This window comes from Excalfactoria chinensis, chromosome 4, assembly GCF_039878825.1.
Source record: "Excalfactoria chinensis isolate bCotChi1 chromosome 4, bCotChi1.hap2, whole genome shotgun sequence".
NCBI classification, from domain to species: Eukaryota; Metazoa; Chordata; class Aves; order Galliformes; family Phasianidae; genus Excalfactoria; species Excalfactoria chinensis.
In genome coordinates this window covers 73,735,134-73,943,704 of record NC_092828.1, presented here as the reverse complement: position 1 = coordinate 73,943,704, position 208,571 = coordinate 73,735,134, and the positions used below count along the sequence as shown (strand labels likewise).

The 208,571-nt window shown below is 44.4% G+C and overlaps 3 protein-coding genes across 5 annotated transcripts; all 3 read right to left on the bottom strand.

The window, feature by feature from the left end:
• Nucleotides 1–652: 652 nt before the first annotated feature.
• On the bottom strand, nt 653–18,949 carry RLIM (ring finger protein, LIM domain interacting). Its single transcript, XM_072334875.1, has 4 exons — nt 18,758–18,949; nt 9,236–9,424; nt 8,297–8,380; nt 653–7,481 (listed from the first exon to the last, which is right to left on the bottom strand). Exons 2-4 carry the CDS (start codon nt 9,402–9,404, stop codon nt 5,953–5,955), a joined length of 1,782 nt encoding a protein of 593 aa, XP_072190976.1. The 5' UTR covers nt 9,405–9,424; nt 18,758–18,949; the 3' UTR covers nt 653–5,952.
• Nucleotides 18,950–34,523: 15,574 nt separating this feature from the next.
• NEXMIF (neurite extension and migration factor) lies at nt 34,524–158,003 on the bottom strand. Of its 3 annotated transcripts, XM_072334391.1 has the most exons (5): nt 157,909–157,955; nt 153,117–153,208; nt 76,335–76,469; nt 47,004–47,128; nt 34,524–43,559 (listed from the first exon to the last, which is right to left on the bottom strand). In XM_072334391.1, the coding sequence occupies exons 4-5, from the start codon at nt 47,077–47,079 to the stop codon at nt 39,271–39,273; spliced, it is 4,365 nt and encodes a 1,454-aa protein (XP_072190492.1). In that variant the 5' UTR covers nt 47,080–47,128; nt 76,335–76,469; nt 153,117–153,208; nt 157,909–157,955; the 3' UTR covers nt 34,524–39,270. The 3 variants fall into 3 exon arrangements, with proteins under 3 accessions (XP_072190492.1, XP_072190490.1, XP_072190491.1); XM_072334389.1 differs by lacking the exon at nt 153,117–153,208 and having other exon boundaries at nt 157,909–158,003; XM_072334390.1 differs by lacking the exons at nt 153,117–153,208; nt 157,909–157,955 and adding an exon at nt 157,403–157,526.
• Nucleotides 158,004–170,197: 12,194 nt separating this feature from the next.
• ABCB7 (ATP binding cassette subfamily B member 7) lies at nt 170,198–206,038 on the bottom strand. The gene is made up of 16 exons (XM_072336163.1): nt 205,872–206,038; nt 200,077–200,151; nt 198,414–198,500; nt 192,675–192,794; nt 186,217–186,349; nt 185,506–185,774; nt 184,604–184,692; nt 184,433–184,520; nt 183,572–183,746; nt 182,683–182,840; nt 181,968–182,131; nt 181,659–181,788; nt 180,892–181,063; nt 177,999–178,102; nt 176,336–176,443; nt 170,198–173,736 (listed from the first exon to the last, which is right to left on the bottom strand). Exons 1-16 carry the CDS (start codon nt 206,007–206,009, stop codon nt 173,518–173,520), a joined length of 2,229 nt encoding a protein of 742 aa, XP_072192264.1. The 5' UTR covers nt 206,010–206,038; the 3' UTR covers nt 170,198–173,517.
• Between the last annotated feature and the right edge of the window lie 2,533 nt (nt 206,039–208,571).

Sequence of the window (208,571 nt, the reverse complement as noted above, 5' to 3'; positions counted from 1 at the left end):
TGTGAGATTGTTGCCAGCTTGGATGGCACCCAACAGACAGGGCACCGCGTGTCTGCATCCAAACGCTGCCATCCTTCCCCGTCTTCTGCTGCGATGCCATCAGGCCACGGCCCAGGAACGGCCTTGGCTTCCTCCTCAAGGACCAGAATGAGGTGAGGGAAGCGCCGGCAATAAAGCAAGCTTCCAAGCTTCCCACACCCTACAAAATTTCCTTCCCACTCAAGTAAGCATTTGCACGTACATCAGCTACTAAATTTAGGGTGAAGCTTTTAGCCATATGTGAGAGCTTCTCATGAAAGCCACAAACACCGTGAGGTGTTCAGTGTATTTCCAGTGGGAATCAGCACTAAGCCCTGGTCCCTGATGGGCACCCATAAAAGTCACAGCTACCACTTGAAAGATAACTTACGGCTTTGGTGCTCCATGCTATCTACTGACAGATTTACACAAGTCTGGCACATAGATTTATTGCTTCTGGTTTATGTACTAAGGAGCAATAAACTCTTCTGAGAACTTAACTCTGTACCATTCCAGGTCTTTTCAGCTTCAAGGGAAAAGCACATACGTTTCTACCACATCCTTCAGTATTTACTCCGGCACATTCCCAGTGTAAGAAGAATAAACCCAAGGAGTGATGATCAAGCACAGAATTATCACTTCATGCATTTTATTGAGTCTATTTAAATTTGCATTATGACATCTTACATAGGGAACAAACTCCTCCTAAATATTAGCTATCGAATCTGATCGAACTGTTGTCTGATGACCTCAGAGTACCATTCGGTACTAAACAAGTTGAGTATAAACAGATGTAAAGCACTGTACAAAACAGCAACCAAAATCAAATCAAATAAAAAAAAGAAAAAGAAAAAAAGAAAACTCTTACATTCTCAGTTGAATTCAGGGCTTCCCAACCAACAGCTTTACAGCAGAGCGAGATTCAGGAAGGGAGCTCGGGTATTTCAGCTGAAGGATCAAAACCACATAAAATAACCAAAACAAATCCAAAAGAATGCTTCCCTGTAAGAGGAAAAAAAATAAGGATGCCTCAAGAAGAGGTTGGGAAGCCCTGCTTTAACAGACGCAAATTTCTTTGTTTTTTTAACACAACACAACTTTAATGTACTTTGGGTAAGCTATCATCAATCTTCACCCTCTTTCATCCCTCCTTAGTCAAGAACAAACAAACAGTCTGGTGCGTGCAGTGATTGGAAATGCTTCTGAATTTGTTATAAATTCCCTTATCGTGGCTCTGAGCCAACTCTCATCCAAAGCGAGCAGGCAGATGCCCATAACGACTGTGCACCTCATCAGCTCCAAACATCATTACATTCCTCATCATGCAACCCAAGTCCCCGCAGGAGGACGGTGAGAAAAATGAGACATCGGGGCAGCACAAACGTACGCAGTTTCCGGTAACGGAAAGGATCTCAAGTCAAAGGTAAGGCTGCAGCTCAAGCCGACTGGATGGACCTCTGTGTTGGGGTGTGACAGTGAAGGCAATGCTGGGAGACTCAGAAAAAATCACACTGCTAATAGTCACAGACATGGTCAGCCCTGCCAGCCCTCCTCTCATCCTCCAGCTAGATTCTCTGATTAGACACCATGCGGAACCTCCCCATTGTGCAGGCAACCATCACAAGATAAACATCCACTGCAATTAGACAGGGAAACAGTCCTCTGGCCCGACATATTTGAATAATCCAGCTAACTGACAGGAAACTGGAATGACAGTCATTACGGTCCATTGTGTCAACATTAGTGGGAAATACATTAGTTTGCAAGTAGACACAATGGACAATTATGGCTCCTTCAAAACTGGTAGAGTATCACGTTAGTGCAGCTGCTGTGCACGCACATTAATACTTCCTACTAAAAGTCTTTAAACATTTAACGAGTAATTTCTATGCATGCGGTTGCTACAGTAATGAAGCTGTGTTTAAAACAAGTCCATTGACTGCCTACAAAATCTTTTCAAAAAAGCCGGAACGTCTTGCAGGTAATTAAAAGGTGCACATGTAAAAGGGAAATCTAACAAACACCAGGAACGAGTCTTTACAGCCTTTGAATAGATAAAGACCTGATTTAAAGGAAAAAGGAAAGCACCCGCAGCTCCTTATCGGTCTGCAATTTGAGCTGAGCTATCAAACACACCCTGAAGTTAAAAGTGCCGTGTGTTCTTTTAGGTTTTGGCCTTGTGACTGCTTTCACAGCCGCACGCTGTCCCCGAAGAAAGGAACTCAGCTCCCCCACCAGCCAGACAGGTACTCACAACTGCAGCGTGGGCGGCTCGCTGCTTGCAAACAGCACCGTAACTACTGAGGCAGGTGATAACAGGGAATCCCCCTCCAAAATTTAGCAAAAGCCTTCAGTAGAAAAGCAACCATGCTGCTTCCAAAGGACGAGCTGGCTTTATCATGGCTCTGCAGAAGGCTGAGAGGCTCCCACAAGGTGGCACTAGGAACCAGGCGGCTGATGCAACGGGGCTGCCTCTGCTCCTCTATTTCTTTCAGGCATCTTAAAGTCGCCAAAATGGCCATTTTGGCCCTTCATACGGATGTAACTACGAGGCAAGATGCTGCATTCCACCTGCAGTACCACGTGTTAACTGAAGGAAGCAATGGGTACAAACACCCAACGCCAAAATAACTTTGAAGCTGTAGAATAATTTAATTGGGAGCCTTTTCAATTAGAGCAATTGATGTTTCATTAGTGACCAAAACGTAAACATTGACTTTTCCTATCTGCAATGCAACCTGAGAAGTAGAGAAATTAAATCACCTCAAGGTATTAGGGTAAAATGCAGCACTGGGGAACTTCTCACAGACCTCAGCCCTACAACTGTGGTGCAGAACACACGGGGTTTCTGGTACAGCAGAAAGGCATTCATGAACACTGAGCTTCCAGATGCAGCTCTGAGCAGAGGGGATTCTCTTCCCCAGAACTGCTGCAGAGACTGACAGATAAGTCAGTAACACTGAGCTCTTGCTTGTATCAGCAATTTAATTCTTGCCAACTCCTCCAGGTGTTGGGCAACTAGCCCCCAGCACCGCTAGTGCACTCAGTATCAGAAAAGGCATATAAAACACTAATGTTCAAGGGCTTCTTAATGGAGGTTAAATTCTCAGGACCAGAGGCGATGATTTAAATCAGACATGGGAGGAAATTATTTACTGAGAGGATGGTGAGGCACTGGAAAAAGCTGCCCAGAGAGCTGCGTATGCACCACCCCCTGGCCAGGCTGGATGGGGGCCCTGGGCAGCCTGGGCTGGTGAGGAGCAACCAGCCCATGGCAGGGGATTGGGACTGGATGATCTTTTTGGTCTCTTCCAATCCAAGCCATTCTACAACAAATTATTTATTCCTGGTACCATTTGGGAAACCTCCAACATTTTATTAGTTGCTATCGTTACAGAAAGATAAAATGTTAAGGCATGCCACTATTTAGCTATAACAAAACTGTAACGTTGAGTCTTCCAAAGGATACAGTTACTGGAAACTCAGAACATGAAAAAGAAAGCTATGTATGTTGAATGACACGCATCACAGCCGTGCCTTGCATTAATTAGCACTAGTGGGCTCCTTTCTTTCTGGTCACCATTCTTAGACCTCAGAAATACATACCAGATTCTCAAAAACTAAAATAGTATTCATGCGGAGAAGTGTTTTTTCCCTTCTAATTCAAGACTCCATTAAGTCAATAAAGCTACTGGCAACTGCAACTGATAGCACACACTTGCTATGCGAATGCTACCGGAGGAAATTCAGAAGCATTATTTTGTTGAGGAAGATTTGGCATCAAAATGTATTACCCACATTCATAAGAGTCCAGCACCTGAAATTAATATTGAACTTCCAATGTTACAGTGATGCATATCAGAGGGAAAAAACAGTAAAAGCATGAGCTTATTTATTCTGTAAAAAAGAAATAAAGACACCACATGTATTCCCTCTGCCATGATGGTGCGTCCCAACAGGAGGAAAGCGAGCTCAATAGCCAGTCAGGGTTTCCCACTAAGCCAAACGCCACGAAATGCACACACACAAAAAAAAATACTGGAATTCTGGGACGTTGTGAAATCCTTAACTAGCTGATGAGACATTAAAATGGCTTAGAGCAGAGACTATATTTTAATGCAACCACCACTGTAACACACCAAAAAATGTATTTTAATCAGGAAAAAAAAAAAAGGTAGGCCAACTTTGGTTTTGTCATCTGAGGAGCAAGCAACATTTCCCATATAGCCAGCAAGAGCAGTTCATATCCCTTTCAAACTACTGCCCTGAAGATTAAAAATATACTGCTTTTTTTGGTGCAGATACAGGCTAGAAAAAAGAGTCACTAGAGAATAAAACAAAAATGGCTCATTGAAGAGGAGTGACAGCTCCCCGACACAATGATAGCTGAGGTACACAATCCCTGACAGGGTGTGGTTGGTAGGACCTTTGAGTCCAGCTGGTCCTATCCCTGCTCTTGCAGGGCCACCACATCCAGGAGGCAAAACATTTTCCAATGTCTATTTCTATACACCACACACATACTTTTAAATTTAAGATTTCTGTCTTTCCAATAGGAGTATGAGGGTGATGTTTTGTTTGTTTTTAAATGTGTTGCCAATCTTAACATTAAATATACTCCAGCAATCAGTTATAGCTTTCATATTTAATCTAGCACTCTATTAATGAGTCTCTTTTCCAGTTCATACTTATTTCTTTGCAGCACTTGAGTCAGGCTAAGAACAGTGGATACACATCAGCATGTTCACTAAATAGATCCAGGGATTACTTAATATTGTTCAAGCTGTTGTGGGGAAAAAAAAACAACCCTATCTATCAATATTTGTCTGCTGAAGAATTACACAGGGTTACCTCAAAATTTCAAGTAAAAATACAAAAATAGGGCAAACGTCACCAAAAGAGCTGGTGCACATTGGTTTCTATTATTACATATTAGCAACCACACAAAGAAATAACCAACCATTACGACAGTTTCTAATTTTTATCATCGTTTTGGGTGGCTTTACTGAGCCAAAACACTGCAATTATAAACATCCCGCTTCAATTTTTAAAGGCAATTACGTGTCCAATTCAACTGCTTTTATATTACAGTAGTTGTTCATATAAATAGTACAGATATGCACTGCTCTTGACAGGTACACAGTTACAAAAGCAGCTCTCCTGTATTTAGTTTGCTCTCTCCGTGGTGGGTTTTGTATGAAAAGCATTCTCAATTTCTAAGCGTGGTACAATTTTAATTCTTAATGCGTTAATACAACAGTGCATTGGAAAAGTACTGAGCTTCTACAAAAAAGCTTTACAATTTTAAAACAGATTTTTCTTTTTTTATTTAAACAAGCATAGGCAATTCTTATATTTCCACAACAAGATAAATATCCCAATTAAGCTAACAGCTCATCCTACAGCGTGCCATAGTGATGGGGAAAGGGCTTACATTAGTGTTATTTACACAGACACGTCCAATATTAACCCAGTATGAAAATTAAAAGTATTTTCAAGTATGCAATTAAATTCAGGTTACTTTTTCAGTCAGTTGGATTTCTTGCAAAAACTCCTCTATGACTCTTGCGCATTTAGCTGGGATGACTTCCCAGAAAGACTACTCATAAGCACAATGTTGAGGACAAAATGTTTATTGGACTGGAGGAGTAAGGGGATAGAACTTAATACCCTTCATAAAGAAAGAAGTATTTTTAAGTGAGTAGATGTCTTTGGACAAATGAAATTCATCACACGAACCAACTAGATCTTGAAAACCCTAACAAATTTTTCCAACTTTAGAAGTTTGAATTCAGAGAAAATTCTTTCATGAGGGAAGATTCACTCCAAGTAATTACTATACATTGAGTTACCACTCAAAAAGTGGCCATAAAGGAAGTGACTTCTTTGCCCATCACTATTACACTGCTGCTTAGCCATAAATTCAGATCTCATTTAGACAACACTCTCTCTGTTACCAGAAGCTAAGACTGCCCTGCGACAAATGGGACAAGTGGAATTTTCCGATAACCAGCGATCGATGCAGTGGACGTGATACTCATGAGAACAAGGCAATTTACGAAGCTTGTTTCCTTCCGTGTACTCTGTAATACACACACTACATGTTTTCAGAGCATCACTCTCACCGAAATTCCTCATTGCTAGGTTGTCAATTTGTTCTTTGGTGAGTCCTCTTGGTTGGTCATCATCATCTTCATTTAGTAGGAAAAACTGTGCTAGGCTAAGGAATGGTAGAGAACCACTTTCTTCAAATGTGACCGATCCTCTCGTATTCCGACCTTCCCGTCTGGCACCAGATGTTGAACCACCTTCATTACTACCTTCAAACACTTCCCCTGAGCTAACATCTGTATTTTCATTGCTTGAACTACCACCTCCTCCGTTCTGTGGCTCAGAAGCATCCACGTTCTGATTTGGAGTTGGGCCACTAGGATCTGCGTCGCTATCGCTATACATAAAGTAACTCAGCTCTCCAAAGCCTGTCATTATCTGCCTTAGCATAGTCTGAATTGCGACTGATGTAGTCTCACTTAAGCCTGTATTTAAGATCCTACGAATAGGAATCCTAATGGTACTGACATAAGTTCTCACTCCAGCCCGTTCTGAACGTGAAAACGTACGCCTAAACCCTCCTCGTTCGCTTTCGTAAGTGACTGTGTTGTTAGGAGTCTGGGACCGGGACCGAGTTCTGTTGGCTATGCTGTCCCTTTGCCGATACTCTCCTGGACGAACTCTTCTCACCTGGAGATCGAGTACTATGGTAGGAGGCCTCTGTCCAGGAGCTGCAGACTCACCGGCACCATTAGTTTCTGAAGAACCTGCTGCTTGAGGAACAGGTCTTGTTTCAGGGGCTGAAAACAGAACTGCATTTTCACTAGGAATCTCAGTCCCCACTGCATGCTGCCTTAATGTCACATGCTGCCTAGTTCTAGAGCTTCCCTCAGCTTCATTCACTGCTGAATGGTCAAACGTTTGAGATGATGTATTGTGATGAGACCTGCGAGGAGCCTCACTCACTGGATTAATAGGTGACCTACTTCTATCAGTCCTAGCCCGCGTTCTCCGCTGTTCTGGGCTCCTACTTCTCGCTCTCCTCTGCCCTCTAGGAGAAGCTTCCTCAGTTAACTCTTCTGAAGTGCTCCTTTCTGATCCAGGCTGCCTTACAGATGGTGATTCAGACCTTGGAATTTCAGAGTCACTTTGGCTGTTTTCCAAATCCTCCCCACCGGAAGGCTCTACAGATGGCTCATTCTCAGTTTCCGGATTTGTGTTCCCATTATTACGGTTGACATTTATTTCCAAACTGAATCTGAAGTCACCACTATTTGGGTTAGTCCGGCTCACAGCTCTCCAGGATTGGTTTCCTCGCTGCCCACTTCGTGTTGTATTTCCGGTCTGTCGGACTGAATTAAGCCAGTCTATTATAGAATCTCCATTTGAAACATCTTCTGTGGACTCTGCACCTGTAAAAAAAGACAAGGAACTACCAAAATTAGAGTACTGAGCTAATTTTGAAGTGATCTTTTCCAAGAAAATTATTGCTTATAGTTTAAAATGCGACTGTCTAGAAGCACTTAACACTATCCAACATAACTGACTTCACAAATAGCATTACAATTCTTATCTACCAGAGCTCTGGTAAAGAAGCAGGAGTGGACTTTTTTTTCTAATACATACAGACAGGCTGCAGCCATCACATGGCAGCCAAATCAAATTAATACATTATTTATCGTAAATAAATGGAGAGCTGTATTTCAGGTGTCACATCAATGTTTTGTGTTTTTCTTTCCAAACAACTAAGCAATATAGCGACTTCTAAGCAGAGAAATACATTTGTCCTGAGTCTTCATTTGAAGAATAGCAACCCATCTCGTTAAAGAATGAACCCCAGCAGCAAACTCCAAGAATCCTCCACCAACCTCTTTAGGGAGGCGATAATAAAAGCAACAGAGCACCCTTGGAAGGGAAGAACGATGAACAAAAACACAAGAATTGCCAGGAAGCATCCCAGAAGGGAGCAGAAGTCAAGAAGGAAGACAGTCTAAAAAGCACATAAGAACCCTAGATGAAATTTTAGCTTGCTGCGAGTAACAGATGCGGTATGGGTGAAATCTGTCCCAAAATGATCTTCGCAGCAGATACCAGACATAACGTTCATTTAGTTTTGAAACAAAGCTCACCTTGCACCTGCCTAGGCTTAACTTGTTCCACTCCTGCACTCAAGTTAAGGTCCGTATGGGGTGCTAAAGTTAAGAGTTTTCACAAATACTGTATATACCTCTATTCTCATCACTGTTTTGCTGTGGCGGACCTTCTTTAACTTGGTGCAGCCTTCTCAGCAACTCTTCTTCAGTAATTTCACCTTAGAAAAATAAGCAAAATTTTCCAAAAATATTTCCAAATCATACGTATGGCAAGCATTATCAAAAGTTTCTAAAGAAGGTACAAGCCACTGTTTTTGTTTTAATTAAATTCTGCCATAATGAGACTGACAAGCAAGTAGTTATAAGGGGAATTCAAACACTTCAGCACCACTGTCCCAAATAAGTTGCTGAGGCTTAAGGATTTAACAGTTTCAACCTCCTCAAAAAAGACAGATGGGCTTTCTGGTACTGTACAGCAACCACTACAACTCATCAGCATTCTTTTTTCCATCCTAAACCAATTAAATGACTACCCAGAGTACCAAAAAAACCAACCAAACAACAACAACAAAAAAGAACCACACAAGCACAAAAAGAAGTTTGAGTTAGTTTTAAATTATAACTGGCTTCAATTAGACATCACTCTATAAAGAGCCAGTTTAATAGGTCAATTGAAAACAGACATAAGAACACCCTTGCAGAATCTTGTACCAGATTAATTAGCCTAGTTATGAACTCTTAACATCAGCTAGAAATTTTCACACATGCTTAAAGGTGATTATTTTCTATCAAAGTAGACTAAGCAGCCATAACTGGGTCAGTTCTGGATGTTCCCATCAAGAGGTATGAAAACTAGACCTCCATACCTGCTGAATCCACACCATCCCAAATCCCTCACTGCTAGTCAGTACCCTCTATTTTGAGGGCACACAAACTGGCAGGAAGCTACTCCCTAACATGGAACGCAACTGCAGCAACATGAATTAAATGGATGAAAGATATTAAGAACAGAAAAAAAAAACAAACCACTTCCAAGTAAATGTAGTAAGATGTACATAACAAGCATTACATACCTGGTGTTCCTAGCAAGTTGTTGTCTCTCATGAGTCTGTAGTCCTCTTCACTCAGGTTGTTTACAAACTGATAGAAAGCTTCTTCTCGATCTAAGCGATCTAGCTGACTCTGACGTTGTGCTTCTGATTGATCAATATTTCCTTTATCACTAGAATCTGAGCTTTCCATCTTGGCAAATGGAATTATGTCTAAAAATAAAATAAAAAATAAATAAATCATTTAACTTAATGAAATGGAGCACGATATTTAGACATGACTAACTGGTAATACATTATTCACCTTTACATTCTGGGGAGAAAGACTTTGCTAATGAAGTTTCAGTTAAGCTGCAATACAACAAAATCACAAATTAAATATTTCCCCACTTTAGGTACAAACAACAGCCGTCATTACCAACACGTAAAAAAAAGTGACAAGTACAAACACAAGACATGTTATCAGCTTACTAGCTGCCTACAACTGTCTGCTCTTTACCCTAAGATACTCCTGCTACTACAACTACCCAACAGAGCACGAAAATGTCTTACTGTGCCACACAGCAGCACAGTACAAGGTGCAAGCCATCCATGCTTATGCGCTCCAGCTCTAAAAGAACACAGAATTAAACACTTATCTCTTCTTCCTGCTTTGCACTATGGCAAAGAAAATAGGAAACAATGTAGCTTGCTGACAACTACCAGATGCCCTTCAAAATCCAAGTCAATTTTAAACAGAATGGTTGGATTATTTCAGATTCAAACGAGTCTGAAGATGCTACAGAACACTATGCATGTTAAAAAAGAAAAACCCACAACAAAAAGGGCTATTAGTTTCCTCCCCCCCAATAGATAAATAAAAGGGAGGAAGGAATGGGTTGTAAAATCAGCTCTGTGGTTCCGTGTCAAGAGAAAATTTTGCTTGCAAGTTCCATTAGTTAGTGAATTTCTGATGTTGATAAAAACAACAAAACAAATTGCAGGACAAAACTCCAATGTGTACATACATGTCATAACTTATGCTACAAAGAACTTTTTCTTTCACTCTCGTCTGCTCTTCGTATTGTTTTTCATTTTTATGAGATCTTCAATGATGTCTCAAAACAAAAGTAATCCATGAACACGATGCCTGTATTTGATCAAAATTAGAACACCTGCAAATGCAGGAGACATCCTGGCACTGGTTGCACCATGCAAATACATCAAATGAAGCTAAAATAACTAGTTTCTTTAATCATTATAGCTTGCTATTCACAACATTAAGAATTTCCCTGTACAACTGGTAGAATCTGGTTACTCAGAGAGGTGATTAACACACTAATCCTCTGCATGCTAAAAAGCTCTGTAATAATATTCCCTATTAAAAAATGTTCCTTTCATTCAAACCATGTTTCATGTGACACAAAAATACCGGAAGAATAAAGATTTTTGCTTCTTACTGGAAAAGATCCAACACTTCGACATCTGTCTAATGCAAAAAGTAACTGTTTTGGTACGTCAGCACAGCTGTACTGACTGCCCACAGCTAACACTAGTGCTTCTCCACAGAAGACAAGCACTGTGGAATCTCCAAGAGTAGTTTATTTCCGCTGCTATAGTGAAAATTCAAGTGCACTGGTATCCCCAGTGTGGAACAGTACAAAATTCCATAGGATAGGCCATCCGGCCATCCCACTATTACTGGCTTCCAGATGAGAAAACAGTTACTCCAATCCTGTCTCGAATTCTAACACATTAAAGCTTGCTTTCAGGTTAGTCACAATAAGGCACAAATGTCTTGACTGCCCACTGTTACAGGCGTGGAAGGTTACTGCTTTTTAGCCAGGTTAATTTCTGCTTTATTTATTTATTTTTAAATCCATAAGCAGCAGCAATCACTTGGCTTCTTACTGGGGTTTCAAATGGCAGCCTACCAGCTGTCTCTGATTTCCTACATCCCTGGTACAATCTGAAGACTTGTATGTGATGCACTGTCAAACACACTGATAAATGAAGCCATTCACAAGGGAAGTTGCACAACAGTTCCAGCAGGTAGATTCAGCTCAGACTGGGCTGTTACGAAATCTGTACGCCCTTCAGATCTCAGACACATACTTCTAACGAGGACAGCTTGCTTGAAACTCAAACAGCTTTTTACATGCTTTCTGTAGCAGAATTATGACCCCAACTAACCTCAAGACGTTTTCATCCTCAAGATAATATCAGAAAAACAAAGCTGCTTTTTACAAGAATCATCTGAACACTGAGTAGAGTGAGAGACCTGAACCCAAAAGACAACCCAGAAGGATGCATTAATATTAGGAAACTGGAGTACAACTCTAACTAGCATTGCCTGCCCATCCCCCCACTTTTTTTTATTTGTTAAAGGAGATGACAACAAAGCAAAGCCCACAAAACAGAAGAATAAGGGAATGCAGTAACCTACTAAGGGACAAGAGAAGCAAAAAGCTGCTTATAAAATATTTCCCTCAAAATAGTTGCTACCTTGATATTTACCCAGCTTAAAACACAACTGCAACATTAACATATTTGTAAGCATTAGACTAATTCAACAAGCAGGTTTTAAAAGAGTACACTACACATGCAAAGCATTTGTACTCCCTATGTTTTGAAACCTCCCTTTAGACTGCAAATTCTAATGCTCACAGGCACTCCGGCTATATAATACCTACTTGATACAAAGACTTTGCCTGCTCTATTTCAGAAAGCAAAGTGAATGCTATTCTCGATCAGGGGGAGAAAAGTGTCAAAACAAGTTATGTTGGGAAAAAATAATCTCTTCTTTACCACTGTGTGCATTTCAACACCTGACCTTAAGAGAATGTTAAGAATAATACAAAGTCTTATCTGGTTGCAGGTCTGCACCCCTTTCTTCCTCTTTCATTTGTCATCCTCCCTCTTAAACTGTAAGATCAGCTGTTGGCTGAGATTAAAAAAATACTGTTGCCAAGAAAACAGCCTTAGAGCTGAGGATCTTGATAATCAGTTCCATTTGCAGTAGGGCTACTTCCACTAGTGACATACTCACTGTACCTTCCAAATGTGAGCCAGCAAAACAGAGTACACCAGCCCACTGAACCCCAGTTCCACACCATTTCACTTCAACATCCTCTAAATACTATGAATCTCTACAGGATGTTTACATGGACAAAAACAGGTGGGGCAGAAATGTATGCAACAACACTCTTCCCTTCTTATCATTGATAGCAAACTGGCCAATAGTCTTCAAACTAGAGCCCTGACATTAAAACTGGTACAAGAAAAACAAGATCTCTACTCTGAGGCTTCTACTACTTTCTCTCCTCACTGTGGGCTCTGTCCATTTCAAGCCTCATCTCCTACACCACTGCAGAGCCCTCCACTACCAGATAGAACATACTCAACTGTTCCAGGGTTTTTTTCCTACTGCCTCAGCAGGACTCGGCAGGTCACGCTTTCTTCAGCAGGATCTCCATAGTGGTAGCATGTATTGCTCCACTCCTGTTTGAATATGGTGGAGCCTCACAGAATCAACTGGATTCTGCTCTCAGCTTACACACCACAGAAAATTATAACTGGCTTAAGGAAGTTGACTACAGCAACACAGGGCAACTTGATGAAGGAAAATCTGCAGGTATGCTATTAAGTCACAGAAGAATGACCAGCATTTGATTATCTAATAAGCAGGTGTGCTTCAACTCTTGTTTCTCTTTCTTCTAGTGGTTTCATTCTTATTCAAGTGAAGAGTCAGTATTTCCTCCTTTAATGCTCTCCCTTGTCAGCACTAAGTTTACAAAGGGTGGGGAAGGTCACATCTGTGAGTAGGAAGTTCAGACCTGTTATTTATTGCCAACTGTAGCTGAGATATCCAGTAATGAAAATCTCTTCACAGGAAAGAAGGAAAATCACCTAAAGTTCACCCCAAACAAGATAGCGTACTGAGCCACATCTAAAATAAACAATTGTTTTAATTAAACAAACAAACACATCCTTCTGCAGGTGAATACCCAGACACATTAACGGCAGTGAATTCTTAATTGGTGTTCTCATCCTTTGACAAGCAGAGGATCTTCCCTGCAGTTAATGCTCCAGCAGCCACAGAGATAGATACCAGAGCACAAATGACCAGCTGCCACTCTGCTGCTACAGGAGCAACACAGCAAGCCCGCAATAGATACTGTTTGATTACATTGTTTTATTCAAGAGGAAGTAATGTAACGCTCTTTGGACAGGGATGATTTAAGAATTTAGGTATTCCTTAATACAAAGTTACCATTCTTACAGAACACAGTACAAGGATTTTTTAATTTTATATATATATATATATATATATATATATATATAAACCTTTTCCTTATGACAAATCACGTGTAAACAAAATCCAATCAGTCAGGAATTTATGACCATTGAAAAAGACCTGATGGTACAGCAGGCAGTATTGAAGTTGTCCATTTACTTTCAGCAGTAACACTATCTCCATATAGCTTAGCATTCAGGGAACACACAGTTCTTCCCAGGAAACCAAAAGTCAGTGATCAATCACTATATCTACTCCCTTAAATTGCAGGGTTCTAAGAAAACACAGTACCTTAAACCTGAAATCTTCATTAGATTTGTGACTCATTTTGAGAAGACTGGCAACTCATTAGTTAAACTGCAGAAGCAAATCAGAAACTCACAAGATAGCTGTGCAGAGATCTCCCCCAAAACGTTCTCCATCTAGGTGCTACCAGTATTTCAGCATTACGTGAGCATCTGTAGTGCCCCATATGTTAAACGTTTCCTGCCTAACCTCATGTTCCAGCAACGCAATTAATACCTTTGTACACACAAGAAGGATGATGGCAATATGAATAAGCACCTCATAGACGTGCTCAGCAAAAGGCTAATTTCTCATTTATGATTCATGGCCTCATCTTAATTAGGTACTTCAACCAGCAGAGCACCTTGCCTACCTACATCCAGTCTGAAGTAATTATCAAAGCCTTTGACTCAAAGAAGCAACTCAGTAGTGGGAGCTGAAATACTTTTCATTTTGATCTTAGCTTGTTTCTGGTTAACTATTTCTTTTCCCAAATTTCACTGAAGATACCTCAAGGACATTTTAGCTCCACATAAGAAGAGCAACCCAGCTGTCTGTTGAAAACACCCTGTGAACTCTGACTCCAGCAGCCCTAACATACCACCACATTTGGCAGGACCAGCCTCAGACATAAGTCTCTCCCATTCCATTTCTCAAATGACACAGGAACAGAGCTATAATGAGCAGTTCTGGTACTCTGGGTTCTTCAAGCAAAAACAGAACCAGCTTCACATGCAGTATCAACTCCCCCTTGCCTTCCTCAGTCCAAGTACTAGGCTTTCCTAGAAGAAGAAGAAATAGTTTCCACGCTGGTCAGTACCTGATTGCTCAATATATAAACCTAGAAGAAAGCGACATAACAGGAACTACATCAGCATCTTCAATATTTCATCACTCAAGACTACAAATTCAAAAGTATAAGCAAAAACTGGCAGTGAATCCTATTTATTAATGAAAAAGATACCATAAAACAGTAGAATCAAACAGCTACTTGCATTATACAAGGAGCTTCGCTACATCAAGATTTGTGCTGTATTTGTACAGCTACACAAGTCTTTTGTGAAGAGACTGAAGGCTACAATAGCGTACGTACAATTAACTTGTTATCATTTCTAACATGTACATTAGTAACAAACTCTTCAAGATTTCAAAGTTGCATCATGAATTTTGCCTACACTTTTTTCTACTACTCTTGCTTACTACAGATACTCTGACGCTCTACTCAATTATTAGATTTCTTACTGAACTTACTACGAATTCTAAGCACTCAAGAACTCCCTTATGTCCTCTTTGCCTCCAAAAATTACTATGGAGCACACACCACTTTCTGATAGCTGAAAGAAAACATTTTCTGTGACCACTATACAATTTAAATACCAGCTTATATGGAGTATTAAACGTGGCTTTGGATAATTCATCACTTCAGCATGTTTCAAAGCAAAGCCCATGAAGCAAAATGTCATTCAAAATGTATGATTTTAAATAACTGAAAGCAAATGAACAATTTTACAGAACAGTTGCTGCAAATACTAACAATAAAGACATTTTGACTGAACAGACTGGTATGAAGGAATGAAGACACTTGCCTTCTCACTGTGCAAGTGCCCACTGTCCCCGTTCAGATATATCTAGAACACATAGCAATTCATTACAAGTTTCTATTGTTACCTTCCACACAGAAGGGTGGAGCTTTGCAATTTCAGAGCATTGATCTCATGGGAATGAAGGCAGGGCTCTGAATATAAGGCAAGGATTGTCAAAAATCAGGTACTTCCCATTTTATAACCTAGACTTATTAGAACAGCATTTTTCACACACACAAAAATCAAAATAAAATGAATATAGTATTGCGTCTGTGCTCAGATAGGGGTGATATCAGCTCAGAGAAAGCTAAGCACACTCATGTTACTGACTTTCCAGTACTGGGAGAAGTCTCGTGAAACTTCTCTTTCCCCAAACAGCGATCTTCCTGCTAGATCAGCAGGCAGGAGAGCTAGGCTGGAGCTCCAGGGAAGTAATACTGTGCATGAAAGTAACTGGTGCTGACACTGAAAGACAGCAGTGTAAACAGGACTGACAGCTAAGGAAGTTGTACCCACAGAACTGATGCCCATCACACAGTGTTTTGATTTCTGAAGAAAGAGAACTTCTGTTTACTGAAAGCACAAAGCCAATAATAATCCACTGGAAAACCCATCTCTACATTTACTCTCAACTTTTCACAGAACTGCTATTACAGCTTCTACTAAAAGGCCAAAACAATGACAAATTCACTACAAATACAACCCACATAGGAAATCCAGTGCATGCAGTTGTTGCTGTTCTTGTCTAGCACTCAAGGAACATAAAAAGGGGGGGAAAAATATTAAGCAAAGCCTCTTTAACTTTAAAAGCCTACCTGCAAGACTTGCATTCCATGATGGACTCAGTTCCTGACGACAAATTTAGATAGGCAAGCTCAAGTGTTTTAGCAATATCGCATGCATGAGCATCTTGCATACTGAAATTAAGATTGCTCTAAGTAAAATGCTTTTAAGTTACTAAACTAAGAGAAAGTGCACGTTGACATTTCCCACACAACCAGTTATCATTAGTTGTTTTCATGAGACTCTACAATGGCAGAAACTAAAAAGCTGAGCTTCAACACTGAAAAACAGCAAGGATGTACCAGTACCTTGTTACTACAAATCTCAGCAGCACGAAAGAAACACGCCTTGTGTGTTTATTCTGATTTTAACAGTAGCTAAGAATCTGCGCAAAAGCAAAACTGAGTCCGCACAATGCTTCTGGCTACACCCAATTCACCATACAGAACTCTTGTCTCTGAAGATCTTACACTACTACATTGTTCAGAAGTATTGGCTTTGAGATGCACAAGACCATCACAAAAAATATAATGATAACAGATGTCCAAGTTCTGCCTCATTCTTTCAACATTAAGTTTTTCAACCTAAAAAGTGGATGTTTTCATCAAGACTGAGACAACAACTGCAACAGAAATTCATTCGAACTGAAATCTCTAAAAAAAAATACTTAGAACACCAAAGTAACTTGTTAAAACTTCATTAAACTGGACTCAAATGCAATCTGTGAGCTGAAGTAAATGTCATTAAATTATGGCTGTAAAAAAGAAAAGTACAACACTTCCACTGCAACTAGAAGCATTCTACCAAGATGAAGGAACTTACTTTGAAACATTTCCATAGGGATGGGGAACACAGAAATAAAGTAGCCAAGTACATTAATACATGAGTGTTTTTAAAAACACTTCCATTTAAGGATCACATTACTCATTCCCCTAAAAATACTGATACAGAAAAAAAAGAGACATGTAATGAAGACCAGAAACTTGCAACACTGCTTTCCAGTACACCTTGGTATGTTCATGTACTCAGTAATATGGAAAATAAATTTGATACTGCTGGCAACGACTAGGAGCTTGAAAAAATGCTTGTGGTTTCTTACTGACAAAACATTTATGTAGCCAGAGTTGCTGATGAGCAGAATACTGTAACTGTTACGCTTAGTGGTCCAACATAACCAACATCTCTTAATTCTATGATGTGCATTGTGCTGCCCCTTGTTAGCAGCAGAGGTGACAAAACTGCAAACTATAATTAGTTTCACTCTAAAACGGTAAACTTGTAGAGGGAATGCAGTCATTTTTAAATGGGAGTTGGTCATTCCAACTAAACTAAGCATTAAACTCTCAGTTGAGATGATTAACTGCCTAAGGGGCAGCCAAACGTGCTTTTTTCCCCCCTAAAATCACTTGCCAAGTCACTGCAATTAGCATTATGGAACACAGTAGTACTGAAACTTCTCTAGTGTTTTCATGACAACTTACAACTTGAAAACAACCAGTACTGTCAACACAGAAAGGAGAAATATATCATATGTGGCAACTGCCCTACTGTATACAGTCCCAACTGAATCCTTGTTTACAAGCTCCTCACGACTATCATCTCAAAAAAAAAAAAAAAACCCAAACAGATACACAAACAAAAACATTCAATTAAAAAAAGTGTATTTGTGCTGTGAAATCTTTTGTCAAACTCCTATTACACACTAAAATCAAAACAAATGACAAACCTTAGAACGTATGTATTCTATAACTTGATATTGCTCCTCCATTAAGGCTGACAATTGAAAATGAAGTGATATATTTGTATCATTACACTTGACAACAGTTTTGAAATACAGTAAACAGAAACTCCAAATGTCTGCAGACAGTATTAAAAAAGGAAGGCAAAATGCGCACAGGAAACAAGGTAACAGAATAAATACTACATGACTAAGTAAAGAGAAACTAATCAGACAGCAATAACAATCACAACAGCTTTTAACAGGTCACACAAAGATCACAACACTCCCAAAAGGCACAACGGTATCAAGAATTACTTCTGTTCACCTCCAACAGGGCTCCTGCCTTAATGCAAGGAACTTAACCTACGAACACAGACCTGATGAGCGGAGGATCTTAAAGCAGGCCCTAAGCAGTACAAGGCCTGGGGCAGTGGCTGTAATCCTCCTCCACTCCCAAAAAGAACCTTTTCCAATCCTAACCCCCCCCCTCCCCCCGCCCCCTCCACCCACTCAACTGTCCGGCGGTGGTGGAGCCCTAATGACCCTCCTCTATCACGCACCCCAGACGAAGGCGAAGAAATCCCCAGGGCGATGGGGCCCGGTTCATCCGGAGCAGCAGGGCACAGCCTCAGGCACCCCGCCATCACGGCCCCCGGCTCCAGCACGGACCCGCTCCACCTCAAACGGTTGCGGCCCGCAGAGCCCCGTGAAGCCCGAGACCGTCCTGCCCGGTTCAGCCGCCTGTAGCCCCCTCAGCAGAGCCGCACCGCGGGGCTGAGGAGCCCGAGTCCCCCGGCTGCTCCCAGCGCCGGGCGGAGGCCGCCGCCGCCTCCCCTGGGCCTGGGCCTCTCCCTTTCCCGTGCCATCTTGAGCGTCCGCGTCCGGGCCTCCGCACTCACCGCCCGCCGCCGTCTCCTCAGCTCTCGCTCCGCTGCTCTCTCCGGTCTTCAGCGGGCTCGGTGCCGGCTCGCCGCGCTCCGTCCGTCCCTAAGCAGCCGCAGCGTCGCCCTGCCTTCCCTCTCAGGCGGCCATTTTCTGCTCCATTGTTACCAAGGAACGGGGGCCCGGAAGCGGCCGCCGACAGCGGAAGTAAAGGCACGGACCACTGCGCACGCGCAGACGGCGCCTCCGGGGCGGGGGTGGGGGACGCGCACCAACGAGAGGAGAGTGGAGCACCACCGAGGAGGGTAGAGAGGCTCAAGCGCTGTGCTGAGGGGAGGGGCGCCGCCATTTTGAAGAGGGGCAAAGGCGAAGGGGATGGGGTTGTTGGTATGGAGATGAGGGAGAGCTGGACCACCTCTCTGGTTGCAGCCTCCTGTTACCCCAGGGCTCAGCATAGCCCCCGAGTGATGCTTTTGGCGTGAAGGAGTGGTATGGCCCGTGTGTCTACCAAGAGCCGTGGGGGCCATTTCGTGTTACCTCAAGGTACTCACCTGGGTCGTGGTGAGTGAAGGTGCCAGCAAGGAAGCTGGAGATGTCCAGTGTTTCCCAGCTCTTAAGGCAAAAATCGTCAGCAAAGCTGCTGTTAACAACATTCACCCTCCTTGCCTTGCTAGCAGGATTTCCTTCTCACGCTGCCTTACCCAGTGTTGTGTGCTGAAGATGAGTCATGCTGCAGAAAAGCCAGATGTTCCTATTTGACAGCGTGAGCTTAAATTAAGCATTACACTTCCACAGTTCTGTAAGCCTGCTCATAGGTTAAATGTCACTGTTGTTCTGCTCTCGATAAAACTCTGTTCTACTTGTGTTACCTCTAGGGTCAGTGCATCCCCTTTGTGGCAGGTTGGTAGAGGAGCAGGATCAGGAATCAATCAGGGCAGAGAGAAAAAAGCAAGCAAACTGTGACTGAAAAGATAGAGGAGAGAGGTAGGAGAGAGAAAACAACAAGCTTGGCTTTGAACCCAAGGGGGGTGGGGTGCTGTGCCAAGTACTGGCTTAAGGAGAAAGAAAAGTTAAAGCTTTGTGGAGGATGTAAGGGATTCCCACAGAAGCTGGACAAGATCCCACATTACTGTCTCAGAAATACCTATTGAAAATGACATTAGAAAAAGCGAAGTTCCTTGGAAGTCATCTTTGTTTTTTTTCCCTTGGGATATAACAAATCAAAGGCAGCTATAGTGTTTGAGCAGGAAAAAACTGAGTGGTCAGTTGCCAGTTTTATTTCTTATCAGTTTTACTTCCTACAGGATGGGACCGTGAAAAGAAACTGATTGGAAACTCAATAGAACTAAGGCCACGATGCCAAAACGATTACTAAAGGAGCAACCCCAGTTCCATCTGGATTAGATGTACATCCTCAACTATATATATTTTTTATTGAATCAGAGCATAAAACATGGAAGTACACTATGATTTTGCTGTAGGTTTGGGGTTTTTTTTCCCCAATACTGCAAAGTTCTCAATGCAAATATATTTTCTGCTATAATCCCTACAATACACTGATCTATCTACATATGATGAACAGATCTTTTCCTGTAGGTAGATTCCAGGGTTTGTAGAAAATATCATCTGAAGAGAGAAAGATCCTGTGGTTCAGTATGTAAGCTTTCTTTATTTGGCAGCCATCTCTGAAATGGGCAAAAAATCATTCTGATGTAAAACATCAGTAATTCAGGGAGCAGATGATCAGCGCACAATCGATCCATTTTATCACAGTAAGCTTTGTGCTGCCAATTGATAAGCCACTGAGTGTCAGCATTGGCAATCGGTAAATCAGCAGGACATCCATCAGAGTACTCCGATGATGGACCTTAAAGAACTGAAGAAGCAGGTGGTGACGTGACTGCAACAGTGACTTATGCATGAACATGAAGCAAATATTTGCTCCCTAACTTTTCTGAATATGAGGCAATGTCAGAGCAGGGTAAAAGTGGTTTTGTTATACAGCAGTAACCTAAGCAGCAAAATGTTAGAATTATTCAACAAATGGGAAGCGGAGCTTCTATTTGAAACAAGAAGTAATAGTTTATGCTCCTCAAGCAGTCTCAGAGTATTTTTTAACAGTATTTTATGGCATTTGTTTATGACAAACAAATTGTGTTTGCCTCTTTCTTTTCCCCTCAGTAATATAGTTTGAGTAACCAGCTGAAAGTGTAGCACATTATCAAATGGACGGCACCAGAGGAATGAAAAATACTATGCTTCACTTCCTTACTCTTCTGGCAGTTTGCTGGGAGATAAACGTCCAGTGATGTGCAGAGATGGCAGCTGAGTTCTGCTGATCCATGGTTTATTTCAGCAGTAAAATCTTGTAGCAGAGGTCTGGGGCAGATGACTGGGGTCAAGCACCTCCACACCCTCCGCAGTGAGACTGGATGGAGATGATACACGGCTAACCTCACAGGATCCATCAGATGCAGAATAAGCTCTGATTTTTCAAACCCACTTAGTGGATTTCAGTGCCCATTTGACATTAATAACAATTAATGGCTTGTGTGCGCATATCTCCTTGTCAGCCTCAGAAAAAAAAACAGGATCAGGGTAGCAGTGTATTTCAAAGGGAAAATATATTTGCATTGAGAACTTTGCAGCAATAAGGAAAAACTCCCAAACCTATAGCAAAATCTTGGTGTAGTCCATCCTTAAGTGTTTTTCAGTTTGGTAATGTATGTACAGCAAAGAAGAATTACAGCACTTTTCTATGGTAAGTTTAATGTCATTTCTTTCAATGAGGGTAAATAAATTTGCTTTAAATCCCCTAAGGTCTTAAAAACTGGTTATTTGGTATGCGCTGATAGATGAGGAAAAATGTTTGCTTTTTTTTTATTATTATTATTTTTTCCTCTAGAAATGTATTAAAATAATTTATTCACAGTATAGATAAGTAATAATCCAAATGCGGTGAGGTGAGAAAAATCAAAATCTCTTGGGAGCTTCTAAACCTGAAGCAAAAAACAACAACAACAAAACTAAACAAAAAAAAAAACCCACTGAAATCCTTATACATTCCAAGTGTTAGCAGAGCCAGGTACTGAGCCAGCAAATGAATCCCATTTACACAGATATACCAGCCCAAAATAAACCTGAAAGGAAATCTAAGATTATAACAATTCCTAGCAGTCTAACTTTGCTGTTTTCCACATCAGTACTGCCTACATTGCTTTATGGTGCTCATTACAGGCCTTCTTTGTTAGGCAAGCAGAGGGAAGTTCTGTGTTTATGTTTTGCACAACCAAATATTTCCATTCAAACAATATCTCAAGCTGGTCACTTTTTAATCAGCATCAAAGAGATTTGAAGTGCCAGAGGAGGAGAATTTTGCACCTTTAAGAGACGTTTTCATTAATTTGCTGGACTTAAATTCTGATTGGAGATCTTTTTATTAGGCAGTGCTGCTCTCTTAGGAAAGGTGATTAATTCACGTGGGTCCCATCCTTCCACATGCTACCTTCTTAATTCCCCTCCTGTCTGGGTAACAGGAAGAAGAGCACAAGCCTGTCTGCATAAGACATGGTGGGGGTATTACTTCTTGCAATATAGCAGGGGCTTGTGGGGGAAACTGTGGCTTTTACCTGAGCGGATGTGGTATATTCCCATCATACAGATAGCGATTCCAAGCAAAATAACACAGGGATGTTAAGAAGCCTCACTGATAAACCATTTCAAAAAGTACTGCAACGTTAGGAAAACTGGGCTTTGTCAATTTAACTAAATATCATGATTTTCAAGTAGCAGTGCTGATATAATAAACCTTCAGTTGGTAAGACAGCTGATCTTGTCTTTCACAATATTTTGACTGAGAAAGAGGAACAATGTAAGTCATATGACAAGTATTAATTGGACTGAAAACTAACCGGCAGGTCTCGGGAGTGCAATTGTAAGCAGATTCATCACTGAGCACAGCACAGTTTCCTTGCTATCAGTTCTTGACCCCGCACCGCTTAATGTGTAATCAGTGACCTAAACGAAAGCACAAAATCATTACTGCTGGTTTGCAGGCAAGCCAAAGTTTGGGGCAGGTCATTGATACAAAACCTAATCTGGATCACATAATGAGCTAAGCCTAAGCACACAACATGTTTTTAAATGCCACCAGATATAAAGTCATTTGCCTAAGAATAGAGTGGCAGCTGGACTTCAGGAAGGGAGATAAAGTCCTAGAAAACAATGATTCACAAGAGGAACAATCAGCTGCGATAAGAGGTTCTAACACTTCCCTGAAAGCCAAAAGCAGGGACGCCAAGGAAGATGACAGAGGTTTGTAGCACTGTCGTAGGCATGGCTGTGAGTGCTGCTGGGATCCCATAGCTGCTCTGTGGAAAGGAACAGAGGAAGATTTCCCAGGGGCTGAGCAGCACACCTGTGTGAGAAACACCCAAGAAACACAGTTCATTAAGAAAGAAAAGGTTAGTGGACAGTTCACATGCAGTCTCAAGGAGTGTGCATGACAGGTTTAACAGTAAAGCTACCTTTATCTGGCTATGTGATGTTTGGTAGCTGGGTACCGACACTGTTGCTGTATATACGCTAGAAGATTTTTAGCACTGGAGTAAGTTGTCCACTGAAACAGCCCACCAGCAATTTGCCAGCTATGCCAGTGTCCATCACTGAAAATGTTTAGCAATATGTATGTGCTCTCAGGTGCATGAAAGGACTGTTCCCAGTCCTCTCAGCTCCGTTTTTAGATGTAGGCAGAGTAGGCTACAGCTTTTCAACACTTTGTTTCACCTCATCAGCATGAGCCGTAGCTGCTCTGAGCAACACAAGGTGTGGGGCATTCAGCATTTGCAAAAAACCCTCCCCAAACACCTCCCAGAACAGCTTTATTGCTGGGCCTTTTGCCCTAACTCTGTGCTGTAAGAACAGTGTCAGCTGCTAAGACGTATAAGCATGTTATGATGCAAGAGTGGCTCCAAATAACACCAGCTTATTGCTGCCCCATGGCATTTTGAAAGCACTGGGTGACTGCTGGGTTTTAACTGTTTCTTCGGGGAATAAGGCAGGTTTTATGTTTTCATTGGTGTTGATAAGTTAGAAAGGAGGGTTTTTAAACTGCTTTTTTTTTTCTCTCTCTTTTTTTCCCCCCTCCCCCCCACTATTTTACTTATTATCCTTAGGAGAAAAATGGGAAGATGACAAAAGGGGAAACACAGGACAGGGCCAGGGAGAAATCTTACACGGATTTTTTTCCTATTGGGTGTTGTTGGCTTCCTCTCATTTACATCAAACCCACTGTTTTGGTGGTCCCCCACCAATCCTTATATTTGGATGGTATTTCTGACATCTCATGTGTCTCCTGAGTGTAAGTGGGTGCCTCTCGGTCCTGCCATCTGGTTAATCACTCGAGTAGCAGGGGGTCCCACAAAGAGCTGATGCCTCTTCCTTTTTGCAGCTGTTTCAACAGCAAATGATAATTCCTCTCTCAATGTTTTGCTCTTTCTGAGAATTTAAAAATAACTTGCCTAATGAAGCAGCGCTGAGCAGCTCGTGTGTCCAGACAGATAGGAGTGAAATGCTTTGGTTTAAAATGCAAAGTCGTCTGTGGCGGCAGTGCCTTTGAACAAGTTCCCCAAGGCCATTTTACAAATAATCCCAAGACCAGCTGAAATTGATGCAGAAAGAAATTCAGAGAATTGCAGGAAAATCATGTTGGAGGGCCTGGGACTGGGGAGGACAGTCCTGGATGAGCAGTTATCAGGCCCATCCTCTGATACCCCATTAGCAGAGCTGCTTAATTACAGTGTTGAGGTGCAGTGTTTTGTAGCGGGGTCATTTGGAACGTGAAAGAAATATGTTACTTGTTCTGAACATTTCATGAGGATCAGTTTATCTGTCCTGCTGATCCCCTGTTCGAGCAATGAGAAGCCAGATGCTGCAAGCTCAGGCATCTTGGAAGATCCCCACATGCAGGCAAAAAACAAGCTGGAGATGTGGGTGCTCCAGTGCAGCAGGATGTCTTGTCTGTTTGGCCAGGAAGGCATCATTGAGCATGTCTGTTCAACAGGACAGGGCATGTGGGAGCTGCAAAGAATGAACAACTATGAATTTCCAAAAGTAGCTGTAGAGGTGACTAAAAAAATGAGCTGGGCATGATATCTTGATGAGCTTAAAGGTTTCTTGCAACGCAAGCTATTCTATGATTCTACAATATACTGGGAGGCAATATATTGCTATGAAGAGACAGGCACAAGTTCTGGGAGAGACTTGGTTTCTTAGCCTGTTCCAAGGCTGGAGACAGAAACCCTTCCCCTGCCCACTCCTCACTTTTTTTAGCTGCTTGAATTGATTTTCAACATATTGTTTCCTTGTTCTCCAGAATCAAATCATTTACAGTGCGAGTCCTTGTGGTTTCAGGCTTACTTCTGTGGGTGCCATAACGCTTGTTAGAGAGCATATGTTATTCTTTCTAGCGTATCAATGATATTATCCTTTTTTTTTCTTTTCTTTTCTTTCTTTCTTTTTTTCTCCAGCTCGTTGAATGATTATTACATTCTTCAAACCAATTCTCATTTTTCTTTAATTGCTTCTGATGCCCTCAGCCCTGCTGTGCAGCGAGTTACAAGAGGAGATCATTGATCCTGAAGGCTGGTGGTTTTATCTGGGCCAGAGAGGATTTGGAAAGCAGTTGCCAAACAAATTTTGCAGGCAGAAACTCATGCTACTGCCTATGAGAGCCTGCAAGATCTATATGATGAGCAGCATGTCTGCATGTTTTTATTGAGTTTTCTTTAGGAAATGCCTGCTCTAGAGAGTGCAATTTGTCATTTCTTTGAATCTTGTGTCAAATATTCTCTAGTATAAAAGATTAACTGAAGCCAAAACAGAAGGGTTGTGTGTTTCTTCGACTTAGTGCTCGTAAAAATAACGCAAAGCAAAGGGAGTCGAGGGACTTCTGTCACTGGGATGCAACTGTTCAAAGATTGGGAGTTTTCTCCCTCTGCACAGAGTAATGAATCACCATTACCTCAGCCAGGACCTCTGAGGACACTGTTCATAGCTACTGCCCAGGCACTGAGTATCACAGCGACTTCATGTGCAAGTTCTTTATGCACGAGCACACACATCTGTGCAAGGTCGAGGCTTCTCTCTGCAGGCTTACAAATTATGGTGCAGCTCCTTAGGACAAATGGAGGTCCAGCTCACAGGGAGATTTTCCATTAGCAGCTGCAGCTGACCTTTTGTCTCCTCAGGAGGGGAGAAATCCCAGAAGCTGTGTCTGCACTGTGGCCTCCAGCAGCTGCTGATCACCACTGCTGATCTTTGCCCCTGGCAGCCGACTCAACATACCACTGCTGTAGCGGTTGCCTACCATCAAAACGTACCCCTTATCTCTCAGCCTGCAGTTCGTGCTCTGTCTCTTTATTGTCCTCATGTAATCATCAGACATTTCTTGGTTTCATCATGATAAATACCAGACTGTTGAATCTTTAGGGCTGAACGCATCTCAGCATAGCACAAATAGAGCTGCTTTTCTTTCTTTCTTTCTTTCTTTCTTTCTTTCTTTCTTTCTTTCTTTCTTTCTTTCTTTCTTTCTTTCTTTCTTTCTTTCTTTCTTTCTTTCTTTCTTCCTTCCTTCCTTCCTTCCTTCCTTCCTTCCTTCCTTCCTTCCTTCCTTCCTTCCTTCCTTCCTTCCTTCCTTCCTTCCTTCCTTCCTTCCTTCCTTCCTTCCTTCCTTCCTTCCTTCCTTCCTTCCTTCCTTCCTTCCTTCCTTCCTTCCTTCCTTCCTTCCTTCCTTCCCTCTCTCTTTCTTTCTTTCCTTCCCTCTCTCTTCCCTCTCTCTCTCTCCTTCCCTCTCTCTCTCTCCTTCCCTCTCTCTCTCTCCTTCCCTCTCTCTCTCTCCTTCCCTCTCTCCTTCCCTCTCTCCTTCCCTCTCTCCTTCCCTTCCCTTCCCTTCCCTCTCTCCTTCCCTTCCCTTCCCTTCCCTTCCCTTCCCTTCCCTTCCCTTCCCTTCCCTTCCCTTCCCTTCCCTTCCCTTCCCTTCCCTTCCCTTCCCTTCCCTTCCCTTCCCTTCCCTTCCCTTCCCTTCCCTTCCCTTCCCTTCCCTTCCTTTCCCTTGTTAATTCCTTCCTTTAGTTTAACATTTATTCCTGGTATTGTTGTCCCTAAAAGGATAAATGGGGCTGCATCTTGCTAGCAAGTTACTCCAAATACATTAGATGAAAGAATAAATAACATGATGCACCAAAGGCTATGAAGACTAACTATATTATATAGAGATAATCATGTAAAGGGTGTGATAATGTGCTATTCATTATACAGGTGCTCTGCAGATTGAAATTAGATTGACTTGTCTGTTGGTCTTGCACCTTGCACTGCTGAGAATTGGCAGAGATTTTCTCTGCACCAGCAGTGCACTGAAATAGGAGCATGTCAATCACAGCCCTGCATTCCAGATAAAGGTTTTATGATCACACTGCAGTGCACAATGTAAGGCATGAGAGATCCTGGTCATCACCACTTTGGTAAAACATCTGAAGATGTCTTTTCTATCTCCAAATTTCTAAATGCTGTGGGCTTCTCTTTTCCTTCTTCTCAAAGAAGATAGGAGATGTGCAGTGTGCAAGAAGATAAGAAACACACGGCACCTGATAGACGAGTTGGTAAGTCAGGCATTACTCAAGTTATTTGCTCTAGATCATCATCTGAAGGAGCATCCAGCGATGCTGAGCGACTCTCTGAAGTGGGGATGCTCTGATAGACAAAACTAACTCCCACAGATGATTGCTGTTTGCTGCTGCAACAACTTGTGCTGCAATTGCAGACAGCAGGACAGACAGTGCTCAGTCAAGCTCAGTTTCCTCTTTTCCTTGATTCCAGTCCCCGCTTTGCCAGCCTGCAGTCACCGTTCCCAAGCCAGTTCTGCCACACAACCTAGCTATAACAATTCCTGTGCTCCAGAGAACACGTTCCTCAGATACTTTTCACTGCTGTCTGCAGCTGCATTTATAGCCACCCACTCCAATTGTTATTTCCACTGAAAGGCTAGAAGCCTAATCTTGCATAATCACGCTGTCTAGAAGATCTCTAAGTGAATTTTAATGGTAAAGGGAAAAAACAGTGCAGGTATACACAGGAATTAGAAATAGTTCTTATGCTTCATGTGGGGGGAAAAAAGAAGTAACAAAAAAAAGTGATGCATAATGCAAGAGAAACTTATTTATGCTTGTCTCTCTGTAGCACAGAGGCCATGCCCAGGATCAGATCATGCCATCCTTTGGCTGCGGGGGGAGATTTGGAATAGGTCGCCCCAGCAAAGGCTCCTTTGCCCTTCTGGCTCTGGTGGCCCTTCCCTCTCCAGGTGTCAAATTGCTCCCCCTAATGCATGTTAAGACAGCTCAATATATGGACTTTAAAAGGAAAATGCAGTCAACCTCACACAGCTTATGGTATCTCATGGTATCAGAGACAGAAAGACTTTGATTTTAACACACCATTTCTTCCACTGGGTTGCATTCATGCACACTGCAGGACAGGAAACCCAACAGTAAAGCAAAGGGATGATCTAAGGCCGGGATACAATTTTCTCATGGAAACCTGCACTTCCCTTCAAGAACATCCCTACAACCCAGAGGAGCAGGAAATGATTCTCTTTCCTGCCAGTGTGTTTGAAATGAGTTATTAACCAGAGTCTGATCTCCTGCTCTTAAGCCATCTTCAGGGGCCGTGTTCAGCCACAACACTGAACACCTCTGCAGCTATTGACAGTTCCTTTGCTGACCACACAGCCCAGCTATCCCAACCCAGCTACAAAGCCAAGACCATCCTGAGATTGTTTCTTGTGAGACAGTATCGAATGCTGTGGCACCTTTGATCTCCATCTCGAGTATCTTCCCAGACCAAACCTATCCTTTCATTCCTCCACAGGAAGAAGTTGTGGGTAACATACATCTCAGCTTGTTTGTTGACTGCTGCCAGCAAAAAGACAGAGGCATTGCTATAGGAGGATTCCATATGGCATGAAACCTGTCTATGTCCTTAAATGTAGGGATGGAGACACTCTTGAGCAGAGCTGGAAAACATCAACATGTGGCAGAAAGCAACGGTTTCAATGAGACCCCAGTTTTCAGCTGTTGTCCCAGGACTTGGGATGATGATTCCTGACCAGCACTCATGGAGAAGGTTGGGAAGAAGGGATTGAGGTTGTTCAGGAGTGGCATAGGGTAGAAAGGATTGCAGAGCATGGCAGACAAGGAACATTTGCCTTGATAGTGGGGAACAGAGGCTGTGGGAAGGCAGGCTGGGGTAGGAGGAAGAGCACAGAAGAGGCATAAGCTGGCCTCCCCAGTTACTTCCTCGCATCCAGGAAACAGGCAACATAGGGACGTAATGACTCTCATGGTCTGGGAGACATGGTGAAGAATGCCACCAAGCACTGCTAGAATACTTTTCTTGCACTGTGAGGATTTAGACATTTTCCCTCCTTTCAATTTCCTCCAAACATTCTCCTTCTCTCATATCTGCAAGAGTTTTTATCTTCCAAAACCACCTAGACAGCTACTACATCTTCCCTTGCATCATTTACTGTATAACTTCAGCTAGGAACAGTAAAATGATAAAAACCCAAAGAAGCAAAAAGGCGAAGAAGCAATATGGATGTTTCACTGCATGTGGCACTAAATCAGTGACTCTTGTAGTCCAGACTGGTATCACTGTTGTGCATTTAAATTATATGCACTTTCCAGGCATGCAATAAAATACATGTCACAGCAGATAACTCAGACCTATGTGTATTCGGAGCTTTGGAGCATTCTAAACCATCAGCAGTGCAGGAAAGCAGAAGTGAAGATTCAGCCCCATTGCAAGGTGGTCCCAGTGCTGATAGCAGCAAGCTGTTCTATGGCCACCGATGTTCCTGCAGAAGCAGACCAGCTGCTTGCTGGTGTCAAGCCTGCTGAAGCTTTGTGTCTCTGGAATCCCCCTTCTCCCCCAATTAGGAGAAATTTATCAGGGAATTCAAAAGCGATGGAAGTGACCCCAAAGGCAGGCTGATGATGCAAATTGCCGAAGCTCTCTTTCCTTAGGAAATCAGCTTAAAACACTAATGACTGGAGAAACGGCTTCACAGCCCATTATTTGGTGGCCATTTACATTTCAAGGTCTCTATCTCCAGTGAGAGAGCATGTGTGAATCCTTCCTTTCTCGTAATTAAAGCTTATGAGCTGGAGACTCATTTTTAAAGTGCCTTGTTCTATTGATCTGTAATGCCACTTTAGAGGTGAAAACTAATTATATTAGATTTTAATCAACTCAGATTTGGTCATGGATAATGCTTTCAGCTGGAGGAATCAAGTTAACTGTCTCGTGCATTTTCCTATTTACATTTTAACTGCATTGTGCAAGAATAACCTAGCATTTTCATTCCGGAGGAATTAGTCACTTTCTGTATGTAGAAATCGTCAGCATGGAGTAATCTCACACATATTCAGCCAAACAGGTAAGCACATACTGAAGTCTACAATTAAAATCCTTAATTAAATCCCTAAATTAAGCACATACTTAAATGCTCTGCTAAAGAGCGATATAATCTCTAACATGCTTAAGATAAAGTGCACGTTTAAGTGTCTTATTGAACCACTGCAACACAAAGTATGTTTGTGAAGCAATGCTGCTGTATGTAGGTGTCACCCCCATTGAAACACCTGCAACTTGTCTGTGGAAGTCTGCATACCTTTATCAACACCAACTCCACATGGCCAGTGCTGGCTGTTCCCTCCTGCAGTTTGGGACCTGTAAAATCCTGTGTGTCTGTGGCTGGGTTGGAGTAAGTTTGGGGTCTGGCAGGTAGTCCCTGCAGAGCCAGAACCAGTCTCTGCACAGCTGACAGCATCTCTCCTTGCCTCCAGGAAGCTGACATGAAGCAAATCTTATCTCCTGTAATTGCTACAGCGCAATCTGCCAGATCCCAGTGCTGCTGTGTGTGCAGAGAGGAGCATATTCCCATTTCCTAGTTCATCAGAGCTGTGTGCCGGTAAACACACTAATTGTTTGGTTTTTTATCATGTGTTCATGGTTTAAGCATTAGGCTTTGGAGGTGGGACTGCTGGAAACAAGCTGCAAAATCCCGTTTGGGTACAGCTGTGTGTGAAACTGGCCTTTAAAAATGTGCTTTGCCCCTCAGATGCTCAATGGGTTTACAACTTCATTCCTTCTGTTTACACTGCAAGTGCTTTGGTAGAACCCACCTCTCCCATGAAAGAATAGCAGAAGAGCTCTAAAGAGGAACAGAGGAATTATAAAGAGGAATTGACTTTGAGGAGCAGCCTAAGCATTGTCAGCTTCAGCTTCAAACATTGGTGGGGGGCAGAGAGGCTCCCACAGGTGCTGCCCCATGTATGCAGGAGGAACTGCAGCTGTGGGAAAGGCCACGAAATTGGATGTTTCCTAAGAAGTACGATTCCATTGGGAACTAAGGGTTAGAAACTGAAAGAACTTTAGGACTGGGGCTGGAGGAAGCGCTAGGGAAGTCAAAGCAATGCTTTTAATTCCAGTGAGTAGTTTAATCTGGCTGTACAGCATTTTGTGGGTGTTTGCTGTGCTTGGCAGCACTGCAGCACATCCCATCCTGTGACGTTCCCTTGTGGGGTGTCCTCCCCATGCCCACGGTGTGAGCCCAAGTCCAGCAGCCACACTGGCACTGCCGGCCATAAATCAAAATCTAAAACTCTGAGTCACCTTGACCTGAGGCTGCTCAGGACTTGGAAAGCATTTGCATTGTCTCTCTTACGCCTTGATGTCATTAACACTGACAGGCGCATTGCTGCATGCACGATGTTCTGATTTCTGTGCAGGACTTGTACTTGTGCTGGAACTATCTCCAGGGTGGTAACACCTGTCCCTCTCAGACCAGGAGCCCCAACACCTTGCACTTACCAGAGAACAGAGACCAGCCAGCAGTCCCGACTCCCCACTTTGCATCTGGCACCACACAACATGGGGAACATCAAAATCTTGTGCCGTCACTTGGGGCTGCACTTCAGAGGCAGTGCTTGTCTGGGGCTGTCCGTGAATCCTGGCAGCTGTTTTCTCGTAGAGGTGCCACGTCTGACTTCTGAGGGTAACTTCTCATTCCCTTGGCGACAGACCCAGGAACCCGGTGAGCGCTCACTGCCCACCGCACTGTACCCAGCTTTCTTCTGGCAGAAAGAGACAGCTCACCTCATCACTCCCATCAGTGCGAAGTGCTAAGGAAAGGAATGGCAATTTTAAACAGTGTTTTTCAGGAGACAGCGAAGACCAGCCAGCCTGCGCTGTGGGGAACCTCTGTGCCCTGGCAGACCTGCCCCAGGAGGCAGATCCCTACTGCTGCCAGCTCCTGCCCGAGTTTCCATTTTCAGTGCCAGAGGTATCATAGTATCATAGTATCGTGCGAGTTGGAAGGGACCTTAGAGATCATTGAGTCCAACTCCTGGGATTCGAGCCCTCTAGTGTAGCAGAGCGGCAGTTTTACCCCTTGCGCCACAGGGGGGATTCGAACCCAGGCCCTCTGGTGTTGCAAGCGGCGGTTCTAACACCATGCGCCACCGGTGGAAAAGTAAAAGCCATCCAAGTGTATTTTCCCCATTTCTTCCCGTCCTCTATTGCACCCCTGTTTCCAGCATGTCTTATAGTAATTAATGTGAGCCCAATTAAACCAAAGGGCCGAAACCACGAGTGCGTGTGCGAGCGGCAGTAGGACAGCTGCTCATTTCTTTCTGAGGGCAGCAATTTGTTTAAAGAAACAATTTCTAATATTCAGCAAACGGCAGTTTTAATTTCTCCTTCATACATGATCTTAAAATGAGATTTTAATTGCTTTGTTGTTGTTTTTTTTTTATTATTATTATTTATTCCATAAACAATATAACAAAACTCAGCAAGTTAACAATATGACGTTTGCACCATACAGAGTCAGTCACAAATATTTAAAACCTTTGCAACAAGAACAACAAAACCCAAAATATTACAAGAATAATTTACAAGAGGATCTATAAAACAGCAAAGCGCTCACAAATTTTCCAGTTTCCTTTACACAATATCACTACACTCTTTCACAACATTTCTTTTTATTACAAAATTTCCAACAAAAGTGTTTTAAGTTTTTTTTTCTTTGTATTTTGGTTTTTAAAACCAGAAACTTTTAAGTGTACATCCTTTTATTAACACCCGGAGGTGCAAAAAAAGGGAAACCTCACACATACAAACACTTCACAGCACTTTTCTAAGAAAAATATACACTTACAAAATATTTTACAAATTGGCACACTTAAAAATATACAAGATTTTGTAGGCGTCTTAGAGTGATCCTTAAGAATTATACTTCAATTGACTCTACAGAATATTTATAAAGCTTATTCTAAAAGAAAAAAGGCAAATCATTTCCAAACATGTTAAAATTGCAGTGTAAAATGTTAAACGGAAATGGATATGTTACATTCATAAAAAGGGCCATTTCGTATCTCTTAAATGCTCGAGGGGGATAAAAGTTTTTCTTTAGCACCATAAAACAGTAGCAACTTACTCGCGAGGTGCCTCTAGTTCTATGGAAGTTAACTCAAGGAGCAGTACATTCAAATCTCTGTAGGCAGCAGTCAGAACAGCCGCAGCCGGCGCTGTGGGATGTGAAACAGAGCATCTCCTTCAATTCCTACCCTGCTTCCCACGGGGAGTAAAAGACAAAAGGAGTTTAACCAGAATCCTTTTTTTTTTTTTCTTTTTTTTTCTTTTTTTTTTTCTTTTTTTCCTTTTTCTATTTTATTTTAAAGTCTTCCCTTTGTGCTTTTGAAACATACGTGGTTTGTGGGTTGTTTTTTTTTTTTCCCTATCTATCGAAGGGTAGCGGTGAATACAAATTTCATTTCTTGTTTCCTTTTGCACCAAGTGTTCAAAGGCTCAGTAAACGTGTCTGGCAACCCAAGTATCCTGTGGGACGGAGGACATCCTCCTTTTCTAGATCTGAATTCCCTTAGATGGCTCTTACTCCACTGTCATTAGTGTCACTTGTTTACCTGAGAAACAGATTTGAAAAGCCTTGCTTCTACCACAGACATTGTACTTTGTTTATTCTATATATTCTTTTTTTTTTTTTGCATTATTTTACACGCTGAAGAGACAAAGAGGCACATTCTCAAATAGATGTCAGCGCCTTGAACCATGCAACTGCCGCCGGACTCTGGGAGCTGCACAGGCAAAGTCCAACACACCGAGTTGAGAAAGTAAGACCGAGGGCCTGATCCTGCACTGACTGAAGTCCATACACCTGATCCTTTTCTCACTTACACTGACTTCAATGGAGTTTTCTCTAGGCTCACGCCAGAGCAGACTACGGTCCAGGAAAGCACTCGGGTGAGCAGTGGCCACTTACTGCAGGTGCTTCTTGCCCAAGTGCTTTGCTAGACTGGAACCTCACGGAAGGAATAACATGGTCCAACAGGCATGGGATTAAAACTCTTTGAATGCCTTGATTTTATTTCCCGGCTCATTTGAGCTGTAATGCCAAAAAAAATAACAGCGATCTCGATTGTTTTTTAAAGAAACAGCTGCACAGCAACTGCTGCACAAGCGACTGAACTTGGCTTTCCTCTCCATGCAGGTTGGGCTCAGCAGGACAGAACCGTGCGGCATGGCTCACCTCCCTCCACCAGATTACCTTGCTAAACCTGGTCTGTAATTCACAACTCTCCGATTTTCAAGAAAACCTCTAATGCTTAGAAATTAAAAACAAAAAGCGAGATGTAAACCTGTTGGGTTTTTTGTTTTTTTGTTTTTGTCTTTAATGATTATTTGAATCCCCATTGTCGATATTTTTCTATTTACAAAACCTCTATATGCAAGTACCTCCAGCAAAACGGTGGCTATCAAGGGTGAACTGGCTGCTGTCAGCTTGCTGTAGGGTTTCTCATGGAAGGACATTGTCCTTGCTATGTATTTCTCAAAGGAGAATGGTTGCTTTCTCAGTCCTGTGGGAGACGCCCGCTCTATTGCGGTTCATGTTAAACTGCCCCAGCTTGGTCTCAGCCCACTTTTACAGTCAGTTTTTGTAAGCAGCCACTTTCTTTCTGATTTTGCTATTGATTATAGTTTGCCCAGCTGCTGCGGTCCAGCACAGCACAGTTTGAGAGCAAAGCATTACACATCATGGTCCCTTCACATGATGCCTCTACAGCAGGGGTGGAACAAGATCAAGCAGAACAGACATCCTAAGGGATGATGCAGAATGAACATCTTTGTGTAGCTTGAATTAATCACCCTGAGCAGCCAGGAGCCTGACAAAAGATGGCTGGAAGTTCATGGGGATCAGATAAGACGCCAGGTTTTGGATGGGAAAGCCAAAGTGAATGTGGAGAGCCTGAGGGCTGCATGGAAAGAGGGTGGAGGACAGTTGGGACATATATCCCACGGCTGCAAGCAGCATGTGGAGAAATGAAAATTAAACAGTCCTGACAAGGGCAAAGGGAAAAACTGAAGTTCTATGACAAGGAATGAAGCAAAGGTGGAAGTGATTAAAATCTTGAGGTAGTGATAGGCAGGTGGAGATCAAAACCAAAAAGGGGAAGGACAAATGTTTGGCTCGAGGCAATTGCCCAGATTTGGTTATTTTGGAGCACATTGATGGGGGTATAACTTTCAGACACTGAGGAGGGCTCTTGTTGTTCTGAGTCATCAGGGGTCTTGAAAATGTCCATGGTCAGAGATTTTGCTGGGGATGTGGGATGGCAACCAAAGATGGCAAAGAAATTGGAATGGAGTGAAGGGAGAGCAGCAAGGAAGGCAGCAGGCATTTGTAACTAACACTGCCCTGAAATGTCTGGCAGCTGTGTTATTCCTTGATTTTTCATATTTTGGGGCACCTCTCTTAAGAATAAATGCTGAGGGAGATGGGCTTGTTCACCTTGGAGAAGAGAAGGCTCCAGGGATACCTCATTGTGGCCTTCCAGTACTTAAATGGAGTAAAAACAGGAGGGAGACCGACTTTTTACACAGTCTGATAGAGAAAGGACAAGGAGGAATAGTTTTAAACTAAAAGAGGGGGAATTCAGATTAGATGTGAGAAGGAAATTCTTTACTTGGAGGGCCCTGGCACTGCTGCCCGGAGAGCTGTGGGTGCTCCATCCCTGGAGGTGCTCAAGGCCAGGTGGGATGGGGCCCTGAGCAGCCTGAGCTGGTGGGGGGCAGCCAGCCCATGGCAGGGGGCTGTAGCTGGATGGGGTTTGAGGTCCCTTCCAATTGAAGCTGTTCTATGATATACAATAAAATAGATGATATGTCTTATGACTCTTATCCATGCCCTATTGCACATTTCTCAAACGCAATAAATATTGCAACCTGTTCCAGTACAACTGACTTTGTTATGGATCACATAGTTAGAATGTTCATCATGAAGAACACACTGTGGGCCAGTGACCAGTGCTTTCAAAGGATGGTTCTGGATCAAAAAGAAGGGACATGCCACACTCTAACTCCAGGCCTGACCTGTCTCACAGGAGCAGTAGCTGAAATATACCAAAGAATGGAGCCAGGAGCCCTTCACCCTTCAGTGTGCAGGATGAACATGTCAAGGGCTTGGATCCTGAATCACTACGGATAGAAAAGACAGCTACAGAGGGATGCAGGAGAAAGCACTGTGGCACATGTAAGCCAAACACCCCAGGCTGGAGCACTAGCACAGTGCTCGTCTCCAAGATCCAGAGCACCTTCCAAACTCCAGAGGGGGGGTGGGATTGACACGCACTCCTGCCTGCACCAGCTGTTTCTTTCATTAAATAAAAAGTGATTGCTGTGCTGTGCTCTCTCGTTGAGGGTGACAGAACACTGGAACAGGCTGTGCAGAGAGATTGTGGGGTCTCCTTATCTAGAGACATTTCAAACCCACTTGGATGTGTTGCTGTGTGACCTGCTCTAGGTGCTCCTGCTCCAGCAGGGGGATTGGACTAGATGATCTTTCAAGGTCCCTTCCAATCCCTGATATTCTGTGATTCTGTGATTCTGTGAATTGCTATCCCTCAAGATCTGAGAATCTGCGACTACTGGAAACACTTTAATGCCAGTTTGACACTTCGCAACTCCAAGCATTCAATGAGAAACAGTCCATGTTTTCGCTAAGTCAACCCAAATCTTGTGTTCAGTCATTCCTGATGCTTCGGCTTTCAGCATGGGCTTATACAGAGGACCGAGCCTAGTTCTGTCATGTGTGCAACACCAGCTCTATGCCTGTGAACATGAGAGTGATCTGTCTGGCTGTATTAAGGCTACACTTCCTCCCCCCTTTCTGTTGTGTGTGTCTGAGCCTCACACCCCTCTGCTTCCAACAGCTCCCAGCTAGCAGGTCTCTTGCATATCAAGGTTTCATAAGAAATCAGCAGCAAAACGCACAGGCTCTCAGTTGCACAAGGAAGAGATTATTTGTTTGCTTGCTTTTGTTATTTTCTTGGAGGGCGAGGGTGCAGTGAGTAGGGTTACAAATAAGGCCTTTCAATAATACATTTAGCATTCAATACTTAATGCTTTCTAACAATGTCCAGTCATGTATGAACCGGCCCTGATCAGTGAGATCACATATAGTTCTGATTTCTTCCCTACGTTATGAATTGAATCAAAGGAAAGGCTCAGAGTTGTGTTTAAACTAATGATTCTGATTGCAAAATTTCAAACTATACTGGCATTGCAAGGTTAGACATTTAGGAAACACCAAAGATATGAAATGAGAGCGCTTTTGACAGGCTCTGCATCGAAAATATTTAATAAACTACTCAAAGTAAAAGTAAATAGCAATAAATGTATGAAACGTATTAGTTCCGTCTTTATAATTATTTTAGAATTTATCCCAGGTTCTTATAAAATATATAAAACTGAGATACAAAGAATTAGCAATGTAACTTTGCATTTCAAATGCTCTTCAGCTACAGGTTTTGCTTTAAGAAAACAGACACTTGAAAAGCAGCTGTTTCGTAGTCTCTAGATGCAGACACTCGACTTCCTGTCAAACTTACCTGGAGTGTTTTCTGAACTCCTTCACCATTTCAACTCTCTCCTATAACGAAACTCAGCATTTCACCATCATGTTTTTTTTTTCTGCTCGTGGTTTTAAAGAGAGGACATTACAGTTTCCCAGCATCAGTTTCAAAGTTCCTTTTTTCATTTTTTTTTCATTTTTTTTTTCTTTTTTCCTTTTTTTTTTCATTTTTTTTTTTTTCTTTTTTCTTTATGAGCTTTAAACCACAGGGGTGAATCCATGAAATGAGGTAAGTAAATTTGGCACACTTTTAGTTTATGTCCATAAAACTTTTGGTAAGTTGTATAAGTGAGCGATATTGTTTTCATCGTGAGTTACAGGTGCTTTCAAAGGGGGTGGTTAGTACTTAATAACTGGAATGTATCTAGTAAAATCAAAAGGCATAGCTGCAGAAAACACTCACAACCCAATGTTGATAGAGAAGTAAAAATATGTACAATACAGTCACTTGTTCATAGTTTGGCACAATTTTTTGTTGTTCTGGGTAATAGTGCATAAACTACTGTACAACAGTATGACTTTTTAAAACAGTCTTTCACAGAGAATACCAGATTAGGTTCGCTTTCAAATAATAAATTCCCACAATTTCAAACTCTTCGTTTCAGCACTTACATCTCAACGTACCACAAGGCATATTTCGAAAGAAACCAACGAAAGAAACGAACGTAAAAAAGAAACATCAAACGTCTTTTTTTGTCTAGAAAAGGGAGTCTCTTCTTCAAATACAGGAAAAACCAAAAATGTTGTTTCTGCTTTAAGAAGAATGGAGTCTGATTCCCTGCAGAAAAACCAAACATTTTATGCCATCTTAGTTAGCTCGTGTGGAGTCACCACGACAGGATCAAATGTGCTAAACTCTGACACAGGAGATGAAGCTTTATGATGCAGGTTAGGAGATAAACAGCAGAGGGGGCTAGAAAGCACTCAAAATTGCCACATGAAGCTCAATTATGAATGAGTTTTCATTTTCAAACTAAAGAGCCTTTAGTTTAGAGATCTTGGCTTTTGGATGCATAACCTCTTTTTTTTTGTGTGTTTTGTTTTTTACAAAATGTTCAAAAAAAAGTCTTTCCTTTTCAAAATCATTAAAAAGATCGTGTAATCTTTTTTTTTTCTTTTTTTTTTCTTTTCCCCCAATAAATAAGTAATTAAAAACCGAAGAAGCCAAACAGCAGAAAAGAGTAGCCTTGTTAGTGTTTTGTTTTGTTTTTTATAACCCCAGCCAAGCCAGAAAATTGGTCATTCTTTTAGGTAGCTTGCAAGTAATAAGTATTTTCATGCATTTAAAAAAAGGAAAAAAGAAAAAAAAAGAAAAAAAAAAAAAAAGAAAAAAAAGAAAAAAAAAAAGAAAAGAAAAACAAAAACTGTAAAAGGGGAATGTCTTTTTCATGCAACTTTTGCTTTCAGGAAGGAAAAAATGAGGAACAGCGGGCTTAGCAGGTAGTAGGAAAGTTAAAGGGGCATTCCAGCCAGTTTGGTGCAGCATTACCTCAGTTTCTCAAAAGAAGCTGTCACAGGTGGGTCCTTATGGGTCTGTTCACGGTCTGTTCGCTTTATCTTACAGTTCTCATCCCTCAGCGATTTAGAACTTGATTTATGACGGTACAGTTTTTTATGGGTAGGTCCATTATTGCCTAAAGTGCTCAGGTTACTATAGTTTTTATCAAAAAAGGGAGAGTGAATGTCTGTATTGTACCCAGCTGAACAGTTGGGGCGACCAGGGTCGCAGGTGGCTGCTTTGCTGTTTTTACTCGAGCCCTTGTTGTTCGACTTGTGGTTCTTTGCCGTTCCCGGCGAGCTGCTGTTCGCCTTCTTCTTAGACTCTTGGGGCGTCCCTGCTAAAATTTTAAGGGTTTTCAGTTTCAGGCTGTTCGACTCGGGTGATCGGAATATGTCTGGCACGCTATTGTGGTTGACGGGTCCCCACAGGGGCTCGATGGAGGCCATCATGAACCTCTGGACGTCTGCCATTCCTGAGGCGATGTTGGACAGGATGTTGGAGGGCTCCTCAAACTCCCTCTGGTCATCATCCAGCAGGCCTGTGGTGCTCCCAAGGCTTGTTTCTGACCAGGCTGTGCCACTGTCCTTCCCCAGCGCCCATTCTCCAGCCAGGCCATTGTGCTTGCCCAACTTGCCAGTGGCTGGGCTGCTGTGCTGAATGCCCTCAGCCAGCCCCTTGGGTGCCGAGGCTGGGCTAGCCAGCTGGCTGATGGCCCTGCTGCCACCCACTTGGATCTTCTCGCTGCTGAGGCTCGCCGCGTTCTTCCCCTTCCTGGTGGATTTGGGTGCCTGCCTAGAGTTCTTCCCTTGCGGCTTATCGGTGCCTTTGTTGGTTTTGGGAGATTTTTTCCTAGTGGTTTTCTGGGAAGAGCTTTGGTTTGTACCCGCATTCTTGCTGGATGAACTTTTCCTCTTAGATTTCGACACTTTGCTATTGGTGCTAATTTGACCAGATGGCTCATTAAATGTTGACAAGCATGGTCTTTTTTCAAGAAGGCTGACAGAATCTTCATCGTTGAACATATGGAACTGAAACTGGTGATTATTTAAAGTAAACCCATTATCTGCCTGCTCCTCGGTCTGCAGGACCCCGCAGTTCCACTTGACCTTCTCAGGGCTGCTCAGAGCAGCCTGGGCACTCTCCGGGAAGCCCTTAAGGGTGCCCAAGGGCTTGGTGTCAGAGCCAGCTATCTGTGGGGAAAGGTTGGGAGTGTCTGGAGGGGACATCTCCGAGAGCGATGACTGGCGGAACTTATCGGGTGTGAAGTTGGAAATGTCTAAAAGGTCCGTGGACTCCTTCAAAGGGGTTATTTCATCTATGCTTTGCTGGATCACTAGCTTGGGACTGCAGTGGGCCAAGAAATCGTCATTAATATCATCGTCGCCATCCTTTTCGCAGGACTTTAAAGAGCTGTAATTGCTAGAACTAACTGACAATGAACCCACTGAATCAAAGCTAATGAGTCTGCCATCATCTGTACTTAGTGTACCTCGCTGGAAATGAAAGCGCCCCTCTCCATTATTAAAATGACACGACTGATAAGAATCATCAGGCTGCACTTGCTGGCTATCCGGCATGTAATTTTTTTGGTAGAGCAGTTTGCTGCTATTCAGATTGACTTGAGGGTAGCCAGAGGCCGGGAGGCCATCAGCGCCTGCTGCACCACCAAACTCTCCTGTCAGTGCTGCAGCATCCTGCAGCTCTCCAGTGAATTCCTGCCGGTTCCCCCCAGCAGCCTTGCTGGCCGGCCACACGCTTCCAAAGGTGCTCTGCTCCATCTCCAGGTGACCAGGAGACTGCTGCAGCTCGGACTCGGACGGTGGGGACAGCACACAGCTCTGCGATGGCTGCAGAGCAGCGAATGGTTTTTCTGCTGGGATGATGCTGGGGAGTGGGTGCTGCTGCTCGGAAGGATGCTGTGCGAAGTATGAGATGCCGGTGCTGCTCGACAAATCCGAAGCGTCTAACAATGTCTGCAGATACCCTCCGGGGATCAGGGGTACATTGGTGGTGATATTAGCAGATGGCAGAGGCTTGTCTGAAGAGGAGGTGGATGGTAGGAAAGGAGAATTTTTAGCAATCTTATCCTCATGGCACTCTGGGAGATGGGAGCTGTCTGAAGCACAAGGAACGTTTTCATCCTTCAGATGCGCTTCAGAGTCCTGGTTTCCCAGAGCCGGGCAACCCTCCGCCACGCTGGCAGCAGCTTTGATTTTCTTGCATTTCAACCTGGCTTCACTTTTGAATTTGATCCGGCGGAGCACTTTCCTCTCTGTCCCCTTGTATTCTCGTTCCTGCGATTTGCATTTCACAGCAGCGATGTCCGTGATGTCATTTACGTGTAATCCATTTGCACAGCTGGGGGTGGCAATGGCTAATGCCTGCAGCCCTTTCAGGCCTGCATCCTCCTTACTGCTGCAAGGCTGCTTGTGATCGGAGGAGCAAGAGCCCAGCTTGTTCACTGACTGCTCAATGGCTTTAATTCTTTGAATCCTGTGCCTGTTTGCTAGCTTGCATTTTCGCTTCCGTGGGTGAGGGAGGAACGAAGCATCTGAACCGTTAAGATAGAAATTCTGCTTGTGGTAGAGAGACGATCTGAGCAAATCCAGCCGGCTCTGCTGCCTCTCCTGCCAGAAGCCCTTCAATGGGGCCAGCTTTTCATATTTACTGAGCAGCTCCTCGTTCAGGGTAACAGTTGTCTCGTTGGCATCCACTTTGCTGAGCTTCACCAGCATATGCTTCTCCCCTTTAAACCTGTTAATGATGATGTACTTGATGATAACAGGGGGCTCCTTGCGAGAGACTTTTCGCCGTTTCTTGGGGCACCACTCATCGTCATCCTCCTCCTTGGGCCCGTCCGGCAGCCACTCCTTCTTGTCCAGGATCTTCTCGTTCTCGATGGAGTCCACGTCGTACAGGTAGTCATCACTGTATCGCACTTTCCTCTTTGCCCGCAGCCCATAGTTCTGCTGGATGAAGGAGCTGGAGTGGTCCCGGGACAGGTACCGGCTGCAGTCCTTTATATCCCGCAGCACATCATAGGAGGACTCTGTGCATGTGCTGTCATCGCTGAACTCCCCAGAGTCCTCCGTGGAATTCACAGAGTCCAAGAAGTGGCTCCTTTTGGGGCCCACGTACTGCACCACCTCCGTGCTGTTGCAAGATTTATTTAAGGCAGCTTTCTCCTCCTCCTCACCGTCCTCTTCCTCGCCATCCTCCTCCTCATCCCCCCAGATGATGCCTTCCTCAGACTTGAATTGAGAAGGGTCGGCGGCACCACCGGGTCCCCTTTTCAGGGTGCTCCTGCTGTCCCTTTTGGTGCAGTTGCCGAAGACGCTGGGGAAGAAGTTGAACTGGGCGTCCTCTTGTAGGGCGGTGGTCTTCTCCCGCACGTTGTCCTGGAACGACTCGTATCTGATCTTTAAGGAGCAGACGTCGCTTCCCAAGGTCGAATCGTCATCATCAAACATGTAATTATCCACATCTTCCTCAGAAAACAGATTTACAGAAAGCTCATTTTTGGAGCATAGGTCAAGCAGCTCAATTTTACTTTCACTAATGAAAGATTCAAAATAGCCCCATTCCTGGTTGGGATTTGTTAGTAAGGGTTCCTCACCATTGCATTTGTCTAATAGTAATCCCTCGTAATAATTTTTCTGAGTGGGGTCCTCTGAATCACTGTCAGATTTTTCTGCATCTCTTTTGTCCGCTGCCCTCGATTTATGCATAGGGAAGCTTAAAAGCTGGTCTGAAAGCAGTTGATCCCCATATCTCATGGTTTCTCCTGTGCTCATGCAGTGAATCCCTATATCAGAGACCGAACAGGTGTCATAATCCCTATTTATATCCCCCACTTTCAAGCTTATTCCCGGCTCTGCATCAATGCCGTCCTTTGATTCAATGAAGCAGCCCAGGCAGGTCCTGCTCGGCTGCATCAGGCAGTCTCCGGTCAGGGCGGACATGCCTCCGGGCTCCATCATGCTGAAAGGAGCCTTCTCGCAGTCGCCTGGCAGAGACCAGGAGCTCATGCCCTTCGTCACACAGGACGTGAGGGAGATGGCGTGAGCCGAGGAGTCGTCTGAGGTGTGCTCAGGGACATCGGTGAGCCGCAGTGGGGACGGTGGGCTCAGCGAGCAGGGCTTCTTTGCAGGAAGGGGTGGCAGCACGCGGTGGCACGCCTGGGTTTCCTTTGGGGCTGCTGTCAGGGCCGGGAAGGCGTCGGTGGTGTCAGCAGCACTGTATGGCCTCTCCTCGCCGTCCGAGGTTCGTGGCTCTGGAGCAGTGGGAGGAGAGGAAGGGAGGGAGGAAGGAAGAAAAAGGAGAGTTTACAGACCTCGCAGCCCCATCACCCTGCTCCCCATCTCCCTGGGTTCAGGGGTGACTCTTCCCCGCTGCAGGGCAGCAAGCTCCTCCCCACAAGATCACGCTCTCGGAGCTAATTAATTTCATGATGTACAAAACCCAAAGAGGTAAACACTCTGCCCCCCACAGCCAGCTGGAAGAGGTACAAGATTATGTTTAAAAAACCGAAACCATCCGTTCTTTCCTCCTAATATACATACCGTTACCTGGATACTGCCTTTCAAATCTGACAAGGTTATTAAAAAACAAAACAACTCTAATAAAAAATGTTCCCATTAACGTTTACAAAATTAATAGAAAAATAAGATTCTTAAAGAAACAAAACACACTCCTGGCAGTGCCTGAAGCTGAAACGCACCTGAGCTGCTGCAGGGTCACAGAGTTAGGGCTGATTTAAATCCAGAAGCCTTCCTGCCACTGCCCGTGCGCAAGAGTTCAAAGCGATTATTAGAATTGCTGTTGTTTTTGCAAATCTGTCCATTTTACCTAACCTTTAAAATGTCTTTTGCATTATGTAAGGTTTTTTTTTATTCTTTTCTTTCTTTTTTCTTTCTTTTTTTTTTTTTAACCTAAGGATTTTTATTTTCTTTGCCTTACAGTAATCTTTTATGGCAAAGTAAGATTATTTACCTGGCTTCTGGCTCAGCAGATGGTATGACCCTTGAAATGGGAATGTCTTTTCATCCATGAACATGCTCTGATACCTCCATATTGTAAAAATACACAAATATGTGATTCATAATAACTAGAGGTCTTTGCTACCCTCAAGGTGACTCCCAATGCTCACATCCCGGCACGTCTTACCTGTATGGACATTTCATGCAAATCTGTGGGCTTGTGGGGCAAGGCCCCACTCTCTGTGGGCAGAGGAGTGCTGAAAAGCACGTGGAGGTGCATGGTCTGGCCCCTCCAGGAAGATGGGACAGCAGCCTCTCCAGCACAGCCAGGACTGGGATGCTCACACAGAGCTGGGAAGCATGAGAAGGAGCACCTCGCTACACAGTACAGAGCTGCTCTGCTGCACACGTTCCCACATATCCCACTGATCCAGCCCCAAAAGCTGCCACTAGTTCTGGGCTCCCAGTAGTCTCAGGAATGGAGCCATCACCGATAACTTAAGTCAGGACAAGGAAGCTTCAGATCAGGCTTGAACAGCTTTAAAAATGCTAAATGAACTAAATCAGAAATGCAATGCAATGCCTGTATACATTCTGAACAGACAGACTTGCTGGAAATTGGTGCTGTTTCCCTCCCTCAAAAAGGGTTAAAAAGCAAAATAAAGCTCATTTCAGGTTCCTCCCACCATTTTTAGATTAGAAATGCAGAGGTGGCATCTTTCTCCTTAAGCAGCAAAACAAATTAACCAATGCACTTCCACCTTACAAGTAAAAGAAAAGAAGAATCAGCTTGGAGCTGAGAGGAAGCATGGAAAATGTGAGGATAAAAGAAGACTATGAATGCTGCAGCACTTGAAGAGGGGGAGCGGTGGAGAGCTGAAATTCAGTCTTACACAGAGATGCTATAATATAAAATATACTGTCTGTAGGTGTGGGGTTTTGTAAGGTTTATACTTGTAGAAGTGGACTTGACTCTTATGAAATACAAATGCCAAAACTTGATTTTGTAGAGGTTTTATTGTCCTAAAATCAGGCATGCAATCAATTGAAACTCTGAAGTAAATAACACTCCAAAGAATACTGCTGTTACAAAACACTGGAACACCAAAAAACCTTTTCAGGTTTAACTTAACAGCTGCCCAAAATCAGACAAGCAGCCTTAGCAGAAGAACACTGATCATTCCACTATGAATCAGCTCCGAAAGGCGGCCCATCCCCAGGCGTGCATTACAGCAGCCTACAGGCTGCTCTGGATTAAGCCCAGCCAGTGCAATGAGCACTGACATACAGTGAGGGTGAGATGATTCAAGAAGCAACACCCCAATGTCACCAACAGGGAGGTGGTGGCATCAGAGTGGCTCGCTGCTTGGGATTCAGCAGCAACTCCTACACAACAATGTTTAATTAAGATCTGTTTGACTGGATTTCATAGAAGTGGTGTCCAGTTCTAGAAGGAGGTACCGTCTACCAGATGAGATGAGATGAGGGGAGCATGGCTAGAAAACCTCCTTGCAGCTCCTGCCGCTGCCACAAGCCGTGGCTTTACCTCCTGCCTCCATGTGTGCATCCTTGAATGCGATAGGCTGGTGAAGACAGGGACCTTCAGAATTGCATCATTATGGGAAAGCGCCGGTGTACGCTTCACCTGCCACCAGCACATGTTGTGGGGACCTCAGGGCACCTGTGTGTCTGGAGTTGCTCCAGGTTTTCAGTAATGAATGAGAACAACATTTGCCTCTGCGCATTCTCACTAGAGTAAACCTCACGTTGACAAGACAGAAGGATTTGAACACACACGGCACTGGAGAACAGAGTACTAGACACCTTACAGGGACCAATTTACACACAGTGAAAGATTTGTAGGTCAATACAAATTCAGAAAAGCCATGAAATTTACAGTAAAAACACAAAGAACTGAAAACATTGAGCTCTGCTTCAACACCAGACTGTTACTGCACTTACTGTGGCTAGTGACATGGAGGCCAAATAAATGACACAAGAAAATGCTCTGAGGAATTTTATTTCAATCAGGTTTTCAGGCAACAGAACTCCTGCTACTCCTACCTACCCAGTGTTTCTGAAAGCAAGTAAGAAATAGATTACAGCAACAGAAGTCAGGTACTTGGGGCAGGCTGCTAGAAGAGGCTGGTTGCTCCCAGCAGTGTTGCAGAGGGTCCCAGGATGGTGAGCATGACCAGCAATACAACTCCTGTACACAAGTATTACAGGCCAAGCTGGCTAGCGATGGGCTGCAGATCAAAGGTAGCACTGAGTCCTCAGGTCTGACCTTCCCTGCCAGTCACAGCTAACCCAGCTCTCTCACTTCTGCCCAACCTCCAACTTGCCCTAAATTTGTAGGAACTGAAAATCCTCCATCAAATCTGCCTGAGAGTGGCTTATATAATTGTGAAGAGAGAGAAAGATTCCCAACGGAGGGGATACATAATCTCATAGGACTTTTTTTTTCCCGAGGAAACCAAACTAAAATCTATAATTCAAACTGCGTGTGCACAAAAACATTTCCTACCATGCATATGCATGGGCAAAAGCAGTACTTGTTAAGTCCTAAAAAGCTGTACATCCATAGCTGGAGTATAGAAAATACCCATTTACTCTACTGCTCTGCAGCACAGAGATACCTGCAAACCACTAAAATTAAATACATGAAAGGAATTAGAAAAATAAGTTGGCTTGCGAGTTGTCACTGCTCCCTCATGTACTGTAATTAAGTTCCTTACCATTTTCTTTCACCCCATTAATCAGGATAGTTTCTTGGTCTTCTGAGGCACAATCCTGCTCTTGTTGGTCATCCATCAATTTAACCTCTTTCTGTTCATTCCATGCCCCACTGCATCTGGCCAACCTGCACATTTCCAGAAACATAACCACAGTCAGTACAATTCCCAAAATCAGCTCAAGGAACCGTGAATAAAAAATAACAACAATAAAAATAAACACACGACATGACATGCTGCCCTTGCCCTGCTTAAGAGGACAAACGCTCTTTATTTAGGCTTTCGTATTTTCACTTTTCCACTCCAAAAGCCAAGTCCAACATATTCCAGCAGGGTTAAAATGATATATGTCTCCACTTCCTTCCCCAAAGTCCTGCTTTAGAAGGTGGAGTGGCGCTCTATATTTCCACAGCGCCTTTCATGTCACCTGCAATTGCTTTGCAAAAGCAGGTAAGCGTTATTATCCCTATTTGGCAGACGGGTTAGCAGACACACACACACACAGAGGAGGGGACTTGCCCCTGGTCTGACAACAGCAATTCTGTGGCAGAGTTGGAAGAAAAGCTCAGATGTCTCGAGTGATAACAGCTCTCATAAGCTGCCAGATAGTACCCTCCTTGTCCAGGCACTGCCAGGCACAAGAAACTTCACCTAACGAGCTTTCTGGAATAAGTATCTCCAGCATCATTTTTCACTGAAAACACTTCTTCACCATCAGAACTCCTTCCTCAGATTGCTGCTCTCGTTGCATGCCACCTGCCAGCACTCACAGACCGTGCCATGTTAAAATTCATCTTGGTCCTATTTGCATCCATCATTTCTTGGAGGCACCAAACCCAGGATCAAGATCACAGCCAGGTTCTCTCCATTCCTCTGCTGAAGATGCCCCATGTTGCAGTCGCTGCCTGCCCAAGGAGAGGAACACGGTGCAGCGGAGAGACACAGCTGAGTCCTGGCACAGGCAGCAGGGAACAGCCAGATGAGCGGGACTACACCTCTTCAATCAGAAATCAAAGACCGAATCTGCTTCTAACTTCTGGCAACCTGAACTCAACTTTCACTCTCTCTCACAACAGGTAATAGATGGAAGCACTGTTTTTTTTTTTGTTTGTTTTTAAGTCAACATTTGTCAGTGCCTTGTCTTCCCAAGGTACTCACTGCCCTGAGTTCAGCAGCCAAACTTCATTCATATTCAGATTTGCAGTGAAGCCCTCTTAATTAATGTGAAATCTTTACAACCGTCTTAGTAAGCAAAACCTTCACCAAGCTTAAAGATGTTGTGACACCAAGAGTAAGATAAGAATAACAAGCATCAGTAACCCAATTCCTCTGCATATTTAGAAGAATATTTAACTAACCCACAGAGTTTTACTTTGATGCAAATCCATATTTCAAAGCTCACGACAAGTTGCTGGGCTCCAATAAGCCTTCTCTCCCTCACTGGCACCCTGGGCTGCCACCAAGGCTGACAAAAGGCAGCTGAGCTCAGCTGAGGAGCTCCAAGCTCCAAACTACACACCAGGTATCAGGTGGAGTACTTACATGCAACTTGAAGAAGATTAACTTTTAAGCATGAAAGCTGCTCACTGTTTTCGAGGAACGGTCTATAATATCATGCCTCCTTCATAACATTGGCCTGTTGAATGGGAGGCTGAAGCACTATGTGGGCCAGTGAGGCTTCTGGGAGTGGCTGTTAATGGCATGAGAAAGCTTTGTGAGAAGGAAAAGCTGAGTTATTATTTAAGGATATCCAACAGACTGTAATTGGCTCGATGGGTTTTGTACACCTTCATGGTTTGCGAGGTGCGAGATACCTTCCATGTGAATTGACTGTAGGTGGGTCAGGCTGGAGTCCAGAGTACCTGGCTATGGATGCTCACACATCTCAACCTGCTGCTCACGAGTTCACTTCAAAGCACTCAAAGAGCATTTGTGGATGATCAGACTGGCATCTTCACAACACAAACAGATCAGCATTCCTGTCTACTCTGATCTCTGCTGTCTTTCTGAAGCACAGAGGTAATGCTCCAGGAGAGTCTCATCTGTGCCGGATCACGCTTGGGCATTCCTCCTTCCCCAAGGAGCAGGACATTGCACCCAGCAGGCACGCACTCTGACTGCAGCCCCTCTGCTGGTCCACAGCTGTGGGGGTGGCTGCGCTGTGGCATGCTGATAATTCTGGTCTTGGCCTTCCCTGATGGTCACCAGCAGATGCAAAGTGACATGAAGAGGCCGTGCTGTAGCACTTCATTGTGACACTTCTGTACCCGAGGGCTTTCCACACTTCAATTTTTTCATTTTCCAAATTATTTTCTACCTTAGAGACAGGCTGGCCTCCCCTGCACCGTGTGGTAATGCACGCGGTACCTTCTGTGCTGTGTAAAATGGACCACCTTTTGCTGTTTCAGCCTGCTGTCCTCCAAAGGATGGGTGCTGTTTTCTCATGTTAGAGCACCATCAGAAATATGGCCTCAGTCCTAGACAGGACTCAGAGTATGACCGTAACATAAATATTTAATAATAATAACATTCATAAAGAGAGCCACGGCAATATTTCATGTTATCCAAATACACAACGTAGATGAGGATACTACCAGCCCTTTCTCACTGTTTAACCTATAAGAACCAGGCTGAAGGACAAGAGATGATTCAGAACTTGCTGCAGAAAGACAAATTCTGCACATCAAGTATCTGCTTAGCAGCAAAATAAGGTGAGGCCTATGGCCACATCTTCTGTCTACCCACATCACTCAGAAGCACAAGCATCATCTCTGCACTGGTTTGCTGACCTGATTTTTTTGCCAGGGTTTATCTGTTTATAGCAATTTGGTGTAAAATGCCACAGGTGGCCAGTTTTCAACTGGTAACATAATCATATTAAAATAAAGGTTTGCAATGAATAAAACATAATACAAAAGCAGAAACAATGATTCTCCAATAATGTGGATTTGTCATTTGCAGTGCACAAAAGACCTCCAGAGAGAAAACTAATGTGGACATAAAACACCAGCAGGCTTACAAAGAAGAATCCCAAGCACTGTTAGGAAGGCATCATCCTATTGCCACTGGGACTTCTTGAAGGAGACAGAAGCAAGGTCTTACGTGTGCATTTGCAGATGCGTCCCTGCCTGCTGGCTTCTTGCTACTGGGATGTGACTGTGGTTCGTGCTGCCCTGGGGCTGCCTGCCAGCTGCGCATGTTGGAAGCGGGATCTGCAAGCAATACGTGAGGGAAGCTTTGCTTTCTGCTCCTCATCACTTCTCACCAGCGTGTCACAGGCAAACCTCATGGAGACAGCGGGACCCACTGGGCAAAAGCCAAGCTATCAGCAAGCAGGCAGTTGGACAGTCAGAGGCAGAAAAAGACAGCCTATATGTGGGGAACCTGGGTGATTTTTCATCTCCTTTTCCTATTTTTTGGGATGCAAGTGCACAGGAGGGAAAGAAACACAGATGGGAAGTTTCTGATGCATGTAATCCGAAGACTGGAGAAGACAAAGAGGACAGTGAAATGCAAGAATTGAAGGGGCAGTGCCTGCAGACAAGTGCTTGCCTTGACTGAAGTACCTTGAGCGTGGAGCTGAGTTCTAGAAATGAGTTGGAAAGAACTGAAACAAATTCAGACAGGGTGATCTTCAGATATGGCTGAAGAGAGATGAAGTGCAAATGAAACAGACAATTTGAGGTTTGCAGAGACCAGCTGAACAAGAGGACCTCTCTAGAGCACTGTGACCACAGAAGGTCAGCTCCCAAGGTGGACAGGGAGAAACACCAGCAACTATGAAATAAAGCTGACAAAGGGGCTTGACGCAATGCAGAACAAGAAGAAACCGAAGACTGGGAGTAACAAAGCAGAGAACAGCGGGGTCTCTGGGAAGAAAAGCTAAACCAACAGACAGCTGGGGTAGAAAGGTGATCGGCAGAGAATATAGTGGGTAGCAGGAGAGCTGAACAGAGCCATATGCAGACAGAAGAACAAAGGGGAGAGGCTTTGGCTTGCAGACAGCGTCCAGCCATTGAAGACACACACGACTGAGGTCACACTATTATGAAGAAGCGGCAGGAGGAAATTCAGTCACCAGCTTGAAGTTTATGAACTCGACTGGAGCTGGAGTGGATGGAGGAAGATGATGGCGAAAGCCGTGGAGTCGGATGAATTCCAGGTCTCTGGAGGAGGAAAGCAGGAGCACCGCATGCCAGGCTGGGCTTCAAGGGCAAGCAGGGTGGTTCAGTCATCAGGAAGAATTCCTAAGGACAGCCTCGTCCCAATTGCACCGTACACTTGGGGTCCGCTAAGATCACAGCTGGCATAACTGAAAAATGTGCTGGCTACGAAAAGAGATGGAAAAGAAGGAGTTGCAGAAAGCAGGCACTGGAGCTGGAAAATAACCCAACTAGATTTCAGCAAGAGATGGACAAATTAATGGGCAGAAGGACAGGAAACAATTGCCTGTGATAGCAGCACACAGGACTCTGTGACCTGGAGAAATCCCTTTCAGTCCTGCAGCTGATGTCAGCGAAAGGACTGCAAGTGCCTCAGAAAAAACTTCGCCACCACAGCTGAGAAAATTCTCTCCTCCTCATGTCTCCTGTACAATTTCCCACTACTCATGATAACGGGGTTGTGCAAAAGCTGTTAGCAGCAATGTCGTGTGCAGGTGTCTGGCCGAACACCAACGCAGCATCAAAAGTGGATCCTCCCATTTACCTCCCATCACCTCAGAAGAAGGTCCAAGGCCTCAGGAGCCCATGTTCTTCAGCCCAGCTGGCCACATAACCCAACACGTTTTTGTGTTTTTCTTTAAAAAGCCACCTGGTTCTTGAGAGGCTTCATGGGCATTGCTACTGCTGGAGCATCTGTCTCAGAAGACAGACGTGGTCAGAGCAATGCTCAAGCTGAGGCTCTGTGAGCTCTCTCTGCTCCTGGTGACATGGCAACGGCCTAGGCACACTTAACATGACACATTTTGTCAGTTCATTGGAGTAAAATGAATGTATTTCTTTTCCTAAGAATTCAACAGAGTACATATGCAAAGCAACAACAACGTGAACAACGCTCCCTACAGGAAACAAAACTGAGGGGTGCCAATTATTTACTTACAACAGAGGAGGAAATGCTCGAATTACAAAGCTAAAACATCTGGGCATGTTTCCATGTTCAAGTCAAGTAAAGGACAGGCTTTATGTGCACTTAAAACAGGCACATTTTTATACAGCCTGGATTTAAGTACTTTCTTGCTGTTTCCGTTTTACAAGGGTGAAAGGTTTACACAACTGTGAGGGAAAAATGCCTCTGCTCAAAGCTCGTCCTCTACAAAGACAGCACCAAGCTGCTCTGCTTCTTTCTCACCCCAAAAACACCCTTTTTCCCCAGCAGGGGAATCCTGAAGGCTGTCTGCACAGTGCACACGTGAGGGTCCACACCTCAGTGCTGTCAGAGGTGCTGTGGGGCGAGGATGTGCCCAGGGGCTGCCCCTGGAGCCGCTCTGCAGAAAACCTTCCTCCTGTCCACACTCTCCCTTGGGAGGCACATTGCAGCAGCAATGGGCTCAGCAGTAGCCTGGAGCACTCAGAGCTGGCCATGCCTGCCAAGGAACCAGTGTCTGATGGCGTGGATGATGCCCATGGCTGCGAGCATTTCCTCGTTCAGATATTGCCAGCACCAGCATCATCCTGTTGGAGCTTAATATACACCCGAGCAGAGAAAAAAAAAATCCACCAGGTAAAAATAAACAGCCTACCAGACTGACTGAAAGCCCACCTACACAAATGGGAATTGTATTAGCTGGACTAGATTATGGGTTAATGATAGCTGTTCCATAATTAAAGTTGTGAGAGTGTTTCAGCTTGAAGCTGTATAAACAAAAGGTCACAAGCACCCAGACAAAGCCCGGCGTGCCAATTCCTATTTGCACACACCTTTTACATACCAAGTGCTTTTATTTGTTGTAGATCATAAGGGTGGATGGAGAGGAAGCATCCACACTGAAGGAAAATCTTTTTATGGAGAAGTGGGGGAAGAAGCGAAGCAGAAGATGTGGCTTTTTTTCCTGCAGAGTTGTGAATAAGCGCAGGTGTTGCAACGAGTTCTCTATATGCGGTTCTATCGTTCAAAAAAAGAGCTTTAGAGAAATTAATTACATGTCAGAGCCTCTGACAGGTCTTTTAAGAATTATGATACTTTTGAATGAAAACATTATATACTTAAAAAGAAATAGCATGTAAATGTCTCTGAGATATTTACATTCAGTGGAGTAATAGTAGAAAAGAATTCAGCTCTCTCTGCAGTACAAATGGATGTTGAACATGCAGCGCCTTTCCTAACAACATCTTCTGCCCTTGGTGGACTTCATTAACTCTCAGGCAGAATTAAAAGATCGAGTTCAGGGCCATCTGCCACGAATCAGATGCAAACAGCAGTAATGCTTTTCCCAGAGCGCTCCCCAGGCTGCGGCCCTGACCATACCGCCCCTTCCCAAAGCAAGGCCACTGTGCTGCACGCTTCCTCTGTGCTCACCAGGGCAGCAAGGCCTGAAGAGAAAAATACCTTCCTGTCTTCTCTTTTCCCCATTCTTTTTGTCCCAATAAAACCCGTGCTCACCATAAGATAGAGAAAAAAAGAAAAAAATACACACAAAAGATGAGGTTTCCAGAAGCAGTATTCTTCAAAAGGTGAAGTTCCAAAGGAAAGATGCAGTGGGAAATGATCCTCCCACTCTGTGCATCATGGTGCCCATCATGGCCACCATTCCCTGACTGTAGATGGATGCCAAATTTCAGAGTCCCAGTTTCAAAGCTAGGAAATTCTCATGAGGAAATCTCCTTGTAGTTCTATGCACTTCCGTCCTATCAATGATGATGTCCATGGGAGAAAAGGCCAAGTGAAGGAGGGAGGCAAGACTGAGGTCTTAGAGAGTTCATTCCAGCAGCAAGACAACTAAAGCCTGCAGAGGAGAAAGGGTTTGACAGAATAACTGTTAGCTGCAAATAGGTTTGGCGGTCTAGATAGAAATATGGATAAAAGCTTCCAATTAGGAAAAAATCAGGAAACAATGAAGTTGATAAAAAAAAGAGCTCGCAGAGAAAATGGAGAACACAAAAATCTTGAGAAGAAGAAACAATTTAAGAACTCGTGTGTTCCCAGAAGGTGTAAAGGATGGATGGCTTGTTAATATTCATAGCAAGCCTCCACTTTCTTCTCAAGCTGAAAGCAGATGCAACAATTATCACAGAGCCTGAGCCCCAACTCCAGCAGACCCCGAGACACGATATTAAGAGCTGACTATTTTAGAGCAGATTCTGAAATAAATGACAGTTTCTGACCTTACTCTGGGAGGACTTAAGGTGCAAGTGTTTCAAGACCTGTCACAAACAACTTTAAGGAAAAAGGAAGGAAGTGAACAAAATTATAGCCTTCCTGACAAAGCACACATAAAATACAGAAGAAGCTTTCTCTGTAAATGTATTCTCACACATCATGAACAGCAGTATATCATAAAGGGAAAAAGGCAGCAATTAAAAGCCTCAAGAAGCTGAAACGCATGAAGGAATGTCTGAAATACAGCACATTTCAGCTTAATGGTAGAGAAGGGATTGCTGCTAAACCCAGAAGTACCAGGAGATGAGAGTGGACTGAAAGGTTGTTACAATGCGGGTGTGCAAGGGGATGGGGTGAGGCTGAGGGAAACTGGGGAAATATGGAACCGTGTGGGCAGAAGAATATACAGGCAGCAATGTGGAGACTGGAGGGGCTGAAAAATGGGAGCAGCAAGGACAGCCCAAGCTCAACAATGAACACTAAGGAGCAAGGGGGGATGGGAAGGCAACCAGGATGCACAGACCCAGCCTCAGAGAAGGGCAATGCTGTGGAAGAAGAGACCACTGACCCCAGCCCTGAGAATGCAAGCGAGCAGTGAGAAAGCTCATTATTATTTAGGTAAGGAGCAAAGTGTGAGGCTGAATGCATCTGCAAGAGAAGAACCCAGACGCCTTGCATCATGGCATCAGGCACGCAGCTTAGAACTGATTTGCTCTGTAGCTCCATGAAGGTCACAAATAACCTGGGCTCATTATTTCCTAGCAGACCTGATTTTAGTAATTAGGAAATCAAAATGTAGCCAATGCTCAGGAAAAGCACAGCTCTGCACTACGCTGTCCCATGCTACAACATCTCCACAAAGACTGTCAGAAGTATCTAAGAGCAAATTGCTAAGAAATGATTATGGGAGGCAGGCAGGGCCAGGACAAGAATGACACGAAGCTTCAAACCACAAACCACAGCCGCCAGCAATAAGCCACAAAGCACAACATGGCCCAGAATGGGGAAAGTGAGGCCCTTTGTGAAGCACCCCTGCCTCACTGCCTGCTTTTCCCTGCTTATGCCCAGCCTGCTGGAGCCCTGGCCATCTCGGTATGGTCACAGACTGACCACAACAGCACTCCTCTCCTTAAAAGCAACAGCATGCTGAGCTTGTCATTCTCAATAGTTGGATCTAAAGTTAAGATGAATCAGAAAAGTTAAGGGCCTGCATTTCTGAGAAAATGAGGCTAGAATGATTAAAAACTCCAGCTCCTATAAACCTGCAGGGGTTGAAAATTCACTGAGATGTGGGGATGTTAGCCTTACCAAAACACAAGTATTTCTCCAAAGCTAATTATGTATCAGTCGAGCCTAATACAACAAAAGCCATTAACGAATAGTTCAGGGAGGAGATTTCTTGATGGGAAGAATTGCTTCATTTAAATAAAATTACTGTACCAAAATTCTCTTTCTATTGCAGTGTTTACCTACAAGTCTACAAGACAGTATCTTAAAAGCTTAGAAAAGCCTTCCTGTGAACCTAATCAGGAAATACGAGAGACCAAGGTCAAGTACATTAATATTACCGAAGCTTTCTAAGAAAAGAGATGCTTCACGGTTCCCTGCACACTGATATTATCAAATAACTCAGCTGAAGAATGGTGTGTAAAATGTTGTTTAAAGACATGGATTAATACAGAGCCAGGATAGCATGAGGAAACACATTTCACAGAGGTACGCTAAAAAAAAGGCTCAGTTCTAAACTTCAAGATTCCCTGCTAGAAAAGTTTCTTCTCATCGCTGTTAACAACTTGGTTTAAAAAAAAGGAGAAAAAAAAAAAAAAAAGAGAGAGAGAGAGAAAATCTGTATGAATTTGTAATACATTGAAGTTTGGACTAAAGAGGACAATTAAGCTGGTTGGTGTTGGAGGAGGATAGGAAAGCTCATCAGGACAGCTGCAGTAACCCTAGTGAGGTAAACGTCTCTTTTCCAATACTTTCGAATTAGAAATTTTATAGTGAAAACGAAATCTTAGAAAAGCTCGTTTTTTTCTTATTAGCAATTAACAAACGTGGATTCGGGTTAAAAAGTGCTCATTTATAAAATCCACAGAGTTTTCATAAAAGCACGGAACTGAGTGCCTGGATGAGATGGGAAGGAACAAAGCTGCCACGAGGGGTGGAAGGGCTCCTTCATTCTGCAGTCATGCAAGGACCGTTTGGTGCACATGGGGGCCTTTTTCCATGTGGCTGCTGTGCCCAGATGCACCCAGATATGTCCAGCTGTGCTCAGCTGCACCAGATGGGAGCATTCACAGCACCACCCAGGCCACAGGGTGAATCCAGGTGAGCCAGGCTGTTAGGGAACAGGCAAAGATGATAGTGGTCCCCAGAATGGCTTTACTTCCCTCCTTCACATGGAACCTTCAGCCATTAAAGCTGATTTCTTAGCCAGTCCTACTGGGTGCCCCAGATGAGGCAAATGCAGGAGGGACGTGCACACAGCCCTGTGCGGCACCCACTGACCTGAGTGTGTTTCATGGCATAGCAAGTGGGCTCAGCCAGCTTGCACAGCTGGAGCACCACGTCCTACAGGGAAAACAGCTTCAAAGTCTCAGCCCGTGATGTGCATCTGAAGGAGCTAATGCTTCTGACTAAAAAGGGAATAGGGGTAGGAAGGAAAAGCAAATGATCAAAACACTTATCACACAGCGAAAAGAAGTTATCGGGCCTGATAAGGTGTCTGAATTGATGATGATTATAAGATACTACCCATTTTTAGCTAATAATTCAGAAAAAGGATGAATTATTTGAGGAATAATATGTGATCATTTATTTAAAGACTTATTATAATGTATATGTTCTAGGAAGCAGAGTTAGGGCTGCACGAACGCATTAACACTTGCTCATCCAGACTGCTGCATGTTTAACCAAAGGCAGAGATTTCATAGCCCTGCATGAGGCTTTAAAACCAAGTGGCTGGTTTAATTTATAGGTCTCCTGATTTTGTAAAACAGCAAGTGATTTTACAAGGCTGTTTTATACACACCCTAGTTTTCCTCCACTTCTCTATTCACATTCAATAAATGTGCCAACATTTGCCTTTGAGAACTGGTTCATTTATTTAAAATTCCCAAACAGCCCCATCCACAACGCCACATGCCTTAGCGGTTCACCCAATTAGTCAAAAGTGTCAATTAAATATGAAGATACGTCTCTTAATTTTCACTCAGAAAGATGTTGGGTTCAGCCCAGCACTGGGGGTGATTTCTGAAGGCAAAATCCTGCCTTGGGAGAGCCCGCAGCTCCTAAGATATCGGTCCAAATCTCCGCCTGTATCCAGGTAACAATTCGGAATGCTGATATTTAAGAGGAGAACTATCTGGACAGCTGCCCCAACTCCCTAGGAAGCAATGTTTAGTTAAAGTCTTGGATATCACTGAAAGAATATGTGGAGATGTCACACTGTGGCTGAAGCATTTTTTCAAGTGCTGAATTATTCACCCGTGAATCTCTGATGTGAAATCCAAATGCTCCGGTACTGCCCTGGCTTTAGACAATGTCTAATTCTTTTCTGTGTCACGGCGGGGTCCCTTCATCAGCCTTCTTTCATCTCTAATCACAGTGAGGTCATGGATTATTACTCATATTCACCGCACAGCTCGGAGTTGCTGAGCCCGGGACTCTCAGCTCTCCACCTGCAACAGCCCAGCACCACCAGCAGCGCACAGCATCCCGTCCGGCCACCCTTCTGCAGCCAGGAGGATGTCAATATGTTTCCCTGCTCTTTCCCTGTGAAAGCATAGTGGGAGGAAAAATCATAAACAAAGGCATTTATCAGCTTTTGCTGGAGGTGTTGCTCTGCATATCGAGTTGAGCGGCTGCGATTGTTTCATTAGGAGGAGCTGGGTTACGTCTGCAACGTTAACGAGTCTTGGAGAACAGAGAGAAAGAGTACTACAGGCATTGCCACAGTGAAGATAAATAGGTAAACATCCTGTGCCTGACACTAGTTAATACATCACAGCTTTATTCACTTAAGGCAGCCACGAAATCAATTCTTCAGTAAAAATATAAAATTTGTATCCAAATCTGTGCTCACTGTATTAGTGAGGCATGAAGCGATGGAACAGGAGGAAATCCATGTCAATGCAGCAAGCCTTAGGTCTGCTGGTTTGCCTTTGCCTCGTGCAAAGCCCAACTAAGTACTTTGCTTTCCACAAACCAGCACCTTTTTTCTTCATTTTTCCTCAAAACCACATAATGCATCTTTGTTCAGCTTCCTCACACAGCCCCACCACCATGTTCTCAGCCCCTTGATTACAGTGCCCAATGTGGTTGTGAAAGGATCTTGGGCCAGCCAGGAGAACTGATGGAAACCACAGGAACTACTACAAGTAATAAAACCTTCTCATTGAAGCTGCTTTAAAAAAAGAATCAACAGAACATATTCTAAACCAGTCAAAATTCCAGCTTCACTCTGGAGAAAATTCTGAGCCTTGCACCCTAGAGAGTGAGACCAGGACAAAGACAAAACACAACAATCAGTTCAAGTGTAACCCCAAGGGTGAAGTCACAATCAGGCTGAGGCTCTTATTCCCCAATCTGCAGTTAAAAGATGTGCAAGGAGATCTTGGGGATCCCGCGCTTTGTGCAAACAACTTGAATCCCGTTTCAGATTTTCCAAACTATTTAGCACTTTTTGGACTGCAGCCGTCAATTACATGGGGGCTTTCAGCTATTTCGAGCTAAAATTGATTAGCAATTTTTGAAGAAAGCACTGCAAATTGCTCTGCTAATCACAGCAACTCAAGCTATGCAACTGTATTAAAATAACATTAGTGCTGAGCCAGAAGCCAAAGACAGCAAAGAAATGCTGAGTTCAAGTTTCCTGCTCTGGGTTCTTCATCTTGCCCACTTGTATCTGCATGCTGTAGCCTCCGTGGCTTTTTCCTGGCGATATTTTGAGATTCCAGATGGCTGCTCACCAATTCAATGCTAACACCACTTTGTGTTTCAATGATGCTTTAGTTCCCTAAGCGCTGGGGCACGCTTTCAGAGGATGGCCTTGTTTTGAGCACTGAATGTTGACCTCCCCGAGCTGCCGGCACATGGCGCTTACCAACATGGATCTGCAGCCCCACGGTTTTATACTGCAAGCATCAGCTGCACCTGGAAAAGACTTAGCTGAAAAATAACGCATCCGTTTGAGGAAACACTGATGTGCAGAATAAGGAGAAGATATTAAATTCCTTTCATGCCAGGTTGCCTCCAAGCCCTTTAATGGAGATCAGGAGAGATGGGGACACCGCAGGCACAAGGGTGGTTTGCTCCTGGGTGATGGTTTCTGCTGTGCCTCCCTCCCAGCACTCCAGCCCTGAACTCCAAGAGCCTTACAGAAATGCACGATCGAAGCACCTGGTCTGCAGTGTGCTCTAAAAGCGCTTCCTTCCTTCCCGGTGTATTATTTTCCAGCTATGCAATTAAGAGGAGAAAGAAATCAAGATGCAGAGCTTCATTCAGACAAAGCAAACATCTTCCAGACGTGAACCCAAAGCTGGTTCTGGTCATGCCATGCATCCCCACCACTGGACACCCCAATCACTGAGCCTCTCTTATGACTGGGCATGCCAGTCACCAACAGTCGCTATCACTGAAACAATCACCGCCTGTCCCCATTACTGAGTGCTCTCACCAGCAGATGAGGGCAGGGGAACGATTCCCTTGCCACCAAGGTGACAAACACAAAAGGTGGCGAAGGAAGGAAAAATCACCCAGCACTCCCCTTCTGTGCATTTCACTTATGCTGGTGGGAAAGTCTCCACAATGGATTAAAATAAAGTCTGTTGCCAAGTTCAAGAACACGTTTAATGCAGATCTATCTATTTCAAGGAGGGTCTGCACAATGGATAGCTTTCCCCTTCAAAAATTATTCAGACCTGCATGCTTCCTTTTCATTCTTCTGTATCTTAACATTTAAAAGAGAAACACAGCATATTTGTAACTGGAGAAACATTGCACAAATCATAGCTTGCTGTAAAAGTGTATTTCACAAAGACTTTACATGGTAAAGGGACAAGGACCACTTGTTGATAAATTACTTTCACTCAGAGAGAGGAATGACATATTTGTGTGCACTGTAAGTGGTGCTATTGTGGAGCTATTTGATGGAAGTCCAGTAAAACGTGGTGTGCAGGTTCCATTTAACATCACCAGAATCAAATTAATGAACAGGGATGGTGTCGGTGGACAAAGCAGAGTGCTATGTATGCATGCACCAAAGCACCAAAACAACCATCCTGAACCATCCCCTATCCTTCCTCTCATCCCTTCGGACCTGCACACAGAATGAGGAAGCAAGCGGCTGCACACTGGGGACAAAGTGACGGCCCACAGGGGAAACTTATCAAACAGCAACACAGAAATTAAGTGTTAAAGTAGTGCTTGAGCTGTGTCCACAGCTCTCCTTTAAGGAAATGTTAGCACAACATCCTAAAGTCACTGAGGGGATTCCTGTCTGTTACCACAGAGAGATGATGCTGCGAACGACGCAGCAGGCAGAGCCTGATTTTTCACCCTGGATCTTAAAAATGGGGATTGGCATGTCGAAGTCTATCCGAAGGACAGAGAAAGGCTGCTTTCACAGCAGGACAAGGCCTGCAGCAATTTAAAGTGATGGCTTTTGGCATGCCACGTTTGAGAGGTTAATGGAGAAGGTATTGGATGGCATGTCTCAGCCAGTTTGCTAAACCTACATGATGTCCTGGTACACACTAAAAATCTCTGAGCAGGAACTGATAAATGGGCTGCAGCAAGCTCCAGGCTGCAGTGCTGAAAGCAGACCCATAGAGATGTGAGCTGTTTCAGAAAGAGCCAATTTACCCTGGGCACAGCAAGGCGGAGCTGGCAGTGCCAGGTGGAGCAGCGGCTGTGACCGGTCAGCCCTGCGCATGGGGACATGTGGAGCTCCAAAGGGCTTAGGCCAGGGTACCCAGCTCTGTGCATGGGGACATGCAGAGCTCTGAAGGGCTTGAGTCAGGTTATCTCAGCTTATTTGAGGGTTTGTAGGTATTTCAGATCAGGTATGAACTGCCTAAGAAAACAGAATGGTTTCAGTGGCAAGCAGAGTGTGACTTCCATCCACCTCAGGAGTGACAGCTGGGCTCACCTCCAGCTTAAGACGCTTTCATAGGACACTATGGGATGGCAAGTTTGGGGATCGTGGGTCATGTTCACTCCTACATGAAAAACACAACAATCCTGACAGAGGAGTGGCTTATTATAGCAAAAACTGATCGCTAAGGAAAAGAAGTAAATAAACCACTTGGTGAATAATCTACAACATGTGCTCATTTCTATTTGGCTGGGAATAACCTTCCGGAAATGACAGAGCACCCCAATGCACAACAGGTTCAGGAAGCTGCAGAAATCCCAGATGGCACCATGATGGCTTTACAAAGCCCAGGGCTCCCATGTGTCTGCACTGACCTGTGGCTGTAAATCCTGCTCCATGGGAAAGAGCATGGGGAAGAATTGTGCATGGAAAGATCCCTGGACGATGGAAAGCTGCAGTAAGAAGCAGATGCAGCCCAAATGCAGATAGGTAGAGGGCTTTGGCTGAGTAGTGCTTTTGCAGAGGGACACACATGCAGCACCAGCAGAGGAAGCCCACCCCAAGCAAGCACAAAGCCACAGCTGGAGGCTTACACCAACTGAACGCATCTCCAAAAGCTGACAGCACAAAACATGGCCTGGTGTTATGGTGTGCACCAAGGACATGCCCCACCAGGACAAAGCAGTTCTCCTATAGAGTCAGGCACAGGGCTGGGTGCTGCGGGCACAGTGCTGTGTCTGTCTGCCAGCTGTCAAATGCAGCTCCCAGCCACATCAAGGTGCACCGAGAGCCCATCAGAAATTAAACCTCTTCAGCCTGAGGGAAATGACACATGTTTTGTTGCACAATCTCCATGCCCATTATGCCCATTACTGAACGCAGGTGTCGCCTCTGGTTACCTCCACCAGCTGATGGGCTGTTGTCCTCCCTGCTCTCAGCAAGCAGCACTTCTATCAGCAGCGAGCACATCTCTGGGTTGAATGGCACCAGCAGGTCAGGTCATCACTGCAACTCCTCTGCCCGCAGCACGCTGTTGCTTTTCCAGGTGTTGATTTGCCAATATTTCACTAATACATCCCTGATATGGGTTCTTTGTATAGCTCAGGAAGAAATGACACAGTTACTCCCGCTCTTTAGATCCGATTGTGTGCGGGAGGTGAAGTGCCACTGAATTTATGCTAAGATTTTAAAGGATGCTATCAATTTGAAACTCACAAAGTACTTCAATTTTTTTCACCTCAGTTAACAATCTCGCAGCACTGCAGAAGTGAAGGGTTTCAAACCATCTAAATTTAGTGCTTTCCTCTCCATGGCACCACCATCTTCATCTGCCTGGTGCTCTGCCGGTGCTTATGCCCCTGGAGTTGGTAACAACGTGACAGCATCACCTGCAAAGCAACACTGTGCCTGTCCTGCCAAGCTGCAAAGAAGCACTTAAAACGTGACCCAGATATGGCCTGGAGGCTCAGACAGCAAAGTCACATAAACGGAATAAAGATTTGCATTCTTTTAATGATGCAATTTAAGCCAGTCCTACAAGTGCTGCACACGGAGGGATTAGCCCCATTCCTCCTGCAGCTCTGGCTGCACATCACCTCAGCCCATCCTCCCTCGGGTGGCTGTGCTGAACACTGCTGATCTGCTCAGGAAGCACAGCTGCAGGGCACTGAATTATTCCCCCTTCTTACGGAGCTCCAGATGAAACAATATTTTAGATGGCAAATGGACTTAGACAGCACAGTGTGCAAATAGGTGTAGATTGCACCTGTTCACTGTACAGAGGTCCCTGACCTGTGTCCACGTGTGTCATCACGCCACAAGATACAGGAAAACTGAAGGAGTGCAAGATTTTCTTTGGATGTCTTGAAAACTTTACAACATGCAGATGTATATCAGCCATAAAAATATTCCAGAGCAAGTTAAAATCTATCGTATAAAAACACAGCTCTAAAATGCTTCAATGGATGGAAACCATTTTTGGTTTTCATTTTTTTTCTTAAATTGCATCTGGGCTGACAGCTTGAACACTGAGCTGCAGCCCGTGAGACAGAAATACCAACTCCGTGCTAACAGTAGTGCTGCTCCCATTGCTATAATGATCTTAATCAAAGCGTATTGTGATAAAAAAGGGATTCTGGTTTGACTGCCTTCAGCACGCTTCAGCTACCCGAGTGTCCAGATTCCATGTTACTCAGGGAAGCTGCCTCAAAGTTTTTCCAGGAATGGCAGAGACAGCTTTTCAAGGTGCCAATGTTATATCACAGCGCTGGGTGAAGAACAGACCCTGTGCAGATCCTCGCTGTGTGCGGTCCCCAAGACACACAGGCTGCACCCAGCCCTGTGGCACTTGGAGCCCAAGCTAACAGCACAAACCATCCCCGCTGCGAACATGTTGTGCTCTAATTTGTGGCAAAATGCAACAGGTGCTACAACACAGGCGGGGGAATGTGAGGAGGAGGAGAGCAGCGCAAATGGGAACAAGCGCCTGGAAAATGAGACGTGCACAGGGAGATGCTCTATTTAAGTGCTACGCCAGCTAAAAGTTAAGCAAACAAGCTGATGAAACAAATAATGCATTGCTACCTCCCACCTGCTGCTAGATACCGTGGCAGAAGTGGGTCACACAAGTACAGGCACCGACAGCAGGTAATGAAATACTCCGTGCCACGCACAGCTCTATGAGGCGTTCCCTCTGCCAGGCTGCCAAGGAACAGTCCGGTTTGTGGTCAGAACATCACATCTGGGTATTCAGGTTGGATATTAGGAAAAATTTCTTCTCAGAAAGAGTGGTGCTGCATTGGCACAGGCTGCCTGGGGTGGGGGTGGGGTGACACTGTCCCTGGAGGTTTGCAAAATCGTAAAGATGCAGCACTGAAGGATACGGTTAGTGATACGATGGTGATGGGTTGACACCTGGACTGGATGACCTCAGAACTCCTTGATGATTCTATGGTCCTGTCTCATGGGCACCAGGCACGAAGCAGCACTGCAATGCCACTGAGGTGCAGCTGGAAGGCACTGCACATGTGGGCTATCCAGGCGTCCCCCTGAGGCCGAGGCCTACATGCCCCACTTCCACACTGACCTGCTCTCTTCTCACAGAACTGGTTTGCACCAGAGGGAGCCCAACTGTGGAAGCAGTTTGGCTCCACAATGGCATTTCCAGCATCCCGCTGTACAGCCGGCTATGAAAAATAGGAGAAATTACAGAAATTCAGTTCCCTTCATGCTGTCTCCAAGCACTGATTAATTACTGCAGTTTAGATAATAGCAACAGCTCCTGTGCAGAGACAGGAAGAAAGGTATTTATGGGCAGCCCTGAGACATGGCTGGGCCATTACATTACAGCTGCAACCTGTGGTAGCTCTCCTCCCTTTGCAAGGCACAAACTCCATCCTTTCTTGATTTGCACACTCATCTACCTCCGTGCATGAAGCCGACACTAATTTCACCATACTTATCAAAGGACCTAACACACAGGTGAATGTGAAGGCACTAAAACAACTCTGAAGATTGCTGGTTGCGGGACAGCTTGAAACAAAACTTACATTGGATTGCTGTGAACTGGTACCAAAAAAAAAGGAAGTAATCATGGTACTGCCTGGTAGGCTGCGATTCTGTGCTGCCTGGGCGCGATCTTAGGATTTATTGTTAGACACACAAGGCTAATGCAGAGAGCAGCAAAGGCGTGGAGGTGGGGTGGTCCACCTTTCAAGCCCCCACATGAAAAGCAGGCTTCCTTAGAATTTCACAGCCTCGCAGACACAACCAGAGAGAAGCAGGAGACACTCCTGCCCTTTCCCAGCAGCTTATGTATTATTCCTTAAAAATAAAATGAAATGAAAAAGGAGAAGAAAAAGAAAAAGAAAATCAGAGAAATGCAGTGCCTTTATTCCCTTGTGTTGTTTAAAGCTTTTCTCGTGGCACCACACAATGAGCTTTCTTCAGGAAGTAGAGCAGCAGCCTTCCCTAACCGCAGTGATGCAGTTCCAGCTTCAGTGCTTTGAGAAGGTGCTGGGTAAAAAGGAAAAGAAGGAAAAGGAAAAGAAACCAAAAGAGAAAGAAAATGAATGAGAGCACAATAGGGAACGTGAATTGCTGAGGGAGAGGGGGGAAAAATAAAGGAATCGAGTGCAGGTATAATTGCAAAGCAGCAGCACGCTTCTGGCACAGGGGAAAAAAAAAAAGAACTGCGGATGATTCAGGAGTATGACAAAGAATCCCTTCAACAAGTTGTCTTTTATCACAACTTCGCTGCTATACGGCTACACTGCAACAGGGAGAAATTGCATCATGTCAACAGCAAGTTTATAGAGATAAACTGACTGAAGACAGTAGCAATACGCTGGCAGTTACTTTGTGTTTTGCTTATCGCGCCGCAATAAATTCACTGAGAGCAGCATAAACAGGAGATTAGAAACAAAAATACGTCGTGCTCAGGAAAGCCAGCTCCTCCACAGCCTCCACTGCTGCCCAGCCATGGATGTGGGCTGCCCCCGGGCTTCCAAACTCCAGGCCTAACGGAGCATGGCGAGCACCTCTGCCCCATTGGCACAGGCTGGGGATGCAAAGGAGCCCCAAACTGCTCCAGCCCCTTGGGTTGCTCCAGTGCAGACACGGCTCCTGGTCCTTCTGGCCTGAATGCAAATAGTGAGCATGCAGTCATCAGATTCTTTTTTATTTTTATTTTTTTTATTTTTATTTTTTGCCTTCTGAAAGCTGAGACTTCTAAGTTTATCTCAGAAGGACATTGGAAAGATGAATAGAGAGAAATTATGCAGAGAAAGAGAAAATATTCAAAGAGTAGAATTATGTATGCATAATTGCCTGGCTCCCTGGGGTGCATGGGCGAGTACACCAAGTCACTTTGTGAAATCATTCCCCACAACTCCCGTATCCTAATTATAGTGCTGCAAGTGGGGAGAAGCTAATTTTTCAACAGTCCTGATGGGGTAACTGGAAAAGCCAAGAGGACACAGTTAACCCCTCGCCTACCTCAGGCCTGCAAGCAGAGGCGCAAACACAGAGGAAAGAAGTGTGCAGGAACCACACACCCCGGGGCAGTAGGATCATTTCATGCTGTCAGCACTTGGTTCAGCACTCCTGGAGCCTAGCCAGGCAGCTTGCAACACCAACTGAATCCCGATGCCAGTTAGGGGCAGCAATGCAACCACGACAGCGTGTCCGACTGCTCAGCACCAGCCATGTGGCAGCTCTCACAATTCCTGGTTGGGATTTGCTACCTCTTCTGCAGGAGAGGAGGCCCCGTGCTCCAGGACAGCCCAGCCCAGCCCACCCACTGCTGGGGTTGAGCCAGCGTGGAAACCAGCCGGCTGCTGGCAGCGCTTAATGTGCTCTGCAGGCTTAAGCTCACTGAAAACACTCCTGGAAGTCCCTAAACTCCCCTATTTTGACTAAAGCTGTCAGTACTATTTTGACCACAATCCCTCTAAATTTCTTGTGCTTGTTCTCATTTACTACAAATCTCTCTGAAGGTTCCAGTTAGGATTGTTTTTCCTTATTGGAACAGATGCAGGTGCATAATATTAAGAAGGAGAAAGACGCAATTGCATTCCATCTACCCATCTTGAGCAAGCAATGACTGCTTTTCCTCGGTCAGCCAGGACACAGTACCACCAAAAGCATGGCAACATCACATCCAGCTTCCTTGCCAGGCCTGACAGGGATGAGGAGGCAGGCTGGGCAAACATTCAATCCCTAGGAAAGCGGTCTCCAAACTTTACTGATATTGGCAGGATTTAAGACCAGAAGGGACCACCAGCTCATTTAGGAGGACCTCCTACCATAATAGACAATTACATTTTGCCCGATCACCTCCTCATTGAGGCCAATTATTCGTTCAGAGGATAATTTTCACAAAGACAGGTTTGACTTCAAGCACTGATCTCAGCACATGAAGAACTCTCAGCACAGCCCTACAAGTGATGAACTCTCTGCTAAGCCCATATTAATACCTAACCCTTAAGTTCCAAAAATTAAATATTTGAGCCAAACTGAATAATTTTGTCTTTTTTTCCCCAAAGCAATAGACACAATTTTATTACTTAAACCTCCAGCATTGTCTCAAGCTCCTTCAAATTACAGTCATCTGAATGTGATCTGAGCTCCCCTGTGTTTAACAAACCCGTGAGACTGAGGGTGGCCAAACTTCCCAAATACTGAAATCCTCGTCTGGCCAAGAGGCAGAGAGGAGCAGCTCTGAGTGTGCAGAAAGCAGCGAGGAGCAGACATGCGTCCTGGGAGGTTGGCTTGGCCCCGCATCCCCACCATACACTATATGGTAGGGAAATGAATGGCTACATTGTACTGAAAAAAACTAAATTCAGTACAGACTGCGAGGTATTTTTATCCTCTTGCATATTTCTCTGTTTCTTCGGAAAGATGTGTTCACCCTGGAGAAAAACCTCATTAGACATGTGGAGGACCAGACCTACAAAGGACAACAACGCTCAATGAACTTCCTTCAGATGAGGAAGTTCTGGTTCAGAGCCTTTCTTGGGGTGATGTGGGCTTCACACTCTCCCCAAGTGATGCTGCCCTTGTTAACCTCAATGAGAAGTGCCCCACCTGCCCACTCAGGAGAGTAGACCTACACCTTGTGTCATTCACCCTCATGTCCTCCCCAGCAAGGGGAGGGCGACATGACCATGTAAATGACATCACCACATTCGCTGAGCAGATTGGAGATGGCATCTAGCTGTGGCACACAAGGTCAGTGCTGCAAAGTACAGATGCACAACACTGTCTGCACAAATGTATGTCTCTTGCCCTTGGGAGAACTCCCAGGATAAGAGCATTTAAAAAACAGCTGCAAAAATGAATCAGAAGATGAGAAGTAGCGCTGGAACCACAACAGGGTAACAGAAGCAGCTCACCTCTCGCTCAGATTTGAGCCCAAAGCAGCAGCAAAGCAGGAATTTCCTGACAGATGGTTTATTGCTGAGCACGTTTCTGAGCTTGCAGAAAGCATCAGCAGCATGATAGCCTCCTGCTCGATGGTACAACAGAAATGACAACACCTAAACGAAGACTTGAACTGCTGTTTGCATTGAAAAGTCATCCTGTCTGAACCAAGACTTGTAACTCAATTGGTACAAGTTTATTTAGGTTCTCTGGGTGAGCTTCTGGAGTGTCAATAGGACCCATCAACCAGGCTAACTTCCTATCTCTATTATTTGTCAAAGGCCCAAATGTGTTCTCAAACTAAAGCACGTACAGATGTCACAATGATGTACTCTATATTCAGTTTGCTGCAGCGCTGCCGTGTCTATCAGCAGACAATGGGAAGGCTGGCTGGGCAGAATGGTTACAAGGGTGAGGCCACAGACCTCTGTAATGCCAAACGTGCACTTCTTGCTGATAAAGGGAAGAGCTTTTAGGGAGGAGCTGAAAGTTTGGGAGACATTCCCTCGGAAAGCTGCTGAAACACTTTCAGCATAACACAGGAATGGGTGTGCAAATGTTGGAAGGGCACAGCCAGGGTATTCACCAGGACACACATCACTGTGTGATGGAAAATGGGCAAAGAGGCTGCAGCTGTAGGATGCAGGGAACATCGGGCAAGGGTAGCAAAGAGGGACTCTGGCGGTGCACTGCAGGACCTCGGTAATACAACTTCAGTGTACTGCAAAGTAAGACACATTTAAAAATAAAAGCCCTAAAGGAAGATCAGATTCAGACAAATGCCCCCACGCATTGCCAGCTGGCCATGAGGATGTCAGGGCATTGAGAACAAACCCTCTCCATTTGCTGAGCCGGGCCGTTGGCACCTCTTGGGGACAGACCACGTGGAATGGGGCTATAGAGCACAGGGATGCTCTGAGATGGTCACTCTGTAAAGTGCACTTTGGTTATGGCACATCCTCAGCCACAATCACAGGGCAGGCCTGCAGGAAGGGAGGACTGCATCACCCCTCAACACTTGGTGTTCCAGTTAGGCACGGATGACGTTCTGACAAAATCAATGGATCCAGATATAGCAGCACTTGAGGTAAATGTCGCTTCAGAAGGGCTCTTGTGTCAACATCTGAAGCACTGAGGAGTTTTTTGGGGGAAATGAGAAACAAAGGAACATCAAGAAGTGTTGGAAGTGCTGTACCAGCATTTGTACAATAAAATGTTTCTCAAGGTGATACTCAATACAATCTGGAAAGTTACTCACTTCTTCAGAATCTCCTTCCCATGACACTTGCAAAGCCCTGTGCAGAAAACTGCTGTGGACGCATACATGGACAGTCTCCGTGTATCTTTAACTTCTGCAGCCCTGTCTGTGGAAGGGAGTGATCTGGCTGTGGTCCTCCACCAAGAGCCTTGGGTTCTTAGGAGGGATGTACTCCCAAATGCCACGACCACGTGCTGCTACCAGCCTCCCACTGGGACGCTGCAATAGTTACGCACCTGTGCTCCCCCACACTGCCAACCAGACCCTCTGAAACACCTCTGATAAAACACAACCATGTCACCAGGAAACAACCCTCTCAAAACAGAACTGCTGGGAAGGCAAAGGCATTGGTGAGCACTACACGCAGCAACGGGAAACCCAAACCACAGCACAGCAGCAAAGCTGACAAGGAGCCGAGGCACAAGAGCTCAGCGTTTGGGCCAGGTGCACAATCTGGGGCACAGATTGTACACAACAGCACACACCACAGATCTGATTCACACCATCACGTAGCTCTTAATTTGACTTAAAAAAAAATAAACAACATACAAGAAATGGTGAATCTTCCCCTGCCTTCCACCCAGCAGTGATCAGCACAAGCTCTCAGCCCTGGCTGGCACAATGGACAGTGCCACAAAGGGAAGGAATGTTTAGAAAACGTTTTTAAACAAATCAGTTTTAAAGCAATTTGTGCGCAGTGGCATCCGGCATTCTCGACTGCAGAACAGACAGCAGGCTGGATCAATTGTGGGGTGGAGGTGGGTGCAGGAACGCAGGAGCAGCAGACTGTGGCATTGAGGCTAATAGCTTTGTAGCAATTTATTCAATGAGAAATGCACAGAGCGACGCAGGGGTCTGGCAGAACACAGGCAGAGAGGACTGGGAGGGGCACAGGCCCCAGCTCCGGAGTGGCAGAGAGCAGAGGGGGTTGATACTGAGCACTCCAGGAAAAGCAGGCAGCTCTTCCTCCCTTACAAAATGAAAGGAGTGACAATTAATGGATCCAAACAGGCCATCTGCAAAAAACAAAAAACAAAAAACAAACCCTCTCACTAAAGAAATGTCACATGAAAAAAACCCAACACGAGAAAAGCTTCAGTGCTGTCACAGCATCACTTCATGTCCAGAGCTTCCTTATGGTTTCTGGTTCGTGGCGGTGCCACCCCTAAGCTAAACCCTGTTGCCAGCAGGGAGCGGGGCTCTACATTTACCATACCAATCGCAGGGGAAACCCCATGGGGTCATCTCCAGCCCTGCCACAGCTTGCTCCCTATCACCTTGTCAGCAGCAAAGCCCAACCTGCAGATGTGACCCAATGCTTCCTCTTCTCCCTGATAGCGTTCATCTGTGTTTTGCTGTTATGTTTAAGGCTTGGACAAGGAGAGCTAATTTTGTGATAGAACAAAAGGAAATGGCCTTCTGAAATCTGGCTTTAACAAATGAGCCAAAAAAAAAAAATCACGTTCGATCATCACGAATGCCCTGTGATGCAAGCTCAAGAGCTCTACATCTTGCAGACAAAATTTGCTTTGAATCGCTCCTGCTGGTGTTTGCAGCCCAAGGATAATGTGATGCTCTTTCCACATCGCACTAGCTCCATGCCCAGGCACATATGGTCTGGCTAAATAAGAAGCCTTGGAAAGGCTGTCAACAAGACTAGAGGAAGGTGTGCATCTGTGCAGAAACATATGCGTGCCCCGGCACCACACGCTGAGCCACGCAGAGGCTGTCATGCCCAGAGCCTCACTGCTACCTGCCCAGGTGTGGCAGCAGCACAGCGTAAGAACATGGATTCTGCCGCCAGCTGCTTCCACACCTCTTCCCTCACTGCCATCATGCAGCAGAGCAGTCTGCCTCTACGGTCCCTCTTGCCATGGTATCTAAAGAGGATGCTCCCCCTAACGCCACCAACGTGGGCTTTCACAGCATAGCTGCTGTTGCCCTGATTGCGTACCTGCTGACAAAATCTCCCCCAGTACTAAAAGCAATGGAATAATCTACTATTGCAACTCACATCCCTTAGAGAATTCTGCAGTTCGAAAAAAAAAAAAAAAAGAAAAGAAAAGAAAAGAAAAAAAAATAAAAAAGAAAAGAAAAAAAGACTGGTTGAATTTGATTAAACCTTTGGAACCTCTCCAATATTTCCAGTTATTCCATCTGTAGAAACACTCTACTGGCACTTGGCACATTTATAGCATTAACTGCCTTCTAAATCAGCAGCAGTTCTGCCTAACAATTTGGCATTTGCACATTGCCTTGTAAATTACCCACCTTACATCTCTGGGTATGAGGATGGTCCCCTCCAAAAACTATTACTGCTATATAGAAATTCTTAAGGAAGAAAATATCTTCTTACGGGCTTGATTTCTGACAAAAAATAAGGGGGGGGAGAGGGGAGGTGGAGATGGCATTCAGTGGGTATGGTATTAACACTGTGGCTCATAGTGTTACTATGGCAGTAAAATGAAACCCAGTGCAACCAGCTGGTTGCTACACTGCTATTAGATCTTCTTTTCTGTTTTTGACCTTTCTAGAACACTCCGAAATGCATTAATCTATTCAAAATCCATTTACGATCTAAAGCACGATGCAAGGTGAAGGTGTTTGTGAAGCAGTCTTTCTATTGGGCCGCGCTTACAAAACAATTACAATTCCACAGCCAAGGATTTGCTTGCTTTTGTGTGCTGCTACAACGGAAACGGGAACCAGGTTAGGAACGACAGCAGATCCAAATCAAGCCACAAAGCAGCAGGAAACCACTCAGCAGTATCGGCGGCGATTTGTGCATTTCTTGCTTGAAAACTAGAGCAGGGAAGGTCGGCTTTGTTACCTCCCCAGCTCCAATCACATCTCCTCTTTTGTCTACCCAAATCATCAGAGGCAAAAAATCCCCCTTCCCAAACAGCTCTCAACCCCTCACTCTTCCGAAAACCCCTTCTCCTTATCTTTAGCCATACCAGACCCATTCTTCTTATGCCTCCCCATCAAGACAGTATAAGAGAATCTCCAAATGAAGGGCCCAGCTCCTGCAGAACAGCCTTTCCCTGGCCCGCTCCCTGATCTGTGCTTGGCTGCCTCCTGCTTGGCCAACACGCTGCTTTGTCATGGAGGGGAGACAGACAAGGCACTGCAGTAACTCACCTCTTGCCATTTGCTTCTGAAATATGCCTTATTGATTTTTACACGTAGTATGACCCTGTAGCTTTAGAAGCCCATGGTCACATGAAGACTTTAAGATCGTCCCTGTGCTGTGCAAGACGACTGCTTGGAATCTGACACAGTGCTCAGACACTTCAGATCTCAGTGCTTAAGAAGTGCTGGTTACTATTGTTGGGGCTAAAAAGGAATTTCTTGCTTCCTACTTTGCAGGTTCAGCTCCAGCACGCGGAGCTGTACTGCTCTGATCCCATCCGCCACAAGAAGCAGTGACTCAAACTGCCTTACTCATTGCTGCTCTTGAAATTAGCGATTTAGTTAATGCTCCCCATGCTAACATTAAAAAAAAATTGCATTTTTCTGTTCTTCCATATTCTACCCTCTTCCCTTGCCTGGCATGTTTCCTATTGTAACTCCAGGAAGGACTGATTTCTCTTGGCTGCACTTAACTTCTCACCTAACTGCAAGCAGCCACCTGCAGCACTAAGGACCCACCACCTCCTTCACCCATCATCAGAGATCCCCCAACCACAAATCTCACCCTGCGTTGGCCAGACCCTGTGCCCTATGCCCTGCTGGCACTGGGTGTCCCAGAGACACCAAGGGACATGCAGGTCCCTGAGCTCAGCCACACCGCTTGCTGTGCCCCTTGTGCCTGCACCCAGGGGTGCTGCCAAGGTCAGAAGGGCTCCCACAGTACCACCAGCCATGTCTCCTGGCACAGCAACAAGCAGGATCTAGACCTTGAGGCAATGAGATGGCCTGAGCTCAGCACTTCCACCATAAGGGCTGCTGTCCAAAAAAGGGACAACCCTGCAGCCCCGCTGCACTTGATGAAAATGTCTGCTCCCTCACAAAAAAAAAAGGTAAAAAGGAAAAAAAAAGCTCTCCCTGCAGCCAGCAGCCAGCGATGCATACTAGATGACTGCCTTCTCAACATGAGAGCAAAAGGGCAAATGAATCACATTACACTCCATGAATAAAAGCGGTCTTAATGCAACAGCTACTTAATGACTTTGTTTTCAATGTGCCAGGCAGCACCGCCTCATTTGCATGGGTGCTGAACGCCCCGAGTCCCACTGCAGGAATGGGAACCACCAGCCCCACATCTCAGGGCTCCCCCCTGAGCCCCCTTCTTGCTCAGGGCTCCCCCAGGAGAGTTAAAAGCTGGCAGTCCCACAGACACAGCTTTGTGGGCGTGGTGATGAGGTGACGGTTGAACTAGATGATCTTAGTGCCCTTTTCCAAGCTTAATGATTCTGGCTGTCTCCCTGCAGCTCAACCAGCATGCGGGGCAAGGGCAGCAGGGACTGGCACCATGCAGTGGGTCCAAGAGCTGGGCTTTCTGCCAGCAGGAACACTGCACCCTCCCCTGGAGGAGAGAAGGACCTGCAGAATGCTCTGATGTCTGTTGGTGAACTATGTTGGCGGACAACCCCTCCAAAGCAATAGCAGTCCTCTGGCAAACAAAAAGAAGTCCAGTGTAAACGATGCGTTGCCAAAACCTCTTCCTTCACTGTAAAGTACTGCTTAATTTCATCCCTTAGGCATCTATTATCTCACAACACATACTATTTTTCCAGCTATTACTGCTTAATTTTCCCCATCCGAAAAGTATGTACAGACACAAGCCAATTTCCCTCACGGCACAATTGTTTATGAGAAACAAGCAGCTGTTTTACCAGGGTCCTAATGACCAGGCCATGAAGCGATGCTCCCCAGCCCTTCACTGCTCCCCTGCAGGAGGGGGTACAGAATCTGAAATCTCTCAAGGTAGAGAATCTGAAACCCTCTTATGATGGGGAATCAGCAGTGCACCCGCTGGTGAGATGCACCCAGAACAGACCCACGGAAAGCCTGAGCTTTCCAAACATCGGCACAGGACAGACAAATAACGGCACATAAACTCAGGAGCTCAGGTCAAAAATGATTGAAACGGTCATAGAAGATGCCTTAAGACAGTTGCAAACTATTTTGCAAAGGCAAAAAGAAAGCCAGTCAGAGTTCCTAGTGAAAGCACAGGTGTGCAGTAAGAGAGAGGGCTGGGTGTTGATTCAGGGCTGTGTTCCCGCGGGTATTTTTCATTCAGAAATACTGCAGTCTGTAAGCGCAGTTTGGGTTAAACATTTTGCTTAAACATTGCTGACACTTCTCCTTTTTGCACAAGGCTATTTAGAGCAGCCTTGGGATGCTCAGTGCTTGTGGGGCTCATGCTGCACTTCCCATCAACAAAGTGCCTGCACCTCAAAGGCCTCCCAGACAGCGGGCAGATGTGTGACAAAGGAAGGGCAAGGGAAAGCATTTCCTAGGGACCAGCAAGCTCTGGAACTGGTCTGGCACCCCAAGCCTGGCACCCAGCTGTGCAAATGACCACCTCCCATTGGGACCCTGCAGCAACCCTTGGGGTTCTGCTGATGTGGTTCTTCTGCTTTGCCTTCACAGAATACTTCATTCATATTTCCTACCATGGCAAAAGGCATCACTGCTGTTTTCCGCTCTGTCGCTATCCTGCCTTTCGATGCTCAATTAAAAAAGAAGCTTAAAAAGCAGCTGCAAGCATCACCAAGCATCAGTGCTTGCAGGCGCTCCTGTCTTGTCCAGGGGGTGTTACCGCAGCAAATAGAAATTGCAAGCAGAGGCCGCATGGCCATGAGTCAAGGAGGCAGAAAGGCGTGAAAGCAAAATGAATGGAAAGGCAACAAACCTGCAATATTTCAGTGCCGGCCCCGAGCTCCTGGCCAGCTTCCATCTATCAGCACCCAGTGCCAGGGAGCTACTGGGGCTGTAGTTACTGCACGCCGGGGCAGCGCCAGGCTATGGCCACCACCACGTGGCACTGCTGGGGCCACCATGAGTGACAACAAGGGCGAGGGACACCCACCTTCCTTGAGATCTCTGCGCACCTGCAGGAGAGGCCGACTCCCCTCAACATGGTGGGGTGCTCAGCAGCCAGTGGGGAAAGGGTTTTTTAAAGAGATGTAAAAAGAGGATTTGGTATTGAAACACACACCACAGATGGTGTAGCAGACGAGGATTAATTCATGAATCATATTTCTAAAGTGATACAATCTCTCTTTTCACTTCCATGCTTTCCCTTTTTGACTCAGAAGCGGGGATCTGAGATGCCCTGCCCAGATATGAATTTTGCATGAACAAACATTGCAAGGAAAAAAAAAAAAAACCAACACAAAAAAACAGCAATAAAACAGAAAACCCAGATGTGTAAAGCAAAGTTTTCAGATCCAAGCAAATACATACCCTGTCTGTCTAGGAAAGAAGGTGCGTGAAAACACAATACATGCAGGGTACACATCAAGTGCGCTACTGGCCCCACATGGAGCAAAGGGCATCAGCCACATTGCCTGGTGCCCACCATTCCCAGCTCACTCAAATCTGCTCACTTTCTCACCTGCAAAAGGTGCCACTACCCCTGGCTTTCATCACCAATTCAGCTTTTTCAGTCAGTTTGACAGAGCAGCCCCATATATACTTAACAGCTTTGATACGGCGCCTCACGCTTACTGGTACAGCTTTACCCTGAACACAAAGCTTTAAGTTAGAATAAGGGCAAAAAATTACTTACCCTTAAATTACTTCAACCTTTCTCTGCTTTGTGTGTGATGTGGGCTTCTCTTTTGGTTACTATTTCCAGATTTGGTCTTTGGGTAGGTGAATGGAGGAGGAGAATGAAAGGAGTTGTATTTGATGACGATGAAGACTGCAAAATAAAGAGAAGCACTTTAGTGCAGAACAGGCCTCTCCGTACACACGCAGCAGATTAAATTAAATTAAATTAGCAACACCTACATAAATGCTTCCTGCTGTTTTTATGCACACGTACAAACATCACAACCACCAAAAAGCAGCACTTCCCAAACCACACACATGTTGTGCTCGGTCGTGGAAAGAACCAGGACTTCTGGATTGGGACACAGAACCATGCGCTAACACTGCATGAGTACCAGCATAACACCCAACAGTGCTTCCTGTAAGCAGTGCGGCTTTCAGCTCCTGCCCACCAGCCTTGGCCAACCCCTAAGTGTGCTAACAAAGGCAGGAAGCTTTTCTATTCTGTTTAGCGGAGTGGGGAAGGGAAAGCACAAATGAATAGAGCTGCTCAAGGCACGGAGGACAGCGCAGAAACAAGAAGCTGGGTCTGCTAACCCAGCACCTCCACATTGTTACGCTGCAACACAACACTGCTGGGAGCGCCCAGCAATGCACGTGTTATCATTTCTTTTAGTGCTACAAAACATATTTATAAATACGTGAGGAAATAATAACCTGGAGGTGCATTCATCCCACTGCCCCCAGCACGCCTGCTGAAGCACCTGCTGAGAGGTATGTCTGGAAACGCAGCTAACGCAAATTACTCATGGGCAGCAGAAACCCGAAATGACCACTTCCCCTGTGTGTTTAACATGCACAGCAAGTATGTGAGTAACACTGGGAAGCAGAGGAACCTGGCACTAGAGGAGACGCAGCATGTGGGATCTCTGCAGTGGGACTCCACCAAACACACAGCTCGTGTAGGAATGACTCCCCTGGGTCAGGCTGGTAGGTGGGCCCAGTGAGGGCATGGCTGCAGGGCAGCACCCCAAAGGCTGGAGCTGCTGGAGGCTGCTCAGTGCAGCCAGGAGTGCACGGAAAGGGAAACCTGCAGGCCAGAGGATGCTCAGCCAGAGACCACGGATTCATATGTGGAACAGCATTCAGAGGCAGACATTGGCGTGCAAGACCGCGTCTGTGTACAGCACCCTGTTTGACACCAAACCCAAGTGTAGGGAGAACGCAAAGGGTGTTTGATCTCCATACACACTGCAGCTTCGTGAGACAACTGCATGACCTCAGGTGGCCTTGGGCTGCCTTGGACAAAATATGATGGGTGGAGGCAAGCAGGGAGAAGAAATAGCTTCTCCTTTTTCATCACTGAAAGAGTTTCTGTATAGCCAGCCTTTTACAGGCTGTTATTTCAGATTGATCTTTAGGGTTTGTGATGGGGAAACGGAAGATGGAGGAGGATTTCAGCAGGCTGGAGCAGACTCAAAGCCACGGGCACACTGCAAATGTCCCCTGGCAAACTTCAGCTGCTGGCCCAGGCAGGTAAGAGCACAGCAGCACGCACCATCACCGCTGTCACTGCAGGTCTGTGCTGCCCATAATGAGCAGCAACACAGAGATCTGGATTTGGGTATAAATAATAGAGCAACATAAGGGAACCCGAAGAGGCAGATTTGCTCTTTCCTGCATCATCTCTTTCACATTTTTAAGCCCATTCCATCTCTTCCCATTTTGCAGCTTCATTTTGGCTCCTCGCTGCACCAAACTGTTCCACGTTCACAAAGCAATGAAACCGAATAAATAATCACAAACTCACATGCAAGAACTCTGAGAGCTGTGAGGGAAAGAAGAGAGGGTATCAGCAGATAGAGACAACTTGGAGGCAACCTGAGGTTTGGTATTCTGTGTCAGCCTGACACACAGGGGAAATAACCCTTTAATCCAGTGCAGTGTATTTCATTTACTGTAGTGTTATCCAGTTCGAAGATGTTATGAAAGGAATCCCCAGAGAGACTTAAGACTTCAAAACCAGCCTGAGTTTGAACTTAATTCCACCGTTGCAAAGGCTGCAGCCGGGGAAGATGACCTTTTCTGTACCTTGCATGCCAGGAGCCATTCTGCCTCATAATGTCACGCCAAATTAGAATATTCTCTTTTTGTTTTATGCTGGATTTTGTTTTGTCTTTTCTTTTTAATTAAAAGCATCTGTCACTATTAATGAAACAGCAAAAAAAAAAGAGAGAGAGAGAGAAAGAGAGAGAGCAAATCAATAACCCAAGCAGACAGCAGGTGGTGGGGCCGGGAGGTGGCGGGGCCAGGAGGTGGGGTGGTGCTGGGGGGCCCTCCTGCCTGGGAAAGGACAAAGACACACTGAAGCGTGGGTCTCCATGCTGCTGAGCTCCTATTGGCCTCACCTGCAGAGAAAGCTGAGATGCATTTTCAAGACAACTGTAACTCTGAGACGGCGGAACAGAATGTGAGGATGGGTTGTGCCCTGGGCTTCCCTGCAGACCCTCGGTGTCGGGGCCCTGCAGCAGTGCTGAGCCTTCCCCACGCACCAGGAACATGCTCAAAATTGTTCTCTTGCATGCACCACATCCATGGGCCTTCCTACTGAGAGGTGAAAGGCCAGCGTGCACTCACTGCGGCTTAGCATTCAGATTTAGTGTGTAATTAAATGTAAATGTGTGTTTTTCAAAATCTGCTCTCACGCTGAACAGTAAATTAATTACAAAAAGTCTTCATAATGTGAAATTATTTAGCCCGCTATATGCAGTACAAATAGCTTTATTATATCATTAATAATTAGAAGTGTTCAGTCAGCACAGCTGAAAAAAATGTAAACGAAATATGTCAAGGATATGTTCCTTTCTATTCTTCCTGGTTTCTAATGCCTTATTTCATGGTAGATAAGTGAAAAATCTCTTTACCTGACTTAGTGAGAAGCTCATTTACTCATGCAAATTTAAAACCGAGTGTCATAATACAATGAAATTATAAAAACATATCAAGCAGAAGTTAGCGAGTCACTAAATTTAGCTCCTAGTAGAGCTCAGCTTGCCTTGCACTGCAGGTTAGGGACCAGCTACCACACACTACGTACATACATGCAGTGCACCAGAGCCCTGTGCAAGTGCAAGGGTGGCACTGGGTAGGTGTGCCGCCTTCCCCTGGCATGTGGCACTCCACACTTCACCCCAGGACTGGAATACACTGAGCAAAATGCATTATGAAGCACCGCAGCTCTGCCCATGAGCAGCCCACAGCCTAGGCAGTACGGCCAGCTGTGCTGTGCTACCTGCAGGCAAGAGCAGGGACACCGCAGCCCCAGGCCAGGAGCCATCTCTGAGACCCAGAGGAGCCTGGTAGGGGGCTGAAGGCTGGGACCCCACCACTGCCCCCACAGCATGATGGGAAGTAGAGATCCCCACGCTCCTGAGCCAGCAGAGAGACATGAAAATAAGATACTGTAATAATAAGCAGGACGAGAACGAATGGAAAAACATCAAGTTCCATTAAGTGCTGTGTTAAAGGTTTGCAACGGTCTCCAGACAAGCCTGCTGGTATTCCCGAACCTTTATTGATCCACAGGTCAAACCAGAAACAAAACTATCTATTTTAGAAAACAGCACTTGGAGCTTTTCGTGCAACCTCACAACGAAAGCATCCTTCCCTTCCTTGCTCTGCCACAGTGGTCCTTCCCCACACCGCGCTGTCACCACCCGTCCTCCTCCCACAAAGCACAGCCCCATAGGAGGAGGCAGGGAGACGTCCTGCACGAGGGCTGCAATTGAGGCAGTGTATTCTGCGCCCACGCAGGGCGCGTGACACGGTGCTCATTGCATTTTGCTCTCTTAGATTGCCACAGTTGTCAATTTTATTTTTATCCTGAGTTAGATATGAATCAGGAATTGCTAAAGACAAAACAACACACTGCAATCATCCAGCGTGCCAATTAAGCTAAAAGATACCCGGGAAATCAAAATTAAATGCCATATCTATGAAAAGAAACAGACAGCTTCCTCAGAAACAAAAAAAACCCCATATTACAGGAACGCATTTGTGGCAGGCCAAAAATGGATCCAAAGCAGTTCTGCAACTTAGTGTCATCCCTCACATCTGCATACTGTAGATCTTCATCAAATTGTGTATGTTTTTGCACATTTATCATCAAGATTTATTGAAGTTGATTCCATAAATTTCATTTAGTTGTTCAGTGCTGCTATTTGTTTCCAAGGCAACACACGCACTTTGCCAAAGCCTCGCAGTACATCACGGCTGTTCGGGATTTGGGGGTCCCTGCCCCTCACAGCACCCATCGTCATCAGGGATGGGTTCGGATCCACACACTACTCCCAAGCAAAGGCAGCACCCAACAAAAGCCATGGGCTCTGCCAGCCAGGAGGCAGTTTGCTTGACACGTGCAGGGCCCCCCTATGGAGGAAGGCAGTGGGCTCAGTGCTGTTCCCACTGTGCTGGGGAATGTGAAACAACATTGTGCCGTCCTCTGCAGCTGCACAATGACAAGGAACAGGCTTACTGCTGGCCTGGGATGCAACGAGCAACCTATTTCCATTGTATGAACCCACTGCTCTTATTATTCTTGGTCATACAAGTGTTATGCTCTGTGCACGGCATCCCTTGCACAACCAGGGTGTCACCACGACTACGACAGCCACCAGATCCAGGGGCCCAGGCTGGTAGGCTCACTGCTGTGTTCATGGTTGCAGGTTCTGCTATTAGCAAAGGAGCATGGGAAGCAGCCTGTCCCAGCATTAGCTTACATGAGCACCAGTGTCGATGCCACAGTGCATTGGAGGTGTTTGGCTCTGCACTTGTCAGCCAGGATATACTGCATGTAATGTAAGAATCCTCTATCCAGCAGCAGTGAAAAGGTATAACCTGCCATAGGTAACACTTGTGCGTTATAAAGGCTGGTGTTTATACCAGGCTTTGTAAGCACTGCTGTTCTTCTCACAGATCTCCCAGCAAGGCCACAGAGACCAGAGCGGGATTCACCGGGCAGCAGCACACAGCGCCAGGGTGCAGCATGTTCTCCCCAGCAGGAGCCAGGGAGCCATGCTTGCTGCGTGCTGCTCATTCCCTCCTCACAATAAACACTGTCTGTACTCTGATGCGCTGCTTCAAGCTGCCAGCCAGGCAAAGCCATGAGAGTGACACAGCATAGGGGTATCTTGCTACCCCTCGCACCTTCCTGCTCATGGGTTCAATCCCTATGAACCATCAGAGGACAAAAATGCACAGAAAAAGGAATCCCCTCTATGGCTGTTTACTGGGGTGGTTGTGGCAAGGGCAGGCTGCTAACTATGTACTGGCAGCCCCAGCCCTGCCTGAAGCCCAGCTCCGTCACACTCAGCACCTCTCCTGCCCCAGAACGCTCAGCAGAAGGAAGACTGTCCTGACATCCACCTTGGTCACAGCCAGCTGGGTGGCCAAGTGACGAGGTCACCTCCAGCACAATGCCATGTGGGTTCCAGCCCTACAGCCTCTCTGGGGGCTGTGGGACATGGCCCAGCAGTTAGCTGTAGTCCATAGCATGCAGGTGGCAGCTCTCAGCCTTGCCAGCCTTGCTCCCCTCAGCTCTGAGCCAGGCCCAGCTCTGCACAATGTGGGGTCACCCGGCGGTCTCAGAACTTGTGCTCCCTCCTGCACCCACCCATGTCTGTGGGAGAATGAAGGAGCTAATTCAGGGCTTTGGTGAGATGAAAGGAAAAGCCTTAATTAAAAGCAGTTTTAAAATGCATCAAGATTTTTTTTTCATCTTGTTCAGATTAGCAGCCATCCTAAGAGTATGCTGTGAATTGAAATGCATTGCTTCTCCTCAGACATCATGACGCGCAAACCCAGGCCAACCTAATAAAATACATGTGGGAGTAGAGCACACCTCACAGTAACCACAATGATTCAGGCTTCCTCTAAAACACAAGTAGTGCCTCTATTTCGTCCAAACTTCATATCCTCTAACCCAGCTCTGAATAAGCCCTCCTGGAAGTGAGCCATCACTATTGCAGGGCACAGGCAGCACAAGAAAGTCAACAGTGAGGTCTGACGATAGAGCCATTGCACTAACATTCTGCAGGGCAGAAGACATTGAAAGGAGCAAGTTTACTGAAAAGCCCCTGGCTGGGCTCTGGGCCCTTGTCCCATCTCAGTGCAGGAGGGCTGGGAAAAGTTGTGTTTCCATGGTGGGCTGATTTTTAAAGAAAATGAATTCCCAAATGAGAGTCACTGAAGCTCTCAGCGCATTTGTAGCACACACATGAATCTCAATGGAGATGAAATAATGAGAGATCAACAGTGCATGATAAATGCAATTTATCATCCGGTCCCACAAACCATAGCTCAGCTCTCCCAAACCCCGTGTGCCCACCACCACCTTCTGCAGCAAGGTTTTGGGATGACAGCCGAGGAGCTGTAGCCATGGCCTCGCACCAGCGCATCCTGCAGTGAACAGCAAGCACAGAAAGGAGGAGTGTCCTTACCATAATCCCAGCTACAAAAATCACATTGCTCTTGCCAAAACCCTTCCTGCTTGGTTTGTCCAGCAGCTCCTGTCCTTGCTGTCTGCATACCGCCTATACCATCAGTATGATATTGAGCTTTCTTTAAGAAAAAGAAGAACCAAATCAATTTCTTGAGAGGATAAACTTGCAGCTAAAGGGAAAAACTACAATTACACTTTCCAGCCATGAAAAGTAAATCAGATGGTACTGAAATCCCAGCAGAAAACACAGATTAATTAAAGTCTGCACTTTCTAAATCTGTTATTCAACTAAACACAGCTGTTAAAAAAATGATGCCTTTGCTATAATTTTCACACACATTCAAACCACTGAAATCCAGTGAAAAACACTATTAAGTACATTTGGTTAGCTGCTGAAGTTGCATGGGCAAAGAAACTGCACATGTATGTGGCAAGGATCCACTGATGGATTGGTCTGCTCCATGCCAGACTTCTTTTGCACGTGCCCCATATAAGAAACAGGAATCAGACATGGAGACAATGACTGACCCTAATGGGCTCCTAAAGGCCAGTTCAGATCCTGCTTCCCATTGCAGATTTCCAGCAGTGGGGTAGGCTGAAGGATGGTGACCACCTGAAACACTGTGGCCACTGCAGCAGGTAGGGAGCTGCTGTGACACCCCGTGCAGATCTGAGCACTTTGGCCATGTGCCTACTGCAGCCTGTGGTGCAGGCAGGGCACAGCTGATGCTGATACGCCATCATGCGCGAAGAAACACAACAAGCCTGAAACAAAAGCTTCCCTTTTCTGCTTTCCGCCTCTCCAAGTCAACATCAATGATCAAAGTGGAGAGCTCCTTGCTCTGTCACAGAGAGAAGTGAAATTGCCCTGATTTGAATGCAACCTAAAATGCACTCTGCAATTCAACTCAATCATTATGAACTTACTTCACAGCCCCAGCACAGCTGTTCCTCCCCTCTGGAAGAGAAAATAATACTTGAACCTTGCTTCCTTTTAAAGAAGGGAGAAGGCCTGGGAGAGCCCTCATTTCCTCTCCATGTTTCTGAAATCATTGTAGCTTAAAAGACCATTAGAGTGCTCTAATACAGTAAAATATTAATACTGGCAATAACTCCTCACCTATATCAGACCATAAAGACTCTCCTCATTTGGACTCGTGGTGGCTGCAGCAAATGGCATCTGATGGCAAGTGCTGGGTACAGCTGAATGAAGCACTGTGCTGCATGGGGCACCACCAGCACGGGGATCCACACCACGACATCCTGTTGGAAGCAGAGGACATGGACCCATCACCTTCCCACAGAGAGGGGCTGCAGCCAAGGAATCACAGTGCTTCTGTGATCCTTCTACCACAGAGGCAAGGGTAGACACGTGGCCAACACCCAGTGCCCAACGGCACCCAGCAGGCACCAAGCGGCAGCACCGAGGACAGCGGTTTCAACTCCAAGGGGCAGGAGTGCCAACCAGCGTTCAGCCAGCAAGATGAAAATCTCAGCTTTTTCAGGTTTAAATAATAATAAAGATAAAAGCAAAGCTTTATGAGAAAAATGCCCTGCAAATTCAGGGGAAGATGCATCAAGGATCAAGGAATACCTCAAACCATACATGGCAGTGGGCAGTCAGCTATGTGTCATGCATTTGCACAAACCAGAGCAACGTCATGGGATGACACCAAGCACCTCACTTGCTACCTGCCTACCTACCACAAGTTTCTGAAACATGAGAAGCTACAAGAAAAAACAATTAAACCCAGGCACGCACCAGTAAAAAAAGAACTATTATTTTTGCCAGGAATGAGCAAGATGCACTGGTAGCAAAGTACTTCCTATAATCTTCTATTACAGGGTGAAGGTTTTAATAAAAAGAAATAAAAAGAGCTCACATTTTGATCTTTTCCCAGAGCTAGACATGGTTTAATTAGTTTGATCTCATTATGTAAACTGGAGAGGAAGAAAGAACGCCATTAAAGCAATATCCCACTGGTGAATGAGACAACCTTGACACCAACCAAGACGTGTTCTTGGAGAAGCTTCCCCTGCCTGTGACACAGATCCCACATCTCTCCCAGTCCCAAGACCTCCCTGAGCCCACTCACGCCCCGCTCCCTCCCAGCTAGCACTCCAACCAACAGCATTCCCAGTGAGATGGGTGTCATTGACTCGGTTGTACTCAGCCCCAGATCATTCAGCATATTACTCAGAAAAGATCAACTGGAACTAAACACTGCCATAATATACCCCATCTGTTAAAGTAGATACTGCTGTAATAACACATTTAGAATTCAATAAGAAAAGAGAGAATTACAAACAAGGTGTCCATAATGAGCCTCAATATAATTATTAAACCAGATAAAGTAGGCCTGGTTTTCAATACAAGAAAGTTATTTGTACCTTAATGATAATGAAATGTAAAAAGCATCTGTAATTTCCGCTGAAATGTATTGCAGAAAGTCAACTTAGTGCACGTCACTTTGTTAAGACTATTCTTATTATTGTGCTTGCAATGACAGCAAAATGCTTCTTAGTTCCAACTCCTGGGATGTATAAAAATATGATTAGAGTGCTATAACAATACAACAATGGATTAATTTGCCCAACCATTGCATTTCAGATCTGACAGAATTTTATGATTTATTTTACCAACTGAAAGGTGGTTATTTTGGGATCCTGGCTCATAACAAAGTGGTGCAGTGCAGCATTCTGAAATCATCTTTCTGCTCTGGCACCGCTGCAAGGTGACAGCAACGCTGGGCACCCAGTGCTCCATGCCAGTGCCATGGCATGACACAGCTGGAACACGGCCTGGGCTGCTTGCTGCCCACTCACAGGGCACATGTGGCAGCTGTTCTTTGCCTGGTGAAGCCACACCTGGAGTAAATGGAGCTGATTTGGGGCATGCCGAACGATATTACCTAGGTGAGGAAAGGAGAGTATAAAGAACTAATCAGTGTCAGACAGTGCCACTAACAATGTAGACCAAAAGGTGTTGAGAAATCTGGCATGAAGGGCGAGCAATATAAAGGAAAATAATTAATAACTCATCTGCTGAATGTCAATGGGATCCAGCCTCTACAACTGCAAGATTAGCACAGAATAATCAGAGATTATTAGCAAATTCATGTGCTCACTCTTCAGTTAAATTGATGCAGTTTAAAAGTGGGTAGAAGTTGCCATTTTGGCCTAAAATGGGGACCAGAACGGAGTTTTCTAACACACACACAAAAAGCCCCTAGGACCTCAATCACAGCGCTATTGAAAAGGAAGCGAGCGTGTGCTGTGGAGAGGAGGGGGAGGAACAGCCCAGCGCACAGAAATCCCGACGAAGCCGGCACCGCCCACAGCAGTGCGCGCTGCAGGCAGGATGGCAGCAGGGCTCGCTCTCCTGCATTTCCTTCACTACTTCCTTGCAGGTGCCCCTGCCCTGCCCCAGGCACCTCTGCCATTCATTCTGAGTAGAAGAGCTCCCTAATTTGCAACTCCAGCAGACGTGCCACGCTCCCCACCTCTTTGGCAGCCCTTCCCACGGCACTAGCATTGCGCTGCAGTTGTGCAAGCATGGTAAGCCTGCGTTAAATCTGTGCTGCCACGCATAGAGGAACAAATACTTCCTTCACCACATAAGAACAGTTGGCAGGTTCAGGTCTAATGCTATGCTATAGGAAAAATGTTCCGGCAGGGCTTTGGAGACCGGCCATGCTTTGTGAAAACACCACCCAGAACCACATGTCCAAAGCCGACCCCACATGTGCTGCATATCCCCATCCGATGGCAATGCTGGGGCTAAGAAGGAGTAACCGGAGCAAAACATCCCTGTTAATCACAGTGACGAGGTACAGAAAGACGAGAGCTAAAGGATCCTTCCCCTGCCCATGCCTGCTGCCTCCAGCCAATGCACCGCACTGCAGCCGGGGGGCACACCACGCTGACACTGCAAGGACTGAAAACGATATATGCCTTCTACAGACTTATGTCATCACATGCAAATAAAACTACTACTTCATTTCAGGATCATTGTTTCACTAATATCCTCAGCTTTTAAGCAATGAGACTTATTATGGAGCAAATTGCCCAAATCTTGCAACAGACATTCTTTTTCCTAAAGGAGATTTTTAAGGAGTAAGAAGATTATTCTCTCCTGATATTCCCACACAATTCTATTTATTTTGCAGTTAACTTTTATGCTTCTTATTAGGTTTTAGAACAGTGAACTTGGCCAAGTATAAGCACCAGGTGCCCTTCTCACTTGAAAGCTGAAATAAACAGTCCAGAATATTCCGGGTAGAGGGGTAAAACAATGGGGCCAGGCTAAGCAGCTGTCAAGACGTGGTTGTTGTAAATCAGTGAAGTTTTTTGAAGTATATTAAGCTGCAAGTTGTACAGAAATACCCGACAACAAACAAACAAAGAAAAAAACTGCAGAATGATCAAGTTCCAGATCTTGTTTCCCAGAGAGTTTTGGGCAGGGTAGCTGTTATTGGGAAAGGCTTCCAAGCAAGATGTGCAATCTGCATCTCAAAATGGGCACTAGGCAAGAAGGGTGGATCTCAAATCATCTGATCTTGAGGGATATTCTGCAGCTCAGATCCATTTCTGGTATTTCAGAGGAGTTTTGGCCATCCCCACCCTGCAGATATACAAGCTAGATAGAGGGATACCATGCATTTCAGAAAGGAAGAAGAGAATGGAGAAGTGTGCGCATGCATCTGCAGACAACATCTTTTTAAAACTCTTCCTACCGCACTTCCCACATGAAATCATATGAGCTTCCATTCATTACTAGCAGAGCTCTTGCTGGATTTGGATGATTGCCCAATTGCTACTGGTGCCAGAAACCCAAAACATCAGAGGGGTGATTCATCTCGTGCTGTGACAGCTCTGGAACTGGGGTAAGGGGAGGGGAAAAACAACACACAAAACCCCCAGATACAGTGATTGAGCCCTCTGTGTGCTTCCCAACCACCTCAGCAATGAGGAAGCCAAGAGGAAGGCAGCACACAGCCCCCAGCGCACCCCTGAACTGCCTACCTTACCAGAGGGAGCTCCTTGCAGCAGCAGTAAATACAGCTTCACCTGTGTTTTCTTTGTGTGCCCACAGCAGCTAATCATTGTAACAGAACAAACCCGGAATGTCTGTGCTGGCCCAAGGTCTTCCACATAGATGCCGTTTAAGTCTTGTTTATACGGTGCTCACTCATCCAAAGAGTTAGCAACAAGAGAACAAGAGGGGCTTTGTACTTCCATGCTCTGCTATGTTAAAAATTGATTTAGCATAATGGTTTCAAAGAGATTAAAATCCAATTTTGTAAATCAAAGCAAGAACTGTACTGAGTCACTTCTACAGAGGCAGAGAAGAACCTGCTGAATTCTAAAAATGACAGTCGCAGCCCTGATCCTCTATTAACGCGGGGAAAGTAATTAACCAATCTAAGCCGCAGTTTAATAAGCTGTATTTTACTGTATGCATCTGCTCTTTATCCTCACACCAATAACAAGATGTGATTTTTATCTGAGGTGTAGAAGACGGTCTGGAGAAGGAGAAAAGCAGCGCCTGGGTTAGCCACGGCTGCATTGCTAGTGTCATTCCGAGGCCAACAGGAGCTGCTTGCTCCTCAAAACATGTGCTAGCATTTGGAATGAAGGTTTGAATTGAATTATTCTGGTTCTGTAAATTGCTTTAGCATCAAACTTCATTAAAAATAATCCAACAACAGTAGCAATAAACAAATGGGTAAAGCAGGACAAAATGAGATAAAATAAATGGGCTGTGCAGATGTCCTAAGAAGAACTCCAACATAGGAACTACCTCCTTCAAGGAAAATGCATTTCCTTTAATACGCTGGATGTGCAGATCTAGCTGTGGAGAAAAATCCACACATTCAGAATCATTTATAGCACGTAACTTTGATGGTTATGGCATCTTTTGAAGAGAAATGCAGAAATACTTAACAGGGCCTGATGTGCACCACGCAGCACGGAGATGCTGTGTGATGCAGACAGCCCAGGACTCATTAGATCCTTTAAACAATTTTTTGCAGCATTTCTCACGAGCAGTACAGACATCGTATCAGTAATTCGCATATGAAAACGCAATTTGAGCTTTAAAGAACATCCGAAGCTTTATAGAGAAATGTAAGAAATCGCAGACATTCAAGCTCATGTATTTAAAACAGACAAGGTGGAGTTTGTGGTTTTATCATGCTGTTTTCTTTTAGAGGGACAATAATGGCATTTTCCTACGTTGCTTTTAATGCAGAAGTTAGCGTTATTTACTATGTATTTCTTACCTAAACCAAGAACCTTGTGCTACTGTGTGGAAATGTTTTGCGTCTATCAGTATTCATTCTTCAGTTCTACAAAATCCCAGTGGAAAGACAAGAACTTTTCTCAGGGACAAATATAGGGATGCCTGGGAGGCATAGAAATGGGCAAGAGGGAGAAAAACCATTTCCTACAGACATTACCCTACTGGATTTTGAGCTGGGAGCTCTGAAGAGCAAGTTTTTGAAGTTTCCCAAGAGAACAGAGAGACGAAGGAAATTTCGATAGCAAGCAAGGCATTGAGCCCCTGGGGCAGCCAGTCAGCACAGCATCAAGGGCCCTGGCCAAGGGGATCTGCTAACGTGGGGATAACTGGCAGTAACCAGGAAGAATGGTCAACTCCAGCATCTAACAGACATGCACAGTCACATTGTGCTGCCAGCAAAAGGACTCTGCCCTCCTCCTCCTACAAGACTGTGAGAAACACCTTGGGAACACTGCCTCAACGTGCATCAGTCCCGCACTCTTGTTCTTGCCTTACTTCATCAAGAGCCTTCAACACACAGAAGCAGCTCTGGTATTAGTTTGAGGAGAAAATGCTCTTGCTGTGTGAATGGCTTGTTGGAGGGGTCCCCCTGGAGAGCTGCTGGCTGCCATGCGCCGGGGATGTCCCAGGCCATGACCCACCACCATCAGCACAGGAATGTATAGTACCAAGAGGGGACCCGCAAGAGCACCGGTATGCAAATGAAAAAAATGAATATTTAAATAAAGCATCAATTAAGAACAGATTAACTCTGTCAATCACTGTTCACTTTTGTTTTCTTGTGTACACATTGGAGAGGTTTCACAATTACCAGTTTTAGTTCTTCTAAGTTATATCTAGTCCCGCATTTCTAAGTACAGCTTCCCAAATTGTTGGGTTCTTTTAAATGAAGGAGAACAAATTGCTACTAAAACTTTCTTCTATTGTCTATCTGCTGCAATTTACAGTCTTTTTGTGCTTGCCCTGTTCAGTTTTCCCTTTGGCATTCCCTTCATTCCCCTATAGAGATCTGGCCACCTCCTGCTGCAGGACTGGGTACCACTGCAGGGCTGCTGGTGTGAATGACCGCGGCTGGGATGAAACACCGTGATGCTTTGTGACAAGCGCTATGCTACCAACCTGGCCTCTTCTGAATGTCTGCATTCCATATACTGCACCCCTATGGGGGCACAGGGCTGCCTGCCTTCCAGCACACAAACCTCCTGGAGCTGCTATGTTCTACTGCATCTTGCCCTTTCAAAGGGTGCTCCAGTGCAGCTTCTGCCATAATAACATTGCGGTCTATCCCGGTGCTTTGCAGAACCAATTACTGCGCCGTGCCACCTTCCCAGCCTGCTGGTGCTGGAGCCAGGCTCCACTCGCACACCAGGATGAGGGCATGCTGCAAAGTGTGATTCCCAAAGGCAAGCAGCCTGTCGCCCCTCAGGTCAGGTGCTCACTTTCACCACTGCTTCCATTTCGTTGGCAGAGTCAAGCAAAGCCGGTTCTCCCCTAACCTCCCGCTTGCTCACTCCAAGCACTCATCGTGTTCCCCCTGCTCCCAAACCGCAGCAGCTGTTCATACTGCTCCCCAGGCAGGACAATCTGCCCATTTCCCTTTGCCTTTAATGAGAAAAAAAAAAGAAAGTGAAGATGCGAGCGGGGAAAAAAAAAAACAAAACCAAAGGCAGTCAGGAATTGGCACCTCCATCAAATGCACTGTCATGAGTAACATAAAACCAAACAAATACAAAGACTCTCGGCTGCGTAAACATGTTTTGGAGGGCTGCTCAGGGGCACACTGCAGGCAGGGGCCGCCCAGCCCAGGGCTGCCTCCTCCCACAGACAACAGCATGCAGCCCCCAGCCCCGCCTCGGAAATTCGGAGAGCCCAGATCTGATTCTCATCTACTTTGTTAAATTTCTGCTAATTGCTTTTAACGCACTTCCTCCGCCAGAGTCTTTATAGCTTAATTCCTCATGGGCATTCTTTCTGGAGTTTTACTAAGTACAGAAGGAAAATGAAATCTAACCAACGTGCCGGTGATGTAATTGCTAATGGCCTCCGTATCAAATGCACGCAGGGTTGTGTTGGTTTTTTTTTCCTTTGCCACCAACTGCCTTCATCACATTTTGTAAGATCAGGAAAACGAAGCCAAGGAAGCTGCAGTCCTATAAATACTATGGAGCAGTGAGGCTCAATATGATGTAATGCAGTCCAGTATCATATAATTAGCACACTGGAAAGTACAGTGAAAAGACATTGGACTGAAATACTGAAGCTCGGGCTTTAATAAAACACGCATCTTCCCATCTAAGACTAAGATATATCATCACCGCAAGCTACAGAACTTCAGATCATCTCCAGTCTTCAGCGAGCCACAGCAAAGAAGAGTTAATGCATTTATACATCTCAGACAACAAGGGCATAAGATCTATAACCCTAAAACAATATTATGCATAGAACACACCTTTTCATCATTACACATTAATAGATTTGGGAGGGAAAGTTGGAGGGGTGGTGTTACGTGTCAAAATTAATTATAATACCAATAAACTGAAATTCAACAGGGAAGATCGGGTTGTCTGAATTATGGTGTCATCAGCACTGAAAAAAACATCAACTGGAAGAGGCTGCAGCCTTTTCCTGCAAATCAAATTAAAAACATCCCAGACCAACTCACTGCAGAGAGTTTCAAGTGACGAAGGGTGGTTCCAAGACCGCATGAAGGTGTCCAGGATTCAATCCGGCGCTGCAACTGCTAGAAACTTCACTTAGGTCTTGCTTTCTGTCGTGAGCTTACTAAAATCTAGGACCTGTGGCTGCAAACTACGTCAAGTCAAGAATACTAGGTTGTTTGCTTCCCTTGTAAGTTAAGCCATAAAGGAAACATAAGCTCCATTTCCATAGGATGCCCTCAGTACCTCCCCAAACCTGGCATCCCCAGACCGACCCGTAAAGCTAGAAAAAGGAACTCCACCAATTCCACCTGTGCTGACAATGCGCCACATGGTAAACAGGGAACAATACCACGATTTATGCAAAGCTATTGCAATAAAACCAGAAGAAAACAACAACATCCCCCACTGTGTACCTTCCCCAAACCCAAAGTGTTCAGTATGTGTATATGAGAGCTGGGATACCGGCAACAGTACCAGGAGAGGAGATGAGAACAAACAAGTACTGCCTGGACATTTAATTCTCAGAGTCAATTAAATGCTAAAAATAAAATTCCGCATGAGTTAATGCTAGACAAAAAGGATTAAGGAATGAAGGACTTATTTATAAACATACAAACGAAAACCTGGTTAAGAAGGAGTAGGAGAATTAATGAAAGAAAACAAAAATAATAAGAAGAATTCCAATGTGGCTAAGAAAGGGAATTCCTTTATTAAATTTGTCTTCAAAAGTAAATTAAGAAGAGATGCCTGCGCTATCAGAGAGCGACGGTGAGCTTGTAAAAATAGCCACCACTGAAGGGGAGAAAAAGGGAGTGTGTGGAAAACGCAGACATCTGCCAAACCACTCAATCTGTGCAATTAACCAAAGGAATCAAGTGTTGTTAGTTGTGAAGAATTACTTTTTAAAGGGAAATTTAGCAAATGCCTTCAAAATATAAACGTAATGCCTAAGTCTGAAAATTACTTGAACGGATCGATGCAATTAGCTTTCATTCCTAGTAAGAGAAAGGAAAAAAATATTAGGAAAAAGCCTCTCTGTTGCGGGTAGCAGCTCAGCAAGCTACAAGAAGTGCAAATTTGCTGAGAACACCTCGTTATGCACATTTGGTTTGTTAGAGCAAATAATTTATTTAATGAAAAGAAGAAAGGAAATGCCACATGGATTACGGTGGCGTTTCTGAGACTCGGTCCTGAAATTAAAAGGAAGAAACACGCAAGATGCGAGCATCCTCAATTCTCCCTGCTTTAGGAGGAACTGGGATTTGGTACTTGTAAGAACTGAAGCCAATTGACAGTGATTTTTGGTCCAAAGGGCAGAGTTTCATGGAGAACCACGGGCCAGGGACACTTTTCCACTGGCACAAGAAAGTATTGCTTTGATTGACTGGGACATCTTTGATAAGGAAAGTGCCCACCTTCTCTCAGGATTGCCCTTATCAGCATCACTCCTTGCCCTATCCAGGAGCTTCCAAGCCTGCCAGATTTGAAAGAAGATGTAAAAAAAAATAATACAATGATATTTCTTTTTGGAAGAGTAAATCTGATATTGAAGAGGATATCGCCCAAAGTCCAGGCACACTGAGATGGAGATGCTGGGAATGCAGCGATGCAGGCAGGGAGGTGCAGAGGCAGAGGGCAGGAGGCTCGAGATGAAATGGCAGAAAGACGTGGCAGCTAAAAAGACAGCTTGGTTTCAGAGGCAGAAAACACAGAAGCAGGGATCACATAGCAGGATGTTGCAGTCTCCTCTCTCTACAGATGTAATTAATCCATAAATGGAATAATGTATTCACTTCTGGACACCTCATTACCAGAAAGTCATTGACAAATCGAACAGCGTACAAAGAAAACAAACCAAAAAAAGAAAGTCTAAGGGTTTGAAGGGAAAAATTTCTAGGGAAAGATGAAAAGATCTGAATACGTCCGGCTGTAAGCAAGAACCCAGCATAGCGTGATAAGATACGTATCTGTGTGCTTCAAGAGTGTAAACATCAAGCAGAAGAAACCAGCATGGGGGGCTGTTAGGAGGAAAAACGGAATGAAATTACTAAGAAAGAAATCTTCAGATGGAGAATTCCTTGCTCTGTTAGGATGCACAGTTAGCCCTCAGGGGATGCAGCACACGTGCCAGTGCAAGAGAACCAGGCTGGGGCAGACAACATCTGAACAAAGGTGCAGTGCAGAGAGCTGTGCACCGGCCAGGACTGCGCTGGGAACTTCTATTTCTGGTTTCTGACATCAGCTTCTTTTATTTTATAGAGTGATACAAAATCTATTAATGGATTTTCACTTAAGTACCTTAATGTGAAAGAGGGGTTAGGACTGCCAATTGAAATAAAAGGCAAGGCACATAGGCATGGCTCCCCAGAACTGACCCAAACTAAAGGATTTACTTCTGTCCTCACTCACGCTCCCAAAACTCCAACTCGCTGCTCATGGCAAAGCACACCACAAAGGCAAGTAAAGGGAAAAACAACGTTGGCCACGTTCAGGGTGAGGTAATGAAAGCTGATGCATCACAGCCGTTTGTTAGCACATCCAACAGATGCTGCTTTAAATAACCCAAACTGCTCCTGACCATGCCACCAACCCCACTCAGAAAACAAGCCTGCCTATCAATCCCATTTGCCATGGAGGTCCTGCTGGCTCACACTGAGCCCTTAAGTCTGGAAGCATTTGATCCCAGCACATGGCTCCTCTTCTGCTTTCTGAGCATACCAAGTAACTTCAGCCAGCATTATATTGAAAGAAGATTATTTAAATTAGATTAAACAGGACCTAAGCCTACAGCATCGTCTAATGACTGCTGTCAATAAACCAGCCCCATGCCTACCTTCTGCAGCACAAACACAGCCCACAATAAGGACAGCAACTTGTTAAGCAACTCCACTCCAAAAATGCTACTAGGAGGGATGGTAAACTTTCGTGATGTGAAAATACCAATGTTTGCTGCTTGCAAAGACCAGATTTACAGCGAGCCTCAGCCAAGCAGTTTGTTTCACACATTCAAATTTAAGGGGAACAGTGTTCTCCACTGGAAAAGGCGGCCCAGAAGTTGCAATAAAGCAGACACAGAAACGTCAATCAGCGCCGACGTGGAGCTGTGAAAGCTTCCTGAAGGAAAGCACAGCAATCCTGCTAAACTGCCACCCAATGTAAGGACAGCAAGTGAGAAACAAGCGCTGCGTTCAAGAGGAGAAGGCAAGGGGCCTGAGGACGGGCACCTTCCTCAACCTGTCCTCGGGGTCACATTAAAGACAAGGAGAGCAGAACTGTGCTGCCACACAGGGAAAGTGATGCTGCACGAGGTGACCGCAGTGGGTTGCCCCTGGCAGCCCCCCATGACAAGGCTCCCCTGGTTGCTAACAAGCCTCCTTCTGCTTTTGTTTCAGTCGTTAAAAATTCTGTGCAGCACAACCAAGTTTCTCCATATGAATTGTAGGCTCTAGAAAACAAGATGTTGCAATGACTTGGATGACACAAAGAACATCTTGCTGTGTCCTTAGGGAAAGGAAAGAGGAGAAAGGAAAGAAAACACACAAGAAAACGCACCAGTTCCTGTATAAACCTACTTGACACTGCAGGCAAATTCATTTTTTCTACAACCCCGCGTGCGGCGCAGCAGAAGGAAGGCGGTGGCAGCGAGGGCTGCTCTCCTCCTCTAGGAGGAGCCAGCATGAAAATTGGATAATTTTTCATTATTTCATCTAAATAGGAAAAAAAAAAGGCACACCATAAAATGGCATGGGACCAGGAAGGGAGAAGCAGCCTAAGAAAACAAAGAAAATAAAGCATAAAAAAAATACGAAAGGAGTGGGAATTTTCATTCGATCCCAAATTGTTTTCAAAGTATCTGAGCGTTTTCCTTCTGAGTTCTTAATTTTTTTGGTCTAAATTTCTCACGGAGCTCCAGCAGCAGCTTACAGCCGCTCTTATCACCCCATCAGGAAAAGACAGCAGGCTCGGATTAATTTTTGAGGAAAGCTGCTTTCATGCCAATGCACTTGGCAATGCAGAATGCAAGAAGAGCTATCCCTAAAACACGGTATTTATGAGAGGAGTGGTTTTTAAAATTGTTTTCGCTATGGATACCAAGAAGCAGTACCTGACTCCTCCCTCATGCACAGGTTTTCAGCTGATTACCCTCAAAGGTGACTGAAGCAGCTATTTCCCAGAGCGCTGTGAGCAGAGCAGAGCAGTCCTAGCCGGACACTTGCTGTCACTGCTTTCCAAAAGCCATGGAGATGCGTTGGAGATGTGTTGCACATGGAAAACACACTTTTATACCTCCAGGAAAAAATAAAGCGTTTGCCTGCAGAAACAGAAAGATTCTCTCGGTGCGATCATGGTTCTAAGATTTAATTATCTCAGCACAGAACTGCAGGTATCAATGCTTCGGAGACAAAGAACAAACAAGGCAATTATTCCCAGAAGTCCTCCTTTTTCCCTCTAATAACCATAAGGGTTACAAACATGCAGAGGTCAAAGAATGTGTAATAAAGAAATTTATTTCCAATTGAGATGCGCGGAAACCTTGCACTAAAATGGTGGAAGGGCAGCTGCGTGAACCTCGGTGGAGCTGAGATTAACGCACATCTAAGCATCACACAGCCCATCACAGAGCCATGTCTGAAATGACAAGGAACAGAACTCACAGGTGTCCTTCCAGCAAACACAAACCCTTCATTTCTCCAGCTTCCTACTGAGCTGTGCCATGCACACCTAGTGCTGGCCCTGCCAGTGAGCAGGGCCCTGTTGCAAGCACCAGGATCTCCCAGAGCGGAGCTTTAGGTCTAAACCTCTCTGGGGTCTGGCCTGTCTAATGGCAACGGATTGGACTTCTCCTTCGGTGACTAGCATGGTCCTAAGATGCCCTGTGAAACACTGACTTGCAGGGCCCCAGCTCTACAATACCAGTTTGATACACGCACAGCAAGAGGCGAGGGGAAGCTGCAGGCAGCAGCTGAAACCCTCAGCCCTCACCTATCCAGGCAGCGTGGGGCAGTTTCTGTGCTGCAGACACCAACAGCAACAGCAGCTTCTTTAGCCTCATCTTCTTGAAGTGGTAAGGCTACCCATTGCTTAAAAAAAAGAAAGGGGGGGGGGGGGGGGGGAAAGAAAGGCAGCCAAACTACACACAACCACGCAGCACTGCGTCTTACTCTGAGACTAAAAATACACATGCCCTTCCTCCTGTACAGTAAGTCTCCATCAGCTTATTTTTCTGCAATACCAAGCCGTAATATTTTAAGACACAAAGGCAGGAAAAGTGTAATTCTATCCAACACGATGTGGAATCACCCCACATATTCCCACAGCTTCAATTCTAGTGGCACATCCCCAGGACACAGCACACTGCTCTCCACTCCGGAGTCACCAACATCTCATCCAAACACCAAAGACGCTCTTAAATAAAGATGTGATCAATGTGAACAGTTGGAAGTTTTGTACTTCTGACATTCTGAAAGTTTTGGAAAAATCTTTTCTTTTAAACACACTTTCCCCACTATTCAATTTACAAGGAGAACATTTCACTCAAGTGTTCAGGACTGCCACCTTCTCAGTGAGAAACCCACCACACATGCAGAAAGTTACTTGGAAAGCTCGTGAATGCAGCAACATACAGAGTAAAATAAACACTTGATTCATCCCATACCATTTTATGCAAAGTGTGCATTCTCACAACGATGGACATCAAATCATAGAATCATTTGAACTCCAAGGAACTATTAAAGGTCATCTGGTCCAACCTCCTTGCAATGAGCAGGGACACCTGTGTCACCATCAGGTGCTCAGAGCCCCGTCCAGCCCAACCCTGAGTGTCTTCAGGGATGGGGCATCACCACCTCTCTGGGCAAACCAATCCAGGTTGCCACATGCACCTTGCACACACCATATACCATATTGTGCCACAGCCCTGTTGGGCATGGTGCTGTCCATGCAGCCCCAGCATGTTCACTCACCTTTATTACAGAGAAAGTGCTGGGCTGGCTCAGTGTGTCTGGCTGCACGTAAGTGATAGGAAAAAGGGAGGGTGGGATCACTTGGATTTGGCTGTGTGCATTGCAACTCGCTCAGTGACACATGCACGTTCTTAAAGCCGTGTTCTCAAGTTGTTTTTGTTGTTGTTGTTTTAATTTAAAAGTCTGAATTTTTAAGAATTTTCTTGCAAAAAATTCCAGCCATTGACTACTCTCCGTTTGGCAGAGAATGCAAAAGGAATAAATAAAGGATGCAGCATTCTGGTAGGGGAAAAAGAAATATTGTGTTGGATCCAAACTCTGCACACCATGATTTCAATGGAATAGCACTGCAGAGCAAGGACAGCGGCAGCTCAACAGCAGCCAGAGCTGACCTGGGTGGCCGCACACAGCAGCACGTGTCCAGCACTTGCAAAGCACTCACCAGCTTCTTGGCATGCCGCAAGGAAATTTCAACAATGAAACACAAGTTCCAAGCCACAAGGAGAAGAGAAAATACTGCAGCATCTCCTAGAGCATGGGGGAGATGCGCAAAGCTCCTACTACCAGTCTCCGTGCTCCACTGATTTGCTGGTGCCCACTACAACCACACAATACCAAAAGCAAGCTGGCAGCAGGCAGCAAACCTCAGCCAGGAGGCACAAGGATCTGTTTGGAGTTTAGTCCCATTCCTTGGGAAAATAACTGGGCTCTGGCTGAGGACAATGTGGATTGGCACAGACAGGGCTGCTGGAGGGACCAGCAAGAGCAGCAATGTGTGGGCATCTCCCAAAATCAGCCCCTGTGGCCACATGCTTTCAAAGCAATGCAGTCCATGGCCGTGCTCCACCTCCACGAGGAATCCGGGGGGTTCTGGTGCATTCACACACAGCCAAAAAAGGGACCAATGCAGCCTGGGATGTGCCATATCCAGTGGGTACAATGTGCCTGCAGAAGAGCTCGTCCCACACAGATCTCCCCACATCCCATTCCACAGAGCAAAGAGGATAGGTGTGGCAAGGAGAGGACGGCTAGGGACATGGTGGAGTGAGGAAAAGCCTCTGGCAGTGCTACGCAGAGCAGGCAGCCACCACGGCCACAGCTCAGCACAGTCACACTGTGCACAGGAGTGTGATGCTGCTGTGAATCCTGACCAAGTGGCTCCCAGCCATGCAGTGCTGCACACCCCAAAGTGGGAGGTTCCAGCTCTGCCCTTCCTTTGGATCTGCTCCCACAGCATGGAGCTGCCACTGCCATAACCTGGAGTGGAGAGTGCTGCATGAGAGCTTGGCTGAGTGAGAGCCCAACAGCACTGCTTTCTGTTGCTGCCTGCTCCTGCTCCTGAGTTTCCCAGGGAGAGCTACTTACTCCAAACTGAGCCTCTCTTATTACGAGGACAATTCTCTGCCTCTCCCCAGGGACCAGCCGCACAGAGCAAGCTTTCTCTGTTGTTGTTATTGCAGCTGCTGTTAAACTGTGCTTGCCTATCGATCCGTGCTGGGAAAAACTTGAGGACGCGCGCTGTTGGCCCAGCCCTTCCAGAAGGGACCATCAGCCACGGCTGCCAAAGGGCAGATCCTCCAGCACCTGTGTGTGGCTGCAGAGCAGCACTGCGGGAGGTGAGAATTCACCCAGCTTCCCCCACATCACTCCTGGGGCAGAGGTGACTTTGAGTGCAATGCTCAGGCCATGCACAACAACACCAGGCACTCCTCATCATCCAAGAGTCATATGTTTTTCACTTCCAATTTTTGTCTTTACAAATGGAAAAAGAAAGACCCCAGCTTGCTATGGAGGTTTTAAGAAGCACGGTCCCCAGCACAAACCAGCAGGCATGCATCACCATTCCCACGCTCCCAAAGCAGACACTGCCAGCAGCAAACAGGCACAAGTCCTGCAGCCTGCTCTGCTGCCCGGCAAAGCTCCTCCCAGCCCAGCACTGTCCAGAAGTAGGGAGCGAGCAGTTCTCCCTGCACTCGGGGGTGAGCACTCAGCCTGCACTGCAAGGGGGGGGAGGGAAACAACATGGCAAATGGATCTATCCATCATGAATCACACAGGATGTGAGCTGCGCTCAGCTTCATTGAAAGGATGCACACCTGATCCGATGTGGAAAAGCAGCTTCACGTGCTTGAGGGAAGAACCATGCCTGATGCAGATGACCCACATCTGTAGGGCAGCCCTGATGGCCAATGAGTTCTGCATCGCACTGCAGCGGTTTGCTTGAGAAAGAGCAAATAATGCACAGAAATCAAGTGTGTCAGTATACAACTCAAAGCAATTGAATCCTAAAATAAAGATTTCATATCGACTAGGAGGCTGCTCTGGATTTCCTGCCAGCAGACAGGTTTTCCTACATTAACAAGGACAGACAGGCCCTGATGCAACAAGCAGCACAGCTCTGGCACTGTGGATGCGCCCCTGATCTCAGCAGCACAACAGTGGTGATCTCAGCAGTTCCACACAGCCCATGAAGTCAACAAGTGAACATTGGGGGCTGTCTGAGAGCTGCCCTCTGAAGCAGAGCCCCACCAGCCTGGGGCTGCCCCAATGCTTCCAGGTTCCTGGGAGTGATCCCCCTATCACACGACCTGACAGCCCCCAAGCACACAAAGGAAGAGCAGAGCTGCTGGGCTCTGGACCAGCGACGGCTGACCAGGGGAGAGCCACGATGGGAAAAAAAAAATTGGAAAATAAATATATTTGCTAATTCATTTTCATTCTGCATGAAAATGCAAATTGGGTGCAAAAATAAAACAAACAGAAGAGGCCTAATTATTTATACAGGCATTTTAATCAAACAATGAATAGCGCGCAGCAACCTTCTACATCAATTAATAAAGCCGGCTTCTGCGAAACAAAAGAGTTACACCACGCAGCCTAATTGCAAAACCCAGCCTGGAGCAGCCTTCCTCTCCCGCCCCATACACCTGGCCAAGCACAGCCCTGCTGCATTCCTGCACTGGGGCCACTAGCAGCCCTGTTTGCAAATTCATCACAGCACCACGTTTTCTAATGCCTCTGACAGAGGAGCGGCTGTAATGCAGCACTGGGAGGCACAACGCAGCTAATTGAGTGTGGGGCTGAGGCCGGCTCTCGCTCTGTGCAGGAGGCAGCTGCTTCCACTTAGGCTTAGAACATTTTGGGAGATGAGGATAAAATAGGAGCTATTAGATGTTTGCATTAGATGCCAGAGAGCCATCTCTCTGTTTTCTATTAACAAAGCATGCTTTACAACCTATTTCTTCATGTCTTACCTTGAGCTTCACTTGATGAAACATCGCTCACCGTCATAACATATGTGACCGAACTGGCCAATGATGAGCTGTCACCTTTCTGATGAAGCGGTGCCTATGCCTGCTGCAAGCAGATCTATCAGAAGCAGCCCAGTGCCTTGCAGCTCCCAGCACAGGGTTTGCCATCGCGAGGCTGCAGACAGGGGACTCAGCAGCATCCCTGTGTGGGCAGGCCGTGTAAAAAGCCTTGGTGTCAGGCATGTTGCTCCCTGAACTTAGTAGTGTTTGGGGCATGGGGATGCTGCTGGGTTATCTTTAAAACAGCAACAACAAGAAGCAACGCATACATTGTCAACACCACCCCCCTCCCCTCCCCCCAAGGCATTCACTGCAAGCTCTGCTGCGGGAAGTGGATGCTTTAGGAATCTGTGGTTTTGCCAGTGCACAAACCCAAACCTACAGCTCCCAGCCTGGCTTCTGGTCTGGCATGGTGAGGCACTGCATGGCATGGGCAGGTCAGGGCACACAGCATCCCATGCAGTGCCACAGAACAGCTAGAAGTGATGCTGTAAGGTGAGCCCTTCTCCCCCCAAAAAAGAGGGAAAAACAATCTCTGAAATGCAACTCAATGCTACAGACACATTCCCTTTTGTCTCTTAGCACTGCCAGGCAAGGGATTGATAAATTAATTTTTAAAATCCCATGCTGGAAAAATCCCATTCATTTAGTAAATTTGCTCTAAATATTAATCTTAGAGACAGTTCTCTGTGCTTCAGGAGTTTGGGGAAGGTTCCTTCCAAAACTGAAACCTATGTTTACCATTGATGCTGCGCTTCTCAGCAGGTGGGGCAGACTGGGAGCAAGTATTGATTGCTGGTGGTTTGCTGAGACCGCCCATATTTATCTGTGTTTGGAACTCTTTCACTCAGAAGCCAGGCACCAAAGGGCCAATTCTATTCGTGGCATATATAAAAATGCTACTGAAATTCAACTCCGTAAGAACAATTGATTTTTGAAGCTTATATCAAATGTAATCAGATGCAATTGAAGCTCAATTATTCTTTGTTATGGTTAAAAATTTCTGTTAATATGTATTTGATTCTCCTAGAGAATATCATACAATTGTAAAGCTCTCCACGTTGCAGAACCGATGCTTACGTGTAGTCAGAGAGAAAATGCTCAAAAATGCACTTGACAGCTCACGTTACATAACAGACCATGCTTCAAGGGAACGGCGTGTTGCACACATTGTGCAAAGTACAATATGAGCTGAGTCTGGTGGCATGGAGGTGCTTTCTGCCCTAAATCTCAGTTTAAGTAATATTTTTCAGCAGCATTTCCAATGACAACAAAGACCAACGTCAAACACCACTGGAACATGTGTGATTCTGTGTGATGAAGGCCAGGAAGCAGAAAATGTCCACTTCTCACTACTACCCTGACGTTGCAATTGTGGAAAATGATGGAAATGCAGAAAAATACTTCGAGTGTTTCCCATTGCTGGGCTGGTCAGTGCCACCAGCTGCATCCCCATGCCCTCAGGCATTCCTCCATAGTCCTTCCTCTTCTTCATGAGCACTGGCCAACATCCATGCTACAGACACACGGGTCTGCAACCAGCACCCGGTCCTACAGTCAGACCAACATGACACCAACTGCCTCCCCTCCTATAGATCCTGTAAAGATTTTTCTGCCCGTAACATTTATTAGAGTCCTTTAACAACTCTGGTAACGATTCTCTAAAAAAATAAATAAAAGTAGTAAATCATTTTTATTGCAATTCCCTGCCTCTTTAGAAAGATACAGCATACTGACAAATAAAATCTACCTACCAAGCAACGAGACCTGAGATGAGACCTGGTGAGCAGTGAAATAACAGCTAGAGAATAGACATCTTCCAGAACCAAATATCCCCAGGGACCTTACATGTTAAAAGCAACAACACTTGCAATTTTGGATATACATGTTTGAAATGTCCTTCCAGCTACACCGCAAATTTCACAGGTAAGAATAAACATAACAACTGTGCACTAACCAGCAATGCGATTCAGAGATGCCACAAACAGGGCTGCCTTCTCAGCTACCAGCATGACTTCTCCTCTCTGTGATTTACAGGTACTTAAAAACAAGTAGGTTAATGAAGCAACAATACACTGACTGCGAGCTGATTAACACAAACTTCCCAGCATAGTGAGCCAAGAGCTCTGTATCAAGGCAGTGTCCAAGTGGTTTGCCTGGGTTTGTTAAACCATAAAGCAAGAAAAAAAGGAATCCAGGGATGTCTGCACCAATGCACTCTGCTTGTGAGCATCCTGAAGCACTGCCCAGAACCGCCTGGTTGGAAAGAGATGGGACTACAAGAAAACAAGCGATCCAAGTTGCACGATGGCTGTTCAGCAGTCAATGACGCACTACCAGAGGTCTCAGCCCTGCTCCTGGTGAGCAAACTTGTACAAAAATAGCCATTACCTAAGATAACATTTTGCACTTCAGGGGTAAAAGAACACTGGACTGGAACTTGCCACATTAATCCCCTTAGACTGCAGCCCACCACAATGCCTGATTTGCAGTGGGAAAAAAAGTCACAACTTGGTGATCAAAAAGAAAGTACACCGAGTAAAGAAACTCTAATTTAACTAACCACTGCATACTCTATTGACAGACCACCAAGGGCTACTGAGCATCAGGGCACTGCTGCAAGCTGACTCTTTGTCACTGCTGAGCCCAGGACTGAAGGGGGAGCAGGGACCAATTGGACGGTTGCTCATGTGCAGCACAGGAAACCCTTCCCTGCTCTGCCTGCGTTACCAGCACACAACACAACCTGCAGGACTGCAAAAGCTCCTCTGCCACCAAAGTCATCTGCTCCAGCCATGCACACACTGAGCTTGTCACCGCAGACCCCCGCTGGCTGGGGAAGAAAGTCACCAACAACGTATCAAGAAACAAAGCAAAATGAAGTTGGTTTTGATTTGACTCTAACCGTCCCCACTATTTTGGAGACATTTTCCCTTTTTAAAATGCACGTCTGTCATCACTTAATGAAAAGGCACATGCTAGTGGGAAACAATGGGCAGCCTCAAATAAGAGACCATGTGTTCCACCTAGCCTGCTGCAGCTCCTGGCATTCACACAACAACTCCTCAGATTTATGACAACGAAAACCTGTGCTTTCCATTCTCACAGTGGGGTGGTTTGGGGGCACTGGGATGGAAAGAGAGGGCTGCAAACACATCCTCAAGAAAGTACAGCAGGATAGAAGGGCACCTGAGGCAGGTGAGCATTTACTTGCTGCAACTCTAATATTATTAACCATAGCAGCAGATTAGCACTGGGCCAGCATCAAACACAGCAGCTCATTTACAGCGACTAATCAGGGCAAACAGGGACAGGAGCTTTAATGATGCGGGGAAGTCTGCAGCTCAAGTTGAATTCTCAAAAAAGACACCAGAAAGAGTGAAGCTGTAGAAGAAAGAGAGAACTGCCTTTCTGTACCTAAGCAAAAATGCTCCTGAGCAATGCTGGCACTGAGCCCTCAGCCCTCAATGCACTGAGCCGCTGCAGCTCCTTGCAGCTCAGAGCATTTCTCTTCCAACATATAAACCAAGCTTTTGCAGACGATGGATGAAGGGAGGGGAGCAAAACAGTAAAACATGATCATAATAATTAAAAAAATAAATAAATCGGCGAACCACTTCCTTAGGGTTCACAGAGAATCGTTCAGGCACAGCCCAGAGGACAGGCTCCCCTGTGCAAGCGTCAATCTGCAGGTGGCAGCTGCACTCTGCTGTCATTGCATCCTACTGATTTTTTTGAGATGCGCTCTCCTGTGCTCACTGCATATCACTGCGTATTTAGGGAAGCACTGGCAAAGGTTACCCCTGGAAGTTTACCTCTGAATGAATACTGCTAGGAACGAAGAGCAAGCAGATGTTGGATGACTAACTCAAATCCGCTTGAACAGGATTTTAGAGCAGTCAGAAAAGAAAATGTCCCCGAGGGATTCATCTAGATGTTATGTTCAGTGCAGTGCATATTCATTAAAAGCACCATTGCCGGTGTAGGTATCTGCTAGCATAATATTGTTTTAACACATACCAAGAGCAGGGCTGATGCATCTCTGGGTGCTCCAGAACCAGGGCTGTGCTGGTGAAGCTTTCAGAAAGTCTTCAAGGCAGCATCTTATTGCCAACGTTTTAAATTGTATTTTGCTGCTTCTACTCTGTCTTCATAAATAGATACCTGATGTTTCTCTTAAGCAGGTCTCACAGCTACAAGAGGATGAAGGAAATGATTTGATTCTCATCGTCCAGCTGGAAAGAGTAGGCTGGAATGGAGTGCACTTGCGATTTCCAATGCCTGAAGAGTGCTAACTAAAAGCAATGAGGAAACGGAGATGAAAAGAGTGGCTGATATGCATTTTGTCTCCAAAGTGGTGGTAAATGCTGAGTTTAGACTTGCTGCAGTTGAAATGCCTGCTACGTTGAGCCTGTGCTGCACAGCCTGCTGACAAAAGTGGGACCGGAGCCATCTCAGCAGGTCGCGTCCAAGCTGGGTGATGCCAGTGGGCAAGAACTGTGCCCTGTAGCTCTCCACCACTGCCATCCTGTACAGAGATCACACTGCCGGTTGTTTAGATGTCAGGACCAGCATGGGTACAGACCTGTATAAAGAGCTCAAGACATCAGTAATGAACACAAGGAGCTCTGCATGCCCTGACTTAATGCTCCCATTTTCAGGCAGGCAATGTGCCATCCAGACAGAAAGCTGAGGAGGTCTGTTGGTGTTCTCCACACTGCAGTGCCCGTGGTCTTTGCTGCACTGTTTCCCCCCAGGAGTGACAAATAGAACTTAGTTGCTATCCCTGAGTACATGCTTTCCTCCTCTGCTGCCAATGCTTTCTGACCCCTCAGGAACTTCAATGGAGAAGCGGACACGTTTAGCCCCACGACAACGCTTTGCAAAAGAGTGCATTTAATCAGCTCTGCCTTGATTTATGTCTGCTTCTTATGAGGCCCAATTTCCGACGCTGAAATTCTGATTTGCTATCACAACCTTTAGACCTACAGCCAAAGAATGTCATTTTTAATGCTGGTCATTTGGCAAACCACAAAGAGAGCTCACAAATCCAATAAAAGAGGTCTAAAAAAAAAAACAAAACAACAAAATCCACACAACAGTTCTGGCCTGCTGCATAGCAATGGGGTAAAGCACATAGTAAATCACCCATTTGATCATTGGGCAAGGGCCAGCATTCACTGAGAACCTGGCTGCCGACAGCACTTTCTCAGATTCCTCACAATGGGCTGCTTCAATTTGGTTTTTTAACATCGCAGAGGCCTGACATCAGCTTTGCTGGCAAAATTGTCTCCAAAAAGTGACCGAGTACCTGGTGTGCTGCAGCTGTGTAAGTACACACAAAGGTTCGAATTCAGCAGAGTCTCTAGGATCCAGATTTGTGATCATGAATCGCGCTACAAATTAGCTGTAAGCAAAAAAGACCCGGAGCTATTTTGAAACAAGAAAGCAAGGATGAAGCAGTAAAGCCTTTGTTAAGACTTGCGCTATCCCACTCTGCTTTGTGCCTTCCTATCCTGCTTTTTTTTCCACCCCTTTCACTCACTGAGCCTCCCTTTGGACTGGGGACTGCCATTCAGCATGTGTCCCAGCCACAGGACCCCACGCTCAGAAGGCAATCCCATCGCCACTCTGCCCAGCTTGCAGCTACCCAGGAGCAGGTGCTCAGTGCTCATCTGCATGGCCTCAGGTATTGTTCTGGTACAAAAGAAACAGAGCCCTATACAAAACTAGCTCATGGGTACCCATAAGGAGCAGAAATGAGACAGAGAAGAGGCAGCCACACTAGTTACACACACAGCAGTACATCTGATCTGCATTTCACGTGTACGTAAAATGAATCAAAAAGCAAAAGGCCAAGCAAGCCCTGCCTTCATGTGACTCTGTATGTTTGTAGCAGCTACATGTGACTTGCCAAACGCTACCTGCACAGAATTCATGGCTACAGAGAAGATCAGCACAAGGCTTGTGGTGCTGCTCTCTCCTGGGGAAGCAGGACACGCAGCCCCCCAGCAACTGTCTCCTCCTCAGCAGAAAGCACAAGAGGAAACAGCTTGCAGATGAGCTGAAAAGCAAACACTGGGAAGCATGAGTAGACTTCATGATATGGAGCCACTGAGCACCATTTGTTCCCAAAATCTACCCTGGCAACACTTTTTGCTTATCTTCAGTGCAAAAGGGGCAGAAGACACGCTGGGCTGCAAGTAACGCTTGGACAAAGGGCTACACTAGTTGCTAATGCAGCTCCTATATTCTTATACAAATACTGACACATGTCTTTTGGAGAAGTAGTCTCATAAGTGATTAAAAAAGGTCAACCCCTGCATGCAGCCACCTGGGTGCTGTGTATTTCAGCTCTGATTCTCTCCCCTCTGTGCCCAAATCCTGCTGTTTGCTCCTGCCTCTGTAACACCAGCACCCAGCGTAATTCCTCACTCTCGTCCTCCGTGTCACCCCCAAAGCCTGATCTGGTTTTCCATGCACCAAGATGAAAATTATATTAAACCGCAGGGAAAAACAAACAAACAAACAACAACAACAACAAAAAAACACTACCAGCCATACTACATGCAGGATTTGCATCTCATCCCAAATCTCCCTTGTACCCAGAACATACGCTTTACCCTGGCATGACTTTCATCCCTCCCTCTGCACAGCACCTACTTGTCTTGTGGTGTGAGATTGAAGTAGACAAGTGTGAAAGAATCATATAGGGCTCAACATCATTAGGCTCATCCTGAAAGCACAGGAGTTGACAGGTCTGAGGAAGCAACTCCCTATTTCCCCCTCGGGCTCAGATTTGGGGGCTTGGAGGTTGGGGAGAGAAAGGAAGATCTCTGCAAAACAAAACCAGGCAGGCTTGGTGTGTGTCTTTTTCTTTATAATCTTGGGGCAGTTGTAAAGCTACAAGGCAGCAAAAATTGTAAAGAAAGCCTCAAGTTAAACATAAACCCAAACTGTGAAAACACAATGAAGGTTCAGCCTGTTAGAAATAAAGTGCCGGGCAAAACATTAACACATTTACACATGGAAGTTGTGAAAGAGTCAGAATCGTCTTGTTGAAAATGTATCAGTCAGATGAGATCTGATTTTGGGGCAGAGAGTCCTGCAGATACAGAAAATACAAGTTCTTGGAAAGGCATCATCACACCCATTTCCATGTACTCTCTGCCAAATAAGATGAAAATCCTCTCTCCACAAAACCGTGCTTCCTGCAAAGTGCCCAGGTTCAACTTGCTCACAGAGAATGAGGTCAAAAATCAAATGCCCCAAAATACTCTGCTTATTAAGCAGGCTCGGTTACACGCTTCAGGGCATCTGGCCTTAATGCAGGCTGCTGCATTTCTACAAAACAGACAAATAAATAAATGAAAATCAATAAAATAGCCTCAATCTTAAGGCCTATAGCAGATCAGCTTTGCCTGAAATGCCAACTAGACATTTTCTGATGGGATCCATCCCAAGGTCAGGACTGCACCCCTGGACAAGAGCAGTGTTTAGAGCCTGTGACCATTAGGTGTGTAACCACAGCTCAGCTCTGTCCAAAGATGACCAGCATCTCTAAAATGGGAGCAGCAGCTTAAGGTGTGCATTGTTCCTGGATTGGGTTTTAGGTTGGTTGTTGGTTTTTTTTCCTGCTTTTTAATTTATATGTGGAAATAAGTGTGAACCACTGAAGATCAAGTCAAATCCGTTCCCTGCAGCTATTGCCATCCAGCAAGCAGGCAGCTCCATTTTGCACCCGCTGTAACTTCCCCCCAGCCTTTCAGCTCAACCTTGCTCAGACAACTTCACGGTAACTCAATTTGAAACAACACCAAAGCTCAGACCGGAGAAAGCTCAGACTGGAAAGGTCAGTGATATGTAACCAAATTAAATGAAGCATGGCTTGGGCACACCAACACCATCCATCCGCCTGAGACCTAAAGCACCACCCTTACAAAAGTACACCTTAAAAGCTCCACGTCCCGTTTGGCTGCTGGCTGGGAAAAGCTGCTACATGGTTGGCTGCACTCATCTGCTGGCAGTGCCCAGCAACCAGTGCTGCAGTGCTGTCCTGCTTCTGAGGCTGCTGCCCAGGCAGCGCTGTGCATGGCAGCCCTCACACTCTGCTCTCACAGCTGTCCCTGTCCCGTGAGGCTCTGAAGCTGCATCCAATGGAGACTGGGATTGCTTGGGACAGAAAGATCTGCATTAGCTGGGAGCATCCTTAGGGCTCTGGAGTGCACTAGCCAAAGCAAGGCAGGATGCCACTCAAGGAAGGGATGCAGTTGTACCCTGCTCAGCTCAGCAGCAGCGGGGGCTCCTGTGATTTCACAGCGAGTTCTGTAGTATTTGTCCTAACACTTCTGTTCACAAATTCCTTAGGATGTATTAAAAAGCAACTCTTTTTTCCTAAACGATATTTCTGACTCTTGTAGCTGCAAATAAGATTGGAAACGCAACCAATGTGCTTCCCAACAGCTCACAAACCAGGTGAGAAATAAAAAGCAAGTGCAGTTTATTGTGCCTTAAAAAAAAGGAAAGAGACAACAATAACAAAAACCCAACCTGAACTGGAGGAGGTGACTTCATGATTTTTTAAATATCCACACCTGGCATACTGGTTACAGTGGGAGTATATACTGACTAATTTCCTGCCCAGTGTCAGCTTTCTAGATAATCCCAAAACAATGACTGTAACAGAATACAAGCCTTCCAGATCATCGTTGTGCCTCAAGTATTAAACAGCACCGGTGAATAAAAGGCGGAATGAATATTTTAAGGGGCTGCAGGCAGCGAAAGCAATTGGTGGGGGTTAGAATTCAGCAGTCCCTGACCTGGGCTGCACAAGGCACAAAGCAGAAGCCTGGCTGGCCAAAGGCCCCAGGAGGAGCTGTGCCCACCATGCTCCGATCTCCCACCCAAGCTATCCCAGCCGTGCAACTCCCGTGCAATGCACAGAAGTCTCCTCCCTGTCACTCACTGATAGCTGATGCACCCCAGCCCTGATTTTTAGAAGCCTTGCTTGTTAAAACCAGACAGGAAGAAACTCTTCTTGCTAATACGGTGCTCGCTAGAAAACTCAACCACTAATACATCTGTGCAGCACAGAAAGCCTCTCCTGAAACCTTTCATGTGTCTCTCTGCACGTCAAGCTCCCTTTCTTCTTCCTTTTATCTTCTTATTTAGATAATTCTCACTAAAAGCAAGGTGGCCGTTCCTATGAAATTACCATAGCGTCTCTTGATGGACTTTTAAGATATCTCTTGTTTGTTATACAGCGCTTGGGATATGTTTTGCCAGGAAGCGAGACGTTGTTTACTCCTGTATTAGGAAGACAAAGTGTTTCCCACTTAAGGGCTCGGTCTCACAACGCTGCGGCACAAAGTGAGTGGCATAACTGAAGGGAAGAGGCTCCTCACGGCAATTGCATTTCAATTTCATTGATTAGCAGTATTGCAAGTGTAAGGAGATTTAATGCCTAGCCCAGTGTAAATTGGATTCCAATTGCTATCTCTGCGTAAAAGGGGGTCTCACATAAGGGATTAAATGCAGGCCAAGGTTTCACAATGAACCCACTGGCTCATTCACAATCAGCTTTGTGTACTCATTAGAAAAGGGAGCTAATCACCCCAGTTTATGCTGGTTTCAAAGCTGTGAGCACAAAAGGCTGTGACCTCCCACTGCGAGTCAAAGACGAAATATCCCGCGCTCTCCATCTATGGAAAACTCTCATTTCGGACCTCCGAAATTCAACCTTCTGATGGCCCCACAATAGAAATTAGCTATGGTCAGCAACATTCAGCTACCTCTAACATCCCAATTATATCACTGAGGACAGAGGATGAATGAGGAAAAGCCAACATCTGCCCAGTACAGAGCTACAAGTGACCTAGTTTTGTCCCAGCTTGCAGCTTGTTTGTAAATGTATTACGAGCTTGCACAACACAGCAAGCACATAAAAGTCCCAAGCAATCTCACAGGTAATCACAAAGACGTTCTGCATTTTGAAAGGCATACAGAAATGTATTCCCACGCGGCACAGTGCAGCAAACCAGAGTTAAACCAGATGGCAAGACAGAAAGAAGGCAGTTTTGCCAGTGGAGGCAAGGGACAGCTTGTGGAGCACGACAGAGATCAGGGCTTGGCTCCCAGCTCACCCAGCACCCCACAGGCAATAAACCATTCAGGTCACAGAAGTTCTAGAGAACATGGAGAAACAGCTGCATATGCACAGATACAAACTTGTGAACGGGCAGGCCTTGCAGGACACGTTACACTGGCTTTCACAATCCTTCCTTCACAAACTCTCTCCTATTACAGAAAGACCCAACCCTAAGGAAAACCTCTAGGCCGTGGCATCTACCTGTCCATGGATAAAGAAAATACTTACTAAATAACAATACTAACCTGTTGATGAAAAGCAGCCAGAGTACCCTACATGCATTTTAGCTGGATCATTTTTGATTATGCTTTCTTTTTTTAATACAAGGAGAAAGCCAAAGCCAAACAGCCAACCCAGCAGTACTTTTTAAATACAAGGATAAACCCAATGGAAATAATACACAGTCTTCATAGCATTAGAGTTGCAGCGCATGGACCTGTTTTGCCATTTAACAATACTATAGACACTGATTTATCATCCTGGGAAGTCACTGCTTAGCTTGACATTTCAATAACGCGATGCCCTTATGACATCCTGAAGCACTCTGAAAAAATTTCACCTCACGTTTATGCAGCTCAGCCAGCACTCTGCAACAAGCAAATGAATCTCCCTGCTTCTCCATCGCTACATCCATGAGATTCTCCCACCGAGATGATAATTCCCAATCTGCACTTATTTTCCAGATCATCAACTGGACTTCTGCACAGCTTACAACCTGGTCTTTGGCATTCTCAGCAAGAACTGCATTAGGTCCAATGATCATTATCTCCATGACTTCAATTTTCCTCTCAGCCTCTTGCAATCTTAAACCAATGCTTTCCAACTTCTTATCCACTGCAGCATGAATAGCATCTCACTTTTCTATAATGTCTGCCAACCACTTAGCAAGTCCAGCGCCGCTTGATAAGCCAAATCCATGCCTCCTGACGGTACAAAGCTCCAAGCAGTCAAGCCCGCAGACAAGCTGCAAGCAGTCGCTTCCTCTTGACTTCCGTCACCTAAATTCAAGGTGCACACAGCAGGTTTCATACAGGCAGGTATCTCCAGAGTGACAGTGACTGAACTGGAGGGAACTGCATGGAGCTATGATAGGGGAGGGTTGGGTGGGGTATTAGGAAAAGGTTCTTCACAAAAGAGTTGCTGGGCACTGAGCTTGCTGGAGTTCAAGAAGCATCTGGGTAACGTTCTCAACATTGGGTTTGATTTTTGTGTGGTCCTGGATGGACCCAGGAGCTGGACTCAATAATACTTACAGGTCCCTTTCAGTGTGGGATATGCTATGGTTCTACCTTCACAGCAACAAACTCACTGAGTGATTTAGAGAGCAATTCCCATCCAACAGACAGGGCTGAGGAGCAGCCCCTGCCACGCGCTGCCCTCACTCCCAAGGGCAGGACCGGTCTCCCTCTACCCACATGAATCCACCCTTCTTCTTGCCAGGGCCCTGAGGGGAACCAGTCAGGAGATATGAAAAGAAATTCTTTAAAACAGGGATGCTTGGACTGGGGACAGGAGGCAGAGCAGGAGGCGAGGGCTGAAGAAGACAATGTCTCGCTTCAGAAATCCAAGTACCAAAATCTCTTTCTTCCATGATGTGAAGCACGCCAGCAGCAGAGAGCCACGCACAGTCTAGAAAGCTGATATCTGAAGGATTCAAACAGAATATGTGATGCATCACCCCTCAGCCAGCTCTGAATTACAGCTTGCTTCACAGGGAACAAAACAGGGAGGGGTGGGAAGCGCACGGTGACGGAGGACCAGGCAAGGTCAGCACGCGGTGCCCGCAGCTCTCTGCTCGCTCCCCACGCTGTTGCAGCACAGCCCGCGCTTGCTCCTCTCCACGTGCCTCGTGTGCGAGAGGCCTGCAATCAGCTTTAAAAATAACAACACGGCCGGGAGAAAGGCACGGGGATGCTGCTGGAGAGCCACTTCTGGAGGCAGCACAATGAATCCGAAACGAGGGGAGGATACCGGGAAGGAGTGGCTCCAGATGTGTATGGCACACGGCTTCACACAGCCGAGCAGCACAGAGCTGTCACCAGCGGGCAGAGAGCTGCAAGTTCTGGTTTTTATTTTTCCTCATTGAAAAGCCACGTAATTGTTCTGACTAATAACGACGGACCTGCTACCGCTACCGCTGTCCTTGGAGGGAGCAAAATCAAGTTTGGCATTTGTAATTATGTAGGCTAAAATAAAAGTTATCAAATGTCACGCTGAGAGAATAGAGGGCACGATCCCGGGTAGCGCCGCGTGCTCTGAGCCTCGTTCAGCCCAACGGCTGAGCACCTTCTTGATTTTGGTATTTCATTTCTATACTTGAATTCATTCTGCTCAGATCCAAAGGAGGCACCACATCACATGGCCGGAGCGCAGCCCGCAGGTGGGGAGGGAAGCATCCCCAGCAGCCGGCCTGGTATTCACCCTGCCTTCAGGTGGGCATGTGACAGAGAAAGGAATCGGGGTCAGACAGAACCAATTAGGCTCCAAGAGTCCAGTCCCAAATTACACCCCGAAGGACTCCAAGGCATTTGTTGCCAGAGCTAGTGGATGTCTCATCCTATTTACATAATATATGACCTAATTTTGTGTTCACTGAGTATTTAATTACAGCCGATTGAATACTAAAATGGCTCAAAACACTCTCAGCACTAATAATTAATATTTTAATTGTGATTTTTTTTTAAATTTTATTTTTACATGCAACACTGGCTTTAAGTGTTTTGAGGAAGAAGACAGAATGGAAATGGATAGCTTTCTCTGGAGCCAGCCCTTAACGGGCAAGTGCTCACTCAATGTGGTGGCCCCCTCTTCCTCCACAGAAAAGAAGCCAGGAGCTCAGTACTTCACACCACCCCAGATTTAATCACTCCAGCCCACTTTGTGAACTGGAACCCCTGTCAGTTCACTTGTGCAGCTCCATCCCTCTGGGATGGGGCCTTGTCAAACTGTGGAGCATCATCCGCTTGCCTCAGGCAGAACCAAGAAACAACTGTGTTGAAAGGGATTCAAGCACAGCTGCTCAACAATTACACTCCAGGCACAAGACAAAGTGTCTGTGTGACGAGCATCTAACTATTCATCAGTATTTGCAAGAGTCTTAACGGGAACCTCATTAATAAGTGTGCATTTCCAACCACACAAGGTTGCACCACCAAACCGTTTGCAGGCAAAGCAATCATTAATCCTACTTGTTCCTTGCAGAAGAGAGGGGATAACTTTATAATACTGTATTTCAGCTAATCAAAAGACTTGGTAAAGGAAAGACCATTTAATCAAGCTAGTTTGAAACATTTCCAAAACTGGTTTGCACTTCAGAGATTGTGACAGATAAAAAAAGAGGAACAAATATTAAGCAGAGGAACTAATAACTGTAGGACTGCTCATACACCTGAAGCTGAAGGCCTCTAGGTGTTCTTAATGCATCAGGAACATTCATGGCATCACTACCAGACCACAGCAAAGCAGCAGCCTTCCTGCAGCACATCTCACAGAAGCACTCTGCATTTTGTTCCCCAGGTGTGACTTGGAAAGTAATAGCAAGCTGCAAATTAAACCATACCAACACTATTTGAAAGCTGTGCTCCCTTCTAATTAGGGTTTTTTGTTTGTTTAGGGGGAAAAAAAATAATCTCATTCATAAAAAGCTTAACTAAAGGATAAGGGTCCTTTGTTTCTAGACTTTCTTTATTAGTGCCAGCTTTAAAAACTAAAACAAAAGAAGACAACTCTAAAAGGTCTTCTAAGCAGACGTTTATCATAAATAAAACAAAGCATTAGCCTGTAAACCACAGCTCCTGCAGAGCGAACAAGTGCTCAATACATATGCTGTTTGTTAATCCCACCCAGAGCTATCCACCTTAAACCAAACAACTGGAAGACATTAACTATTATTTCACGAATTACACTGTTTTACTACAATGACAATCTCCTCCTCCTAATTCTTCTGCTGAAAACATAATTGCACCATTATTGGGACATAAATGACTAATCCCATACAAAATAAACCCCTAGAAAGTCGCAGAAAGATCCTGTAGTTTTTGAGATCAATAAAATTATTATGCTCAGCATTTCTCTCAAGATATTTATACCGTGCTTATCACCTTGGTATCCAAGTCCAATACAAGAAAAGCAAAAACTTGTTCACATGCAGCATAGTTAATCTTCAAATGCTTGACAAGCATCAGCCAGTACTCAGAACTCCCTTGTGACATCTCTGAAGGAGCAATCTAAGCGCTCAGGTTAAAATGCCATTCACAGAACAGGACTTCTGCACCACTGATGAGCTTTGGCAGATATCTGGCATTCAAGTCCAGAAAGGGTGTACCAAGAGTCCTGCAATCTTGGTAGCTCCCCTAAATCTGCTGGTACGCCTGCTTACAGCTTGAAGCTGCCCAGTTCTGAGCTGTCCCCTGCTACAGAGAAGAAGAGATCTGTCCCCGCTTTCCCCTCTCACCTTCTTGGCTTTTTAAAACCAATTGCCTTGTTCAGTGCTAAACTCTCCACATGCACTCTGTATGGCAACTAAAGCACTTACCTCAGATTTTTGGGCTCCACTCAGGAATCCAAGCACTTGCAAAATATGATGTTGCAGCAGCCAAGTCTTTTATTGAATTTAATCCCAAGTGACCTCCGACACCAGAGCCACAGTGACTAATTGAGCAATTACCGGTGAGCATCTCCAGGCACCACTCAGTACAGTTTTGGGAAAACAGGTCGGAAACAATCTCAGGATTTCAGTCTCATGGAAATCTGGTCCAGCCTAAGTTCTCCACTCTGATTCTCGGGAGAGATGACATAGTGATGACCACATAATCATTAAGTGCCTTTTCTTTCAATGGAAGAAAATCAGCCTTAAAGGTGAGCTAGCTGCAGACAGAGAGGCAGAACTGTCAGCAGTGAAATACAGATCTGCTTCTGCAATCATTTGACAAGATATGAAACAGGCTCCCCCGATCTGCAGGCCAGGGAGACTTCAATGCAGAAGATCAACACTGCCTGTAAACACCCTTTAACACATTGCCTTTATTGTTTCCAATTCCTCAGATTAGATTTCGTTTCATTTTTCAGTGGAAATTAGATCTTCATCAACCTTGAATGCTCATTCTCCCCCTACCAGTTACACATACTTATCTATTCGTCGTTGCTGGGTGGTAGTGAGGGTTGCTTGAATTCCTCTTGGAAATGAACAGCATTTTATAATTACTCGTCTTGATTAATAAACACAACCTCAACAAACACCTAATTTGATTTCTAACTGTGAAGCCCCTAAATAATCTTATGCCTTGCAGAAGTCCAGAACATTGGAAAAAAGAAAAATAAAATCAAGAAAAACTGACTCTAAGGACTTGCTTTATTTTATTTATTCATCCGGTATTATTCAAATCCTTAATCAGACATTTTCTGTGAAGGCTTTATTCACTTTAACAGCAAATACACAATGCGACTCCATATACTAACGTTAGTCACTAATTAACTTCTCTTGAACTCATAACTCCTGACTGGAGAGGGAACGCATTTCTCCTCAGCAGACCAGCTATGAAACTTCCCAGCCCCTTGAGTTTACAAAGGTCTGTAAACATTTCTGGGGAAGGAACACACGTGCTATTATGTGAATCATTATACTCACCAGATAATCTGGAAAGGAAGATTCAGAGGAGAGCAGTTAATAAGAAGGGAGGAATTTCTAATCCCTGACAGTGCTGTGATGACCGCACATCGCCCCGCTCCCTTTGGCACAGAGCAGGGTTCTCCAGCTTTGGGGGGATAAAGAGAAGGGGGGTGGGAGGGAGATAGCAGAGAAGAATAAAAATACAAAGATTCCTTTGTCTTGAACAGATTTTGTTGTTTCTGTTTAGTATTTTAGTGAAATATTTACTGTTCTCCTATTTATGCTTTAATTATTCATTGCTGAAATCAGTTAAAGAGCTGTGACACTCCGAAATGCAGTTCTAAAAGCGGTATCTTAGAGCTCCACATTTACTGTAGTTCCGTGATTTTCATCTCAAGTCTGCTCTGTTGGGAAGTCACGAGGACCTTTCCCTCTGAGCCAGGCCTTGATGAACTCAGCCAAGACACCAGCAGACAAAGTGAGCTCCTCATGTCCTGCCACCACAACCCCAGGCAGCAGCACAGGTAGGCTGCAGGCCATCATGGCCCCCCTCAGCCTCCTCCCATTCAGCTTCATGCAGCTGGCGATTGCCCAGTGCTCCCCCTTTGTCAAAATCTCACTGTAAGGCCTCTCCAGGCTCCAGGGAGTCAACAGCTCTTCCCAGTTTAGTGCCATCTGCAAACTTATATAGAATGTGTTCAGATACGGAGTCCAGATCATTTTTAAAAGCAATTAAAAGAACTGGCCCTAAAATGGAGCGCTGGGGAACCCCACTAGGGACTGGTCACCAGCCTGACCTGATGTAATCTTGCTGTCAGTCAGGATCCAGCACCCAAACAAAAGATGATCACCGTTCAGAAAATTTTAAAGGGAAAACAGACACCACTGGGCACAGACACCTGGGTGTCCCCTTTCTGGCCTGGGAATGGGCTCCTTGGAGCAGCCTTTGCCTTTCATGGCTAACACCTCCCTGCAGTCCCTGTGCTTCAGTTCTGCAGCACACTGAGTGCCAGGAATGGGACTGCTGGCTGGCATGTAGATGAAGCATCATTTCCCTCTACACACAGAGATAACAGTAAAATAAGCTGTGCTAAATGCAAATGTGAAGCTTCATCCTGAATGTTTTTAGAACAAGAAGTGAAGCATGGAGGACACAAAAACCTGTTGTGTTGACAGCACTTCACGAAATTCACAACAAAGTTTTTGACTAACATTTCTTAGTTCTGCACAAGGGAAACCAGGGCTCTCGCCATCTCACCTCCACTCACACAGGGCAACATGCAAAAGCAAAATCTGAATGAAGGTCATTGTTTCTGACAAATTACTATAGGCAGAAAAGCCCTATCACCTGCCACAAGTCTAAGAGCATGTTCTTCTTTCTGCTCTTGAAACACAGCTCATGGCAGTGACAATGGCAGTGCCACAGCCTGAGTCACGGCTACTGATTCTGTGCAGGCACAGAATATAACCATGATTTCAATCAACTCAAGACCAGTCTGGTATCACTTCTGAAGAGATTGGAACAGAGACGCACAGACCACATTGGTCAATATGACAGTCATTTGCCACCTAGCTTAACTGTTGTCAGGTCTGGGGCATTTCATTTGTCTTCCTTCTCAGCAGCACAGGAAGGTGATGGAGAAAAATACAACAGAAAAATACTACTAGCAGAAAGATGATAGGCATGTTCAAAGCAGAGACAGGTGAGTTGTGCCTAATGTAAGGGCACAGAGAGGCTGAGATGGTCAGTGCTGTAAGCTCATGTGCTGCACATCAGCTAGGCCAAGGACAGGATGTGTTTCTGTTCACCTGCAGAAGCACACCTGATGTCTTTGGCAAGGAGCAGGTGGACAGGGTGTCAGGAGGCTGAGTCACCTCCCCCACTGCCTGCTGGCTCCTTTCTGCTCTGCTTTGTTAGGTAAAGCAGGGTTTATTAGCAGCTGGAAAGAGGGGAAGCGGAACAGTGGGAGACCGGATCAGGCATCCGGAGATAGGGAGATGGGAGAGTGAAAAGCTCTGAAAGGTTGCTTATGCATGGGCATGAAGGAGGGCTGGGACTGGGATTCCACATGCAAAATTCAGGTATTTGTTTTTGTGAACTCCTCTCTCCCAGAAGGAATGGGGGAGTGAGATAGTCAGAAGGGACCTTGCGGCTTCAAAAGAAAAAGCACACAGATAAAACAAAAACAAAACACAAAGAAACAAGAAAAAGATTGCTCGCCCTCTCAAAAGGCATTGTTTGGCTTAACTAATATTTTCTCCTGCTGTACATGTATCTATCTAAATACCTAAATAAGCATTTGCTGAAAAATGTGCTGCTATTATTTCTTGAGCATTAGACACAATGTAAAATTGGACCCTGAGAGTAATTACGAGGTTCAGGATAATGCTACTATTATTTCTGGTGCTCAGTTTCTGTAAATAGTGTCTAATGTACCTCAGAAACTCGCTATTAATCACAAAAAATAATGTCTCTCTCTCTCTCTAATTCAGAAACTGCGATTACTAAATACTTTCAGACTGGTTTTTGTTTGTTTGTTGTTGTTTTTTCTAAGAACTCAAATTTTCCATAACACCTAGAGGGCTCCTAAGGAGCAGAACAAAACAAATACTTTGCGTTTTCAAAATTGAAATTCTGGAAGAGGCTCTAAACCTAACACCAAACACGAATGCATTTGGAATTTCAACCATCTTAACGTCCTTAATCTTCACCAAGTTTAGTACGTTACATTTCTTTGACAACTAATCAATCAAAGGCATCATACCTTCTGCAAAGCTGCCAATTTAGTGTCATTTTGCCCTCTGAGTAATGATTTATTTTCTACAGAAGCTTCCTTGTTTACTTTATGTAAGAATATATATATACATATATAAATTTAGCAGAACTGATAGGGAAATAAGAAAAGACAAAAGCAGCCAATGTAATACTACGTTACTCAGGAGTGCCAACAAGAAAATCCATGGCTTCCATGGATCCATCACTTCCAGTCAACAAATCAGTGAGGATATTCCAATGACTCAGTGTCCAACAAGAGAAAGCAAAGAACTGGCTCCAAAAAGGGCTAAGACGCTCTGGAAAGAGGCCATCAAAGACCCACCAGCAGCGATAAGCTGTCCTGGATGAGCAGAGAGGAGCAGTCAGCATTTTTGGCAGAGGAAAAGCAGGAGACAATTTGGAAATACAGTCTGCTGGTTGTGCTCCACGAGGGCAGCACTTTGGAAAGTAAAACCACGGAGTACATAACTGTCTATGATACGACACAAATGTCAGAAAAAAAATAAAGGAAGAGCGTAAAGACAAAACTATACTGGAAACTAAAAAGAACGATGGCAGAAAACTACTCAAGGAAACTCAGTTCCCAAACCACAGCAAATCTCCCCCAAGGGGAGGGTGAACATCTGGGGATGCCCAGCAAGAGCAACTGCTGCAGGGGGACCCTGGCCAGCAAAGGTAGATCTTTCTGTCAAGTTCTGCTCTTCTCAAAAGCACAAGAGTTTTCAAAACAAGATTGATTTCCCTAATGGGAACAACAGCACAGGCTAATTCCATTATTTTCAATGGAGCTGAATTTGAAAGGTCTATTCACGTGTAATGGTACCTTCTGGGGAAAAGGCAGCAAGGAATCAATTTTACAAACCACAGTGATTGAGTCCATTTAAAAAACAACAAAAACAATCAAACCTTTCACAACAATTCAAAGAACAGACCTCTGAAGTATCTGACGGCCAAGAACAGATGATCCTTGTGGCAGCACAGTGGTACCTTCCTGCTGCCCCTCAGCCCTGCGTTCCCACAGCCTCCCCCAGGCAGCAGCTGCTGCCCACTGAGCATCACACTCCTGTCAGCACTTTTCTCCAGACCTCTGTGTGTAATGCTGTCCCAGGACAAGCCCTGGCTAAGTGACCGGAATTAATGGTGGGGGCCATCCCTGCGGGGCTCTGGATACTGCTGGCCAAGGAGGGAGGGAGAAAAGAAAGGGCTGAAAACAGAGACTAAGCCTCCAAGCCTCCCCCTCCACATAAAAGCAAAACCATCCCACGCCATCGCAGTATTTCTAACCATCTTCAAGAAGAATCCATGTATTTCAAATCTGAGACATGGAAACAGCTATTAGAGATGTGAGTGAAAGAAATAGGGAAGGAAAACTTCTACCTGTGGCTATAAAAGCTTACAGCCACTCTTCAGCTTGTTGGCAGAAATCTGCAGCAATGGATAATAAAATTCTAAATTCAAGTGCCGGGCTAGCAAAGGCATTTAAAAGCACATGCCAGACTCTCTGTTGTTATTTTTCAGAGGCTATTCATTCACTCGACCAAAACTTGCCGGCTCCCTCAATGCACTGCTAAGAGCTGCTGGTAGGTTTGGGTGGGTTGCACTGACCTTTTCATACCACATTAGTGGCCATAATTTGCTGAACTAACATTCCCTGCTGTTGCTGTTGAATCTATCAAATCACTTTTGAGCTACTGCGCAATCTTAAAAGCTTGTTACATCCCACCCTGGACCAGGCTTCAATTTAGTGCAGCGGGCGCTGAAATTCCACACCACCCTGCGAGCCCTGCAGACAGGCAGCGCTACCCGAGCTGCACGCTTCATTGCACCCACACCAAGGAGAGAATTCAGCAGTCTTGGCCCCAGCGGGTCCCACAGGACCACAGGTACCTCCAGCTTCATGAATGGAACTTAGATCCAAGTGCCTCTTCAGGAAACCTGATGCCCATCTAACCAGGACATGAGCCACGAGCAGAAAAGGGCTGTAACCAGCAAAATGTGCAGCTGGCACACCCAGAGTTGCACCCCAGAGTGTGGAAGGACAAAGAACAGATCAGGTATTACCTTCCAAAACCCAAAGCATTTACAGACTCGTACCTACCCATCAAATAAAATCAGTACTCTACGTAACTCAGGAAACAACTCACAGAAGTGGGGCCTTTCTTCCATTAATAGGGGCAAAACAACTCCACTCATGCAGTCCAGAAGCATGGCGAGGGCAGGCAGCTCGTCCTCACAGCTATTCCTCTTTCCTCTCATTCTAATGAGCCTTGTTTACTCCGGTTGCATGCACCTCCAGACATAAATGGCCCTTCAGCTACTGTACATCTTATTTGTCCTTGCTTCTGCAATAAGCACTCACATCAATGAGTGTTTAAAACAGTGCAAAATTCAAAAGAAACTCCCCTAGGTGGTCTATGCATACAAATAAGTATATATTTTGCTTTTTTCATAAAAAGACACCCTGCAGGTTTCAAGTTTCTCTCACTGCAAGAGATATTCTCAGGCAACAATGCTGATTTGGTGTAAGTTGATCCGTATCACCGAATCCCGCCTTTGTTTTTGGCAGTCCCCTTTCAAGGTGACAAAATTAAAGTGAAAGTCTAATTCCTAACAGCCCAACACGGGGGCAAGGCTGTTTCACAGAAATCTAAAAGGCTAAATAACATGAAGCAGGTGAAAAAAAGAAACCCGTGCTGCTCAGAGAATGTCAGTGGTAACATCAGGGCTGGGAGGATTGCACTAGCCAGGAAAAAACAATCCCAAAGCTGCATCGGGTTCCTTCAAAACAAACACATTCAATGGACAAGGTTATGGTGGAGCTGAAGAGGCTGCTTCCCAGGCTCGGTGCCTGCAAGGAAAGCATTTAGTGATGAACCCGCTAACATGAACACAAAAGGGTCAGATCTTGTCACGCAATACGATGGGTCAGCCCAAAGCACCTGGCTTGTCACCAACCCCAGGACTTCCAAAAACAGTACGCACAGAGATATGAAAAGGCAAATGAAATATATGCCTACATTCATTTTTAGTCCAGAAGCGTGAAATTGTTAAGAAAAAATATTTGCTGTCTGCACCTGTGTGAAATTGTGATTGCGGATGTAAGTGCTCTCAGCACCACGCACACTATGGCACTACCACTGCACTAATTACTGAAGGATGTTCAACAGTCCTGTCAAAATGCAACAGAAAAAAAGCACATTTCCTAATGCAACGCAGCTCCAAAGATTATCTGATGCATCCTTCCCTCTAGGCAAAAGAAGGCCTCACCAAAATGGGAACTCAGGCACATCCTTGGGTAAGACTTCACCAAGTTAGCCCATGCCCCATTCAATCGTAAAATCATTAAGGTTGGAAAAGACCCCTAAGAACACCTAGTCCAACCATTGACACATCACCACTATGCCCACTAACCACGTCCCCCAGTACCATAGCTACCCATTTCTTCCAGGGACAATATGTCGATGCACGCTAGCATGAGGTGCTAAAGCACACTTCCATTTTTTCCATAGGTAGATCACCTCAGATAGAAGAGCTCCTCACACATATAGGCTGTCCTTGACACTCTAACCTTCTCCCATAAGCCTGTTTGCCTAGAAGCCTCAACAACAAATGGAAGAGCCAGGGCAGCCTTGGAAGGCACAGCCAGACCCTCACACTGCGCCAATCCCAGCAGCAGGTCTGGGAAGTGAGCTGTGCAGGCACAGCACCCGCTCCCCTGCCCACACTGGTTCCTGCTCCAGCCCCGCCTGCCTGCTGCCTTACCTGCAAGCCCTCCTCCTGCCTTGGAGAAGCCAGAGAGCAAAGCCACATGCGCCGCCACAGCCCAGGAGCAGGTGAACAGAGCTGTGCAGACAGCACATCTGCTCGGGCTCTGGCAGGCACAGAAGGGCTGACGTGGGTCACAGTGCAGTGACAGAGCCCAGCAAAGCCTCTGAGCCAGCGACAGGAGCGAGGAGAGGCCCGCAGAGGTGCGCTGCTGGCTCTGCAGCAAGCTCGCGTTGCAGACTCAAGGCCAGACTGCTGCAAACTAAAATAGCTGCTGCATAAAAGGCACAGCCAGCTCTGCATATTCAAGATCAGAACGGAGATAAATGATGAGATTCTTCTGTGCTACGCACAAAAGCCAAAAATCACCAGTGCATTTACAGTTCAATATTCTCCTAATCCCATCTTTATTTCTAGCGCATAAATAAAGCTCATTACAAATGATTTTCTTCAGAAACCTACTAGCAACCCAAAATAATTCATGAATGTGCTGTTTGCATTTATACATCCTTGACACCCACAGTAAACATCAAAACAAGGAATTCAGTCAGTCACATTGGTTGTAATACATAATTTCTCTTTTCTCCGTGGATTCTGTCACAGCTACACCCAGCTAACTCCTGCAGCAGCACCTCTCGTGTTGTAGGTACATGTACATACACACACACGTGCATATTTCACAGGGCCTCCTCTCAGTCCACCCTGCTTTCCTTCCCATGCACAGGCATTTTGTGACAACACACATACATGTATTGAGCAATGCCTTTGTATCAAAAATAAAAAATACAGAAATAAAAACAAGGAGGCTTTCTTTCTTAGTCTTGACCAAACCCAGAGCTGCATGCTTGCTTTGCTCCAGAAGAGCATGGGGCCTGCTCTCTTTGCTCACAGCATACTTTGCAGTTTGCTCCCTGGCTGAAGTAAATTGTGCATCTCTGGTGGGTGTGCAGGCAAAAAGCAAGGCTGCAGACGTGATGCCAGTGAGGTGGAGGAGTCCAATGGGACCACAGCAGCCTTTCTTGCATCCCGAGATCTAAAACACAAAACCACTCAGGCAGGGCTGCTATGGGGTCCGCATACCAGTGACTGGCTGGCACCTGCCTGCAGGCACAATGGAGCAGAGCTGTTACAGGTCTGGGTGGACTTTGCTGCTTTTCCTTCCTTGAGAACTTAAACTGGATAAAGACATTAACAAATTAGAGACTGAATTTCTACTGTTATTATTCTTCGAGCGTGCATACCCCCAGGAACACACACCAGCATGCAGAACTAGCGTAGTCTAAACAGCACTGCCAGACCTGTGCCATCACTGCACACCCTGCATAACACCAGAGATGCCCAGGGCAGGAACCACTGCAACAGTTTATACTTATCACCCTTACCCCACACCGAGAGCAGTGAAAGTGCACTACCTCTCAACTGCTCTTAGCAGTGCCCCTTCAACACAAGGCACAGCAGAGCCTTAGTGGGTGACAGCCAATTATGGAATGATGTGGGTTGGAGGGCATCCACGCTGGGGCCAACAGCCCTTCCACCTACACAGCTCCTTAAAGCCACCCATAGATGGTAGGATCCAGGTATCCTCCTTGCCCTGTCCCATGGTGCCTGAAGTGGTTGCCTCAGATAAAGCAACCACAGCCTGAGCTGCAAAAGTGCCTTTTGAGGGCTTTATGTGTTGTAAAAATCAGACACAAAGAGGAATTCTTATTACCTGCTCTGCCCTGAATTATACATACACAGTCCTCTTAATTGCGCGTACAAGGTAAAATTAAGCATCATCAATTTTCTTCAAAAGAAAATGTGCATGTCAGCCGTACGCCACCAACCAGTAGGACTTTCCTGTTTAGTTCATGAATGCAGTTATTTTATGCAAAATTCAGAGTTTGGGCTGAGTAACATGGCAGTTTATGGGAGAAAAAGAGAATGCCACAGCTTCACAAACAAACCCCGCACCTAAAATTAAATAAATAAATAAATAAAATAAACATTGAGAAATAAAGCCTACAGCATAAAAAGAAACCAACCCAAAACAACAGCTATAGGGCAAATTTAGGCAACCAAGAATAAGAGTGAAGGCTGGAAATTTGCCACTAATGGAAAAGAACGGATACAGCTTATGAAATAACCCTACTGCTTCTGTGTATATGCGTTATTTCCAGTTTGGCCTCCCTAAATTAATCAGTTTTAATCTTCCCTGCTAAACTGGCACAACGTTGACTTCAGCTTTTCGGTGTCCATTTGTTCTACCACATGACATCACGCGATGCCTGCCAATAACACAGAGATGCCTAAAAGCCTTGAAATTCTTGGCTTGGGGACTCCAGGTTTTCTGAGAACTGTTAATTTACTTTGGCTTAAATCCTAGATTTTGGCTCCACTTGAAAAAAGTATTTCTCACACAGTAATTAAACTTGTAGTGGACAACACCAAGGCAAGAGGAGACCAGCTCCAAGCAGATCGCCCAGTCACATCTTGCTGAGGTTTCCCTTCTCACAGCCATGACAAGAAAGCAATGGAGGAGCTGTGCACTAAGAGTGCAGTTTGAGTTCTAATGAGACAATTATGGAACAAACCGTGTTTGTGAGACAAAACTTTATATATTATCACACAATTAGAGAAAGCCTGTCTGTCATTTAAAAAACAACAGCTGAAATTCAGTCCACATACAACTCTGAACAAGTCATTAGACATTAGAGCAGCAGTGAAATTGCCTTTTCCTAGGCAGCACATCACTGCATCCTCCTGGTGGTGCAGAGCAGGGGCAGCCCCAACTCTGCCACCACTAGGACCCCAACGCTGGGACAGCACATGGACTTCTCCTGGGATGGCAGGAACACGACCTGGGCCCTCAGCCTGCTCTTTGCCAGTGTTTAATGGGAATTTGGCAGCATTTCACTGCACTGCTCAGGGAGGAGAAGAGAAATGGCACAAGACTGCAAGTTCAAATACATTGCAAAATAGTCTGCAAAAATAGCTGGGCCTTGTAAGAAATATAGCTCTCCATGGAAACCACCAGACGCTCTGAATTCTGGCAGACTAGAGAAAACGGGTCTGTATTATTAAAGGAAATGTCTGTGTATTCGGGCTTTTATAATTCTAACCTTCAGGAAGAGAGTGGCAATTGTTGATCTTGGGAACAGGCCGTATGAATTCCTTAAATCCTCCCCTCTCCACGCCGAGCGGCACTGCGGCTCCCAGGGGATAGGGTGGGCAGGGGAGTGCGTGGTGCAGTTCTCAGCAGTGCTCTTAATTACAGACGCAGAATGGAAAGAAGAGTAAGAAAAATACACCCTGGGGCTTTAAAACACCTGTCCATACAAATAACACACCCCCACATATTTAGATGTGGAATGAGGTATAGCAATACTCCTGTAATACACTAAAGAAGATGATGTATATATTACAACATCTGTGTATTCTGAATCTCCAACGCTCTAACAAGTGTAAGATAAGCCATCACGATTCTCTTCCTCACCCCAAACAGTCTCCACTTCGGATGCCAGGTGGGGAACTATAGATTAATTAACTCCCAACTGGCATTGATGGGATAATTACACTCGCCAGTCTGTGAACCTCACAATTTCCGGCTGAACTGCCACACCAGAAAGTAAATCCTAACACAGGAGCCCCACTTCTCTGCTGTATCCCACAACACACTGACCTGTTACCTATGGAGGCTGGGATACGCAATTCAGAAGAAGTTAATAGAATATTTTTAAAGAAATAAAAGTGCTGCAGCCTCAAAACATGAAAGGGATGGGCTACAAAGGAACACTCATATAGAGAGCAATTATATTTTTGATATCTAATGGTTCTGCCTCAGGAAGCAAGAGCTGGCTAGCATCAAACTATATAAAAGAAAGGATTATGGGCTCACGAAAGAAGAATGCCATTTTGATTTAAAACCCAGCAAAGCATAGTGCAGATTTGTTATTTTAACTCACAGTGCTTAATTCCTATAACAATCCAGAATGCCATTAAGGATGAAAAATACATGAAATACTTATGGTACGAGAAATTAAAAGTAACCTCACTTTTCATCAATGGCTGTTTGCTGAATAGGCCGTTCTTTGCTTCTTGAAACCATCTTGTGCTTTCACAGTACATCTCTGCTGCACAGTATTTCAACAGGGGAAAAAAAAAAGCTGTGAATTCATTTCTGAGTACCTGCTACTCCGCTGCATCTCCCGACACTGGTTTGGGAGAACTCCCAATCAAAGGAGTGCAAACTCTTCTCATGACTTCCCTACCAGCATCAAAAGCAGCTCCTGTATATATTTGTAAGGCTTCTTTCCCATAACACAAAAGGCTCTCCTAACCTCACCAAGCCATCTCCGGTTTCCATCCCTCCTGACTCCACTGTGAGCAGATTTCTGTTGTAAAGCACCACCGCTTCTCTGGATGCTTCAGTCAATCTCAGAGCAGCAGCAGCAGCCGTAGAAGGCAGCCAGCTGCCAACTCTGCTTCCGGTGACCAGGATGAAGGCCCTGGATCCCACCTGAGATCCCAGTTCATCAGAAGCCACCATCTCCTGCCTCCAACCAAGGCCTGGGGAGCTGTACCCACCTATATCAGCATGCAGCATCCAGAAGGTCTGCAGAAAGACCCCCATTTGATGCAAGACAAGACACCAAGCTTCTGTATGCTGCTCTGTTGCCACATGTGTTACCGAGCTACAGTCACACAGCCAAATTTCTGCTGCTTGCAGGTTAGTCAGTGTGCCCACAGACAGCATCAGAGCATTAGCAGAGCTGAAGTCCCCTAAATACAGACTCTCATCACACATGAGAGTGATCCAGGAATGCTGCACTCCCTGAGACACTGTGACACTTCAGCATCACCTGACAGCCTGTGCACTTTCCTTCTCACTGCCAGGGGAAGAACCATGAGCAATCCCTGCAGGAAAATGGCCTCCAATGTAACGCAACAATTTCAACTCAAAACTCTAGAATAATTATAATATTTAGAACAAATCTGTAAACATTGCAAACTTGTTTGTGAAGGGAAGCGGCAAGCTAACTTCCATTCTCTCCCTTCAGGGCAGTGCTATGTATGCTGACACTGCTATACATGCCACAGTCAAGTTTTTAAAACAAATTCCCAACATTTAACCCACATCTAGCAACCACTGACATGGGTGACACAGAGTTTACACAAAAGGATTTAGTTTGTTCTCAGTTCAAGAAATTAAAGGATACTCCCCAGTTGTTCAGAGTATTTTTGTAGTATAACATCTCAATTCGCTGTTCTATAGTAGGGGATCTTGTCTTCATTTTGGTTTGAAATACTCTATGACCAAGAGAATTCAGACACCGTGCAGAACCCATTGGTGCTTCCTGCTCTAAAGAAATGGTATCTTTAGCACACCTAGTTTAAAAGAAGAGACACGCAATACAATCAGCTATGGAAATTCATTCTCTGTGCACTAATCCATTAAAAAGAAAGAACCACAACACTTTGGTTTTAACAAGCAGACACAACTGGGCTACACCATGCCCACACCATGGTCAAAGCAACACGTAGCATCCACAGCAAAGTCACTTTGCCAAAGTTATCAAAACCAGGGACTTCGTTCAAGATCCCTCCTAGAACAGGGTTTTTACTCACTTACAGAACTACTTATGAAAAGGTTTTTGGGGGATACCACCCACTGCGAAGGTGGTGGAGGGCTACAAAGATGAAAAAGAGCCTGGAGAAGAAGAGGCTGAGAAGGGATCTCAGCACTGTTTACAAAGATCTCAAGTATGGGAGACAAGTCGATGGAAGCAGACTCCTGTGTGACCTGCTGTAGGGAACCTGGTCTAGCAGGGGGTTGAACTCAATGAACTCCAGAGGTCCCATTAATTCAGCGATTCGCTTTGCTGAAAACATCACATTTTGTTAGGTAAACTCCAGCTAAATAAATACACTGGCAGCAGCTGGCATTTGACACAATTGATAATGCATTTATACAAGCTCCTCTGTCAGTCAAAAAAATCAATTGTGCAAGGTACACGTGCTGCTCCTCAGGAAGAAGGATCACCTCCTGTCACACCCCATCCCTCCCCAACCCACCCAGTTCCTCCCCAGATGCCATTTTCATCTGTCCACTCGTTTGCTTTCCTCTGAAATCCCATCTCCTCTGAGCTTAATAGAGAGCAGCACAGCAAAAGGCAGGAAAAAGGGTTTCTGTGAAAAAACTCAGAAGTGGCATCAGTGACAGAACAAAAAACACGCTGCTGAGAGATGCAACACAAAAACACCACTTACTTTCTGTTACAAAATAACAGCTATATTTCCTTAGGTGATATCTCTTGCCAATGATCTCTGCGGCCATTACTTTCTTTTTCTTATAATCCCTCTTGAAAAACCTATCTCTGGAACTGCAACGTAGCCAAAGGGATGAAGCAAACAAATAAATAAACAAAAACAAACAGACCTGGAAATCAAGCCATCCAAGAGCCGTTAAAGTAACACCACCCCCTTGTCTTTTCTCTACATACAGGGCACCAAGTTCCCAAGGACCTCCCCAGCTCAACCTCACCCTTCTGCAGCGTGATGGGTTTTGATGCACTGTGTGTTCTGAAGAAGGAGGCCGCCCTGCTCTGACTAACACAGACTGGCACCTGCAGAACACAGAGGGCATTGCACAAAGGGCACTGCACAAAGGTCTGAGGTCCTTATCTGGCTCCTTTAAGTATGCACTCATAAAGCAGGAAAACTGCTTCCCACGTCTACCCCCTTGGAATGAAAACTCTGATTTTGTATTTCCTGAAAACATAAAAAGTGTATAAAAGGGTTTTATGACTCTCTTTTAGTGTTTATAGGCATTTTCAGAAGGGAGAAAGTAAGTAGCTATCCGGGAAAACAAGTTTTATAGGAAAAAAAGAAACACAAACAAAAAAGCTGTCAAAGCCGCTGACTAGTTAAAAACCTTGTTAATTCCTTTAAATCACTGTAACCTTCCATGCTGGATGGAACCACAGCAAGTGTGTCACTTACAGGGAAAAATATAGTTCTCATCTGGATGTTTCTTGTCAGAGAAAGGAGATGGTAGATGAGGAAAGAAAATGTAATGGTTTAAACTGATGAAGTACATTACTGAATGGCTATACATTAATATAAAGCAAATATTTCAAGACAGAATTTGAAGGGTAAAAAGAGCATTTTGACCTTCTCTAGTTCTTTATTGGGAATGAAGTTAACTTCATACTTCTGTGCAAAGCAGACTCCATCCCTGCTGAGCTAATCTGGGTTCTCCTCTTCCCCTGAGCCCTGACAAGTCAGCAGCAAAGAGAAACCTGACCTTCAGCAAAACCTTCTCAATGCGCCGGTCCTCTTCCACTCAAAAACTTCATAAAGAAAGCCCCTGTGCTCCTCACAGGCAGAACATTATTGCACAAATATGGGGAGACAGAGAGGCTGTACTTTCTTAAGTTCACCAGTAAAGAGACCCTCACAGCACTTGAGTCAGGCTGAGAACAAGGGAGTCCAGGAGCCCCAGGAAAAACTCTTAGAAGGCTGGAAGAGGAATGGGAACATCATCTTGCACCATTTTGTATTTAAAGGCACCTCTAAGCATTTAATTGTCCCATGGCTATTTCCCTAAACCCTTCACCTTTGCTGTAACCCTGAGCAAAATCAGAAGCAGCAGTGAAACAACTCTGTGGTTCCAGCTCCAATTCACAGAACACAATTCATCCCAGCCAGGGGGATGAAACCTCTCTGCAGTCAACAAGGTGCAAAACAAGCGGCTTTCTCTGCTGACTGCATTCTACTAACACACAGTTCAAATGTCAGTTGTCTGCATTTCTAGAAGCTCCCAAGAAGGCAGGAGATAACTGAAACACAGCCTGCTTATCCACACCACTCTCATGCAATCTTAAGATTTTAGCAAGAAAACATTTCACACAAACTTACTCACCCCTTTTAACCACCCCTACAGTTTCAAATAGTGAAAGAATACCTGGGAAGAAAAGCATCCACGAAAAGACAGCATCCTAGCTGCATTTTTAAGGTTTGTTTTTATAGGCTTGCAGCATATGATGGTATCACAGCTCAGAGCCTGATGCGCCACTCATTTGAAAGGCTTATTGGAATAGGCATGCGGCCTCGTAACCTACTGATGCAAACAAACCAAACACCACTCGCTGCCTCACGCTTAGGGGAAGCTCGTCAGAAACAACTGGAGTCAGCAACACTCAGCCACCTCTCTCTAGGCTACAATCCACTGTTTTCTAACACTAATCCAACGTCAAATTCCAAAGCCATGTGCAGGTTGCTCCCTTACAAAGTCTGCTTCCAGCAATCAGATCTCCGTGCCCACTGAGCTCAGTGCAAGACATGTTCACAGCACAGACAGATGTAACGCCCAGCCTCCACAGCCCAGAGGCACAACAACGCTGGGGAGGATGCTTTTGGTAGCTTCATTTTACAAACTGCAAAGCTAAGACAGTGAGCTGATGCGACCCGACCAAAATTCATCCTCACAGCAGCAAGGACAGAAAACCCAGCAGGCCAGAGTTTCAGTTCACCATCTTATGCTTAGAACTACATCCTTCAGTGTCCAAAACAAGGCAAACCGTCAGCAGCTCGGGCCATTTTGCAGTCAGTTTTAATGGGTCTAAAAGCCTCTAACGTCAAAGCAAACATTTACCTAAAACTATACGCTTTTTTCATTTTTTTTCCCCCTCTTTTTTTTTCTCCCCCAAAAGTATTTAAGTCAAGAACATACATCAGCATTCTGTCCGCTGCCTGGGAGGGGAGGGGGGTGCTCAGCACCAAAGGTATAATCAAGTGCTCAGATAGGCTTAGCTGTTTTAACCCAAGACATCTGTAATAAAAGCAATCACAGCCAACAAACTACTAAGAGGAGCAGTAATGAGATTATCTGTCAACACAAACAAAAGGATAAATACAAGCAACTGCCATCAGTCCCTGGAACCTAATTCTTGTGTGCTTAATCTGAAACTATGGCGGGGGGGATTAAAGAACCTGAGGATCTAATAAAATGTTATTGATTGTCAAGTTCTTGTTTTAAATGAAGTATCTGTTTATGGTTTAAGCTAACCAGTGTACGCAGTAGATGGTGGCAGCAGGGGATTGATGCCGGGGCTGCCACTTCATGGGCAGTGCTGACCCCACGGGGCAGCAGAACTGCCACCAACCCACAGCACAGCTGAAGCCAAACGCATGGCTGCATTCAAACCCCCTGTTAATTTTGCCAGCTTTCCTTGTGTGAGCAAGACCAAAGCCAAAACCCTTTTCTAAAGAGCACCAGGAAGCCAGGGTAGCCCTGAAATGCTGCAATCCGCGCAGTCGCAGCTGAAGAAAGGCAACCCAAGATGTCTGTGTGTGCTGGCAGATGCACGCATACCCCTCTCGCTGCTGCAGGCAGCCCCGGGCTGGCAGCACGGCTTTATTCTTCCCACACTTGCTGCAAACCTTGCCAGCTGCCCTCTTACCTCTCATGTGCTCAGTACAGCTGCCACAGCTCAATCCAGATGAAAGGTTTGAAGCATGACACGGAAGCATCTCCTGCACTCCACTTCCAGTCTAATTAGCAGATTCACCTGAGTGCATGTGGGAGGAGAGAGGGGCCCAAGTGTGTGGCAGCTCCCAAGCTAATTTGTTGGGACTCAACTTCTGATCCCATTAAAATTTCAGCATTTGGGGACTGGCAGAGCATGTCGACCCCATGTCTCCAACTGATTGCTCCTAAGAGTTTATTTCTTAGGTGTGGCTCCCACATATGATGTGATATATATATATATATAGATAGATATTTCCTTATCAGGATGGGGTCAGGTTCTGGCTGCACAAAAGGGCCCAGCAATGCCTACAGAACTGATGGCATAGCCATTGGGAAGGCTGTCTCTGATACAGGTACCAGCCTGCATCTCATACAGTGGAATTATTTCCATACCCTGGTTCTGCCCCAGCATAGCAGAAACCCCACTGCCACCCAACACAGAAGGATCTGGGATTCCCCTCCACCTTTTTAGGCAGCTGTTCCCTCCCCACTGTTTTACCAAAGCCTGGAGCCCACCCTGACCTCTTCCCACTGAACAGATGATGCCCAGAGAGGCAGCTCTGCAGCCCTATGCAGTGGAACCTATGCACATGGCCGAGGCGTTCTGCAAGCAGTCTTGCTACCCACCTAATGCTCACTTAATGGAAGTGTTCACAGAAAAACACCATAAGAATTTTCAAATAGAAACAATTAGTATTCACCATAATTTGCTTCTGCTTCCCCCTATTTCTAAACCTGTGTGCTCTGCTTTAATATTAACCCATGCTTGTTCATGAAAGCCCATTGCAGGGGAGTTAGCCACACAACTCCCATTAAACACCACAGGAACAATTAAATTCAATGGTGAAAAGATTACCGTTGTGAGCCATGAAACCTGAGGATAGCACCCTTTGTTTTGTAAGTGTCCAGCCTATCAGCAAAATGAGCAGCTTTCATCACACCAAAGCTATTTCCGCCAGCTCTCTATTTTCCAGTCCATTTTCCCATGCATCCACAAACCTCAGCAAGAAACTAGCGCTCAGATCTGTAAGGAAAGCATTCACCAAATCACTCCCCTCACCTAAGGGGCTCCAAGAGTGCTGAGCCTGAAGAAGCTGAGCTGCTCAGGAAGCCAGAAGGAGCCCAGCCTGAGCTGGGGATCTTTCACCAGCCCCAAAATGTTGAGGCACACTCATTCCAAAGCACAGATATCTCATCAATGACTGCACCTTAGAAACACTTTTATGCTGGGAACTCTGGGTATTCCAAAAATGAGACAGCGTGTCCTGCCTTTGAGATTGTATGAAACAGCAGAGCATGAATCTCTCACTGTGCAGAGTGCATCTCTGAAGATACACCATGCCTCACAGCCACATGGCTGCCTATGGCCCAGGGCAGGCACTGCTTGCCATGCCTCCATTGTGCAGAGCAAGGTGAGTGGCTGAGGACAGGATGCACAGAGCAATTCCCTTGGAACAAGGCTGTGTTTGCAAAGGTGCCCAGGAGACTTACGGCTCAATCAACACGAGATGAGCATACTCTATGAGGCAAAGAAGAAAGGGAACAGCTTCTTATTAAAACACAGCATCTTTTTGCTGTCTAGCACTGAGCTCCACAAGACAGAAGGTTTTTTTTCCTTCCTTTACTAAAGCCCTAAAGAATTCCGTGAAAAAAAGTCCAAGTTTAAAGACTCCACATCTGACGGTGTCTAAGCAGAGACCACTTGTGTAAAGAAGTGCTGTCCCCTGTGTACGTGCTCTGCTGTTCAGTCTTTAGGAGATCACAGGACCCCTGCCTCTTCCAGCTCAGGTTTGATGGAAGCAGGCAGCGATGCAAAACAAGTGGGAGAAGCCTTGTCAGCCCCGGTACTGGGCTCTGCTGGCAGCGCTGGCAGGGCAGGCTGGAATCGATCCTCATATTGCTGCAACATCTGAGTTCTGTAAACAAGATGGCTGATGTGCAGCAATAGGTTGAAAACCGAGGAGGATTGCTCAGAACCTCCTCTGGATCACTCTTGACAAGCTCAGAGCCTGGGTATGTGCATCCAGCTACCTACCAAATGCTATCCCAACAGAAGGGACACACACAAGATACAAAGCAGTAGGTTGTTTACACCATTAAGATGCAAACTATAGAGCTGAAGGATTTTTGGAGATGCTCTTCAAAAAGCATATTATTTCAGTGTGACTGTTGAAGGGCTTTTTGGGAAAGGCTTGTTTTTAAGCCTTTGTTTTTAAGGATAAAGAAGCCCCGACAGCATTACACTACTGAATTACAGGCACGTGTCTGGGTTTGGTAAGATGCCCAACCGACCCAAGGGTGTTTGTCCAGCAGATGTTGCCGTGGGACCAGGGAAATGCAGAAGGATCAAGCTGGTGATGAGGAAACTCCAGGGCAAAGAGCTGTTGAGTGAAAGATCCCCTTTTTGCTTTCCACTTCCTGAGATCGTTTCAAAGCCTGCAGGCAAGCAGTAATTCCAGCCATCTCCAGCAATACAACTGTGCATAAGGGAAGGGCTGTTACCAGCACCCAAACAGCAAGCCACAGGCACCTGGTAGCACAGCCACGCATGCACCCTGCTGCAAGGAGCCTGCAGAGCATGAGCACATCCCGCATATTTTGACTTGACTCTTTCCTTCACACAAAAACAAATACATTTAAAGATGAACCTTGGAAAGAGGGGAAACTGCATACTGCAGCCGGCTTTGCAAACTGCTTGGGGTAGGTGAAAAGGGTGTAAGTCAGATCCTGCACAGCTACTGCAGCACCAGAAAGAGAGGGATGCTCGCTGTGTCTCTGCTTTCCACAGACACAAAGCTCAGAATAAAGTTTCCCTCTCACAGCTGTACTACAAGCTCTTTTTTTTTCCTGTGAGCTCAATTAAAGATCTGCTCAACCTGGCTACATACAAAATTCAGTAGCCTGTAGGACTTTGAAATGCTCCACAACCTGGTGTGGAACAGCCACTGGATCATTAATGCTCTGCTTCAATGTAAATGTTTAAAAACTATGCGAGAATTTAAACGTGATCTGCCTCCACCAGCCCCGCTGCCACGCCGCAGAGCACCGCATCCTCAGCACAAGGCATGGCCACCAGCCTGCCTGCCCTGCTAACAGTACCAAGTCCTGCCAAGCCCTGCCAGGCCCAGCAAGGCGATCAGAAAGATCCCATGCAGCTAAGCACTTCAAAAACCTTTTTTCAAATAACAATTCATCCTTTAGCTTACACACGAATTGCTACCCCTTTTCTGCAGGTGAGAAGTTACAAGGGAATGCAGAGGAAGGCTAAGCTGCGGGCTGCAGGCTGCCAGCGAGGGACTCAGAACTCACATCTTCTTTTGCCTCTTTCTCTAAGAGCTCTGCAAGGCAAAGGGAAGCCTAAAGTATTTGGGGCTTGTTGGGATGGCTCTGCTCCTGGATGCCAACCAGGAGGGCCAAAGCAGCCAAGATCTGCGCTAATTTCATAAGTACTGATTGGAAGAGAACGACACCGCCTTCTATAAAGGTCACAGCCTGCACAATCGTACATTCTGCGTGGCAGAAAGTGATTTCTGTGACACAGTGAACAAAAGAAAGGAGAGACAACCACGTACTCAAATTTTGCTCCTTCTGTGTATCAAAGGTAAAAAGGAAAACCGCTGCTCTCTGATCTGCGTGTTTTTGGGGAAGGTGCTTTCAAAGCAACCTTTGTATTTTCACAAGTAGCTTTTATTTTTTCCTTTTTAAATACATTTTGATTAAAAAATAAAATATAAATCACCTGAAAGCGTGTTCCAGATTTCAAATACTGTATCAGCAACAACGGAAAATAAAGGTTTTGGCAAAAAATATACACCCTGAGCATTACCTTTTTGATTGGTTGAAGTCATTTACTCCAGTAACACTGTCATGCTGAGAAAACGATCTTTTGTCTATAAGCGGTACACAGCTATTAAGCATTTTAGCACATAAGTACAACATTTTTCTTTAGTCTGTAGCTCGGCAGAGGCAGAAATATGGTGTGAGAAAAAAAAACAGCGCTGGAGTTTGGATAGGGAATTCAACAACAAACGTACAGCCAACAATGAGAACCGAATGAAAAAAGCCTTTAAGTAGGAGCACAGATGGACACACCGATGGTGATACCACCTGGACAGCACACACCTTGGGTCACCCAACAATAAGTGCTAGTTCCTAAATACCAGACAAGAATTTGCCCCAGCAAATCCCACACCCAGGAACGCTGCTTAAGTAATAAGTAGCCATTTGGTTTGTAAGTCGTCATTACTAAGCAAAACAGCTCTGTGCCTGTTTTTTCTTTATAATTTTCAGAAGGCAAAAACTTGAAGAACCTGAGCAAAAGGACAGTCCAAGAGGATGCCCGTCCGTGGCAATGCTGAGCAGCAGAAAGGAGGAGGGAAGAGGAAAGGAAGGAGGAGCCAGAGACGTCCCTCCCTTCACTCTTCTAAGGTGTAAAGCCTTCTCCATCATGACAGATTTTTTTGTAAGAAGCTATCACACATTCATAACACTAATTGATTTTCATAGAGAAGAGAGCAGATGAGGTCTCTTTGGGAACTGCCTGCTACATTTCTGCTTGAAAGGAGATCACTGCTGGTGTGCCTTAGCTCCTTCATAAAAAATTTAATTAACAATATCTCCAAGAAGGAAACCACAGTTAGGTCCCCAGCTATCGTGTGACGACCGGCACTCCAACGCACCACGGCAGACGGTACCTGCGCACACTGAGCAGCCAGTGCTGAACGCTCCAGGGGAGCAGCAGGACATGGTGGGACTCATGTACAGTGCAAGGAAGCACAGGTTTTCCCCTGATTTTCCTAACTGCACAATAATTAACATCAATCTACAAGACGATGGGCTGCAGATACCCTTTGTGCTGTGTTTTCAGCATCTGTTTTGTTATCCTTTAAGAACTTCAACCATTGCAGACACGCTACCTACTTGCTTGACTTACTGTCTGTAACGTCAGCACTGAGAACATACATCAGCACTGTCAGCCAAAGAAAATGAAGCAAGTCTGAGGGATTATGGCTGGGGCTGGCACTGAGAGCAGAGGCTCCAGGGCTCCAGAATACTTCATTACTTCACATAACAACATATATGTATGTATATATATATACTTTTTTTTTTGCTTAACAGTGTTTAGACTGCAGCCCAAGATGACACTCTCCAGCCTTGGTACTGAATCAAACTGTAACAACCACTTTGATTCACCTCAGAGGAAGCTGTATTTCAGTCTTGGGTAAATTTATCCTTAAGAATGAGCTGCAGACTCCAGCTATGTTCAAGTATTTCTGAAAGGAAGGCCGGGGGAGGGAAAAGAGCATTACAAATACACTAACTATCTACCTATCTCATCTCCAAGACAGCTGGCAGCATTATCTTCCTCTTTGGTAGTTCAAAAAAAAAAGACTAATGGGATGCAAGAACTATCTTCATATGTTCAGTTAGCATAAACACCATAGCTCTACTCAGAAGGCTTTGTCAAAGTGGCAGCCTAGAAAAGCCCATTTCCCAAGCATACTCTGGCTCCACTGCCTGGACCATGGTCACCAGGAAAGGCCATCCCACCTCCAGCAGGACACAGGGCTGCTGTACGCCAGCCATATGCACCTGCCACACGTTGAGGTGGGAAAAATCCCACAGGTCCCAACATTTATGGGATACGGAAATGCCTCCAGATAATGAGCAGTAAACCACAGACAGAAATGAACAAAATTAAGAAAAGATGACAAAAAGTCATTCAATATTCGAAAATCAGATCAAGATGTTTTTGGCAGGAAGGTCAAAAATAAAATTAAACCACAGCTTTTAATTGCTGTGACAGACTTATCGTCAACGTGATAACCTCCGTTATGCTCACTGCTGTGCTTCTGTATGAATACAAACTCACCCTAGTGCTGGAGATCTGTTCAGGTCTGAAGTATGGCACCAAGAAATCAAGGCCTCAGGACTGTTTTGAGATCTACTTCATGCTATGTTCCAAAGCAAACACCGCTGCTAATAATGCACGTATTTTGCTGCTTATGAAAAAAGCTAAACAATATTATGCTTTGCAGTTGTTGATCACTGATCCCATATGTTTTTGTAGGCTGGAGACATCAAGAAACAACTTGAAACAACCAAGAAAACAAAACCCAACACATGCCTATTGACTATTTTTAAGGTTTAGGAACATTTTGAAAAAACTTACTTATTGTGCAGATCATATGCCAGTTTATTCTCAGAACAACAGGCTTTAATTTCATCATTCTCATTTAATCAGTGACTTGAGATTTATGTTTTTTTAAACAGACGTAGACTAGAAAATGCCCGTTTTTAGACTAGCCATTAAAATGTGAGTTCTGCCTACCAAGTGACTGCAGCACCTATTTTTCTGTCTTCGTATTTATTAAGCAGAGCTGTCCAATGGTAAGGAAGACATGTAAATCTAACATGAAATATTTATGTTTGGCATGATATCTCTGAGAATAAAAAAAATCAGAAACGGGCTGGGAAACCTCACTTTGAGAGGAAGACTAAAGGTAGAGGTTAGCCAGAAAATACTCTCAGGCAGGTGCTGCTGGCCACGAAGGGCTCAAGCAATCATCCAGTGCACACTGAATGGTCAGAGCCCAGCCTGCACACAACCCAATATTTGAGGGGTCTGTCATTTAAAATGTGTGCAAAAGCTTAGCAAAGAGAAAATAGCGTCATCCCCAAAAGGCCAGCTGACCAACGATCAGTGGCGGAATTAAGTATTTTCTCTCTGCCTTGCACCGGGAAAAGGAAAAAGAAAAACCAAGAAACCAATGAAATTAAGAAGAAAAAAGAAAAAAAAAAAAAAAAGAAAAAAGAAGAAAAAAAAAAAACCAACCACACACACGCAAAACAAACCAGAAAAAAGCAAAAAACCAACCACAACACTGCTGGGGGGGAAAGAACCATATGCTTTCCCGTAATGCTAGGGGATGGAAATCCAGCGATTGAAGAGTTAAGAGACGCTCTAAAAGTAACTCACCCTGATATGCTGAGAATTTGCTGGGATCTCACCGAGAAAGGGTGCTTCTTGCACACCATATGTTCTGCAAACGCTTGTAACAACACAGAGGGGAGTCGGCGATGGAAATCCACCTTGGCTGCTGAGCTTCCCTGCTTCCTCTGAAACAACAGCGGCCGAAGACCAAAGCCATGCCCGGAGCCTTCCCAGATCCTCTGGTCCTCCCAGAGCTGCTGGGTCTCCCCAAAGCTCCTTCTGGGCTCTCCTGCCTGCCTTGGGGGCTTTTATCCTCCTTGCAGCCAAGCTCAGAGCAGACTCTCAACCTCTGCTGCCCTCCTGCACTTCTCTCTCTAAGTCGCCGCGCCCAGAGCTCATTATTGATGAAAAACACATTCTGAATATAATCATTTAATGTTATTGGCTATAGCGCATAACAGTATCTGGACGAGATTATAAAATAAAAGGCAAATTGCCTTTTTAAAGTCTATTATAATTTAAGGGACTTAAAAGTTAATTTAAATACATTAATATAAGTTAATTTACGTCTGTCCCACTTTTTCCCTAAGAATTTAGGAATAATATTCTTTCCAATACAAAACCTTTGTTCTCTACTGCAGTTGTGTGTGAAAATCTATAGAAAGTAGGAAAAACACTCTGAATGTACTTATGCAGATATCTTCACCAAAATAGTTGGGAAAACACAAGGATTCCAATGGACTTCTCTCAGTATTGCTTATTTTAAATGCTACTCACAACACCCGGAGGTAAAAAAGCATTCTTGCAAACAATGAGTTTGGAAGGTGATGATGTTCCTTTGCAAACACAAGCAGCCGCCAACAACTAGACACATTTATATTTCTTCCTCTGTGCCATAATGATGCTTGTAAGGAATATGCCTTTTAATTAGAGCAAGAACTCAAAAATTGGAGGCCATGGGTCTGCATCCCCAAGGCCAGCTGCAGAGCAGACAAAAGCTGACTTTCTTCTGACCAGAAAGCTGATTCTTTTACTGCCTAAAACCAAAGAACCCAGCCAAACCCCCGCAAAGCCCACACCATGCCCTGCTGCCTGGTCTGCCCCACACCCTGGTGTTCTCCATTCACCTGCTGCACAGCTCAGCCACAGCACTGGCTGCCCATGCTGAAATTCTTCCTTGAGATTACTTATCTGAAAATGTCTTAAATGCCAGTAATTAACTTCAGATGCAAAAATTCCATAACATGCTTCTTGCAGAGGTATACAAAAATATGGAAATATGAAAGCCAGCATCCACTTGAATGTACAGATGTTCATTGCAGGATGTTCTAAGTGCTTTTCAAGCTAAATTATCACCTGCTAATGTAGGCAATAGGACACTGTTGAGTGGCCCAGGGGCAGGAAGAGGCCAGCGACTTACAAATAGGCTCATCTTTTCTTCCCAACTTAGATACATGAGATATTTAGAGTTAGTGTATCCTTCGAGATGAGTCTCTAAGGCTAACATCTCACCCTGCCATACACTGGGCGCAAAACGAATTAAGAGACTCCCATGCATACTGAAGGTCACACAAATATCTACAAAGACTAGAAAAAACATCGCACTGTAAAAGAGAAAGATTAAACCTAACAGAAAACAGAACATGCCAGTGAAATACTGCTGCTGGAAAGCAAACCAGCACCACGCAAGAGCCACATTAACCGAGGATGCCATGCCCTGCCAAATACCCATCATAACCCATCACACACACAGTGAACACCCAGTACAAAAAGATGGTTAGTGGTGAAATCAGAGTGCTGCAGAGCAAACCGCTGGCTTTGGCCAACGTGCAGCAATCCCCAGGGAGACAAGGGAGGGCCGCCCCGGCGATGCACAGACACAAAGCTGGTGGCCGCCGAGCACCAGCACGGAGCGCTACGGGAGATAATGCATGCACACAGCACGCACGCCTCACTCGAACTGTTTATCAGATTGTAACAGCACTGCGGCATCCAGGAGCGTGGATGTGCTGTTTTGTTCACATTTTAATGTGCCATCTTGCAGTAGATGCTTGCACAGCAGAGTAAATACAGTCTCTATATATACCCTGTGTGGGCGTCAGGGGTTATTTCTGACTGTCTTCATTACACTTCAATGCCAATTTAAATGCAAAAAACAAAAAAACACCAAAAACCAACCCAAAAAACAAAACAAAAAAACCACCCTCCACGATTCTCAGAGTGATTCCAGTCTGACTTTTATAATCGTTTCCAGAATGTTTTCATTCTGCAATTTCAAACCCTTATTGAAAGCTCTTGCCCTTACAAAGTTATCTTTTATGCGAGTCATGAAAACCAGATGAGCTAACCCTTCACCCCCTTCCCACTTTGCTAATAAATGCAGACACAAATAGCATTTGCAATATTTAGCCTCAAGAACAGTTTAATAATAATGCTGCATCTTGCTTTATACGGAGGGAGTTAAAAGAGAAACTCAAAGGCTTAATAGGTACAAATATTGTGCTTCAGTTGCAATAAGTAAATAGAGTCGAACTGCAGAAACGTAGTGATAGCAGAATCTGGAAGATGTGTGTTCTGGTAACCCTCAAGCTAAAGCCCATTAGGTTTTGTTACATAGGTCCTTTGTGTATTTTTGTGCCGCTCTATCAGTTAAATTGACCTCTGCAGGTGCGTGTGTTGCTTTTACTGCTTAATGGCTACACATTTTAATCCTAACTTAGGATAGCAAGATGTAAAAGAGCTGAGAAATCCCCTCTGACCTCGCACGAGTACTGCACCCTACCCATGCCAAGGGAGAGCTTGGTGGAGCCACACCACAGCTCCATGACCTAAACAGCACCTGTGCAGCAGGGCTGGCACCTGCAGTGCTGTGCAGGGCTCCACCTGCACCAAACAAGCCCCCAGCCCAGCACACAGGCAGCCTGAAGGCTGCAGAGGTGGATGGGAGAGCTTGGTGTGAGATCTGTTTGCCAGGAGCCACCTGGATTTACTCAGCACAGCCTGGCCGCAGGGAAACGCCGCAGAGGAGCTGAAGGGAAATCTTCACCAAGTTCTAAGTATGTAGATTTTTCTGGAGCTTCTAGGAAGAAGAATTAGTCAGTCTGGCTACAGGCCATAAAGCATAATTACTTATGTGAAATATGTTTAAATATGTAACTACAATTGCTAATAGGAGAGCCTCGCACCATCCATACAAAGGGATTCCACGGACCAGTAGCTCAGACACGGCACAAAGCTGAAGATCGTCCCCAAAGGAAAAACCTTCCTTCAGGAAGAGGCTTCAGAAACGAACATCGCATTATAATAGGGATAGAATTTGGTCAGGCACCAAGAAGGAAGGAGGGCAGAACAGTGTGGTTTCAAAACGTGTGGTGGACCAGAGCAGATGGTTTGGGTGCCCAGCAGGAAAGGCAGAGAGGAACCTGCATACACAGACGCAGCCCATCTCCATCCTTCAGGAGATCCAGCAGCCAGCAAGCTGCCAATGGTGGAGGGAGAAACCAAAGCTGGAACCCTGCAAAGCTTGGTAGACACTGCTGAGTGGTAACACACCTTTAAGACATTAAAATAAAAGAGTGGTGTATTAAGCAATGTGGTAAATGCAATTTGTCATTTAGCACTGTGAATCTATGGATTTTAATGACAGGGTCTCATTTACATTTAACAATCAGTGTACTAGAACATTTCTTGGAAAGTGGGGATATTTTCTTGTCTCAGCTGGAATATGTATAAAATTCTTCTTGATTAACAATGGAGTAAAGGAGTTCTGCCCTGAAAGCTTAGGCCCTTGGTTTCTCCCAGGCGGGGTGACTATCGGCACACCAAACTCCAACCCTGACTAGGAAAGCTCTCCAAAATCCAGCTGTTTGTAATAATTTGTCATTTAAAACCTCTTCTGCAAAAATAATATTAGAAATAGCCTTACATTCTCCTGTTCACTTATACCACACGTCTGCTTTAGGAAAAAAACATTAACAACACATCTTGTTCTAAATGGCCCATTTTGGATGTGACTTTCAAATGCACTTACAGCAACTTAGGAGCATAAATCCCATTGATACTCTGTGGTATTTGTGCCCTTAATGCCTGTAGCCATTACTGAAAATCTCATTCTTTTCCAGAGCTTTGGAATTATTCCAGAGGTCATACGCAGAGAAAGAAATGGCAAGTGTCAGACGGTATTTTGTATTTCACAGCAATGCTATGCAGCTTTAGGACAGGAATTGAGAATACAGAATACATGCATTTAAAACCGTAATGGGGAGCTTAGGAAGAAGGGAAAGACTCAAGTCAAATTTAACCAGTAAATTTGGGGATAAGGTCAATCTCTGCTGCACCCAAGCTGGCAGGTATGGGATTCTCCTTCACCATTCTCCTGGCTCACAGGGCTGGCTGCAAGGTGACTATGTTTCCTAGAGACACCACCATAAGAGGCCCTGTGCTGTCACCTATGAGCCAGAAACATCTCTTACTTTGGCAAGGATAACCAACCAGCCCTTCATTTCAGCTCAACTACCAGCACAAATGAAGTGCCAATTTATTGGGAAGCTGCAGTGAGCCTTTCTTGGTTGAGGAAGAAGAAACAAGAAGAAACCCCCGGTGCAAGAGGAGCAGGTGAAGGGCCCAGCAGCTATGGGGAAGCCATGGGTTGGCACTATGGGTGAGAGTGAGGATTTCTGCCAGAGCACTGAGCTCTGCCCGTGCTGCACCATTCCTGAGAGCCTACAGCTCTGGGCCATGGCCTTCCTTCACCCCGTTCTACTTTGTTCAGAAAGGGATCCGAAGAGTCACTAAAGGACATTATATTCAATGGAGCCACAGCTCCCACTTCGACAGACACCGTGGCTAAAACTGATGCGCATCCAGCACCGCTATGGAGTCACACAGACATGTGATGTTTCTTGGTTAAATTTTTAACAGGTCACAAAAAGAATTTTTATGAAGCAAAGTGTACAGGAGATCATTGAGAGCAGACTTGGAAATAGTGCTGTTGTTCTGTCACTAACAGAGAAAAGCAGACTAGAATGCCAAGTAAAACTCACACTCCCAACATCTGCTTATAAACTGCTTACAATCAAGCTTTTTTACAAAGCTTTATCGCTTTTATTCCCACCTGCCCCCTTTCACACCACTGCTTTTGGCCAATTTAATTCCTCGAACAGTTGTGCACACTTACTGGTCTGACTGTGTATTTGCTGAAACTAACAACAAGCACCAGGTAGCTGCATAACAAGAGCAGGGTCATAATGCAGACCACAGTGTGCATGCATGGCTACATTGTACAGCATGCACAGCAGGCAGGGATGTGGCCCTGCAGGGCTGGGAACGATTTCCCCAGCTCCCAGCCCATAAGGCCACATCCAGCACCTCACCCAGCTCCTGCTCTGCAAGGATGCACTTTCATCAGTCTGGCAATTGTGCAAGTACAGCCTGTTTCTGTGTCACAGCAAGCTGTGTGACCCATAGCCACACTGCACTGCTTGCTGCAGCTGGAGGGGAGTGCTGGAGCAGCCACTCCTCACCAGAGTACCTGAGCTAGAAAACAATCACCACAGCTCCATGATATCTCAAACCCTGCAAATCCAGTATCTTTCCATGAGACCTGAGAGCAACCCAGCACTTGGAGCACTGCCGAGGGAGGTGACAGGGCTCAGGCAGGGTCCCTGGGCTTTGCAGTCCCACCAGGTTTCTACTGGCTTCCCAATACATGCCATTCACATACACGGGTTAATAAAACTCAGCATTAAAAGCTCATCTCCACAATCATTAACTGAAGTAGGTGGAAACCAGACTAAGGATAAAAGCGGAGACTCCCAGGAAGCCACCATGACTTCCATGCATGGATAAGGACAGCAGCAGCAAGGCAGCTGCCATGGGGAAGAACGTACTTTGCATGTTGGCACTTCCCCTTTTCATGGAGTCTGCCTGCAATCCAAGAGCAGCTTCCACCCCAGCCAGTCACTGAATTCATGACCTCTTTCCACCCATTTGGATACCAGCACGTTGGGTGTCGTATGCTGACAGCACAAGATGGGGCTGAATGTCCTCAGCAAAGCTGAACCTTGGATTTTGTGAAATAACACAGATCAGGACCAAGTCCTGTTTCAAAAGAAGGTTTTGGCATGTCCCATAGCTTTCCCTACCCATCATTCAAGCCATCTCTGTAAGAGCACACCATACCCAAACACACAAGAGATGTGCATTTCATCCTGGGCTTTCTTTTGACAACTGTATCTTTGCTTTGCACCCACAGGAATGATTTGAAATTGAACATCAAAACATTACGTTACAAAGCACCAATTTGCTAACTTACAGTGGATTAACAATGCAGACATTCACCTTATTCCTCTCAAATTACAGAATATAAGAGTTCAAATGAGTGTTAAACGCATAAAACGGATTTATCCTCTGCCTTCTTCCCCAGAACAACCAGATGTTGCACCATGTTCTTGTAACACAGAGGCAATGAACACAGCTTTAACACTGCTAAAGACCACTTCCAACCCAGTTATTATGGTTCCGTCATCCTCATACTTCACTTGTAGCACCGATCCAGACCCATGAGGCTTCCCATCAAGTTCTGTGGGAACCAGGCTCCCACAGACACTCAGATTCACAGCTCCTGAGGGCACCTTCTGCCAAGTGCTGATCTTAAGGGTATTTACAGCTGACTATGCCATAGCCTGCAACAATATCAACTCAGCGTTACCTTGTTTTGATTCTTAGTAACACTAACCTGACAATAATTTTGACGACTACAAGTTTCTGGAGAAGGGAAATGCATTTAACAGTTCATGCTGAGCTCCCATCCCTCTGCAGGCAGCAATACTGCTGCTGACCCATCCGCTTTCCTTCAGCCCACCCACCTGACTATTCAGGGGTCTTCCCACCATTTACCCTTACATCTTACTTTGCAATGTTATTCTAACTATAAGCACCCTGTACATTTTTATCTGAACCTCCTCTGCATGAAGTTGTCCCTATAACCCTATGGCTGCCACAATAAAGTCTTGTTTAAATTTACACCACTTGCCCTCACCTTGAGAAAGGAAACAGGAAGATTTAAATGGAACAGCCTCATTTTCCATTCAATTCCAACAGGAAGCCCATTTTCTGTTCTTGTAACAGAAACATATTCCTCTATGCACTGAGATGTGCATAGTGCAATAGAGAAAATCTGATACAATAAATACATAAATACTATGCCCAGAGAACAACTGTATTATGACTTGAAAACCATATTTCCTACGATAGACCCAAGGAAACAACCTGATCTTAGTTTGTGGTAGAGGAAGTTGCAAGGAATGATGCATGATTAGATAGGCAGCATGTAGATACATGACCACAGACAGAGGGGTGAGAGCTGACTGCCACAGTCCCCACATTTCAGAGTCAAAAATGCAGTTAATAAAACACCGAGATTTTAACTGGGAGTTAATATTCCACCTTGAATGGCTGCAGAGGGAGTCCTGGATGCACACCCCGATCACCCAACAGTCAGAAAACAAGCAGAAGAACCAAACATTTCTTACTGAAAAAAAATGCAGCACTTGAGTTGTTTCTTTTTAATGCTTGTGTTTGTGCGTTTGCTGTTTCGAACTCACATGGAGATCTGCTCCAAGCAGAGAGCTGCCTCTCTCTTTCTAAGCTAGCGTTTGCCAACATCCCTTTCTGCCATTCCACATCGTAATTCTCCCCCTCCCATTTACACACCGTGCTCATGAGCACTCCCCATTCTCCTCCCCCCTCCCACATGGACACTTCTCCTTGCACAGTGAGACACGTGAGTCAGCCCAGCCATTTGGCTACTTCCCATCAGGGAACATCACCAGCACCCAGAGGACACATGAGGATATATTTTTAATTCCTGACTATCACTCTGCCGGCAGTGCTTTCCTCAGCAGATGGACAGGTGCCCACACCTTGGAGCTCGATCTGACATACATAAGGCTGCCAGTGCCAATTCCACATACCGTCCACAGATGCTCACAGCCTACCAGCACACGCTCTGCTCTTAGGAGAGAAAACTGATGTTTTCAATACAACGCAGCCTCTCCTCTGCAGGATACAGCTCTTTGCATATATCTGCTAACAACATCTCTGTACTTCTCCACCCCCTCCCAACGTTCCTCGTTTTTGTCGAACTCACCAGCATTTGTTCTGGGATCTAATTAAGGTCCCTTATCACCGTGGCAAGAGGGGGGCAAGGGCTAACAAAACAGCATTAATGAACTGATTGTTTTCACTGGGCACATACACTGTTATAATCCCTAAGAACGGTACATATCGTCGTTTGGAAAAACATCATCAGATGAAGTCTGTGTTGTTTACATTTTTACAAGAGCTTAACTAGAAGCCCATGTAAAACTGGCATCATCCAACAGCAACCAAGAACTTATTTTAAAAGGAGATTTATGCTGGTTAGGACAGACAGCTTCATCTTGTTTTCTCCTCCGCACACATGCAGAAGCCTTGTGTCTACCATCTGACCCTCCTTCAAAGAGATGAGCTTCCCATAAACTTCATTAGTTAGATGCAGTTTTTACAGATAATTCAGAACCTCTTCCCACCTTTCTGGGTTATTAAATCTATTAGCATCCCAGGATAACATTATGTAAGTACTGCTCATTTCCATTATGCAGCAGAATTAGAAGAGAGCTGTTAGAACCAAGTTTGCCTTGTTTCCAACTCATCCTCGATATGAACTCAGACACCAGAAGCAAAATTGCCTGCATGGGACACTGCCTTTGGTACTGGAGACAGGGAAGAGAAGGAGGAGAGACTAAGAGAAGAACAAGTTCATGAGAGAGGATAATACACTTCTTTCAGGTGAGCTTAAGAGACAAGGTACGGTGTTTTCTTGCCCTGCAAGCATTAATTCTATATTCCTCTCTGCATTCATCTCCTTGTTCTTTCCCCTCATTTTCAATCCAACTTCCAGTCACATCTGAGGATTTGGATACCACCTACAGTCAACCCAGACCAACCCTTGGAAGGATCCCCTTCAAGAAATGTCTAGTTCAAGTGCTACCGAAACTCTTCCTCATATCTCTGCTCCCTCTGAGTTCAATTGGCTCCCCAGATGCCTTTTGAAGAGACTGCTAAAATGGGTCATTATTTATTTATTTATTTAACATGAAATCAGTCCTGGTCAACAGTAATGCTCAGAAAGATCTCTCTATCCTTCACTGGGACAAAAAGCTTCAGAAGAATAGCATGAACCTTTTAATTAAGCGTGATAGTTCCTCTGTGTCATATAACAGGAAAGAAAGTTCTGCTCATAAAACTTCAAAAACTGCCTTATTTTTCAGCACTTCGGAGGATGCAACGTAAAACATGCAGGGTCTGCTTTATTCAAGAGCTGAACAGTTCTCTGGTCCAAAAAGCTTTAGCTGAAGCTGCACTGGAGCCACACACCCTTACAGAAGGAGCCTGTTACCAGCACAGTTGCAGTAACACTTTGCATATGAGATGCAAACTTGTTTATGCTCACTGCTTCGAAGCATGGGTCCAGACCCATCTTCTGTCCTGCCTGCTTGTCAAACACCGTCCTGCCCAGCTCAGCCTGCCCTCTGGCCAACCAATCATCTCCTGGTGGAAATGGGCTCTTCTGCTGTACACTCAGCTGAGCATTGAACACTGCAAATAACGCTCGTCACGGGTTGTTTGTTCGCTCGTCCTCTCTACAGGAGCAAAGCATCTGCAACGGCTGTGACGGCTTTTAATAAATGCATGTTTGCTCTCGGTGTGGCACAAGACCAAAACGTATGACCAATACAAACAAATGCAATCCTAAGTGTCAATGCGTGTTCACGTGAGATGGCAGAGAAGCAGCCCTTGCACCACACCAGTTAGCTGAGTAGTTGTCTGCACATCCCAGGACTGTGCGACACAGCGTGTGGCACTGCTGCTACGCAGCCAACAGCACCAAAAGACCACCACGAGGTGACTGTTGAGTGCGTGAGATGGGTGCATGGCAACACACAAAGGGATCACTAGACCAGGGATGGCCATGAGATTCAGAATAGGGCTATTCATCTCCAAACGCTGATTTCAGAATCAAGTTCTCTACAAACTGAAACCTCCTTGACGTTGACAAACACCACACAATTATAACTTGGACCTCCTGGCTTTACCTAGCCAATGAAATTCAAAATCCAGGAGTCCTGTTCTTACTGCAGATACATTCAGGAAACAATGTGCTGTAATATGAATGCAATAAACAGAACAGTGATGAGCATCGCTCGTCCCTGACAACTGACTGCGCTGATGAATAACACTTCAGACAGATTAGATCGCCCACTAACTACAACCACCATCTTCCTATGTCCAGAAGCCATGTGCTTCTCCAATTAATTGCTCAAAACTAATTGCCAGACACAATTTTGAGCCAGCAGTGTCTTCATGCCTTCCTCCTCCCTGATCCATTCCCTTCACAGGCAGCCCCCATGCCCAGCAGCCTTCCCCATTCCTCACGCTCAGGCATGACATCCCAGACCTGACCTCTCCGTGCAGCTTTGGAGCAGATCTCTTCCATGCAGTTGACATTTAAATAACTTCTGTATTGACTTTCCTTTTCTGCACCTCGAGCCCTTCTTGTTTTCCTTACGTCCATATTCCAATTCAGCTCTGTGCAGCTATAGCAGAGAATATCGGAACAGAGCCTGACTGGTAATCAATGAACACCTCCACGCCGCAGCTCCTTGGATGCACAGCACAGGAGATACTGCTCTCTTCACGCACACATTCGCTGTTTTGGATAAACTTAGAGAAGCAGGAGAAGGTTCTTCCCAAACCTGCAGCACGTTTCAGACACCGCTAAGCCTGTGAACTTTCCTTTAACTCGCATTAAACCGATACAACTTTTAATTAAAAAAGTAATTTTGAAAAATTGCTTGTGCGGTGCATAAGGTGATGTTCAGACAGCATCACTGATCCCCAGAGTTCTGCAGCCTTGAGTTTAATAAACTGAATTTTCAAAAGTAAACACAGCTTGCATCAGCACGAGCCTTCTGCTGTGGGCCTAGATTCTTCACTGGCGCTGCGTTGGCCCTCAGAGCTGGACCCACATCCCCACTGCACCTCTGGCAGCGGGACAACACCACCCAAATAAAAACCCAACTGGAACGTGCTCCTCTAGGCAGAAGCCAATCCACAATACCCTCAGGTTTCCTTCTGTACGGCTTTTGTAATTGTTCACCTATTCTGCTTGTAAGGGTTGTTAAATAACTCATTCCACTCCTCTGCCAAGCCAGCAGGGCTCCCTTTCTCCCTGGGCCAGCCGGCTCCTTGACATGGCCCCAAGAGGTGGGCCATGGAGCAGCAGCACTGCGCTGACCCCAAACACCGGGAGCTTGCTTATTAATTCAACGTCATTAAATATAAATACAGCGTTTACCACTTTCACCCACGCTTATTTGCATTTCTGTATTTTGTTAAACTTTAATATCATTAGAAAGGGCAAAAGGAGTCCCCTTGATGTTCCCTTGCCTATTCCACCAGGACGCTGTAGGGCTGCACCTAATTTCTTGCTGCCAGTGAAACCTACTGCAGGTCAAGGCCAGGCTGGGAGGGGCCCAGGGCAGCCTGATCTGCTGCTTCATCAAGCAGTCGGCAGCCCTGCCCACAGCAGGGCTTGGAACTAGATGATCTTTGAGGTCCCTTCCAACCCAAGCCATTCTATGATTCTATGATTCTAAACAACAAGTGTGCAAATACTTCAATGAGGTCTGATTTTAGGCTATCTGACAACATGTACAACAACTCCAGAAGACACAACACTCCTTCTCTATCTGAAGAGCTCTACTCGGCAGATCAGCCCTTCAGAGATGTGCTAGTTTGAGCTGTAACAAGCTCTTCACACTTTTTGTAACTAATGGGCTCCACATATTCATCTCCAAAGAGCATAAATTCCCTTCCTCCCTTTCCCTTTTAAATAAGCCAGGCAACATTACAAAAAATAACATCTGTGCCGCAGTTATGCAAGAAGCAGCATGATCACCATTAAATTGAACACTACAAAAATAGCTGAATTTTTCAAAATACATATAAACAACGGTCTGCCTTTACACCCTGAGATCAGGGACGTTATTGCTGCCACCTCTGCTCCTTGCTCATTCTGAGCTCCTTGTTCCTCACCGATGTTTTGTAGCTACAGATGGGAAGTTCCAACACAGGCAGTACAGACAGCCTTGTAAGGACAATCCAGATTGATTCTGGATGGAAAGGGCTCGGGTGTGTCATAAGGAGATGAAGAATCCCAAAAGCAATTTTAGTACAAGTATTCATTTTATTGGAGTACGCAAACCGTGCTACGTATTTTCTCATAATAGTTAGCAAGCATTCTCTTCTCATAAATATAGGTCAACAGAGCTAAACTCTGTTTTTGCCTCAACTCCCACTTTAAATGCATAAAGAATTAGATTTTTAAGGAGCGGAATGAAAGAAATGGTCTATTTCATGCTATTATGTGCCCAGCCAAAGATCCCAATGGGTTTGTTTGGGCTTTAAAAACAAAACAAAAAACCCTTGGCATTTGTCAGACTAAAACCATTTTTCTTTGGTCTTTGCACAACCATCCTTTCCAGATTTGAATAAATAACATCAAACAAATTCTTTTGACTCCCATTACCGTGAAGCACACAGAAGTTGCTCAAGGAGAAACAGAGCAATGTGGGAACATGACAGACAGCAAGAAAATAAGAGAAGCACCCCACACCATGGCCACACCACGCACAGTAAAACACGCCTGGCACTGAGCAGCTGCTGCATCCCCTTCCCATCCCACAGTGCTGAGGGCTGGGTTCAACCCAAGGGAACAACCATGTGTTGTTCCTCTGCTCATTCCCAGCACCACAGCCAGCTGCTGAGGTTGGAAGTGAGTCTATGGCCCCTTCAAATTCACCCCAAGCCTGCTTTTAGGAGATGGCACTTGCCCCAGCTCATGGCCAGAGGAAATCTGAGCATGCGGGTTGTACGTGCAGAGGTGAGTGCTGTAAGTGAGGGAGGAAGGACAGATGTTGTTAATGAGAAAAAACCTGATAGAGGGACTGGGACACCATGCTTGCTTGAGGTGTTAATCAGAAATCAATAATTCCATCCATCCCTCATGCAGTGGTAACCACGTCACAGCCGACAGCTACCCTGCTCACACATTGCCTAAGAACAAACCTTGCACACAGAGGCCACAGAGCGCTGCATCCCAAACCCACATGGCTGCTACGCATGGACACCAACACGGAACCTACATCCAACACAGTGCTGCCCAATGCAGCAATACATTCCCAGCCATTCTATTCAAGGCAATCCAAAATTATATACCTTCCAACCACCGACTTCCTGAAAGCACGGTGCAGAAAGGCTGTGTGTTAACTGCTAACATGGGGACAGGGCAGCTCAGATGGAGACAGAACCTGGCAAGGAATTAGTTCACATTAAAGAAAGGAGCAGGCACAATAAACAAAAGCGGTTTTGCTGCAGCACATACTCCCCATTAAGTGATAAGCTAACCAGACAAATACAACAATTAAGCGAGCGAAGGTTACTGGGTTAGGACGAATTATTTTCCTGCAGGAGGTTCCAGCTGATGGCGTCTCTGTGGGTCACCCCGCGGCTCCAGCTCCACTTCCAGCCCTGGGGGCCAGTGAGGGTCCCATGCCCCAGCACTGCCCGCATCAACCCGACTGCTCCTGTGTGAGCTGACAGCGCCTACCTGATGCGTTTCAGAACCAATACATCACACGCACAGGGAATCTAGGACAAGCTGCGACATGGACAGGTGGTTTTGATATAGTGGGCATCCTCGGATAGACATAAACAAACCATGGGAAATCACCGCCAGCAATCCCTGCAGAGGCAGCGGGAACACGAGATTTGTGTTTGCTTCAACACAACGGCGGTTAGCGGTAGGCTTTCCCTTCTGCCCTTCCCAAATTTCTACCCACCTCTCCACATTGAGGCATGGCAATCCACCAAGCCAACGTGAGAATCCTGATGCAATGGACGGGAAAGCGCTATTATTTTTATATATATAAATGTACAGCTCCAGCCAAAATACTGAAAATTAAAACAGAGCTTCAGTGGCACTTCTGAGGAATAAAAAAAAAAATAACAAAAAAAAGAAAAAAAAAAGAAAAAAAAAAAGAAAAAGGCTTTGGAAGCTTTAGATTTGAAGCTTCACAAGCTTCTTATGAAAAATGCAAGCTTTGAAAAACTTCTGAAGATTTAATGTTCTTACTCTGGGCTCTTCTACTGCCAATGGACTACGGATGCTGTAACTAATAAAAAATAATTAATGCCAATAAACAGGCTTTTCCATAAAGCCTCAGCTTCCCTTCTCCATCAAAGGCCCGAGCCATTCACTGGCACATTGTGCAGAGAACAAAATCCATGGGGCCCCTCCTGCCTGCATGCAGTTCTCCAGCACTACAGCTCAGGTCCAAAGCCTCTCATCCAGACAGAGGGCTGAACACAAACGACCCCCAAGCTACATGTCATGTGTGCTGGGTACATAACCACTGCTCTGCTGGGAATCAGTGGCCGGTCCGTGCAGTCCAGGGAAGCAGAAGCACGCACTGGGTCGTGCACAGAGGGATGACAGCCACCTACTTAGAGAGTGACCTCAGTAATAGTAATGTTCAGAAAGGTGTTGGAAAGAGTCTGACGAATGGAGCAGGTGAGCAGCACCAGGCCTTTTGGACCAACATACCAAGGTCATACTGATGAGCAATGGTGGAATAACTGGAAGGGATCCATCAGGAACCTCACACACACCCCACGTTCTTAAGGCACTGCACAAAAAATTATTAAAAAATAAAAAAGAAAAAGAAAAAAAAAAATAGACAAACATGATCGATGGACAGAAATTGCCAGCAGAATTCTCCATCATGGAAGACTATCCAGACAGGAGCTTGGATAAATCACACAAATTGGGCATTTCACGGGGAGAAGAGTTGCCAGAGCTTTGTTAAACCGAGCAGGACTGCAAGCTGAGCTCGTGCCGCAGCACCAACCCCTCCTGCACAGCTGAGGGTCAGGGCTCTGCCCAGGCTGCCACGGTCCCACAGACACAGCCCCAGCTCAGGGCTGCAGCATCGCCCGCCTGGGAGGGACGCAGAAACACCTGCAAAGGATGAATTGTCGAGATTGAAAGTTTTAACATGAGCTAGCAAACGCCAGGGATGAAAGAAAGCCTGGGATGAAAGATCTCTGTGACACCTGCTTTGAATAAAAAGGCTCTACTACAAAAATATCGGAGACCTGCTGGTCTAGAGCCTTTGCTTCATGCCATTCCCCAGACGTCAATTTGCAAGAGATGCACACAAAAGCAGCATTACACAGATTACATGCTATTCCCCTGAACTGCAAACAAAATCCAGCCGGCGCTGCCGCACCAAAGCCACCTTCCATCCGCCCGCATGGAGCCTTCATTACGGAGCAGGGATCAGAGCTGCTCTGCACACAGCAGCTCCCAGCACCACCTCTCCTGCGGCTCAGCTCCACCGGATCCCAAATCTCTGCACGTCCACGACTGCAGAACCATTAAGCCAACACTGGGTACCAACAGCAGGGCAGCTCGTCCTGAGCTCGTGCACCCTGCGGATAGAAGCCATGCCCAAGTCTGGATGCTCAAACCAGCTCACGGCCTCCAGCACTCTCAGTGTGACAACAGCCTCAATACACAACAACGAGCAGTGCCAGCACTGTGAAGGCACCTGGAATCTGACCCTTTGCTGGGGCAGGAGATGCTCGGGGGAGCACGATGGCTCAATGCCAGCTCTGCCACAAAGCCAGGCGTGCCAGCACCTGGAAGAACACATGGAGATGGGTACAGAGTTTGCTCCAGTGGGGCTGGGAGCGCAGAGATGCAGCAACAGAAAGCACAACCCACTGACAGGTGAGAGTGCAGCACCTTGCATGTAACAGGTGGATTTCACTGATGTGATTTCACTCCTAATTCTTGAAATATATATATATATATTAATTCCTTCACCGATCAATAACGGTTATTTCTGAGAAGCAATCTGAATCCTGTGGCCTTTGACATCCGCTCTCAGGGCCGAGCACAGAGGCAACAGCTGCAGCACTGTATGGGACAAGGGTGAGCTCTGGTGTGCTCACAGCCCTTCCCTCTGAGACGGATTATTTCCCACAGCCACTTTCCATTTGCTTGCAGCAGGGCACAAAGTTTACAGGGACCATTCGTCACTGTGCTCAGGGCAATGGGTGCAGAGGGCCCACGGCTGCTATCACCCAAATGCAACAGAGGAGAGCTGCTGCTTTCCTGCCCTGTTCCTGGGTGCCAGCCCGTACTGGCTTAGCATGGGGACGCTTTCTCCCTCCTGGTTCTGCATCCCATGCATCATTCTCCAAAGGCAGAAAGGAAAAAGCCGCACCGAGCCATCCGCAAAGCATCAGCAAAGAGGAGGGCCCACCACATGCCCCACACACCGCACTGCTGACCCTGCTCAGCTACTCACACTACAACAGAACAACCGCAGCCTTCTCCTTCCTTTATACCGCAGAGAGACCTTCAGCGCTCAGAACCGACCGTCCAACGGGCAGCGGGAGCCCCCACTCCAAAAAGCAAACAAAAAGGAGAGCAGGGGAAGGCCCTGGGCCCCGCAGCGCAGCGCGGCACCGGGACAGGCAGGCCGGGCCCCGCTCCATTCATTTAGCCGAGCGAGGCATCGCCGTGGCTGGCCGCCTTCCCCCCGGCCGGATACGCGCTCACAAAGGTACCGCACGCTGCGCGGGCCGGCAGGGTCTGGCTTTCTTGCCTCGCTCGGAGCTTTCGGGAAATCATTATTCACCGGCCCCGCCGCCACGAGCGGAGCCCGATCGGCGCAGCTTTGTACGAGCCGCCGCCACGGCTCCTCCATCGCCGCCCGGCCCAGCGGCGATGCCCCGCGCTGCCCCTGACCGGCCGCAGCATCCCGGGCACGGCCGCCTCCTTCCCCTCAAAATAAAACGAAATAAAATAATAGAGCGTTGGCGCGTGGCAGATTTATTCACCGAGCGGGTTGATTTATTGAGCGGACTTGACACACATCAAACCCTACTACGGGCTTACATAATTGTTATCCGCTCGCAGCTCCGCTCCTTTTGTCAGACGCGTTCGGGAGAAGCGATGCGACAACGGCCGCTGCCGCAGCCCGGCCCGGCTGCTCCCCACCTGCGGCGGAGCCTTTGTGCTCCTCGGCCCTGCCCGGCCGCCCCCCAGCCCAAAGCGCGGGGCCGAGGCCGCTCCCGGCGCTGGGGCAGGGCCGGGCCGCTCCGGGGCCGAGAGACGGTGACCGCCGCCCGCGGCCGCGGGGCCGGAGCGAGGCGCAGACAATGCGGCGGCCCCGTCCGCGGGCAGCGCCGCCGGGCCGCTCCCGGTGCCCCCGCTCGGCGCGGGGCCTACGGCGGCAGGGCCGCCCGGTGCCACCCGCGCGGGGGGACCGCGGCCGCCGGCGTCCCGCGTGCCCCGCACCCCCCCCCTCGGCCCCGGGCCGCGCGCAGCCCCCTCCTCCTCCTCCTTCTCCTCCTCCTCCCCCGCCGCCCCCTCCTCCGCGCCCCCGCCCGCCTCGCGCCCCCCTTCGGCAGCTCCCGCCGCCAGAACTCACCTCGACGCCGGACCCGCACGGGAGGCGGCCGCCAGGGGCCGGGGGTCCCCCCGCCCGCCCGGCGGCGGCGGCGGCGTCGGTGACGGCGTTGGCTGCGGCGCCGAGCGCTGCTCCATGCGCCCCGGGCCCCGGCGCGCGCAGGTGGACGCGCCCGCCCCCCCGCCCCTCCCCCGCGCGCCGGCCCCCGCCCCTCCCCCTTCCCGCCGCCCCCCCCCACCACCACGGCCGCCGCCGCCGCCGGCCCTCGGCGCCCCGCCGCCCCCCGCGGGCTGCACGCCGCCGCCTCCCGCCCCGACGCCGCTCCGCAGCCGCCGCTGCCATTGTTCCCTCCGCCGCGGGACCCGCTGCCGCCCCCCCCCCCGCGCCCCAGCCCCGCGCCCGTTCTCCACCCCCCCCCCCTCGCCCCGGCCGCTCGGCGGGAGCGCGCACCGCGCCGCCGCTGGGCATAAAGGGCGCGCGGCCGCGGCCCCTCCGGCGGCGTGGCGTGGCGGGGCGGAGCGGCTCACCTGGCGCCGGGCCGCGGGCAGGTGCCGCCGCCTGGGCCCGCCGTGCCCCCGGCGGGGAGGGGCGGCATCGCGGCGCGGGGCACGGCCGGGCCGGGCGCGGCTGCGGGAGGGAGGAGGGCGGGACGAGGGAGGGCGGCCGCTGCCGCACCGCGGCGGTGCTGCGGGAGAGGGGGAGCGGCGGCGGGAGGCGGTGCCGGGCCGCGGTACGGCCCCGGTGGGCGCGGGGCAGAGCCGGGAAGGAGGGACCCGCGGCGTGGCCCCCGCGGCGCCGCCCGCCCCACCCCGAGCGCCGGAGCCGAAAGTTGCGCACCTGCAGCCGCGGGGTTGGCGCGGGGGTCGCCAAACGGGGAGCGGGCGCTGAGCGCGGCGCGGCTGCGGAGGAGGAGCGGCATCACCGCGAGCGTTCGGGCTCCGTTACCGCGTGCCTCCGGATCGAGCGGAGGTTCCCACGTTAAAGTTTCCGCTCGCAGCTCGCGCGGGGCGCCGCTGCTTCTCCATCCCCGCCGCCGCACGGCTTGCGCTCCAACGGGTCGGGCAGGTGCCACCGGGACTTGCGGGTGACGCTACGGGGCACAGGAGCGCCCCGAACTCGGCGCCCCGCACGCCCGCTCCGGCGCTGCACCGCGTGCAGCAACGCGTTTGTTCTTCGGGGAGAGCCGCGCCCAGGCCGTGCCATCCGCTGCATGCATCCACGTCCCCACGTGCAGCACCCCGCACGGCTGCCTGCCGTCAGTTTCCCTCCCAGCAGCAGCACGTCGCTGCGGGAGTTGCAGAGTTCGGTCCTCGCAGCTTTCCGTATCCCTAACGCCTGCATCGCACCGCTTTTAACTTCACCCCTCGTGTCCTCTGCTCTGCGGAAAGACTAAAGTAACAGAAATGACGGACAGCTTTCCAGGCGCGCTGACGTGAGGGAAGCGCAGCCATCCGCCCTGCCTGGAGGATACTGAGTTTCCAGACTGCCACTTAAGAGCCACACGGCTCTAAGAACAGGTGCTAAGGGAGCTCCCCGTGGCAGCGCGATGCCCCAGCCACGATGCGAGGAGTGATCTCCATCCGCCAGCACACGGCACTGCCCTCCTTGCACTGCTAACCCTTGTGCAGCGCAGCGCAGCCAGGCGGCCCCAGATGGGGCAGGGCAGATGCTTACACCTGTCCTATTTTCCCTGCTGCCTTCAACCAAGACCCTCCTGCCCAGATGACTCTGCTTTCAGCCACTGCTTGTTGGTCAGCCCAGGAAGGGAAGCCAAGATCTACAGCCACACAACCTGGATGATGGTAACAGTTACATTCACACTGCAGAGCCACAGCTTCCTCTCCGGTGCCTGGGACAGATATGGATGGAAGGAGAGGGTGCAGGAGGTGCAAATGGAGCTGGAAAAGTGGGCCCTGGAGTGGTCTGTTATCCAGGCACGATTGCCCCAAATGGTTTTGTTTAGGGATGGAGGCAGGGACCGGACTAGGGAGAAAACAGCAGGCCCATAGCTGGAGCGTGCTGCACAGAGGAGCTGGTTTTGTGCTGTTACTGGTAGGAAAGGGAGTGGAACAAGGAATGGGAGGCTCTCCATGCACAGGGCTTTGGTTCAGCCAGGTGACCCTGTCACCTCCTTCCCCCAGTCCTCACATGTGATTCAGTCCTGACTGCAGTTGGTGAAAAAGAATTCTGAGCCTCCAAACAGTGATTCGCTCCAATTCCTGAAGCAGAAACAAAGCTGGGATTATGAACTGCCACATGCAGAATAGCCCCTGGCCCGTCACCCCTGCAAGCTGTGCACCTTTATCACAAAGCATGGAAACGCAGCCCTACAGGGTCTGTCACTAGCAAGGCCGCTGGTGGCAGAAAGATTCCTTCCACATTTCCTGGGGGTTTTGTCTCCCTTCCCAGAGTGCTGAGGAGCTGGAGAAACACAACACTGCTCAGCCCATGCTCTTCCTTTGCCGTGACCAGTGATGTTTTGGAAACACTGAGATAGGTGAAACTCAGAGCCGCTGGGGTGGCTTAAACACAAACTCCTCCTGTGCCCAGTGAGGCCATGGAAGAAAAGAAGGCAAGGAGGGGACCAGATTTGTTTCCTGGTCTTCTCTGTTCCTTTATATGTTTTTTTGTTCCACTGGTTAACCGCCCTCCAGCTCCCCAAACATCCTTCCCTCACACCACCATCACAGGGCTGAAAAACCTTCGTCATTCAAGTCAGAAAGTTCCAGCAGATTAATAACCTCTGAGGCTCCCATGGCTGAATACAACATTAAAACTGTGTTGCTAATTGGCTCTGATCTCCCAGATTAGTCCATACCTATTTCTCTATTCTCTCTCCCCTCTCTTTCCCAACACTTCAACTTTAAGTCGCAAATCTTGGTTCAGATCGCACATTTATCTTACCATGTTCCCATGGCCAAACACCTGATTATTTGTGGCTTCTGAACAGGAGGAAATAAAAGCACACATTTGTGCCTTGGCCAAGAGGAACGCTCTGTGGACAGAGGGCTCTGTGTTCTTTCATTTCCTTGGCAGGCCTCACACCCTTGGACATTTAGGAGAGGCTACTGTATTAGCGGAGGAAAGGAAAACAAGAAAACCACCAACCAACTAAAACGCAAAAAAACCAACCCAGCAACTATAAAAAAAAGGCTTAAGAATGGCGTGGTGTATTTGCAACGAGCCAGAGCACAGGTTAGAACAAAATATGGAGAGAGCAAAAGGATCAGGATACGCACAAGAAGTGGAGGTGAAGGAAAGTGGGACCAACACGCCAAACAGTCCCCGCTCACCAAATTTACTGCTCAGGCAACGATCCTTGGGCCAGCAAGAAGCCAGTTGGCTGCGCATCCATCATGGGTTTGATCCACTCGCAGGCAGTAAATCTAGTGAACCAGGTTACACAGCACGCCTCTGCTACGTGCACGGACCGGTGAACCGCAGACAAGCAGTAGGTGGTTCTGGCCCTAACCACCGCTTTGGCCAAGCTGCCGTGCATCTAAATATCCTGGATGAGCACGGCAGAGTTGAAAAGAGCTGGTGAGAACTCTGTGCCAACAGATGGCAACTCAAATTCTGTTTAGCCTTGTCATCTTTCATGTTACGCTGCTGTCTCCGTTTGGGGCGGGCTGCATGGGAACAGGAGGCAAATCGCAGCATTATCTTGGATGCACCCGCATCTACGTGAACAGAAAGGTACAAATGCTGGGGGTTTATTACCTGCTTTTCTTTGGGACCGTAGTTCATTAAGTACAAGAAAAGCAGTTTCATTAGCACGCGTTAACCAGTGACTTCCGTATTACCACTACTGTCTCCCATCAAAGAGCCATTTACAGAAAACAAGGGCAGAGGGAAGAAGTTGCTTTGGCAGCTTTAAGATTATTCGCCCAAAGCTTTATACCCTCTGTCTTGTATTTTTATGTTAAAGCATCATGAGATATTACCATATTTTTCATTATTATTTGTGGCACTAAATACTGCGGCACGCGGTGCCAGATGGCTAATATTCAGAATAAAAATAATGCAAGGCCAATCATGTATTCATCCCACTTTCCCAACGCACACAGCTAAAATATTAGCAGGCTTAAAATCTGGGTGATTTTTTCCTGTTTTGTTTTGTTTTTCCAATGTAAAAGAACAGCACATTACAGAATTATACGCGGGCACATTATCACACAAACGTGCTTGTCTAAAAATCCAACTTTCCATTTTATCTGTGCGCTGCAAGGATCTTAAAACATGGGTGCGCCTTTCTTTCACTTTTTAGGTTATTTAGCCCAGTAAGGAAAACCAAATAGTTCTGAAATGCATTAGGAACGTAAGAAAAACCTTCTCCCAGAGACTGTTATTGGTATGAAATACTTTTTTTTTTTTTAATATATAAACAGCTTGAGTCCTAAACTTAACCAGATGGAAACGTGCCTACAAAGAATTGGATCTAATTCAGCAGAGACTGACAGCCAATAGATGAGCCAATTTAGACCATCGTATGCCAAAAATGGTCAATCATGTTATCTTATGTGTGACTCTTACTCTGGCAGATGCCTACTCTATCCAAAGGACTCTAAGCATCTTTTTGGAAGACAGGATTATTTTACACACGCTTTAGAAACATCATAACAATGCTTGATTTCTCTGGAAATATTCCATTTAGTTTCAGCATTTTCACAAGGGATTTTTATTAATTTGAGGATATATGGTGCTTTCATTGTCTCCTTGCAGGAAAAAAATGCTTTCCAACCCAACAAAAACTGAGCTGCAGTTCAAGGAGAGTCCCCTATTTATTTTAATATTAATAAAAGGAAAGTTTTACACCCATGCAAACCAACTTAGCTGCCTTCCTTGGGCAGAAGTTTACTTTTGAAAACAACACAACCGTAACTACATATAAATACACTTCTTTCATCTCTCATCAACTTCCCCAAAAGAAAGGCTAAGGTAAAAATTAAAGGGCATTTTTTTTATAGTCAGGGTTTTTTTTGGGGTTTTGGTTTGGTTTTTTTTCCTGGTAACTCAGTCACTCAGGATATCACATTGTACCTTCCAGAGAGATGCTGTTCATCTGCCTCAGCCTGCAACACAAAAGGATCCCTTCCCATCTCCACCACAACACTTAGGCTCATGCTCTAGGAAATGCAGGGCATGCATGCTTGCTTTTTCTTTTTTCCCCTTCCCATCTTGCATCTAGCTTAAATAGAAACATTAAAAAAGGGGGAAAAGCCTTATTCAATTATTAGCCTGTCCTAAGGGCATAGGGCAGCTCGGTTATCTCTGCAGTGCATCACATAGCCCGTAGCTATACCCCATTCTTGTCAGCATGGTCTCCATTTAAACTCAGTCTGATTTTCAGCCCTATGAGAGTTCTCAAGTGATGAGATTTCTCTGCCCCCCCCAGACTGAAAGCTACAGAAACCAGTGTAAACATTTAGGGGGTCATCTTCTTTCACAGGACACTGTGCAAGGCCACACTGTAAAGAGATTTATGTCTTCTAATCTACTGTTCCCACAAAGAATAACTGAAGCTTTTCTCCCGAAGAGAAGGGCAGCAGTTCTGCTGGATAGCCTGTAGTTTGGGGTCTTCCTGATGATCACATGCAAAGTTGTGATTTCATTTCATACAGTATGGCAGTACTGTGTGAAATAACCTTACCTCACACAGCAAAAAGAAGTCAGGCAATTGATCTACAGGATCTGTGGCATCTTTTCTTGCCAATAGACACGGCTTTCCTTGACTGGTTACACTTACATCTTGCAAGTTCGAGGCCTTCTATGCTTAGATGACATACATGCACCTCTGAGCTCACACCTCTTCTAACACTGCCCATTTCACTTTAAATTGTCAGTGAGTTGCCGTGAACCACATAGCTGTTAGTCTGCATTCACTTCCTACGTAGATAGCAGCAGTAAAGTCAAAGCACTCAACAAGGACTTGATCAAGTTCCTCCTATTTCCTTTTCTGTTCCCTGCGAAGTTTGTAGGTTTAACTTTTTTTCCACTTCATTACCTCCTGCAGTCAGAGAGAAATAATCTCTTGAGGAACTACTTTTTAGCCTCTCTCAAGCATTAGGAATGTGACGTGGTCCTTTATAGGGAAGTCCACCGGGATGACAACACGGGTCCCAGACAAAGACTATTTGCCCCCACTTTGAGACACAGCCACTCCGTTTCCATGACCACCCCCATCTCCAACAGGAACACAACCGTGTGTGTTCAACACATCACAGGCAGCTTACGGACTTTTCAACATTTTCTAATTGACTGTTATGAGCCCCCTAAGTCGTCAGTAAGCAATGCAGCCTCTTAGTCTTCTGTTCATCACGTTCTGACTGATGCGAGCTGTCAGACTAAACCCAAACTGTCCAACAGCTGTAATTTGCAGATTTAGTAAAAGAGCTTAATATTCCTTTAAGTAAAGTACTTAAGAGATACATCCAGTGAATTTTAAAGTCTATGCACAGTTAGCACAGTTTTCTATTCCTCCCCCCCCTCTAATACCAGTAAAGCAGCTTTGGTCTAAATCAAAGACGAGCTTGTATTTCCTCTGAATAAATTCCAACCAAGACCTTGATATCAGAGACTGAAAACAGCCACTTACAGGATTTGTTTGTCTAGACACCTATTGGAATCATTTGGACACTTATTTGCTAGAGTTAAAACTCCTTTCCAGTAAACTAAACAATAACTAGAAAATTTGGGGGCCTTAAATGCAAACAGAACCACGGTGTAATCAATATAAAACACTTTTGGACAGCTTCTGGAGTTGTTCGTCTATTGAAATCGAAAGAGAAATATAGAAAACAAGTGTTATTTGCCTTTGACTTGCTATAAATTGCTTCTATGCTATTTATAGTAGGTAATATATTCAGTATTGCAGTCTGCCTTCAGTTGTTTTCTGTTCCTCCTTTCATTAACTCTGGTCTCTATGCTTACCTTTAGTACGTTCTATATGCACACAAAGCCTGATGGCCTTTGCTATGTGAATTAGGAACTGAGTGTTAGACATGATTTGCACACACACACTGCCTACAAAAAGGATATGTAGTACATAGATTGCTAAAAAACTAATACCTCCTATTGATTTCTGTGGAAACTACAACAGAAACAAAGAGCACACCACTGTTTGATAGAGCAAATCCTCAGCTACAGAATGCTTTTATTAAACACAGGCACCACCATTAGCCAATTCGGCACAGATGAGCTGATCAAGCTGCTCTTCGTTTTATGGTATTACAGTTTGTATATGGCCATCCAGAATGTGGCTTGTCCTTCACATTGCTGTCACCACTGCTGCTCGCATCCATTGTTGGGTCTCCATTAACCTTCAGCAAGCATCAATTAATATCAGCGGGTGTCATTTTTTTCCCCACATAGAGGAATTCAATTCCACCCCTTTGCTTCATATGCACTTCCATGTCAGATGCCATGCTGTCAGACTACCCGGCAACAAATAAAAGGGTACTGGTGGGAAGGTTCAGCCTTCTGTACCAGCACCATCTGCCTCTGCTACTGTGAGACAACAGAATAAGATAGGAGGCATTACTTTTGGAGCAACCCGTGTATTTTAAACTTGCCATCCCAGTGCATGTTGCACACAGGGCATGCATACAGGCTGCTGCATAGATAAATATCTCCAGATTGTAGCTGAGAGCTGCTGCATCACGGCAGCATCCAGCTGCATCTGACAGTACTATGGTTACTCACATATGAACCCAGGACGTGGAACACACAGAGAAAGCCTTCAAAACCTTACTTACCTACAGCCACTTCTCATTACAAGTATCTGGGGACTTGAGAATCTAATAGCCGATATAAATTCCAGCTGAGATCTTGCTGAGGACATTTAAACAAAGACATCCTATCATGTTGTAAGCTGCCAGCACGTACATAGATCTTGTTAGGGAACAGGTGAGCCTTGCCCAACCAGGTTTCAGTAGGTATGATTTCAGAGCTCTACGTGTGGTGATGGAAGGTTTCTGAGGCCAGCTGGAGATTCCTATCAGCCAGAATTCCAGGGGACTGTCAGGAAAGCACAAGGCTGATGGGACCCGAGTCCTGAGATACAAAGATACAGCACCAAACACATTTCAGCACAGGTAAAACTCTTGGCAGCAGCACTAAGCAAAAGCGCAGGGTGCTGGCAAACACTGTTTTCAGTGGATGTGACATTGAGAATCATCCCTTCCACACTGCTGGAACTGTGTACACCTATCGCTCTCTGCAAAGCTCTCTGGCCATTTTGGAAGCAGAGCTCTGTAACCTGATCACACACAGACACTATTGAGGATTGGATGCCCGTATAGCCCAAACAATACAGAAGAGCAAACAAAAAGCCAGCACCAAGAAGGCTGTTCACAGCTTCCTCATATTTCAGGCTACTTGCCCTCCCAAACTGGAAGAAGCAGATGCTGTGACAGAGCTCCCCACACAGCACTCAGTGAAGCAAACCCCTCCTGGCAGGATGGCTGCTGCCCAAGAGGTCTGAATGCAGCACAAGGGCCTTCATTGTGCAATGTCCCACCGCACAGGTCACCTGCTACGTTCCTTTGAAAGCAACACATGAGAGGAAAAAAGAACCCGACCCTGTGTGACAAGCTGGTCATGTTTCCTCAAGCTCACAGACAGGATTTTTAAGGGGAAACTACAGTAGAATTCTAGTCCAGTTATGGGGATAGAGAAGGGGGAAGAGGCAACAGAGCAAAGTAAGATTGTGTTTATGTAGCTGCAAGGAAAACTTGAGGCCAAGATCAGCAGTTAAGGGACCACTTTTATACAATCCTTCTCCCCACCGCTCTCTAGCATTGCCCACCTGAGCTTCTCTTTGTGAGCCATTTATGTTTAAATACTGTAAAACACTAAAAAAAAGTGTTATTGCTCTGTCCAACAGAGTGTCATTATTTTTTTCCCTAAAACCTTCAGAAACCTTGTTTGCCCAGGCAAGGGATGTTCTCAGTAACTGCCCTGCAGTCACCCTGTGTGGCACACACACTAAAATACCACTGACTGCAAATCAATTCCCTCCACACCCTCAAAGGTAAACCTCAGGAGTTCCACAGTACAGTTTTACTCATCTTTTCAACTCCTTCCCAGACTCTGCTTTCAGCCATTCTCAGGTATATACACGCACTCTTTCCACATTATAGACTCACAGGAGTTTAGATTGAACCATTTAAACGTCTGAAGTCTGCTGAAGTCGCTCTCCTTCATCAGAGCTACAGACATTTGTGACATGTGCTGTGTGGGACAGCTAGCCAAAGACATGCAACATTCGCCTACTTCATATGTCAGCTCCCTGATGTAAGTATTAACATATTACCACTCAGCACTTCAGTTGCTTTGCTTAACTTTCAAAGAATTAATAAGCTGCTCCTTAGAACCTCTTCCCTGCTGAGACTGTGGGATTGCCATAAGTCTCCATTTGGTGAGTATTTTTCTGGTCCAAACATTTGAAATCCAATACCAGCCCAATCCCCACACAGGCTTTGAAATAAACCCAGGTGAACTCCGCACAGGGCAGAAAGAAATGCAGCATCCTAAAATACCTCTGCTTTGTCCTCTCCTCCTTACATCCTGTCAAGTATCTGATATTACTTCAATCACTTCATAGTATCAGCAACTCACGCCACTCATTCCCATTTACAAATCTTCTGCAAACACTAACGCTTTACCAGAGAACATCCCCTGCTTTTCATTATAAATAAGCTCTCTCTTTTTTATTATCTGTCTTCTTAAAAAGCCTGTCTCTTTTTCCAGTCACTGAAGAGATGAAGATTTTTACACTCATGTGACAATACCTGAACACGTATTTCCATTTCAGGAGAAAGCGGCATAGCCCTTCACATAATTCATGCATCAACTGCACATGAAACGCTCGTTCCTAATTACAGACTGACCTTCACATTCCATTTCCTGCAACTAGCTTAAAATGAAAACTTTTCATCTTTTCAACCTCCGCATTTCAGAACACGTATTGGTGCTTGCACAAGGCCAGTAAAATCCTCAGATGACACTTGTAGAGCACTTTACAATGCATTCAAAGGACACAGTACAAGCTGATATACTGTGTTCCAGCCTGTTTCTTCCTCTCCATAATGAAAGGAAAGAAAATCTCTTCTTTTCCCCCTCTACTCTCCAGGATAAGGCTGATAGCTTTACAAGACACATTTTAAGTTGGTGTGACATAAATGCTTTACTTGACAATTTTATAAAGGGCTACAAAGCACTGAAAACTGGAAATGAAATATGGGGGAGCTGAGATGTCACATTAGTCTTTCAACAACTGAGATGCTATTTTAAATTCTGTCTTAAGACACAACTGCTTTATTTTTTTCCTCCCCTCAAATAAAATATCTACTGTGCAACTTAGTACAACTGGCACTTCTTAAGAAGGAGATCATACAACGAAGCACTAATAACGTCTCAAGTTGTGATTACGTTGTAGCCATAGGAAGCTTGTACAGTAGTTCAGTTAATTCATAGGCTGAATTCCATCAGCCCTACTTCCATGACAGCCCAGCTGTTTAAGACAGTTAATCGCAATTCACCCTCTGGGACATGCCTTCAAGTCAACTTAGGAAGCTACACAGCCTGGCAGGCAGCTTGCCAGCATAAACAGCAATATTTTGGGTAATGAGGGTCCTGACAGGGTTGACCAAATGCCATCTAGAAAAGTACCTTGTGTCTGATGGTGTTTTAGGCTCCTCCCTTACACACCCACAGAACAACACGCAGCAATATTGCCAAGGCATATGACCAGTGACCTAAAAGCTCAGGCAGGCCTTCCTAAAGAAGACTGTTTCTCATTTCAAGTGCCACTGGTGGGCTCTGGCAGTGCCCTGGTGGGAGACAAGAGGGAACTGGATGCTGGATTGACCTCAAGCCATAGATCTTCCTTTTTAGGATCACAGGGTTTAGGGTTTTTTAGGGTTTAGGGTTGCTGTTGTGCTTCCATGCTCCTTGCGTCTTTTCCTCAAGTTTTATTTCAACACTTACAGAAATTGATCAGAAGTCTTAATAAGGATTTTATATACATTTTTGTTTTAGGCACTGACTACCTGAGGACTTTCTTAAATAAATAATATCTATTTAACAGTGCTGTAATGTAGCAGCCACATTCTAGAATTTCAGTTTGACAGGATGCTCAGACTTCACAACTGACCTCTCTCATTAATGGAACTGTCACTGGAACAATAAGACAACAGTATGTCAGAGTACTGCCAAATCACATCACACAACTTATCACTGCTTCAGAAAAATGCCCTGGCTCCTCCCAAGAGATACAACAAACGCATCCGTGTGCTGCTATAAACACATCCAGCTGCCATTGAACCTCCTGTCCTGTGTGCTGGCTGAAGCCAAGACTCCCAGCAGAAGTCAGGGCTGAAGGCAGGGAAGGGTGTTTAGATGCCTGCCTACCCAAAATAAACGTCGCATTACATTTTTCCCACTGCGAAACATTAGATAATCAATAGAATACTAAACTGTCAGTTCTGCAACCATTGTGTGAACACAGATGGGATGTTAAATGAGCATGGTAACCTCAAAATGATTCCTAATTTATGTGAAGATTAGAAAACGCTACATTTGTAATTACTGTTTTCCTTGATGCACACACACAACTAATAGAAGTCAGCTCTAATAGAAGCTAGATGTACACATGAAGAAAAACAACATACTCCCATTACAGCTCTTTCATTAATGACTCTTTTTTTCTTGTCAGTAGGCATTTATACAGCATTCCTACACAGGATTGCTAAAAGAGTTAAAGAGAAGCAAGAGAACCTTCAGAAACAACAGCTGGAAGTTCATCCAGTCATACACAACAGAAGCAGCCTGCTCCAGGACCTCATGCCCCTCCATTACGGCCACACAGCACTCAGTGACATCATTTTGAAACAGACCAGTGGTTACAGCAGCACCGATCCACACGGTGCAGATACCTTATCAGAACTATCAAAGCTACACAAATAACATTTCCCCTTCTCATTTCATAATGAGAAGCTTGAGTTATGTAACATGAAACCCAGTGAGAAATTAGACACATCATCACTTCAAAAGAGGGTTTGGGCAATTTCTTAAGACAGTTCTATTTCTAATGCTCTCCACTTCAGCGCTAAGCTGGTAAAAAAATGCAGCACAGTGAACTGTTTTACAAACATACGTTTAAAAAAGAAACAGGCAAGATTCTCAGCAACAACTTCTACCTCATCAGCACACTGCATCTAACACGAGTGCCCTTCATAGAACCCTTACAGTTGGAAATGACCACTAAGGTCATCCAGCCCAATCACCCACTAACCACCAATCTGGCCCACTAACCACGTCCCTCAGTGCCACACTGGCCCTTAACGCCTCCAGGGATGGTGACTCCACCACCTCACTGGGCAGCCTGGGTCAGTGCCTCACCACACTGAGAAGTTCTTTCTAATGTTCAACCCAAACCAACCCAAGCACAAATCAAGGTCTTCCCTACTACTTTCACCTGGTAGAAGAGCCCAAACCCCACTCTGCCACAGTCTTCTTTAAGGGTGTTGTAGAGAGATTTTGCAATTCAGTACACTGAAGTTTAAAAGGCTACGAAGCCAAAGGGAACAGAATTTGTACATACATACAAATTCACCCTTCTGATTGATTATCTGCAATTGCTTGCCTTATGCTAACCCACACCCCTATAATCTGTTATCATTTTCACTGTCATTTCCAAGCACTGCAAACAATTGCCAATTGACTAAAAAGGGTCAATTCGGAGCTTCTCTTTCTGGGTGGAAGAACCACGCTTCCATAGCTGTTATTAAAATCATTTTACCAGGACAACCATTTCTATTCACAAAGATAAATCCTTTATTTAATAACAATTATCTACACACAGATGAACAACAGGAGTCAAGGTAAGAAGTCTTCAATCAGGATTTTTACACCATATGATCTTAAGCTAGTTCTTTTTGTACTTGAATATGCATCAGTTTACTGTACAATATATATTTTACACTTCTGTTCCAAAAGGAAATTTGAACATAATTTAAAAACTGAATTTTAAGAGATTTGGTAACTACTAATCCATATAATAGCACTGTCGAGAGGAAACTGAGGGATCATCTGCAAGGAGTTATGAATTTCCATTTCTAACAACCAAAACAAAATTACCTCTCCACCCAGCATTCATTAGCTCGCTCACCTGGAGGTAAGAACAGCCACTGTCCTTAGAAGTTCATGCAAAGGAATTAAAATGACATTGGTTAAGTTTATGGTTAACAGATGACTACCCACTGCAAGAAGCAGTTTGGTTTTATGTCCATTTTTCTACAAACACATTTCTTTTAGAAAGATAAAAAATGAAAACGAAAAGACTCTTTTTCCCCCCTACTCTAAAAATGCAAACAAAGAACTTATAATGGGAGCAGACAACTTGAATTTAGAAAAACAAAACATCTAGAAGACCAGGAACATTCCAAGAACGTGAAAAGCTTCTGTTTGGAAAAGCAATGTTCCGAGACGACAGAAAAGCAGGATTACAGAAATTCAGAGGTTATATCAGTTTCCTGTAGGAAACAGTAAAGCTTCTTAAAGAAATGTCATATGCCATCTTGACAGACAGAAAACTACAGCGAGCCTCCAAAGCCACGACTCTCCCACCATTGTGTTCTAAATGCCTGCTTAGAATGGTGACATTTTGGAGCCATAGTACATGAATGAAAATCCTAAACAAAGAGGTCTGAGCAAAAGTTTTACCTTCTAGCAGACAAAAGATTCACCAAGTACTGCTACCACCTCCCCAGCCGCCTGCTCACAAGCTAGACATGTCACTCACTGTTTTATTCTTGCATCCTTCGATAGGATCGTGCAAAACTGCCAACACCTGAGAAGCCTCATTTGCTCATTTACAACTCTCTGCGTGGCTTCTTCTGCTCTTAAAGGAAGTTTTCACCATTTAATTTGGGAAGGAAATCAGGAAGAACTTTTTTTTTTCCCCCCTCCATTTCTCATGTGCAGTTAATAAATTTACAATGGAAAAACATGTTTTTGTAACCTGCGCCTTAAAAGCAGATAGACAAGCACATCATTCAGAGCCAGGAAGTTTCCAGATATCTCCAAATCCCACTGCAAAACTCTTTCAAACAAGTACTCTGTGACTACAGTCCTCTCTTAGGAAACACCTTTGTTAAGAGGTTTGCTTAACGTCAGGCAAGTGGCAAAACATGGGTTGGCACAAAAAGTGATGGCAGAGATAAGTAATGGGCTCACAGCTGCAACAAACCCACTGCCAGTTTAAATAAAGCTTTGACTACTAGTATTTACCATCTGAGACCAGTCCTTATCCCCAACAAGTAACACTAAAAAATTCTTGGTGTGCCTGCAGACTCCATCCCCACTGATCACATAACACACTGGCTTTCTATAATCACTTGCTCACCTGAAAACTTACCTTCACAATCAAATTTGGCATTAAAATGGCTTTGGGTTCAGACCATTTAGAGGATAACGCTTGCTTTTGTGCTCTCTTTAGACAATTAATAGATCATCTAAGCCCTGCAATATGCAAAACTGTCCACCAAGGAAAAAACAAAGTAAAAAACACCCACTTCAGACCTCTGATATTTCTAAAACTTCACCTTATGATCAACCATACTGCTGTTAGAAACTATAAACAAAGGTGGGGAAAACAAAGTTAGTTAGAAGAATTCTGAACTGCAAATTGATTAACAAGGCTCCATTTTGCTTCTGGACTCCAAGGATGAAAATAAAAGTCCTTGCATTTGATACAATCTAAAAATTATTATGAACTGCTGATTGATAACAGATTCTTTTTGCCTCATAATTTTAATGGAGAGAAAATGAGTGACTAGCAGAAAAGATAACAAAGGTTTTGGTTTCTTTAAGATGCTGCCCCTGTATTGGGTTTCAGAGACGGGCTTAACACAAAAGAATAAACACTATTCAGAAATAAACTTCAAGCAGCATCAAATTCAGTGCTTCGCAAGCGCCATACTGAGAAATTTTGCATAATTTTACTAACACAATTATACGAATGTAATTATACTGCTGTAATTCCTCGGAAAAAAATAAGTTGTTTTTCAGCATCCAAGAGAAGAATGCTTTATTTAAATTAAAAAAAAAAGTGAAAGAGGAATTATACCAGAGTAGCTAGTGAAAAATAAATATGGTCAACATGGAGAGATAAGGACTAAAACCACAACCCTGCAGTGTCCCGCGAATCACAAAGACTGAAGTTTTCTTGACACTGAAGTAGTTCCGACTACTGAAATGTGGAGATGATTACAACACTCCCAACATTATCCAGGTTGTTTTCTCACATCATTGACAACAGAAACTCCTGACAGTTTTTATTGCCAGTTGCTCCCTAATGCCACGACTGAAATGAAAAAGAGGGACTGCATTCTGCTTTACCTACTACAGCAGATGTTGATAAAGAATCCTGATCTTGGACTCCTGTTTTTCATTTAAATAAAAGGCTCAGGTTCTTTATATTTGCATACAATATTTTGCATGTTTTCCATGAAGTGACACAATATTTTGTCAATTCCGGGTTTTTGACAGCTCTTAAAACCACTGAATTCTCTTTTGAAGGAATACATTTCCTGATAGTCTAGAAGTACAGAAGATGCTTTCTGAAGTGGTTATCCCAGCACTTCAGCTCCTACTAAAAACTCTGAATATTTTGTTGATGTTTTTCTTATTCTTTACAGGAAAAATTTCTAACTAGACCACCACTCAAGAACTTAAACTGCACCTTCATCAATAGCAAATGAGTTCAACTTGACCCAATTAAAACATTTATCAATCAATGACAATAAGAAATAATGTAAATCAAGGACAAATCTGTCTGCAATTTAATAACCCATCTTGAGAATTTACCAATGCCTACAAATTGCCATAAAATACACTCTTAGTTGAGAAGTTTAAAGTCTATGAAAAAAACTTAGCCAATGAGTATTAGTTTCATAAAGATGCAGAATTATAACTCCTTTGGTTGAAATTATGCCCCTCAGAGTAACTGTAAAAACCAAAAACTGCAAAACCCACAAGGTTTTTGAATGGTGACTTAAAACCAAACAAGAGCAGCATGTCACTGTTATCTTGCATATCGAAACTTGGTAGAAAAGATTAATCCAGAATCATACTTAGCATGAACAGTTTCCACAGCCTTTCACACTATTAATAATTTCTTCTTGCAGTTTCTTCCTTTCTTCTTCTTTGGACATCTGGTTATTCTTCTCTCCCCAGTTTGGATCATTATGACTATTTAGTACTTTGCTGCTCTGTGTATGCCACATTTCATAATAGAGAGTGCTAGGACTTGCTAGAAGGTCCGCGTGTCTTCCACGTTCCGCAACTTTACCCTGCAAAAGAATGGGAGTGAGTGAGTAACACTATTACCAGACCTTTAGGAATAGAAATGCTGCCAACATTTGGGCCAAAATTTTACATTAATTCTCAATTAGGATTAGTAGGGACAGCAATGAAAAGATCAATGCGTGTGCACTGAAATAAACGTTGTTATGCTGTGTGCTGAAAACAAGGAGCTGTGTTCTTCTCAAGCAGGAGCGTAGACGTCTTCTGTCCAGCTGGACAAAATGCAAAGCCCACCAACATGAGACAGGTTACTATCGAAACTGAAAGTGCTATTTTAAAAAAGCACTGAACAATGTAAGAGGAACAATGTGCTGAACTGCTACCAGATAAAAGGCTGAGGAACCTAACAAACATGTAATTGTCTTTGCTTGGTAAGAAATAAGCTACATTGAGAAGCTAAGAGAAAAGAGCATGCAGAGAGGGAATTGTACTAATAAACAGAAAGCATTTAAAATCAAATCCTAGAGACAAGTAGCGTAAATGGCGCTTTTAGATGGGTGCTCAGTTACTTCTGTCATTTTAAGTGCCATCATGAAAACTGTGTGCATTTAGTTCATCCGTGCTCTTTGTTTTGAAGAGCAAAGCTGATTTATTGACTATCATCGTGGAAATGGGAAGGAAGAGTTGGGGAAAATACAAGCCCTACAGACACTGAAGCAACAGCATTCTTCAGAAAAGAACACCAAAAAACCCCCAACCCCACCAATCTGGCTCTCATCTTTCTCATTTGAAAGATACATTTACATTTGCTGACTTCAAATTAAAATAATGTATTCGTTCTCCAGCTATTCTTTCTTTTGGGAAAAGACAGCTACATGGGTTTTGTATTAGTTCCAAATTCTGATTTACAATTAAATCTACCTCCTTGTGACAGCTGCTGATGAACATGCTGGGAAACAAAATTGGGTCTTGTCACTTTTATTACTAGTCGTGCTGGTGGAATCTGAACAAATACACACTTGACCAACATTACAGCAGAATTTATTTTAAAAATGGAGTGGTTAATTTAGATTTCACTATAGCAGAGACTGGGCTTTTGAACGATTCCTTTTTTTTCTTTTTAAATAAATCTTGAGCAATCACTAGGAATTTATTTCCTCCATTCGGCTTTGCAGCCTCAAGATCAATATCATTAGTAGTGTTTGTTTACTCACTTAAGAACGATTCTGATTTTATCTAGGCAAAGATGCTCAAATTGTAATGCCATATTTGCACAGCTAAGCAAAAACAGCCGTGATCACCTCGTCGCCTCATTTCAGTCTTTGAATGAGCACAGCACTTGTCCATCAAGCTGGGGCAAGAGGCGACTTTCTGCTGTGCACCAGTGCTGCCTCCTGAGGCACTGTCAACTGATCGGTAATGCGCCACACTGCCTTACTCATCCACAATCTCGATTACACTGAAGTCATTCATGGAAGTAAGCACCCTAGCTGTTTTACAGCTCTAGGTTGTGCTTTTATTTTTAATTTAACAGTTACAGGGTAGCACAAAACACATTCTTCAGAAGCTGTGAAAAACTTGCATTGAAAACACAAAGTTGCAGACCGCCTTATTACATGCTAAAACACATTTGCAAGATGTAGTAACGTGCAGTTACACCAAGGATACACCTTAGAAAAAGATCTTTCAGCAACAGCCAAAAAACAAATTAAAAAGCATTATAAATGAATTCCACTACTTTGCTTTAAGATCCATGTGAAGCTGAGGGTTGTATGGCAAAGATAATCACAAATGTGACCCCCACATAACATTTTGTTCTAATTCTCCATGAAATCATCTAATGCACAGCAGGAATGATTTATTTTCTTCTAAAAACACACATTTTTGTCACTAAACACGTCCATGGTCCCAAGCATATATACAGCAACTGAAATAAAAGAAAGCAGAATATATCTTTTACATATCTATATCCACTTACAGGCAACTGAAGAAAATTAACACAGGACAGAGTGAATATAAAGCAGAGGCTCAACAGTGATATTAGTAAATCAAATATTGAAACTTTTCACAAACGGAAGCATACAGGAAGGGAATAATTACAGTTTTCTGCAGGAACAATAGAGAATAGGGTTGAGATTTGCAACAATTAGATTGAACAATCCTACAACAGCTTTATCTGCATGGAAACAGAACACAGACTCTCTTTTGCCCTTGAAATGAAAAAAAAAATTATGGATGTATTTGAAAAAACTGGCACTCACTGAGTAATGAGAATAAAGCATAAATTGGTTTCATAATGTGTTCCCCCAATCTGACAGCAGCATGTAATAAATCTGATTAGCAACACGTAACATTAAGCCAGTCTCAAAGCATCAAGTGAAATTTGCCAGAATCCACATAAAGAACACGTAGCTAAAATGCAAATGAAGCAAAACTGCATACAACATAGAAGAGATGAACGTGCAAGTTCCTATAACTAAAACTGTCAGTTGCAAAGAGAGCTGGATTTTCCTAACATGGCTCATCATCTCCACAGAAAGAATTTTCAGTAGCTTGGTGGAGGGTTGGTATTTCAGAACGGACACAGACTCTCTAAAACAAACCCTGAGATTGTGTGGGAATGACAGTTGCCAACACCAGCCTCACCTTATCCAGCACAATGATTTCATCTGCATCAACCACTGTTGACAGCCGGTGGGCAATGAAAACTGATGTCCGGTGTCTCACCACATCCCTCATAGCGCTGAGAATATTCTGTAGGATCAAAATACAGATGTACTTTTACAAGCTGCAAGGCTGTAGAGAAGTAGTAAAATCTGGAAATACACAAGTTATTGAAAACGAACATTGAGAAATTCCTCTAATACATCTAATGCTATACCATAACAACAAGAAACAGCTAAGGCTTACCTACAGAAGAAAGAGTCCAAGCACAAAATAAAGTCTAATAAAGTCCTCACATGTGGGAAACAGAAGGGGAGAAGGAAAAAAGAAAAGCTTTCATTCACAGAAAAAAGGTAGATATCCCACGGTACAAAGCTTCACTTGATTTCAGGAAAAACTCCCCTGTGTAGCCATGCTATGAAACCAACATAGTTAGCAGTAAAGACACAGAAATAATAAGAATGACTTTCCAATTAAGGAAAGTTAAAAGAAAAAAAACCCTCTCAATAGCAATTCAACATGGATACACCTCAGGACTGCTCAGCTGTGTTCCGTTCCAAACTGCACTCAGATGTGAGCAGTACCAAGTGGGGAGCTCGTGCCCCCACTGCAATAAATGAAATGCTCACTTATTCCTGACAAAGGCCAGCATTTTGCAAGGAAAACATTCCTATGGAAATGAAAATGATTCATTTTTATTTGCTGTCTTTAAAGTGCAGCTCTGCTGTGAAGCTCTCAGCTTTATGATCCTTGCTATAAACGTGGGAAAATGAAAGAGAAAGAATCCAGCAGAATTACGTATGTTATGAACGTTTCTCATCCAATGAGAAAGCTGCACTATATCTGAATGAGGCACTATATAGGTGTACAGTTAGTTCTCTGATTTCCTTACACCTGGAAAATGGAAGTAATTTAGTGATTATACGTCAATAAATTCACTCAATAATTTGCATAAGTGAACACAAACACAGCTCTAGCTCTAGTTTCTGATGACAGTTAGTGAAATTACTGCTGGTGCCGAGAGTTGTGTGTTTAAGCAAAGATGTAGTTATGAAGCCTGATGCAGTGACTGTGGTAGTGTCATGACATCTATGTCACAACACTCTGATGTTTCACAGCCCTTCCTGTGAAATGAATACAAATTAATACCAGTGCTGCAGGTTCCACCTACCTGATTTGCATCTCAGAAAGATGCTGCACAACAAACAAGAGTTACTGCTTTGCACTACATCACAGTTGTTTAGCATTCAGTAAAATCATCTCGTAAACATCACCTGAACACCTTTTAACGTGAACTGGAAAGCTTTACACACAGTCCATGGCCTCACTGGGTATTCAAATGGCACTGAGAAAGGAATGTTTAATGGTGAATAGGACTTCAACAGTATAAAACAGAACGTATATCCAGAGACAGAGCCAGTACCCTTTCACTATGTCTCTAGGTGTCAGAGACACAGTACCTCTGCTCTAGCCTTAAGAAAAGGAACCAAACATTGGGTCTCTTCACAGAAGTCCTAGGAAAACAAACATCAGCAATCTGACAATAAGAACAAAACTCTTTCTGAGAGGAAAAAGACAAGGAAAAAGCATTAGAATCAGACATCATTACACCACTTCAGCTTTATATTCTTTTATCCCAATTTACCTCTTCTGTAATTGAATCTAAAGATGATGTCGCTTCATCATAGAGAAAAATGTGTGGCTCCTTTAACATTGCTCTAGCAATTGCAACTCTTTGCTTTTCTCCTCCTAAACAGTATGGGGAGAGGGAAGGAAGAGGGAAAAAAAGAGATGAAGTTATAACTGTGACCTGCAGGATATTTCAGATTCAACAGGAAACAAGACTGTCTGTCATGTTTTACTTTTTCAGTATAGATCATAGTAGCTATTGATGAAAGCCTGTGCATAGGTTATATTACATAACATGCAAGTGGTAAATCAAAGGTAATTCAAAATAGCTTATAGTTTTAGAAAAGAACATTAGACTGTTTCATACATGCTACAAGGCAAAAGCCTTATACAGGTAGCTAATAACGGCAGTGCATGGTAACTTATTCCACACAGCAATGGACATGCACCCATTTGCCTGCTTTAAGCAAATGCCACATGCGTTACACGAGCATATATACATCCTATTTTCTCTCACAAATTAACCATGCTTTGTTCGTGCCTGCTATGTTCTATTCCACGCATCTTGGACATGTATTTTTGACTCCTTCAGTTCTCTCCTTGAAGTTCATCTAATTTTCTAGTCCTCTATGGCCAAACCCAACAGCTTTAATAAGCAAGTCTCCACTTAGGAAGACAATTAACACAGTACTGAAAACCACCTTCGTTATACAATCTACCACGTTTTCCTTTTTGATGTGACCAATTTTCAGACTTGCTTCCTTCCTTCACAACTCAAACAGACAACATTTACTCAAGAATAACTCGGGACAAGTTTTACAGACAGAAAAACAGGTGCATTTGAGAACTTAAAATCTGCTAAACATTTGGTATGCAATACAAACATTCACATTCTTGCACTTGTCCTCCATTGTTTCATTCAAGACTGTGAAATATTCCATTTAATATAATTACACTCTTGTTACTGCTCCATACCTATTAGGAGAGAACATGCTTTAACAAACCATTTAAAACGCTGATAATAATCCCACAGTTCAAATTTTATCTGGCTTCTGCAGAACTCGGTAGCAAATAGAACTGTACAGTTTGCTCAGTCTATTTTAATATGCTCTCTCTTTTAAAGCATGGATATTGACAAGCTGTGAGTTTTAAACATGATTGAAAGTCACACAACAATAACAAAATCCAAGGTCTTCCTTTACATTAGCAGAACACAGACTTATTTCAGGCTCTCCACTCACATTCAGGACTGCTGCAGTGTTTTGTTTTGCTCACAAAGCCAGAGTACTGTATTTGGGATTGCTACAGCTCTATCTACTAAGGAACACTGAAATACATTCTACTTGAAGAAGCCCAAACTACTGCTTCAATGTAAACCACAAGACATTCCAAACATGTAGTTGGTCAAATCCTCTAGAAATTACTGCTTTTGGGAGATAGGCAGCAAGACAAACCTTTCATCATTACCACTGTCCTCCGCAGTTCAGCCAGTACCTATTTTATATCTTCTACTCACTCATCCAGATTTGTGCTTCACATTTTATTTCCCTTCTAATCTTCTCCACATTTCCTTTCTACAGTTGTGCGTGCTTTCTCCTGCACATACATTCTGGATACAGAATGTAACCTCTGATCCTGTTTCAAAGAGACCAAGACTTCACCAGCTGCATCGTAAGAAAAAGCCACAGAGCTTGCTGTCTTTGCAAGAGGCAGCTTTACTGCCAGAACCTGCTCTGCTCCTGGGCTCCTGCCTCTGAGCCCACCATGCCCAACCAGTCCCACATCCTCTGAAGAGCCAGCATTGTTCCTGAATAGCCTCAGTACCTTGGAATGTCCAAACTCATTGAGACAGACCTGATCCATTTTCTCTATGGGGCCATACCTCATTTCCAACAGAGCAGAACAGTCTTACACCACTGCTCCAACCTACATGCAAGTGGAAACAGTTGACCCTTACATTGTGTCTCAAGGTGGAAGAAAATTAACCAGCTCTGTCACACAAACTCACATGTTCACCATGAAATAAGTCTGTGTACTTAGGAGTTATTTAGAAAGACATTCTACATGTCACCACAGCAACGCAGCCTCTCCTCAGGCAATATTTGCTAAGTTTCTACTCCTTGCACACAACTCCAGGTCACACTATCCTGTCAAAATCCTCCCAAACATTTTTGGTGAACTCACAGTTATCTAAAAAAACTTCAAGTTTGCTTAAAAAACATACAAACAAACAAAGCAAAGCCAGGCTGTGATACTGTTGATCTATACAGGATGGTTATACTACTTCATATGGTGCATAACAACTACAGAGGAACTTGGATAACCTGAACTTCAGAACTAAGATTGCATCATATCAATCCATAGCTTGCAGATACACAGACATCATTTCCATGTTGTTTAAGATACAGTTCAGAACAGTAAGACATGAAGGCATTTCCACTGTTAACAGGCTGCAAAACTACTATACTGCAGCAGCAACATATCCCACAGCATTACTGCCAACAGCAGAAGAAATCTTAACTTCCAGCTGCTAGAAGCTTCAATTTAAGAATTCAAATGGGAAGGGTCTATGCACTTTGATAAGACTTTAACATGCAAAGCACACAAAGTTCCCAATTCTATTTGCATGCATTCCACTATCCAAACACATTACAAGACTAGACTTTTTTGCTTAGATGCATCTATATGCTCATATCAACTCATTTAGCACCATCCCCTGAAAATGCCTTTTTTTAAGTATCTCGTAGACTACAGTTGCCCAAACCATGGATTTTTGTATTAATGTTTAGCCTTGTGTTCATATAATTATGTAAATAAGCTAGAAGCAGCTTTGACCGAGGCGTAAGTTATACATTGACCTTCGAGGAAACAGAAGGGATGCAAATGAGCATGCACGCTAAATGACCTACCAGAGAGCTTGAGTCCTCGTTCACCAACCTGTGTGTTGTAACCATTAGGCATTCGAAGGATGGCATCATGGATTCCTGCAAACTTTGCTACTGCATATACCTCTTCTGGTGTAGCACTGATATTTCCATAAAGCAGATTGTAATAAATAGTATTATGGAACAGAACAGCATCCTACAATATGGAAAAAACATTTTAAACAAGAAGCCATGAATGACAGTTCAAAAAACATCCCAAATCCATTGAAGAAATAAGTACAGAGTAATTTGTACTTTTCCACAAAGCCTAATGACATTTTAGGGAAAGTTTCCAGCTTTTCTGAAATTGGGCCATATGACGACGCACAGAAAAATATTGTAATATTTCCCAGAAATAAAAAGAAAGAAGCAGAGACGTTCGAAGGAACTAGGCAATACCACTGCATTAGTACTGTGAGAATTACCTTTATGATAAGCTATTTGGGAAGAATAGTCATAGAAACAGAGAATGGCCCGGATTGAAAAAGACCTCAAAGATCATCTCCCTGCCATGGGCAGGGTCACAAACCACCAGCACAGGCTGCCCAGAACCACATGCAGCCTGTCCTTGAATGCCTCCAGGGATGGGGCATCCACAGCCTCTCTGGGCAACCTGTTCCAGTGCGTCACCAGCCTGTGAGTGAAAAACTTCCTCCTAATATCTATATTTTCTGTCTTAGTTTAAATCCATTTCTCCTTGTCCTATCACTATCAACCCAGGTAAACAGTTGTTCCCACAAAAGATGTTATACCTGAGGTACAACTCCTATTGCCTTTCTCAGACTTTCCAAACTGACATCTTGTATGTTCTGTCCAGCAACATAGATGTTTCCTTTCTGGGGTTCATAGAATCGAAATAGTAATCTCACAATTGTGCTTTTCCTGAAATTGAAAAGGATTGAAGCTGATGTTACCCTCCGTGTTTGTCACTTACAATCTCCAATCAAAACACTGCCACAAACAGAAATAATAAGAATCAAAACAAGAACACACAGATTTAATAAAAAAAAACAACACGTCAATCAATGATGCAGAATTTCATATTTAGTCCATTTACCCACCCTGACCCACTACCTCCTACAATGGCCACTTTCTTTCCCGCAGGAACTTCAAAAGACACTCCATCAAGGATTTTCTGCCCCTCAAGGTATTCAAAATGCACATTATCAAAGGCGATAGTAGCAGTCTGTGGTGTGATCTGCAGGGGTGGAGCCAGTTCTTTGTCCTATTAAAAGAAGAGCGCTGCTTTATATGCTGCCCAGGAAGTATCTCAAGCAGTTCAACAAACTTAACTAACAGTCAATCTCCTAGCTTAGAAAAAGGCAAACAGACACTCTAGCTTGGATACATTGAAACTAATTATATTCAGCCACAAAAGTAATATTGGTTTGTTCCTCCTTTTCTCCAAAGAAGGAGCACGTTTATGTTGTAAATGCTGCTTCACAACTTCTTCCGCAGTAATAAATTCTGCATCATTAATTACAAATAAAAACATAACCACAATGCATGAATGCTTAAATAAAAAACCCAGCACGAAAACAGCTTCCACAAAGCAACTTGTAATGTCACTTAAAGGTTCTGCAAGAAAAAAAAAAGCAGCTACTATAGCACTAGCTTCTCTTAAAGAGGATACAGAACAGAATCCTTCCACAACATCTCTTTTTTTGAATAGAAATTAAACCCAAAAGGTAAAAAACAGGGTAAAATGACAGTGTTGTTAGAAAATGCCCCTGTTACAAATCCATATACTTTAAAGCAAAGGAAGCTACTACTTACTTTGATTTTGGTATCTACACTGAGAAGGGTAAACAAGGTATTCATATCGATAAGGGCTTGTCTTGTCTCTCTGTATACTGTTCCCAGGAAGTTCAGAGGAAGAGAAAGCTGGAACAGCAGTCCATTCACCATTACTAGATCTCCAACAGACAGGCTGCCTTAAGACAAAGAGAGATATGAGAGAACAAGGAAATGCAAAGGGTTATTTTTTAGGAAGCACCACAGTATTTCTAGAAAAGATCAAGTCTAGTTCCTTTTACCCCATTTCTAAAACCAGTTTGGATAGTAAACAAAATCTTCATAAAAGATCAGATTTTACATCAGAGGTTTCCTGAAAGAAATGGCGATATTTGTGTGGATTTCACCAGAAAAGCTAAAATATCACCTGGAAAATAAGACAAACAGTTTTATAGGAAGCTCGTGGAAAATACAAGATTGCAAAATTGTAAATTCCACAGTGAGAAACAGTCTGAAATAAATTAAAGATATGGGGAGGGAAGGAATTAGGAAAATAATAATAATAATAATAATAATAATAATAATAATAATAATAAAAGGCCCCTTGTAGAAATTAAACCCCGAGTAAGTATTTTTTTTACTCAGAATTTTCTTTCAAAATTCTTCAATGGAAACTTAGCCTAAGTTTCACTTTGTTAGGATATGTAAAGATTATCCTAAAATATATATACGGTAATCAGCATGATTTTGTTAAAAATGTTTTAAAAGTTTGGCAATTAGAGAAAGAACTATTAATGTTTCAAGAAGCTCCAATGCTCTCAAGAAACAAAAGTCTTGAAATGAACTGTCACATCAACCATAGATTAACTAACATCTCTATTATGGATTAAGGTAAAAGCAAATCAATTTTAACTTAAGACAGGCCAGTTACCTGCAACGATGCCTTGGCTAGCAAGTACCATAATGGCTGTTAAACCAATGCTAAATATAGCGCTTTGTCCAAAGTTCAGGAGAGCTAAAGTAGAGGTAGTCTTCAATGAGGCATTTTCATACATCTTCAAGAATCCATCATACCGTTGGGCCTCATATTTTTCATTATTGAAATACTGTAACATACCCAAAAATAATAAGCATGACATTTTCAATCGTATCAGACTGTATTTAGCATCAAAGCCAAACATCAGCTGCTGCTATGTACTAGAAAGAATGTCCCACACGAACTAAAACATCTCTGTAACTGCGACAATGGCAAAGTTTTGAGAACAGTAGCTCTCACACTATTGCTTTCTTCTTACTTCTATCTAGTTCTAGTTCTCCAATTAACAATGTGAAATCAGTATAGGCACGCTCAGTTTCAAAACTCTGTATATGATTTTTTTAAGTGAAGCAGCAGAAAATCTAATAGAGACCTACTCCTTCCAGTGAAAACTGCAACGGTATGCTACAAAATGCCAACAGCATACGTGGTCATTTGAGAAGACAATATGTGGCAGACATTCAGAAGATCAAATTGTAAACTTCATCTTAAAGACTCACTTTCCATAAACTGATGGTCAAAGCAATTCAGTCATGAAGTAATTATCACTCTTCTGCAGCCTAGAGATTTTTAAAGCCCTGCTGTCAACCTTCATGATACTCTACCTACAACTTCCAAGCAGAACCCTTCAAATGAATGGCTTTTATAAACATATGCTATAGTTCCAAATACACAGTCCTGTAAAAGATGAATCTTATGACTCACTTCACTTAGGCATATAGAAACAAAGAGCCCAGCAGAAATGATTGGCCTTACCTTCACAGTCTCATAATTCAGTAGTGAGTCAATTGCAGCATTACCTGCATCGTTATCTGCTTTGTTCATTTCTATCCGAAATTTGGTCCTGCAAAGCAAAGGTTGAATACAATCAAAGGTTCAGGCTGAGGCAACACTAAGCACTCTAACGAATCTGAGGGGATGCCTTACCTCCACTGTGTAATTCCTATCGTGAAGGCTGCATATGCTCCCAAAGTCCCCAAGGTAACTAATGCAAACTCTGCTCCACACTTGTAATACTAGAAGATTTAAACAAAACAAAAAGCTCTAGTTTAAAAAGCTTCACTGTTGTCCCAAAATCATGATAGCTGAGCTCCATGGGTGACAAGACTGAAGGTCTCTCCTCAGTTTGAACAGCTTAAGACTAACTACAGGCATAAACTCAAACGGAAAGCAGCAAGAATAGGATAGATAGAAAAAAATTACATACAAATGAGCTAATGAATTACAATACTATACTAGAAAGCTACTTTTGCTGTTATAAACATAAATGTTGCTGTTTTCATAAACATTTGTTTTCATGATTCTTACGTAGATTTCGATAGAAAGCTGAAGACAGCAGGAGAAATAAATGGCCTTGCAAAACAGTTTGCAATGTTTTTTTCCCTGACCTCAGAGCACATAAGGAAGGAAAAGTCAGAAGAAATTCAGGCAGGCTTGGCTGTTAGCTTAATTTGCTACTTCCAAAGGTTATAAAAACGTAACCCAATATCAACAGTGTTTTTAACTTCCCTTGTTACATTCAAATCCTTCAAAAAAAAAAAAAAAAGGGGGGGGGAAATAAACAAAACATATTTTTTTCAAATTATTATTTAGTCTAAACTGCATAACCAAGGCTTAGATTTTAGCATACTAATAACCAAACACCCGATTTCAAATACAGTAACTACATTTGAAAACTGTGTATTACTTCCCTTTGTAGTAGCTGTTTTCATAACCAACTTGTAAATTCAATAATTACTTTTCCTAATACTTTGCAGAATTTGCTGAAAGAAAAATCAGTGTTTTATTGCTAAACAAGACAATTCCAGCTCACAAACACACACACTTACCAGAATTCCACTGACCAGTGCCACTTCAAACATGGTAGGTCCCAAATTAAATACTAGCGCACTGAGAACAAAACTTATGCCTCTTGTTCCTCTGTCAATGGTCTTTGACAGAGCTCCAGTTTGCCTGCTTAGATGGAATGCTAAATCCAGGTTATGAAGATGCAGGAAAACGTTCTTTGCTATCCTTCGGATTGAATTTTGAGCCACTTTCCCAAATACTGCATTCCTAGCTTCATTAAATAATGCTGCTCCAGCTCTTGAGATGCCATCTAGAAAAAGATGCAAAATTTAAAAAAAAAAAGATTTTTTTTCAAATTCTTTTTGTGCATGAAAGTATATAAGATTCGTTTGCATATAGATTCCAATATTTTTATTTCAATTCTAATTTATATTTAATTGGCCCAAAGCTTAACATTATTTTTGCATTTACAAACCACTGCGTGTGCATTTTAGATTAGTTCCATTCTCAGCTGGTTTTAACAAAGGGTAGAATTTATAATCAGTGATTTTTTTTCTATAAGCATCATTTCATTTTCTAACTGGAATACCAGAAGTAAACTCACAGAACATTGGAAGTAAGACATCAACACAGAAATCGCTATGGAATAACTACCTCGGATGCTTAGCAGTGCGAAGGTGGGAAGTTCTACTATCCCTCTACCTTGACAAAAATAGCAAACATCTGTCTACAGATCTGGGAATCCCACTTACAGCCTATGAGAACAGCAGTTGCCACGGTTGCGACTGTGTTTGGTGCATCACTCAGGTTCAGCACATTTCCAGATACCTGGTTGAGGTTGTCTACTGCATATTTAAACATGAAGGGAACCAATATGTTCATAGCCTAAAAAAAGAAGAACACCAATTAGTCTGCATGCATTAAACCGCACCTATGCCACATGAATATTTTCCCTGAATTAGCTGTACTGTTACAATTAGTTCTTTAATACTTTGTGCCAGTGGTATGACCCTCTGGATCTCAAGTACAGTATCCTCCATACTATTAGGTCTTTACACTCAGTACTGAAGGGTCATCTGTGTGTCTCACACACAATCAGTTTCTATCCAAAAAACAGTGATGTCGTCTTTACCCCTGAAAAAGGTACAGTTAAGATGCACAAACAGAGCAACTTCTAGGTTATCTCAATTTGTCCTTGAACAATTGGAGTGTAGAAGAAAAATACCGACAATCTTTCAGAAAGTGTAAAGATCTTAATTCTTGTTAATATTTCATTATTACACCACCCATTTATACCAATAATGAAAAATACCATTAAATTTAATTAACACAATTCATCCAAGCCGCTTCTACCTATGATTTTGAAATAAGTTATTAAAGGTTCCTAGCAGTTGAACAAGCACCTTAATTTAAAGTCTTATAATCATGGAAGATGTTTAAAGACTTTGCAGACAGCTGACCTTGCTGAAATGACTTTTTTTTTTTTTTTTAATAAAGGTAATAAGGAAAAGAAATGCAGGCAGATGACAAATTATTTCATACGGTAACAAAAAACAGACTAAAAATATTCCAGCTCTCTCCACCAAATGTTTTGTACTCCCACTTACATCTCAATTGTATTTAGGGACATCAATCACCGATGAAAGTCCATTGAAAAAAAAATAAAAAATGAAGTTAACTGTATCAAACATTGAAGAGTGCTACAACATTTATAAAGTTAGTCTAAATTCAAGTTGGAAGTGAGACTGAGACCTATCAAATATTTTCAGTGTTAACGGCTACTAAGTACTGAAGACTAATGCTGAACCAAGAGAGTAAACTGGATTTTGAGTCTTTATACTAAAGGATTAAAGGAAACCACTGCATTAATTTCTTTAATTTGCTCTGTTTACTTTTCAACATTATTTTAGGCAAGATCTTCATACGCAAATGGAGAAGGAACTCTCCTCCTTCTTTTCTTTCTCTCCTCCCTGAAATACACCAAGCAAAATAAATATATAGAAAAAGACAAGAAAATTCTCAGCACAGCACGCTCCATACAATTCCTTCGAGAAGACAGATGAGATACGAGACGTAGAGGTGAGACTATTGCTGAATAGCTTGTGGTTGAAAACAGAAAGCAGGTCAAAGATGAGGTCCTGTTTCAAATATACTCCTCTGGAACTTACCCATTTATATACTATCATCAGTGTTACACTGATGACCAACATGACAAGGTGCAGGTTTTCCCAGGAGAAGCTACTCAGTGGAAAATAAGAGCATTGTAATGCAGATTGTCTTCATTTCCTGCAGGTTCTCACCAATCTCTCTGCAGGGATTTTACCCATCAGTAGGCAATGCTGTGCTACAGGTAGCTCAGAAACAGAACCACAGATATATTTTCAAGTCCAATTGGAGAACAACAACAACAAAAAAAGATGCATTCTGTAAACCGCAGTTTTCCTTCATAATTAATTTAACCGTTAACGTCGCAGAAATATCTTCTTTCACATCAATATAATTCCATCCAATATAGTATTAAAAGCCTTGTTTCAGGCTGTAGTTGTTTTGACTCCTGCAGGGTAACATCTGAATAATAGACAGCATAGTATTCCATTTCATTAGCCATCACTGCAGTCTGCTTTCCAGTCAAAGAGAAAAAAAGGTCCTCTCAAAAAGTTTATTGCAAGAGAGATGAGAGAATGTGATCACGAACAAACCTTTCTTACTCAGTTTAGTCAATGAGATCCTGTTCACATTCTTAGAAACAAAATTTGGACAGGCTTTTGCACAAACTGCAGCTATCCCTCATAGCCTGGTCTGCGGGCACAAAACACAAAGCTTTTAACAAAGGTAGGAAAATCTCCTGTGCAGAACTGCATTATGCAGTGTACTTACTGAGGTTTCCCTCGTCTTTCCAATACCTGAAAGTTTGATAATAATCCCCATTTAAGCCTTTTTAAAAATACAGATAGTGTTCACATTTATTTATAATTCTGAATGAATAGCTAATCCCTGCCTGAGTTTATTGGAAAGCAAACAGCACCAATGAAGTCATCTCAGCTTAGCAGTCCACATTTAACAGCAGGTTATAGTGCAGTACATCTTGCTAAATGAGTTCAAGCTTTTCTTTTTTTTTAAATGGCTGCACTGTTTTAAGCTGATAATGCACCATCATCTCTGCTCCCATGTGAGGCTGCACTACTTTTAGGGCAAACAGTCTTATCTTTCATTTTGCTTTTCCCAGTACTTCTTGTTTAATAAAGATGATGAATTAGTGACAGGCTGAGCTCCAACATGATAAAAACTGGTCTACAGTGTTGCCAATAATCCAATGAAAAACATCAACTCGAAGACAACTGAATTTATCTCTGGACCAGTATAAAAGTACACACAACTCTAGTCAGGGGGAGTATGAATAGGAAATTCCATCCCTTGAAGAAAGATAGATATCAAAATCTAGAAAACATGGTCCAAATGAGGGAACGTTCTTCTCGCTTCACGCCTTCTTCGCATTCACTGATTACCTAAAGCACACTTTTTTTCAGTAGTATTTCTAAACTTCTTAAATTCCTTCTCATCCACAATTTCTCAAAAAAACAGTTTCTAAAGGTTTATTGTAATTATCTACCTCCATGTAATCACAAGAAGAGTGTAAACGATGATGTGATCAGATACTGATCAGATATGCAATTATCTTCGCACAGAGACAACATTTACAGTACTACACTCATCTATTAAGCCAAACAACTTATTGTCCTGAAGCTTACAGAATCACAAGTCAGTAGAAATGCAAACGATCTGAAAGATTTCTCTGGCTCATGAATAACACATGCTTAGCGTGACCACAAGGCCAAAAAATCACTACAGACTGACAGAGGTGACAAGAGATTCTGTCACATCCATTTGTCTAATCCAGGTCCTCAAGAGTCAGAGCACTTTTTCTTCTTGTGCCACAGAAGAAAAAGGGAAGAAGAGAAGTAAAGGATTTACTGTATATATCCCAGTAGACAAAAAAAAAAAAAATGAGAAGGAATGTTGAAAAAGGAAAAACCATAAAACCTGTACAGGCTAATCTATGTGTCTGAAAACATAGATAATGCCTTGTGTTCTCTTTTTACCTGTCGTACTGGTGCATCTTTCACATCACACGAGTCTAGATAGGCTATAAATATTTAAGATAAAAATTTAAAGCATGTCATAATATAACAAGTCTTCAAAGGGGAAAAAAATACCTTCCTAGCCCTGGAGCAGACTCCATCCTGTCAACTCTCAGTCATAAAAAGCTGTACAAACAGCTCACTCTGAAGGCTAACAATACTACTAGCACTTATGCGTAGACCAAGAGGAACCAAAAATCACAATCATCTGTTCAATGACAGGTAACTGGGCCCCGCTAAAGAAGTCAAGACAGATTATAACTGCAGGCTCTTCAGTAGTTGCACACACACTGGCTTTTGTTTTGAAACCAATTTTTACTGAACTGGAAGACTGAAAGAGATAAGAAATAAGACAAATTATTTCACAAGCAGCAGAAAAAGGGAGGTATGATCTGCAGCTTCTTTGTGCTTTGTGGGCAAGACCATAAGCTGGCACGAGGACCTAGATTTTTTCCTGGAGCTGAGGGTTACTGTGGTAGTTTTGCAGAAAAACTGAAGCTATCCTACAGCCTCTTTCTCAGAGCCACAGCTTCTATCTTTCTTTAAGATGTCAAACTTAACTATATATATATGTATATATATACATATATATATACTTATATATATACACACCCTAAATATATATATATACATACACACACACACACAGAGGTATAAAAATTGAAACTTCTTTGTCAAACCTCAAAAGAAATTGGCCAAAAGGCTTAAAAGAAGAATTTCTTGTGATGGAAGGTGACAGGCATAGTGATCATACGGTTCTCTATGCAAAAGCCCAAAGAACAAGCAACCTTTACAGCAAACGCATACCGAGGATGGAAATCCTTCAGATGCAGACAAGTTCATAGTGAACAAAGAAAGCAGGCCAGGACTGCAGCAAGGAGAAAGACACATTGGCATTCTTGTACTGACAACTGAATAGCAGCGAAACTTTAACTAACTGCTTGTGTGGTCTATTAAGTACCTTGTAATTAACCCCACAAGCAAACTGAACAAAGGGTCCCAGATCAGAAAATGAGGAAATTGCACACAGGTTTTTACATGGTCCGTGCAATTTACAGGTAAACTGATTTGTATTTAATTTTCTGTAGGACAAAGTGACCTTTAGCTCGCCGTGGAAGAAAAGCAATGTTCAGGGCTCAGAGATATAAACTTTCTATAGCTCTCTACAATCTACTGCTTGTCAGTTATGCCACAATAACTATGTGCATATGAGCACATGGAAAATATGGAGCAATTTAAGAAGATTTACCCCACAAAGTAAAAGGAGATATAGTGAGGGATAATGTGTTAAATTGAAATTATTTTATTTTTGAGTTCTAATAGAGCTTTACAATGACTGAAAAGCACAGCTAGACGATTTCCACACAAACTTTCACCCCAGAGTTATAACATACATCTGTTGAGAGCTTATTGTGTGTTTTCTAAATGAAGCTCTTGTTTCCCAAAACAAACATTCTGACAAAACACTTCTAGGAGGCACCTCCTAAAAACCAAGGAAAGTTCAACAGCTTTTCTACTCTCTCCTTTCAGGAAGCTGTATTGAACATCAGTGATTCCAGACTAAACTGGAAGTAGGAAATTTAAAAGAACAGTTAGCACATTCCAACTTCCAGCTACTTCCCTAAAGAGCAATTATTAGAAGCCTGATTTTCTGACAGGGTACTGGGGAAAACTTGTCTCTCACAGTAGATTTTGGTTTTAAACCAAATGCCTCGTTTGCATTCTGACCAAGCTGCAGCTCAAGCCCAATAGGACATGGCATGCCTAATTAGGAATCGAAAAAGCCAAAATGCCTAACTAACCTCTGCACTGAGGAAGCGCTACTATACCAAACTACAAAGAACAATTATTTCCAAGTCTAAAGAAACTGAAAACCTTGAGTGGTTACATACCAGGTATGAGAAACCTACCTGGAGATTTCCATGACTGAGCAGGGCTACTGCTGCTACAAGGGGCATTACTAGTAGTGAAAAAAGTTCTAAGCAACATCACTCATGTCTCAGACCACACAAGAAAACAGCATTCATTAAACCAATGGGGGGGAAGAACTCCATGCCACCCTTCAGGCAAATGAGAAAAACTACAAAAGGAGTACTTTAAACTTCTTTCAATATTGTCTTCAGGCTACTATCTGTAATACCAATAAGAGGCTTTAAAAAGAAACTCAAGAGAATTTGCATATACATCTGTAGATGGTGCGTACTGAAAAGTAGATCACACACAAGCTTAACAAACCAACAATTTATAACAAGTAGAACATTATTGTGAGGGCAACAACCTGGTATATTAAAGCATAAAACTCTCAGCACGTTCATTTTGAGCAAACAGCTTCCCAGATAGTTTTGAGCACACACAAAAGCAGTACTTCATACAGAAAGGATGGAAGCTTGCTTGTACAAACATGCCATATTCTGCAAGTCATCACCTGCATTATCAGCAACTTCCTGAACAGCAGCACAAACCAAAATATCTCTTGAGGACAGTACCAGCTACCACCTGATAGATTGCTTCTACCAGAAAGTGCTGTACACCAAAAGATTGGCTTTTCCCTTTCAGTTCAAATAAACTAGCACGTTTCTTTTCCAAGTACTCTTCTTTTATCAGCTACATAACTCAAGTTTGTTTCTTTGCTCTTTTCACAACACAGCAACGGTGCTGAACGCTGATAAGGAAACACAGCAAGACTAACTCGAGTGCTGAAACTCACTGCTAAGCAGCACCTACTTCAGCTTACCCCATCAAGATGCTAATATTAGCCTCATGTATGGTAAAAACTTCCCTACGTAGGAGGAAGTTGGTTGAGCCATATGTCTCAATGATGCTTACAAAATTTATTTCCAATATTTTTAACTGTTTTGGTGTGTTTTTTTTTTCCCCTAAGACATTTTCTTGCACAAGCTCACATTTGTCCTTCTGAATTATTCCTACAAGGTTTGCACTACATTTAAATTATATTCTTCACTAATCTGTAGAAAACATTTGCATGCATATTTCCCTCTAACAGCTAATAAACACTAACTTTGTTGCAGAAGAGTTTGAGTATCATAATACAACGAAACACTTGTTCTTACCTTTGCACTTGCTAAAAATCCCAGAGATATGGCTACTCTGGCTCGGAGGTCTGGTCTGTCTTTGGGCCACACGTAAGACAGCATCGCTCTGACAATCTTTTTGGCATCTATCTCTTTCAGCTATTGAAAACAACAAACAAAGGCATCACATTATAAAGAGACTCCCACAGCAAAATAACAGTGTAATTAAGAATTAATTGTGTAGATCTGGATAACTTCAGAACTTTATTCGATAGGGAGACAATGTTCAATATGTTCAATATTAGGACCACCTATTAACACTTAGAGCTGTAAGATTTTGGGTTTATATACATGACACTGATAAATCAGATTAATTGTTCTAAACGTCTTCTCAAGAGTGCAAGTAAAACAGAAATGGAACAGAGAAAGACACAATTAACCATAGCTGAGATGGTTCACAGAACAAATAAATGCTTTTTTTTATTTCTGCACAGAATGCAAGGGCTCGCTATTCCTTCTTCAGAAGCTGTTTTAACATAGTATAGAGGCAAACAAAGGGAAAAATTAATAAATAAATAAACACACATTAACAAACAAAAAATAAGGCAAAAAAAGAAGTATAAAAGGTAAAGAAAGTAGTCTGGAGAACACTGAGTTGCAATTAAATGCACTATTTAAAAAGAAACCACTACCATTACAGGAATTCTTATCTTTGAAATTGAACACTTGCAATAATACAGAAGCTGAACAGAGTATAATTTTCAGTTCAGACTATTTGGTTGCATTACTGCAAATTTAAGCATTTCCAATCCCCAATGGTACAGACTTTCATCATTCTATTACCTTTGCAGGTAAGTGAGAAATCCTTTTATTTTCCCAGTGTCTCCTAAGGCATGTTGTCGGGAACAAAAAAGTACTCCTTCAACGGGAGTCTAATGAAGTTAGCCCTAACTACCAACAAGAGAACTGGTCTAGTTGCCTACGCTCAGCTTCAACTACCGTCCCTTCATTTAACAGAACGGTCTCTGAATCTGGGTAAACAGGCTTTATGAGGCTCTTAAGATGAACTTAACTAGCTAAGTTCATTTGTTGCTATGTTTTAGGGTTTGTTTGTTTTTTTTCCCCAAGGGAACTCTTCTTACGAGTTCTTTTCTCACAACTGAGATAACAAACCTTCTTAAGATTTATTTTTTATTTATTTTTTTAAAATAAGGATAAGTTACTTTGTAGATAGATTGATTTATCACTTACACTTGTGAAATATTCCATCGAACTCCAAAGCTAAAAGAATGATAGCCAAGCAAGAATAAAAGTGTATGCAGTGCACACGCAAGTGGCAAAACCTCAGTCTTTGTGTTAGATACACTGGAGTTGATGTCAAAGACATGAGGGTTATCTAAAGTTGAAGGGAGGACAGCAAGTAGCAAATAAACTCTCATTTCTGGCAATATTTTAGAACTGGAGAGGAAAAAGAAAAACCTCAGTCCTTACTTTAAGGTCACTTTTCACTACAGAAGCTCACAGAAAGGGAAATTTTACAACATACTTTAATATTTCCCTCATTAGTTTGTGTGCCTCACCCATCAGGACCTCAGCTTTGAGAACAAAGTCAATTAGAATAGAAATCCTCTGTTAAGATCCAGTGTGAATGAATGAGAAAGGAGTTCTGTTAAAAACTAAGACAACCAGTGAAACCAATCCCATAAGTGTAAGCTTTTAAAAGCTCGGGGAAGTTCATCCCAGTGCTCGTAGTCACTGACTTCAAAGACAACCATCAGGAGAAATATTGTATATTGTCAACAATTGCAAATATAATCCAGCATTACAAAGCGTAAGCACATTTCAAATGACTTTTAAAAAATTGATATAATCAAAGGCTTATAAGGGAACAGAGGATGCAGAATTATTTCTGCTTTGTCCGACCCGCTGAAGACATGGAGGTATCTGCTCCAGCACATACACGAATCTTTCAATTTGAGCTAAGCATATGCATAAATAGCATTTCAAACATTTGGAGAATATCTTTGATCAGCTCTTACAGATTAAAAAGGAAGGTAAAAAAAAAAAGTGGGATCCCATTAATACAGAAGATGCTAGCACAAAAAGTGCAGTTCTCATTATACGCTGCTACTGGATAGTCAGACTTTGTACAGAAAAGCTATTAAAAAGAGAGAAGTGCATTGGCTGCAAACAAGGAACCCATTTCAGCTTTTTCATGGCTCTGAACCGCGACAGAAGTCAGAAGCCAGTCAGTCAGTTGCCAAAGGCCTTGCAAAGGGACAGGAAGAAATATCAAAGGAGATGCAAAATGCGTGCACACTACATCAAAGTTCACCATGAAATAAATGTTACTCCTGTACAGAAACACAAGTTGAAAACTGACTATGCAAGCATCAATATTAAGAATTAGAATAAGCCATCTGTTTAATGAACTCAAGTTCTTTTGAGATTTTTTGTGGTATATAAATGTTAAGAACAAGGTGTTTATTTTAACCTTCTAAGTGGCAGTAATGTTTTATATTTTCTTCCAAGGTTTCTTCCTAAAGAAACTGAAGTAGCAGAAGGAAAAGTAATAAACATACAATACAGCAGGTAGCAAAGGAAAGTCTTTATAAAAGTAGCTGCAGCCCATTTTTTGTTTGTTTGTTTAAATACTACAAAGTACTTAAGACTTATTTGTGAAGGAATAAATACTGCCTCTCTTCCTGTCCCTGACTGTCCCGGATTCTACACCTTCTAGAACACCTAAATAACATATATAATGATTTCTGTTCACAATCTCCAAGGCTACTGAGTACTGCAAAGCATTCAGTGGGCTGGCCCTGTGATTTCACGTGTGAAGTTTCTGCTAGGAAGAAGACCCATCAGAAACGTGATGGACAAAAGTGGTAGCTTGACTCGCATTTAAGCTGTCATCGCTGACAAATGAAAAAAGACCCTGTTCTGGCTCCCTGTGTACTCAGGAAGCTCTACCATCATCTGCATTGTACCAGCATAAGTTGTCTCACATCTGCCTGAGATAATTCTGCAAGCCATTAATGGCTTGATTCCTCCTCTGCTTTTCCATCTCTTTGCAGCACTAAACTCTACAGTCCCAGCCCATTTCTCAAACCACCTCTGGAGGCCATGAAACACCTCAATGAGACTATTCAGTTTATGCGATTGGCAAAAAACTCTTTGGTGCTTGTTGCTGGGTTTCAGCTCAGGAAGGAGTCAGACAATTCTGCAAATTCAGTTACATGAGAAAAAGCATAACTTATTAAGAAAAAAAAACAACACATTGTTTCAGTCCATGGTCAGCAACATGCAGTGAGTGAAGCAGCAGTACTACTTCCCAGCTGAGCCATCTTACGCTAGCTCACCACCTGATGATACACTTACCAAGCAAAACAGCAAAGTGAGGTAGGATTCCTTTTCAACCTGCCATATCAGCTTAAATATACGTCAAACAAGCTTTGGGGAAAAAAAAGTGCTTCATTTTTTGTCTTCTTACTGTCAGTCCCTCCACAGGGGGCAAGCAGTGACTAGCAAACCAAATAGCAACCAAGTGAAATGATGGTAGGGGCAGGTTAATTATCTCCACTCCATCATGACTAGCAATGTTTCCATAAGGAAGTAATATATAACTGCTTAGCAACAAGTCAGACACCACAGCTTTTATTGCTGCCTATTCCACTTACAGAAATCTAACACACACACACAAACCAGGCTGAAAATAGTAAAATAATGCTACTGTTTTCAGCCTTCTGCACATTGGCTACTGTTGCAAGCACAATTTCTTTTGTAACAAAACAGACTTGCAATCTTCCAGTTATTTGTGAGATGAAGGCAACACCTACTGCCCTTCACAAACACTTCCTTTTTGTTCATCCCTAGCATTTAGCTCTTTATTCCCTGGAGCTGGTAGAGGAGGGGGAATTTAAAACGTCAGTCCCCAAATCAGTTTCTGGAACAAATAAGCTTGTTTGTCAAAAATAAGCAAACTGGAAGAGATACAGGTTTAATATTGCTGGTGTGCATTCCCTCCAGTTTCCCTGGAAGTATAATTCTAGGGGGAGAAGATTTCCCATTGTAATCTGAGTATCGGTTCTTTTGTGCATCTGTGCACGCATGGAAGAACTACACTGTCACATCAGATTTCCTTCACTTCTGCTGAGAACCTCTCAGATTTTGTATCCATGGTCTTTATTTTTCCACTCTCCACGCAGGTGGTTCAGTTGGAAAAGACCTGCATTTTAGGGAGCAGCTTTTTAAAGAGAGCACAAACAAAGCCCTGCAGCAATCCTGAAGGTAGGTCAGTTGTGAAGCTGGGTATGTGATTTGCAACTAAACTGTATGAAGGCAAGTTTGTTTTAAGTAGACGTTAAAAATGTTTTACATGGACACATTAAAAGAAAATAAGGTTTTGACAGCGAACAGGCAATATTCTGCTGATCAACATACCCAGAGAAATAAAAATTTGAGTAGGAAAAAGTAATAACTAAACTCAATGGACATATGAGAACTAGAGTGGCAACAGGGAGTGTAATGGTCCCCTTCCACTTAAAGGAAAAGTGCAATCCATAACAATCATATTCAAGAACATGTACCTTTAGGATAACTAGGGAGATGAACAGCTTCTTGGCTTTAAAGTCTACCTTTCCTAAGAAATATGTCAAAAGAAAGCCTGCACACATTGCAAGTAGGGTTGTAAAATTAGTCTGAAGTTCACGCTATGTGCTGCACCGGTTATGCTACCAACGTAAAACGCTGGACTCTTCTGCATCCCCCAAGCCTTGTTCAAAAGTGATCACAGATGCTTGCTAAAACAAACTGGTTTTAGGTTATAAAACCTCACTCTTATTGCAAGAGCAATAAATGATAGCAAATACTCTCCTTACTCCTGCTTATAGCACAAACATGTTGAGATTAAACAGTGGGGTAACTTAAATTTTGGGTTGAAAGAAGATCCATTCCTTTACAGCTACAGGAAAATGGACTGCCAGAGCTGCCAGGCTGTGGGGAGCAAAGCAGCCCCGAAACACGTCATCATCACCACAGTCTTTGCTGGCCTCAAGAAGATCCCATCAGAGCCTGTTATAAACTACCTGACAGCACTGCAAGCATACACAGCATCTGATGCAGAGCAAATGCAAAGACAAAAGTTACATAACTCAAGCTCTTTGATTTTGTAATTTTAAAAAGGCCAAGTTTACATTGCATTGCTTTAACCAAAAGCCCGCCTCATTTTCTAACTTTAACCATTTCAGTTAATAAAGATACTGCCTCTCCTTACATACCTATCATCGTTATTTGTACGTATGTGCTTCCTGATTATAAACGTAGTCAAAGTAAACCAGATGCATCAACATTAAATCAAAGTAAAAACACATGTACAATTTCATTAGGTTTCTTCCTCCTGTTTTAGTTGCAGTTTCACCAGCTGATGTGCTAACTTGTACCCACAAGCTAATGTCAAGTCAAGGGGACAGATGATTCACAAAAAAGAATACCAGAGCACATTAAGCTACAACGGAATGTGCTTGGTATGAAAAAAAATTAACTTAATGCATAGAAGTTACAAAGGAATGCAACACAAGCATTGTATTTTAATGAAACTGAAGACCTTCGCCAAACGCTTATAATAACTGTATTAATCTAAGAGCTACATTAACAAGTAACCAGAATCTACTGTGCTACAGCATTCAGACATCTATCAATAGTTTTTAATTAATCGCTGTTTGAGGTCTTCAGCATTTTTAAGGAAAAAAACAATGTAATAACAAAGCAATTTTTTACCCCTTCCTTTGGATCTGTGTGAAGCCCTCCACCTGCATGTCCATGCCAACACATTCTCTTTTCTATCACTTGCAAGCTTGGGGAAATCTGTGTGAAAAAGAGAAGTTAATTTGCAAGAACATCAGGAAACACGCATTTAAAAGCCAACAGAAAGAACAACCATAAGTCTGTTTTTCTCCTCTTACCCTCCAACTGACTCAGCTTGCATTAATAAAAGATCCTACCTCAAAAACCTTGCCTTGCTTAAGGATACAATAAGAAAATTATAAATCTAGCTGTATAGCAAAGACAACATTCCAAGTAGCCAGAAGGTAAAGAAAACAGTCTTAAACATTTATGTTAAAACGACACCTACAACTAAGAAATAGAGCAAAGAACATTGAAAAGAAAAAGCTTTGGAAGATAAATGTTCTTGGACATGTTAATAAATAAAGTGGGACATACTTAAAAGCAATTTTGTACGTGAAAATACTCTTTTCACGTACAAAAATAACAACTCTGCTGAGGGGTCAAAAAAAGGAGGTAAACTCACTTCCGACTCCTTTCCTATCAGGATGAGGATGGCCTACTGGTACCGTATGACAGATAAAAGTCTACAAGGTCCAGAGCCCCAGCTGCAATTTGGAACAACACGTACAGGTGCAGCAGCAATACAAACCCACTTCATCAAAACAAATGCTCCCTCCTATTCACATAAGTAAGATAACTTGCTAAATAAATACGGAGAAAAATTCTGAATTTATAAATCCAAGTAGATGCACTATAAAAAAAATAACAACTAACTATTACTCCAATTTCAATGTGCTTGCCATAAGCAACAGACATGTTAAAGCTTATCAGAAGAGTCTGCATTTTGTTCAGAAGATGTGTTAGGTGTTTAAAACCTCCTTTCAGTAAAACTTATTGACAAGCTCTTTAGGAATCTCACTGTATGGATATGGTGTGATACCAGAGCTTGGAGTTTCCCAAAGCAAAGTTCCACACCTTTTGTATTTTAAAGAATTCTTCAAAGATTATTTGACACAGTCAAAATGCTCAGCAGATTTTAACTTAAGTCTGTTCTATGAGCATTGTTTTGTTGTTTTTTCATAAAAGTAATAAAAAAAACACAGACACGTTTTAACTTCATTCAAGCCAAATACGCTGCTTAGAAATACAACATAATCATTCCATGAACTCATTAAAAAATGAATCTTCCTTATGTTTACATTAGCACTAAAGCAAGCAGATTTCACAAGAATAAGAGCCTGACATCCTGTTGTTCACGATGAGAATAAATTTGCAAAGTTTCTTCATACTTCACAATCTAAGCAGGAATCTGAAGGAATAAAGCCCTACATGCTCATGGAAAACTCACAGCTTTCTAGGCACTGGTATTTTTCTATGCCCAGTAGCATGAATTTAAATAAAAATGTAAACTTTGTGTATTGATAAGAATTCTTGTCTACAATGTGCTGTGCTATTGTTTGTTTATAGGGATTCAAAAGGCACAGGAAGTGCAAAAGTCTGAAGCTTCAAGACGCCTTCCTTTCATGAGGTGGAAACATAACTTCAACTTGCTGTACTTCAAAACTGTAAGGGTTGGGGGGAAGGGAGAATATGGAAAGACTCTCCAAGAATTTCCTCCTCCCCGTGAGTAGGAAGAAGAGAAATTTCTACCTACATCTGATATCTCCAAAAATGGCCTCGAATGACCTCCCAGACTCTGCCATGATCTTCGTTTGCAGATTGGTGGAATCTACAGAATAAAAAGGAGAATAAAAAAAAAATGTAACGGAGCAAAGCAGAACGGGCACTTCACATTCGGATAATATTCATCTGGTTTAAGTAAACAAGCAGAACATGGTAATGAGGCAGATGGTTTGCTTCTTTTTTGACAACTGGCCACAGGAAAAGAGAATGAAAACTGGTGGGGAGCTGCTGTAAAATAAATTACATGCAACCATCAGAAATTCTAAATGACAATTAAACTTTTCCTTCTCTTCATACTCAGTCCCATCAGGCTTCATTATTTTTGCATCACAAAAGTCCTCAGGTTTTCCCTTTCCTCTCATTTTAAGTCTTCTCCCAGTTTGTCTTCTGAGTTTCTCAATTTTTTTTGCTCTATTTTACGTACCAAATTGTTATGCATATAGGTTCTGCCACTTTCACTCCCTCCCAGCTTAGCTGATTCCACACGGCCAATCACAGCTACAGCTCTTCCCTGGGATGCTTTAGGATCACTACCAATCACAGCCTGGCTAATGGCAGGTTTCAAGGCAGGCAGAACACAAGATGGTCACCATTCACAAACTTGTCAGTGCATCTCATGGGCACGCTGCTAGGCACCAAGTGCAGCATGCTTTACACGACGAAATGAGAGCAGCTACTTTTCCGTAGAAGGTTCTAAGGACCACTTATTTTCCCCAGACAGTTTAACTGACAGTGCTTCCCAATGGGGAAAACAAGTACCTCCGAGTTAGCAAAGAAGATTCCACAACATCCTTGATGTATTCAGTATTACACGTTTTACTGCTCTGCTCCAACATTAACCACACATCTCACGTGTAAAAACAAATGCACACACACAAAAAAACAACTGCTCATCACCTCGAGGCAAAGGACAAATGTCCCCACACAGGACACACTTATTTCCAGCACCTCTATTCTACAGCAACACACGCAGGAAGGGCAAACATCAGAACTGCACACTTATCAGAGCTCATTGGCCTGACCTAACTGTCCTGATGCTTCCCAGACCAGAGCTGAATTAAGGAGCTGCATCTGTAAGGCAGTTCATTGCAAATAACCTTGTCACTTGCTGTCAACACAGTAGATTCCATCTAAACTAACACAGTCTCCATATGAACAGTGACAGCTTCATAAACAGAAAACATAACAGAAGGAGACAAGGGATTTGAGAGACGTCACCATGTCCCAAGTTACTGCAAATTAATGTAATTGCTACAAAGGCACCGTTATTTCAGATAAAGCTCCCACCAACATGCAAGAGGAAGATTAAACACTCCTTGCAGCAACCACCACGGTGGCACCTGACAACAACCTAGGACCTAACACCAAATGAAGCCATACAACTAATACAACAGCAAAGGCAGTTACAGCATACAGACAGCATACTGACATCCTTGGTGTCTTTACACCAGCAGTTATACTTCTCTAAGCAAGTGATGCAGATAACGGACTGCTGAAACACCACACCACAGAGAAGGTTAGGGGCTGATGAACCAACTGCTCACTGCTGTGCTTTGGCTTTTCTTAAGACAACACAGCTGGAACCTCTCCTGAGCAGTATCATGCTCTATTGCTTGGCTTTGCAAGAAAAAGAATACATTAATCCTAAGTATTATCAAACTCGATAACTCAGAATGCATTTCTGTTGTTATATATTCCCAGTACATGGGAACAGATAACTGACGCCCCAACAGTTACTGGAAAGAAGCTAAGTACTGTTCTTGGAGAACGTATTAAGGCACCACAAAACCATTTAACTAATGATTTATATCCTGTGGCAAACCCACAAGTTTCCTTTTGATGGAAGTACAAGAGAAACATCACAGAAACAAGTTCTGTCGAAATACCAACGGATCTATCTCAATTGCTGCACTAGGCGGTCTTCAGTTGACTGGGGCCATGAACTGCTACAGGGCTGAGAGATGAAAACAGTGACAAGGGCGTGTGATTTGCACAAGATATGTGGAGAAACACGTGCCTGGAAGACTACAAGTTCCCCTCTTCTCTCAAGCTCTTGTTAAAAACCAAGACTTCAGCAACAAAATGAAGAACTGAACATGGACAAGGTGAGCAACTTACCACAGTGGTGAGACTTCCAGCCACCACAGCATTATTAACAAAACCAGAGCAGGGCTGAAACTTACACTGTTACTCTCCATACATCCCTTAAGCAGACTTAGCACTCCTCTGTCCCTCACTACAGCTCCTTCCAAAATAAATCCAGAATGCAAAGGAAAGCATACTTAGTCCTTGTTGCTGCAGATAACAGCAGCATCTCAGAACTTCATCCCAGCACAAACAAGCCCTGCTGATTTCAGATGTCAGGGAACTACGTGGGGTACCTAAATTCTGGCACTTTCTAACTCTGCACCATTATGTTCCCTTAATGTGTTCTTGGATACGATTCTGTATACTCTAAAGGATGAAACAGATGCCTAGTACTGATTGCACATAAGAATCATATTGCTAAAGTGCCACGACTGTTGGTAGTAGTTTAAATACTATCAATGCAAACAAGCAACAGGGATTAGACACACTGGCACGAGGTGAAACCCACACTTAGGAGCTACTCTGCAGAGCACAATGTACTACACTAGCCTAACAGGAATTGGTTTGTTTCCTTTTTTAAGCTAATTGTAACAGAAAAGTGAAGGTAGGACTCAAAAAGCTGTGCAGTACTCGCATCCCAGTGTTAACTTAAGAGTGACATACAGCAAGAAAGGAAGAGATGAATAGCAGAGGAAAACAAGAAAAGACAAAACTATTCCAGTAGGCAGAATACATTACCTTTAGAAATATAAACTGAACTGTTACAAGTATGAGCAACATAAACTTAACCGGAGATGCATCTAACACCATACAGCTGCTCTGCACACATATCCAGAACAAATAAAACTAAGATGATTAAATAACAGATTTGAAACAGATGTCAGTAGTTGTGAAATGACGATACCAAGATGATAAACATCTGTATAATTTCACAAAATCAGGCTTCAGGTAAATAAGTAACTTGAACCAAAACACCCGCAACTCCTTGCAGCTGCTTTCAGGGCGAGGGATGTCATTAAGTCATGCACAAGAACACACTATCGCATGCCATGCGGCAGGCTGGAAGGCCAAGATAACACAAAAAAAAATAGGCTCTTCTACTTTCTGCCATTGCAATTCACACCAGCTTCCCAAGCCATGCTTTATGCAGCTGCTGAAGTTACCTCTGAAAGAAACTCCTCCATATATGCCTCAGCTTCAGCAGATTCATATTAAAATAGCTATCTTTACTTATAGGCTGTTGTGTCTTTTCTGTTGAATGTTATTTTCCCCTATTTAAGCTTTTATTTTGGATGCAGGGCAAACCCTACTACAAAATCAAGGAGAACAACAACCTTGAACCACTGGAGGGTGACATGAAGGAACTACATTTATGGATATACAAATTTATCTCAACAGCAAATTGATTCTGATCAGAGTTCCACGATATTTATGACATCAGCTTTGTCATTCTATAAGCTCAGCTGTTTTCCTCTCCAGGATACAAAGGTTACATATCCGATTACTCAGAAAAGCAAGGCTGATCAAACTGCTGAAACAAGTGGGAGGGAAGAAGGACGTGGATTATCAACAGAATCCAAACAAGTCTGAATATTAAGAGAGCGGGTCATAAGCATTTATGTCACAATGACTGCCCTTTCTTACACTCAACAAGCTAGTGCAAGAGCTAACCCACAATTGATACCTACAATAGAGCAATAAATGTCATAGAAGAGCTCTTACACATGCTAAAAATACAGACACCATATGTACACGGTACATGCACAACCCACAGCATTTCACATGAAAACTAAAACATTCAAAGGATTCAAACAAGCAATTATACACATCATGATGCTTTCGTTGCTGTTTGCTCACTGTGACATTTGAAATTCCTAGGAATACTGGGCAAGTACCAAGATATTAACATACATGGGAAAATATTTGGTGTGCATCAGCTTCAGCTTCTCTTCTTACATAAGTTCCAATACTAAAAGCCTCCCAGATTTACTAGCTCAGTCCTGCTCGTCTCTTCTTCTAAGTAACATTAATTTGATTGCCATCTGTATCAGAACTCTGCCTGTCAGAGGCAATAAATCAAGGCGACAATGAGAAGTTCGTCATAAACAGCAGTGCTCTTGGAAGGATAAAAGGCTTAAGGTTATTATCAAGCAGAACTAATAGCTATCGGAGAATTTATGGAAAGCTAATTCATTTGATCTCCGAGATGCACTTCCTTCCCTCACATTGAAAAACACATATGAATTATTGAAAGCTGGACTCATTCTATCTAAGATACGTACTCAATCCCTTACTTGCAATCAGAATCATTCACTGGAACATGCTGACAGAAAGAATTCCAATTTGTACCTTAGTTACAAGCGCTCATCTCCAGCATGAAGCTTATAACATCCAAAGACAGCTGCGGCAACCCTCAGTGCAAGAATACTGTCAAACTTATTGCATGCCCCGCTGGAATTAGAGAAGATGGATGTTGCTCTGGAACCACATTTTTAACACTGATTTGAGGATGGAAACTGCTTAGACTAACCTGATGCTCACATTTAACTTAATTCCTGTGCTCATAGCAGACTACAGAGTGCTCTACTGTTCAAAAGTTGAACTATTAGAAGTGTGGGAATAGAATTACTGCCCAAACACTGAGAAGCAGACTGGGATAAGAAAGGGAAAAAGGGAACAACAAAGAGCTGACTGCTCCAAAATATAGAAAATAGAGCAAAGCTGAACTGAATGCATTCAATCATTTGCAAAGGAGCAGTTAACTATGAAACTGTTCCCTTAACGCAAGTCGTTTTGTCCCATGTTTAACTGCTGAAAATAAAAAGTAGCTGACTACAAAACTGCTGTCAGACTCAAAAGCAAAGTCTTACCCTCCCAATTTAATGCTACCGGCAACTTCCCTATGAAAGGAGCCTTCGTACTGGAACAGCAGCTCTTCCTGAGCAAGCAAGTTACAGAACTGCTGAGGAAAGACCACAAGCCACATGCTTTAGAAAGCCAGTTGGAAGAAGCCCTTTCAACACCAGGCTCTGTGACAAGGAACAGCAAGGGGTGGGAAGTGAGGTATGTCCCAGGGCAGCGTGCTGCTGCCTCACAAACTGCAGCGCCCACACCAGCACAGCCCCACAGCCTGCTGCACAACGCTGCTTCCTCCATGAAGCTTGCTGCAAAGCAAGAACCAGAGACCAAACACCTTTAAAGGCGGCAAGTGACATAAGAAAGCGCCGAGGATCAGATTTTACCCGCACCGACGGCCAGCCCTCGGCAGTAACGCTCAGCCTGGAAGGGTCAGGCCGGCCCCGATGAGCGCAGCACAGCGGTTGGTGACCCCGCACCCCCCGCCTGAAGGCAGCACACACCGCTACGCCGAGCAGCGCGCCCAGGGCTCCCAGACGCGACGCACTCACACGAGGCGCACAGCTGCCAGGCCCCGAGGTGCAGCCCGGGCCGCCGCGAACCGAAGGCCCAGAAGACGGAGCCCAACAGCCCCAGGAGCTCACGGGGACACCCGGAAACCCGCCGCCGCTCGACACGCGGATTTCGAACGCCTTTCCAGCGAGCTGCCAGCGGACGCGGGGCACAGAACAGCGGGATCCGCACCCCGACGGCAGCTCCGGCGCGGCGCCCTCCGCGCCCAAAGCCGTCTCTCCCCTTCCCCTCCCGCTCGGCCACACGCACCGTGACGCTGCGCGGGCCGCCCCGCCGCCTCCCGCTCCCCGCGAACCAGTCGTGCGCGCAGGCGGCGGCCGCCGGAGGCCGCAGCAGAGCGATGGCGAGCAACAACCGGCGCGGACAAGAGGCCGCCGGCAGCACCATCTTGGCAGCGGAGCGCGGGGGGTTGTGGGACGGCGGCGGAGCGCGGGGCGGGGCGGGGCGGAGCGGCGGTACCCGACGGGGCGAGATCCCTCCCGGCACGAGTGGGGGAGAAAGACGGAGAGGAGCCGGAGGACGGCTGGCTTGGAGCTAATCTGTAACGAGGCAGGCTTCTTCCTACCCGCGCTTCGATGCGTAGCTTTGCTCCTGAGCGGGCTTCGGTTTAAACGACGGAGGCGCCGTTTGTCTGTGGTTAATCTAATGGTTCCCCACGGCTGCCCTCAGCACAGCCGGCTCAGCGCCGCCCAGCGGTACCGCTCCGACACAGCAACTCCAGGCTCGGCGCTGATAAATGTCTTATCATTCCATTAAGCTCCCTTTAGTACAGGCTAGCGCTAACTTTTGTCTAGTATAGTTTTAATGTTCTCAAGCAAGCACTAATTACATAATAAATCCATATATTCCTTTCATGAAATACGAATGGGGATTCACCCTTCTAATTGAATATTCAAAATGAAGTCCTGTCATTCATCTAATGCTGAAAAAAGCACCCCCATCAGGAGAGTGGTGGAGAGGAGGTGATTCCTTTTCAGAAAGCGATCAGAAGTGCTAAAAATTGAGCTTATTTCACTGATAACCAAGGGGTGGCTATACCCCTGCTGTAAGCATTTGGAGAGGGTGAGAAATTAGGAGCAATGATAGAAAGACCCCAGGAATGGTAACACAATCACACCGAATGACACAGGTTGGAAGGGACCTCAAGGATCGTGAAGCTCCAACCCCCCTGCCTGGCAACTCATCACAGAGGAGATTTGTGAATAGAAACCTAAAAGGTCTCTAATCTAAACGTTTTCTACACCAACTCCCACAAAATATTCCGTTGCCAGTATTAAAATTCTAAAGTACTACATGCTAAAATACTGTGGCAAACTAATACGACACAGATCTGAGAGGTGTACCCCCTGGTATGGCCACTGGTTGTTCCATGACACGTTCAGTCAGCAAACCAGGTCTTGAATATACCCTGATGTGCTGTACAGCTCTATCTGGGATGTCTCAGTAACCCTCACAGCAAAGTGAAGATAAAAAAATCAATGGAAATGAAGACACCCCTGACATATTGGGTGTTGGCATGAAGACTAATTTGCTAATGTTTTCTCAACACTTTGAAAGCATCATCTGGCTAATAAAAGATACTGTAAGTGGGTACTTAGTTTTTCCTCTACAAGAACCACACAAATTCCACTGTGGAGGTAGTGTATGTGACATAAAAATAAAGGCATTTTGGAGGCAATACATTTGAATTCGTTTATTTATTTCAAAATAGATGAATGGAAGGGGAAAAGTAGCCATCATAGATAAAAAATTACATTTGCAGATGGATGTGAACTGTGAAATGCATTGCACAATGAAAGAATGAGCATTAACAAAACAAAGGTTGTATCAAAAGCTATAAAACTGGTTCAGGTGATTCCCAACAGGTATATTCATTCAGTTCTTGTAAAGCAGCTGCTGTTATCACAAACTCCTCAAGGCCAAAGTTGACATCATAGAATGGCTTAGGTTGGAAGGGGCCTTAGAGCCCATCCAGTTCCAACGCCCTGCTGTGGGATGGTTGCTACCCAGTAAATCAGGCTGCCCAAAGCCCCATCCAACCTGGCCTTGGGTGCTTTCAGGGATGGGGCTTTTCTGAGCAGCCCATATCAGGGCTTCACCACCCTCTGAGTAAAGAATTTCTTCCTTTTAAGCTCATTCTCATACTGGATGTGTATGATTATGACTGTGATTAATCCCGATCAAGAAATAGTAATAAATTACATGCATGTTTTATAGCTTCATAAAAGACAGAGTTGGCAATTTACACAGAAGAAGTTTCACCGTGTAAAGAACACATCAAAACACATCATTTCCAAAAGGTAGACTGTAGGTTTCTGACTTCTTTCTACTGATGTACCGGGAGAATAATTAAGAAATCCCATTTTTCATACAGGCAGAAGATGGCTCCATCCAAGAAAAAAAAAGCATTTCTAAAGACAGCATTGAGATACGCTAAACCCTAGGAGGAGCATTAAAATGAGTTACGAACCCAAAGTTACCGATCACAGGAAATTCTTGGAAGACAAAGGTCTTGGTCTTTGAAAAGCTTGGGTACACACATCCCAACTCAAGATTCCCTTTAGCGATAGCTAAACCCAAGACATACATTTCACTTCTGGATCTCAGCCACAAAGCTCTGACACCATCTGCCAGCTGGATTGCTGGAGGAAGCAGAGAAAATCTCAGAGCTGATCTAAGGCACTGCTAGATAAAAGCGTGTTCTTAATATATTGCTTCCTGCCTGCCTCTAATTATAGGAACTGCGTTGTTAATATATGGACTTCCATATGCAGTGTGTTCCTTCATTTTTACCTTGTCTTTACACTGCCTTAGGGATAGCTGCAACGTATTTGGTAAACACTCAGACATCTCCCTGGTATAGGCACGACACGATAGTCCTCAAGTCCATCTTACACTGCTCTATTTCACAGTGCCTGCTGTGACTTCCAGTTTTTACAGGCAGCTACA

What these genes read in the sequence shown, in the direction of transcription:
- ABCB7 (XM_072336163.1), bottom strand. Translation starts at nt 206,009, where the DNA reads ATGGTGCTGCCGGCGGCCTCTTGTCCGCGCCGGTTGTTGCTCGCCATC. An exon ending in TAGCCAAGGCATCGTTGCAG is followed by an intron (nt 182,841 to 183,571) that starts GTAACTGGCCTG and finishes CTTTGTCTTAAG; the next exon opens with GCAGCCTGTCTGTTGGAGAT. An exon ending in CAATAGGAGTTGTACCTCAG is followed by an intron (nt 181,064 to 181,658) that starts GTATAACATCTT and finishes TCCATATTGTAG; the next exon opens with GATGCTGTTCTGTTCCATAA.
- NEXMIF (XM_072334389.1), bottom strand. Translation starts at nt 47,079, where the DNA reads ATGGATGACCAACAAGAGCAGGATTGTGCCTCAGAAGACCAAGAAACT. An exon ending in TAATGGGGTGAAAGAAAATG is followed by an intron (nt 43,560 to 47,003) that starts GTAAGGAACTTA and finishes CCACTGCTCCAG; the next exon opens with AGCCACGAACCTCGGACGGC.
- RLIM (XM_072334875.1), bottom strand. Translation starts at nt 9,404, where the DNA reads ATGGAAAGCTCAGATTCTAGTGATAAAGGAAATATTGATCAATCAGAA. An exon ending in CAACTTGCTAGGAACACCAG is followed by an intron (nt 8,381 to 9,235) that starts GTATGTAATGCT and finishes TATTTTTCTAAG; the next exon opens with GTGAAATTACTGAAGAAGAG. An exon ending in AAACAGTGATGAGAATAGAG is followed by an intron (nt 7,482 to 8,296) that starts GTATATACAGTA and finishes CTTTTTTTACAG; the next exon opens with GTGCAGAGTCCACAGAAGAT.